The following is a 286,786-nucleotide window of genomic DNA, read 5'->3' as shown; positions in this document are numbered from 1 at the left end:
CTTAGTGAGGCCCTCCTCAACTTAGTGAGACCCTGTTTCAAAATAAAAAATTAAAAAATAGGACTGGGGTATAGTTCAGGGGTATAATGCCCTTGGGTTCAATCCTCAGTACTGAGGGAAAAAAACCTAGGATGAAAATCCATGGTTATGTTATAGCCATTAAGAAGAATGTGTGGGCGGGACCCAGGTAACTTTGCCTCAGTAAGTTCCTGGGGTTCCTTTCACCCAATTTCACAACCTAAGTACCTCTCCATATATTTAGAGTAAATTGGGATACCCTTGCATTTTGTCTCACTCTTTATTTGAACCACAGATTTTTTTAGTCCTTTTGGGTCAGAAAATTTGGAGAGTCTCACTAGGTTGCCTGGACTAAACTCAAACTACTGAGTTTGAGCATCCTCCTGCCTCAGCCTCCCGGATAGCTGGGACTACAGATGCATATAACCATGCCCAGCTAGAACCAGGAAATTTTTTTAAACTTCTGAAAGAGAAATAGATTATTGATGTTTATAATTCCTGCCACTCCCTATGCAGAGTGAATTCTGTGTAGGCCTGTTTCCTGCAGAACTGTTTTAAGGTTTTTTGAGAGGGTAAAGATGTAACCTGCTGTCACGGTATATAGTAATAGGGCTGCTGGCAGGGCTTCTCAGAGAAAAACAGTGACTATCAGACCAATAGAAGATTTTGCTGAAGAAAATGAGTCTTCGCTATTTCCTCCCCACCTTTCTTTATTGTATGTGTGTGGGGTGTTCTGGGGATTGAAACCTTTGAGCTACACCCCTATCCCTATTTTATTCTTTATTTTTAAACACAGTCTCACTGAGTTGCAGAGGGCCTCATTACATTGCTGAGGCTGGCCTTGAACTATCTTCTGGTATTTCTATCTTTTTAATAAACTTCTTTAAATCTTCAGCAAGAATCTGGGATATTGCATATCTATCCTTAGCTCAGGATAAGAAGCCATGGTTTTTGTGGGGTGTTTTTATGTTTTGGGGGAAACTGTGTCCAGGAGCCTAACAGGGATCCCCAGGGACAATTTCCAAAACCATAACATCTTCTCAAACCATAATATATATTACTATTCAATTTTTATTAAAATATCATATTGCATTTAAAGTCATAATGTACACCATCAGTTCTTACACATTCAACTGTCAAAGAAGCTTTGATTCTGAGGAAAGACCAAGGGTTTTGAGAACAGAACTAGAATATCCAAATCTGCTTCTTACCCGAGTAAGACACTGTCAATTTCCTGAAAACTCTGTTTCATCATCTTTTTTTTTTTTTTTTTTTTTTGGTGGTACTGAGGATGGAACCCAGGGGCATTCTACCTCCAAGATACACCCCCATCCCTATTTTTTATTCTTTATTTTGAAACAGGGTCACACTGAGTTGCAAAGGGCCTCACTAAGTAGCTGAGGCTGTCCTCAAACCGTGATCCTCCTGTATCCCAAATGCTGGGATTACAAGCGTGAGCCATCATGCTTGGCTAACTCATCTTCTTTATGAGGATTAAATTAGGATGTACACATATGGAATCTGACACTGGGAAGTGGTTAACACAGCGAACATCCAGCAAATGGATTTTTATTATGATTCCTGTTATTAGTGAAGAACTCAATAAATGGAGCTACTGTCGTGACTGCTCTAGGGCTAGTCAGCCCACCCTCAGCCAGACAGCACAGTTCAAAATCATCTAGGAAAATTAATAGAGCAGTGCCCTTTAACTTTCTGTTTATAAAAGGATAATATCAGCATAGAGACAGGAGCAGGTAGCTGAGTCACAACATCATTAGAGACAGCTTGCAGGGAAGATCGGCCTTTTCAAGTTTGAAAGGATGGCAACCCAGATCTACCCTTTGTCTCCGCCAATTAAGTAGAGTCCAATCATAAAAAAGAGCAAGAATTGAGAAGCACCTCATCCTAGGAAAGCCCAGCCTTTTATTACTCATACATGTGTGGAGACCTCATTTCCAGAGAATAAAAAGAGGTTTCACATCTCATTTTATAAAGCTAGCAATAACCTTGAGCCCAAAATCCAACAATGATATGTGAAATAAAAGCAGAGGCTAATGTAACTCATGAGGATGTACATAAAAATCCTAAACAAATTATTGAGATATAGATTACTCAGGACCAAATTGTATTTATTCCAGGAATTAAATGTTGGTTTAAATGTAGAAATGTCTCAATGTAATTCACATTAACAGATTAATAAAAGAGGGAATGCTATGATCAACTCATCAGATGCAATATTTGATGAAATTCAACATATATTCAAGATGAATACTCTCAACAAACTAGGAAGAGAATGGAACAATTTCACTCTGTTAATCTGTATCTATGACAAAGATAAACACCGTGGAAAAATGTTTTTAAAATTCTATTTTCTAGCCGGGCATGGTGGCACACGCTTGTAATCCCCACGCTTGGGAGGCTGAGACAGAAGGATCGTGCAGGTTCGAAGCCAGCCTCAGCTACTTAGTGAGGCTCTCAGCAACTTAGTGAGACCCTGTTTCCAAATAAAGTATAAAATAGATCTGGGAGTATAGTCTGGAGGTAGAAAGCCTCTGAGTTCCACCCCAGTGCCACAAAAAAAAATTCCATTTTTGATCAGGGTTCAAAGATGTCCACTATCACGAAATCTATTCAATATCATACTGGTTAGGTCTGTCCAATGTCATAAAACAAGAAAAGAAAATAAAAGGTATAACATTTAAAATGGCAGAAATAAAACTATTCTCATTCACAAATGATTTGTGTATGCTGAAAAGGATCCAGAGATAAAATTTGCAAATTAATAACCATATTTAGCAAGAGTTCTGGATAGAAATTAGGTCCATATATACCACCTCAAATATAATTTTTTTTGTGTGTGGTATTAGGGATGGAACCCAGGGACATTCTACCTCTGGGCTACACTCCATGCACTATTTTATTCTTTTATTTTGAAACAAGGTCACACTAAGTTGTGAAAAACCTTGCTAAGGTGTTGAGGCTGGCCACAAATGTGCAATCCTCTTGTCTCAGACTCCCAAGTATGGGCATTACAAGTGTGCACCAGCACACCGGACAGAAATATAAAATTTCAAACAAGATATGTATTTAAATAGCATCAACTAGCAAAGAATATGATAAACAAAAGACATGTAGGTCTTCTTTGGAGAAGAAACGGTAAAACTTTATTGGGGGTAATTCTGACAGTCAAGTTTCCAGTGTAAGAACAGCCTGTGTGGTTTCATCTTGTCTTCGTTTAAGCCTATGGTCCTTCTCCTGCAATACAAATGTAACCATTGAGATGTTACTTAACATAACTTTACTTATATGACATCAAAGGCAAACAAAGATCCAGGCGTAGTAATGCACACTTGTAATCCTAGTACTTGGGAAGCTGAGATAGGAGGATCTCAGGTTCGTAGCCAGCCTCAGCTACTTTGTGAGACCCTGCTTCAAAATAAAGAATAAAAAATAGGACTGGGGGTATAGTTCAGTGGTAGAATGTCCCTGGGTTCAATCCCTAGTACCCCCCCCAAAAAAAGCAAACAAAGGCTACCACAGTTTGTGGTTTTATAAAATGGACTAAAACAAGAACTCTAAGGGTTAATCCAGCGATTTATATACTGTTAGACCTCTGTACCTATTTTGAAGATGAACTTTCAGGAATGTTAAAAATATGCAATGATTTTCCTAAGAGTATATTTTAGCCATGTTGTACCACTCTCTCTAGTAGTACTAGAGAAAATGAGACTATTCAAGTTCAGAAAAGAATAAATACACTGAATCTCTTTAAAGGTAGTTTTAGCCAGGTGTGGTAGCACATGCTTGTAATTCCAGTACTTGAAAGGCTAAGACAGGAGGATCCAGGTTCGAAGCCAGCCTCTGCTACTTAGCAATGCCCTCCGCAACTTAGTGAGACCCTGTTTCAAACTAAAGAATTAAAAATAGGGCTGGGGGAGTAACTCAAAGGTAGAATGCCACGAGTTCAATCCCCAGTATTACAAATAAAATAAATATAATCAAATATAAAGGTAGTTTTAAACAGAAAGTAAAAGAGAATTTCCTTCTTCCTCCCTCCCATCCCCTCATTAAATTGTCTTGTTTGCTCCTCTATAGGATTTCCTTTTTCTTCTAGAGTTCCCCTATGATCCATTTCACCTTAGCTTTCACATATTAGAGAAAACATCTGACTTCTTATTTTTTGTGACTGAAAAATCTCGCTTAGCATAATGTCCTCCAGTTCCATCCATTTCCCTGTGCACCAATAAAAATTTTTTAAAAATAGACATTGTAAAAAAGTTGTATATGCTTTTAGTAAAGGAAAACAAAAAAACAGTAAAACCTAAGAGATGAAAGAAAATTATTTTCAAGTGTCACTTAAATGTTCTTGTTCAAAATGATATCCTGAATACAAGGCTATCTGAAATAGTATTGTCATACTTGGAACTGCCTAAGTGAAATAAACATTAAGTCCAGTGTTGTATTTCTTTTATCTTTATTGTGAAATGGTACAAAAATAATTTGGGGACTAAACACGTCTGCAGCTGTTTTAAGTAGTGCCATCACTTGGCCCCACTCTTACTATTACTTCTACTTTCAATTATGAACCCTGTTCTTTTTTTGGAGTGGGGGTACTGGGGATTGATCCCAAGAGCAGTCTACCTCCATGCTACATCCCCAGCCACACACACACACATACACACACATATATACATATAATTTTTTAATTGTTTATTTTTATTTTTTTTATTTTTTATTGGTGCACTGTATTCATACATCATAGTGGGAAACAAACTTTTGTAGACATACATGCACGCATCACCCAGTTAGCCCCTACCCGATCCCTACCCCATTCCCTCCCCATCCCTCCTTCCCATGCTTGGCTTAGTGGTTGACATCTAGTATTATAGCAATTTATCTAAAATTAAAAATGATAATCTCACATAACAGTTTCATTTGTCTGATACCAAGCTTTTGATGACTTAAAGATAACATTTCAATATTTCTTTTTGCTTTCTTTCTTACCAGAGAATATTTTTTTTCTATTTTTTAGGTGAAACTATCATATATTTATATATTTATTTTTCAAAAAAAATCTATCCTAATATGGAATATGGATTCTAGATACCCAAAACGATCTTGAAAAAGCACAAAGCTAGAAGATATATATTTTCTGATTTCAAACCATATAAAGTTACAATAATTGAATCAGTGTAGTACTGTTCTAAAGGCAGATATATAAACCATTGGAGTTAAATACAAGCCTAGAGCTAAATTCTTCCCTATATTATCAAGTTATTTTTGACAAGGTTTCCACGAACATTTGGTGGTGGAAATAATAATCTTTTAACTAAATATTGTTGAAAAATAATAATTACATGGAAAAGAATAAAATTGAACCCTTACCTAATCCCATATACAAGTATTAACTCAAAATAGATAAAAGACCTAAATATAAATCTTAAGACTATAAACTTTTAGAAGAAAATCTGGGTCATAAAACCTCACAACATTGAAATTGGCAGTGATTTCTTGGATATGATTTCAATGGCACAGGCAACAGAAGAGTATACAAACTCCCTAAAAAATAAAAAAAATTGTATATCCAAAGACAATGTAAACAGAGTTAAAAGTTACTAATAGAATGGGATAAAATATTTCCAAATGCTATATCTGAAGGTATATTAATATTCCAACTAGAAATCCTAAAAATTAACAACAATAAAGGCAAACAATACAATTTAGAGATAGGTAAAAGACTAACATAAATAATGAATCTCCACAGATAACCCATCTTAGTTGTCTGTTGGATGGAAACTCTTGTTTCTCTGGTTCTGGTGTGTGTTACCTATTTCTTCTATGTAGTTAATCTCTTTGAGTATTTTCTCTAGCGCTGGTTTTGAAGACATAAATTCCTTCAGTTTCTGTTTGACATGGAAGCTTCTTATTTCTCCATCTAATTTGATAGAAAGTTTTGCTGGATAGGAAATTTTTGGCTGGAAGTTGTTTTCTTTCAGAGTTTGGAATATGTTACTCCAAGCCCTTCTGGCTCTCATGACTTGGTTTGGGAAGTCTGGAGTGATTCTAATTGGTTTGCCTCTGAATGCCACTTGGCCCTTTGTTTTTGTTGCCTTTAAGATTCTCTGCTTGGCTTCCACATTGGTCATTCTGACAATTATGTGGCGTGGGGATCCTCTTCTCCGATCCTGTCTAAAGGGAGTTCTATAAGTTTCCTGGATCTGTGTATCAACCTCTTGCTCTATGTTTGGAAAATTTTCTGCTATTACTTCCTTGAAGAGATTGTTGATCCCTTTGGTTTCACTTTCTTTTCCCTCCTCTATTCCAATTATTCTTAGGTTAGCTCTCTTAAAATGGGCCCATATTTCTTCAATGTCAGATTCCTGCTCTTGGATATTTTTTTCTAGATTAGAAACTATGCGTTCATTTTTGGAATGTTCGTCTTCTAAGAGCGAGTTTCTGTTCTCCATGTGGTCTAATAGGTTGTTTGTGCTTTGAATTGAGGCCTTTACTTCATTAATTGCATCTTTTATCTCTTTTTGGCTCTCTCTGAGTTCTTTTCGAAGCACCTCTATTATTTCTACAGTTATTTTCCTGATTTGATCTTCTAGAAATCTCTGATTTTCTGTTTTATCGGGTTCTGATGTTGTGGGGTTGTGGGCATTTATTGCTCCAGTGTTATTCCTCTTTCCCATGATTTCGAAAGTTTGTGCCTTCTCTGGGTTCTTCCCTTGGTTCACTATGACTTCACTTAAGGTGCTCTGGATCTCGAGTCTGTAGTATCTCAGATCCCACTACTCCTTTACTGGGTTGTATCACAGAGTCTCCGACCCAGGGAGTCGATAGAGGCTGCTTTAAACTATGGGGGGGTGCCAGGTTGCACGTTCTCCTATGGTGTGATATCTCTGCCACCACCACTCCCCCACTGGGTCAAGTCCCAGGGAGTACAGTACTGGGATTTCTCCTCTGTGGCCCGCAATTTGACTCACTGTTTTTGAGTTCCCAGATGTAGCTGTACTGGACTTGGTGAATTCGTTGCTACTGCCGCCGGTGTCAATATGGTGCCGCTGCTACGCCCTCGGCCGTGAGGCTGGCTTATTTCTTCTTGGTTTTGAGTTCCACTCTGAGTGCCTGCAGCGTGTGCTGAGCTCAGCTACTGGGAGCTTTACATATTCCCTGCGCTGAAAAATCCCGCCTTGCTGTTCTGCAGCGGCTCACCTCGGCTTGCTGTGGCCGTCCGGCGAACTTGCCGCTGCCGCCGGCAGTATGGCGCTGCTGCCACGTTCTCGGGCGTGAGGCCGGTGTATCTCCTCTGTGGCTCTGAGCTCTGTTCTCAGTCCGCTTTCTCTCTGGAGCCTGGTGATTTTTTTGTTTCTCTGGTGATGGTGTTTTCTGGCTATGAAAGGCGCTGATTTTGTGGTAATGGAGATTGGTTGTTAGCGGGGTTCTTAAGCCCCGCTTTTCTCGGTTGCCATCTTCCCGGAAGTCTACATATAATTTTTAATTGGTGCATTGTAGTCATACATCTTAATGGGGTACAAGATGGTAGTAGAAGCATACATGCACACATTACTTACTTAGCCCTTACCCAATTCCTATCCCGTTCCCTCTCTCCTCCCTCCTTCTCATGTTTGGCTTACTGATTGACTTTAGTTTTTATTTATTTGAAACAGGGTCTAAGTTGCTGAGGGTTTCGATAAGTTGCTGAGGCTGTCCTCAAACCTGAGATCTTCCTGTCTCAGCCTCCCAAGTATGTATATGTACACATATACATACACAAACCTAGACCTTTTTATTTTTGTTTTGAAACAGGGTCACACTAAGTTTCTGAGGGTCTTGCTAAATTGCTGAGTATATGTATACAAACACACAAACACACGCACACAAATGCACAGACCTTTTTAATTTTTTGTGGGTCTAAGAATGGAACCCAGGGGCATTTGACCTCCAAGCTACACCCCTGCCCTATTTTTTATTCTTTATTTTGAAACAGGGTCTCACTAATTGCAGAGGGCCTCACTAAGTAGCTGAGGCTGTCCACGAGCCACGATCCTCTGGTCTCAGCCTCCCGAATGCTGGGATTACAAGCATGCGCCACTATGCCCAGCTTATTTTGTTTTGAAACAAGGTCTCACTAAGTTCCCAAGCATTTTGCTAAACTGCTGAGGCCGGCCTTAAGCACCAAACTGAGGCAAAAAGGCTTTAGAACAAGCTAGTGGGAAACAGGGAAGTAGCAAGCAAGCAAAAACTAATAATATTGCTTTCTAGAATAGAATTAGTAAAGGCAAAAGATGCCAGCAGTGTTGGGCTTGTTGTGACTCACTGGGGGAGGAGAAGCTGTTCCCCCACAAGTCAAAAGATAATTTCCTTCCAAGCTTGAGAAAAAACAAACTGACCAACTTATCTACAGTCTGAGAAGAAAGTGGGCTCCACAGAGCTGAACCAAACCTGACCATGAATTGGTCCTAGAATACTTCAGCTTGAGAGACTCAGTATTCCCCAAGCAAAAAGTACTTAAAGCTTGGAAATACCTACAGCTAGAAAAGACTGCTTGGACGTTTCCAGCCTATAGCAAAATAGGAATTCCTGCAGAGCTCTGTTTTTCAGAACTCTTTCTCTATTTGTTTTCTTGTTCCTTTTCTTTCCTTCTTTTTGCAACAAAACTAGCATCCAGTTAAAACTAACAGTCTAACTTTTGGAATAAGAACTGTGGCTGACTGGGGGAGGAGGATCTGGATCAGATCAAGGCCAGATGAAAGCAGAAACTCCCCTCATTTGTCCCAAGCACAGAAAGGAATAGAGGATCAAATGACAAATTCTACACACCTCCTCCAGTGCACTGTCAGGGACTCCCTGAAGTGAAAGGTGCAATTCAACCCAGATCCAACAACAGATGAAGCAGGAATATCCAGGAAGCTGGACAGCACTCCCAGATACAACAACAAATCCATATTGGGGGATGAAATCTGCTCCAAAAAAGACAACAATCCCTGCCCATCCACAGCACTAGCTGGAGGAGGCCAGGCAAGGAAGGGCTGAGAGCATACTGGATTGCCCAACGGAGATGTCTGCATCATTGAAGCTCCCACATGGTAGACAGTGCCTCAACATCTCTGGAAAGAATACTGAGCAGCCATACGATGAGAACTACATAAACTAACACTAATGAACTCCTAATGTTCCCCTGCAATTTGTGTTTTGTTAGAGTTCTATCAAATTCTATGTATTTCCTTAATTACTCAGATCCTTCCAACTCTTCTTCTTTTTTTTTTTTTTTTTTGGTGGTACTGGGGATTCCTGGAAGCCCTTCTACCTCCGAGCTACACTCCCAGACCTATTTTATATTTTATTTGGAAACAGGGTCTCTTAAGCCAGCGCGGCTGGCTTTGAAACTGCGCGATCCTCCTGTCTCCGCCTCCCAAGCGCGGGGATTACAAGTGTGCACCACCACACCCGGCTCCAACTCTTCTTTTTCATTCCTATCCAATTCTTACTTCCCCCATGTCTATAATACTCTCCATATTTGAACTTCTGCTTCCCTTCTCCCCTCCACTTTCATTTCTTTTTTCTATTTTCCTTACTTTTTATTCCACCTCCCAATTCAATTTACAATACATTCATTAATTTCTATTCAGCCTATTCTACATTATTCCCCACTCACATTTCTCCTTGAATAACAGAATGGTAGTAATTAGTAATTACTTTATAGTGTAAGTTGATATATGAATCAATCTTAAACTACCATTGTTACTGGCATGTACCATATCCTTTTAAAGAAGTACTGGGGTTGTCATTAACATCCTGATTATGCAGATCAGATCTGTTGTGGATCAGATCAAGGCCAGATGAAACGCCCCCAACCCAGGACTCGTTAAAAAAAAATAAAAACTTGCCAACTACTTGATCTATGACCCCCCACATAAAAGAGGAGATAATCTCACAATATGCACAAATCTAAGACTTCTTAAAATATAAAGAAACAGGATACCAAGACACCTTTAAAACTTATAGCCTCCCAATGACTGAATCTGCTGATATAGTGATGGAGGAAATTCCAAAAACAGTATTAAGAAAGATGATTATGGGCCGGGCATGATGACACACGCTTGTAATCCCCATGCTTGGGAGACAGAGACAGGAGGATCGCGCAGGTTCAAAGCCAGCCTCGAGATGGGTGTGGTGGCGCACGCTTGTAATCCCAGCATTCGGGAGGCTGAGACTGGAGGATCATGGTTCGCGGACAGCCTAAGCTACTTAGTGAGGCCCTCTGCAACTCAGTGAGATCCAGTTTCAAAATAAAGAATAAAAAATAGGGCAGGGGCTATGGCTCAGAGGTAGAATGCCCCTGGGTTCCATCCCCAGACCTACAAAAAACAGAAAAAAAAATAAGCCAACCGCACTGGCTTAAGATACCCTGTTTCCAAATAAAAAATATTTTAAAAAACAGGTCTGGGAGTATAGCCCGGAGGGAGACGGGTTCTATCCCCAGTACCACCAAAAAAAAAAAAAGATGATTATTAAAATGATCAAAGAACTAAAAGAAGATCTAAGGAATGAATTCAAAAATAACATAAAATGTGAAATAACATTTCAACAATGAGATTGAAACTCTGAAAAGGAAACAAACAGAAAGCCTTGGAATGAGAGGCACAAATAAATTTTAAGGACTTCCGGGAAGATGGCGACCGAGAAAAGCGGGGCTTAAGAGTCCCGCTAACAACCAATCTCCATTACCACAAAAAGAGCGCCTTTCATAGCCAGAAAACACCATCACCAGAAAAACAAAAAACCCACCAGGCTCCAGAGAGAAAGCGGACTGAGAACAGAGCTCAGGGCCACAGAGGAGACACACGAGCCCGAGGACGCGGCAGCAGCGCCATACTGCCGGCGGCAGCGGTGAACTCAACGGACGGCTACAGCAAGCCAGGTGAGCCGCTGCGGAACAGCCAGGCGGGATCTTTCGGCGCAGACAGCATTTAAAGCTCCCAGTGGCTGAGCTCAGCACACGCTGCAGGGATTCAGAGTGGAAATCAAAACCAGAGAAGAAAAAATACGCCAGCCTCATGGCCGAGGGCGTGGCAGAGGCGCCATATTGCCACCGGCAGCGGCAGCAGCAGTGAATTCACCGAGTCCAGTACAGCTACATCTGCGTACTCAAGAACAGTGAGTCAAACTGCGGGCCACAGAGGAGAAATCGCAGTATTGGGCCTCCTGGGACTTGACCCAGTGAGGGAGTGGTGGTGGCAGAGATATCACACCATAGGAGAACGTGCAACCTGGCACCCCCCATAGTTTAAAGCAGCCTCTAGCGACTCCCTGGGTCGGAGACTCTGTGATACAACCCAGTAAAGGAGTAGTGGGGTCTGAGATAATACAGACTCGAGATCCAGAGCACCTTAAGTGAAGCCATAGTGACCCAAGGGAAGAACCCAGAGAAGGCACAAACTTCCGAAATCATGGGAAAGAGGAATAACACTGGAGTAATGAATGTGCACAACCCCACAACATCAGAACCTGATAAAACAGAAAATCAGAGATTTCTAGAAGATCAAATCAGGAAAATAACTGTAGAAATAATAGAGGTGCTTCGAAAAGAACTCAGAGAGAGCCAAAAAGAGATAAAGGATGCAATTAATGAAGTAAAGGCCTCAATTCAAAGCACAAACAACCGATTAGACCACATGGAGAACAGAATCTCGCTCTTAGAAGATGAACAATCCAAAAATGAATGCATAGTTTCTAATCTAGAAAAAAATATCCAACAGCAGGAATCTGACATTGAAGAAATATGGGCCCATCTTAAGAGAGCTAACCTAAGAATAATTGGAATAGAGGAGGGAAAAGAAAGTGATACCAAAGGGATCAACAATCTCTTCAAGGAAGTAATAGCAGAAAATTTTCCAAATATAGAGCAAGAGGTTGATACACAGATCCAGGAAACTTATAGAACTCCCTTTAGACAGGATCGGAGAAGAGGATCCCCACGCCATATAATTGTCAAAATGACCAATGTGGAAGCCAAGCAGAGAATCTTAAAGGCAACAAAAACAAAGGGCCAAGTGACATTCAGAGGCAAACCAATTAGAATCACTCCAGACTTCCCAAACCAAGTCATGAGAGCCAGAAGGGCTTGGAGTAACATATTCCAAACTCTGAAAGAAAACAACTTCCAGCCAAAAATTTCCTATCCAGCAAAACTTTCTATCAAATTAGATGGAGAAATAAGAAGCTTCCATGACAAACAGAAACTGAAGGAATTTATGTCTTCAAAACCAGCGCTAGAGAAAATACTCAAAGAGATTAACTACAAAGAAGAAATAGGTAACACTCACCAGAACCAGAGAAACAAGAGTTTCCATCCAACAGACAACTAAGATTGGTTATCTGTGGAGATTCATTATTTATGTTAGTCTTTTACCTATCTCTAAGTTGTATTGTTTGCCTTTATTGTTGTTAATTTTTAGGATTTCTAGTTGGAATATTAATATACCTTCAGATATAGCATTTGGAAATATTTTATCCCATTCTATTAGTAACTGTTAACTCTGTTTACATTGTCTTTGGATATACAATATTTTCTTTTATTTTTTAGGGAGTTTGTATATTCTTCTGTTGCCTGTGCCATTGAAATCATAACCAAGAAATCACTGCCAATTTCAATGTTGTGAGGTTTTATGACCCAGATTTTCTCCTAAAAGTTTATAGTCTTAAGATTTATATTTAGGTCTTTTATCTATTTTGAGTTAATACTTGTATATGGGATTAGGTAAAGATCCAATTTTATTCTTTTCCATGTAATTATTATTTTTCAACAATATTTAGTTAAAAGATTATTATTTCCACCACCAAATGTTCGTGGAAACCTTGTCAAAAATAACTTGACAATATAGGGAAGAATTTAGCTCTAGACTTGTATTTATCTCCAATGGTCTATATATCTGCCTTTAGAACAGTACTACACTGTTTCAATTATTGTAGCTTTATATGGTTTGAAATCAGAAAATATATATCTGCTAGCTTTGTTCTTTTTCAAGATCGTTTTGGGTATCTAGAATTCATATTCCATATTAGGATAGATTTTTTTCTGAAAAATAAATATATAAATATATGATAGTTTCACCTAAAAAAACAGAAAAAAATATTCTCTGGTAAGAAAGAAAGCAAAAAGAAATATTGAAATGCTATCTTTAAATCATCAAACACTTGGTATCAGACAAATGAAACTGTTATGTGAGATTATCATTTTTAATTTTGGATAAATTGCTATAATACTAGATGTCAACCACTAAGCCAAGCATGGGAAGGAGGGATGGGGAGAGAATGGGGTGGGGATCGGGTGGGGGCTGACTGGGCGATGTGTGCATGTATGTCTACAAAAGTTTGTATCCCACTATGATGTATGAATACAGTGCACCAATAAAATAAAATTAAAAAAAAAATAAATAAAAAAATAAATTTTAAATTTTCAGCAGAAAGTAGCACCAACTAGATCACATGGAAAACAGTTCTAAGGCATCAAGACAGGATATATTAACTTGAAAGCTTAGTTAGAAATAAAGAAAAGACAATAAAGAAACCATGTGCCAGGAGTGGTGGTACATGCCATTAATCCCAGTACATGGGAGTCTAAGACAGGAGGATCAGAGGTTCATGGCCAGCCTCAGCAACTTAGCAAGGCCCTCAACAACTTAATGAGACCCTGCTTCAAAATTTAAAACATAAATAATATAGAGCTGGGAGTGTGGCTCAGAGGTAGAATGCCCCTGGGTTCAATCCCCAGTACCCCAGCCCCCCCCCACACACACACACAAAGAAACCATAAGCAGAACATTCAAGAAAGCTAGGGAAACATTAAGAGAACAAGCCTCAGAGTAACTGACATTGAGAAAAGTCTCAAGATACAAAGGGCATATCAGATATTTTTCCAAACCTGAGAAATGTGATAGACATCCATATTCAGGAGGCAGTCAGAGTTCCAAACAGAACCTCTCCACACTACCTTATAATCAAACTCCTAACATAAACTTCATGAATAGAATATTAAAAGCATCAAGAGAAAATGATCATACTGCACTCAGAGGAAATCAAGTAAGAATTACTCCCAATATTTCAACTCAAACTCTAAAAACCAGGAGAGCTTGCTATGATATAGAACAAGTCCTGAACAAATGTCAAACCAAGATTTCTATGTCCAGCAAAGCTGTCCTTCAAAGTTGAGAGAATAAAAAATAAAATAAAATAAAAATTTCCATGGTAAGTATAAAATCTAAGAATTCATGACAACAATGAAAAAACCAATTGCTGGGAATGGTGGTATATGCCTCCCAGTTCTTGGGAGGCTGAGATAGGATCACAGCAAGTAGTAAGATTCTCATGAACCTAACGAGATTCTGTTTCAAAAATAAAAATAGTAGGGCTGTGGGTGTACCTTGGATGTAGAATGCACCTGGGTTCAATCCCCAATACAACACACACACAAAAAGAAAACAAAAGAAATAAACAATTAGAATAAATTTTTAAAAATAAAGAAAGCAGCCAGACGTGGTCGTGCATGCTCATAATCCCAGCATTTGGGAAGCTGAGAACAGAGGATCACGGTTTGCAGACAGCCTCAGCTACTTAGTGAGGCCCTCCGCAACTTAGACCCTGTTTCAAAATAAAGAATAAAAAACAGGGCAGGGGGTGTACCTCGGAGGTCAAATGCCCCTGGGTTCCATTCCCAGACCGGAAACAAAAAAACAAAAAAACAAAGCTAGGTGTAGTGACACTTACCTATAATCCTAGCACTTAGGAGGCTGAGAAAAGAAGATCACAGGTTCAATGATAGCATGTGGTAACTTAGTTTCAAAATAAAAAAAAAAGTCTGGGGGTTTTTAACTCAGGACCACAAGAATAAATGAATGACTAAATAAATAAATTTCAGAGCCAAAGAAGAGACAGGTCCCATTAAAATAAGAAGTAAAGGAGAACTAAAACTAAATTGAACAGTAAATATAAATCAAGTGGCAGGAAATAACAAATACCTCTCTATAATAACACTTAATGTAAATGGTCTCAATTCCCCACTTAAAAGACATTGTCTGTCTGGCATGGTGGCGCACACTTGTAATCCCAGCATTTGGGAGACTGAGATAGGAGGATCGTGGTTTGCGAACAGCCTCAGCTACTTAGCAAGGCCCTGTGCAAGTCAGTGAGACCCTGTTTCAAAATAAAAATAAAAATAGGGCTGGGGAGCCAGGTGTGGTGGCACATGCTTGTAATCCCAGCATTTGGGAGGTGGAGACTGGAGGATCACGGTTCGCAGACAGTTTCAGCTACTTAGCAGAGCCCTTCGCAACTCAGTGAGACCCTGTTTCAAAAATAAAAAGACTAAAAAATAGGACTGGGTGTGTAGCTCGGAGGTAGACTGCCCCTGGGTTCCATCCCCAGTACCGCAAAAAAAAAAAAATATGACATTGTCTGGCAAAGTGAATTAAGAAACAAGATCCAACTATATGTTGTTTACAATACACTCAACTTATAAGCAAAGCCACCCACTGGCTAAAGGGAAAAGGACAGAAAAAGATATCCAATGGAAATGAATATCAAAAGCAAGCAGAGCTAGCTACTCTCATATCTGACAAATCAGAATTCAAGCCAAAACTTATCAGAAGAGACAAAGAGTGTCACTTCATACTAGTAAAGGGAAAAATCCAAAAAGAAGATACAATGAAGCTGGACACAATGGTGAAAACCTATAATTCTAGTACTTGGGAGGCTTGAGACAGGATTACAGATTCAAGGCCAGCCTCAGCAACCAAGCAAGGCCCTCCACAACTTAAGTGAGATTCTATTTCCAAATAAAATAAAATTTTAAAAGGCTTGGGTATAACTCATAAGTAGAATGCCACTGAGTTTAATCATCAGTACTACACAAAAAAGAAGATAAATGATAGTAAATATTTATGTCCCAAACATCGATGTACCTACTCACATAAAATGTGAAGGAGGTATATTTTTTCAAGAGTCTGACCAACAAAAGAAAGAAAGAAAGAGAGAAAGAGAGAGAGAGAGAGAGAGAGAGGAGAGAAAGGAGAAAAACAAATCTAGAAAGCCAAATATACAGATATATAAATTATTATATAATATACCCAGTATTTGTCTTTCATGTTTATTATAAATACTTTTATTTTGTATATTTTTTACAAGACTATGTAAGCTAGTGGATCCTCTTCAAATATTTTGTAAAAGAGAAATCTCTATCAGTTATATATTAGCTGGATTATTTTTCCTTTTCTTTTTTGATACTTTTATTGGTATAATATAATTATACATCATAGTGAAATTCAAAGTGATACAAATATGTTTCCCTCTGGATCCCACTCTACTGCCCCTTCATACAGCTAGTGATATTTGTAGTGATACCTTCATATATAAGCATAACATCTGAACTGCTTCCTTCACCAGTTCTCCTTTTCCCCCTCCTCATCTCCCTCCTTTAATTATACTGGTCTCTCTCATTTATCTGAAATACCCTTTTTCTGTACTAATGATAGGACCCAGGATCATTCTACTTCCTAGATACAATCCTAGCTATTTTTATATTTTTAATTTTGAAACAGGGTCTCACTAGGTTGCTGAGGGTCTTTGCTAAGTTGCTGAGGTTGGCCTCAAACCTGTGATCTTCCTGTCTCAGCCTCCCAAGTATTGGGATTACAGGCATGTGTCACCAGTCCCAGCAGTTGACATTCCTTTTGTTGACTTATTTTTTGTGTAGCTCACACATATAAGAGAACATATGACCACTGACTTTCTGAGACTGGCTGATCTCACTTAACATAATTTCTCTAGGTCTATCCATTCTCCTAATGATTTTTACATGTATTTTATTACGTATGTCTTTCCTTTTCCCTTAAGTTTATTTTGCTTTTTAAAAATTATTTTATATTAGATGCTGATGTAATTTATCATTTTTTCATTTTAATAACATGTTATTCAAGTTATATTTTTCCCCAAAGTACATTTTAGTTATGTTCATTAAATTCCTGGAATCAATCTGAAAACTTAATATAAATGTCAAATGGAAGCCGGGCGTGGTGGTGCATGCTTGTAATCCCAGCATTTGGGAGACTGAGACTAGAGGATCGTAGTTCAAGGACAGCCTCAGCTACTTAGTGAGGCCCTCTGCAACTTAGTGAGACCGTGTTTCAAAATAAAGAATAAAACATAGGGCAAGGGGTATAGCTTAGAGATCAAATGCCCCTGGGTTCCATCCCCAGACCCACAAAAAAAATATGTCAAATGGAATAGTTTAGCACTACAGGGGGAAAAAAAACATTTAGAAGACCAATGCAAGATACTTTTTCCTTTTTCATTAAATCTAGAAACTCTCATAATTCATGGTCAATAATATGGAAACACATATAAAACATTTAAGTTGATAGAAGTATTGTGTTATGATCACTGGATCTCAAATCCTATCAGTTGTTATCTCAAGGCAGAAATTTATAATAACATATATGAGTAGAGGTGATTCTATTAAATAGTGCCTCCAGTCTTACTGGAAATAGTATTCCAAGAAGACTGACAGTGGGGCAGAGAGGGTGCCAGCATAAGCATTTTACTCACATTCGCCTTGAATATCAACAACCTATAAGCACTCTTGCTACTGCAACAGCCCCAGGAAGTTAAGACTAGACTGTCTATTGCCATTTTATTCTTCTGTCATTTTAGCTAACATTGGGAGGAAGACTGTGGGAGGGAGTTGTGGGGATGGAATTCAGGGGCATTTAACTTCTGAGCTACACCCCCAACCTTATTTTTATTATTTTATTATTTTATTTATTTATTTATTTATTTATTTATTTGTTTGTTTATTTATTTATTGGTGGTACTGGGGTTCCTGGAAGCCCTTCTACCTCCTGGCTACACTCCCAGACCTATTTTTTATATTTTTTTATTTGGAAACAGGGTCTCTTAAGCCAGCGAGGCTGGCTCCAAACCAGCGCGATCCTCCTGTCTCCGCCTCCCAAGCGGGGATTACAAGCATGCGCCACCACACCCGGCTATTATTTTATTTTGAAACAGGTTTTCACTAAACTATGGAAGGCCTAAGTTATTGAGGCTGGCCTTGAATCTGCAAGCCTCCTGTCTCAGCCTGCCAAGTACTAGGATTATAGGCATGGGCCACCAAGCCTGGTTGTAGGGGGGTATTTAAAATGAAATTATTCACTGGGCATGGCGGCACATGCTTGTAAATCTCAGTACTCTTGTTATCTCAGCACTTGGGAGGCAGAGACAGGAGCATCACAAGTGCACAGCCAGCCTCAGCTACTTAGTGAGGCCCTCTGCAACTTAATGAGACTATGTTTCAAAATAAAAAATAGGGCTGGGGGTATATCTTTGAGGTAGAATGCCCCTTGGTTCAATCTCCAGTACTAACAAAAAATACATTAATTAAATTAAATAATTCTTTAAGAACTAAAGAATTCAGAATCTGATAGACTCTACCACCAAGCATTCAAGTTCCATACCAAATAAAAAAGCAGCGTTTGCTCATTTTCTTAGTAGCAATGAAATCTCAACTCAGAGACTATAATCTGACTCAAACCAGAGTCTAATTTATGATAAATAATGCAAAGCAGATGTTCTCTGTATCCTAAGTATTCTATCCAATAGAACCAGAGTATGGGAAAAAATCAGAATTGAAAATTATTTTAAAATATCTTACTTGAAGCCGGGCGTGGTGGTGCACACTTGTAATCCTCATGCCTAGGAGGCTGAGACAGGAAGCTCGTATAGGTTTGAAGCCTCAGCTACTGAGTGAGGCTCTAAGCAACTTAGTGAAACCCTGTTTCCAAATGAAATCTAAAATAGGTCTGGGAGTATAGCCCGGAGGTAGAAAGCCCCTGGGTTCCACCCCTAGTACCACCAAAAAAAATTGTGTCTGATTTGAACCATTTTTCTAAGAGTAAAGATGGATTTAAAATTTAAAGGATTCTCACAAATTACCAGAGATGGCATTAGAACATGCTTCAGTGCTTCAGCATATTTCATAGAAATATATTATGTATCTGATAAACCTCTAAAGTGTCTGATAATTATTAGCTACTTTATAATTCACTGTGACTTAGGCTCCATTTCCGCTGATAAGTCGGTCTGATACATTTCAAATAGTCTTTATAAGAGAATTCTGTTATTAAGTAGCAGTAACATTACCTCTATATTATTAAAAATATAATACTGTGGAAAACAGATGCCCTAAAATTTGCATGCTTCAAGGATAACCTACCTGCCTCTGGCCTTTTAGTATAATCTATAAAGGGTAGGCGTCTCCCCTTGACATCCGGGCCATCTCCTCTCTCACGCCCAGTCTTCGGACGATCCACTTCTGGATAATCATCCTCTAGTTCAGATTCTTAAAAATAAAATAAGAGTTATAACTAGTAATAAGGAAATGATCATATTCATGCTCTCTGTTAATAAAATAAAAGCCTTAGGATGATGTGATAATAGATGTGACACATAGAAAACCCAAAAGCATTTTATTCTGGGAAGTTGTTGCCAAAGAACAGGAAAGAAGGGTTTTCCCAATATAATTATCTTCCTTTCCCAATAATACCCTCAGACAACTTTCTCACCCACTTTGCACTTAATCTGTTATCGTATTTAGAATTGTTCTTATCACATTAATTCAGTGGTCTGAATCTCTAACTCAAGGCTGAAATCTTGTCTCTCATTAGTAGTCTTAGACCCCTGACACCTAGCACACTACATGACATGAATAGGCACCAAGAAACACTGAGAAAAAAATAGAGTCCTAGCCGGGCGTGGTGGTGCAAGCTTGTAATCCCCACGCTTGGGAGGCTGAGACAGGAGGATCGCATGGGTTCGAAGCCACCTCAGCTACTTAGTGAGGCTCTCAGCAACTTAGTGAGACCCTGTTTCTAAATAAAATAGAAAATAGGTCTGGGAATATAGCCCAGAGGTAGAAAGCCTCTGGGTTCCACCCCTAGTACCACACACACAAAAAAAGAGTCCTAATATATAGGAATAAATATATGAAGAAGTCCAAATTGACATACATTCTGCAAACCATTCTCGTTTTTCCTCTTCAAAAAATGTGCCATGAGTACAAAGAAAAATTAAGAACCATTCCAGATTAAAGGAAACTAAACAGACATTACAAATTAATACTATTTATATCCTACATGGACTATAAATTAGAACAAGAATCACTGTAGAATTGTTATTGAAGAAAATTATTTTTTATTTATTCTTAGGATAAATACATACTGAAGAACTTAGGGTAGAGAGTAATAATACCAAAACTTTATCTAAACAATTCAGTATTAATAACAATAAACACAGTATTGATACGTGTGTGGTTACGTGTGTGTGTGTGTGTGTGTGTGTGTGTGTGTATGTAGGTGAAGGGAAATAGAGGGAAGAAAATATGAAACCAATGTGGCAAAAAATTATTAAAAATAGCACCAGGCATGGTAGGTGCGTGTCTATAATCCCAGTGCTTGGGAGGCTGAGACAGGGAGATCACAGGTCTGAGACAAACCTCAGCAATGTAGCAAGGCCCTTAGCATGTTAGCAAGACCCTGTTTCAAAATAAAATAATTTTTTAAAAAGCAATAGGTAAAAATATATGAGTTAACTGTACTATTCTTTTAACATTTCTATAAATTTTATGGTTTTGAAAATACAAAGTAAAAATTGAAAAATATAATAACTACCCTGGACTTCGACAGTTTTTAAATTTTTTGATAAAAAATACGTAAGAGTGCCAGGCATGGTGGCGCACGCTTGTAATCCCCACACTTGGGAGGTGGAGACAGGAGGATCGCGCAGGTTCGAAGCCAGCCTTGCTGGCTTAAGAGACCCTGTTTCCAAATAAAAATATAAAAAATAGGTCTGGGAGGGTAGCCTGGAGAAGGGTTCCATCTCCAGTACCACCAAAAAAGAAAATACATAAGAGTTACTATCTTAAAGATTTTCAGTATACAGTTCAGTAAGAAGTTATTTTTATAACATTAGCATCAATTGGGAATGAATTCATATATGTTTACCTGTTTACTTTTATTTTAAGTGAAAATCTAAAGATATAAGACATGTATAATTCCCATTTTACCACCGTATATTAAGAGATGTGTATCAACTATATAAGAAATGTGAAGTCTACACAGTAGATAGAATTTCAAATAGAATTTAAATATTTTTTGAAGGATTGGCTGAATAGATTTGAGAATCCACAGAAAATCTTATAGTCATGACGTGTATCCCCTATTTGGGTAAATTTAACTTAATTTGCTAAAATAAAGATACATATAGGTCCAAAATTCCTAAATGTATTATCCTATAAATGAATTCCATGTAAAACAAAAATAACAGCAAAATTATTTGTGAAACAGAAAGTATACTGTATTACACAAAGGATAAAGAAGTGAATAGAAAGAAATTAATGGGTATAGTGGCCAATATTATCCTAAAAACTATAAATAAGTAGAATAATCTATGTCCTGAGTTATGTAAGGTATTTTTCCTTAAAATACTACATTTGTAACACATAAATTCTAAATTATGTTAATGTTAGAAAACAGAATTAATTTTTCTACCTTTCTAACCATCAAAATTTGACCATCTCTTAAAAGCCACTTATTTTTGGTACTGGGGATTGAACCTAGGACATTCTACCTCTGAGCTACACTCCCAGCTCTCTTTAATTATGTAACAGGGTCTTAATAAGTGTCTAGAGCTGTCCTTGAACCTGTGATCCTCCTGTTTTAGCCTTCCAGTACTATTAGTCATGTACCACCACACTCAGTTAAAGCCACTTTAACATCAGATACTTTACTAAACCAGATATCTGCATGCCTGATAATAATAATGCAGCTTTCTATGCTATCCAACTTTCATCAAACTTATTATTTTAAAAATATCAATCAAAAGAAAGTGGCCATCACTCATTGACTCATTTTGGGAGATGTTTCTCTGCTGAAGAAGGTCTATTCTTGGGCCAGTACTAAGATAACTCACAATACTGAGCTAACTCACAATACAGACATTTGAGTTTTGGGTTTTTGGGGTTGTTTTTTTTTTTTTTTTTTTTTTTTGCAGTACTGGGGATGGAACCCAGGGGCATTCTACCTCTGAGCTATACCTCCAGCCCTATTTTTTATTCCTTATTTTGAAACAGGGTCTCACTAAGTTACAAAGTGCCTCACTAAGGATCTGAGGCTGTCCGTGAACCAAGATCCTCCTGTCTCTGCCCCCCAAATGCTGGGATTACAAGCGTGCACCACCACGCTTGGCTTACATTAGAGTTTTAAGTATTTAAAGCAATACCAGTTGGGCATGTGGCACACACTTGTAATCTCAGTATTTGAAATACTGAGACAGGAGGATTGAAGGTTCAAAGACAGTCTCACAACACAGTGAGACACCCAGCAACCAAGACAGGCTCTGTTTCAAAACAAAAATTAATTTTATTTTGTAAATTTTTTATTGGTTGGCCAGATATGGTGGTGGAAACTTGTAATCCCAGCATTTGGGAGGCTGAGACAGGAAGATCGCAAAGGTTCGAAGCCAGCCTCAGCTACTGAGTGAGGCTCTCAGCAACTTAGTGAGACCCTGTTTCCAAATAAAATATAAAAATAGGTCTGGGAGTATAGCCTAGAGGTAGAAAAACCCCTGGGTTCCATCCCTAGTACTATAAATAAATAAATAAATAAATAATTAATTAATTAATTTTTATTGGTGCATTGTCGTCATACATCTTAATGGGCTACAAGATTATCAGAAATATTTAATCCAAGCATGGTGGTGCACACTTGTAATCCCAATACTTGGGAGGCTGAAACAGGAGGATAACAGGTTCATAGCCAGTCTCAGCTACGTAGTAAGGCCGTCCACAATTTAGTGAGTTCCTGTTTCAAAATAATTAAAAATAGGGCTGAGGGTGTGTCTTGGGAAGTAGAATGCCCCTGGGCTCAATATCCAGTACCATATACACATACAAAAAAAAAGCAAGACCATTCACTGTTTTTTTTTTATTTTGGAGACAGGGTTTCATTAAGTTGCCCAAGCTGGCTTCAAACTTTCAATCCTTCTACCTTAGCCTCCTAAGTAACTAGGATTACAGGAGTCTACCACCATACCTGCATCATTCACCTTTCTTTAAACAATATAGATAGTAAGAAGATACAAACTTTAGAATGAACTACACATTCTATATTTACCAATCAAATATTGTTTGATAAAATACAGTCCCTGGGCCTCAGTTCTATTTACTTATAAAGTGGAGAACTTTTATCATAGTGATGGATTTCCCAAAATTAAGTTGCCAATTATATCCGACTTACTGTTTCCAGCCAATCTGAAGCATTGTTTCCACGGTTTTCTATTTCTGGCTTGTCATAATGCATGAGGCACATATATACATACATGTGTACACATGCACAAACACACACACACATACACACACAAGCATTCTTCCACTTACCTTCACCTTCAACTGCAGGTATTCCTTCATCTTCTTCCTCATCAGGTATATCATCCTCGCTTGCAACTAGTGGCTCTTCTTGTTGTGTTCCATCACTGGGCTGCTGGGCCTGTGAGGTGTGTGTGTATGTACAAATGAAAATTTTAATCGTTAATATATGTCAAAAATTGCTGGGTGTGGTGGTGCACGCTTGTAATCCCTGCGCTTGGGAGGCGGAGACAGGAGGATCGCGCAGGTTCGAAGCCAGCTGTGCTGGCTTAAGAGACCCTGTTTTCAAATAAAAAGTATAACATAGGTCTGGGAGTGTATCCCAAAGGTAGAAGGGTTTCCAGGAACCCCAGTACCACCACCAAAATAAATAAATAAATATATATATATGTAAAAATATAAATATACAGGGCACATGTGTGTCTAATGATATTATACCATCAGTATTCTGTGTAATTATTTGTTTTTAAATTTTACTTTTTTGTGGTAGGTGCTGTACCATTTAGTTATACTCCCAGCCCTTTTTATCTTTTTGAGACAGGGTCTCACTAAATTTCTGATGCTGGCCTTGAACCTATGATCCTCCTGCCTTAGCCTCCCAAGTACTTGGATTATGGGCCTGAGCCATCATGCCTGTCTTCTATTTATTCTTTATTAAGTTACTCTCCCCACAGAAAGGTTAATCCAAAAGAGTTAACTACAAGGACTTTGTAAGATATTTTAATGTCGAGATGAAAGTGTGTAATCTGTTGTCAATAAACATGAGAAGAAAATCATAGGCAAAATTTAGAGATTATAAAACCATCAATCCAGGTAAAACCAGAACATATTTCTCCTGCATCAAAGTTTTATGCATAAGATTCCACTATCGTTTTCTTCTTTTTTTAGGGGAGAGCACGAACGCAGTCCCCCACTACCACAAATTATGCAGTCGAGTTTCCCACATTTGGGGAAATCAAAGGAGTCAGCACATACAGAGTGCAATGCATGAGCCTCGCCCTGGGAAAACCACCTTCATGATCATGGTGTCTCCCCTGCCAGGTAAGTATCCCACTATTGTTTTTTATCAAAATAAGAGAAATTTATTGTATGTATGCTAGTTCACAAATACAATCACACAAATAAATTTCTGCTAATAGAAAACATCACATATTAAAGTACTCACAGTCATAGGCTCAACAGGCTGAGGAGATTCTTGTTCGTCACTTCCTCCTTTAGAACTTGATTTTACTTCCTCACTCATATTTCACACTGAAAGCAGAATAATGTGATTTGGAAAACACACTTAAGAGGATATTTAGGCTGGGCGTGGTAGCGCACGCTTGTAATCCCAGCATTTGGGAGGCTGAGACCAGAGGATCTCAGTTCGTGGACAGCCTCAGCTACTTAGTGAGCCCTCTGCAACTCAGTGAGACCCTGTTTCAAAATAAAAAATAAAAAATAGGGCAAGGGATATAGCTTGGAGGTCAAATGCCTCTGGGTTCCATCCCCAAACCCATAAATAAATAAATAAATAAATAAATAAATAAATAAATACTAAAAATAGGACTGGAAGTGTAGCTCAGAGGTAGAATGCCCCTTGGTTCCATCCCCAGTATCACAAAAAAAGAGGTTAATTGTATTTAACCACTTCAGTAGCCAAACAGTAACATGTAAGTGTGATTTTTTTTCAGGTACTGGGTGATGGAACCCAGAGGCTTTTCTACCTCCAGGCTACACTCCCAGACCTATTTTATACTTTATTTAGAAACAGGGTGTCACTAAGTTGCTGAGAGCCTCACTCTGTAGCTGAGGCTGGCTTCAAACCTGTGTGATCCTCCTGGCTCAATCTCCCAAGCACTGGGATTACAAGTGTGCGCCACCACGCCCGGCGTTATTGTGATTTTTGATTCACTGTAATTTTACATGATAGTGAGATTTGTAGTGCCACATTTGTATATCCACATAGCATTATTTGGTCTATTTCCTTCCCTAAACCTCCCCTTACCCTTTCCTCTCCTCTCTCCCAATCCCCTTTTGCTACTCCACTGGTCACTCTCCTAATTTTCACAAGGTCCCTTTTCTTTTTTTCCCTCTACCTTCCACTAATAAGAGAAAACATGTGGTCCTTGATTTTCTGAGTCTGGCTTCGCTTAGCATGAAATTCTCCAGTTCCATTCATTTTCCTACAAATGGCAAAATTTGGTTCCTCTTTGTGGCCAAGTAAAACCGCATTGTCTTTATATACCCCATTTTCTTTATCCATTCATTTGTTGATGGATCTCTTGGTTGATTCTATAATTTGGCTATTATGAATTGTGCTGCTATAAAATGGATATTCACATATAACTATAGTATTTGTGTATGAGGGGGTATTGGGGATTAAACCCAGGGGCATTCTACCTCTGAACTGTACTCCCAGCTGTGTTTTTTTTTTTAATTTTGAAGCAGGGTCTCACTAAGTTGCAGAGAGTTTCAATAAGTTGCTGAGGCTAGCTGCGATCTGTGATCCTCCTGTCTCAGCCTCCCAAGTTCTGTGATTACAAATGTGTGCCACCATGTCCAGTTTAGTGTTCTGACTTCAATTCTTTTGGAAAGATAAAGGAGTGGTATATCAGCTGGGTGATATGGTGGTTCCATTCCTAGCCTTTTGAGGAACCTCCATACTGATATCCATAGGAGTTGTACTAATTTACAATACCAACAAATGAAGAAGCTTTCTTTTTCCCTACATCCTCACCATCACTCATTACGTGTATTCAATTTTTGCTCTCTAATGGGTACACCTAGTACATATGTTCAACCTCCCTTGCTCTCAGGGATAAAGATTATCTTTTGTATGTTTGTGGTAGTGGATATTGAACCCAGGGGCATTCTACCTCTGAGCTACACCCCCAGCCTTATTTTATTTTTATTTGGAAACAGGGTTTCACTAAGTTGCTGAGAGCCTAAGTTGCTGAGACTAGCTTGCCATCCTCCTGCCTCAGCCTCCCAAATACTGGGATTACAGGCATGTACCACCATGCCTGGCTTTGTATTCTTGATGATTACCATTCTAACTGGAGTGAAACAGAATCTCAGGGTAGTTTTTATTTGCATTTTCAATTACTAAGGATACCAGACATTATTCATATATTTCTAGTCTTCCTCAATATAATACTTAAAATTCAGAAAATAAAACCAAGGATTGCCGGGCGTGGTGGTGCACCCTTGTAATCTCCGCGCTTGGGAGGCAGAGACAGGAGGATCACGCAGGTTCGAAGCCAGCTGCGCGCCCTGGCTTAGGAGACCCTGTATCCAAATAAAAATGTAAAAAAAATAAAAGAAAACCAAGGATTAATAAACAGGATGGCATCAAATTAAAAATCTTCTTTAAAGCAAAGAAAAAAATCAAGTGTGGAAAGACTACACAATGGGAGAAAATCTTTAGCAGCTACTACTCTAACAAAGGACAAGTATCCAGAATATATAAAGAATTAAAAAAACAAATAACCCAATCAATAAGTGGGCAACTGAACTAAATAGACACTTCTCAAAAGAAAAAATGCAAATGGCCAATGTAAGCTGGGAGTCCTTGTGGGGACAGGGCATGATGGGCAGTAAGAAAAGGGTCTGATTACAGGGACACTATGACGTTGTGACTGAGTCCCTGAGGTCTGTTCCTGAGATCTGTAGAGTGCCTAGGGGGGGGTGCACCCCTCACTGTGTTTGGGAGCACCAATCCCTGTCAAACCGACATAGAGGCTCTTGAGAAGGCCTGAGGAAGGCTAGGCCTTCCAACAGAACTTTGTTTTAGGGGTAAATAGCTCAAGTTAGTGGGAGTGTGGCCAAAACCATAGGCACTTGCGTTCATTCTCATTTGCATTTATCCACACACACCTTTCTTTCTCTTTCTCTCTCTTTCCTCCCTCTCTCCTCTCTCCTCCTCCTCTCTCTCTCCTCCCTCTCCTCCCTCTCTTCTCTCTCCCCCCTCTCTCCTCTCTTCCCCTCCCCTCCCCTCCGCTTCTCTTCTCTCCTCTCCTTCTCTCTCCGTCCCTCCCTCCCTCTCCCCCCCACTGGGGATTGAACCCAGGGACACTGTACCTCCGAGATACACCCATAGCCCTATTTGTGTGTGTGTGTGTGTGTGTGTGTGTGAGAGAGAGAGAGAGAGAGAGAGAGAGAGAGAGAGAGAGAGAGAGAGAGAGAGAGACAGAGACAGAGACAGACACTGGGGACTGAAACAGGAGAAATCACAGGTGCTTGGCCAGCCTCAGGTATTTAGTGAGGCCCTCCGCAACTTTGAGAGACCCTGTTCTAAAGTAAAAGATTAAAAAATAGGGGTGGGGACATACCTTGGTGGTAGAGTGTCAAACAGAGTGAGGTGCACACCCCTACTGAGACACTCTACAAACCTCAGGAACAGACCTCAGGGACTCAGTCACAACGTCATAATGTCCCTGTAATCAGACCCTTTTCTTACTGACCACCATGCCCTGTCCCCACAAGGTCTCGGGAATCTGTCCTTTTCGGCTGTTTCTGGCACCTCCCAGACTCAGATACCCCTAATACTCGCCCATTCTCCACTTGATCCCCCTCTCCTTAGCCCACATTCTCGCCTTGCCCCGGCCTGGCCGCCATGATGCTCATGGCGGAGGCGTCACGGGTGAGGAAAAGGCCGGTAATCTCGAAGCCTTTTAACTTCCAGGCCCGGGACTGCCCTGGCTAGGCAGCGCCGGCCGCCCGGCCGGCCACCCAAACCACACGGGCTGCCCCTCACACTCTAAACTTGTGAGAGGGCAAATATGAGGACCTACCCGTTTATTCTCAGCAAGTGAAATGGAGTTAAGACCTCAGAAACGTACCACACTGGCCTAGCGAGCAGCCGTACTCCACGCTGTACGTCACACGAGGCACACGCTGGCCAATGGGAAGGTGCACAGTGGGCATGCGCACTTAGGCCTGTGCGTGCCCGGCGTTTTGCATGGGAAAGAGGAAAACAGAACTGTGGGGTGGGGACGATGAAAATGAGAACCCAAGGATTTGTACTTTCTGTGGTTCCATATGCCTCTTAAATTCCTCAAATAGTACCCGTACTCTATAACTTACTTCAAGTGGATCACATGTGAGGTATCTACCTGATCAGTTCTTTACAGATTCAGTGCCCAAGGATGGGTTTTATTTGTTTGGTATTGGGGATTGAACCCAGAGGTATTATACCCTCGAGCTTCATTCCCAGCTCTTTTTTTTGAAACAGCATCTTGCTAAATTGTAAATTGAGGCTGGCTTCAAACCTGTGATCCTCTTTTTTGCGGGTCTGGGGATGGAACCCAGGGGCATTTGACCTCCAAGCTACACCCCTGCCCTGTTCTTTATTCTTTATTTTGAAACAGGGTCTCACTAAGTTGCAGAGGGCCTCACTAAGTAGCTGAGGCTGTCCGCGAACCGCCTCCCGTCTCAGCCTAAAAAAAATGCTGGGATCAAAAGCGTGTAACACCCACCCAGCTACCTGTGATCTTCTTATCTCAACCTTCTAAGCAATTGGACTACAGGCGTGGACCATGGGTCCAGCTTGTCCAAGGTTATTAATAGGGACACATAGTTTTGGCCTACTACCTACCAAGAGTCCAGACTCAGAAGGAAAGTAGGTGTTCAGTATAAAGCATACTATTTGTAATTACAGTTTAAGCAAAGTAGGCCACCATTGGCAGTTAGGGATTGATAGGAACTTTCTTGAAATCCAGGCTCACAAACTCTAGGCCAAAGCCAACCTTATAAACAGACTAAGGATAACTGTCTTAGGTTTCCTGTGCTCTTTTCTGCACAGCAATAAACAACAGAGCTTTAAAATACATAAAAGCAGACAAAACTGAAAGTATAAATAACACAAATCTATAATTGTCATTGGAGACTTCACCACTCTAAGAAATATGTACAACTAGTGGGAGAAACATCGATAAGGAATAAGTACTGAACAATACCATCTTCTAACTGGGTTTATAGGTAGGGAACCCTCTAAAAACAAGAGCAGAATAAACATGATTTTCAATTGCATATGGATGTTTTATTAAGATAGGCTGTATTCTGCCAGGCATAGTTGCACAGGCCTGTAATTCCAGTACTTGAGGACCTTAACGAAGAATGGCAGGTTTGAGGCCAGCCTCAGCAACTTAGTAAGTTCAAAACAAAAAATAAAAGAGGGCCAGGGTATAGCTCAGAAGCAGAAGGCCCTTGAGTTCAATCCCCAGTACCACACACACAAACTAGGCCATATTCTGGGTCTTAAGACAAATCCTAACACATATAAAATAATTGAAATCATACAGGGAATGCTCTTTAACCACAATGGAAATAAACCAGAAATAAATAAAAGAAAGTTAACAGGAAAATCTCCAAGCAGTTGGAAGTTAAATAATACACTTCTAAGTAACACCTATGTCAAATAGTATCAGGAAAACTTAGAAAATATTTTCAATACTTGTGTGCAGTGGTCCACACCTGTATTTATAGCTACTCAGAAGGCTGGGACAGGAGGATTGCAAGTTCAAGGCCAGCCTTGGAAACCTAGCAAGACCATGTCTCAAAATAAATAAGGCTGGAGTGTGACTCTGTTAGAGAGTGCTTGACTAGCATGTACAAGGCCCTGGGTTCAATCCTAACCACAAAAAGAAAGCATTTTATTTTTTATTGTTTGTTCTTTTATTGGTGCATTATAGTCTCACATCACAATGTAAATCATGTTGACAATGACATATATGCACATGCTTTTGGTGCCACCACTCCCCATTTCCCTCCCTCCCAATATGGAGTACCCAGATTGACGTTGACATATATTCACTACTGGGTAGCTTTCCAACGGGGTTGAAACCAGAGAACTACAGTAATATATACATACCCATGTTCATAGCAGCACAATTTACAATAGCCAAACTATAGGACCAACCTAAGTATCCATCAACATATGAGTGGATTACAAAATTATGGGAAATACACACAATGGAATTCTACTCAGCAATGAAGAAAAATAAAATTTCATCATTTGCAAGAAAATGGAAGGACCTGAAGAACGTAATGTTAAGTGAGATTAGCCAATCGCAGAGAGTGAGAGATCATATGTTTTCTTTAATATGTGCAGGATAGGGAGTAATTGAGATACAAGAAAGTGTTTTAAATAGGATGAAAATACAATTTAGCAACATTTTTAGAGTGCAGTTAAATCAAGAAGGAAATTTATAGTATCAAATGCTTGCATTAGACAAGAATAAAGGTCCCAAACTGTAGCTCACTGCTAGAGTGCTTGCCTGGAAGAAGAAGAAGAAGGAGAAGGAGAAGGAGAAGGAGAAGGAGAAGGAGAAGGAGAAGGAGAAGAAGAAGAAGAAGAAGAAGAAGAAGAAGAAGAAGAAGAAGAAGAAGAAGAAGAAGAAGAAAGAGGAAGAGCATAAAACCAAACGAAGCAGAAAGAGGGAAGCAATAAAGATTGGAGCATAAACCAATGGGATTAAAAACAGAAAAAGAATTAAGGTGGGGACGGGGTTGCTCACTGGTACCGCATTTGTCTAGGATGCCTGAAACCCTGGGTTTGACTCAAATTCATACTGGGAAATCTTTCAAAATAAGAAGTTACATAGTGGGGCTGCATTTGAATAGCTCTGAGCAGGACCCAGCCTGGGAGCCAAGGGATACTACAGGCTGTTAGGCGCAGTTTTTCAGTGCCAGGGCTGGGCTAAAGTGCCATGGTACCATAACACACCAGTATTTAAGAGATTATGGCACGCTTGTAATTCCAGCATTTGAGAAGCTGAGACAGAAGGATCGCAGTTCTCAGACAGCCTCAGAGACTTAGTGAGGCTCTTTGCATCTCAGTGAGACCATAAAAAGTAGGGTTGGGGTGTCTCTCAGAGGTAGAATGCTCCTGTGTTCCATCCCCAGTACCGCAAGAAAAAAAAAAAACCACAATGTATAAAATGCCCATACTTGGAAGGTTGAGACAAGAGGATCATAGATTCAAAGACAGACTTGGCAATTTTTTTTTGTGGTACTGGAGTTCCTGGAAACCCTTCTACCTCTGGGATACACTCCCAGACCTATTTTTTATATTTTTATTTGGAAACAAGGTCTCTTAAGCCAGAGAGGCTGACTTTGAACCTGTGCGATCCTCCTGTCTCCTCCTCCCAAGCGCGGGGATTATAAGCTTGTGCCACCACGCCCAGCCCAGACTTGGCAATTTAATGAAGCTCTCAGCAACCCAGTGAAACCCTGTTTCCAAATAAGAAATAAAATTGGGCTGGGATTATATCTTGGAGATAGAATACCTCTGGCTTTAATCCCAAATACCAAAAAAAGCAGATTTTTTTTTTGCAATAACAAGGATCATTCCATTGATATTCCTAGAAAAGAATCTCTAATTTCACTAATAAGAACATGAAGGAGACTGAGAAATCTCCAAAACAGTTGGCTGTGGTGCATGCCCATAATCCCAGTAAATGGAAGGCTGAAGCAGAAGGATCACAAGTTTGAGCAACTTCTCAAGACTATGTGTGTGTGTGTGTGTGTGTGTGTGTGTGTGTGTGTGTGTGTGTGTTTTATTAAAAGTGCTGGAGGTGTAGCTTAGAGGTAGAATGCCCCTGGGTTTAATCCCTAATACATTTTTAATTGGCTGTTTACATAAACAGAACAGTGGACCAACCTGGGGGAAACTCAGATAAATTACATGAGATGGTCTATAGCAGAAAATAAATTTACCATCTCTTTCTAAATCTTTGTTACAGAAAATAGTCCCCTAGAAGTGAGAGCTGAACATGGAAAGTAAAGAAAACAAACTGACTTATGCAATCCTTCTTTTGAAAAATTGTCATGGTGATGGAACATATTTGGTGACATCTATGGACTCTGGTTTCTCACAGAAGAAAGCCCATCATCAAAATATAGTGTTTTATTTCCCTGAGATATCTCAGGACCATGAGACAAGGGCATAAACTTTGCTTAGGAGTAACTTGAGATTGAAAATCTCCTTAACTTTTTAGAGAAAGAGAAGTATAAATGAAGTTGTAGCTTGTTTGGTAATGTTAGAAGATATTTCGGTTTTCTGATTGTATTCCTGTTCTCACCAACAATTTACAGGAAAAACATCTCTTACTTAGATGCTATGTAGAAATGTTGCCTCGAGTGAATTCATTACTTAAGAGCAAATTGAAAGAATACGTAGTGGTTGGTTCATTACTTCTTGAAGCAGAAATCAAAGGTGGTAGCTGGTTGTGGTAGCACATGCCTGTAATCCCAGTAGTTGGAAGGATGAGACAGGATCACAGGTTCAAAGCCAGCCTCAGCAATTTAGCAAGGCCCTTGTAACTTAGTAAGAACCTGCACACTTGTAATCCCAGCACTTGGGAGGCTGAGACAGGAGGATCACAGGTTTGCAGCCAGCCTTAGCTACTTAGTGAGGCTCTCTGCAGCTTAGTGAAACCTTGTTTCAAAATAAAGAATTAAAAAATAGGGCTAGGGGTGTGTCTTGGAGGTAAAATACCCCTGGGTTCCACCTCCCGTACAAATAAATAAATAAATAAATAAATAAATAAATAAATAAGACTAAACCAGACGTGGTGGTGCATACTTGTAATCCCAGCATTTGGGAGGCTGAGACAGGAGAATTTGAGGACAGCCTCAGCTACTTAGTGAGGCCCTTTGCAACTCAGTGAGACCCTGTTTCCAAATAAAGAATAAAAATACGGCTGAGGGTGTAGCTTGGAGGTAGAATGCCCCTTGGGTTCCATCCCCAGTGCCGCAAAAATAAATAAATAAAATAAAGAATAAAAAATAAGGCTGGGGGGTAACTCAGAGGTAGAGTGCCCCTGATCCCATCCCCAGTAGTGCAAAATAATTATAGAAATATTCAGATTTTTTTTTTGTGGTACTGGGGATGGAACACAGGGGCCTTCTACCTCCAGGCTAACTCCCAGACCTATTTTATATTTTATATGGAAACAGGGTCTCTTAAGCCAGCTGAGGCTGGCTTCAAACCTGCGAGATCCTCCTTTCTTAGCCTCCCAAGCGTGGGGATTACAAGCGTGTGCCACCACGCCTGGCAAAATATTCAGATTTTAAAACAGTAATTCAAGCCAGGTATGGTGGCTAATGTCTGTAATCCTAATACTTGGGAGGCTAAGACCTGTTTCAAAAATAAAAATAAAATAGGGCTGGGAGTGTAGCTCAGAGGTAGAATGCCCCTGAGTTCAATCCCAGCACCACACACACAAAAAATTAACTAATTAAAATAAAGCAATAAATTCAGTAGATTATGGGAATAGGAAATTCATCCCAGCCAGGCGTGGTGGCACACTCCTGGAATCTCAGTACTTGGGAAGCTGAGACAGGACTGCAAGGTTGAAATCAGCCTCAGAAACTTAGTGAGAACCTGTTTAAAAATAAAAACTAAAAATTGGGATGGGGTATATAGCCTAGAGGCAAAAAAAAAAAAAAAACCTGAGTTCCACTCCCAGTACCACAAAAAAAAAGAAATAAAATAAAAAAGAAAATCCATCCTATTTTGGTTCCAAGGTATCGTGGTGATATTACTAAGAATATAGCTGCTTATTTACTACAGTTGTGTTGAGTAATTTTGTATAGTTTAAAATAATTTGGCTATTTAAAACAGAATATTTTTTCAGAAGGAAGTTATCTTCTGAGAACTGTGAACTATGGGAAAAATCAAAACCATTTTTCTCTTAAAAAGTCACATAATGCCAGGCGTGGTGGCACACACGCTAGCAATCCCAGGGCTTGGGAGGCTGAGACAGGAAGATCACACAGGTTCGAAGCCAGCCTCAACTACTTAGTGAGGCTCTCAGCAACTTAGTGAGACCCTATTTCCAAATAAAGTATAAAATAGGTCTGGGAATATAGTCCGGAGGTAGAAAGCCTCTGGGTTTCACCCTCAGTACCACACACAAAGGAAAATATAAAAGAAAAAGTTTAGTAAAGATATGGATAGAGCTGGATGTGGTAGCACACACTTGTAATCCTAGTACTTGGGAGGCTGAGATAAGAGGATCACAGGTTTTCGGCCAGCCTCAGCTACTTAGTGAGGCCCTATGCAACTTAGTTAGACCATGTTTCAAAATAAAGAAAAAATAGGGAGTCAGATGAGGCCCTATGCAACTTAGTTAGACCATGTTTCAAAATAAAGAAAAAATAGGGAGTCAGATGTGGTGGTACATGCTTGTAATCCCAGTACTTGGGAGACTGAGACAGGAGGATCACGCAGGTTTACAGCTAGCCTCAGCTTCTTAATGAGGCTCTCAGAAACAATGAGACAATGTTTCCAAATAAAATATAAAATAGGTCTGGGAGTACAGCCTGGAGTTGTAGAAAGCCTCTGGGTTCCACCCCCAGTACCACCAAAAAAAAAAAAGTCACATAATGAAGTCATTGATAACTCTTTAATAATCTACTTCACATTGAAGAGGAAAACTAACCAAAAGGAGCAGCTTTGATTTCAATGAGGTGAAGGTACAATCTGGAGCTTGTTCACCTTTGTTGCATTTGGATTTATATGATCATTTAGTAACACAATTGAAGAACAACTGAGTTAAAATGCCATTCTCCATGAGAATGTAATTTTACTATGTGAAAAACTAGATAGGGCATATTACTAGGAACACAAAAGCCAATCATCTTTCTTATTTTTTATTTTTTTATACTGAGTCCACAGACATTCTACCTCCAAGCTACACTCCTAACCCTTTTTACTTTTTCTTTCTTTATTATTTATTTATTTATTTATTTATTTATTTATTTATTTATTTGTGTGTGGTACTAGGGATGGAACCCAGAGGCATTTAGCTCTGAGCTACACCCCTCAGCCCTACTTTTTGTTTTGTTTTGTTTTGTTTTGTTTTTGGTGGTACTGGGGTTCCTGGAAGCCCTTCTTCCTCCGGGCTACACTCCCAGACCTATTTTATATTTTTGAAACAGGGTCTCTTACGCCAGCACGGCTGGCTTGGAACCTGCGCGATCCTACTGTCTCCGCCTCCCAAGCGCAGGGATTACAAGCGTGCGCCACCACGCCCGGCAAACAGCCCTACTTTTTATTCTTAATTTTGAAACAGGGTCTCACTGAGTTGCAGAGGGCCTCACTAAGTAGCTAAGGCTGGCCACAAACTGCGATCCTCCTGTCTCAGCCTCCCAAATGCTGGGATTTTAAGTGTGCACCACCACGCCCGGCTGATTAAATAAATTTTAAAAGATCCAAGTAAATATAGAGATATGCTATGCTTGTTAATGGTCAGACTCAATATAGTTAAGATGCCAATTATTCCCAAACTTATCTATACATTTAATGCAAGTCCAGGAATTTTTGGAGATACAACTTAATCTAAAATTTATGTGGAGCCAGGCGTGGCGGCGCACGGTTGTAATTCCCGCGCTAGTGCGGCTGAGACAGGAGGATCACACAGGTTCAAAGCCAGCCTCAGCTACTTAGTGAGGCTCTCAGCAACTTAGTGAGATCCTGTTTCTAAACGAAATATTAAAAAGGTCTGGAAGTATAGCCCGGAGGTAGAAAGCCTCTGGGTTCCACCCCTAGTACCACCAATAAATAAATAAATAAATAATAAAATATATGTGGAAAGACAAACTATAATAGCAACATTTTGAAAAGGATGAACAAAACTGAAGGACTAACACACATTTTAAGAATTACTCCAAGCCATGAGTCATGGCCCACAACTATAATCCCAGCTACTCCAGAGACTGAGGCAGGAGGACTGTAAATTCAAGATCAGACTCAGCAACATAGCAACATCAAGTCTCAAAATAAAATTTAAAAAGAGATAGGGGTGACAGGTATGGTGATGAAAGCTTGCAATTCCAGTACTTTGGAGGCTGATACAGGAGGATCACAGGCTCACGGCCAGTCTCAGCAACTTAGTGAGACCCTGTTTAAAAATTTAAAAATATTGCCGGGCGTGGTGGCGCACGCTTGTAATCCCCGCGCTTGGGAGGCAGAGACAGGAGGATCGCGCAGGTTCGAAGCCAGCCGCGTGCTCTGGCTTAGGAGACCCTGTTTCCAAATAAAAATATAAAAATAGGTCTGGGAGTGTAGCCCGGAGGTAGAAGGGCTTCCAGGAACCCCAGTACCACCAAAAAAAAGAAAAGAAAAATTTAAAAATATTAAAAATAGGGAAGGAGGTGTATCTCAGAGGTAGAATGCTCCTGAGTTCAATCCCCAATACCACGAAAAGAAAATAATAACTCTAAATCTAAATTGTGTCAATCAGATTTCCTTTCCTTATTTCCTGGGGGAAAAAATCTGATTGATTTTTTTTACCCAAGAAAATAAAATTAAAAATAGGAAATGTTTTTTGGGCTCATGGTTTCAGAGTTTTGGGTCCATAGTTGGCTGGCTCTGTTGCTTTGGGTTTGTGGCAAGGCATAATGGGATCCAGGTGTGGTGGTACACACCTATAATCTCACTACTTAGGAGGATAAGACAAGAGGATTGAAGGTTTAAGGACAGCCTCAGCAACTTAGTGAGACCCTGTTTTAAAATAAAAAATAAAGCCAGTAGTGGTGGCGCACGCTTGTAATTCCAGTGCTTGTCCAGAGGCTGAGACAGAGGGATAGCACGTTCGTGGCCAGCCTCAGCTATTTAGTGAGGCCCTCCTCAACTTAGTGCAATCCTGTTGCGAAATAAAGAATGAAAATTAGGGCTTGGAGTGTACCTCAGGGGTAGAATACCTCTGGGGTTCAATCACCAGTACTGCAATAGAAATAAAATAAAGTACAGTGAGGCTATACTTTGGAGGTAGAATGCCTCTGGGTTCAACCTCCATTTTCAAAACAAAATAAAATATCATGGTGGGGAGTACATGGCAGAGCAAAGTTGGTTGCCTCATGGAAACTAGGAACCAAAATGAGAGAGAGGAAGGTACTGGGGTCCCAAAATATCCTTCAAGGGCATGCACCCAGTGACCCAACTTCCTCCAAATAGTTCCATCTCCCCAAATTTCTACCACCTCCCAATAGCATCACCAGATGGGGACTAAACCTTTGACACATGAGCTTCAGGGAAATATTTAAGATTCAAAGCATAATATATAGTAATCAAGAAAGCGTGTTATTGGCAAATGGATCCACATACCTTTGTGAAAAATCAGTAGACAATAATGGCAATCATCAGGAATACAAACAAAGCCAGAAATAAAGGAGGCAAGAAAGAAGAATACAAACAATAATAAATGCTGGTGAGGATGTGGGGAAATAAACTTACACACTGTTGGTGTTGGTAGAACTGTAAATTAGTAAAAATCACTATGAAGATCAGTATGAGGGTTCCTCAAAAGGCTAGAAATGGAACCTCCATATGACCAAGCTATACCACTCCTGGTAGCTTTCCAAAGGAGTTGAAGAAAGAATATTATAGTAATACATTCATTTCCACATTTCCACATTTATAGCAGCACAATTCACAATAGCAAAACTATGGAACTAACCTAGCTGCCCATCAATAGATAATTAAAATACTATATATATATATATATATATATATATATGTATATATACACAATGGAATTTTATTCAGCCATTAAGAAAAACAAAAGTTCGTCATTTGTAGGAAAATGGATGGAACTATAAAACAGTATGTTAAGGGAGATCAATCAGCCAGTCTCAGAAAGTCAAGGGTGATAATATGTTGTCTCATATGTGGAAGCTAGAACAAAAATAGGAAGCAAAAGGGACTTCAGGTAAATGAGGAGAGAAAACAGTAAAATAGTGGAAAGGGTTTGGGGGAGGGAGATGGGGAAGAGGACAATGAAGATTGACGAAGGAAACACTTCAAATAAGGTTAAGTCCATAACACATGTGGTGAGGGTGAAAGAAGAAAGGAGTGGGCACACAGAAGGAAACACACCAAGTGATGTGTGCATACATGTTTGTATTACTTTGAATCTCACTATAATGTGTAATTACATTGCTCCAATAAAAGTATTTTGTTTGTTTTTTGTGGTACCGGGGGTGGAACCCAGGGGCTTTCTACCTCTGGGCTACACTCCCAGACCTATTTTATATTTTATTTGGAACAGGGTCTCACTACATTGCTGAGAGCCTCACTAAGTAGCTGAGGCTGGCTTCAAACCTGTGTGATCCTCCTTCTCAGACTCCCAAGAGCAGGGATTATAAGTGTGTGCCACCATGCCTGTCTCCAATAAAAGTATTTTTTAAAAATCAGTTGTCCATATTTGTGTGGGTAAGTCAATGGAGAAAGGAAAGTCTTTGCAACAAATAGTGCTGGAGCAGTTGAACAGATATCTAGAGTATTTCTGCAGGATAAATGAAAACTTATGTTCACACAAAAATGCATACACATATGTTTATGGCAGCTCTATTAATTGCCCCAAACTGGAAACAAACCAAATGTTCTTCACTGGGTAATCAGTAAATCAAGTGTGCTAGCGGCATGCAATGGAATAAAGAGAATAAACTATTCATACACTCAACAACTCGGATGAAATTCAGTGGAGCTATGCTAAGTGACAAAGCCAGTCTCAAAAGATAACGAGATGTATTATTCCATTTACATGACTCTTGAAAAGACAAAAGCATAATGATGAGGTATTAAAAAGATATGGGGAAACAAACTTATAATACAAGCTCTGAATGAGAAAAAGAAGATTAGAAAACATGAGGATCTCCTTTTATCCATGGAAATGGGCTCCTGGTAGGAGGAAGAAGTGGAAGAAAAACAGAAAGGTCATTTATAGAAGCTCCCAAACAGCATCCACTAAAACCTGGACCCTTCGTAAGGTAGAACAGCCCACCCTAGACTACCTTCAACTATACACATGCAGAGGGAGGATCCAAGCAGCATCCCAACGTGAGGCTTATTCTCTCAGATGCCTGTGACCCTACCAGTCTGCCCCTCCTCTGTCTTCTCTGAGGCCTTCTTGGACTTGGGGGTGAAAAGTTCCCTGCTGGCAATGTTGGGTATTGCTGTAATGTGAACTATCCATGTCTGAGCTGTGTCTGGGATACACCATGGGACTGCAGCTACCATGGGGCCACAGTATACAGTCAGGCTCCCCTGAATGAAAGGAAAAGTCACTTTGACTTATCAGAAAACTGAAGTAGGGACCTTGCCACACCCTGGATCAGAGACACCCAGAATTGGAAGTGTAAGATGTGGGTAGGTGATAGCTGGCTGAGGCTAAGGGCAGAGAGAGCAGAGGCCACCGTGAGACTCAGGTGCTGGGCCTAGTGACAAGGAGGAGGAGGGAAGAGGATGCTCAGGGCTGATGAGAATACAGAGGCCCCAGAGCCTCGGTGTGTTCATCTCCAAACTAGTGATAAAGGTAAAATTCACACTCCTGGTATGGTTGTGAAGAAAGCATGATTCCTGTAATATGGTCAGCCGGTGTGTGCTACAGAATCACTGTGGTACATGCTTACGAGAATCACATATTACAAGAATTGCTCTATGTCAATTGGCATGTTATGACATGTTGCTGGCCCCCAGGGGATGGGCACCCTGCTCAAATGGCTACTGTTCAAGCCGGGTGTGGTGGCGCACACCTGTAATCCCCGCGCCTGGGAGGCAGAGACAGGAGGATCGCGCAGGTTCAAAGCCAGCCGCGCGCGCTGGCTTAGGAGACCCTGTTTCCAAATAAAAATATATAAAATAGGTCTGGGAGTGTAGCCCGGAGGTAGAAGGGTTTCCCAGGAACCCCAGTACCACCAAAAAACAAAAATGGCCACTGCTGACTCTGCAGCTGGAGGGAAGGGGCACCGGCCAAGGACTGCGGGCGGCTGCTAAAGCTGGAAAGGCAAGGGGGCGAATTCTTCCCCTAGAGCCTCAGGAAGGAATGCAGCCTGCCCATCTGTGAGACTTCTGACCACCAGAACTGTAAGACACTAGATGTGTGTTGTTTCCAGACACTAAGTTTGCTGTGAATTTGTTACATTAGCAACAGCAAAACAGTTCTGGCAGGAACTTCCACGCATCCTCCCTCCCTCCTTCCTTCCCTCCTTTCCTCTCGCCATCTCTCCCCAGGACCTTTGTGGCCTACGAGATGCTGAGGAAGTGGCCCTGTCCTCTGATATAGAAGGTGCAGGTCCCCTGGGGAGAATGTGAAGGAACTGAAATATCCCCATGTCACATGATGTGCAAGTTACTCAGGTTCTCCCCATGCCTCCCTTGGCTCATCTGCCCTAAGGGTAGTAACTTTCTCTCTTCACAGGGTCCTGGATTGTGTGGCTCCAGCCCCGGCCTTGCCTGTCATGATCTAGTGTCACCCACTAGCTCAACTGAATGTGGGCACAGGTGAAGTTATGTTACCTATGTTTTCCCCAAAGCCCACAACGACCCTGCCTGGTAGGCATCAGCCTCCTTTTTTTGTTTTCTTTTTTTTTTTTTTTTTTTTTCGGTACTGGGGATGGAACCCAGGGGCATTCTACCTCTGAGCTACAACCCCAGCCCTATTTTTATTTTTTATTTTGAAACAGGGTCTCAGTGAGTTGCAAAGGGCCTCACTAAGTAGTAGCTGAGTCTGGCCGTGTGCCTCGATCCTCCTGTCTCAGCCTCCCAAATGCTGGGATTACAAGCGTGCTCCACTATGCCCGGCTCTTTCAGCCTCCCTTTTTGAAAAGAGAAACTGAGGCTTAGAGAGGACCAGTGGCTTGGAAAAATTTATACAACCAGGACTAGACGGTTCTAAGGTTTTAGTGTGTATGGTTGTGTGTGTGTGTGTGTGTGTGTGTGTGTGTGTGTGTGTGTGTTACTGGGGATAGAACCCATAGGAGTTCTACCACTGAGCGTTCAACACCAGCCCTTTTTTATTTTGAAACAGGGTCTAACTAAGTAGCTGAGGCTGGCTGTGAACCTGGGATCCTCCTGTCTCAGCCTCCCAAGTACTGGGATTACAGGAGTGTGCCACCATGCCCAGCTCTGAGGTTTAATGAAGCTCTCAAACCGATTTGTCCTGGATTATGAAGGGTATGATGAGGCCCAAGGAGATGGATCCCTCCATCTGAGGTCAAGCTGGGCATGTCCTGTCTGTACTCTGAAAGAGAGGTGTCCCCTCCCCATGGCAGCTGTCCAGAGACACAGGATAAACAATTCCCCCCACAGTGTGATGTCTACAAACGGGTCCAGGGAACCTCCAGGATAGAAGGCAGAACTCTGAGCTCAGGGAAGGTTGAAAGTACAGAGGCCACTTACACTTAGACCAGGAAACCAAGGTTGCTGGGAACCACTATGGAGTCCCAGACAGGTACCTGACTGCCACATCTCACTACACTTTCTGACTTCTTTTCTTTTCTGCCTGAGAGTGTATAAAGCATAAATATATGTTGCAATGGATATCAATAAATTGCACAGAAATAAATTACTCATGTATGAACCACCACCCCAGATTGAGCAATAGACCATTATGGACATCCCAGAAGTCCTGAGGGCTCCTTCCCAGCCACAACTCTCTCATTTCCAGAGGGAAAGTCTGTGGTGATTTTCTGAGCATTATCCCCTCACCTTTCTTTACAAATGGTATCTCTTAGGTGGTAATACAGTGGTTTTACCCGTTTGTGAACTTTGGATAAATGTGTCATACAGTGTGAATCATGAGGTGAGAGGGTACTAAGGACTGGACCTAGGGGCATTCTACCTCCAAGCTACACCCCCAGCCCTTTTTGTATTTTGGGTTGTTTTTCTTTTTGGTTTTGTTTTATGGTACTGGGGATTGAACCCAGGGGCATGAGCTACACCCCCAACCCTGTTCTTTATTCTTTATTTTGAATCAGGGTCTCACTAAGTTACAGAGGGCCTCATGAAGTAGCTGAGGCTGGCCATGAACCTGTGATCCTCCTGTCTCAGCCGCCCAAGTACTGAGGTTACAAGTGTGCACCACCACGCCTGGCTGTATTTTTCATTTTGAAACAGGATCTTGATAGGTTGCTGAGAGTCTCACAACATTGTTTAGGCTGTCTTGAATCTGAGTCCTCCTGTCTCAGCCTCCTACATACTGGGATTACAAGTATGCATTACCATACCTGGCCAGTATGAATATTTTGTTCGGCTCCTTTCACTCAACATCATGTCTATGCAATTCACCCAGATTCTCTCATGCAGTTGTAGACCTTCCTTTATTATTATACAATATTCTTTCTGTGAGTATTCCACAATTTATTGATATACTTATTGGCCGTCTAATTTTTCTCTTTCTTCATAATTTTTGTGTGGTACTGGGGATTGAACCCAGGGGCATTCTACCTCTTAGCTACACCCCGAGCCCTACTTTATTTTTATTTAGAAATGAGATCTTGCTAGGTTGATGAGATTCTATTTGATGAGACTGCTCTCGAATCTTCCATCCTCTTGTCACAGCCTCCCAAGAACTGGGATTACAGGAGTGTGTGACCACACCAAGCTCTTTCTAATTTTTAATACACTCTAGGTTTGAGCCTTTAATTAGATATCTATGCTTCCATTATCTTCTCCCAATAGGTTGCTTGTGTTTTCACTATTTATGGTGTCTTTGTGTGTCTTTGAGGAGCAGCACTGGAGATTAAACTCAAAGATGATCTAGCCCTGAGCTATACCCCAAACCATATTTTATATTATTATTTTATGAGACAGGGTCTTGCTAAGTTACCATGCACAGGCCTCAAACCTGTGCTCCTCCTGTCTCAGCCTCCCATATGGTATCTTTTGATCTCCAGACATCCTTAATTTTAATGCCATTGAATGCTTTATAATATGCATTTGTTATTGGTGCTCTTGTGTAGGTTTGTTTGTTTTTTGTTTGTTTGTTTTTTTGTTTGTTTGTGGGTCTGGGGATGGAACCAGAGGCATTTGACCTCCAAGCTACACCCCCTGCCCAATTTTTATTCTTTATTTTGAAACAGGGTCTCACTGAGTTGCGGAGGGCCTAAGTAGCTGAGGCTGTCCGTGAACTGAGATCCTCCTCTCAGCCTCCAAAATGCTGGGCTTACAAGCGTACGCCACCACGCCTGGCTTCTTGAGTAGTTTTGAAGAAAATCTTTTCTTCCATAAGTATACAAAGGTTTTCTGGGCTGAGGCATAAATCACAGGTAGAACTATGGTTCTGAAGCCAACAATGAAAAAAATATTCTGCCATGTCATATTTTTAAGGCTCTTGACTTGGCCTTTCATATTTAGGTTAGATCTTGAATTCACTAAGAATTATTTTTGTGTTGTAAGAGAGAGATCCAGTTTCACTTTTTTCCAAAATGCAAAATCCATTGTTCCATTTATTAAATCTGGCCATTCCCCCACTTGTCTGCAAATGTTCTAACACTGAACCACTCCCCCAGCTCAAGCAATAGATTTTTAAATATGAATTTTGTATACTAAAATCTATTCTCTCTCTCTCTCCCTCCCTCCCTCCTTCCCTCCCTCCCTCCATGTTGATCGTGTTGATACTGGGAACTGAACCCAGTATGATTCCACCTCTAAGTTACACCTACAGCCCTATATGATTATTTTTTATTTTTAAACAGAATCTCTCTAAGTGTTTACACACTGACCTCAATCCTGCAATCCTCCTGTCTGAACTTCCCAACTATTGAAATTACAGGTGGGCACCCCTGCGTCCAGCTATTCAGAAATATTGCTAAAGTCTTAAAATTTCTAATAATTTACCCACAGATTTTGGATTTTCTACATACACAATGATGTCACATACAAATAATGACAATTCTGTTCCTCATTTTCAATCTTTAAATATTTTCTTTCTTTCCCCTGACTTATTGTTTTGGCTAAGACTTCCAATATTTTGGTGAGTAGAAATGGCTCTACATACACATCTCACTTTTTTGGGGAGGTACTGGAGATGGAACTCAAGGGCATTCTATCTCTAAGCTACCTCCCTAGCCCTATTTTTTATTCTTTATTTTGAAACAGGATCTCACTGAGTTGCAAAGTGTCTTAAGTAGCTGAGGCTGTCATCGAATTCCAATCCTCCTGTCTCAGCCTCCCAAATGCTGAGATTACAAGCATGTGTCACCACGCCCAACTTCACATCTCACTTTTATGTATGCAACTCTTTGTAGGTACCCTTTATGCTAACAAAGTTCATTTGGTTGTTTTGCTAAGATTTTTTAAATCATGAATAGGGGTCAAATTTTATCTAATCCTCTCTCCCTACTTAATGAGATGATCAGTTTTCCTCCTTTAATCTGCTATCGAGGCCAACTATGTTAAAATCAAATATTAAAACGATCACATTTTTATAAATCCAACTTAGTCATAGTAACCTTTCTAAAATGTATTGTTCTTAGGCAGCTATCATTTCATTTAAAATGTTTATATTTATGTTCTTGAGATTGTTTTATTAATATCATTTTATAATTCATCAGGCTTTAATATCAGTGTTATATCCACCCCATAAAAATGAATTATGCATGCTCCTTTTTTTTTTTTTTTTTTTTTGCAGTACTGGGGATGGAACCCTGGGGCATTCTACCTCCGAGCTACACCTCCAGCCCCATTTTTTATTCTTTATTTTGAAACAGGGTCTCACTGAGTTGCAAAGGGCCTCCTCACTAAGTAGATGAGGCTGCCCTCAAACCGCAGTCCTCCTGTCTCAGCCTCTTTAATGCTGAGATTACAAGTGTGTGTCAACACACTCAGCTCTACTCCTTCTTTTTCTATACTCTGAAATTTCTTTTGTAAAATTGAAAATATTTGCTTCTTGGGTGTTTTGACAATTAAGTGTTCCAGCCCAGAGTTTCTTTATGGAAAACTTTTAACAGTTCTGTTTCTTTAATTTTTATAGAACTACTCAAGTTTTCTATTTTGTGTGTGTATATGTATGTATTACTGGGGATTGAACCTAGGGGAATTATACTTCTGAGTTGTACCCCAGATCTTTTTATTCCTTTGTTGTTTTTTTTTTGTTTTGTTTTGTTTTGTTTTTTTTGGTGGTACTGGGGATGGAACCCAGGGGCCTTCTACTTCCGGGCTACACTCCCAGACCTATTTTATATTTTATTTGGAAACAGGGTCTCTTAAGCCAGCTGAGGTTGGCTTTGAACCTGCGCAATCCTCCTGTCTCAGCCTCCAAAGCGCAGGGATTACAAGCGTGCGCCACCACGCCCGGCATTATTATTTTGAGAGAAGGTCTCACTAAATTGTTGAAACTGACCTCGAACATGTGATCCTTCTGTCTTAGCCTCCAAGAAAAGAGATTATAGGCATGTGGCACCACACCCGGTTTCCATTTCTTTTTTAGATGCTTTTGGCAAATTATGTCTCTAGTAATTTGTCTACTTTATATGCTTTCCAATCAAATTGGAGTAAAGCTACCTTTTTAGACAAATATCAAATGGCTTCATCAATGGAAAGACGAAACATGTCTACTGTTGATATTTGACAAAATCAGAATATCCTCCTTGAAAAACAGATGAGATGCAGGTGTACTGAGTTGTTCACTAACCATTTTCCACTTCTGGACTCCGAAGCACTATTTCTTATGGCTGGGCTGCCTCTCCTTCCCCTGTTACCTGCTGGATTCCTTCTCATTTTCAAGAATTGAGTGCAGGCACTAGGTCATCCAAGATTTCCAGGCTTCCTGAACTAATCTGAGCATTAGTTCTGGGCTCCAAACGCCCACTGGATCTATCACTGTCACTGCACTGAGATTCCTTCTCTGAATCTGTCACCACCACTGGAGTGTGTGCTCCTCCCTCTGTATCCACACAGCAGAGGTGGCCAATCAACACTTGTGGAGCTGAACTGAGCTCATAACCAGTTAAGCTCTCTAGACATGTTTCTGTGTATTTGCCCCTTGTGCATTTGTTTCTTTGTGTAGGTCAATCAATGGACATTTACTGAGCAGCTACCATGTGCCAGGTGCTGTGGTAGTTGGCGCTGTGGTAGGCTGCTCTAAAAGAGTAGTCAATAAGGACGAAGGAAAGCTAGGAGACTATGGTGTCCTGGAAACCGAGTGAATAATGAGCTACAAGATAGAGATGATCAATAGTGTCAAATGCTGGTAAGAGAACACATAAGATGAGGGTTGGGACTTAACTGTTGATGGACAGATGTGAACATGACCAGTGACTTCAGCATTTTGCTCAGGTGGTGAGGCAAAATAACTGATTGGGGCTATTTCAGTAAAGCATTGGAGCATTGGAGGAGTGGAGAGAAACTAAAGCAAACAGCTGTAAATTTTTCTTTTAAGAAGTTTTGCTGTACGGCAAATAAATATATGGCATTATATTTTGCTATGCCAAGAGTTTTTATTTGCATGCAATAAATATATCTATCCTTTCTTTCAAAGCTTCTTGGTTTCCTTTATGAGTAGAAATGCAATGTCTGTGGACAGCAACTCTGATACAAAATTTTCACAGTACATTAATTCCTTTATCCTCTCTGAGGCCTTCCCTATCTTCGGGTTTGAGGGGGTCTCCCTGCTGGCATCAAAGGCTGTTTGTTAACCTCAAAACCTTCTGGGGTCTGGGGAGAAGCTGATTCATAACCCATTTCCCCATATCCACAACTGACCACAGCCACCACTGTAGCCATGTGACTGACATCAAAACTTTATGTGGTCACCACTCTTCCTCCCTGGCTCCCACCACCACCCTTATATACACAGGCTGAATGTGAAAAGACTAAAGGACCACACATATGGGGACCATGACATGAGGAGACACAGGTCCTCAGGGACATACTGAAGTGGCAGCAGCAGGCATGGCCACGTTCACCTCCCCACTGTGGACCTCCAAAAAGTGACCACCCTGCTCACTAGGGCCCAAACAGGAGACCATTGCACAGCAAGACACATCATTTCTCATAGAGCTCTATTGTGGCATATAATAATAGGTACTCTATATAAATTAAATTAAAAATAAAGCTCCAGCAGGTTGCACAGGTTGGCTGTTAATAAATATATCTCTGGGTAAATTTGTGCCCCAAGACCAGCTCACGACCACTCTCCCTCATCCAGAGAATTATACAAAAATAAATACAGGCTCAGGGTGGGGAAGGGAGGGGGGAGGACATGCCTGGTTCCATTCTAAAAGTCCTTCTCACTCGTACCATCCACTGTCCCCTGTTCTTCTCCATGGATACCAACGCAGGGAGCTCCATGCTAACTGAACTAGACAGCTTGGGGACAGGAAGGCCTTTCTCCAGTCAAGCATTTTCAGAAGCAAAGGACCCAGGTCCCTTACTGCACAGGCTACATATCCCAGGGTCTCAACCCTCTGGGGAGGTGGAGGAAATGCCCGTCCCCAGACCCCAGAGAGGGGGAAACCTGATATAGCTGATCCCAAGAGCATCCCCTACGAGAACCAGGCCAGAGAGAGGCACAGCGCAAGCACCAGGAGGGACACACCACTGTTTAAAGCCACAGGGACAACCACCAGCCCAGCCAGGACTCCCAGAGTCTGGGTCAAGGGTCCCCGGAGCTGAGGAGGCAAGACACATACACATTCTGCTGGGGCTTCTAGGCTGGGAGACCTCTTTGGGGGCTCAAGGCTTGGGTCTGCACCCTCTTCATCCTGGGAGATCCCATGAGGCCTAGCCACGCTAGAATGACAGACTTCAGTCCCCACAGGACCAAGGAGGGTGGGGTTTTGCTCCTGCAGAAAGACAGGAGCAGCTGGTTCCTTGTCAGTCAAAGGAACCACGCTGCCTGCCCACTCAGTGGTAACTTCCATCTGGCCTTCTGCCCCAGCCTCCCCTGGGGACCTGGCCACTCCAGCTATGACCCTATTCACATGCAAAGAGTTGGTATCCTTGCCCATCCCTTTTTCTGGATCACCAGCAAATTGCCCGTCTGCACCCAGGACCATGGGGCCATCACATCCTGGGTTCTCTGCCCATGGGAGCCACACATCTCCCATAGTGGTTCCCATAGAGCAGGCCCCAGAGAGAATTTCCGGAGGTGATTCTTTGGGGCTATCTCCATCCGGGCTAGAGGGAGTGATGGAGAGCCCCTCTTCACCTTCGCCATCATCATCAGCATCCTCCGTGTCCTTGATGAGCTCGACACCACGCCCCAGGCGTGCATAGTGCAGCGTGATCTCCTCGGCCAGGGCACTGTTCAGGGCCCTCTCGGGGCCAGGCCACTTCAGGATCAGGTCGCGGTCCGTGAGGATGCCCAAGGTATGGCTGGGGGATGTTCCCCCATCTGTGGAGCCCTCTCCCCCACCCCCTGCCCCACCTGCAGCCACAGCAGCCCGCAGGCGGCTCAGGTGTGACAAGTAGAGCTGCTCCAACTCCTGGTCAATGGTGTCTTCGCCAAGCAGCTCCTCCAACCCGCTCAAGACCTCTAGGCCCCGGGTGGGCTCAACCATCGTAGCCCCAGCCATAGAGTCCTTCTGACCCCCTCCATTTTCACTCAATACTTCCCACGTGGCTTCCACCTGATGTTGACTGGGCTCCAGGAAGTGCCCGGTGGCCCCCTCACTTGCATCGGGCCCTGAGGCCTGGTCCCTGGGGGAGCCACCCAGGCCACAGAGAGGGGTTGAGGGGGGAATCCTGATGACTGGTGCCTGGGGGACCTCCATAAAAGCCACAGGTGGACTGCTTCTGCGGATGTCACTTTCTGCAGGGGACTTGCCGATCACTGTAACTTCAGAAACCTGGAGCCATGGAGTGGGGAGACAAAAGGAAGGGAATGAAGTAGAGTTGGGGATGGGACAAGCAGAGACCCTAAGAATGGGTGACAGCCCACATCCAGCTCCACAAGACTTTCCAGATGAAAATAACGTAAAAAACCCTCTTCAATTTTTTAAATTCCAAAGACTCTGTCATCCATATTAAAATAACAAAAATTAGATGGAATGAAAGAGGGCTTCCTAAAGGTAATGAAGCTGAGGAATTCAGCAGACATCAATATTTGGTGGCTTGTCAGTAAACACCACTTGTAGACAAGTGGGGTGGTGCATGCTTATAATCCCAGTTCTTGAGAAGCTGAGACAGAAGAACAGTGACTTTGTACAGCCTCAACTACTTAGTGACCCCCTGCAACTTAGTAATACCTTGTTTCAAAATAAAGAATAAAAAATAAGCCTGGGGTGTAACTTGGAGATAGAAAGCCCCTGGGTTCAATTCCCAGTACCACAAAAATAAATAAGTAAATACCAATTGGTTTGCTTTCAAAGCAGAGCCAGGATATCTATATTTTGAAACAGGCTCTCACTGAGTTGCAAAGGGCCTCACTAAGTAGCCGAGATTGTCTGTAAACTGAGATCCTCCTGTCTCAGCCTCCCAAATGCTGGGATCACAAGCGTGCGCCACCATGCCCAGCTCCCTTTTAACTTTTTAATATTTATTTTTGCTGGGTATGGTGGTGCACGCTTGTAATCCCAGTACTTGGGAGGTTGACAGGAGGATCACAAGTTTGCAGTCAGCCTCAGCTATTTAGTGAGGCCCACCACAGCTTAGTGAGACCTTGTTTCAAAATAAAAGAATAAAATAGGGCTGAGGGTGTAGCTCAGGGGTAAATGCCCCTGCATTCCATCCCCAGTGCCACAAAATTTCATTTATTTATGTACGTATTTGCTTATTGGTAGTGGGGCTTGAACCCCAGGGCATTTTAAGCTATATCTCCAGCCCTTTTTTATTTTTGAATCAGAGTCTCCCTAAATTGCTGAGGCTGGCCTTGAACTGGTGATCCTCCTGTGTCAGCCTCCCAAGTACTGGGATTGCAGGCATGTACCACTGTGCTTGGCTTTACTTTTTATTTTGATACAGCATCTTGCTAAATTTCCCAGGCTGGCTTCAAACTTGTGATCCTCCTGCCTACGTCTCCAAAGTAGCTGGTATTAAAGGCACACAACTCAGTGCCCAACTGATGTATAAGGGTTTTTTCCAAAATAATTCCACAGAAAATGGGAGAGAAAAGAGTGGGGGGGTATAGAAAAATTAGGATTGGACACATCTTGATATTTGTTGAAACTGGGGAATGGTGTATGTGAGGTCATTATACTAGCCTCATTACTTTTATATATATTTGAAATTTTTCTAGTAAAAGCTAAAACACACACACACACACACACACACACACACACACAGCTGTGGAATACGTCTTCCTCCTGTCACCACTGTCAGGAATCACTTAGACTACTGCAGTGCCCTCCTCCTCCCTGGAGCCCCTAATTCCATCCACCCTCCCCTAACATCCCTCTTCTGCTCATAACACTCCTTCCCCCAACACATAGTAAAATCCAAAGTCCTCAATGTGACCCACAAGGCCCTGCACAATCTAGTTCTACCTCTAAGCTACATCCCCAGGCTTATTTTCTTATTTTATTTTTGGTGGTGGTATCGGGGTTCCTGGAAACCCTTCTACTTCGGGCTACACTCCCAGAACTATTTTATACTTTTTTTAAATTTGGAAACAAGGTCTCTTAAGCCAGTGTGGCTGGCTTCGAACCTGCGCAATCCTCCTGTCTCCGCCTCCCAAGCGCGGGGATTACAAGCGTGTGCCACCATGCCCAGCTTATTTTTTATTTTGAAATAGGGTCTCACTAAGTTGCATAGGGCCTTGGTGTAAGTTTATGAGGCTGGCCTCAAACCTGCAATCCTCCTGTCTCAACCTCCCAAGTACTGAGATTACAGGTGTGAGCCACCATGCCTGGTTCCCATCCCTCTCTTGACCTCACCCCCACCACTCTGTCCCCCACTCATTCTGTTGCTGCCACACCAGCCTCCTCCTCCTCCTCACTGTTCTTCATGCACATTACTCAAGACACCCCCTCAGGAGCTTTGCACTTGCCTGGGAATTTCTTCCCCTAGTTATCCATGTAGCTCACTGCCTCACCTTCATATCTTTTCTCAAATCTCACTTATCACTAAGGCCTTCCCAGGTTACCCAATCTAAAGTTGCAAACATCCCCTTACCTACCTATCTATCTATCCTTATCTCCCTCCCATTTTTCCCTTAGTACTCATCTTCATCTAAAATACTATACATTTGAACTTATTTTATCTTATCATGTATCACCTCCCTAATATGTAAGCCCCATGCAGAGTGCCTTTTTGTTTTCTGTAGCACAGAGCAAGCACTCCCTAAATATTTCCTAAATTAACAACTGAAATTTCTGTAAGCCGAGGTGAATCACTGCATTCTCTCCCTCCTCCATCAGCTTCTTGGGTTTGCCACCTCTCTCCCTCTGGAAGTGGACCCAAGGCTAGTTGTCCCCAATTGGTCCAAATGTGATCCACCCAGGGGCTGCAAGGGCCTGCTTACCTGAAGTGTCATCTGAGGCCATGGACGGAGAGGGGTAGGAGCCACCAGGGGACCCAATGACTCCTGGACATCAGGATGCTCTGCCAAAGAGAAAAGAAGAGCAGTGTTAGGGCAAGATGGATATACAAGCAGGCCTGATTTTCTTAAGAAAATCTGCTAGTGCCATCAATTGGCAGTTTGACTCTGAAGCTTTTGATGGCAGTCTAAGGCAGAGAGGGTCTCTTCATTCTTATAGAAGAAGGAGGAAAAGAAATAAATTATTAAAAGGGTCTATAAGGCCTAGGGGTACAACTCAGTAGTAGAACACTCCATGTGCAAGGCCCTGGGTTCCATATCCAGCATCACAAACAAACAAAAAACCTGTGGTATAAAAAGAAACTAGGGCCGGGCATGGTGGCACATATTTGTATTCCCAGCACTTGGGAAGCTGAGACAGGAGGATCGCACAGGTTTGAAGCCAGCCTCAGCGACTTAGTGAGGCTCTCAGCAACTGAATGAGACCCTGTTTCCAAATAAAATAGAAAATAGGTCTGGGAGTATAGCCCGGAGATAGAAAAGCCCCTGGGTTCCACCCCCAGTACCACACACACACACACACACACAGAAACTAGAACTCTGAAGCCTTCCAGTAGCTTACCTATAGCAGGGGTAATATCATCCATGTTCTTCATCTTCAGCTCTTCCTCGTGAGGCCTGTGGGAGCAAAGGAGAGAGCACATGGACCTGATACCAAGAGGTCAGTTCTGCCATCTATGGGCATCTTCTGCATCTCTGAGGTGACCCATATTCACCTGACACCTGTTTTCTCTTCTGCTGCCTCTTTTTAAACCCTTGATCATAAAAGTCCTACACACTTTCAAAAATCCTACAAAATACAGGAAACCATAAAGATGCAGGAAACAAAACAATCACTCATTAGCCAGAAGCAACCCCTATTACCACTTTGGAAACCTTCATTCCAGACATTCTCCAAACCCTTTCAGATTCTGCAGACATACTTTCACAGCTGACTTTGTCCATTTAACTGTACAAAACATTATAGACTTTTACAAACACTAAAAATGTCTGCTTAATAATTACATCATATGGCTTGCCATAATTTATGTAGCCATTCCCTTCCTACTGAGCAGCTAGGTTGTTCCCTTTATTTTGCAGTCACTCATGAAACTTCAGCAAACAGCACTGTGGATAATTTTATCAACACATTTAGATCATTTCTTTCTTTCTGTGGAGTAAGCTAACTTCTCCAAGAAAGGGAAAGTGGAGAAGACAACAGAATACAAGACACAGCAGAGAAGGAAGGAAAGCAAAGAGAGAATGGGAAGGTAGTCCAAGAAGTACTGGGTCCTTTCACCAGCCCTCACCCATTCCCATTTCAGCCTGCCAGGCCATGTCACCTCACCCATGACATGAAAAACAGGGAAGCCAGGATGTGTACATTAAGCTCAGGGGGAAACAGGCATGGTGGCACAAACCTATGATCTCAGTCCTTTGGAGGTTGAGACAGGAGGATCACAGGTTCAAGGAGAGCCTGAGAAAGTGGTGAATCTCTCTCATCAACCTAAGAGCCTGTTTCAAAAAAATAAAGTAGCCTGGGAGTGTAGCTTAGAGGTAAAATGTCCCTGGGTCCAATCCCCAGTGAGACACATACACACATACACACATACCACACACCACACACACACACACACACACACACACACACACACGGATCAAGAGGAATGAGGATAGAAAGCTAGACCTCAGGGCCTGGCATACAGCATGATGTAAATCAAGGGGAGATACCTATCAGTCTTGTTGCTCCTTTACCAGCCAAGTACAATTCCTGGGCGGTATCAGCCCAGTGTAATTCAGCCAGATCTCACTCACCAAGGGTGGGCTCTTGTCATGGAGAAATCACTGTTCTTATTCTCACACAAGTATCAAATGTTTAGAGGTAAGGCAAATAAAGCATTGATTACATGTCCAGAGACCTGAGGGAAGCTGAAATAATTGCTCAGACTTTTCTTCCTAAGAGGCAATGGGGCGATGTTGACATTTCAGGAAATAGCTGAAACTCTGTGAAAATACCTAATCAGTTAGTTGCCTTCACAGAAGAATGTTACTAGCTGACCTGTACATAGTACTATGGCAGTAGGCACTTGGTCTACGTGCCTCACCGATATTCATTTAATCTTCACAGCACCCTATGAGAGAAGTATTTCTAAACTTTTAATGGATTATCTCATACTATTATCTCCATTTTACAGATGATGAAATGGAGGTTACGTAGATGGCTCCAGGCTACACAGGCAGGATGGAAACCCAGGCTTTCTGGGAACAAGCTAGCATGGCATAATGGCACATGCTTATAATCCCAGTACTTCAGAGGCTGAGGCAAGAGGATCACAAGTTCACAGACAGCCTCAGCTGCTTAGTGGCCCTCTGCAACTTAAGGAGACCATTTCAAAATAAAGAATAAGCCGAGCATGGTGGCACACGCTTGTAATCCCCGTGCTTGGGAGGCAGAGACAGGAGGATCGCGCAGGTTCAAAGCCAGATGCACGCTGGCTTAGGAGACCCTGTTTCCAAAATTTAAAAATGTAAAAATAGGTCTGGGGGTATAACCCAGAGGTAGAAGGGCTTCCAGGAACCCCAGTACCACCAAAAAAAGAAGAATAAAAAATTAGGCTGGGGGCAGTGCTCAGGGGTAAAATACCCCTCAGTTCAAACCCCAATACCACATACACAAAAAATAAAAAATAACCAAAAAGCTGCTGTTTCTTAGATGAGGGAGACTAGACTCTTACCCAACCCCCATTCCTAATCCTTTATAAAAGTGGAAAAGGGAAACATCAATAACAAACAGAATCCCTCCCTCCTTCATTAGACTTTTCCCCGGACCTCCCTTTTGCTCCCACATTAATTCCCAGTTTCCCAGTCTCCATGGGACATGTGGCTAGGAGACCACAAGAAACAATGTATATAAGAACATTTTTAGTACCCCTGAAAAATAAGTTTGAACTCTGTTTATGCATGTAGAGTCTGGAAGCCTTGGAAGGGACCATCTCTCTCTCTCTCTGTGGTCTATGGCTTACATATCCCACCAAAGAGGCATTTGGGGCTATGGAACCTCGGGTGGGTGATTCTGAGGGCCCAGCCATCAATTCTTCACACATCATGGATGAGAAAGGAGGATTCAGAGGAAACCAGTCCTGAAAAAGTCCCCTAAGTAGATCTAAAATCCAGGTCTTTGGACTTGTGGCTCAACATGATTTCTGCTGGGTTGCACTGAATTTGTAAAAACAAATCATCTTCTTGGGATCTTCTAAAGCAAGCCTCTTCAAGAATGCCCCTAAACAGACAGAAAGCCAGCCCTCCCTTTCAGGGAAAGGATTATGCAAGCTTCCCCTGCCATCTGGCCCAGTTCTGACATATGTGACAACTAGGCTTCTAAAAGTCACTACAAAGTCAAAAGTGTCAAGTGAAAAAGGGAGAACTCAGGAAACAACCAGCAGAAGATGGACTCCACACTTCAGTTGGAGGAAGGAGAGGGAGGGAAGAAAAACACAAAAGACCCTTTAGTCATCAGATCATCTCTTACACAGCCAAGAGCAAGAAGAGGGGGGCATCCAAACATCAAGACAAGCACTTGAACCCATCCCAAGATCTACAAAGTCAGCAGAAGCAAACAACCTGTTCTCTCAACCTCCTAAGTCAGAGAAATGAAAGCAGAAGGCACCAACATTTATCATTCACCTACTCCAACTTGGGCCCCTTTCATTATTATATAAAGTCATTTGAAAACCACATCTATCCTTCCGAATAGCACTCTTAGCTTAGCATGGTGGTGCACACCTGTAATCCCAGTACTTTAGAGACTGGAAGAGAGGACTAAAGGCTCAAAGCCAGCCTCAGCAACTTATCACGACTGTTTCAAATTTAAAAAAAAAATAGGGCTGGAGGTGTAGCTCAGTAATAGAACCACCAGGGGTTCAATCACCAGTAACACCCCCCCTCTCAGAAAAAACCCAGCATCCTTCCCCTTTTACAAATACAGAAAGGAAGGGTTAAGAGACTGTTTCTACACCCACTGATTATTCACCACACTGAAAGCATCCAAAGAGGACTCCACTTTGAAGTGTCTGAAAGTGTAGGCTTAAAATATAGATATATCCTCAAACTGTCTCTCACAGCAAAAATTTGGAGACATTTATGATTACAATCAAAATGACAACAGTAAAAGAAATAGCAGGCCACAGTGGCACATGCCTATAATCCCAGCTGTTCAGGAGGCTGAGGTAGGAGGATCACAAATTCTAGGCCAGCCTCAGCAAGTTGGTGAAACACTGAAAATAAAAAAGGGCTGGGGAAATGGCTCAGTGGTTAAGCACCCCTGGGTTCAATCCCCAGTACCAGAGAGAAAGGAAAGGGAGAGGGAGGGAGGATGAGGATGAGAATGAGGACAGTAAGAGAAATCACATCCATGTGTATACTGACTCACAGATCAATAACCAAGAAGAATGATTCTTAGAAATACAGGGAGGGAGATTAAGAACAAAACCATATCTACAGTGAGCCTAATTTTCAAGAAGAAAACCTGCTCTTTTGGCATCAGTCCCACAAATGCCACGTGGCATCCTCTCAAGGGCAGTGTAGAGGGCCAGGGCACACGTTGCTGGGGACATCTTGGGCATGCATCATAAGAGTGCTTGTGAGCACTAACAGAGCCCATGTCACCCAGAAAGGACCACCTCAGGACTATGCACCTGTCTTCTAGGTATGTAAACTCATCAGGAAACTCAATGGTCGCTGATCTCAGACAGCACCTGCGAAGACCAGGGGGTGAGATTTTGAAGAGGTGGCATTGGCTCCAGCTTAGGCCAGCCAAAAACAAAGATCGGAGTTGCCAAAAGCAAGCAAGCAAGGGCTAACAACCAAGACTCTCAGAGGAGTCATATCACTGCCACCACCGCTATGAGAACCCCCAGCATTCAGGTCTTCGAGGAAATTTGCCTGCCCAAAGTGGGTCAGGCACCGAAACCCACAGGGAAACTCAGCAGAGCCCAACTCCCATGGACATAACCTGCTGCCGCTGCTGCCGCCGCCGCCTCTCTGGAGAGGCAGCTGGCTTCAGAAAGCTGCCCTGCAATACTTGGAATCCCAGTTACACTGGGTTTTGAAAGTGGCTGTGAAAGCCACCAAGTTATGTGGGGCACTGCCCTACCTTCCCCAACAAGTGTGTCAGCCTCAGCTCTAAGACTTCCAGGCAGTCCGGCAGGGCAGAGGGAAGAAAACAGTTCAATGTGCCATGAGTTTTATTTGTTGCAGTGACAATTCCTTGGCCATGGGTCACAGTAAGAAAGCCATTTTATGCCATAACCTGGTATACCATATATGTGTTAAATACACCTATATACATACACAAAACTGAAAAACAGCTATTTGATTGAAAATACTTACCTCTACTGCATGTTGTAGTACACTTTGGTGTTGCCTAAGCCATTTTTTATAAGAACTCCGTAAACTTGAGTTCACATCTCAATAAATGGTCAGGACATGCAATTTTGAATAATCCCAGCACTACCACTATCTCCTACCAGCTGTGTTACCTGATGCAAGTTATTTAACCCCTCCTGTGCCTTGTTTTTCTCATTCATGAGGAGTTAATAGTAATACCTACCTCAGTGAGTTGTTGATTGGACTGAGGAAATATTTGAAAAGTGCCTATGAAATGCTTAACAGTAATTCCCTTCAAATTTCCACTAATGAAACTGAACAGCTAAGAAAAAAAGTCACCTGACTAGAGGTGCCCAACTGGTAAGACACATCACCTAGCCTGGTACTGAGGTTAAGAACTGGGGCAGTAGGGCAGAAGCATGCAGGTTGAGAGTCCAGCTCTGCCACTTTCCTAGTGTGTGACCTCAGGCCCCTGTCCTTAACCATTATTCCCTGCCAGTTTTCTGTGGAATAACAGGTGTCACTTCTCATTAAATCCTTTCTCCAGACAACCCGAATGACCCCTGACCCATCCTGTATCATCTCCAATTCTTCCCATTTCCCCTAAGGCTGCCAACTCGGATACCAAGTCAGTGCCCATCCATTTGGTTATAGGGACATCTAAAACCCACTGGTGCTTACTGTGCATCAGGCCCCGTGACAGACCCTGGAGAAACACTAGTGAGCAAGCCCAAATAGGAAGCCTGCAATTCAGTGTGGAAGACATTAAAGAAATACTCAAACTCATTCTTTCAACAAACATTTATTGAGCAACTGCTAAGTGCCAGGCATCGTGGCAGGCCTGCAAGAATACAGTGGTGACCAAAAGCAGACCATGTCCCTACCCCTCACGGAGCTTACAGTCTAGCAGGGCAGTCGTCCAGTAATCCTCTGATGAAGGTCTGACTACAAAGTGAGGTTAGCACCTTTTGAAAAGGGAATACCCTAGAGCAAGGGACCTTGGCCCAGACCACAGGGTTGGTAAGGGCTTAAGGATGCTTCAAAAAATAAGTGAGGGAGGGGCAGAGGAGTTATGAGGCTGCTTGGGAGTATTGGAGGGAGGTGATGAATGCAGACCTAAAGGAGGTGGATTTGAATAATCACTATGATTCAGTCAAGTCGAGACACCAAGTTGGATACAGGAGGCTGAACGAGCAGGGAGAAAGAGAAGGGCCAGAGGGTCCAGAGGAAAAGTAGCCGTGTGGTCTCAAGGCCAGTGAAAGAGTAGTCAGCCACTTCAAGAAAACCGCAAAACATCCCATGGAATGTGGCTGTTGCAGGGGGCTGACAAATACACAGGGGTGAGCAAGCAGAGGAGGCAAGTGAAAGCATTCTTCAGATAGAATCGGCAGTGAAGGGGGTGATCAGGTGTTGGCCAGGAGCTGCAGGCAGAGTTGGGATGAAAAGATAGAGATGCTGGCCTGGGGAGAGGTCAGAGAGACGACCAAGTGAGGAAGGTTGTAAAAAAAAAAAAAACAGGACAGAGATGGGGGCTGATCTCAGATTCTGTAGCAGGTGGAAGAGAATAAGACCCCAAAGCACAGGGAGGATAGGCTGAGGGTCAAGTGACCTTTCACTGCCTGTAACACATAGAAGGGGTATCAGTGTGCTGGCCTGGGGACTGTGGACTGTAGGGAGTTGCATTCTCCTGGTTTCTATTTTGCTTTTGGAAGCAGGAGATAAAGTCTGAAGGTGGAGAAGTCACATGAGAAAGGAGACAAGAGTGGATCAGAAAAAATACAGTAGGACTGCCAGGCAGGGTAGAAATGATCCTGACATTGTGGGAAGCTTCTGTATTGAGCAATGTGGCATTCTCTGACCAGGCTTGCCTGCTAGGCTGCTCAGTGCTCTAAAAAATCTAAGGGCTTGAGGATCTTGGGATAGATAGGCTTCACTGAGAAAGCCCTCTCAGAATTGAATGGTTCATAGCAGGACAGTGCAAAGGGTACAGGACAAACATTCCTGATGAAGAAAATATGAGCTGAAATCCTGCGGCAGAAAGGGGTGAGGCCTTTTGGGGAACAGAAAGACCACAGTAGGGACAAGAGATAGGGTTCAGCGGCAGAGCACTTGCCTGGCATAAAGCCCAGGGTTCAATCCCCAGTCACACACACACACACACACACACACACACACACACACACACACACACACTAACCAAAGCTGAGGAAAAGATCAGTACGAGGTAAGAAGTCTGAGGCCAAATTGGAGGGTGGGAGAGAAGGTACTGGAGGGCCATGGTCCAGCTCTGTTGGTCTTTATTTTTAAGAGGAACAGGACACTTTCTCTGGTTGTTAAGCAAAAGCAGATCAGGAGGGTTCCTCCCCGTACCAGTCCTGCAACACTGGACTCTGGGAACCTCAGTTTGCTCATCCAAGAAAGGGGAGTTAAAAACAGTCTAGCTTAGAGGGCACTACTGTCAGAAATAAATGCAACTTTGCACATAAATACTTAGCACAGTGCCAAGGAAAGAGCAGGGGCTCAATCAGATCAAGCCTTCTACACCTGCTCCTCTCACCTGGCTCCACCACAAGCCCTTGGATTTCTCAGGACCAGTCTGCATGTTTTTCCTTTCTTCAACCTAGCACTGTACCTATAACAACATAGTAGGCCCTCAATAAAAGCTAGTTGATGGATTATCTCTAAGCCTAAAGGGAATCCAAAGTATGGCCCCACACCCCAAGTAAAGCAGCCATTCAGGCTTCTGAACTATATCCCCATGGCCACCACCGACCTCCTGTGCCTCTCCCTGATGTGACTATGCCCTGTGTACAGTGCACCTTCTGCCAATATTTCCTGAAGCCCTCTATGTTGGGGCTCCCACAGGTAACAGATACCCCTGAGATCCTCCAGTATTTCCTCAGAGGGCTGGATCGCAGGGGATGGCTGTTCTTCAACAGCGCTCCAAGTCACCGGCAGCATACAGGTTTTAAAACAATAATAAGTTGAAATGTACTCGCCAAAAAAGCCACCGACCTACAAAGAAAACCTTATCGCTGATCTTGCAAAGAGCACCAGCCTCCCCTTTGCAAGAGCTGAGATCAAAAGATAAAAAAGCTATCAAAAAGCCATCTGCCCACTTTAAATAATATCACAAGTCATGTTTGGAACCACAGACCTGGGGCCAGCTACCAAAACAATTGTCTAAACGGGCTGCTTCAATTTCTCCTTAAAACCGCCCATGTATTTTAAAAGAAAAACACCCTTTCCACCCACCTTGCCCCAGCAAGGTTTTGATTTCTCTATTCTCTTCCTTTCACACTCTTGAAAATGACAAAACTCCGTTACCCAAACTGTCACATCTTACAGACAGGGCTCCCACGACAGCTGGCTGGAATGATGACTTGGGCAAAGTGATAGAAATTAAGATGGTTCTGGGGCACTGGAACTGCTGGATCTCTTGATCTGGGTGGTGGTTACATAAAGTGTATACATATGTACAAATCCACTGAGCTGTATACTTAAGATCAGTGCACTTTATGTAGGTATACCTCAATAAAACATAAAGAACACACAAAAGATACAAGGGAAGTATGACACTGAGAACACCAACAGTGAAATCCAGAATCTGTCCTGAACCCATCAAGCCTTCAAGAACATTGGTTAAAAATTTATATATATATATATATATATATATATATATATATATCCCTAGCATTTCTTCCCTGGTCCTGTCATCCACTAGCTGATAAACTGAACAAGCTGTTTCACCTCTCTGAGCTCCTTGTTCCCCTCCTTAAATGGGGATAACTACAATATCTGCACCACAAAGCATGCAGAGCTGGCCTCAAAGAGCAAATGGACCTGGCTCTCTGCAGAGATCAGGAAATGCTGGCCACTGTTCCCTTTTGCAGGTACCACCACACCTGTTAACTTGCCCACCTTTGCTGCATCCAACTCAACCACACAGCATGACTGTCATTTCCCTTTAGCAGATGAGTAAACTGAGGCAAGGACACACAGCTGATGGGCAGAGCCGAATTTAGGAGGGAAATTCAGAAAACTGTACCTAAATAATAATACTAGCTAACATCTCTATGGCACTACTTTGAACCAACATCAGTTCTGAAAGCTTTTACTCATATCCTGTGAAGCAGGTGCCACAATTACCTGTTTTTCGGATGAGAGTACAGTCACCTAAGGCACAGTTGTGGTGAATGAGCTGGCTAAGGTGACAAAGCCAGTAAGTGGCAAGGCTGGGATTTGATCCCAGGCATTCTGATGCCAGAATTCATTCAAGGCTATAAAGTCAGCCATGCCACTTACCTCCTTTACTCGAGCCACGGAGTTCACAGGTTGATAAGCAGGTGTTTGCCTGCCTGCTCACTTACTCAGACACATCTGTCCACCAGCCAAGAGCTAGCCATTTCTTGGTAATCTTTTTGAGCCATGGTCTCACTATTTTGCCCAGGCTGATCTCGAACTTGTAGGCTCAAGTGATCCTCCCACCTCAGCCTCCCAAGTCACTGAGATTATGAGCGTGCACAAGCATGCCAGATAAGAGCTTGACCTTTCTGAACCATTCACAGCCCAAGGCCTTACCAGGACCAGCAGATCCACAAACATCTTGCTGCAGCCAGCAGCTTCTAATCAAGCACACACAAGGTCCAAAAAAAGCATTTTCCCATCCCCACTTACAGTCCTCCCAAGAGCAGGGAAATGTATGCACTTCAGGAAGGATCTAAGGATGGCAGACTAGATTTAGATGACCACACAAAGAATCAGGCCTAGCAGCTGTCCTTCAAAACCTCATAGCATGAAAGAGGAAACCTAGGAAAAGCTTTGTCAGGGTCTCCCAGGGTATAACTGGCTTTCCCCAACCCTTGTATGGTTGTGGAAGGTGTGGCCAAAAACAAGAAACATGAGCTTCAAGTCAACTCTCCATCTGTTTCTGCCTCTGTCCAAACCACTGCTTCTCTGACAGGATGGCCTTGGCCTCAGCCCCTCAACTCTGCAGGATGCCTCATATTGTATTAGAACATAACAAACAATACAGAACATTCACAGGCTTCAAGGTCAGATATGGCTGTATCAAAACTCCAGGTGCCATCACTTCCTCAAACAGTTTCTCCACCTCTGGAACCCTGATTTCCTGCTTTCAGATGGAAAAAAAGATTCCCTACCCCCCCCATTTACAAGGCCCTTGGTCCATACCATTATGTTGCCACAGTTCTAGCCACTCTAGCACATTGTCCATCATTCACATCAAGCTCATTCAAGACTCAAGACTTTTGTACTTGCCATTCCCCTCCCCCCCATAATTCTTCCTGATTGCCTAGACTCACCTCAAAGGCTCTCCCTGAACACCATACCTAAAGCAGCTATCCCCTCCCAATATATATCCCTTTTATTCTCCTTTCCTCTCAGCAGCTAACTTTATCCCTATTTATCTTATCTGTTTGCTTGCTTGCTTTTCCAAACTGACTCCCACTGGAGCCTCATATGATCCTGAGAAAAGGGAAAATGTCTGTCTTGTTAAGGGTCTTACAGTGGAACTCAGTAAATGAATGAAACCCCCAGTAATTAAAAGTGACTAGCACATGTTTGGCCTTCACTACTCTTTGACTGACTGCACCCGCCTCCCTGTCCTGAAGAGCAGATGGGCTCCTGGGCCGGGATGCTTGCCCTCTATTCTACATACAGCCCTAAGTTGGCGGAGGTGGCGCTGGCAGACATTACCTGCGCCTCACCGGCTTCATGCAGCTCTTCAGCTGCCTGGCCTCAGCCTCCACGGGACCCTGGCACTCAGGCTGTGGCTCCAGCTGCTGCAGCTGCTGGAACAGCCCTTCGGCATCAGTGGGTGTGGGAGCGGGTGCGATCCGGAGCAGGACTGTGTAGTTGCGGCCGTGGTTGTTGGCCCAGAAAGTGCCCTCGGGGGTCTCATAGCGCACCACGAAGTCGAGGCGCGCCCCATCGCCAGCGCCCTCAGCAAAGGGCAGCTGGAAGGCAAAGCGGTCAGTGCGGCCGCCGTCGTCGGGCGAGGAAGCAGACACCTGGCCGGGGCCCAGGCCAAGCCCCAGATCCAGGATGGGATCTCCTGCTCCTGTTCCTCCCGATCCTGCCCCAGGCGGGCTGCGCGGGACGTAGCGCGCTGGGTGGTCGCAGAAGGAAGCCCAGCCGTCGTGTGAGGCCCGCACGTGCACCGCCTTCTCGAAGGAGCGGTTCAGCACGCGTACCAACCCGCGCAGCATCGGCGGGCGCCCCCCAGGCACCCACACCCCGGTACCCCCGGGAACCGCTCCGGGAGGTGGCAGCAGCGCCTCCAGCTCCACCATGACGCGCCCCAAGCGCTCCAGACGGCCCGGTGCAGGCGGCAGCGAAAATGTGGGCACCAGGTAAAACCCCCCGCCAGCAGGGACGGGGCACAGCGGCGAGGGCTCAGGAAAGGCCTCCTCTTCCTCCTCCCCTTCATCCCCATCCTCGCCATCGTCGTCCTCCTCAGCCCCGCCGCCGCCGCCGCCGCCGCCATCTTGCCCGGCCGCCGCCGCCGCCATCTTGCCCGCCCCGGGCCCGCCCCACGGCCGGTAGCGGCGCAGCTGCGCCAGCGGCAGCCCCAGGGCCTCGTCGGCAAACAGCACTCTCCGCGGAGCCACCGCCGCCTCGACCGAGGTGCGGGGCTCGCCCGCGGCCGGCGAAGGAGGCGCGGGATGCCGCAGCGGGGGCTCCACAGGGGCCGTGCGCGCCATATCGGCGGCCGCGGCGGCACCGACGGCACCGGCGGCGGGACCGGCGGGGGCAGGGCCTGAAGGGGCGTGCAGCCAATGAGAAGGCCAGCGAGGGGGGGTACGGCTCACGGGGGCCGTAGGCGGCGAAATGAAGACAGGTACAGCAGAGAGCCAATAGGAGGCTGCGCGTGAGTGACGTAGGTGGTGAATGGAGAGCAGGAGAAACACACGACCAATAGGGATGCTGGAGAGTGGGCGGTGTGGAAGGCGGGATGGTCGGAGAATCAATGGGGAGGCCAGAGCGGGGGTGGTGCGGGACCAGGAGTCAGAGAGCAGAATTAGGACAGCTGATAGGGGAGTCTGAATGGGAGCGATGTAGTGGACAGCGGGGAAAATGGAATGGCTAAAGTGGAATAGCTACAGGAGATGGAAGGGGGGTAAGAGGGAGCGAACCCAGAGGTCCGAAAAGTGGGAGATCCGCAGGTTGCGTAGGCGGTTGGACGTAAGCTAGAGACAGAGCACAGCCTATTGGGAGCCGCGCGCGGTTGACGTAGAGGGAAGATGACGATAATGGTAGCGCTGAGCCAATGGAGATTCTTGTGAGCTTGCACTACGGCTTCAAGGGGTGGAGCTCTGGCGGAACTAACCAATACAGAGGCCACAAAGGCGGGACTTTTAGGGCCGAACCAGTGGGGATGGAGTATGGAAGCAGGAGCGAGGAAGAGAGATGGCAGATAGCCAATGAGGAAGCCAAGGTAAAACTTCAGAGGCAGTGCTAGTGTGGGATTACCCAATGCTGAGGCTGTATAGTGTCTCCGGACGGAGGGAAGATTTGGAGGCAAGACGAGAGAGCAGAGTCGAAGGGGGCGTTGTAGGTGATATGAAGGAAGGAGTGACTAGCCAATAAGGAGTCTAGAGAGGATTGTACTAGGCAGAGACTGAGCCTGGGCTTTTGGGTGGTCGCACAGCAAAACCATAAAATGCAGGCAGCCAATAGGAAAACTATTCCTCTGAAGAATGGATTTGCCTTCTCCCTAATCGTCCAGGTACCCCCCCATTGCCAATCCCAGAAATGCCCAAAGTCCCTGAAGGCCTAGACTGTACCCCAAAATCTTTACTTTTTTGTGTGATATTGGGATTGGGACCCAGGGGCTCTCTACCACGGGGCTACACTATTTTATACTTTATTTGGAAACAAGGTCTCACTGAGTTGCTGAAAAACTCACTAAGTAGCTGAGGCTGGCTTTGAACCTGCGCGATCCTCCTGTCTCAGCCTCCCAAGTACTGGGATTACAAGCATGCACCGCCAACGCCCACCTTCCCAATGAGGCTTTAAAAAGCAGAAGTCACAGCCGGGCGTGGTGGCGCACGCTTGTAATCCCCGCGCTTGGGAGGCAGAGACAGGAGGATCGCGCTGGTTCGGAGCCAGCCTCGCTGGCTTAAGAGACCCTGTTTCCACGTAAAGTTAAAAAATAGGTCTGGGAGTGTAGCCCGTGGGAGTGTAGCCCGGAGGTAGAAGGGCTTCCAGGAACCCCAGTACCACCAAAAAAAAAAAAAAAAAAAAAGCAGAAGTCACTGTTGCTGATTGTCCCTTTTGTCCCATAATGTCTCTAATTGATTCTTAGAAGTCTCCAGGATTTGTCACCAATTTTCCAAGAAGGAAAATGGAAATTTTTTTTTTGGTGGTACTGGGGTTCCTGGAAGCCCTTCTACCTCCGGGCTACACTTCCAGACCTATTTTTACATTTTTATTTGGAAACAGGGTCTCCTAAGCCGGCGCGAACGGCTGGCTTCGAACCTGCGCGATCCTCCTGTCTCTGCCTCCCAAGCGCGGGGATTACAAGCGTGCGCCACCATGCCCGGCTGAAAATGGAAATTTTTGAAGGGTTAGCTTTTTCTAACTTCAGCTCAGCAAACATAGCTTGACCGCATGCCGCCAGAAGGTGATTGGGAACGTTTATAGACACAGGCGACATGTAACCACAAATCAAAGCCCTGTCCTTCTTGCCCAGTGCAATACTTTTCGCCCCACGGTGACCTCAGTACCCTTCTTTCTGTTTCCATCTTTACTCCTACTGTTCCCTTTCCTAAGAGTGCTATTCCTTCTGCTTCCTCCATCTAGTGAATTCTTTTCACTCTCCCTTTGAAGTCTCACCTCCTGTAGAAAATAAACAGCTTCCCATCAACTGAACATGACCATTCATAGATTCCTCCTCTTTCTTGGGAGAATTTACTGAGCACCTACCCTATGCCAGGTTCCCAGCATGCTGTTATGTAACCCTCACTGCATCTCTAGGAGGGAGGCAATTTCCTCTCCCCTCCACCACCAGCCTCTCCTCTTCATATCTAAGACCAGGATAAGATCATGAGTTGGGAAGGAATTTGTTCCCCTACAAGTTATGGAAAAATCATGAAATAGTAGGATCTTAAAATAGAACTTTGCCAGGCATGGTGGTGCACTCTTGTTATCACAGCATTTGCAAGGCTGAGACAGGAGGATTGAGGTTCAAGGACAGGCTCAGCTACTACTTAGCCCTTTGCAACTCAGTAAGACCCTGTTTCAAACTAAAGACTAAAAATAGGGCTGGGAATGTAGCTCAGAAGTAGAATATCCCTGGGTTCTATCCCCAGTACCACAAAAAAGAACTTCATTGGAGAGATGGGCTACTGGGGACTGAACCTAGGCATTCCGCCTCCAGGCTATATCCCCAACCTTTTTTTTTTTCTTGCACTGGGGATGGAACCCAGAGGACTTCTACCTCTGGGCTACACTTCCAGCCTTATTTTATTTTTTTTTAAATAGGGTCTCACTAGGTTGCTGAGAGTCTTGGTACATTGTTAAAGTTGGTCTTGAACCTGCAGACCTGTCTTAGCCTCCCAAGTACTGGGAATACAGGCATGTCCACCACATTGGGCTTTTTTTCTCTCACCTGAAAGTTCAAGCTGGTGAGCAGCCCAAGGACTTCATCCTACCCACCCACTTGGGGCACAGTCTGTGTCCTGATCAGCCCCCCCAGACTCTCATTCTTTAGCAAATCCTTTGAGTTCTCTGCTCAAAATATTTTTCAAGTTCACCCTCTCACTACTACCTCCACTAGCAGCACCATCTCCAGTCACCTGGACTACAACAGTAGCCCCCCCCCCTTGCTGGTCACTGGTCCTCCTACTTCCACCCTTCTACCCTGCACTCCATTCCAGACTTGGCAATCAGGGGAGATTCTGTTAAATCCTAGGACAGTTTAAGTCTCTCTTCTCACACCCTCCCACAGCTTCCTCCTCACTCAATGTAAAAGCCAAAGCCCTTATGATACCTACAAGATCCCGCATGGTCAAAGCCCACTAGTCCCCTCTTTGACCTCAACTTCTATCCCTCATCCTCACACCCAGTCCACTTTAAGCACACTAGCCTCCTCGTACATATCAGCTATACTCTCACCTCAGGGCCTTTGCACTTTAGAGTTCAGCAAATAACTACATGACTCCCTCCCTCACCTCCTTCAAATTTTCTCCCCCTGTTTAATCCTGCCATTCTTCCCCAACTCCCAACTCTGCTGATCCCCTTTCCCAGAATCCTTCTCTGCAAGAGGATATAGTCCAGTAGAGAGAGGAAGTAGTGACCTTTGTCCCTTGCTCCCCCCCCACCACCACCACAACCCTCATTCTGTAAAAATCCTAGCTTTCAGCAGCAGTAGCATCAGCCCACACACACTGCAGGCCCAACTCAAGTGGCCTCCTAGGACCCTTTGGGCCACCACCTTCACTCATCTTTTATTCCATCTCTCCAGCCAGTCTCTCCATAGAGTGTATAAGAGAGCACTGGTTGGGAGAAGGTACACAGAGGATGCAGCCCACACCTCAGACCCTCATAGAGAAAAACAGCTCCCTCTTCTAGGAGGAGACAGATGCCAGGACAGGGAATGGGGCCTCAGCTTCTAGAACTGGCCTGGTTTAAATTACACCAGAGACACAAAGATTGAGACCCAAGTCCATAGGGAATGGGGTCATTCACCTTAGGGACATCCCTACAGTGAGCTCCCCAAGGCTCCTTCTTGACAAGTGTGTTCTCACACCCTCCCTCTCTCCCTCCCACAGGCAACATCTGTTAAGCACCTGCTGTCCCACAGGGTTCTTGCAGACTTCCAGGCTGGGAGGACCTCATTCTACCTCGGCATCTCCCCTGGCCCCAGTACACACAGCAGTCATCTTTGGATTTTAGACATGTCCCACAGCCTCAGAAGCCCCAACCAGTGAAAGTTTTGTTTTGAACTAATGGTAGGGAGGGTTGGGTGTTTTTTTTTTTCTTTTCTGTTTGCTGGCTGATTTTTTAAGGTCTTTTTTTTCTTTTCTCTTCACAAAATCAGACCATCAGGCCCACTCTGGGCTTTTTTAGAAAGGCAAGTCAAGGAAAGATACTCTCCTTTTCTTGCAGGCTTAGAAGGGGAGGGGAGGAACAGGGGCAGAGGGGTAAAGGGGGTGGGTCTTTGCCTCTAGATTTATATCATGTGAATAAAAAGCTGTTTGTAATTTCTCTTCCCCAGGCCTAAAGGCAGTGTTGCAGAAAGGTTGAAGTGGACGTCAGATGACTAGAACCCTTGGACATGCAAGATGCTGGAGAACTGGGGACGGACCGGGAGTCTCAGCAATGTCAGGAGAAACCCTAAGGCTGCTCTCCCATGGTGACCAGTGGGTGGACAGAGGGTATGTACACAGAAGTGAGGAAATGCAGCTGCCAGAGCTTGGACAACCTTCAGACCTACAAGCCTCAAGACCCCGGACAAGTCTTCAAATGCCAGAACCTCTCTGTCATCGCCTCCTAGCATTCAAAACCTGAGACTATCATCATCAAGGAAACTGAGGGTTTCTATTTTTTTTTGCAGGGGAGGAAATACTAGGGATTGAACTCGGGGACATTCTACCTCTGAGCGATACCCCCATATCTACTTTATTTTTTTTAAACAGCCTCACTACGTTATTGAGAGACTCACTAAATTGCTGGTGCTAGTCTCAAACCTGTAATCCTCCTGTCTCAGCCTCCCAAGTACTGGGATGACAAGCATGTACCAAATATGCCCGGCTGAAACTGAGGGTTTCAAAGCCAAACATTAAGGAGAAGAGGACCCTCACTTGGCAGCTCTGTGATCTTGGGCAAGTTCCCGACCACTCCATGCCTCCATTTTACCCATCTGTATTACAGCGATACAGTCATGAAAAGATGGATCACAGAGGGCTCTGACGAGGATGGGACACAATGGTCTGTAAGAACAATGCAGTACTATGTCTGACACGTGGAAAAAGCCAGATAAATGTCAGCAACCAGGATGATGACAGATATTTGGAAATCTTAATCCTTGGCAATGGGGGCTTTGGAGGAGGGCCTTTTCTCATGCAGGCTGAGGACATCAGAATCATTAGCTATGTTGCTTCTGACAGGAGAGGGCTGGGGTCCCTAGGGGCCTCCAAGCTTCTTTGTGAGATCAGGTGCAGATGAAAGGGGGGAATGGGGAGGGGGCCTGCTTGGGACTTTTCCAGTAAGCGGACACTGGATCAGAAATCTTGAGCTCTAGGGTGTAATGAGGCGAGACTTTCCTCCCTACCCTTACTTGGTGCCACTCAGTGGATTCTGGGAGCCAGCAATTCTCAGACTCTTCAATTCTTTGAATTTTGGGGAGTAAAAGTGGATGTCCTTTTTTTTCCCTCCATGAAGTACCTTAGACACCCATCATCCTTGATGGGAAGGAGGGCTGCAGGGGTTTCAAGAGTTTTTCCTCTCTGGTCAGCATGAATAATGGTGACCATATCACTTTTACCAAAGAGGTTTGAAACTGAGGCATGGAGCTAGGTAAAGCCTCTGGAAACCCAGCGCTATTCTCCCTGGTGTTTCCTTGCCTCACACAGAGCTTCAGAATTCCATTTTTCTTTTCCTTTTTTTCTTTTTTTCTTTTTTATTTATTTTTTTAGAATTCCATTTTTCTTAACCCAGACACCCTCAAATATCCTCTTGCACACACGGTGCTGTCTGCCTGCCTCAGGATGCCTCTGTGATTTGAATTCTTTTCCTCTATTTTTTCTGACTGTACACACTTTTGTTTAAAAAACTGTGGTTTCTCATGAGCCCTGTTATCTCATTGATACCTCTCACCTCTGTGATGAGGGGAAGAAATCATATTTTCAGATGACTCGTAAAGGGCAAAGAAAAAACCCAAAATTTCAAAATTTCCGTTTAAGTCTCATAATCGAGAAGAAGCAAAGCGAGAGAGAGAGAGAGAGAGAGAGAGAGAGAGAGAGAGAGAGCGCACTATGAGAAACCCCCCCACCCCATGATTATCAGCATACACACTCATCGAAAAAAAATTTGGATTATTAGAAGAGAGAGGTCTGCGGCTTCTACGCCGTGGTTTTTCTTCTCGGTATAAAAGCAAAGTTGTTTTTGATATGTGACAGTTTCCCACAAGCCAGGCTGATCCTTCTCTGTCAGTCCACTTCACCAAGGACCAAGGTAAGTGTCCCTGCTCTCCTGCACCAGATGTGGGCACCGATGGAGGAGATGGAAGGGAGGTAGGCACTTGGGGGGTCAGGGGCGCTGCAGTACAGTGACATGCACCCAGCTACTGTGAGACTAGCCAGGTAAGGTCTTTTAAAAATAATAATAATAAGAGTCATACGTGAAGTACCTAATCGATGCTTGGGCAGGGACAAAGATAAATAAGTTGATCAATTGATACACAGATGGTTAGGAATTTTAAATATATCAACAGCCCATCTGTGGATTTCAGTGCTTTGAACATCTTGAAATGCCATTCAGGTGTAAATAGAAATTTTAAATGCATCTCTCTTCGTCTCTGCCCTCTCAATGCTTTCCGTCCCTTGCTGGCTCTCTGCCCATCCTGACTTGCCCTCTCTGTTTCTCTGACCCTCTCTTTCACTCAACATCTGTCTCCCATGAACTTAGGTTCTCTATCCCTCTGTCTTTCCTAGGCTCTGACCGCCACCACCCCTGTCTGTCGCCTCCATCTTGGCCACCGTACATCTATTGCTTTTCCTCCATCCCTTTCCCAACATGTCTCTAGCCCTCTTCCACCCAGAATCCAGCACAGAGATGTGTATACAGCTGGCAATTACTAATAACATTGCTGAGGACATTTACACTATATGTGAATGGTCATCAATTCTGTTTGCTCTGAGCAGCAGGTGGATTTCAAGCTGTTGGATTAGGCTAAGCAATTAACTGAACTTGTACTTGCATCCCATGAGAGAAGACCCACCTGGGGGCCACCCCACACCATTGTCAACTACAATTTAACTGTATGATGTCCTACCCCAGGATTGTATGCATATAAATATTCTGTGTCCAGGAAGAGAGCAGGCTGTTCAGGGCTGGAGTGAGTTCATCTTGCAAGCTTAGCACAGTAATTTGCTCCTGCTCTACTCAATTCGTAACATTTTTTGTGTGTGTGGTACTAGGGGTGAACCCAGAGGCTTTCTACCTCCGGGCTATACTCCCAGACCTATTTTATATTTTTTTATTTGGAAACAGGGTCTCACTACGTTGCTGCGAGCCTCACTAAGTAGCTGAGGCTGGCTTCGAACCTGTGCGATCCTCCCGTCTCAGTCTCCCAAGCACAGGGATTACAAGCATGCGTCACCACGCCCGGAAATTAGTAGCATTTTTGTAGCCCCCTAAAATTCTTTGAACACATGACCTTTCATGACTGTCCTCACATCAGCATGAATTATGGTACATTGACCCAGTACCAATTGTTGGATATTTGGGTAATTTCTAATTTTTCCCCATAAACATCCCTAACTGGTTCCTTGGATTCTTGATGATGGAGTTGCTGGGGAAAAGGGATATGCATTTACCAGGTGTGGTGGCTCACGCTTGTAATCCCAGCATTTGGGAGGCTGAGACAGGAGGATCATGGTTTGCAGACAGCCCCAGCTACTTAGTAAGGCTCTTTGCAACTCAATGAGACCCTGTTTCAAAATAAAGAATGAAAAATAGGAAGCCGGGTATGGTGGCACATGCTTGAAATCCCAGCATTTGGGAGGCTGAGACAGGAGGATCATGGTTTGAGCACAGTCCCAGCTACTTAGGTCCTCCTGCAACTTAGTGAGACCCTATTTCAAATAAAAGAAATAGGGCAGGGAGTGTAGCTCAGGTAAAATAACCCTGGGTTCCATCCCCATTACTGCAAAAAAAAAAAATGATGTGCAATTTTAAAGGTTTCTGATCCTCTCTGCAAATTCATATTTCCTCAACTTAAGTTAATCTTGGGTGGAAATTATCTTTTTTTAAGTTCTTTTCCAATGTAACAGGTAAGAAAAGACATTATGATATTATTGAACTTTGCATTCTTTTACTACTTTTACTGTTTATTGCCATTTGTGCTTCTGCGGGTGTTTTCTGGTCATGTCCCTGATCCTAATAGGGTGTTCATCTTTTTTCCTAATTGATTTGCCATAGCTTTTTATTTGGAAGGATATCAACTGTCTATCAGTTATACCATATATATAGCAAATATTTTCCCCAATTCATTTGCTTTTTCTATTTGTTTATGGTTTTTTGTGATGCCTATGATGTTTTTATACAGTCAAGTAGGTTAGTCTTGTGTGGTTTCTGTCTCTGGTTTTGTGCTTAGAAAGTTCTTTCCCACTTGAAAATGAGATTAATGCTCACCTTGTGTTGGCTTCTAGTCTCCTTTATGGCTTCATTTTTTCCATTTACTGTAGAGGTTAAGAGTGTGGGTACTGGAGCCAGACTGTCTGGAACAAACCCAGTATCATCCAATCCGCCAGTGCAATTTTTAGCCAGGCCCTTAACCTCTCCCTACCTCCATTTCTTTATATGTGCTGTGATTATTATAATAGTACCTACCTTATTCTTTGTGAGCATTAAATCTGTTAATCATGGTAAGTGGTTAGCACAGGGCCTGACACACACACAAAAAAACTTAAAATCCACATTAGATATTAAAATGTAGCACTGTAATGGCTCTGGAATTTATTCTATAGTATATTTAAATGGGGCAGAAAGGGCTTGGAAAAAATTAATTGGACATTCATTCAATCACTTTATTCCCTTAATCATCTCAGAAAATTCTTCTAGTGTATTCTCTATCATCCCTCATGTGGAAATACTGCATTCATCACAAACCCTGTTCCCTCTATGCACAGGTCTGTGTCTGAGCTTGCTACTCTGTTCTGTTCTTCAGTATCTGTCCTCACACCAGGGCCTTTGTTGTTTTGCTGTTTGCTGCTTCATGATACAATTGAATATTGAGCCACAGGTACCCCCAGCACGTTTCCCTTTCCTGTGCTCTGTTATTTCAGGTAGCATTAGTCCTCTAGCCAGAGGCCAGGAGCTTTTCTTGTTTGTGTTTATATCTCTCTGTGTCTCTTTGTTTTTATCTCTCACTTTTTGTCTCTGTTTTTCTGTGTCTGTCACTCTCTTTATGTCTCTCACTACCTCTCATTCTCATCTCTCACTCTCTATCTCTGTCGCACTGCACATCTTTCTCTTCATCTCTTTCCATATCTCTTCTCTGTGTTTCTGTTCTCCCATGTCTGTCAATTTGTTTCTCCACCTCTGTATATCTATCTGTCTCCCTATTTCTATCTCTCCTTGCCTCTATTTGCCCCCATCTCTCAGCCAGTCCCCTGGATAAAGAAGCAGTTGTCAACTCAAAACCCTGTAGACACCAAGTAACTCACACAGACACAATGGAAGGGTCTTGGCCTTCCTCTGGCCTCCTCAGTGTAGAAGAGTAAACTGAGGCCTAAGATGGGCAAGAGATGAAGTGACAGGGTTGAGATTCAAACTCAGATCTCAGGACTCTTCAGGGGGACTCTCACTCTGTTCCTCTCCCGATACTTTCCTCCTTCTGTACCTATGAGGGACATAAAGGGGGACCTGGTCTGCCATTATGCCTTCTCACAGGTCAGACCATAGATTTCCAAACTTAGTGGCTTACTACTCCCTTTTTCAGAAAAAAATTAACTCAGCACTTCTCTGGACACTTCCACTGCCCCTTGATTCTATTCAGTGTACCCCAGTTGCATACAAGGCTATTGTTGCTCCCAAGATCAGCCAGTGTTGCCCTGCAGGGTGGCATTGCACACTTTGGGGAATGTGTGGTTTGGATCTTCACTTGGACAGAATGATCAACTCTCATGACATGGGGCCCGGCTTTGTAAGAGCAGCTGGGATGAGCAAGGTCATGGGCCACATGAGTCAGGAGGCCCAGTTAGCCAGAAGTGAATAACAGTAAAGAGAGGTCAGTGAGTTAGCTGGTTTGGATGTCCCCTGAGCTGGCCCTGATCCCTAGACTCTTCAATGCTAAGACCCCTCCAGAAATCCTGGTGGTGGGGATCCTTTGTATGGCCCGGGCCAATGGTGGGTTAGTTTCTGCCATTTCCATCTCTGCCAGAGTGTTGTGAGTTTGGGAACATTGTTCCCAAACAGACAGGGAGACAGGCCATGTAAGTGTCCATTTACCAATTATTGACATTCTGCCTACATGTTTCATGTGCATTAACTTTGGAAAATGGCTGCTATTCCTGTCCCAATTCACAATTTGCATGAGCTGGAGGAGAGTTAAAGCCAGGTGGTGGCAGAGCCTGGCCCCGGATAGAGTGGGGTTCCGCTGACCTCTGATTCATGGAATTTGGGAGGGAGGATGTGGGGAGCTTGCTGCCATTCCAGGACTAGCAGATGGAGGCCCTGTGAAGTAGTTAGCTTCCTGTCCTTTGGGAAGTTCTACTTTGTTTGGACATCAAGGATGTTGGTCTATATATACTGAGAAGTTGGATGTGTAGACCCCATGGAGTATGTGGTTTTGAGATTCTGGGCTTCTTTTAATCTAAGAAATGATGTCCAACAATACTGAGATTCTGGTGACATACAGTTTGAAGACCCCAGGAGTCCTAATATCTGTAGGGACTTTCTGGCACTCTCCAAGTTTCCAACGTAGGACCTTTCTGTGGCCCAAGAAAGGCTAGGTCTACAGGCTTGTCATGGTAGCCAGATGGACGTCACCCACCACATCCGCCAACACCCACATCACCCCACCTGGGCCAAACCAGCTTCAGGATGGGCCAGCCAGTTCTCGGAACGAAACCCGTGGGGTGGGGTGTCTGCCTCCTTCTCTTCCTCCTTGGTACTGATGAAGCCCAGCGCATCCGGCCGCCATGACGTCAATGGCAGAAATATGTGGGGAAGTCAGGGGCTGTGACAACAGGGCCCAGATGCAGACCCCGATAGGAAAACATATTTGTGTCCCAGAAACATCCTCATGCAGCTTCTGAGAAACCCAGTCAAAAAGGGACGCCCAAACAGACAATGCAGGAAGCTGGCTGGCCAACCCGGCCCTCCAGATACCCCACTACCAGACAGACCATTGCTAGGTCCCCTTTCTGAAAATGTAGCTATGCTTCCCTGAGTCAAGCCCCTCTAAATGTGTTTGGGGAAGAGATTCCCTATAAGCACTGGCCAAGTATCCAGATAGCTACAGAAGGGACAACAGGTGCAGTGGTGAATACCTGTAATCCCAGTTTTTAGAAACTGAGACAGGAAGATTGTAGGTTCAAGGCAAGCCTCAGCAATTTAGTGACACCCTATTTCAAAATACAAAATAAAAATGGCTAGGGCAATCCAGGGGTGGTGGCACACGCTTGTAACCCCCATATCTGGGAGGCTGAGACAGGAGGATGAAAGGTTCAAAGCTAGCCTTGGCAACATAGCAAGGCTCTCAAAAACCTGGGGAGACCCTTTTTCCAAATAAAGAAATAAAAAAAAAACTGGGCTTGGGCATAGTTTGGAGGTAGAATGCCTCTAGGTTCAATCTCCAGTACCAAAAAAGGGGGGCTCAGTGGTAGAGCAGCTCTGGGTTCAAGCCCCAGTACTATAAAAAATGACAGCGGGCCAGCTACTTGGTCTAGGCCAGGGTTGTAGCAAACATTCACTCACAAAAATTAGTCTTCATTGGCTCATGCTCTGTAACTTCTGAAACTAAGTATCACAAACTGAGTGGCTTCAACAATAGAAATGTATTGTCTCACAGTTCTGGAAGCTGGAAGTCCAAGATGAAGGCATCAACAGGGTTAGTTCCTTCTGAGGGCTGTGAGGGAGAATCTGGTCCAGGCCTTTCTCATCTTTCCCAGTGGTTTGCTGGCAATCTTGACTGTTCTTTGGCCTGTAGAAGCTTCACCTCATTCCTGTCTTCATTCATTAATTCACTCATTCATTTACTCACCGCCCTATCTCTCCCACGGACTCCCAGGCTCTTGTTCTCAGCCTCCAGAGACCCTGACTTTGATTTTCACACTAATGTTCTCACCCCTGAGAGACTTGAGATTTAATACCTGGGTCCTTAGCCAGGCATGGTGGTCCACACCTGTAATCCCAGCACTTGGGAGGCTGAGACAGGAGAATCGCAGGTTCACGCCCAGCCTCAGCTACTTAGCGAGGCCCTCTGCAACTTAGTGAGACCCTGTTTCAGAATTAAAAAAAATAGGGCTGGAGGTATAGCTTGGAGGTAGAATGCCCCTGTGTTCCATCCCCAGTACCACAAAAAAAAGAAGAAGATCTCACACCCATCTTCCTTGGCACCACAGCTCTGACAATCCCTGTGAGTTAGCAGCAAAGAAAGGCAGGCACAACTGCCCCCCAAAATCCTGTACTCCCCTGAGCTGCTCTCCACACTTTCAGGCCCAACAGGGAGTCAAACATACACAAACATAGCTGGGGACTTATGAAGTGTGCACACAGGCATACATACTTCTTGGAGAAGGAAGTAGAGATCTCAAATCACTATGGGGCTATGGAACTCTGTACCCAGTGTCCCCTTCAGTAAAATGGAGGTTGGGCTATGCAGTCCCTTTTCTTTTTCTTTTCTTTCTTGTTTATTTATTTATGGTGTTGGGGATTAAACCTAGGGGCATTCTCTCTCTGAGCCACACCCCCAGCCCTATTTGTAGTTTTTATTTTGAAACAGGGTCTCCCTAAGTTTCAGAGGGCCTCACTAAGTTGCTACAGCTGGCTGCAAACCTGCACTCCTCCTGTCTCAGCTTCCCAAGTACTGGGATTACAGGCGTGCGCCACTACTCCCAGCTTAGGCAGTCCCTTTTAGCTCTAGCTCCCTCAAAGACTGGGATCATAGGATCCTGAGAAAGCAAGGCCATGCACTTTGGGGAGTGTAAGGTGCTGAGGCTCAGCAGAGGAGCCTGGAGCCATTTTGGAGGGCATTGGGAAGTTCTGGAACAGTAGAAGACAACGCATCGTGTGGTTCAGATGGAAAAGAGAAAGTATGGTCATTTCAAGCAGGATGAATAGCACAAGCCAACACTTGGAAGCAGACTCAGAGAGCAGGGGTTGGGGTCAGTGCTGATGAGGGCTGGGGTTGAGGAGTTTCCACAGGCCCAGGCTTAAGAAAACCTGTTCCACTGGGCATAGTGGCATACACCTGTAATCCCAGGTCTTGGGATACTGAGATAGGAAGATCATAGGTTTGAAGCGAGTGTAAGCAATTTAGGGAGACCCTGTCTCAAAAATAAAAAGAGGGAGCTGAAGATGTGGTTCAGTAGTAAAGTACTCCTGAGTTCAATCCCTAGTACCAGAAAAAAAGGGAAGCTTGTCCCTCCTTTCTTTGGCACCTGCCATGTGGGCTCCATGCGGGAGACCACAGAGATTATCAGACTCTGCCCTGGCTCTGAGCTCTACACTCCTGTATTCAGCTGTCCTCTTGGCATGTCCACCCACATGTCTAATGCTAGACTCTCTGCATACATTCCCACCTGATTATTAACCCCAACCCTGCGCCCACACCCCTCCCCAATCTCTGATAATGTCACATTGGTCCAGCTAGCTGTTTGAACTAAAACTCAGAAGTCACCTTGACCCTCTCTCTTTCACCCCCTACATCCAAGATGCCAGCAACTTATCCTAACTCCATTTTGGGGGGGGAGCAGGTCTGGGCATGGAACCCAGGAGCATTCGACCTCCAAGATATCGCCCCTGCCCTATTTTTTAATTTTTTATTTTGAGACAGGATCTCACTAAATAGCTGAGGTTGTCCACCAACTGCGATCCTTCTGTCTCAGCCTCTCAAATGCTGGGATTACAAGGGTCCGCCACCATGCCCAGCCTGACTCCACTTTCAAAATAGACTCCAATCCAGACACTTCTCACCAGCCCCCCACACCACCACCCTAGTCAGCGCCAGCACCATCACTTGCCTGGACTGTTATAGTGGCCTCTTCAATAGTTCTGCTGCTACCTCCCTCCAGCCTGTCCCCTCACGGCAGCCAGATTGATCTTTAGATCACTGGGGTAGCACAATGCCTGTCCCAAGCCAGCCCCAGCAGAATCAGCAAAGGCTTTGAGATCCATGTAGGATGCAGTGCGTATTGGAGGGTTGAAGCATGAAGACAGACCCCCAAGTAGTGGGGGAAAAGGCTGAGACCTGTTGTGGTTGAGGTCCCACAAACAAATTGCCCCAAGCCCCGGTGGAGGAAATCACAATAGGGCTGTGCTAGTGTGTTTGGGAGAGCAAGGTGCTGGACCTGTATGTGTAGGGTACGTGCAGGTGGATACATGTGCCTGTGTTCCTGATACCAATGTGCATTCACCAGCACATGCACAATTAGAGGTGGGGTGCTTCAGGACATGAGCTAGCCAATACCTGCTCTGGCCAGAGGGACTGTCCACGTGGTTCAGGTGGCTAAAACTAACACTGTCCCTAACACATGTGTGACTCCTTCCCTTTATGTACCTACAGCTTGCTCTTGGACAAGGACCCAATGCCCAACCCCAGGCCAGCTAAGCCCTCGGTCCCTTCCTTGGCCCTTGGCCCATCCCCAGGAGCCTCGCCCAACTGGAGGGCTGCACCCAAGACCTCGGACCTGCTGGGGTCCAGAGGCCCAGGGGGAGCCTTCCAAAGCCGGGACCTCCGAGGTGGGGCCCATATGTCCTCCTCCTCCAACCCCCTGCTACCATCACAGCTGCAGGTGAGCCCCAGAGTCAAAGATGGGACAGGGAGGGTGGGGTACCTGAGCCTACAGGTGTCGACCTTTACTGTAGCATGGGGCGGGTAGGGGGCCCAGCTGGTGCACAGGAAGTGGTTTCTGGGTCCCAGTCAAGTCTGTGACTTATGCAGATGTTACAGAGCCAAGAAAGTCCCCAGTTGCCAGGCCTTAGAGATTTGAGGCTTTCCCCAACCGCCCAATCCCTGTTTCAGGAAAGGAGGAGAACCCTAAATGGTCCCATGGACCCAGCCATGTGTCCTCACCCCTGTGTGACAAGAGTAGATGGCTGGAGCCTACAGAGGTGAGGTGACAGGGAGCTCTGCCACTTATTAGCTGTATAGTGTTGAGAAAGTCACTCAAGAGTGACTTTGTCATCTCCCTGAGCCTCTGTATCCTCAATAGTACCTACTATGTGGGGCTATGGTGAGAAGCTTATGAAATAGACATAGGCGAGTGAGGGCGAGGGTGGTATCTCACACACTTACCTTCTTCCTCCAGCTACCCACAGTGCCCCTCGTCATGGTGGCACCCCCTGGGGCACGCCTAGGTCCCTCACCCCACTTGCAGGCACTTCTCCAGGACAGGCCACACTTCATGCACCAGGTATGGAGCCTGAACAGATGGGAAGGAAAGAGAAGGGTGGGGGAGAACTTCAGGGATGGGCCCCCAAGCCAGGCTGAGCCGCTGCTGCATGTGCCCCCAGCTCTCCACAGTGGATGCCCACGCCCGGACCCCTGTGCTACAGGTGCGCCCACTGGACAGCCCAGCTGTGATCAGCCTCCCACCACCCACCGCTGCCACTGGGGTCTTCTCTCTCAAGGCCCGGCCCGGCCTGCCACCTGGTAACACCCCAGCCCATACCCTCACAGCTTCACAGAGTCCCCAGATCCTTGAACATGCGTAGTGTAGACTGTTCCAACTAAACGCCCTCCGGAGGTCTGAGGTCTCAGGTCTCAGAGTCATGGAAACTCCGACCTCCAAAAAAATGTCATGTTCAGAACCTTAATGATGTAGAATGTCAAAAGCACAGGACCGCAGATCTTTGTAGTTAGGTAAAAGGTCAGCATGTGGCAATGGCCGACTTTGAGCTGCTTTTTCAGCAGCCTCAGACTGTGAGAACAACACAGTCCCCTGGGAGTCAGGGTCATTGAGGCTCAGGAGGTGAGAGGCCATGTGTGCCTGGTCTACAGCCCCAGGGGGGCCCTGTTCCTACCTACAGGGATCAATGTGGCCAGCCTGGAGTGGGTGTCCAGGGAGCCAGCTCTGCTTTGCACTTTCCCAGGCCCTGGTGCACCCAGGAAGGACAGGTGAGTGGGCAGGGTGGGGAAGGGCCCTCTCACCCTGTCATCCCCTCTCCTAACACCCTCTGTCCCCTCAGCACCCTTTCAGCTACACCCCAGGGCTCCTACCCACTGCTGGCAAATGGTGTCTGCAAGTGGCCTGGATGCGAGAAGGTCTTCGAGGAGCCAGAGGACTTCCTCAAGTGAGTACCTGGGGCCCAACTCAGTCTAGGGGGTCCTGGTTTGTGGACATAGGTCTGGGGTATAGGTCTCAACTGAGACCTCCTCCCAATAGGAGCAAGATTTGTAAGTAAGCTGAGACTATGGGTCAAATCCCAGCTTCGTCCACTCACTGGATATGTGGTCTAAGAACAAGTTGCTTAGTTTCTCTGGGCCTCAATTTCCTCATAAGTATAATGGGGCATGATAATAAAAGTATATACTGAGCCAGGCATGGTGGTGCATGCCTATAATCCCAATACTTGGGAGGCTGAGTCAGGCATGTCACAGGTTCAAGAACAGTATCAACAGCATAGGGAGACTCTCAACAACCTAGGGAGACCCTATTTCCAAAACAAAAAAAAAAAAATAAATGTACGGGGAGGAGGAGGGAAGGCAGCAGAACCTAGACGAAAATGCTCTAAGACTTATGTGTATTCTATACCCCTATATGATTTATAGTTACAATGTACCAAATAAAGGTATAAAAATAAAACAGGAAATGCTAAAAAAAAAAAAAGAAAAGAAAAAAGAAGGCTGGGATATAGCTCAGAGGTAGAATGCCCCTAGGTTCAATACCCAGAATAAAAAAATAATAATAATAAAGGTATGTACTGATATTTACCTCCATTTTACAGACAAGGGAACTTAGACCAAAGAGGGTTAGTATCTTGATCAAGATGACCCAGTTACATGATGTGTGCATGTATGTCTATACAAGTTTTTTTTATCCCATTATGATGTATGAATACAATGCACCAATAAAAGATTTTAAAAAAAAGAAAGCAAAGCTCTGTTCCTCACATTACAGAAGCAAAGGAGGGAGGCTCTGCTCACACATCATGGAGTGTGGAAGCAAGAGGAAACCTACAAAAAAGGAGATTTTTAAGATACAAGCAAAATTTCTAAGGCCACACCCTAGGGACCCACCATCTCCATCCATAACCCACTGGCCTATATTACCACCCAGATAAATCCATTAAAAGTGAGTTCATTTACTGATGACATTATAACCCTATTATTTATTGCTATTAACCCTGAGCATTTCAGGGGATATTTTATATCTGGCCATAACACATTAATACCAGGAGAAAATAAATAAAAAACATAAAATAAGTACAATGGACCAATAAAAAATTTAAAAAATAAATAAAACAATTATTCCTTTTACTTAAAAAAATCACCCAGTTCCCACTTAATAAGGTAGAGCACACCTGTATCCCAATATATGGGAAGCTGAGACAGAAGGATCACATATTCAAGGACAGCATCAGCAAGTAGCAAGACTTTCAGCAACCTAGTGAGACCCTGTATCAAAACAAAAAAGGGGGTCTGGGGTATAGCTTGGAGGTACAATGTCCCTGGGTTCAATACCCAGTACTCCCTACAAAAAAAATCATCCAGTTTCAAGTTGGGTGTGGTGGTGCATACCTATTATTCCAGTACTTAGAAGCCCAAGGCAGGAGGATCACAGGTTCAAGGCCAGTGTGCAGTAATTTAGACCTTGTTTTAAAATAAAAAGGGCTGGAGATGTAGCCCAGAGGTAGAATGAATGCCCCTGGTTTCAATCCCCAGTACCACCACCCCCCAAATTAATCCAGTTCCTGAGTGGGAGCTGAGATTTGAACCCAGGCAGCTAGGCTCCAGAGTTAATACTCCCAACTACTTTGCCCTGCAACCTCTCATGCCCACATGCCACATGGTTGATCTCCAATGCCCCAGCTCCTATAGATGGCTATTGCCTCCCCTTAGCCCCACCTCATACACACCTTCTCTACTTCTTTGACCATGTCCAGCTATTAGCAACGAGACACGTCTTTCCCCTTCATGGCCAGGCATTTGTACAGGCTGTTCCCTCCACCTGGAATGCCACCCCTACTCTCACCTGCCTCGCCCACTATTTGTTCACCACCTCCATCATCACCTCCAAAACCCTGGCCAGGCTCTGGGGAGGAGCTCAAGCCTAGAACATAATGGATGCAGAAGGGCATGTGTTGGAGGAAAGACAGGTGTAGGGGAGAATGAGAGAAAGGAAGGGCACAGAGGCTCTAAGGAGAGACCTCCCACAGGGTCCAGACTATCCCCAACTGGAACGCTGAGCCAGGAGGCCAGGCCCACTGTGGTCACCTGCATGGAATCTTTCCCCTACCCAGGCACTGCCAGGCAGACCACCTCCTAGATGAGAAGGGCAGGGCGCAGTGTCTCCTCCAGAGAGAGGTGGTGCAGTCTCTGGAGCAGCAGGTAATGTCTATTGGGGGGTGAGAGGGATGGTGAGTGGACCTTATATCCATATGGTACCAGGACCCAGGCTCACCCAGGATGAGAGCTGTGTAAGGGAAAGAAGGGTATCGCAGAGAAAGGCCAGTCCAAGGCCTCACTTTTGTGCCCATCCCCACAGCTGGTGCTGGAGAAGGAGAAGCTGGGTGCTATGCAGGCCCACCTGGCCGGAAAAATGTCGCTGACCAAGGCTCCAGCTGTGGTGAGCCACCCCGGGCCTGTAGCTAGCAGATCTAGACTGCTAGGAGGGAGAGAGGGAGGGAGGAGGGAGGGAGGGGAGGGCATACTGTAGGGTACAGGGGACCTGTCCTCACACATAGGCTCTGAGGACTATAGGCCCCTAACCCCGCCTCCTTACATGCCACATCTGAGAATCTCTCCTTCCACTTCCAAACCTTCTGTCCCTACAATCTTGAAACATCATGATTCTGAATGTTCAAAGCAATAGTAGGAGCCAGGCACAGTGGCATGTGCCTGTAATCCCAGTGACTCAGGAGACTGAGGCAGGACTGCAAGTTCAAGGCCAGCCTGGGCAATGTGGTGAGACTCTGTCTTAAATTTTTAAAAATAAAAAATAAATAAAAGGGCTGGGGATGACCAGACATGAAGTCAAATGCCTGTAATCGCAGTACTTGAGAAGCTAAGACAGGAGGATTACAGATTCAAAGCCAGCCCCAGCAATTTAGCAAGGCCTTCAGCAATTTAGGGAGACACTGAAGATAAAAAATAAAATAGAGCTGGGGGTACAGCTCAAAGGTCGAATGCTCCTAGGATAAGTCCCCAGTACCACCACAACAACAAAAGCCTGGTGATGTAGCTCAGTGGTAGAGCACTTGTCTAGCATGCACAAGCACTTGGGTTCCATCTCCAGCAAAACACACACACACACACACACACACACACACACACACACACACACACAAATAGCAAAATACTTACCGAAGGCAGACAGTATACCCACCATCATACCAGCTACATAACTTTAGGGTCCAGTGCAATATGAAAATGTGGAGCTCCACATTAAAATTTCAGGATGGCAACCTCAGAGGATTAAGCAGTGCATGGTCCCATGTGAATGCACAGATCACATGCCCATGAGGCCAGCCCAGGTTGCCAGGCACTGCTTCTGGGCACTTTACTGATCTTCAATCAAGTATCAGGATGCCACAGTAAGGTAGTGACCACCACTGTCCCCTATTTATAAATTAGGACAGTTGAGACCAGGCAGGCTTAAATTACTCTCCAAAGTCACAGTTGGGTGCCAGAGAAACCTGATTCAGTGCCAGCTTGTGGACCCAGTATGTGTGGCTATGTACAGCACCCATGCCAGTACTCTAGAGAATGGCTTAAGTTTCATCGAATTCCCCATCAGACTGATAACAAGAGGGTGCCCTTAGACACTGATTTAACTAGGCATGGTGGCACACACCTATAATCTCACCTACTAAGGAGGTTGATGCAGGAGGACCTCTTGAGTCTGGGAGTTTGAGGCTAGCCTGAGCATCATAACAAAACCCTATCCCGTGCTTGTTGTTGTTGTTTTTGTTTGTTTGTTTGTTTGTTTGTTTTGCTTGTTGTTTTACAGTACTGGGGATTGATCCCAGGGGTATTCCACCAATGAACTATACCCAAGCCCCAGCCTTTTCACTTTACTGAGACAGGGTCTTGCTAAATTGCTCAGGCTGGCCTTGAAATATTGACTTGAACTATTTGTAGTCCCAAATAGCTGGGACTACAGGTATATACTATTGTGCTTGGCTGAGACCCTCACCTCTTAAAAATAAATAAAAACACTGATTTGAAAATAGGGTGGGAAGATTATGCCTCTGGGTCACCAGCCCCTCCTGCCTTTTCAGACATCATCTGACAAAGGATCCTGCTGTGCTGTAGCTGCTGGCACCCAGGGCAGTGTTGTCCCAGCCTGGTCTGGCCCCAGGGAAGCCTCTGACAGCCTGTTTGCTGTACGGAGGCACCTCTGGGGCAGCCATGGAAACAGCACATTCCCAGGTAAGAGTGGTCTGCCCCCTGCCTAGTAACCCCACACTACTAAATTTACCTGGTGTTGGGTTGGGGGGATGCAAAGGAAATCCATATAGCCCCCATCCCATTACCAATATCACCCAGCCTTCAAGGAATGCACCTGCTTGCAAAACACTTCCTTGGGATTTCCATACCCTGAAAACCTCCAGTTATGATTGCAAGTTAGGCATAGTGGTTCACGCTTGTAATCCCAGTACCTAAGAGGCTGAGACAGGAAAATTGTAGATTCAAGGCCAGCGGTCTGGGGCTGTGGGTTTAACAGAGTTCTGAGCCCTTGAGTGTGGTCTTAGATCTACCACTTAACCACTGATATGCCTTTAGGGTGCAAGTTATTTCACTTCTTTTCAATCTCGGGGAGAACCACTTTGGCAAGAGTGGTGCCAAGAGCAAGAGACAACTTTGGAGGGTCCTCAGCAAACACTACCTGTGTGTAAGCGCAGGAAACCCCACCCCATCCATGTTGATGGGGGGACTTCAGGCATGTGGACTCTCAGTGTAGAGGGCCGTAGGACAGGTAATGAGGTCGTGGATGTGGTCTAATCCATATCCACCTTCTACCAGAGTTTTTCCACAATATGGACTACTTCAAGTTCCACAACATGCGGCCTCCTTTCACCTATGCGACCCTCATCCGCTGGGTAAGCAGAACAGCTCAAGCCCAAGGAGGAGGAAGAGAGGGGGAAGGTCGCCTCCCAAATCCCCATCTTCCTCTGAGTACCCTCAAGGTGGGCTTCTGCATTAACAAAGCCCAGCCCTAAGGACCTCCAAGCCATGCCCCAAATGTGAGACCTCCTGCCAGCTTCACCCCAGTCCTGACCCCAAACCCAAACCACCAACCATACCAGTGTATGCCAAATTATGACCCTAAACCCACCTCTCTCCAAATGTGCACCCCATTTCTAACTCCACCCTTTACCACATGCATCTAACCCTGCCCCCATCCTTCACCCTGCCCTATCTCCCTCCCTTTCCTCCGGTCCTGACAATCCTACCCCCAGCCCAGAACATCCAGGGTATGCCACTACCCTTCTCAGGCCCAATCTTTGGGGAAAGCTCCCTTTACCCCACCTTCCCACCCCCCACCCTCAGGCTATCCTGGAGGCTCCCGAGAAGCAACGAACACTCAATGAAATCTATCACTGGTTCACACGCATGTTCGCCTTCTTCAGAAACCACCCTGCCACCTGGAAGGTGAGTGTTCCTGGAGGTGGTGTCCAGCAAGGGCCTCAAGTGCCACCGTAGCATAGGAACAGGCTGAGCTGGGGCTGGGCTGGGAGGCGTGTGTGGAAGGGACACAGGCCTGCGCTGGCAGAGGCTGCCAATTTCAGCCAATGCCTGCTGTCCCCACTCCCGGTCTGGCCGGTCCCCCTTCCTCAGAATGCCATCCGCCACAACTTGAGCCTGCACAAGTGTTTCGTCCGTGTGGAGAGCGAGAAGGGGGCTGTGTGGACTGTGGATGAGTTTGAGTTTCGGAAGAAAAGGAGCCAGCGGCCCAGCAGGTGCTACAACCCGACACCTGGCCCCTGACTTCGAAACCAAGGAAAAGAAGGACAGTCAGGGGCCAAAATGGGGGAGGGGGACCTGGACATGTCCAGAGACTAAGAAGTGATATGTCTACTCTCTGGCCTGCCAGGATTCCTGCTACCCACCTGGCTTTCTTTCTGGATCCTATCTTCTGCCCCAAGGTCCCAGCACAGCCCTCGCCCCATCCCCAAGCCCACCAAGATGGGCTCTCCCCAAAACAGGGCCCTCACAACCAGCCACACACACAACCTGCCTCAACCATCTTCACAGATGACCTCAGAGTGGGAAAAGTCACAGTCACAATCCTGTCCCTTGCACTTGACAAAAACCCTAAATCACTAAGAGCCTGCCTCAGTACAAACGCCCTCAGAGCTGCAGTTACATAAACAATCACACAGCCACAGGCCTCCACCTCACATACTCAAAAGCATAAGCCCACTGCCAACCCCAGGTACAGGGTCACACAGGTGTACCCAGACCCCTGCACAGCAGCAGTGCCCCCAACACAGGTGCTCATTTACAGGCACCACCCACTGGACTCACCTGCATATCTCACATGTACACACACATGGACACCCACAGCCTCTCCACCCCCATAGCTCTCAAGTCACTTACTGACTGGTTAAAATGGACCCCACCTCACCTGCCACTCGCTCTACACCCCTGGCCCTGAGCCCGATCCATGTCTCAGCCTAGTCTGCAGAAGAGCCCCTCGTTTATTTGGGATCCAATCCCCCAACCCCCAGCGCCCTCCCCAATAAACTGCAGCTGAACACCCACATGCTGGACGGTCACCCCGGGTTAGGGCTGGGGTCAAGTGGGCAGGCGTCTGGGTGTAAGGCTGTAGAAGGAGGAGGTGGATGGCAGATTCAGGGAACAGCTCGGGCAGGTGCTTGGCCACCACCTCCAGCACCCCAAGTCTCTGCCTGTGCGGCTAGGGAGATGTCCACAAATGGCTTCTCAGGCCTCCCGAACCCGGCCCAAGAGGCTGGCATTCTCCTGGCGAAGGGCTCGGTAGTCCTCGCAGATCTTCTCCAGGTTGCTCAGGGTCTTCTTGCCCATCTCTGTCTCAATCTAATGCAACATGAATGCACATTCCCTCAGTGTACAGGGCCATTTCCTTTCTGAGCTCCTGCCCACCACCCACTCCACTGGGGCCACCCTGGGCCCTCCCTCCCCCTGCAGCAGCCTCCTGCTCTCCCCCACTGCCAGGCCTCCTTGAGCCCATGCCTCTACCTTCGGCCTCAGGTGGAAACTGGGACTCAGAGTAGGCCACAGGTCTGTCCCCAGCACATGCACGAAGTGACGGGTCTGAGCCTAGCCACAGGTTATGTCTAGCCTCTCTCAGTATAAAGCAAGGAGCTGACCACTGTCCTGCTTTGGGTCTCTCCCACCCCATGCCTCACCTGTTCCTCAAGATCTCGAACCTCCCGCATGATAGTGCCTGTATCCTCAATGGTCTGGATGAGCTGGCTACAGTTCTGGGAATGGCAAGAGTGGAAGGCTTATACCCAAGCTGGCCCCTCCCCAGCCAGCCCCCCAGGCATGCTGCCCCCTCACCTCATGCAGGGCAGCCAGGTACTTGTAGGCCTTCCGAACTGCATCATCCTTCTTGGCATCCTGGAAAGGCAGAGGGGAACTTGAAGATATGTGGGTAGTCTCCCCTCCCCCAACACCTCCAAGCTACCACGGGGCCACCCTTTGCCACCACCCCCTACTTTTATCCGCCATGGGACAAAGCCAATCCCAAGCATCAGTGCGCCTACAGGGCTCACAGAGGACCCAGGCCATACAGGCCCATAAGATAGTCATGCAGCTGGCCAGCCACACCCCAACTCTCCCAGTGGACCCTGCCTGCCCCACACCTTAAACACGAGCTCATCAGTCACTGCAAATGTCCGGTCTAGCTTCCCGGAGAGGGAGTTAATTTCCTTCTGAAGCTCCTTCGTGTCAGACAAGATCTGGAAGACACCAGGGTGGCTGTGAGCCCACGTCTGGGGTTGGACCACTGAGGGTACTCACGTGCATGCACTCACACCCATCCAGGGCCTGTGTGTCACTGCATCAGGGGACACTAGTGTACACTGTTCTGTTTCAGGGAATGGCTGGACAGCTCTGCCCATTGAAGGGCTATGAGGTCCCCATGTGGCCACCCTGCTCCTGTCTGCCCGTATGACCTGCCAGCAGGGGCCAGCACACCTTAGTGATCTCTTCCTTCTGTTTCCGGATGTTGCCCACAATCTCCAGGATGCGCTGTGTGTAGGCCAGCCGGGACACATCTCTCGGCAGAGTCTCCAGCTCTGACACCTAGGCAGGGACACAACAGGTGTTCCCCCAGGACCTGCACCCCACCCGCCTTTGCCACCCAGGGTCCCCACACTGGCCTTACCAGCTGCTTATAGACCTCCTCCTTCCTTCGGGCCTCTTCCGCTGCTGCCCGAACACTCTGGTGCAGCTCCTGGATTTCTGCCAGCCTTCGGGAAGATTCCAGCTGCCGGGGAAAGGGGCCCCGGGCAGAAGACAGTGAGACGAGCTCAGGGACAGCTCCCTAAGGAGGCACCAGACCTGCCCCACCCACAGCACAACCCCACTACCTACCTCCCTGCAATCCTGGAGCTTTCGGAGGTGGCGGTACTCAGCAAGAAGTGGGACCCGGTGCTTTTCCCACTGACTCGCCAGGTGGATGACACGCTGGGCACTGCTCTCCACCACAAGCTGGGTGGGGGTATGACAACACATCACACAGGCTGGGCCCAACCAAGCTTGCCCCTCCTGGCCCAGTCTCAGCCTCAGCCTCAGCCCCAGCCTACCTGCAGCTTGGCGAGGTTGGCAATCCCATCCGGCAGTAGCTCCACCGCCCGGCTCTTCAGACGCAGGGCCTGCTCTCGCTCTGCCATGCTGAGCTCATTCTGCCAACACTCGGTCTCCACCTGGCACATGGTCAGCCATGCTCCCAGTCATACACTCCGGCTCACACAAGCCCAAGAAACCCTGGCCCTCTGGCTCCACGACAATGCCTGGGAGCCCTGAGGAGCCCCAATCCCCCGCCCGCCTAGACTCATCCCATCCTGTCGATGCCCACAGACCTTCAAGCTACCTATGAGGCTTGAATAATGCCTGCAGGTGCCTCTAACCCCTAGAGGTCACTATGCCTCCAAACCCATATCCCCCTTTCCCCTGCCAATTCTCCTGAACCCTCAAGAGCCCCAGAGATACCTGATGTCCCTCATGAACCCTTCTGATATCTGCAGCCCTCTAGAGGGCACCTCTCAGCCCCTTAAGACCCCACTTGTGTGTGTGTGTGTGTGTGTGTGTGTGTGTGTGTGTGTGTGTGTGTTACTAGGGATTGAACTCAGGGATATTTTACCTCTGAGCTACACCTCCAGCCCTATTTCATTTTTTATTTGGAAACAGGGTCTCACTAAGTCGTTGAGGCTAGCCTCAAACCTATGATCCTATCTTAGGCTCCCAAGTACTGGGATTACAGGCATGTGCCACCATGCCCAGCTTCAAGGCCTCCTTTCAGGCCTGACCCAGTCCTCACCTGCATAAGGCTAATTCCCAGCGTCTTCATATCAGTTTCCACCTCTTCGATGCTGCGGTTCACACCCTCCAGCTGCTCCCGAAGGGACTCTAGCTCCTGTTCCTGAGTTGCCCGTGTATCCTGGAAGAGATGGGCCAGTTGGTTGGAGATGTCAGGCCCAGGAGACAGACAGGGATCCAGGACATCCTCCCTCCCTGCACAATTCTGCTCACCTGTTCAGGTCGCTGGGAGGTGGCCGGCATGTCTGTCACTGGGGCTGCCAGGGCCTGAGGCTCCTGCTGGAGTGAGAAGGGCTTCCTGGCCATCAAGGAAAATCCTGCCCCTCATGGCCCAGCCTCAACCCCCAGAGCATCTCTCAATGCTGTACCCATCCCCACTCAACCTAAGATTAGTTGAGGGTAAAAGAACTACCTGTAACCTCCAACTAGAATGGGTGTTCCCAGAGGGAACTCCCTGACCCTGACAGAGCTGTCCCAAAGGTCCACGAGCAGGACAGGGAACCTCCAGCTGAGCATCTGAGGGGAGAGGAAAGTGCCTAGGGAACGGCAGGGCTTGAACCACCCTTACATGCTTCCCACCTATCTGCCCTTTCTCCACTGAAATCCCAAGAAGCTAGTGGAGCCCTCTGGGCACCCTCTGCCCAGTGGGAAGGAGGGTGGTGCTTACACACAAAGCAACCCTTGAGCTTAGCATACCCCACCGACCCCCATGTCCAATAAGGCCCACCCACCAGGTGGAAGGTGAACTTCTCTGAATGTGTGAAGCGGGAGCCTTTGGGGGTGTTGGTCCTGGCCCCAGCACCCCAGGCCTGCAGCAGCTCTCCCAGGTCTCGGGTTTGTGTGGGGGTGCCAATTGGGCCCCAGCTCTGGCGCAACTGCTCAGCCAGCTGCTTCTTCAACCGTTGTCGTGGAGCCCGGGGTTCCTCCTGGAAAGAGTGGGCAGGGGAACAAGAGGGTGTGGAGGCCTGCCGACCCCCAAGGTCCTCTGGGGGCCACCTGAAAAGCCCTCCAGCCTTTTCACCCAGCCAGACAGCTGCCCCACCAGCCTGGCAACTCCTGGAGGACAGGGAGACACCTCTTCCCAACAGCCACACTTCTTTCCACCTGCTTGCTCCCCACCCTAGAGAAAGATGTGGAAAAAGAGAAAGAAGAAAGCCTAGAGCTCCCAGTCAGACAGAGACCCAAAAAGGATGTGTGGCACAGAGCTAGGTGAAGAAGGGCCCGGATTCAGAGGAGAGAGAGGAAAAGGCAGGTGAGGGAGACATGAGAACAGAGACAGGTTTGAGTCAACTGGGGAAATGTGATTATGAAAAGTAGCCCCTGTACCTGGGGTGGCAGGCGGGACGCACGGCGTACCCAGTCCTCATCCCCTGGCCGATCCTGGCCCACGTGCTGGCAGAGCTGGATAGCATGGTGTTCGAGGAGCGAGGCCGCCCTCTCAGCAGGCTGGGGCACCTGTGCGGGGGCTGGTAACAGCAGAGGACTCGCCTGGAACTCCCGCAACTCTGGGGGCAAGAGCAGAGTCAGCCGGCCCTCTCACATGATGATACAGTCAGACTCACCCCTAGCCACTTCACCAACCCCCCACAGCCTCACCTCCTTTGGAATTCAACTCCGGCATGACCAGCCTGCTGGCACGGAGAGGCTGCTGGAGGGCAGAGCCCTGGTGGGAGAGCAGAGTGTCAGAGCTGGGAGGACTTGCAATGGGGATCACCGGCAAGGGGGGGGCAAGCAAGGCAAGGTGGGAATAAGCATAGATGGACAGGAGTCAGGGGTCCCACCTGGAGGTGCTGTAGCTTAGGAGTGCGAAGGAGAGGTGGGACCCAGGGCAGGGCCAGCTGCTCCCGGATTTGGCTCCCAATGGCCCGAAGGAGAATAGCTGAGTCACCTAAATGGGGATGAGGAGGGAGTGTTCATCAGGTAACAGTGTAGCAAATCCAAAAGTGCCTGCTCCGGGAAACCAGCCCTGGCTCCTGATCCCTCATCCACAGAGGCGGATCCATCCAGCTAGCATCTTCACAGCCATTCAACAAACACTGGACCAATTAGGTACCAATCACTATTTTGAACACTAAGACCACCTGAGGGAACAAATGATAAAAGTCCCATTCTCATGGAGCCAGCAAGTTAGCAGAGGAGTTCATGAACAGGATCTTAAGTAGGATCCAGAGCCAGGAGTGGTGGCACACACCTATAATCCCAGTCTTTGGGAGGCTGAAACAGGAAGATTGCAGATTCATAGCCAGTGTCAGCAACTTAGCAAGACCCTGTTTCCAAATTAAAAAAAAAAAAAATTAAAGGGCCAGATGTATAGCTTGGAAGTAGAACACAACTAGGTTCAATTCTCAGTACTAAGAAAAAAAAGTCAGATCTAGGCCTCAGTCAAGTGGCCAGCAGGAAAGAAAGAGAAAGACTGCCAAGAGGAGGCCAGAATGTTCCACAAGGAGTCAGAGGAAAGCCTCCACAAGGTGACAGCAGAACACAAACCTCAGAGGACTAAGGGAATGAACCATAAGAACCAAAGGAAAAATATGTAGGTTGCTATAGTTAGGAGTGGAGTTAGTGAAGTAAATGGCACAAAAGGAGAGTCAGGAAGGCCCCCAGCACCCACTCACCATTAGGATCAGCCCACCATGCCACCTGCTACAAGTCCATCCCTTCCAACCCAGATCCTCCTGCCTGGCTCTCCTGGAGACACACCCCACTCCTACCCGGCCACTTTTTGCCTTTCTGCTATGACTCTCAGTCCCTCCCATCCCAGAAGCCCACTCCACTCCCCCACCCCCACTTCCCCAACCCTGTACCTGCCGGCTGGTCTGCATCTTCAGCAGCATCGGTGGGCAGCCGCTCAGCCAAGAAGAGAAGCAGGTCCCTGAGGTCAGGCTCACTGGGGTAGAGGAAGTTCTGATAGCCAAGCTCCAAGGGGTAGCCCAGGTCCTGGGGGTTATCAGGCGTTAATCAAGTGGTATGCCTGGGGCCAAGGATGAAGATGTAGGCCCTATCAACCAGCCAGGCAGGACCTTCCTGTCCTGGGAACCCTGGGCCTATGCCACACCAGATCCCTTTTCTACCAGCCACTACCCTCCCAACCTCCTGCTGGATCCCAAACACCCCCAGAACCCCTAGGGCAGCTCCAGGGTGATTACAGTCAGCAATTCAAGCTCTAGCGTTGTCAACTGTGACTCCAAATTCACAGGCCATAAAAGAGAAAATGGAAGCCAGGCACGATGGCACATGCCTATAATCCCAGTACTTTGGAGGCTGAGGCCAGAGGATCACAGGCTGGAGGCCTGCTTCGGCAACTTAGTGAGGCCCACAGCAACGTACCAAGACCCTATTTCAAACTACAAAATAAAAAGGGTTGGGGTTAGCTTGGAGGTAGAGTGTTTCTGGGTTCAATGGCAGGATTGAAAAAGAGAGAAAGATGGAATTTCTGACTATATTATATAAAAGGAAGGTAAAAAAGAAAAATAAACTTAGCAAAGTCGAAAGAGTGAAAAGTTGGGGGGGAAAAGCCAGGTGTGGTGGCACACCCTTGTAATCTCAGCATTTGGGAGGCTGAGATAGGAAGATCACGGTTGGTGGACACCCTCAGCTACTTACTGAGGCCCTTTGCAACTCAGTGAGACCCCGTTTCAAAATAAAGAATAAAAAATAGGGCTGGGGGTGTAGCTTAGAGGTAGAATGTCCCTGGGTATATCCCCATTACACACAAAAAATTGGGAAAAAATATTTGGAGCAAGTAATGAATCTATATATTACATAAAGAATACCTAAAATTAATGGGCAAATCCAGGCATAGTGGTGCATGCCTTTAATCCTAGTACTTGGGAAGTTGAGACAGGAGGATCGCAAGTTTGAGGTCTTAGTAAGACTCTGTTTCAAAAAAAAATAGGGCTGGGGTGGGGGTTAGCTCAGAGAATGCCCTTGGGTTCAATCTCCAATACCACACACACACACACACACACACACACACACACACTAATGGTGGCATACACCTGTAATCCCAGCTACTGGAGGCTGAGGCAGGAGGATCACAAGTTCAAGGCCAGACTGGAAAATTAAGCAAGATCTTGTCTCAAGAAATGAGAGGGCTGGTGGTATAGCTCAACAGAAGAGTGCTTCCGAGCATGCTTGAGGCCCTGGGCTCAATCACCAATACTACAAAATAAAATTAACAGGGAGGGCTGGGGATGTGGCTCTGTGGTTGAGTGCTTGCCTAGCATGGGTAAGACCCTGGGTTCCATCCCCACCACTGCAAAAATTAATTAATTAATTAATTAAATAAATAAACAGGCAAAAAGATCAGCAATATAATATCAGAGAAAGGACTCCCAGGATTTCTAGATAGGACTAGGGAAAAGACCCAGAGAGAAAGAAAGCCTTCCTCTGCTAGCGGTGCTGTTGATCCGGAGTTACATGGACCTTGAAAGCCAACTTCCAGGATTCAAACCCAAGCTCTGCCACTTAACCAACTGTGTGATCTCAGGCCAATCACTTAAGCTCTCTGTGCTGCGCTTTTTCCATCTGAAAAAAGTGATACCAAACATGCCTAGAAGGTTGGTATCAGAATTAAATGTCATGGTTAAAAAAAAAAAGGTGGAAACCACTGACTTTTCAGTTACCTTTGCTTTGGCTATTTTTTTCTGACACCTGTTATCAAGGAGTTGTGACTGATATGGAAACATATTCCAGGAGTGGGGTGTGTGCAGTGACAGATGCCAAAATACGGAGGCAGCTGAGGGACAAAAAAACGGGTACCAGGAGCAGGGCTCAAGCAGAGGAAGACATGAGAACACCACTGTGTTCTTACAGAGGCCCTTTCTGGCCGGGTGTGGTGGCGCCTGCCTGTAATTCCAATACATGGAAAGCCAAGATAGGAGAATCACAAATTGGAGGCCAGTCGTGTAGCTTGGAGGTAGAATGCCCCTGGGTTCCATCCTGGGACCCAAACATTTTAAAAAGAGACCTTTTCTGCCTGCTGCTGGCAAACCAAGGCTACTGGAGCCACACAATCAAAAGTACCGCTTGGCCACTGAAAGGGCCAGATTCTTTGCTCTACACTAAGGACAGTGTAAGCCAAAGTAGATGAACACAGAAGCCTGTGGCAGGCAGCACTGGGAAGAGATAACTGAGAACTGAGGGGAGTCTAACTACCCACCCTGGCATTTCCCACTGTGTACTCTCCATGCCATAATTTTCCCCCTTAAGAGTCCCATCTCCCAGGATGCAGCCTCAGGCTGCCCACTTTGTGAGGCCACCAAGTGGCCCAGACAAATGAATCTGAGAAACCGTAACAGGTAGGTGAACCTGAGAATGAATGGATGGAGCCATTCAGAGCCAAGAGACAGAAACCATATAATCAAGTTCTCAACCAAACATCTCCGGGTCCGCTGTCCCCTGTGTCTAGAAGTTGTCATGGGAGTTATTCTACTGTCCCTCTGCCATCAGATACTTACCGTGTATGGTGGAATTGTTTATATTCACTGTGTAGCCACAGGTTGTTGAAATGCAAGCAGGCAAATCAGGCCCATCCATTAAGAGTAATGCCACTTACAAAAGCTTATATAGTAATTCAACTTTTACTTGACTTATTTATTATGGTACTGGGGATTGAACCCAGCAGCATTTTACCTCCAAGCTACATGGCCAAGGCCTTTTTAGTTTTTGTTTTGAAGCAGGTTTCACTAGGTATTTGAAAGCATCACTGCATTCTTGAGGCTATCTTCAAACCTGCGAATCTCCTGTCCCAGCCTCCCAAGTACTGGGATAACAAGCATGTGCTACCATGCCTGGCTTTTACTTTATTTATTTATAATGTATCTTTATTTATTTATTTATTGGCGCTGTGGATTGAGTTCAGAGCTTCATGTATGTAAAGCATGTGCTCTGCCAGGCATGGTGGCGCATGCTTGTAATCCCCGTGCTTGGGAGGTGGGGACAGGAGGATCTCACAGGTTCGAAGCCAGCCTCCCTGGCTTAAGGGACCCTGTTTCCAAATAAAAAGATATAAAAATAGGTCTGGGAGTATAGCCTGGAGGTTCCATCCCCAGTACCACCAACAAAAAAAAAAACTAAAACTAAAACTAAACAAAACAAACAAACAAAAAACATGTGCTGTAAAACTGAGTGACCTGCAGCCCTGTGACTTTTTTTTTCAGTATCAGGGATTGAACCCAGGGGTATTCTACCTCCAAGCTATATCCCAAGCCCTTTTTATGTTTTATTTTTGAAACAGGGTCTTGCTAGGCTGCTGAAAGTCTAAGTTCCTGGGGCTGTCCTCAAACATATGATTTTCCTGTGTCAGCCTTGCAAGTACTGAGATTACAGGCATGCACCACTATGCCCAGCCACTTAACTTATTTTTAATCCTCACAGAAACCTGTCATAGTAGATACAATTATTACACCCACTGATACATGAAAAAACTTAGGACCAAAGAGGTTGAGAGACTCAAAATCACGGAGCCGATGAAACACCAGAAATAGCTTGAGGATTGCAGGTTCGCAGCCTGCCTCAGGAACTTAGCAAGACCCTCGGCAACTCCGCAAGACCATGGGATGTAGCTCAGTGACACAGCACCTGCCTAGAATGCACAAAGCTCTGAGTTTGATCCCCAATACCACAAAACAAAAATTGAGGGCGTTCTTTTGCTGGGTGTAGTGGTGCACATTTGTAATCCTAGTACTTGGGAGGCTGAGACAAGAGGATCACAGGTTAAAGGACAGTCTCAGGAATTTAGAGAGGCCCTTCACGATTTAGTGAGATCCTGTTTCAAAATAAAACATAAAAGCCGGGCATGGTGGTGCATGCTTGTAATCTCAGCGTTTGGGAGGCTTGAGACAGGAGGATTGCACAGGTTAGAAGCCAGTCACAGTACTGAGGCTCTCAGCAACTTAGTGAGACACTGTTTCCAAATAAAGTATAAAATAGGTCTGAGAGTAAAACCAGGAGGTAGAAAAGCTCTTGGGTTCCACCCCCAGTACCACAAAAATAAATAAATAAATAAATAAATAAATAAATCATAAAATAGAGCTGGGGATGTAACTCAGAGAATGCTCCTGAATTCAATCCCCAGTACCACAAAAAATAAAGTAAAATATAAAAAAGAAGCCAGGTGTGGTGGCACATGCTTGTAATCCCAGTACTTGGGAGGCTGAGACAGGAGGATATCAGGTTCATGAACAATCTGAGCTATTTATTGAGGCCCTCTGAAAGTGAGACCCTCTTTCAAAAATAAAGAATAAAAAATAGGGATGGAGTGTAATACAGAGGTAGAGTGCCCCTGGGTTCCATCCCCAGTACCACAAAATAAAATAAAATTACAGTTAAAAGACCTGGGGTGTTGGGTGTGGTGGCCCACTCCTGTGATCCCGGTACTTGGGAGGTAAGAGACACGAGGATCTCAAGTTCGAGGCCAGCCTCAACCACTTAGCAAGACCCTCAGCAACACAGCCAGACCTTGTTTCAAAATAAGAAAATAACCTGTGTACATGTTTGTTTGTATGCATTCGAACCTCACTAAGATGCATAATTACAATGGACCAATAAGTATTTTTTGTGGTACTGGGGGTGGGACCCAGGGGCATTCTACCTCTGAGCTATGTCCCCAGACCTATTTTATTTTATTTGGAAACAGGGTCCCACTAAGTTACTGAGAGCCTTACTAAGTAGCTGAGGCTGGCTTCGAACCTGCGTGATCCTCCTGTCTCTGCCTCCCAAGTACTGGGATTACAAGAATGCAACACCACGGCCGGCTTAAAAAATATTTTAATTTCAAGCCGGGCGTGGTGGCACACGCTTGTAATCCCTGCGCTTGGGAGGCGGAGACAGGAGGATCGCGCAGGTTCGAAGCCAGCCGCGCGCTGGCTTAGGAGACCCTGTTTCAAAAATATAAAATAGATCTGGGAGCGTAGCCCAGAGGTAGAAGGGCTTCCAGGAACCCCAGTACCACCAAAAAAAAAAAAATTAATTTCTTTTTTGTGTGTGTGTGGTACTGGAGGTGGAACCCAGAGGCTTTCTACCTCCAGGCTATACTCCCAGACCTATTTTATATTTTATTTGGAAACAGGGTCTCACTAAGTTGCTGAGAGCCTCACTAAGTAGCTGAGGCTGGCTTCGAACCTGTGCGATCCTTCTGTCTCAGCCTCCCAAGCGTGGGGATTACAAGCGTGCGCCACCACACCCAGCTAAAATATTTTAAATTCTTAAAAATAAATTTAAAAATAAAATGAAAAGGGTGGTGTGTATAGCTCAGAGGTAGAATACTCCTGGGTTCAATCCCTAGTACCAAAAAAGAAATAGCTCAAAAATCTGAAATCTGGACACATTTCTGGGCTGGGGACGGGTGAGTGCTTCATTTAAAGGGCACTTTATGGCCTGGCATGGTGGCACACGCTTGTAATCCCCGCACTTGGGAGGCAGAGACAGGAGGATTGCGCAGGTTCGAAGCCAGTCTCGCTGGCTTAAGAGACCCTGTTTCCAAATGAAAATATTAAAAAATAGGTCTGGGAGTGTAGCCCAGAGGTAGACGGGTTTCCAGCAACCTCAGTACCACAAAAAATGCACTTTATTTAATCTATCAGAGTTATTTTTGGATTATAAGAGGCTGGATGCATCCAGTTGCCACAGGGGAATGTAACAGAGACACTGTTTTGGTTAATCAACAAATCTTCCTTTGGATAACCATCCCTCTTCAAATGCTGTGGGAGCATAAGGAAGAGCCAATCACCGTGTCCTATAGAACAACCACATGACCCAGGATTGGACCAATCAGAGCATAGAGTGATTAGGAGTGAATGTGTGATCCAAGTAGGACTTTTCCTGGAACTGGTAGATGGATGCTATGGAGAGAAAATATCTTCATGCTAAGTTGAAAATGTGGTAGCCCAGGTGTAAAATGGATCAACTCATTTAATCCTCATAACAACCTTACATTTATCATCTCCATTTCACAGATGAGAAAACGGAGGCCCAGAGGGGTTAGGGTCACACAGTTAATAAGTAGTGGAGCTAGGATCTGAACCCCTCATGCAGTTTGGCTGCACAGCCAGCAGCCTTAACCATTAATGAACGCTAAACCACAAAGACACCCACAAAGACACCCGGCAGAGTATAAATGCAAGTTTCACAGGAGATTCGTTACTTTGTAAAGGAGGAAGGAAGACATTGTATTTATTGGGAGGAGGCTACTCACCATGCAGGCCTGAGCCAGGCTCATGGCAAGGCGGAACCGGGCAGACATGGCCAGAGGCAGCAGGGGGCTGAGGCCAGAGCCCACAGCAGGGTCGATCACACGCAGGCAGCGGACCACAGCCTCCACGACCAGCTCAGTGGTGAAAGCTCGTAGGGTCTGCACATCTGGAGGGACTGCACTGAAGAAGAAAGGGGCAGGCTCTACTTGGGGGAGTAGTCAGGCGACAGGGATCAGACTAAGCCACACAGCCTTCTGAAAGCCCTAGAATAGGGTTGGGGGTGGGTAGGTTGCACAAGTTCAAACAGATCCCACCAGATTGTGACTGTGACTTCCACTTTGAAAACAAAGAACTAGGTAAATACTCAGGTCCTGAGAGCTTGGTGTAGGAGAATAGTGAATGACATCTCCAATTTCCTGTGTTTCAGAGTCTCGAATATCTGTGGTGGGAGAAGGTGAAAGGACCCCAGGTGGCATGGTCTCTGTATTTCTGGGTGCCCAGATATCACATTTTCTACATGTCAGAAACACCTAGATGCTGAGCTACTAGGGTTTTGAGACTATGTATTGCAAGGCTGGGGTTTTCAGGAATTTCAAATGTCAGAATTTGGAGTGTTAAGAACCCTAGGTATTAAGACCATCAAGTTTCAAACAATAGAAAAATTAGGCGCCCTAGATCCAATCCTGGGCTCTCAAGGCCCTCGATTGGAGGAGTTCTGGTTTGTTGAGGTGATAGTGCTGATGTCGCTGTATTTTAGGGTCGCAGGGTTTCAAAAGCCCCAAATGTTCAGGAAACTGAAGTTTGAAGGTTCTGACGTATGCAATCCCAGGTTACTAGGGTCCTGAGTCAATCAGGATCCTCAGATTTTTATTTCCCTAACTAATTATCAGGCCATACGTGTCTTAGAGTCTGCGGACATCAGAGTCTTGATGTCACGATCCAGAGATTTCAGGGTCCCAGGTCTTGATGTTCCAAGGTTGTAAGATCTCCGGGTGTCTGGGTTTACCAAAAGTCGGGGTTGAAAATTTGGGAGGACCCTGTTACCAGGGATTGTGTGCGTGAGGTCTAAGGGTCTTGGAAATTGGAGCCCTAAATATCTAGTTCCCAGGTTTTAAGGTTCCCGGGTAACCGGGGTCCTGGATTTTAGAGTCCCGGATGTGGGCATTTAGGGGCAGTGCGAGCTGTGTACTTACGTGCCAGCCTGGCGCAAGGAATGGATGAGGATGCGGTCGGCCTCCTCCATGGTGGAGACAAGTGGGAGTCGGAGTCAGGGTCCAGGACGAGATCCGAGGAAGTGGAGCGTAGCTCTTGGAACCCCGCTCTGAGCTCCTGGTGCTCAGAGCGTCACAGGCCGCGTGAGGACAATTGGGAAGTGTAGTTCCGTAAGCGAGCCGGTCACCAGCAGGATTCTTGGAGGCAGGGTGTGAATCCGTGCGCGCGCAGGCTTGAGCATGCAATGGCTGCTGGGAGCTGTAGTTCTTCCACTTGCAGCCGCAAGAGCTCTTCTAAGAGGAAGAGGAACTGGGCTGAGACCAGAAGGACGCAGCAGAGGAACTTAAGGCTGCACTCAGCCTAACGCATTGGCACACGCCTGTAATTCCAGTACTTTGAAGACTACTGAGATAGGAGGATAGCAGGCTGGAGGTCAGCCTCTGCAAATTAGCAAGACTTAGCATCTTAGTGAGACCTGTTTCAAATATAACAAAATAGAATGCTCCTGGTTTCATTCCCCAATACCAAAAAGGAAAAAGAAGGTTTGGGCTTTTTTTTTTTAAGTCCTTTGTACATTTATATACATTTCATAATCAGTTTGTCAAATTTCATGAAAAAGTATTTTGAGATACAGGTTGAAATTCTATTTAATATCCAAGACCTATTGGAAAGAATCTATTGCATTACAATACTGAATATTTTAATCTGTAAATGTTACATATTTCTCTATTTTTACGTCCTCCTTAATATTTGACATTTGAGCCTTCTTTTCACAGAGATATTGCACATACGTTAGGTTTTTCCTACGTACAAATGTCAGATACTGTTGGAAAATGATATCATTTTTAATTTTAGTTTCTGAACCCGGCATGATGGTGCATGCCTAAAATCCAGTACTTGGGAGACTGAAATAGGATGATCACAGGTTTCAGGACAGCCTCGCAACTTAGTGAGGATCTTCAGCTACTTAGCAAGACTGTTTCAAAAATAAATATATAAAAAGGCCTGAGGGTATAACTCAGAGGTAGAATGCCTCAGGATTCAATCCCTAGTACTAAATAAATAAACAATAATTTCTGACCATTTGGTGTGGGTACCTATTTGTTAAACATTTAAATCAGTGTCTTGTGTTGCCAGGCTCTGGCCCACAAATGTCCTGTTTGCACCCTTTTACCCTCCCAGGCAACACTGTTATCGCCCCGCCCTGTGACCTTAATCTCTCCAAAGCTGGGGGAGGAAAGGGGGGTGAGTGCAGATGGCGGCTCAAACTCCAGAGAAGGATGTCGGAATCCGAAGGCGGGAAAGGTGAGAGAATCCGTCCACCCCTGCAGACCCTTGGAGCAAGCCTGTGTTCTGCTCTGCCCTCTCCCTACTGACCCATGACTGCCCACCTGGACCCTAGCCTAGGAGAGCCTCCGGGGCCCAAAATCACATCTCCCTGTTCCCAGCCCAGCCAGCCTAAAACACAGACTTTTCAGCACCTGAGCCCAGACCCTCAGCCTGGTGCAGATGCTCTCCGCCATCTCTCTCAACCCCAGCCACAGCCTTAGTTCCCAAATGAAACCCGACCTGGATCCTGACCCTCACCCCTATCCTAGCACCCTTCCCAACTCTACCTCCAAAGCCGACCCCAAACTGAATCTTAACATAAACCCAACCAAAAAACGAGAAAGCAAATCCCATTAAGAGTCCAAAGCCCACCCTGGTTGCAGCGAGAACACTAAAGTCACCTAACCTCCACCTCCACCCTGGACGCCGGTATTGTTAGTGAGCGCTGTCTATGACTTTACTGAAAGAGCGCAGAACCCTTTAAAAAAACAAGACAAAAAAGACCAAGAAGACACAGCTGATGGTGGGTAGTAAGCTGTGAGGGGCTCTGGAGTCAGGCTGCCCGGGTTTGACTGTGGATTCAGCTATTTTGTTAAGTCACGTTTAACCTCTTGGCTTCAATTTCCTCATCTGCAAGATGGGAAGAATACTATGTGCCAGGCCTTCTGCTGAATGTTGAGTTCTTTTAATCCTCATATCCTTTATAGTACAGGTACCCTTCTTATCATTTCCATTATACAGATAAGGAAATTGAGGCTCAGAAGAATTACCTAAATTGCCTAAGGAGATACAGAGCTACCAAATGGAAGAGTTGGGATTTAAACTCAGCCATCTTATTTTCTCCAGAGCCGAGGATCTTATCCAAACCAACCTACTGCCCCTCAGATGCTGGAAGAAGGCCATGGTAACCGAAAATGGCCTTAGCTGAAAACCCCAAGGCAAATCTCAAATCCCACTCAAAACTCAGCCTCAACCCTCAACGCAATCCTAATCCTCATCCTAACTCATTCCAATATCCATTCCTAATCCAAAAATCTCAACCAAACTTTTCTCCCAACTGTATTTAAGTACAACCCCACTCTGACCCAGTATTCACCACTCCAACTTAATCTTATATTTGCCTTCAGCTACAAACTGAAGTCTACCACATGACAACTTCAACTCTATCCCCAGTCAAACCCTACTTTACTTGGAAACATACACTTGCCTTCATTCCCCTATAACTTGTCACTTCACCTCCAATCTTAATCCCAACACTAATTCTTACCCCCAGTCCTTAGCTCAGGTACCCCAAATTCGCTCCTTCCTTCAGAGGGATGTGATCAGTTAGGAAGCAGTTATTGATAGCCCCAATACTTGGTCCCTCCTGACTCTGTTTCTCCACACAGACACCACCCCAGAGCCCAGTCCAGCCAATGGGACAGGCCCAGGTCCCGAATGGGGGCTGTGCCCCGGACCTCCAGCCATGGGGGGTGATGTCAGCGGGACATCGAGCCTGGGGACCCCTAGGCGAAAAGCCCAGCACAACAAGCACAAGACAGTGGCAGCAGCCAGTGCCCAGAGATCACCGCGGGCACTCTTTTGCCTCACCCTGGCCAATCCCCTGCGGCGGTCCTGCATCAGCATCGTGGAGTGGAAGTATCCTAAAAGGGCAGGGGCAGGGGTGGGGGTCACCATGGTACCAAGAGTCAAGGAATGAGCCAGGCATGGTGGTGCACACTTATAATCCTAGTACTTGGAAAGGCTGAGACAGGATGGCAGATTCAAAGCCAGCCTGGGTAATTTAGCAAGGCCCTCAGCAACTTAGTGAGACTTTGTTTCCAAATAAAGAATAAAATAGGGCTGAAGGTATAGCTCAGAGGTAGAATGTCCCCGTTTTCAACCCCCAGTACCATTAAAAAAAAAAAAGGTAACCGGGTATGGTGGGGCACACTTGTAATCCTAGCATTTGGGAGGGTAAGACAGGAGGATAGCAGTTTGGGGACAGCTTCAGGTACTTAGTGAAGCCCTTTGCAACTCAGTGAGATCCTGTTTCAAAATAAAGAATTAAAAAATCGGGCTTGGGATGTAGCTTGGAGGTAGAGTGGCCCTGGATTCCATCCCCAGTACTGGGGGAAAAAAAGCCAGGAGTGGTGACACATGCTTGTGATCCCAGTACATGGGAGACTGAGACAGGAGGATTGCAGGTTCAAGGCCAGCCTCAGCTACTTAGTGAGGCCCTCTGTAACTTAGTGAGACCCAACACCCTGTTTCAAAATAAAGAATAAAAAAATAGGTCTTGGGGTGTAGCTTGGAGTTAGAATTCCACTGGATTCAATCCCTAGTACCACACACACAAGAATAAATAAATAAATAAATAAATAAATAAATAAATAAATAAATAAATAAATGGATCCAGGCTGGTGGCACATATGTGTCATCCCAGTATTTGGGAGGCTGAGACTAGAGGATTATAGGCTAGAGGCCAGTGTACAATAACTTTAGCAAGACCCTGTTTCAAAATAAAAAATAAGCCAAGTGTGGTGGTACATACCTGTAATGTCAGCACTTAGGAGGCTGAATCAGGAGGACTGCAGGTTGGAGGACAGCCTCAGCAACTTAGTGAGACCCTGTTTCAAAATAAAAATAAAATAAGCCGGGCATGGTGGCACACACTTGTAATCCTAGCATTTGGGAGGCTGAGACAGGAGGAACACGGGTTCATGGACAGCCTCAGCTACTTAGGGAGGCCCTCTGCAACTCAGTGAGACCCTGTTTCAAATTAGAGAATAAAAAATAGGACAGGGGGTGTAAGCTCAGAGGTTGAATGCCCCCTGGGTTCCATCCTCAGACCCGCAAATTTTTTTTAATTAAAAATAAAGATAAAAATAAAATAGGGCTTGGGGGTATATCTCAGAGGTAAAATATCCTGGGTTCAATTCCCAGTACCCACAAAACATACATACATAATACATACATACATAATACATACATACATACATACATACATAAAATAAAATAAAAAGGGCTGGGGGTGTAGCTCAGTGGTAGAGCACCCCTGGGTTCAATCCTCAGTACCACACATACACACACAAAGATGGAGTCTGGGCTGGAGGTCATGGGGGATCAAAGGTCAAGAACTGGATTAGAGGGGGAGTCCATGAAGGCAAAGGTCACCAGGGGGGCAAGAGTCAAGGAGTGAATCGAAGCCGGAGTTGGAGATGGTAAAGATTTCCAGGGTCTGGGGTCAAAGTTAAGGCTTTTGTCAGGGCAGAGCTTGAGAATGTCTGCAGTCACCTTGAAGTCAGAGGTTAGAATGGTTCCTGGAAAGGGCCCCAAAGGATTGTGAGGGTTCAAAGGCCACTTTGCCCTAGTCCTTAACTATGATCCACTCAAGACCCTTTGACATCCTCATCCTGCTGACCATCTTTGCCAACTGCGTGGCCCTGGGGGTCTACATCCCCTTCCCAGAGGATGACTCCAACACTGCCAATCACAATCTGGTGAGGACGACCCCTTCCTTCCCTCCCCTTCCTATCCCTTCTCCAGTCTGGTACTGCCCTAGTAGAACCACAACACCAGCCTTGCAGCCAGACCCCGCCCCTCTCTGTCAAACCCAGGCCCTCCTCCACCTCACCCCACCAAACTCCACCCCTGAATGACTTCCCATCCCGCCCCCTGCCCGCGACTCTGCCCCCAGGAGCAAGTGGAGTACGTATTCCTGGTGATTTTCACGGTGGAGACAGTGCTCAAGATTGTCGCCTACGGACTGGTGCTCCACCCCAGCGCCTACATCCGCAATGGCTGGAACCTACTGGACTTCATCATCGTCGTGGTCGGGTGCGCTTCTGCGAAAAAGGGGAGGGCACCCCACCTGGTAGGGCACCGGATCCTAGTTCACCCGCCTAACTACAGGGCAATGAATTCCAGGCTAAGAGAAGTCACTGCTTTGGGCGGCCCCTGTTCAGCAGCCACGCTCAGGAGTATTATATATAACATACTGAAATAATAAATAACATTTTGAAAATTCATTTGCAGCCAGGCATGGTGGCGCATGCCTGTAATCCTAGTACTTGGGAGGATCGCAGATTCGCGGCCAGCTTCAGCAATTTAACGATGCTGTGGGCAACTTAGTTTAAAAATCAAGTTAAAGCCGGGTGTGGTGGCGAAGGCCTGTAATCCCAGCATTCGGGAGGCGGAGACTGGAGTATGGCGGTTCTCGGACAGCCTCAGCTACTTAGTGAGGCCCTCTGCAACTTAGTGAGATCCTGTTTCAAAAATAAAAAAAAGATTTTTAAAAAGGGCTGGGGGTGTAGCTCGGAGGTAGAATGATCCTGGGTTCCATCCCAGGTACCTCAAAAATTAAAATAAAATAAAAATCAAGTTAAATAGGATTAGAGGTGTGCCCTAGATGTAGAATGGTGCTAGGTTCAACCCCAGTACCAAAATAATAATAGCAATAATACTAAGAAGAAGAATTTGCTTTTTCAATGACCAGGATTTGTGCTTGCTTTTCTGGGGAGAAAGGGAGGGAGGTGGATGGGGAATGGAGGCCTGACTGCCGCCTCCTGGTCGGTGCTCAACCATCAGGCTGTTCAGCGTGCTGCTGGAGCAGGGCCCTGGGAGGCCAGGTGACGCCCCCCACACTGGGGGAAAGCCAGGAGGCTTCGACGTGAAGGCGCTGCGGGCTTTTCGGGTGCTGAGGCCACTGAGGCTGGTGTCTGGGGTCCCGAGTGAGTGGTGTGCCCCTTGGGGTTGGAGGTGGGGGTTCGGATGGGGATGGGGCCGAGCTCACCCCGCCCCTCCCTCCCTGCAGGTCTGCACATAGTGCTTAATTCCATCATGAAGGCACTGGTGCCGCTGCTGCACATTGCGCTGCTCGTACTCTTCGTCATTATCATCTATGCCATCATCGGACTCGAGCTGTTCCTGGGACGCATGCACAAGACTTGCTACTTCCTGGGATCTGGTCAGCCAGCTCATTTCACCCCTGCCCCCAGCTCCTAGGCCTAGTCTGGTTCCCAAGGAAACTGACTCAAATTCTCAGGACTCCGCCCCCAGGCTCAGGCTCCGCCCCAGAATAGAACCAAGCTCCATATCTATATTCAAGACCCCGCCCCAAATAACATTGTCACCTCCCTCGATAATAGTGCACCCTTACCACAAGACTCCACCCACAAGGCCAATGCCCTTCCCCACATTTAAGACTATCCTTCATGATAGGCCTCTTTCCCTTAAGCCTGTCAACCAGACCCCAGAACCAGCCTTTCCTTTCCCCTCTTCATAAGACTCCCCCAAATTCACAAGTCTCTGCCCCCAGGTCTTATGCCTCACTGCAATTTAGAAGACCTTATTCAGGATTTATGTGTGTGTGGTACTGGGGAATAAACCCAGGGACATCCTACCTCTGAGCTACACTCTCAGCCCTATTGGTTAGTTTTATTTTTTATTTTTTAAATTTTTTTTCGGTACTGGGGCTGGAACACAGGGGCATTCTATCTCTGAGTGACACCCCCTATCCCTATTTTTTAGTCTTTTTGTGTGTGTGTGTGGTACTGGGGTTCCTGGAAGCCCTTCTAACTCTGGGCTACACTCCCAGACCTATTTTTATATGTTTTTTTATTTGGAAACAGGGTCTCTTAATCCAGTGAGGCTGGCTTCGAACCTGTGTGATCCTCCTGTCTCCGCCTCCCAAGCGCGGGGATTACAAGCATGGGCCACCACGCCCAGCCTAGTCTTTATTTTGAAACAGGGTCTCACTGAGTTCCAAGAGACCTCACTAAGTAGCTGAGGCTGTCCTTGAATCCTGATCCTCCTGTCTCAGCCTCCCAAATGCTGGGACTACAAGCCTGCTCCACCATGCCTACCTGTGAGTTTCTTTTTGTAATAGAGTTTCACTAAATTGCTGAGGCTGACTTTTAACCTGCATCCTCCTGTCTCAGCCTCCCAAGTACTAGGATTACAGGTGTGGGCAACCTCACGCAGCTCTAATCCAAGACTTCCAGATTCCCAGTGGTTCCAAATCTGTACCTCATAGGGTTTGGCCCTAGAGGAGTAACTAGGGGTTGTCCTTGCCTTAAAAATTTCTAGAACCAATGTATAAATACAATGCACCAATAAAAAATTTTTAAAAAGAAAAGAAAGAAGAAAGAAAATTCTAGAATCCTAAACCTGTGTAGTGGCACAAAGACAGGAGGATCACAGATTTATGGCCAACCTCAGCAACTTAGCAAGACCCTTGGTTTAGAGAAATCCTGATTCAAAACTAAAAAATAAAAAGGACTGGGAAGCGGGCCATGGTGACACATGCTTGTAATCCCAATACTTAGAAGGCTGAGTCGGGATTTCAGCTTCAAGGCCAGCCTCAGCTACTTAGTGAGGCCCTCCACAACTTAGTGAGACCCTGTTTCAAAGTAAAAACCAAAAATAGGGCTGGGGGTGTAGCTCAGAGGTAGAATGCCCCCAAGCTTAATCTCCAGTACCACAAAACAGGACTGGGGATAAAGTTCAGAGGTAGAACACCCATGCGTTCAATCCCCAGTACAGATATAAAAGGAGGAGGAGAAAAATCTAAGACCCCGAGAGGAACTCCTTGGGAAGATGGGGCTCTAGAACAACAGGAACAGCAGCTGGGTGTGTTTCCTGGATGTGCCTAGTAGCCCTCAACTCTTTTTCTTCCCCACAGACGTGGAAGCCGAGGAGGACCCATCGCCATGTGCATCTTCAGGCTCTGGGCGTGTGTGCACATTGAACCAAACAGAATGCCGTGGGCGCTGGCCAGGGCCTAATGGTGGCATCACCAACTTTGACAACTTCTTCTTCGCCATGCTGACAGTTTTCCAGTGCATCACCATGGAAGGCTGGACCGATGTCCTCTACTGGGTGAGGTGGACAGCAGGCACACAGCTCCAAGGCTGCACCTGCCCTTCTTCCCTGAGCTCGGGTGGGTGTGTCTGCATACACCGAGGAAAGTCTGGCCTCTCTCTCCCCAGATGCAGGATGCCATGGGATATGAGCTTCCCTGGGTGTACTTTGTCAGCCTCGTCATCTTTGGGTCCTTCTTTGTCCTCAACCTTGTGCTTGGTGTCCTGAGTGGGTAAGAGGCCTCGACATTCTCCCTTTCCACGCCCCTCACCACAACCCCTGTTTCCTTTATATGCTGGTAAAATCCTAGACATCCTTCAAAACCCATCTGAAATGGACCTTCATTTAATCTTAAACATCTACTATGTGGAGGCACCGTTTTAAAAATAGAACAAGATATGAAAACCTCTGCTTCCTGACCTGGATATTACATTCAGAATGGAGAGAGCCTCAATAACAATATTTAAGATGTATGACAACAATGCACCAATAAAAAATTTTAAATAACAATATACACAATAAATGTGTGTGCACTACAAATATGCAAACACACATATGGAATGTGTGCTGTGGAAAGAAAGGAAAGATAAAGATAGGAATGGGAGCCGGGCATAATCCCAGTACTTGGGAGGCTGAGACAGGAGGATCGCGCAGGTTCGAAGCCAGTCTCAGCTACTTAGTGAGACCCTGTTTCCAAATAAAATAGAAAATAGGTCTGGGAGTGTAGCCCAAAGGTAGAAAGCCCCTGGGTTCCATCCTCAGCACCGCCAAAAAAAAAAAATAGGAATGGGGAAGCTGGGCACTGTGGCCAATGACTGTAATTCCAGTACTTGTGAGCTGAGACAGGAGGATCACAGGTTCAAAGACAGTCTTAGAAACTTATCAAGACCTTCAGCAACTTATCCAGATCCTGTTTCCAAGTAACAAATAAGGCTGGGGATGTAGCTCAGTGGTAGAGTACTTGCCTAGCATGCAGAAGGCCCAGGGTTCAATCCTTGGCACTTTAACAATAAAAATTGAAGAAAAAACAGATGCAATTAAAAATAAAAAGCTGTGTAGCTCAGAGATAGAACACCCCTGGTTTAATCCCAAGTACCCCCCCCCAAAAAAAAACATAGGAATGTGGAGATTTTGGCATTAAAAACAGGGACAGGAGGACAGGCCTGGTTGGTATTACTTAAGTAAAACTGTGAAAGAGCTAAGGGAGCAGGACATGTGGCTATCTGAAGGAAGAGCTCCCAAGCAACAGGAATAGCCAATGCAAAGGCTCAGAGGCTACAGCATGCTTGAAATATTCAAAGAAGAGCTATGAGGGAAGCCTGGCTGGACTGGTGAGTGCAAGGGGGCTTGGGTGGCTCCCTCACCCATCCCTCTCCCCTCTCACTCAGGGAGTTTTCCAAGGAGAGAGAGAAAGCAAAAGCACGAGGCGACTTCCAGAAGCTTCGAGAGAAGCAGCAGATGGAGGAGGACCTGCGAGGCTACCTGGATTGGATCACGCAGGCTGAGGAGCTGGACCTTGAGGACCCTTCTGCAGATGGCAACTTTGCTTCTATGGCTGAAGAGGGCCGGGCTGGCCACCGTAGGCAACTCCAACCCCATTCCCTGCTCCATTTACGTCTCCTATGTGTTTTTCCCTCCTAAGGCCTGTCCCCAACCCACAGCAAGTCTAGGCCCAGCCCCCAATGTGGCGCGGGACTCAGAATTGAGACCTGGCCTCAGATAAAAGACTCCAGATGACCAGGCATGGTGGCTCATGCCTATAATCCTAGTACTTGGGAGGCTGAGATAGCAGGATCGCAGGTTTGAAGCCAGCCTTAGCAACTTAGTGAGCGTCTCAGCAACTTAGCAAGACCCTGCTTCTAAATAAAAAATAAAAAAAGGTCTGGGCATGTAACTCAAAGGTAGAATGTCCCCGGGATCAATCTCCAGTATAAAAAAAGGCTCCAAATAATGCCCCCTTCCCTGGACCTGGCCCTGAGTTGGCCCCTATGCTTTCCTCACCTACTGTTCTCTGTGTCCCCACAGGGCCACAGCTGGCCGAGCTGACCAACAGGCGGCGTGGACGTCTGCGCTGGTTCAGTCACTCCACTCGCTCCACACACTCCACAAGCAGCCATGGTGAGGTCCCAGCCAGACCACGGAGGGACAGGGCTGGGGACAGGGTGGACAGTCAGGGGAGAAAAAGCAAAGGGGGGACTTAGGGTCCTCGGGCCCTGACCTCTATCCTCACTTTGCTCACAGCCAGCCTCCCAGCCAGTGACACAGGCTCAATGACAGAGACCCCAGGCGATGAGGATGAGGAAGAGGGGGCTACAGCCAGCTGTACCCGCTGCCTGTGAGGACCGCCAGCCCTGGACCCCTGACCAGCCTGGACCCCAGAATAGACCCTAACCCCGGTCTTTCCTGTAGCCTCCAACCTTGACCTTGACCCCTGGCTTCTGCTGCCTCCCTCTCAGCCCCTAGAACATTCACCTCCCATCTCTCTCTTTTCCAGGAACAAGATCATGAAAACCAAGGTCTGGTGAGTTGGGGAAATTGTGTGATTTCTTGAGCGGCCCACCACCACCTCAAAGCCCTCATGAACTTGGGCTCCCCAGAACCCAGGCGCCCATGGATTAGGGAGGTGATCACAGTGGTGGCTTCTCCCCTGCACCAGCCGCCGCCTTCGCAGAGTCAACAGGGGCCTCCGGGCACGCTGCCGGCGAGCTGTGAAGTCCACTGCTTGCTACTGGGCTGTACTGCTGCTCGTCTTCCTCAACACGCTGACCATTGCCTCGGAGCACCACGGGCAGCCCATCTGGCTCACCCAGACCCAGGGTGCGTCCCCCATGCCCCAGATCTGCCCTGGCCTCCTGCTCCCTCCATCCCGGAAGTTCAAGTCCAGATAGATCCCAGATATATCTGTCTCTGTTTCCTCTCCCCTCTCCCCTCTCCCCTCTCCCCTCTCCCCTCTCCTCTCTCCGTGTCTCTCTCTTTCTCTCTCTCTCTCTCTCTCTCTCTCTCTCTCTCTCTCTCTCATACAGGGGTTGAACCCAGGGACATTCTCCCTCTGAACCACACCCCCAGCCCTTTTTATTTTTTGTTTTGAAACAGTGCCTTGATAAATTGCTGAGCTGGGCGTGGTGGCGCACGCTTGTAATCCCCGTGCTTGGGAGGCAGAGACAGGAGGATCACGCAGGTTCGAAGCCAGCCGGGCGTGCTGGCTTAGGAGACCCTGTTTCCAAATAAAAAAATGTAAAAATAGGTCTGGGAGTGTAGCCCAGAGGTAGAAGGGCTTCCAGGAACCCCAGTACCACCAAAAAAAAAATAGATAAATTGCTGAAACTAGCCTCAAACCTATGATCCTCCTGTCTCAGCCTCCCAAGTACTGGAATTATAGGCTTGTACCACCACACCTGGCTTGCTTCAAGTCCAGATCTTTAGGGATATTGACACTATCTTGCAGCTTAGATAAATGCACACATCTTATTTAACCTGTCCTGTTCCACCTTGTTTACATTTATGTGGCACTTGTGTGCATGGAGCTCTGTTCTCAGTACTTTGCATGCACCAGTTCAATCTCTCTTCACACTAAGGTGTTGAAGTTAAGCAACTAATCCCTAGACTCAAGTAGTGAGTGACAAAGCCAGGATTAGAACCCAGACAGTATGGTCTGGCACCAGGGCTCATGCCTGTAATCCTAGTGACTCAGGAGGCAGATGTGGCAGAAAAGCAGTCGAGGCCAGCCTGGTTAATTTAGGGAGACCCTGTCTCAAAATAAAAAATAAAGAAGGGCTAGAGAAGCTGGGCATGGTAGCACACACTTATAATCCTTGTACTTGGGAGGCTGAGACAGGAGGGTCACAGGTTCGAAGCCAGCCTCAGCAATTTAGTGAGACTCTCAGCAACCTAGTGAGACCCGGTTTCCAGATATAAAACTTGGTCTGGGGTGTAGTTTGGAAGTATAATGTTTCTGGGTTCAATTACCAGTACCACTACCAATAAAGGGGAAGGGGGTTAGGGATGTGTGTCAGTGGTAAGGCATCCTTGGGTTCAATACTCAGGACAGAAAGAAGAGAGAAAGAAGGAAAGGGAAAGGAAGGGAAAAGAAAAGATCAGTCAGCCTGGCTCCAGAATCCAGACTCATTGTGCATGTGTGTGTATGTATGCTATCGTGGATTGAACCTAGGAGTGGATTGAACCATTGAGTTACACCCCTCACCCTTTAATTTTTACTTGTTTATTTATTTTTATTTATTTATTTTTGTGTGTATGGTACTGGGGATTGAACCCAGGGGCATTCTATCTCCAAGCTTTACCTGTAGCCCTTTTTATTATTTTTATTTTGAGACGGGGTCTCACTAAATTGCCAAGGCTAGCCTCAAACCTGCAATCTTCCCGTCTTAGCCTCTCAAGTACTGAGATTACAGGTTTGCACCACCATACTAGACTCTTATTTATTTTTATTTTTTTACTTTTATTGGTACTACAAACTGAACCCACGGATGTTCTATCTCTGAGCTATACCCTAGCCCTGTTTTATTTTGAAACAGAGTCTCATTAAATTGTTGAGGCTGGCCTCAAATCTGAGATCTTTCTGTCTCAGCTTCCCAAATACTGGGATTACAAGCATTCACCACCACACCCAGCTTCAGAATCCAAACTCCTAACACCACACCATCTGGATAAGTAAACCATCTGTGTCTCAATTACCCCATCTACAAATGGAAATAATGATAACATCCACATCCTAGAATGATTGGGAGGATTAAATGACTCAAAGGGAAAATACTTAGAACATTGCATGGCCACATACTGTGAATGCTTTAAGTGTTCACTGTTGTCATTATTCATTAGAATCTCAAATTCAGCTGGGCGTGGTGGTGCACGCTTGTAATCCCCTGCGCTTGGGAGGCAGAGACAGGAGGATCGCGCAGGTTCAAAGCCAGCCACGCGCGCTGGCTTAGGAGACCCTGTTTCCAAATAAAAATAAAATAGGTCTGGGAGTATAGCCTGGAGATAGACAGGCTTCCAGGAACCCCAGTACCACCAAAAAAAAAAATCTCAAATTCAACCTAATGAGCCTGCTTCTAACCCCAACCCTCAAATACTTAGCATGCATTAAACCCTGGGGTCCATCCCCAGTAACAAAACAATAAAAACTCAACAAATAATCACCCCTAAATGCAAACCCTGTCCTTGAATTGGCATCTTCCTGGACTCACAAAGGCTAACTCTGGCCCCCACCCCCACTCTGCCTCTCATCCCAGCTCCAGATCCCTCAAAATCTTACCCCATCTGACATACAAACACATCCCAAACCCTAATTCCAACTTCACCCCACCCTGCACCTTGCCCGATAACCAGACGTGGTGGCACACACCTGTAATTCCAATACTTGGGAAGCAGCCAAGACAGGACAATTGCAAGTTTGAGGCCAGCCTCAGCAACTTAGTGAGATCCTGCTTCAAAATTAAATAATAAAATAAAGCTGGGTGTGGTGGTGCACACTTGTAATCCAAGCATTTGGGAGGCTGAGACAAGAGAATTATGGTTCAAGGACAGTCTCAGCTACTCAGTGAGGCCCTTTGCAAATTAGTGAGATCTTGTTTCAAAATAAAGAATAAAAAATAGGGCTGGGAGTGTCACTCGAAAGTAGAATACCCCTGGGTTCCATCCCTAGTACCGCAAAATATATATATAAAGAATAAAATAGGTCTGTGAGTCTAGCTCAGAGATAGAATGTCCTTGGGCTCATTCCTCACCACCACTACCAAAAGAAAAAAAATCACCATGGTCCCTACCGTGTGTCACCATGGAAACCAGCCAGCCAAATCTCCCTTGCCACTCTCCCTACAGAGTATGCCAACAAAGTGCTGCTCTGCCTGTTCACGGTGGAGATGCTTCTCAAGCTGTATGGTCTGGGCCCCTCTGTCTACGTCTCCTCGTTCTTCAACCGCTTTGACTGCTTCGTGGTCTGCGGGGGCATCCTGGAGACCACCTTGGTGGAGGTGGGCGTCATGCAGCCCCTTGGCATCTCAGTGCTCCGATGTGTGCGTCTCCTCAGGATTTTTAAGGTCACCAGGTGTGTATGAGAAGGGATATCAAATTCCATTAAAAAAAAAAACCCAGTGTATATGAGAAGGGATATCGAAGCCCATAAAAAAGCACCAACAACCCACACACCAGCTCCACTGCTAACTTCACCTGGACTGCCATATGTTTACTAAACATTCATTAAACACCTACTGTATACTGGGCATCCTTGCAGGCCCTAGAGAGATAGCCTTGATAGAGATTAGAGAGTCCATGGGATTGGAGGGGTTATCTACTCCATTTTCATCCCCATTCACGACCTCAACTCCTGTCCATCTCCAAAGTCAACTCCATACTGATCCCCAACCCAAATCCCACCCCACCCCTGCCATGATACCATCTCTAACTATAGCTCCCAACCCCACATCACCCACTGCCCATATATCACCCTAACATCCAAGCCTAGCCCCATCGCTCAGTTCATTTCTAACTCCCAGCCCCATCATCAGCCACGAACTGCATCCCCATTCTCAATCCTCAAACATAGCCCTGCCTCCCTCACCCCTAAGCATCACCCCTTTATCTAATTATTAGCCCTCCCTTCCCTAGAATCCCTCTCCTGCCCCAACCCTCAACTACAACCTTATCCCATCTCCACCTTTGATTTCTCATGTCCACAAACCCATCCCCCATCCTGGAGCCACTCTGAAACCTAACTCTAGTTTCACCCACTATCATGTATGCCTGAACTCTCAGGACACCCCAACCCAAATGCAGTTTTCCCGTGTGTGTGTGTGTGTGTGTGTGTGTGTGTGTGTGTGTGTGTGTGTGTTTGTGTGTGTGTGTAACTAAGGATGAACCCAGTGGTGCTCTACTACACAGCTACCTCCCCAATCCTTTTTCTTTTTCTTTTTTATTTTGAGACAGGATCTCAGTAAGTTGCTGAGACTGGCCTCAAACCTGCAATACTCCTCTCTCAGCCTCAGCATCTCAAGTCGCTGGGATTACAGGCATGTTCCACACCTGGCTCTCCTCACTTGCTCTTCCTCCTCCTCCTCCTCCTCCTCCTCCTCCTCCTCCTCTTCCTCTTCCTCCTCCTCCTTTTCATTCTTCTTCTCAGTACTGAGAGTTGAACCAAGTGGTGCTGTACCACCCAGCTAAGCCCCTGTCTCTTTTTCTATTTTATTTTATTCTATTTTATTTTGAGACAGAGTCTAACTTGCCCAGGCTGGCCTCACACTTGAGATCCTCCCGCCTCAGTCTCCTGAGTCTCTCAGATTACATGCATGGGCCATTCATCCGGTTCTCCTCATTTCTCACCACATTTCTTTTTTTTTTTTTTTTTTTTTTTTGGTGGTACTGGGGTTCCTGGAAGCCCTTCTACCTCCGGGCTACACTCCCAGACCTATTTTTAAATTTTTTAAATTTGGAAACAGGGTCTCCTAAGCCAGCGCACGCGGCTGGCTTCGAACCTGCGCGATCCTCCTGTCTCCGCCTCCCAAGCGCGGGGATTACAAGCGTGCGCCACCACGCCCGGCTTCTCACCACATTTCAACTCCAAAATCACTACCACCAGGCTATCCCAGTGCATCCCTAACTGGAACCAGCCCTGGCTCTGGACTCTCCCATGCATGTGACATCAACCCTGTCCCCTCTGTCTCTGCTGCAGGCACTGGGCATCTCTGAGCAATCTGGTGGCATCCCTGCTCAACTCCATGAAATCCATCGCATCCTTGCTGCTTCTCCTCTTCCTCTTCATCATCATCTTCTCCCTGCTTGGCATGCAGCTCTTTGGGGGCAAGTTCAACTTTGACCAGACCCACACCAAGCGCAGCACGTTCGACACCTTCCCCCAGGCACTTCTCACCGTCTTTCAGGTGCAGCCGGGAAAGCTTGAGATGGGTGGGCTTGGAGGAACCCTGGGGTTGGGGGGGGTCCCAAGAGCTTCACAGTGACCTTCTGCTCCCAGATCCTGACGGGCGAAGACTGGAACGTGGTCATGTATGATGGCATCATGGCCTACGGTGGACCCTTCTTCCCAGGGATGCTGGTGTGCGTCTATTTCATCATCCTCTTCATCTGTGGCAACTGTATCCTTGGAGCTTTGGGGGGCTAGATAGGGGTGGAGGACACAAGCCATCCCCAAGCAGGCTGTTTCTCCACCTTTGCATTCTGAGCTCACCCCAGATATCCTGTTGAATGTATTTCTTGCCATTGCTGTGGACAACCTGGCCAGTGGAGATGCAGGTGCTGCCAAGAACAAGGGCAGGTGAGGTCCGGCTCCACCCCCAAAACAGCCTCCACAAGCCGGACGTGGTGGTGCACGCTTGTAATCCCAGCATTCGGGAGGTTGAGACCGGAGGATCGCGGTTCACGGAAAGCCTCAGCTACTTAGTGAGGCTCTCTGCCACTTAGTGAGACCCTGTTTCAAATAAAGAATAAAAAATAGGGCTGGGGGTGTCGCTTGGAGGTCAAATGCCTCTGGGTTCCATCCCCAGACCCACAATAAAAAGACAGCCTCCACCCTGCAATCTTTAACTGGGACCCACACACACACATACACCACCACCACTACCACCAAAGACTGTAGTCTGTCGTCCCCAGTATTATAGACAGAGAGAGAGAGAGAGAGAGAGAGAGAGAGAGAGAGAGAGAGAGAGAGAGAGAGAGGCTATTATGCAGGTGTGATGGTGTCTAGTGATACTGTGTTTCAAAATAAAAAGGCTGAAGCCAGATGTGGTGGTCCACACTTGTAATTCCAGTACTTGAGAGGCTGAGACAAGAAGACTGCAGTTGGAGGGAAGCCTCAGCTTTAGTGAGGCCCTCTGCAACTTAGTGAGACCTTGTTTCAAAATAAAGAATAAAAAGTAGGGCTGAGGGTGTAGCTCAGAGGTAGAATACTCCTGGGTCCCATCCGCAGTACTACAAAAAAAATTAAGAAAATAAAAAGGTTGCAAGTATAGCTTGGAGGTAGAATGCCCTTGTGTTCAATCCCCAGTACAAATAATTAATAAGAGAGGCAGGTGTAACTTGGAGGTGGAGCAGCCTCAGATTCAATCCCCAGTACTGTTAAAAGACAACACCAGGACTGGGGGCCATTGTTCAGTAGCAAAACACTTGCCTAGCATGTGCAAGGCCCAGGGCTCCATCTCTGGAACTGCAAACAAAAGAAACAAACCACTGGAAAGGCAGGAATGGCATAAGCAGGGGGAAGAGTAGCAGGGGTGAGGCCAAATGGTGAGAGGAAAGAAGGTCTGTAGTGAGTCATTCTGGACCAATGTGGGACTCTGGTCCTTGCTCTTGGTAGGGACCCATGGGCAGTCTGTGAGCAGAGGAGGGGTGTGCCAAAGAGGACTTTGCAGGTCCCTCTGGCTGATGTGAGAATCCAGGACGGAAGTGGGGATGTTTTCAGGCCCCAGGAAAGGTCTGTTCTGGTTGCAATGACCCTCCCCCAGGCTTGCCCATCCACTGCCATCTGTGACAATCACCCCCTATTTCCTTGCACAGGGAAAAGACCAATGAAGGGACTGTCCCACAGGAGAATGGAACATTGGTGAGTTAGAAGCCTGGATGCTAATGCTGGCTGTGGTGGCGCGTGCCTGAAATCCCAACAATGAGGGAGGGAGAGGGGTTGAGACAGGAGAATGGCAGGTTCCAGGCCAGTATCAGCAACTTAGCAAGATTCTTTTTTAAAATGAAAAATAAAATAGGGCTGGGGTGTAGCTTGGAGGCAAAATGTCCCTGGATTCTATTCCTAGTACCACAAATAAAAAAGGACCCTGGGCTAAGTCTACACCCACCAGTACCACTCATACTTGTCAACATGCCTGCAACTTTCACCCCCATCCTCTGCCTATTCATTCCCCCTTCGTCTCACCCCTTCTATTCCTCTCCTGTGCCCACCTCCTGCTGTCCCTCTTCACCATCTTTGGCTCCCATCTCTCTGTCCTCAGGTGTCTGGTGGGGAGAATGAGGAAGAAGAGGGTGCAAAGAATGAAGGAGCAGGTAAGTAGGCTCAAGTGAAGGAGGTGTGTGGCCTGGGGACAGAGCCCAGGCAGAGAGCCCCAGACCCCTGACACCTTCCTGTGGAGAGAGCAGCCTTTTTCAATATCATCCCCAAAGAAAGAGTGTAGTGTGTGGCCAGCAACATTTGGGAACACTGAGATTAAAGAGGATAATCAGATGTTTTTTGTTTTACAGCAGAACTTTTCAGAGCCTTTGTTTTGAAATCGTGTGTGTATATAGAACATTCACTTCACAGGCATGCGCTGAGCTCCTGCTGTGCCCCAGGCGCTGTTCTAAGGGCTGGGCACCTGATGCCGAACAAAACAGACTAATCCCTTCCCTGAGGAGATGACGTACCCACAGGGAAAATGGACAGACTTTGCCCTGTGACAAGCGCCGGTCCAGAAGCTTTACATCAGTTTTCTCAATGAGTTTTCTCTTTCACTCTTTTTTCTCCCAATGCCAGGCATGGAGGAGGAGGAAGAGGAGGACGAGGACGAGGAGGAAGGGGGTGCAGGGCATGTGGAACTCCTGCAGGAAGTTGTGCCCAAGGAGAAGGTGGTCCCCATCCCCGAGGGCAGCGCCTTCTTCTGCCTCAGCCAGACCAACCCGTGAGCAGCCACAGTGATGGTGGGGCTGGGACAGGGCCCAGCTGCAGCCCTTGGTCTCTTCTGCTTATCTCTATGGTCCTAGGTTCTGATCACAGCCCTTTCCCCACCCCCCAGACTGAGGAAGGCCTGCCACACCCTCATCCACCATCATGTCTTCACCAATCTTATCCTGGTGTTCATCATCCTCAGCAGCGTGTCCCTGGCCGCCGAGGACCCCATCAGAGCCCACTCCTTCCGCAACCATGTGAGCCTATGGCTGCAGGCTGGTGGGACCCTCAAGGGGTGTCCTGATGGGCACAAGCCAGTGCTAGGGTAGAGATAAGTAGAAGGTCCTTAATTGGGCTGAAAAAGAGGATCGATGATGATGCCAGCAGTTAATGTGCGCATCACACACTTTGAGAAGCACTAGGCCGAGGATCAGTAGTTGACTGGGGTTAGGGGGCTGTGATCAGAGAGATTAAGCAAGCCAAGGGCACGAACATAAGCTGGGTCAAGGCAAAAAAGGTCAAATTTGAGTCCTAATCTCTCTGATGGACAAACTTTTTAGCTAGCCAGGCACAGTGGAACACACCTGTAAACCCACTACTTGGGAAGCTGAAATAGGAGGCTCAGCCCCGACAAATTAGAGAAACCATATTTTAAACAAACCAAAATGTACTGGGGATGAAGTTCAGTAGAAGAGTGCTTACCTAGCATTTGAGAGGCCTAGGTTCAATTTCCAGTACCACCAAAAGAAAATATAAGTAAACCAGGCATGGTGACTCACATCTGTACTCAGAAGGCTGAGATGGGAAGATTATAGAGTTGAGGCCAGACTCATCAACTTAGCAAGACCCTGTTTCAAAATAAAAAATTAAAAGGGTTAAAGGTGTATAGCTCAGAGGGAGACTGCCCCTGGATTTTTAGTACCAACAAAATTAAAAAGTAAACCTTTTGGCTTTTAGAAAGTCCTTCATGATGAAGAGAGGGAGGGAGGAAGGGAAGGCAAAATTTACATAGAGAACACACACACACACACACACACACACACACACACACACCTATGATCCCCTACAGTCATGTCTCATGGCCCCTCCTTTTTCCCGCCATCTCAGATTCTAGGGTACTTCGATTACGCCTTTACCTCCATTTTCACCGTGGAGATTCTACTAAAGGTGATTAATGTGTCCCAGCCTCACTGGTACCAACACCCACCCCACAAACCCTTCACAGTCTACCTCCATGGTTCCAGCCAGCATCTGGTCTTGCTTTCTACCCATCCTGACAGCCCACCCTTCTGGTCCCCATCTCCTCCTTCCCCCCACTATCCCCAGGTCAGGTCTAGCCCAATGTCCTTTGGTCCCCAGATGACAGTGTTTGGGGCCTTCCTGCACCGTGGCTCCTTCTGCCGTAGCTGGTTCAATCTGTTGGATCTACTGGTGGTCAGCGTGTCCCTCATCTCTTTTGGGATCCAGTAAGTGATGCCTCCCCCTGGCCACATATTCCTCCCAGAGCCAGAGGGCTTGAGGATTGCCTCCTCCCCAGCTCCAGCGCCATCTCTGTGGTGAAGATTCTGCGAGTCCTCCGAGTACTGCGGCCACTCCGAGCTATCAACAGGGCCAAGGGACTCAAGGTAGGAACATCCCACCCCATCCCTCAGGACCTAGGCCCTGCCTGTCCCCGGGGCCAGGACCAGTGACCAAACTGACCATTTGCACTGATGCACCACCACACACACATTCTTGGCCACTTGCCTTGTGGACTGAACCATTGTTTCAATCAGCATTATATCTTCCTTTGGCCATCATACTTTCTTTGGCAATCACATCTCTTTGGACCCTTTCTTGCCAAACTGCAAATCTCTAAAGTCTCTCTGCTTTTGCTTTCTTTTCCCAACTTTCATCTAAATGGCTAAGGGCCTCCATTAATAACCATGCCAAAGTCTGGATGTCTCACTGTCTTGGGCACTGCCAGATCAATCAGTCCATCATCTTTAAATCTGGCCTCAAGCCGGGCATGGTGGCGCACACTTATAATCCCAGCACTTGGGAGGCTGAGAAAAGCGGATCGCACAGGTTCGAAGCCAGCCTCAGCTACTTAGTGAGGCTCTCAGCTACTTAGTGAGACACTGTTTCCAAAACAAAATATAAAATAAGTCTGGGAATGTAGCCCAGAGGTAGAAGTCCCCTGGATTCCATCTCCAGTACCACCAAAAACCAAAACAAAACAGAACAAAATCTGGCCTCAAACCTAGCATGGTAGCACACGCTTGTAATCCCAGTACTTGGGAGGCTGAGACAGGAGGGTTACAGGTTTGCAGACAGCCTCAGCAACTTTGTGAGACCTTGTTTCAAAATAAAAGAATAAAATAGGACTGGCAGTGTAAATTGGAGATAGACTCTGCTCCTGGGTTCCACACACATAAAATGACAAGTTCTTTCTCACAATGTTTTACATATGGCCTCTATTCCATTTCCTTATGGAGCCCTCTTTACCCATTGAAATCCTGGGAGCACAGTCTCTACCAACCACCTTTCTAGCCACTTTCTGGCCCTTCCAACTTCCTCTCACAAGCCAATTTCAACAGTTTACAAAAAGCCACATACTCAGGCTTAGAAACAGCAATGAAACCAATTTCTGTTTAAGTCAGCATTCTCACTGCTGTGATCTAAATACAGGACACAGAAAACTTAGAGGAGAAAAGGTTTATTGGGGCTTATGGTTCAGAGACTTCAGGCCATGATCCAGCTCTAAGGAATAAACCACAGTGATGGTGGCAGCAGGATGGGTGGCAGAGAGACATGGTTCTCACATCATGGTAGCTGAAAGCAGAGAGAGAGAGAGAGAGAGAGAGAGAGAGAGAGAGAGAGAGAGAGAGCGAGCCAGGGGAGGGGACAAGGGACACATATAGTCCACAAGGTCACACACCCAGTGACTCCAGCCACACTCTACCTAAGCCACACCCAATAAATCCATTCAAATTATTAATCCATCAATGAATTTATCCATGGATGATATTAGAAGACTCATGATTCAATTCTTTTAGCTCTGAACATTTTTACATTGCTAATGCATGAGCTTTAATAGCAGACATTCTATTTCTTTTTTTTTTTGGGGGGGGGGGCGGGTCTGGGAATAAAACCCAGGGGCATTTGATCTCCGAGCTACACCCCCTGCCTTGTTTTTTATTCTTTATTTTGAAACAGGGTCTCACTAAGTTACGGAGTGCCTCACTGAATAGCTGAGGCTGTCCGCAAACCACAATCCTCCGGTCTCAGCCTCCCAAATGCTGGGATTACAAGCGTGCTCCACCACGCCCGGCCAGACATTCTATTTCTAATCCATAACACCCATGTTCCTTATAAGGGACCATACATTCCTTACCAGTGGCCACATTGCTGTAATTCAGGACTCTAACATGTGGCCACATACCCCTGCCTGGCAAACACTCTTGATTGATGACATGTCCCTAACCTCATTACTACCCTTTGTCCATGTGTTTCTGGCCATGTGTCCCCAGCCCAAGTCCCTGAGCTTCACGCATCACCAGAGTCCCTGGCCCTTGGCCACCGTGGCCTGCGGTGTCCATTAGCCATATACATGGGTACCCGCAGCACGTGGTACAGTGTGTGTTCGTGGCCATCCGGACCATCGGGAACATCATGATCGTCACCACACTCCTGCAGTTCATGTTCGCCTGCATCGGTGTGCAGCTCTTCAAGGTGGGGGAGACACTAGAGGGAGGTCCTGGGCAGGGGGCAGGGTGGGATGGTCAAGTATGAATCTGCTTAACAAATGTCCTCCCTCCCACCCTACAGGGAAAATTCTACAGTTGCACTGATGAGGCCAAACATACTCCCAAAGAATGCAAGTGAGTAATTGGGTGTGGTTAAGGGGCACACCTGTAACCCCAGTACTTGGGAGGCTTAAACAGGAGGATCTCAGGTTTGAGTACAACATCAGCAACTGAGCAAGACCTTATTTCAAATTTTAAAAAAAAGTTGAGCATGGTGGCACATGTCTGTAAACCCAGTACTTGGGAAACTTTTTTACTTTTATATTATTTATTTGCAGGTCTGGGGATGGAACCCAGAGGCATTCAACCTCCAAGCTACATCCCCTCCCCAATTTTCATCCTTTATTTTGAAACAGGGTCTTACTGAGTTGCAGAGGGCCTCACTAAGTACCCGAGGCTGTCCACAAACTACGATCCTCCAGTCTCAGCTTCCTAAATGCTGGGATTACAAGAGTGCACCACCACGCCCGGCAGGAAACTGTTTTTTTAAAAAAGGCTGGGGGTGTATCTTAGAGGTAGAACACCCCTGGGTTAAATTCCCAATATTACAAAATAAAGCCAGGCATGGTGGCTCACGCTTGTAATCCCAATATTTGGGAGGCTAAAACAGGAGGATCACGCAATTTCAAAGCCAACTTCAGATACTTAGGCTGTCAGTAACTTAATAAGACCTTGTTTCCAAATAAAATATTAAATAATTCTGGGAGTGTATCCTGGAGATAGATATCCACTGAGTTGCATCTCCAGTACCACAACAAAAATCACAAAATAAAAATACAATTAAAAAAAGGACGGGGATGTAGCTTGAAGCTATGCCCCTGGGTCCAATCCCCAGTACAAAACCCAGTTCAAAACCTCAGTACAAAAATAAATAAATAGATACATAGATAATTTTCTTAAAAGGGCTCGAGGTGTATCTCAGAGGTAAAATGACCCTGCATTCAATCTCCAGTACCTTAAAAAGTTGGCACCTGTTCCTGTTACTTTTCCCTGGCTAGGGATGGTGGTAATAGCATAGTGCCAACTATGTGCCAAACATTAGTCTCACTTATTGACTTACTGAATCATGTGTCAAGCCAGGAAATGGGTTCTGTTATTATCCTTACTTCAGAGATGGGGAAAACATCAGCACAAAGAGGTGTAAAGTCCACAGTCCCACAGCCAGGAATGGAGGATAGGTTTTGAACCCTGGCTGTCTACCTCCAGCACTGCTGCCTCAAGTCTAGAGACCCCAGGCCCTTTGTCATGGCTCCCCACCCCACCTTGCTCACCTAGCCTATCTGTAACATTCACAGGGGCTCCTTCTTGATCTACCCTGACGGAGACGTGTCACGGCCCCTGGTTCGGGAGCGGCTCTGGGTCAACAGCGATTTCAACTTTGACAACGTACTTTCAGCCATGATGGCTCTGTTCACTGTTTCCACCTTCGAAGGCTGGCCTGCGTGAGGGACAGGGCCCTGGGGATGGCAGAGGATCGGGCAGGGGTCTCTGGGGGATTGGCTGAGCATCTCCTGGGTTTGGGTGGGAGTGCGCCTTGGAGACTGGATGGGTTTTTTTCTGCTTGCAATCCGTATTAATGATACACTAAAAGCTGGGCATACCTATGATAGGACACACCTATAATTCTAGTACCTGGGAAGCTGAGACAGGAGGATTACAGTTTTACAGGGCAAGGAGTCAGTGCTTGGATCGGTGGGGTCTCCAGAAGTGGAAAGCTTAAAGCCGGGGGTGGTGGCGCATGCTTGTAATCCCCGTGCTTGGGGGGCTGAGACAGGAGGATCGCGTTGGTTCGAAGCCAGCCTCGCTGGCTTAAGAGACACTGTTTCCAAATGAAAATATAAAATAGGTCTGGGAGTGTAGCCCGGAGATAGAAGCGTTTCCAGAAATCCCAGCACCACAAAAAAAAAAAAAAAAAAAAGTGGAAAGCTTATGGTTGTAAGGGTGGTGCTCATGATGGTCTGGACTGGGCCAACAGCATTGTGAGTAGTACTTGTAGTGGTTTGATTGACATCCTGGCTTTGTGGGAGGGGCTTGGGGTGGTGTGATTGGGGCTTGTAGTAGTATGCTCAAAGTATACTTTAACCATTTCTGCCCTTACCTCTTTCCCTCCCCTCTCCCTGATCCTCTTACTCTTCTCTAATAGTGTCCTTGCTACTTTCATGTTGTGTCTTTTTTCTAGATCCGGACAGGGTTTCCTACAGGTGGGTGGGTGTATAAGAAGACTAGGTGGGGGGGTCTCAGAAGCTGGCTGGCAGTTCTTTGGAGACTTGGGTGAGGAGTCTCCAGGAATTCAGTAGAAGTCTCTGAGGAACTAAGTAGGTGTCTGGAAAGGGTTGGGTAGGTTTCTGGGGAACTAGGCAGAGGTCTGGGGACATTGGAAGGGAGGTCACTGAGGAGATGGAGCCGGGGATCCAGGGGTTTGTAGAGAGCTGCTCAAGGCTTTGGGGGTACTAGCAGGAGATTTCTAGGGGAAACAAAGCAATGAATTCAAGATGATGAGACAGGATATTTAGAGATCTTTAGGGGCTTGTCGGGAAGTTCTGAGCTGCTGCATGAGATCCCTAAGTGGCTGGATAAGGGCATTTGAAGGCCTTTTGGACCTTGGGATGCATGAGGTTCTTTGATTGCTTGGGTAGGCATTCTCTGGAGGGTTATGGGAGTCTCTAAGATTCCAGGGACAAGGGTTAATTAAGGACTTTTTAAGGTCCTGGTGGGAGTCTCTTGGAGGATGTAGAGATCCCTAGTGGTTTGGAATTTAGGGGTCTTTGCAGATCCAGACAGGAGATTCTGGGATGTCTGTGACAAGTAGCCTCGAAGCACTTTTGAGGAAGCTGGGATACCCACTCACCCACCCCCACTTCTATCGGCCACTGGCATCCACAGGCTGCTATATAAGGCCATCGATGCACACGCAGAAGACAAGGGCCCCATCTACAATTACCACGTGGAGATCTCTGTGTTCTTCATCGTGTACATCATCATCATTGCGTTCTTCATGATGAACATCTTTGTGGGTTTTGTCATCATCACCTTCCGTGCCCAGGGCGAGCAAGAGTACCAAAACTGTGAACTGGACAAAAACCAGGTGACCTCCAACCCCCAACCTTCCTGTAGCCACCAGCCCCTCTCCCCTCGTGTTGGGACTCCCCTCCCCCACACCAGACTCACTCCTGCTCTGCCCCGATTCACAGCGACAGTGTGTAGAATACGCCCTAAAGGCCCAGCCGCTCCGCAGATATATTCCCAAGAACCCGCATCAGTACCGTGTGTGGGCCACTGTGAACTCAGCCGCCTTCGAGTACCTCATGTTCCTGCTCATCCTGCTCAACACTGTGGCTCTAGCCATGCAGGTCTGTGTTCCCCATTCTCTTCCCTACCAGACATCTGCCCCTGTACTCACCAGACACCTGCACCTGTACTCACTACACAATCCCTTGGGAACTATCAGAAGTACTTTAGGATGCAAGTAACCAGATTCCCCAAAAATGACAGGGACTTAAGCTATCAAGACCCATCCTCAAATCAATGGCCAATACTTACTAACTACATTCTGGTTTCAGAGATGTAACAAAGTGAGAACAGGGCAAGGCTTAGTGGTGCATACTTGTAATCCCAGTATTTGGGAGGCTGAAACAGGAGAATTGCAGGTTTGGGGCCAGCCTCAGATACTTAGTGAGGCCCCCTGCAACTTAGTGACACCCTGTTTCAAAATAAAAATAAAATGGAGATGGGGGTGTAATTTAGAGGTAGAATGCCCCTGGGTTCAACCCCCAGTACCACAAAAAAGTTTTAAATAAATAAAATAGGGCTGGGGTATAACTCAGAGTTGCCCTTGAGTTCAATCCCTAGCACCACAAAAAAAGAAAAAGAAAAGGAGGGGGAGGAGGAGGAGGAGGAGAATGACATCAACGACAATGACAATGATGACAAAAGAAAAGAAAAGCTAAGGATCAGGAACTGGACTTTCCAGTATCCATGGGAAACAGACCACACAAGAGGCTTGGACAACCCATAATGCTACCATATCCCCAGACTCCCCTCAGCCCAGAACATGGCCTGTTTGGGGAAGGGGAGTCTATTCCTCAGGCTGACACTACCTGGTTATCTCCCCAGCACTATGAGCAAACTGCGCCCTTCAACTACGCCATGGATATCCTCAACATGGTTTTCACTGGCCTCTTTACTATTGAGATGGTGCTCAAAATCATCGCCTTCAAACCCAAGGTGCTTCCAGCCCTGGACCCAACCCCAGGGGGATGAATTCCTTGGGGAGGGAGTAGATTCCGGAGCTAGGAGGACAACAGTCTAGGAGTCATGAGACTAGAGTGATTCATGTGCAGACCCATCTTGTGGTCCAAGCCCAGCTCTGGATCCCCATTGTCCTCAACCCTGGCTCTCGAGCTCAAAGAACACAGTGTGCTGCTTTCCCCCTACCTACAGCATTACTTTGCCGATGCCTGGAACACGTTTGATGCTCTTATTGTGGTGGGCAGCGTAGTGGACATCGCGGTAACTGAAGTCAATGTGAGTACTGGCCTCTTCACTACCCTGCTCTCTCACAAAGCCTCCCCCCACCTCTACCCCAGGGCCCTACTTCACACAGCCAGGTGCCTCCATCTCACACCCTCCCTGCTCCTGAGACACTCCACGCTCCTCATTCTAGCTTTATCTGTTTTTTAAAAAACATATTTGATAGTTGGGCATGGTGATGAACACCTGTAATCCTGGTAGTTGGAAGGCTGAGATAGGATTGCAGGTTTAAGGCCATCGTCATCAACCTAGCAAGTTCCTCAGCAACTTAGTGAGACCCTATTTAAAAAAAAAAAGAGCTGGGGATATGCTGGGTGTAGTGACACATGCCTATAGTCTCAGTACTTGAGAGGCTGAGATAAGATCATGGGTTCAAAGCCAGCCTCAGCAACCTAATGAGACCCTGTTTCCAAATTAAAAAATACGGGGCTGAGGGTGTAGCTTGGAGGTGGTAGAATGCCTCTGGGTTCAATCCCTAGTTCCAAAAAGGGATGCTGGCGTGTAGCTTGAAGGTAGAATACCCCTGGGTTGAATCCCTAGTGCCACACACAAAAAAAATTCTGGAGATTTTTTATATTAATTTATTAGTTGTATCCAACATGTGTGTGTGCAGTGCTAGTAATGGAACCCAGGACCTTGCATATGCTAGGCAAGGGCTCTACCACTGAGCTACACCCCAGCCCCTGGCTCTATTTCTATGAGTCTCCATTGGGTTCCAAGTTCCCATCTACCTGCTTGCTTCTTCCACTTTGCAACCTATGCACTGGCTCCACCATCTCCTAAAATATCTCTCCTTTTCTTTTTGTTATCTCTTTCATTGCCTGCCTCTACCCCTCTGCTGGCTCCATCATCTCTTCTTATTACTCCACTGGCTTCATTTCCACCAACAAATCCATCATCTCCGACACGGGCCCTTCATCACCACCAACCACCCCATTGACTCCATGGTCTCCTCCATCGGCATTACATGGCTCTCTCACTTCTGATGATGACGGTGCTGCTGGTTCCATATCTCATCGCTGGCTTCCTCATTGGATCATGCATCGGTTCTCATCTCCATCATCTCCACGGCATCTGATCCCTTCATCTCCAACAATGTCTCTCCTCCATCATCTCCTTTACCCCCCTCCTTTCCACCGCCTATCACTGAGGTTTTTCACAACCATCTTGATGCTCTACCACATAACCTTCTCCATCATCCCTATATCTGTTCCATCATTTCTCCATTTGGCCATTTGGGCCTATGATCTCATCGTCTCTATTATCACATCTGTTTTGGTCATATCTCCCTCCAGAACGGCGGCCACCTTGGTGAGGTAGCAACCCCCATAAAAACAGGGACTCTCTCTTTTTCTACCCTCTCTCCCTCCCTTTCTCCCTCTCCTTTTCCCCAAGAGTGCTTAGAAATGCTCCTAAAGAGGAGCCAGACGTGGTGGCACATGCTTGTAATCCCAGCATTTGGGAGGCTGAGACAGGAAGATCATGGTTCACAGACAGCATCAGCTACTACATAGTGAGGCCCTCTGCAACTCAGTGAGACTCTGTTGCAAAAAAATAAAGAATATGAGATGGGAGAATTGCACAGGTTCAAAGCCAGCCTCAGCTACTTAGTGAGGCTCTCAGCAACTTAGTGAGACCCTGTCTCCAAATAAAATACAAAATAGGTCTGGAATTGTAGCCCCAAGGTAGAAGGCCCCTGGGTTCCACCCCCAGTACCACAAAAAAAAGAATAAAAAATAGGGCTGGGTGTGTATCTCGGCGGTAGAATACCCCTGGGGTCCATCCCCAGTACCATAAAAAAATTCCTAAAGTAGCCAGGCATGGTGGCATATGCCTGTAAATCCCAGTACTTGGGATGCTGAGACAGGAAAATATCTGATTCAAGGACAGCCTCAGCAACTTAGTGAGACATTGTTTTAAAGTGAAATATAAAAAAGAGTGGGGGTGTAGCTCAGAAGTGGAAGGCTCCTGGGTTCAATCTTCAGTACCAAAAAGAAAATGCTCTCTGAAGCCAACAACATTGGTGCGCGCCTATAATTTCAGCTACTTAGGAGTCTGAGACAGAAGGATCTCAGGTTCAAGGCCAGCCTTGGCAATTGAGTGAGGGCCTGTCTCAAAAAAGTAAATAAAAAGGGCTGGGAGTGTAGTTCAGTGGTAAAGCACTCATGGGCTCATTCCCCAGTATTGCATGGGGAAAAAAGAAATGCTTCCTGACCATTCTGAGGCCCAGTTCTGGATGCCTGAGGGCCAGGAGGGCCAAGATATGAGACAGGAAGGTGTCTGGGACAAATGCAAACGGAGCATCTATACTGTATCCCCAACCTCAGAGCTCCGAGGACAGCTCCCGCATCTCCATTACCTTCTTTCGCCTCTTCCGAGTCATGCGGCTGGTCAAGCTTCTCAGCAAGGGTGAAGGGATACGTACCTTGCTCTGGACATTCATCAAATCCTTCCAGGTAGTCCCCAGCCCAGCCCTTGACATGCTTCACCCCACTCCCACCCTCTTACCCTGTCCTTTTACTACCCTCACAAGTATAGTTCTGCTGGGCGAGATAGCACACACCTGAAATTCCAGTACTTGGGAAGCTGAGAAAAGAGGATCATAGGTTCAAGGATAGCCTCAGCAACTTAGCAAGACTCCGTTTCAAATAAAAAGGGCTGGGGTATAACTCAGAGGTAAAATAAGCCCCAGGTTCAATCCTTAGTGCAAAAAAAAAAAAAAAGTGTAGTTCCCAGTGTCTCACAAATACTGACATGGTATTAAACAGAGTTAGGGTAAGGTTAGCGAGGCCAGAGGGATGTTGGAAATTGAGAGTGCGACCGGAAAAAGCTATGAAGCTGGCCTTGCTAACCTTACCCTAACTCTGTTTAATACCATGTCAGTATTTGTGAGACACTGGTAGTCCTGGGTACTTTGAGGATAGACTACAACTTCTAGCAGGTGCGAGCCAGGGGAGCAATGCATTCTGGGGCTTAGAGTTATCTGCCTGCACCTGAGCATCCACTCACCCCATCCCCACAGGCCTTGCCCTATGTGGCTCTTCTCATAGCAATGATATTCTTCATCTATGCAGTGATTGGCATGCAGGTAAGTGGGGTCCCCAAGGAGCATCCTTCTGGTAGCCCTCTGCTGGAGAGTGGGTAACTGGGTAGAAATAGCTCCCTAGTGTGTATGTGGACAGAATAAGAGTGAAGGGATATACACATTAATCTGGACATTCATGAAATCCAGATGGTGGTGGATAGACAGACTAATTGGATGACCCTGGGTCAATCTACCCATCTCTGATATGGGATCAGCAGTGCCCATCTGTCTGGATTGTCAGGGCCCTGTAGGTCTCAGGAGGTGTGAAATGAGTGGGAACACGTGGGGGCATGGGTTCATCCCCTTGACAAAGTTCCCTGTGTACTTCTAGATGTTTGGCAAGGTGGCTCTTCAGGACGGCACACAGATCAACCGCAACAACAACTTTCAGACCTTTCCACAGGCTGTACTGCTTCTTTTCAGGTCATATCTTCCCACTTCCCTGCCACCTCAGTCCCTTGCATGCCCACAGGTGCCCACACATCGTCTGTGGCCCCCATACTTCCTGAGCTATGAAAACATCTGGGCAGCATGCGTTTCCAATGTAGCCTGAGACCATAAATATTTGCTGTGATCTGGGAAGTCCATTAGAATATTCTAGTATCATCTGGGGATGTAGCTCAGTGGTAGAGCACTTGCCTAGCATGTTCAAGGCCCTAGGTTCCATCCTTAACACTGTCAAAAAAAAAGTAAGAAGCCACAGGGCCAGAGTTCATGCATTTAAACACCAAATGTAGAGTTGGGAGTTGTGGCACACTCTTATAATCCCAGTACTTTGGGAGGCTGAGACAGGGGAATTGAAGGTTTGCAGCCAGCCTCAGCAATTTAATGAGGCTGCCTCTAATTTAGTGATATCCGGTTTCATTTATTTATTTTTGGTGGTACTGGGGGTGGAACCCAGAGGCTTTCTACCTCCGGGCTATACTCCCGGACCTTTTTTATATTTTATTTGGAAACAGGGTCTCACTAAGTTGCTGAGAGCCTCACTAAGGAGCTGAGGCTGGCTTCGAACCTGTGTGATCATCCTGTCTCAGCCTCCCAAGCGTGGGGATTACAAGCGTGCGCCACCACACCCAGCTAGTGAGACCCTGTTTCAAATAAAAAATAAAATGGGGCCAGGAATGGTGGCGCACTAGCATTTGAGAGGCTGGGACAGGAGGATTGTGGTTTGCGAACAGCCTCAGATACTTAGTGAGTCCTTTACAACTCATTGAGACCCTGTTTCAAAATAAAGAATAAAAAATAGGGCTTGGGATGTAGCTCAGTGGTACAATGCCCCTGGGTCCCATCCCCTGTACCAAAAAAAAAAAAATGAGGCTGGGGGTATAGCTCAGAGGTAGAATGCCTTGGGGTTCCATCCCCAGTAACACACACACACACACACACACACACACACACACACAAACACACACACACACTACATCCTTATCTGGGTGTGGTGGCACACACCTCTGATCTTAGTACTTGGGAGGCTTATAGGAGGGTTGCAGGTTGGATGCCAGCCTTGGCAACTTAGTGAGACCCTCAAAAACTCAGGGAGACCCTGTTTCAAAATAAAAAGGGCTAAGGGTGTAGCTCAGAGGTACAGCACCCATGGGTTCAATTCCCAGCACCAAAAAAAAAAAAAAAATTCTAGTCTCAGCCATAACTGTTCTGGCTGTAAGATACAACCCCTTCTTAGTCCACCGTGCCCTCCTCTGTAAACTACAAACATAATTGTCATCATCATGGTTGTGTTAACTGTTAAAATATCAGGATGCTTGCCAGGTGTGGTGGTGTAATCCCAGTATTTGGGAGGCTGAGACAGGAGGATCACAGGTTCAAGGACAGCCTCAGCAAGTAGTAAGGCTCTCATCAACCTGGCAAGACCCTATTTCAAAATAAAAATAAAAATAAAATAAGGATGGGGGTGTAGCTTAAAGGTGGAATGCCCCTGGGTTCAATCTCCAGAATCACACACACACACACACACACACACACACACACACACACTCAGGATGTTATCTGAGCCTGACATTGTGGCGCATGCCTGTGATACTAGTATCTGAGACAGGAGGATTGCAGGTTCAAGGACAGCAACTTAGCAAAACCCTGATTTAAAACAAAAATGGCTGGAGGTGTACCTTTATTGAGGTGCATATTCTAATTGGATCAGAATGCCCCTGAGTCCAATCCCCAGCTGCCAGGAGCACCCCTGGGATGAAGTATGTCGTCTCCTTACTCCCCATCTCCCTGCAATGCCACTTAAAACTACAACATAGCCTGTTCTCAGGATGTAACCTCTGTGTGACCCCTCAGGTGTGCCACCGGTGAGGCATGGCAGGAGATAATGCTTGCCAGCCTCCCTGGAAATCGGTGTGATCCAGAGTCTGACTTCGGCCCTGGTGAGGAGTTCACCTGCGGTAGCAATTTTGCCATCGCCTATTTTATCAGCTTCTTCATGCTCTGTGCCTTCCTGGTGAGGACCGTTCCCCACAACCACCACCACTGCCATGGGGCTGGCCATATGCTCCCAGGGATGCCCAATGAGGTGGGCAGCCCAGATCCAGAGACAGCTTCCCAGACCATAAGATGATCCACCCAGGAATTATGATCCAGTGATCTCATTAGATCACCCCAAGCTGGACACAGTGGTACATTCCTGTAATCCCAGTACTTGGGAGGCTGAGACAGGAAGATTGCCAGTTCAAAGCTAGTGTGCAGTAACTTAGTGAGAACCTGTTTCAAAATAAAAAGGTAAAGCTGGACATGGTGGCATGCACCTGTAATCCAGTAACTGGGAGACTGAGACAGGAGGATCGCAGGTTCAAGACCAGCCTCAGAAACTTAGCAAGACTCTCGGCAACTTAGACCCTGTTTCCATATAATAAATTAAGAAAAAGGTCTGGGGATGTAACTCAGAGGTATAACGCCCCTGGGCTCAATCCTCAGCACCACAAAAATAAATAAATAAAAATCAAGGGCTGGAGGTGTAGCTCAGGTAGAACATCCTGCGGTTCAATCAATCACTAGTACCACAAATAAATAAATTAGCTGGGCATGGTGGTGCCCATCTGTAACCTCAGTACTTGGGAGGCTAAGAAAGGAGGATCAGCAGGTTCCAGGCCAGCCTCAGAAACTTAAAAAGACCCTCAGCAACTTAGCAAGACCCTATTTCAAAATAAAATCTAAAAACGGTGGAGCATAGTGCTTGGAGGTAGAACACCCGTAGATTTGATACTCAGTACTAGAGGGGAAAAAAAAACCACTCACGCTTAGTCTCCCACCAATCTCCATGACCCTGCTCTGCCCTTCACCTAAACCACTTTGCTTCCCTGCCCACAGATCATCAATCTCTTTGTGGCTGTGATCATGGACAACTTTGATTATCTAACCAGAGATTGGTCTATCCTGGGCCCCCATCATCTTGATGAGTTCAAGAGGATCTGGTCTGAATATGACCCCGGAGCCAAGTATGTCTGCTAACCCCTTACTCAGAATCCCAGCGACAATGCACTACCCTCATGGTCCCTCAGCCCCACAACCTCTGACCTGTGCATCCTATCACCCAGGCTATAGATGCCCCAAAGTTTCTACTGCCCCTGTCCTTTTCCCTTCCAACTGTCTATCACTTCTTCCCCAGAAGTCCTAGGGGTGTTTGTGGGGGAGGTAGTGATAAACTAGTAGGCTTTGAGAAAAAGCTAGGAGTTTCGCAATCCAGTGGCACATTTCCAATTCTCCCAGGGGTCGCATCAAGCACCTGGACGTGGTCGCCCTGCTGAGGCGTATCCAGCCCCCGCTGGGCTTCGGGAAGCTGTGTCCACACCGAGTGGCTTGCAAGGTCTGTCCACCACATGGGGAGGCAGGGAGCTGCTTTGGGTGGAGACCCATGTTTGGTCACACACTTAGCAGTTTCTGCCCCAGACACTCGTGCTCCCATGCCTGGCATTTTCCTAAAACGAGTTTCATGTTTCTGGTATTTGCAGAGACTTGTGGCAATGAACGTGCCCCTCAACTCAGATGGGACGGTGACTTTCAACGCCACACTCTTTGCCTTGGTGCGGACATCCCTGAAGATCAAGACAGAAGGTGCTAGGGAGGGCAGTGGCCAGGGAGGAAGGGTCCCTGGGGAGGGTGCAGGGAGCAAACCCATCCAAGGACGGACCGCACTTCTAGCTCTGAACCTCACAATGGATGGGGTGGCTGACTTCTCTGGGCTTGTCCCCATCCTCCACCTGGGGGGGGGGGCATGTGCAATAGCAATAAGAGCTTCTCAGGAGACTGAGGCAGGAAAATCACAAGTTCAAGGCCCATCAGGGCTATTTTGGGAGATCCTGTATCAAAATAAAAATTTTGAGCTGGGAATGGTAGTGCATGCCTGTAATCTTCAGGAATCTGAGACCAGAGGGGTGTACGTTCGAGGCCAGCCTCAGCAACTTAGTGAGGACCTTAGCAACCTAGTGAGACCCTGTTTCAAAAACCAAATATTAAGCTGGGCATGGTGGCACATGCTTGTAATCCCAGCATTTGGGAGGCTGAGACAGGAGTATCGCGTAGGTTCAAAGCCAGCCTCAGCTACTTAGTGAGGCCTTTGCAACTCAGTGAGACCCTGTTTCAAAATAAAGAATAAAAAGTAGGGCTGGGGGTGTCTCTCGAAGGTAGAATGCCCCTGGGTTCCATCCCCAGTACCACAATAAATAAATAAATAAATAAATAAATAAATAAATAAATAAATAAATAAAAGGGCTGAGGATGTAACTCTATTGTGGGTTCTAGTGGACACTACTTGCTCCGTAATCCTGCCATGGAAGGTTATTGCTTCATGCAGCTCCCGAAAAATTATTCTGTGGTTTCTGCCACAGAAGGTTGCTGCTCAAGGCAGCTTCCTTCTTCTCACATGAAAATGACATGAAGCCTGATATAATAACTTTTTTTTTGCAGGTCTGGGGATAGAACCATTTGACCTCCAAGCTACACCCCCTGCCCAATTTTTTATTCTTTATTTTGAAACAGGGTCTCACTGAGTTGCGGAGGGCCTCACTAAGTAGCTGAGGCTGTCCACCAACCGCGATTCTCCAGTCTCAGCCTCCCGAATGCTGGGATTACACGCGTGCGACACCACGCCCGGCTCTGACAATAATTTTTTAAATATATATTTAATACTTGAGAGGCCCAGAGAATCGATGTCAATTCTCCTGGTTTCTTTCAGCCAGCATTACATTTTTATAGAAACTTTAAACAAGGCATGATAAAAGTTAATCAAACACAGAAGCCAGCAATTGTCATGCATTATGATAAGGAAAATCAGTAAGGCAGACATGTGGCAAGTTTAGATGAAGGAGGGATTAGACATTACTGGGTGGAGATGACATCGAAAATTGTGCCTTAACTGGGCGTGGTGGCGCGCGCTTGCAATCCCTGCGCTTGGGAGGCAGAGACAGGAGAATGGCACAGGTTCGAAGCCAGACGTGCTGGTTCAAGAGACCCTGTTTTCAAATAAAAATATAAAATAGGCCTGGGAGTGTAGCCCGGAGATAGAAGGGTTCCATCCCCAGTACCACCAAAAAAAAAAAAAATGCTTACACCAGGTCTCTTGGAATTTGTCCACTTGTGGACAAATCCCACCCAGCCAAATACCTTGTTTTCAAGTTGAGCTGGTCCAAGAGGATAATCTCAGTGTGCATTCTAAGGTGGCCCTTGACAGATCTCAGAGCTAGAGTGCTCTTGGGTCCAATCCCCAGTGTCATAAATAAATAATAAAATTTTGAAAAGGGACTAGGGCTGTAGCTCAGAGGCAGAGTACTCGTGGGTTTGCTCCCCAGTACCGCAAAAAGAAAGAAAGAAAGAAAGAAAGAAAGAAAGAAAGAAAGAAAGAAAGAAAGAAAGAAAGAGAAAGAAGAGCCGGGCGTGGTGGCGCACACTTGTAATCCCAGCATTCGGGAGGCTGAGACCTGGAGGATCGCGGTTCGCGGACAGCCTCAGCTACTTAGTGAGGCCCTCTGCAACTCAGTGAGACCCGGTTTCAAAATAAAGAATAAAAAAATAGGGCAGGGGGTGTAGCTCAGAGGTCAAATGCCCCTGGGTTCCATCCCCAGACCTGCAAAAAAAAAAAAAAAGAAAGAAAGAAAGAAAGAAAGAAAGAAAGAAAGAAAGAAAAAAGAAAAGAAAGAAAAGAAAAGAAAAGAAAAGAAAAGAAAAGAAAAGAAAAGAAGAGCTTCTGAAGCTCCCTAGCAAGAGTGATGGGCAGCTGGAACGATTCTTCCTCTTTCCTCTGCCCTGCACCCTGCTCCAATACAGGGAACCTGGAACAAGCCAACCAGGAGCTGCGGATGGTAATCAAGAAGATCTGGAAGCGGATAAAGCAGAAGCTACTGGATGAGGTCATCCCCCCTCCAGATGGTAAGCCCAAATGATTGTTGGAATGGCAGATGATTGCACTCTTCCATAAAACCAGCACCAGTCCCAGGCAAGGGAGAGTCCTTGCTGGTGGATAGAAATTGGGAGGCATGGTGGGGCAGAGAACCCCTGTGTAACTTTGCCCTCTCTCCCTTTTCCCCAGAGGAGGAGGTCACCGTGGGCAAATTCTATGCCACATTTCTCATCCAAGATTATTTCCGCAAATTCCGGAGGAGGAAAGAAAAGGGACTACTAGGAACCGAGGCTCCGCCAAGCACCTCTTCTGTCCTTCAGGTCTTCAGGGCAAGGCCTGGCATGGCTGAGGCCAACCTCCTCTTGATCTCATTAAATTTGTGCCACAGATGGGAAATCTAAAGCCCCAGAGAGGGGCAGGGGCAGCTAAAAGGCCCCCAAGGCTCCTGCAAGGGAAGCAGGCTCCTAGAGGGGAAGTCACACTCTGAGTGGACCACTTCCCTATTTTTCCACCCCCACAGGCAGGTCTGAGGAGCCTGCAGGACTTGGGTCCTGAGATCCGGCAGGCCCTCACATGTGACTCCGAGGAGGAAGAGGAAGAGGAGGAAGAAGGGCAGGAAGGAGAGGAGGAGGAGGAAGCTGAGAAGGATCCAGAAACACACAAAGTGAGGATACTCCCCCAGGAACCCTTGATCATTAAATACTCCCTCGGCTGGGCTTGGTGGTGCCAGCCTGTAACCCCAGTACTTAGAGGACTGAAACAAGCCGGGCGCGGTGGCGCACGCTTGTAATCCCCACGCTTGGGAGGCTGAGACAGGAGGATCGCACAGGTTTGAAGCCAGCCTCAGATACTTAGTGAGGCTCTCAGTAACTTAGTGAGACTCTCTTTCCAAATAAAGTATAAAATAGGTCTGGGAGTATAGCCTGGAGGTAGAAAGCCTCTGGGTTCCACCACAGTGCCACCAAAAAAAAAGAGGACTGAAACAAGAGAATCATAGGTGTGAGGCCAGTCTCCGCAATTTTTATTTTTGTGATACTGGGAATGGAACCCAGGGGCTTTCTATCTCCAGGCTACACTCCCAGAACTATTTTATATTGTATTTGGAAACAGGGTCTCATTAAGTTGCTGAGAGCCTCACTAAGTAGCTGAGGCTGGCTTCGAACCTGCACGATCCTCCTGTCTCCGCCTCCCAAATGCTAGGATTACAAGCGTGCGCCACCATACCCATCTCAGTCTCAGCAATTTAGTGAGAACCTGTTACAAAATAAAAATATTTAGCCGGGCATGGAGGCCCTCCTCAACTTAGTGAGACCCTGTTTAAAAATAAAGAATAAAAAATAGGGCAGGGGGTGTAGCTCAGAGGTCAAATGCCCCTGGGTTCCATCCCCATACCCGCAAAAAATAAAAATAAAAAATTTAAAAGGCTGGTGGTTTTGCTTAGAGTTAAAATGCCCCTGGATTCAATCCCCAATACAAAGCCAGGCATGGTGGTGCACGCTTGTAATCCCAGCATTCGGGAGGCTGAGACCGGAGGATCGCGGCTGGTGGACAGCCACAGCTACTTAGTGAGACCCACAGCTACTTAGTGAGGCCCTCCACAACTCAGTGAGACCCGGTTTCAGAATAAAGAAAAAAAATAGGGCAGGGGGTGTAGCTCAGAGGTCGAATACCCCTGGGTTCCATCCCCAGACCCGCAAAAAAAAAAAATTCCCAATACAGAAGGAATAGGAAAAGGAGAAGAAGGAAGGGGGGAGGAGGAGGAGGAGGAGGAGGAGGAGGAGGAGGAGGAGGAGGAGGAGGAGGAGGAGGAGGAGGAGGAGGAGGAATAAAATAAAATACTTTCTCAGCCAAGCTCAGTGGTGCACCTCCATAATTCCAGTACATGGATCTGGGTATGGTGGTTCATGCCTGTAATCACACTACTTGAGAGGCTGAGACAAGAAGATTACAGGTTCAAGGATGGCCTCCGCAATTTAGCAAAACCATCAGCAACTCTGTGAGACCCTATTTCTTTTTTTCTTTACTTTCCTTTTTTTTTTTTTTTTGCATTATTGGGGATTGAACCCAGGGTCATTCTCCCTCTGAGTTGCAACCCCAGTCCTATTTTTTATTCTTTTTTTGTGTGTGTATGGTACTAGGAGTGAAACCCAGAGGCTTTCTACCTCCAGTCTATCCTCCCAGACCTATTTTCTATTTTATTTGGAAACAGGGTCTCACTAAGTTGCGGAGAGCCTCACTAAGTACCTGAGGCTGGCTTCAAACCTGTGAGATCCTCCTGTCTCAGCCTTCCAAGCATGGTGATTACAAGCATGTGCCACCACGCCCGGCTTATTCTTTATTTTTTGAAACAGGGTCTTCCTAAGTTGCAGAGGGCCTCACTAAGTAGCTGAGGCTGGCCATGAACCTGCGATCCTCCTGTCTCAGCTTCCCAAGTACTGGGATTACAAGTGTGCACCACCACACCCAGCTAACTCTGTTTCAAAATTAAAAAAATAAATAAAATAGGGCTGGAGGTGTAGCTCAGAGGTAGAACAGCCCTGGGTTAAACTCCAGTACCAAAAAAAAAAGTCCCAGATAGGAGGATAGCAGGTTTGAGGCCAGCCTCAGCCTCAGCAACTTAGCTAGACCATTATAGAATAAAAAATAAAATAGGTCTGGGGGTATCAGTGATAGTGTGCCCCTGGATTCACTCTCCAGAACCACAGTAAAATAAAATAGGATAAAATACTCAATAAATCCCCTGAATGACTTTGATACTATCTCTGTGACCCCCTACACCCTGGAAAAATGTACATTCAGTACGTACCATCATCAGCTGTTGGAAGGCAGCAACCAGATTCAGCTCCTGGGGTACTCATACACCAGCGAAGGAGACACAATAAGGCCAAGGCCTTAGCTATAACATTGGTGCAACATTCTGTCTTGTGACTTTTTCAGCCCCCCCTAGCCTCCCAGCTCCCGTCTCGCCGAAGCTCCAGGATTTCTGTGTCTCTGCCTGTCGGGGAAAGACTCCCAGATTCACTCTCCCCAGGGCCCAGTGATGATGATGGAGGGGCCCCCAATGCCAGACAGCCCAGTGTGCCACAGGCTGGATCCCACAACCAAAGGTAGGGACAAGCACCTGGGGAAGGCTTTGAGGGAGGGGAGGGGAGAGGTTATACACTGTATCCCAGGCCATGGGAGTAGGACCTAGAAACTTTGAGTGAAAACTTGGGATAGAAGTATTTCAAGGGATCAGGAGGGAAAGGTGGATAACAAGAGAATATTAAGAAAAGTAATGCAAAGGCTTAATGCAAACTGCACTTGATATGAGTCTGCACCTATAGTCCAGGCACTTGCAAGGCTGAGACTAGAGGACCACAGGTTTGAAGCCAGCCTCAGAAACTTAGTGAGGCCCTCAGCAACTTAGTGAGACCCTGTTTTAAAATAAAAGGGGGGCTGGGGATGCAGCTTAGTGGTAGAGAGCCCCTGGGTTCAGTTCTCAATACCAAAACAAAAAAGTACATGATGTGGATCTAAATGGGAATGGGTTTAAGTTCAAATACTGGCTCTGCCACTAGCTTAGTGACCTTGGGTAGTTATTTCATTTCTATGACCCTGAACTATTTGCCTGTAAAGTGGGGGTGATAAAGGCACCTGCTACATGGGATTAACAGAAGGATGAAATGATATCATACATGTCAAGTGCCCAGATTCTACTCCCTCTAACACATTCCCTATTTCTCAAGTTCAAGCTGTCTCTTCAACGGGCCAACTTTGATTATTCTTTGAAACTGTGAATCCTTCTAATGAGATGAACATGCATTAAAAGTAAACCTATGTTCACTTTATAAGGAATAATATAGCCAGCCATGGTGGCACATGCCAGTCCTAGCTCCTTGGAAGACTAAAGCAGGAGGATCGTAAGTTCTAGGCCAGCCTGAACAACTTAGAGAAACACTGTCTCAAAATAAAATCTTTTTTTTATTATGGTACTGGGGGTGGAACCCAGGGGCTTTCTACCTCTGGGCTATCCTCCCAGACCTATTTTATATTTATTTGGAAACAGGGTCTCACTAAGTTGCTAAGAGCCTCACTAAATAGCTGAGGCTGGCTTCGAACCTGTGTGATCCTCCTGTCTCAGCCTCCCAAGCACAGAGATTACAAGCTACCACGCCTGGCTCAAATTAAAATATTTTAAAAATGGTTGGGATGCCACTAGTGGGCCCAGCTCCCCTCCGCCCTGTTCACTCCACAGACTTCCTCTCTGAGTGCTACCCCACAGGCCACCTCAACAAATATGGCTGTAAGACATCCTGGGTGTCCCACCTGGTGCCAGCGAGAACAAGTTGAAGAAGGGTTGAGCTGTGGGGTTTCAGTGGTTACAAAATCTATCCTGGACACAGGCAGTGCTATGCCAGGACCAACAGGAAGGTTTTCTAGTTTCTTTCTTTCTTTTCTTCTTCCTTTTTTTTTTTTTTCTTTTTGTGGTACTGGAGATGGAACCCTTCTACCTCTGGGCTACATTCCCGGACCTATTTTATTTTTGGAAACAGTCTTTTAAGCCAGCATGGCTGGCTTTGAACCTGCGCGATCCTCCTGTCTCTGCCCCCCAAGCACGGGAATTACAAGTGTGCGCCATCATGCCCAGCTTCTAGTTTCTTAATGCAAAATACAAGTTGGCTTTCCTTTCCAAGAGAAATCCTCAACAGATAAACTGAACTGTCCTCTATAGAAGGAAGGACAAAGAGAGAAGGTTGGAATAAATTCAAAAGAAAAGAACCCAATGTGTAGTTAAATTTTAGAGGGCCATCGACTGCTGCATCTCTTGCTGCTATAAGGGCCACGAGGAATAAAAACCCAGAAGTTAGGAAGGTCCAACAAGAACAGGCTATCAGGGCTGCCAAGAAAGCAAAAAAAAAAAAAAAAAAAAAAAAAAGGCTAAGCAAGCATCTAAAAAGACAGCAATGGCTGCTGCTAAGGCACCCACAAAGGCAGTGCCTAAGCAAAAGATTGTGAAACCTGCGAAGATTCCTGCTCCCTGGGGTTGGTGGAAAACGCTAAATCATCAGATCAGATTTATTTATTTTGTGGTACTGGGGATGGAACCCAGAGCCATTCTTCCTCCAAGCTACACCTCCAGCCTTATTTTTTATTCTTTATTTTGAAACAGGGTCTCACTAGATTGCGGAGGGCCTCACTAAGTAGCTGAGGCTGGCCGCAAACAACGATCCTCCTGTCTCGGCCTCCCTTTTTTTTTTTTTTTTTTTTTTGCGGTACCTGGTGATGGAACCCAGGGGCTTTCTACCTCCAAGCTATACCCCCAACCCTATTTTTTTATTCTTTATTTTGAAACAGGGTCTCACTGAGTTGCAAAGGGCCTCACTAAGTAGCTGACGCTGTGTGTGAACCTCAATCCCCCTGTCTCAGCCTCCCAAATACTGGGATTACAACCATGTGCCACCACGCCTGGGTAGCAGATCAGATTTTTAAACAAAGATCATCTATAATTCTAAAAAAAGGGGGGCTGCGGTGTAGGTAGAGCACTTGCCTAGTATGCACAGTGCCGTAAGTTCAATACCCAGTGAAGAAAAGAAGAGAAAGGAGGAGAACCAGCCAGGCACAGTGACGCATGCATGGGCCCTGAGTTCAACCACCAATACAGAAGGAGGAGGAGCTGGGCACAGTGACAGTGACACACACCTATGTTATTACTTGAGAGGCTGAGACAGGAGGATCACAGGTTCAAGGGCAGCCTCAGCAATTTAGTGAGACCCCATTTCAAAATTAAAACATATAAAGGATCCAAGCGTAGTGGCACATGACTGTAATTCCAGTATTTGATAGGCTGAGACAGGTTCGAGGGCAGCCTCAAAAACTTAGTGAGACCCTATTTCAAATTTTAAAACAATGAGCTGGGCGTAGTGGTGCACGCTTGTAATCCCAGTTTTCGGGAGGCTGAGACCTGGAGGATCACAGTTCGCGGACAGCCTTAGCTACTTAGTGAGGCCCTCTGCAACTCAGTGAGACTCGGTTTCAAAATAAAGAATAAAAAATAGGGCAGGGGGTGTAGCTCAGAGGTACAATGCCCCTGGGTTCCATCCCCAGACCCGCAAAAAAAAAAATTTTAAACAATGGCCGGGTGTGGTGGTGCAGCTTGTAATCCCCGCGCTTGGGAGGCGGAGACAGGAGGATCACAGTGGTTCAAAGCCAGCCCCGCTGGCTTAAGAGACCTTGTTTCCAAAAATAAAAAGTATAAAATAGGTCTGGGAGTGTAGCCCGGAGGTAGAAGGGCTTCCAGGAATCCCAGTACCACCAAAAAAAAAAAAATTTTTTTAAGCAAGCCGGGCATGGTGGCACACGCTTGTAATCCCAGCATGTGGGAGGCTGAGACTGGAGGATCATGGTTCACAGACAGCCTCAGCTACTTAGTGAGGACCTCTGCAACTTAGTGAGACCCTGTTTCAAAATAAAGAATAAAAAATAGGGCAAGGGGTGTAGCTTGTGGTTGAATGCCCCTGGGTTCCATGCCAAGACCTGCAAAAAAAAAATTAAAACAAAATAAAATTGGGCTGAGGGTATTGTTCAGAGACAGAATGCCCCTGGGTTCAATTCTCAGTACTATAAAAATAAATTAATAAGTAAGTAGGTAAAACAAAAAGGACTGGAGTGGGTGCAGCACAGTGGAGAATGCCACTTCATTCAACCCTCAGTACCAAAAATTAATGAAAAAGATTAAAGATTAAGAAGAATAATGGAGCCAGGCATAGGGATACACACCTGTAATCCCAGTACTTGGGAGGCTGAGACAAGAGGATGGAAGGTTCGAGGCCATCCTCAGCAACTTAGTGAGCCCCTCAGTAACTTAGTGAGCCCCAGTTTGAAAATAAATAAATACAAGATTAAAATAAAAATAAAATAGGGCTAGGGGTATAAATCAGAGGTAGAATGGCTCAGTCTCCAGAACCAAAAAATAAATAAAAGTAAAAATTTTAAAATAGGGCTGGGAAGCCAGGAATGGAACCACACATCTGTAATCTCAGTACTTGAGATGCTGAGACAGGAAGCTGAGACAGAAGGATTCATGGCCAGCCCCAGCAACTTAGCAAGGCCCTCTGCAACTTAGTGAGATCCTGTTTCAAAATTTAAAAACAAGCCAGGCATGGTGATGCACGTCACGTCTGGATTCCCAGTACTTGGGAGGCTGAGAAAGGAGGATCACAAATCCAAAGGCAGCCTCAACAACTTTGTAAGGCTCTCTGCAACTTAGCAAGACCCTGTTTCCAAAGAAAAATAGGGCTATGGTTGTATCTCGGAACTAGAAAGCCCTTGAGTTCAATCCCCAGTAATACACACACACACACACACACACACACACACACACACACACACACAGCTAGGACCGTAGGTCAGAGGTAAAACAGTAGTCCTGGGTTCAATATCCAGGACCAGACAAAAAAAATTAAGTCCAGTGTTTGTGTAAGGGATAGAGCATGGGATGATAGGGACCAGGAGTCCAGGGTCACATTTGGTGCAGGGAGATCTGGTGTGCCTAATGTACCTTGCTTTCCCCAGGAGAAGCTCTGGGGCTCTCATGTTCACCATCCCAGAAGAAGGAAGTTCTCAGCCCCAGGGAACTAAAGAGCAAGAGAAGCAGGACGAGGAAGAGGGAGTTCCCAACTGGTACACTGGCCATGCTTCGAAGGATGAACTCATGAGCTGTGGGCAGGGGGCACTGTTGGTACCCCAACTCAAGTCCCAGACCTGAGTTCACCCCCAGCTCTCCCTATTACACAGGCTGTCCTACCTGGATGAGCAGACAGAGCCTCTCCCGCGCCCTGCCCTTTTGCCACCTCATGGACCCCAGAGATATGTAAATGGGCACCATGCACCACGCCGACGTCTGCTGCCCCCCACACCTGCAGGTGGGAACAGGGGTGAGCCCTAGGTGCTCCCCAAGGGCCACGGAACAGAGAGTCAGGGAGACACTGCCATAACTCTTTGCCCCAGGTCGGAAGCCTTCCTTCACAATCCAGTGTCTGCAGCGCCAGGGAAGCTGTGAAGACTTACCCATCCCAGGCACCTACCATCGTGGGCGAAACTCAGGACCCAACAGGGCTCAGGTGAGGTGGGGGTGCTGGATCTGCAAGGGTGGGAACAGCCTGGGCCAAACTTATCAAACACTATAGGTCAGGTCCTTCTGAAGAACAGGACACAGTTGAAGGAATGTGTTTGTGAGGTGGGTATTACTACCCCCACTTTGTAGATGAGGAAACTGAGACCCAGAGTTTATTCACCCAAGATTCACATAGCTAGTAAGCAGCCGACCTGCCATTTAAACCCAGGCCTTCTGCTGGTGCACACCTGCAATCCCAGTACTTGGCAGGCTGAGACGGGGGGTGGGGGTGGGGGGTTGCAAATTCAAGGACAGGCTCGGCACCTTAGTAAGATCCTCAGCAACTTAGTGAGATGCTGTTTCAAAATAAAATTAAAAGCCGGGTGTGGTGGCGCACGCTTGTAATCCCAGCATTCAGGAGGCTGAGACCAGAGGATCGCAGTTCGCGGACAGCCTCAGCTACTTAGTGAGGCCCTCCGCAACTTAGTGAGACCTGTTTCAAAATAAAGAATAAAAAACAGGAAGGGGTAGCTCGCAGGTTGAATGCCCCTGGGTTCCATCCCCAGACCTGCCAAAAAATTAAATTAAATTAAATTAAAACAAAAAGGCTGAGGTTGTGGGTTGGATATTCAATGGCCCTGGGTTCATTTCCCAGTAACAAAAGAAAATAATAAATAATAAAAAGTAACCAGGTATGGTGATGCATGCCTATAATTCCAGTATTTGGGAGACTGAGGCAAGAGGATCACAGGTTTGAGGCCAGCCTCAGCAACTTAGTGAGACCCTGTTTCCAAATTAAAAAACAAAAGGGGCAGAAGGTGTAAGTCAGAGGTAGAATGTCCCTGGGTTCAATCCCCAGGAAATAATAATAATTATTATTATTATTTAATAATAATAATAATTTAATAATTATAATAATATAATTTAATAATTATAATAATTATTATTATTATTGCTACAAATAATAATCTGACACCAACTCAAGCCTGGTACTGGGGTGTAGCTCAGCAATAGCACACTTGCCTAACATGCTTCAGGCCCTGGGTTCTATCCCCAGCACCAAGAATAAAGAAGTGAATAAACTCAAGTCTGATTAACATCCATTCAGTCTGACTCCAGCTTTGCATTGGGGGAGAGGGACAGGACTCACAGGAATGTGTTCTTGACCCTCACACCCACCCATTTACCCCTGTCCTTATGTTGCTTATTCTGGCCCAGGGTTCCTGGGCCACCCCTCCTCAGAGAGGTCGCCTCCTATATGCCCCACTGCTGCTGGTGGAGGAGGGTGCGGCGGGAGAGGGATACCTGGGCAAGCCCGGAGGGCCTCTACGCACCTTCACGTGTCTACACGTGCCTGGAACACACTCGAACCCCAGCCATGGCAAGAGGGGCAGTGCGGACAGTTTGGTGGAGGCTGTAAGTCCACAGAGGGGGGTAGATAAGGGGGCTGGAGAAAGGGAGAAGGTGGGATCTAGGGGGAGGGGCAAGGGGTCCCTAGACTCTGTGTCATGCATGTACTTATCCCTCTGTTTGGCATAACGCACACACCACTGGCCCCCACTGGCTTCCCCATACACCCTCATGGGCACATCAGTTACCCACACTGACTGCTCTCTGCACGCTGTCACACTGATCCCATCTGTGTCCCCAGGTGCTCATCTCCGAGGGCCTGGGTCTCTTTGCCCGAGATCCACACTTTGTGGCCCTGGCCAAGAAGGAGATTGCAGATGCGTGTCGCCTGACACTGGATGAGATGGACAGTGCCGCTAGTGACCTGCTGGCTCAGGGGACCAGCTCGCTGTACAGTGATGAGGAGTCCATCCTCTCCCGCTTTGATGAGGAGGACCTGGGAGATGAGATGGCCTGTGTCCATGCCCTCTGAATTCCCACCCCTCCCCCACGGCTCAATAAACCTCCTGCTCTCCCCTCCCCATGGGGAGACAGGCACAGACTGCACACTGCTGGATTGTGGTGTCTGTGCTGGGGGTCTGGGGCTTCCCAGAGGTCCCCATCTATCCGTTTGTTCCTGGTTCCAGCCCTGAGCCACTGCCCACACACGGGTATTTCCAGAAACCAGGACAGCTAGGCCTGATTATTCAGCGTCAGAGAAGGAGGGAGGAGGAAGAAAAGAGACAGTAGCCAAAAAAAGCTGGAGACAGAGTGGAGGTGGCGGGGGAGGAGGAAGAGGGCACTAGGCAGACATGGAGAAAAGGGGAGAGAGAGGATGCGGGATGCTTGGGATCGGAGATTAGAGATTCCACAAGGGGTCAGTCAGGTCAGATGGAGGAAGGACGGACAGATGAGAAGGAAAGAGTAAGGAAATCCATAGGAGAGTCCTGCCAGTAAGAAGGCCTGGAGGTTGGAGTTGGCCTGTGTGATGCATCTCAGGCGGAGGGAGGCCAAATTGGGATCACACGCACCTCCCACCTTCTTCCCAAGAAAGACAAGCAAACCTAAACCCACAAGTAAAAGAATTAGGTAAGAAGCCAGACAGGGTGGTGCAGCCTGTACTTGGGGTTTTTTGTTTGTCTGTTTATTTTATTTTATTTGGTGGTGCTGGGTGTGGAACCCAGAGGCTTTTTACCCCTGGACTATACTCCCAGACCTATTTTATATTTTATTTGGAAGCAGGGTCTCACTAAGTTGCTGAGAGCCTCACTAAGTAGCTGAGGCTGGCTTTGAACCTGTGCGATCCTCCTGTCTCAGCCTCCCAAGTGCTGGGATTACAAGCGTGCGCCACCACGCCCGGCTTGCAGCCTGTACTTGTGAGGCTGAGACAGGAGGTCTGCAAGCAGTCTCAGCAATTTAGTGAGACCCTCAGCAACTTAGCAAGACCCTGTTTCAAAATGAAAATATAGTAGAATGCCCTCTGAGTTCCATTCTTAGTACAAAAAAAAAGGATGTAGGTGCCAGCAAAGGGTGGTACTTCCAGCCCCAGGAAACCCACTCAAGGCCCCCTACACTTCCTGAAACCGCCTAAGAGTTGCCCATTCTCTCCCCACACAGATTCCTGAGCTCCTCTTTCTGCTTCTTGCTCCATCTTTACTCATAGCTCCAGCATTGGGGTCTCATTCATCCTGGGAAGACTTAACAGGCACTTACTGGGTGTCAGGTGCCCAAAATGAGCGGGCAAAATGAGCCAGTGACAAGGCTTATCCAAAACAGAAGAAATATCCACCTCAAAGGCCCTGGCTGCGTCCTAGGGAATGATGCAGGGCAGGGCCCCCCTGAGGAGGCTCTCACTTAGGTCTCCCCACTCTCAGAGCGGGCCTTTCTTATTTGTATCCCTGTGTCGCTGATGCCAAGCCTGAAATTTGGAGGCATTCAAAATTGGAGTCTGTTACTCTAAACAGAAAATTACACTAGGCCTTGAAACAAACACCAGAGTGGGTGGGCTGGCGTGTGGTGGGCCAGCAAGCCATGGACAGGGCACAGGACCAAAGAGACAATGCTGAGGGGGCGAGGCCACCTGAGGCCAGATCATGCCAAGCCTTGAATACTGAGCCCCAGTTTGAGGGATTTTCTCTTCTAAGAGCCTGGGGAACCATGGGAGGGACTCGAGTAGGGTAGTGACATAGTTAACTTGGCATTTTAAATAGATGCTCTCATGGCTGTGCTGCAAACAGAAGGGTGGGGGAAGAGACTGGAGATTCTAAAATTGGCAGAAAGGATGGCCGCCTTACCAGGGGTGGTGACAGAGGACATGGTGAGAAGGGAGTGGATTCCAGAAAAGCGAAAGAGGTAAAACCGTTGCTTGGGCCCTGTGTTAAGTGCGCTACGGTGATTATCTTGTTTAATCGGTATAACAATCCTTTATGCACCATTTCAAACCTTTTTACACATCCAAAGGCAAAGCAGAATAATATCAGAGACAGGATTCCAATTCAAGCAGCTGAATGGCAAAATCCATGTTCTTAAACCATTCTGTATACTATTTCTCTCAATAAGGCAACACCTGGGAAATATCTATGACATATTGGTGTGATTTATGTGTTTTAAGAATAATTATGGCCGGGTGTGGTGGTGCACGCTTGTAATCCCAGTATTCAGGAGGCTGAAACCGGAGGATCGCAGTTCGTGGACAGCCTCAGCTACTCAGTGAGGCCCTCCGCAACTTAGTGAGACCCTGTTTCAAAATAAAGAATAAAAATAGATCAGGCGATGTGGCTCGGAGGTCAAATGCCCTTGGGTCCCATCCCCAGACCCAAAAAAAAAAAAAATAGGAAATGGGGTTGGGAAACCGGGTGAGGTGGCGGATGCTTGTAATCCCCGCGCTTGGGAGTCTGAGACAGGAGGATCGCACAGGTTCGAAGCCAGCCTCAGCTATATAGTGAGGCTCTCAACAACTTAGTGAGACCCTGTTTCCAAATAAAATATAAATATAGGTAAAGCCCCTGAGTTCCACTCCAGTACCACAAGAAGAAGGAGGAGGAGGGCGAGGACGAGGACGAGGACGAGGAGGACGAGGAAAGAGGATGAGGAGGAAAGAAAAATAAAATAGGCTGGGGATGTAGCTCAAAGGTAGAATGACCCTGGATTAATCATCAGTACTACACACAAAATAATTATACATATATATGTAATATATGTGCATATATATAATATATATAGTCTCTGATCTACTACAGGAGTATCATTTGGGTTCAATGAGATAAATCATATAAAATTCCTCAGTTACCAGATGTGGTCGCACAAACCCATGATCCCAGTACTTGGGAGGCTGAGACAGAAGGATTCCAGGTTCAAAGTCAGCCTCAGCAACTTCAGGAGATCAATCTCTGTTTCCAAAAAAAGAAAATGGGGCTGGAGATATAGCTCAGAGCTCAGAGGTACAATACCCCTGTGTTCATTCCCCAGTACCACACACATACAAAAAGGGCTAGGTGTAGCGCGGAAGTAGAATGCCCTTGTGTTTAATCCCCAGTACCACAAAAATAAATAAATATAAAGGGCTGGGGTGAAAAATCTAAGTATACAGTGAGATGTTTCAAAATCCAAAAGATACAAAGGAGCATAAATTGAAGTTTCCTTTTCCTCTGGAGGCAGTCACTGTTATTAAGTATCTTTTATAGATAGAGAAGATGGTGTACTGATGATGGGTTAGCACCTTGAATTTAGTAATTTGGGGGAGGACTATGAGGGATTTAACACAAGAGCTTTCAACTCCAAGCTACACCCCCAGCCCCTTTCATTTATTTATTTATTTAGTTAGTTAGTTAGTTAGTGGTACTGGGGGTGAAACTCAGGGGCTTTTCTAACCCTGGATTACACTCCCAGACCTATTTTATACTTTATTTGGAAACAGGGTCTCACTAAGTTGCTGAGAGCCTCACTAAGTAGCTGAGGCTGGCTTCGAACCTGCGCGATCCTCCTGTCTCAGCCTCCCAAGCGTGAGGATTACAAGCGTGCGCCACCACGCCCGGCTCTTTTTATTTTTTTTGAAGCAAGGTCTCATCAGTCTGCTGAGGCTGGTCTGGAACCTCCAATGTCTCAGACTCCCAAATACTAGGATTACAGGCCTGCCAAACCACACATGGCTCCTATTTTACTAATTTCTGTATGCATTTCTCTTAGTGTGAGCGATGTTGAACATATTAAGCCCTAACTAGTTCATCTATTGGATTTTGCAACATGGAAATCACGATTGACCTTGATAGGCCTCCTTTTAGTAAGAGAAGGCTGAGGCACAACTGTAATCCTGTACTTGGGAGGCTGACACAGGGGGAATCGCAGGTTCAAGACCAGTTTTAGCAATTTAGGGAATCTCTCAGCAACGTAGTATGATTGTTTCACAACAAAAAATAAAAAGAACCGGGGGTGTATCTCGAGGGTAGGATGCCTCTAGGTTCAATCCCTGCTCACTCGCGCACTCTCCCTCTCTCTTGCTCGCTCTCTCTCTCTCTCTCTCTCTCTCTCTCACACACACACACACACACACACACACACACACACACGAGGAATAACTTGATAAAGAGAACGGAAAATACAGAGTTGTAGTAAGCAAGAATTTGGCCAAGAGGAAGAGAAAAATAGGAGAGATGGTTGGAGGACGAGGTTTTTCGGTTGTACTTAAAAATGCAGACTTTGGAAAAGGAACCTTCAAGACCTTGAACCATGTCTAAACTGCAGAGACTACGAGCACTGCCAATTACTAGCTGGGTGACCTTGTGCAAGTCACTTAACCTCTCTGGGGACTCATTTTCCTCATGTGTAAAAACAGGGCTAATAGTCCCCACTACCCACTACGTAGGGATTAAAAGAGTGAACGCATTTAAGAAACACAGAAAAGCGCCCGGTAAAATGCCATACTGTAGGAACGCGCGCACCTCCTCTCCCTAGACCCCTAGCTGTGTCTTCAGACAAAATGATGCTCCGGTTATTCTCCCCCGGCTCCTGCCTTGGGGCCCGGAATGGCGGCGGCAAGAGGATGAAACGGGCCGCGGTGCGCAGGCTCGAGAGGCGCGCGAGGCGGGGGCGCGAGGGGCGGGGCTGCGTCCGCCTGGGCTGTTCCGACGATCGCGCGCCGCCCCCGCCGCGCCCCGCGCCCGCCCTTGCTAGCAGGCACCTCCCGCCCCCTGCATTGCTGATGCTGCTGCTGGCAGACATGGACGTGGTGAATCAGGTACGCGCTCCAGCACCGCGGACAGAGCCCACCGATCCCCTGGCCTCCGGGCCCGGATCGCTTTGGCTTCCTCACTCTGAATGGTGGTGGCTAGGGTCCTGACAACGACCCGGTCCCCGGGGTTGGGGCTGGGGATCTGTAGCAGGCAAGGGGAGGACGAGGGAACTGGAGAAAAGAGTGCGCTCTTTGCCGCAGGGAGGGCCGTCCTCACTGCCGCAGCGGGGGCCGCCACAAGCCCCGATCGTTACTGGCGACCTCGAGGGGTGCACGAGGGGTCTCGAGGCTGGGGGAGGGGGAGGGGAAGGAAGGGGAGAGTGGAAGGAAGACTGAAGGGGGGTTGCGGATGAGCTAGGAAATAGAGCGACAGAAGGTGTGGGGGTGGGGTGGGGGAGAGCTGGCACCCGCCCCTCCCAAACAGAGACTGCACCCCGGTAGATGACCACTCCTTCCCCCAGAGCAGACCTAGGGAGACGATCCGATTTTTGCCTCTCCAAACCCCCCAGCCTCCTCTCCCCTAACACTTATCCAGTCCCATGCCCCAGCTCTCCCCTACCTTAATCAGTCCAGACACCCTCCGCCATCTCTCTCTGCTTCACCACCTTGAAACCTCGCCCCCTCCTTCACCAGGATCGACCCTTCCCCATCCCCAAACCTCAAAACCCCCCTATCTGACTCACCTTTACTGCTGCAGACCCCTCCCCCACTGCAGCCTCCCGCCCGGTTATGACTCACCTTCGCCACTCAAGACCCCCTCCCCCACCCGAATGAACCCCGACTCCTTCCCCACTGTCTCCACCGACCTTCTTCCCTATTGGATTCGCCATTAAGGATTTCAGACCTTCCTTCCCGAGCTAGCCCAGACCCGACCCCATCTTCTCACCCCTGACCTCCTCTGCCACACGACTCGCCATCACCCCAGACCTCTTCAGTAAACCTGAACCCGGGGAGGATCTGAGACCCTGGTGCCCACACTCTCCCCAAGCTGTCATCTTCACTCCCTCTCCAAATGTCACCCCCTCCCGGAGGTCACATGCCCCATCCCCAGGGGTCATTGCCTGGCGCCTTGCCCCTCACCTCCCTCTCTACTCCCCCAAACCCCACCCCCTCCCCACTGTTTCTTTCCTCAGCTGGTGGCTGGGGGTCAGTTCCGGGTGGTCAAGGAGCCCCTTGGCTTTGTGAAGGTGCTGCAGTGGGTAAGTGTGGTCTGGATGGGGGGGCAGCGCAGAGAGAGAGGGAGGTAGTGGGGTCCAGAAGAGCAGGGGTGGAGGAGGGATGGGAGCAGGGGGCAGATGGCAGTGGAAGGGGACACGGGAATTGGGCTGCAGGGAGAGGTCCCCTGGGGTTTGAGGGAACCGATGGGCTGTGACGTCACATAGGGTTGAGGGTACCCCCGTTGTGAAGTGGCAGATTGTGACGTCCTACCTCTTCTCTTGAGGTGAGGGAGGGGCGAGAAGGTGGAGCCTGATTACTGGGGGAGAGATGCAAAGCCAGAGAAGCCCAGAGACTGTGGAGGAGACAGGAGATCAAGAGATGAGGACCGGTGGAGACAGAGATGCAAGTGCTGAGAAAAAAAGACACAGGAGAGAGAAAAGAGACAGGCAATGAAAAGGGAATCAAGGATGCACAGACAACAGAGAAGCAAAGGGAGATAGACACGGGGAAAGAGGAAGGAACATAGGGTGAAGGACAGAGACAGAGAGAAGCTCAGAGAAAGAGAAACCAACACTCAGAAAAGGAAAGAGGCCCAAGGGAGCCAGGAAGAGAACCATCGAGAGACCTCATGAGAGACAGTGCAGGGAGACAGACAAACCGACCAAGAAACAGAAAGACACCAACTCGGAGACTGAGAGAAAAAGAGAAACCTAGAGATGAATCAGAGACGCAGAGAGACAGCCACCTAGAGAAGCAGACAGAGATACCGAGGGGAACAGACACAGTGAGACAGAAAAACAGAGACAGAGAGAGGAGGAGGGAGGTGAGAGCAGAGGGGTAGAGATGAGAGAGGCACAGGGAGAGGGAGAGACTGACAGGAAGAGACAGCCACACCCCTGTAATCAGCTTGTACTTGGACCCATGAGCCCTGATTAGGGGTGGGGGTGGGCACTCTCCATCTGCTGCCGCCTGTGCTGGGCCCCCGATCTGTCCAGACGAGGGCCCCCCTCCCACATGCACGCGGGCTCACAGTGATCATGCCCATCCTGCTACCCAAGGTCTTTGCCATCTTCGCCTTCGCCACATGCGGCAGCTACAACGGGGAGCTCCGGCTGAGCGTGGACTGTGCCAACAAGACCCAGAGCGACCTCAGCATCGAGGTCGAATTTGAGTACCCTTTCAGGTGTGCCCCAGCCCCGGGATCCCAACAGACCTAGGGGAGACAGAAGTGGGGTGGGACTGACCAATACATCCCTCCCGGTGGCCCCCACACAGCCCCCACCTCAAGAGATCACAGCCATTGGGATCACTGCCCATGCCCTGAGCACCTGCCATGTATCTTGCTCCTAGAACCTTGTGGTGATAGGACAGATGCAGACTGTCGCCCTCTGGTTCTGTTATAGTAAAGGGAAGGAGTAGAGGAGAGGTAATAAAGATTCAAAACTGAGCCAGGCATGGTGGTTTACGCCTGTCATCCCAGTACGTGGGAGGCTAAGACAGAAGGATCGTAGGTTCATGGCCAGCCTCAGGAACTTATAACAGGCCCCTCCACACTTAGTGAGACCCTATTTGAAAAAAATAAAATAAAATAGGGCTGGGGATGTAGCTCAGAGGTAGAATGCCCCTGGATTCAGCTTGAAACAGCTGGACACGGCGGTGCAATGCCTATGATCCCAATATTTGGGAAGTTAAGACAGGAGAATCCCAGGTTTGATAACAACCTTCAGCAACTTAGCAAGACCCTGTTTCAAAATAAAAAATGAAGGCGGGGCATAGTGGCGCAAGTTTGTAATCCCAGCATTTGGGAGGCTGAGACCAGAGGATCATGGTTCAAAGACAGCCTCAAGTACTTAGTGAGGCCCTTTGCAAATCAGTGAGACCCAGTTTCAAAATAAAGAATAAAAAATAGGGCAGGGGGTGTAGCTTGGAGATCAAATGCCCCTGGGTCCCATCCCCAGACCCACAAAAAAATGAAAAGGACTGGGACTATATCTTGAAGATAGATAGAATGCCCCTGGGTTCAATTGCTGGACACATACACACACACACACACACACACACACACACACACACACACACACACACATTCAAAAGTAAGGTCAGCCTCAGCAACATAGGGAGAACCTGTTTCAAATCATCATCATCACCATCATCGTCATCATCATCTGGGCATGATGGTAAATGTTTGTAATCCCAGTACTTAGGAGTTGAGACAGGAGGATCACAGGTTTGCAGTCAGCCTCAGCTACTTAGTAAGGCCTTCCACAACTTAGTGAGATTCTGTTTCAAAATAAAGAATAAAAAATAGGACTGGAGGTATAGCTCAGAGGTAGAATGCCCCAGGCTTCAATCCCCAGTTCTGCAAAAATAAATAAATTAATTAATTAATAATTAATAAATAAATAAATGAATGAAAATAGGGCTGGAGGTGTAGTTCAGAGGTAAAATGCTCGTGGGTTCAATCCCCAGTATTACAAAATAAGCAATTAAAATAAAAAGGGCTCGGGCTATAGCTCAGAGATAGAATGCCCCTGGGTCCACTTGGCAGCAACACACACACAAGATTCAAAAGTAAGGGTCGAGCCAGGAATGCTATTGCATGCCTGCAATCCCAGTACTTGGGAGGCTGAGAGAGGAGGATCACAGGTTCAAAACCAGTCCCAGATACTTAGCAAGACACTCTGCAACATAGTGAGACCCTGTTTCAAAATAAAAATCAAAATAGAATAGGGCTGGGAGTGTGGCTCAGAAGTTGCATGCCCTGGGTTCAATCCCTATCACCACACACACACACACACACACACACACACACACACACACACACACGAGTGAGGTTCAAGGCCAGCCTCGACAACTTAGCAAGACCCTCCACAACTTAGTGAGACCCTGTTTCAGAATAAAAAAATTAAAAGGGCTGGGAGTGAGCCAGGCGTGGTGGCGCACACTTGTAATTCCAGTACTTGGAAGGTTGAGACAGGAAGATCATAGGTTTGCGGCCAGCCTCAACTACTTAATGGAGCCCTCTGCAATCTAGTGAGACACTGTTTCAAAATAAAGAATAAAAAATAGGGCTGGGGTGTAACTCGGAGGTAGAATGCCCCTGGGTTCCATTCCCACTACATATATATTTTAATTTAATCCCACACACATTTGTTACGATTTTGTCATTTGCCAGGTACCTACTGAAAGTGCTAGGGACATCACAGTGAGTGAAACAGACCAAGCTTCCTACTCAGGTGGAACCTATAGGATAACAAGTAAGCAAATTAATAAAGCAGATAATTGCAGCTACAGAGAAATTTAGGGGGGGATCCTCAAGTGGGTTTTCTGATAGAGAAGAGTGGAGGTGCTGTTTAGATATAAAGAATGATGAAAGGCAAATAAACAATGGTGACATTTTTAAGTCGACACTGTGCCAGGCCCATGCTAGTTGCTGGGTGCACAGGAGCGACCACAGCTGGTGTGATTGTGCCTCCTACAGGCCGCAATGCCCGTTGAGGTTCATCTCCTACTTACGCAAATTACATAACTGCTCTGAGCCTCAACTTCCTCATCAGGACACAGGGCAATAACAATGCCCACCACACAGGACTGTGCTGAGTCATTATGCTCAGTGCCTGACATGTGAGAAGGGCTCCATAAGAGCTGGTCACAGTGGTGTACACCTGTGTTCCTAGCTACTGGAGAGGCTGAAGCAGGAGAATGGCGAATTCGAAGCCAGCCTAGGCAGCTTAGTGAGACCCTCAGCAACTTAACAAGACCCTGCTTTAAAATTTAAAAGGGCTAGCGGGGCATGGTGGCGCACGCTTGTAATCCCCGCACTTAGCAGGCAGAGACAGGAGGATCGCGCTGGTTCGAAGCCAGCCTCGCTGGCTTAAGAGACCCTGTTTCCAAATAAAATATAAAATAGGTCTGGGAGTGTAATCCGGAGAGAGAAAGGTTTCCAGGAACCCCAGTACCACCAAAATAAAATAAAATAAATAAAAAAGGGCTAGGAGTATAGATCAGAGTAGAATGGCCCTGGGTTCAATTCCTAATACAAAAACAACCTAAAGAAATAAAAATAAAAAGGGCTGGGGCTGTCACTTAGTGGTAGAGTACCCCTGAGTTCAATCCTCACTACAACAATAATAAAAATATTAGAATAGATTGGGTTTTATCTCAGTGGTGTGGTGCTTACTTAGCATGGGCAAAGCCCTAGGGTCCAATCTCTATTACCACTACATAAATAAATAAATAAATAAATAAATAAATAAATGCACCTCAGAAGTGTTGGTTAAATAAGCAAAAGAGCTGGGTATTGTGGCACACACCTGTCATCCCAGTACTTAAGAGGTTGAGACAAGAGGATTGCAGGTTCAAGGCCAGCCTCAGCAATTTATGAGATGTTCAGAAACTCAATAAGACCCTGTTTCAAAATTAATAAAAAAGAGCCCCCCGGGCACACACCTATAGTCCCAGTACCTGGAGGCACAGACAGGAGGATCGCAGGTTTTTAGCCAACCTCAGCAACTTAATGAGGTCCTTCACAACTTAATGAGACCCTGTTTCCAGATAAATAAAATAGGGCTGGCGGTTTGCTCAGAGGTAGAATGCCCCTGGGTTCAATCCCCAGTTTCAAAATAAATAAAAGAAGTCTGTTTTAGGAACTCAGGAATGGCATGAGGCCTTGAGCTGGAAACTGGGGTTTTGGAGCACTAAAGGTAAATGTAGACCCCAGAGATCACTGGGTGGGAAGAAGAGAAAAGGGGAAATCCAGCATAGGCCCTAGCAGTGATGGAAAGAAGAGGAGGTTCTGGAAAGCACAGCCGGAGAAGCAGAGGGGCAACCAGGGACCTGCCCGTTCGCAGAAGCCAAGGAGAGGAGAGTTGGGAAGGAGAGAGTTGGCAACATGCGATGCTGCTTAGCGCAGGCCCTTTGGTACTCCATGAGATCACAAAAGCCCACTCTGGCCTCCCCATACCTTCCATGCCCAGATCCTTAGGTCCAGAGAATCTGTCCTTCATGCACAAATCTCCCAGAAAAAAATTCTTTGTCCTAAATCCTGCTAAACAACCCTTCTCCACTGCCCCAAAGCTTCCAAAGGACCCCCTCCTTTCTCCTTGGATATCACCCAACTCAGCCCACTAGAAACACAGAAACTCAAACCTAGATTCAATGCCTTATACAGCCTTGGGCAAGTGACTTGACCTTACCTCTTGGTTCATCTGTAAAATGGGTAGAAGAATGCCTGAAACTGGGGTGGGAGACATTAAGTGAGACAATTATGTAAAATGCTCAGGACTTTGGCTACATTTGCTCAGTCTCAGGATCTGCCCCCCCAATTTGAGGCCAGAACTCTGGGCCCCCATTCCAGTCCTCCCTACACACATTTTCTCCTAATACCCCCTCCTCCTTTAAGCCACAGGAAGGGCCTGAGTCTCCGGACACACTCCCAGACTGTCCCTCTCCCCTCGTATACATACATCCTGTTCTAAGATTTCTTCTATCCCTTATCTCTGTCTTTGCCTATTGTGTACCTGCTGGATTCTCCTCTGCTATACATTTTTCTCTCAGAGTCCTGAAGTGGGATGGGGGGAAAAGCCAACATGATGTAGAGGGGAAATAGGGCTTAGACTCCACTCTGCCATTCCCTTGCCAGCTGTGTGACTTTAGGCGAGTTAATACACTTCGCTGAGCCTCTTTCCACCCCTGCACATTTCCTTTAGTAAGTACCTACTGTGTACCAGCACGGTTTCAGGCCCTAGGGATACAGCAGTGAACAAAACAGGAGAAATTCCTGCCCTCTTGTAGTTACAGCAAAAATCAGATGAAAAAAGTAAAAAAAAAAAAAAAAAAAAAACCTTGGTATGTCAGATGGGGATCGAAGTTTCAGAGGAAAATGAAACAAGGAAGGGTTGAGGAATACTGGAAGGGAATGGTTTCGTTACTCTTTTTTTTTGTCATACTGGGGGTAGAACCCAGGGCCTTCTACCTCTGGGCTATACCCCCAGCCCCATTTTATTATGTTTTTTGGAAACAAGGTCTCACTGAGATTTTCACTAAGTTGCCAAGGCTGACCACGAACCTGCAATCCTCCTATCTCGGCCTCCCAAATACTGGGATTGTAGGTGTGTACCACCACTCCCGGCTTTCATTCACTTCTAGTGAGATCTTAGGCTGAGACAGGAGGATCACAGTGGGAAGGCCTCGCTGAGAAGGTAACAGCTGAGCAAAGTTTGAAGAAGATGGGGTGAGGAGTTAGACAGGAAGAGGCTGATGCAGGAGAATCACAAGTTTGAGGCCAGCCTCTGCAATTTAGCATGATCCAATCTCAAAATAAGAAAGGCTGAGGATAGAGCCCAGTGGTAGAATGCCCCTGGATTCAATCCCCAGTAAACACACACACACACACACACACACACACACCATGAAGCCAGGCATGGTGGTACATATTTGTAATCCCAACACTTGGAAGGCTGAGACAGGAGGATCTCAGGTTTGAGGCCAGCCTCAGCAAATTAATGGCTGTTTCAGATTTTTTTTTTAATTTAAGCTGGGCGTGGTGGCGCACGCTTGTAATCCCAGCATTCAGGAGTCTGAGACTGGAGGATCATGGTTCGCGGACAGCCTCAGCTACTTAGTGGGGCCCTCTGCAACTTAGTGAGACCCTGTTTCAAAATAAAAAATAAAAATAGGGCAGGGGGGTATAGCTTTGAGGTCAAATGCCCCTGGGTTCCATCCCCAGACCCACAAAAAAAATTTTTTAAAGGGCTAGGTGTGTGGCTAGGAGGTAGAATGCACCTGGGTTCATTCCCCAATACCAAAAATATAAAATAAAAGTAAAATAAAATTGTAAAAGACAGGAAGATATCTAAGGGAAGAGCATTCCTGGCAAAGAGAACTACCAATACAAAGATCCTGGACTAAGAGAATGCTCGGCAGGGTAGCTATCCCCAAGAGGCAAGAATGCCTGGACTGGAGTGGATAGAACACCTCTCTCACCAGGAAGCTTTGGGCCATCACTGAAATGGGACCAGGTACATCGCAGGTGCTTTGTGAATGCTTATTCCCCCTCCTGGGTCCTTGTCAGAATCTGGTGGATTTCCGTCTGAGTAGAAGGCTTTGGGGACCCTTAGGGGCCAGGTCCTACCTGCCCCCCTGTCCTTGCAGGCTGCACCAAGTGTACTTTGATGCACCAACCTGCCGAGGGGGCACCAGCAAGGTCTTCCTAGTGGGGGACTACTCCTCATCTGCTGAGTTCTTTGTCACCGTGGCTGTGTTTGCCTTCCTCTACTCCATGGGGGCTCTGGCCACCTACATCTTCCTGCAAAACAAGTACCGAGAGAACAACAAGGGGCCGATGATGGTGAGTCCTGTCGGCTGACCATATGCAGGTACTGGGGGACACAAGGCCAAGGGACACAGCTCATGTGGCTCCCAGGCCACATGAGACGAGTTCCCAGACAGAGAAATGGCCACGAGAATAGCTGCACGTGTTGCTGCTGTCACTATGAGTCCACACTGGGCATCAGGGACATGGAATCCTAGGGTCCCAGGGACATCTTCACAACCCACACAGAATCCCAGACAGGCCCACACCCATGAACCTGCCAACTCTCTCACAACCACGCAGTCTAGATCAAAGGAAAGAGCACGGCGAGGTTCACAGTGACAGTCACACGTCATCCTGCCACACACTGATTCCTACACAGCTCTACTCGCGACACCCTCATTGCAGACATAAGATGACACAAATTCCCACATGCAGATGAAAGTGGAAAGACACACCACTTCCCACAGATTCGGAAACATCCCACGGAGTTCCTCCCCAACTCCCGCACCCACGCATTGCACACTCCCACATCCTCCTTGACGCTTACACTCACATGAACTCACACTGGGAGGTGAAAATGTTGTGGGCTTCAGAGTTGAAAAGGCAGGCGGGAGACAGGCATCTTCTGGGGGACCCCCCCTCTTGACCTGGGCGGAGGATTACAGTCTGCTAACAGTGCCCTCTTCCTGCCCCCGCCCACCCTAGGACTTTCTGGCCACGGCAGTATTCGCCTTCATGTGGCTAGTTAGTTCATCTGCCTGGGCCAAGGGGCTGTCGGATGTGAAGATGGCCACGGACCCAGAGAACATCATCAAGGAGATGACCGTCTGCCGCCAGACAGGCAACACCTGCAAGGAGCTGAGGGACCCTGTGACCTCAGGGCTCAACACCTCGGTGGTAAGTCCTGGGAACCTGGCCAGGCGGCTACAGGAAGAAGGCTGGGATATTTTACAGTTCGGCACTGGGAGTGGTGGACTAAGAATGAGAAAAGAAATCAGGGGTGGTCTAAGGGGACTCCCTGGAGGAGGCATGGCCACAACCTGAAAGCACTCTGATACCCCATACTGTCCCCAAGGAGGAAACAGGAAGTCTTCAGTCCACATTAGGTCTGGAACACTGGGATACCAGACTCAATCTAGTCATGTAGAATCTCCCACAACTCAGAATCCTCTTAGGACCTCAGTTTTCTTATGTGCAAAAGAAAAAGAACCACTTGAAATGTTTCACTACTTGGACGCCCTCTACTGGCTGGAGTTACACTGTGTGAGCTCAAATCCTAGCTCTGCCACTTGTAAACTCCGTCACCTGAAGCTTTTTTTTTTTTCCCCAGTCCTGGAGATTGAACCCAGGGGCATTCTACCTCTGAGCTCCACAACTAGCCATATTTTTCATTCTTTATTTTGAAACTGGGTCTCACTAAGTTGCACAGGGCCTTACTAAGTAGCTGAGGCTGGCCATGAACCTGTGATCCCCTTGTTTTGGCCTCTCAAGTACTGGGATTACAGGCATGTGCCACTACGCCTGGCTACGCAACCTCTTCTTTAAGCATATACACTGAAGACTAATCTAAGTCTTGCTCCAAAGTTGAGTACTTAGTGAATTAATAGTATACAAAATGCTTAGAAAAAGGCCTGGCAAAAAAGCTAAGTCATAGCCGGGCGTGGTGGCCCACGCTTGTAATCCCAGCTTTCCAGAGGTGGAGACTGTAGTATCATGGTTCACCAACAGCCTCAGCTACTTAGTGAAGCCCTTTGCAACTCAGTGAGACCTTGTTTCAAAAAAATAGAAAAAGAATAAAAAATAGGACAAGGGGTAAAGGGGTATAGCTCAGAGGTAGAATGCCCCTATGTTCCATCCCCAGTATCACCAAAAAAAAAAAGTAAGTTATAAACGAGATACCACAATCCCAACTCTTCTTTCCAATCACTTGCTGGTTTTTAATACCGTAAGCAACATAACCTCTCTTGGCCTGTTTCCTCTGCTTTAAAAGGGAAATATCAAGCTGTGCATGGTGGCACTCGCCTGTAATCCCAGTAACTTGGGAGGCTGAGATAGGACGATCACAGGTTCGAAGCCAACCTTATCAACTTAGAAAGATCCCGTTTTAAAATAAAAAATAAATGCCGGTCATGGTGGTGCACACTTGTAACCGCAGTACTTGGGAGGCTGGGACAGGAGGATCGTGTAGGTTCAAAGCCAGCCTCAGCAGCTTAGTAAGACTCTCAGCAACTTAAAATAGGTCTGAGGGTGTAGCTTGGAGGTATAAGGCCCCTGGGTTCCATTCCCAGTTCCACAAAAAATAAAATAAAAATAAAGTAGGGCTAGGGGTATGCCCCTAGGTTCCATCCCCAGTACTACACACACACACACACACACCTGGAAATAGCAGCCAGGTGAAGTGGTAGGTACTAGTGATCCCAGCTCCTAAAGAGGCTGAGGCAGTAGGATAGCAGGTTTGGGGCCAGCCTGGGACTTAAAAGGTCAGGGTTCCAGAAATCAGCCTCTGATTCACTGACAACAAATTGAGATCATGTCTCAAAAAATAAATAAATAAATAAATAAATAAATAAATAAATAAAACTGGTTATGTAGCTCAGTGGTAGAGTGCCCCTGGGTTCAATCCCAAGTACTGCAGAGAAAAAGCATGCTTATAGTCAGACAGGGTGACACACACCTGAGGTAGGATGATACTAGTTCAAAGCCAACAAGGGCAACTAAGCAAGACCCTAATTAAGTTAAGGTCTCAAATTTAAAAAATTAGAATGCTGGGGGTATAGCTCATGGTAGATCACTCATCCCTGAGGCCCTAAGTTTAGTCCTCAGGTTTAATATATAAGGTGCTCATAATTTATTATAAATATATTACAAATTTAGGTTTGCTATATTTTATACATGTATAAGCATACATAATATGAACTTGTTCAAATGTATAAATACTTATATATGTAATATTGACACAGCTCAAATCCCCAAGGGATCTGAATTCTAAGCACGCGCTCCACTCCCAAAGTGATTTTTCTGCACACTGGCCTGGCATTCAGGTGCTGGGACTCAAAGCTTTGATTTCAGATATCACTACCCTCTGAGAGTCCTCCGACTCACCGCTTCCCCATGCCTCTGCACACGGCCTTGATGCCCCCCGGGGGGCGCCAAAGCATCGGGCAGAGGACCACATAAGGACCTTGTCTCCCTGCAGGTGTTCGGTTTCCTGAACCTGGTGCTCTGGGTTGGCAACCTGTGGTTCGTGTTCAAGGAGACAGGCTGGGCTGCCCCGTTCATGCGTGCACCTCCTGGTGCCCCCGAGAAGCAACCAGCACCCGGGGATGCCTATGGCGACGCTGGATACGGGCAGGGCCCTGGCGGGTATGGGCCCCAGGACTCCTACGGGCCCCAGGGCGGTTACCAGCCCGACTACGGGCAGCCAGCCGGCGGTGGTGGCTACGGGCCTCAGGGCGACTATGGTCAGCAAGGCTACGGCCCGCAGGGTGCGCCCACCTCCTTCTCCAATCAGATGTAATCTGGTGAGTGATGGGCGGGTGGTGTGGCCAAGGAGAGTACATGAAAGGAGATGAGCGGGTCAGTGAACCAATAAGGATCAGGAATGTACGAAAGTAGGGCATTTGCCGGGCATGTAATGGCTAAATTTTGAGAAAACCAATAGAGAGGCAGAGTTACCCGCTACGAGCGGAAAAGATAGCCAATGAATGAAGAGTAGGAGTGCGGTGCTTGAAGATAGGCAGAAAAATGAGCCAATGGGAGGGAGACAAAAGCGCAGCTCTGCGGAGGGGAGAGAGAAATGGGCAGAACAACCAATGGCAGGAGGGAATAATTCGGGGACTTGCGCAGTGGAGATTCAGCCTAGCGGACGAACCAGGGCAAGGAAGAGGAGGTGGGTCTTACAAGTGATTTATAAGCCAGTAAGTGATAAGGCCAATAGATGGTGCAAGGTAACCTTTGCTCTTGAAGGTCAGACGAGTTCACCAATGCGGGAGGAGGTGGTAGATCTGCCACTCCTCTCCCCACCCTCGAGGTGAAGGTGGTGGTGTGGGATTGCAAAAGCAGAAAGGGAGCGGGGCGTGGGCAAGGCTTACCAGCTTTCTTACTGGGCCTTAAGGGAGAAGTCAGAGCTCAGCCCAGGGGCTCAGTCCTGGAATTCTAGTAATTGGAAGGCTAAAACAGAAGGATTGCAAGTTCGAGGCCAGCCTCGGCAATTTATTTATTTATTTATTTATTTATTTATTTATTTTCGTGGTACTGGGGTGGGACCCAGAGGCTTTCTACCTCCAGGCTATACTCCCAGACCTATTTTTTATATTTTATTTGGAAACAGAGTCTCACTAAGTTGCCGAGAGCCTCACTAAGTAGCTGAGGCTGGCTTCGAATTTGTGTGATCCTCCTGTCTCAGCCTCCCAAGCGCTGGGATTACAAACGTGCACCACCACGCCCTGCAACCAGCCTCCGCAATTTAGAGAGACTACATTTCAGAATTACAAAAGGGCCCGGCCGAGCAGGGATGTGGAATTAGTGGTAGACCACCCCTGGGTTCAATCCAATCCCCAGTACCATAAGAAAAAAGAAGAGAAATAGAGAAAAAAAAGACAAAGGGAAAGGCAAGGACATAGCAACATGTGGGTGGACGTAGTTTCTGGCACTGGGTTAGCCAGGATGGAAAGAGCAGCAAGTTGTTGTTTTTTAAGCATCCCACATCTAATTCATCAAAATGTCCTGTTGGTGTTACCATCCAAATATATCCATGATCTTTGCACTTATGACTGTCATTCCCCCCCCCCACGCATTATCTACCTCCATTCCCATTCTGTTTTACAACATTGGAAAGGATTTCTGTTAAATCCTAAATTAGGCCAGGACACTCTTTTGCTGTGACCATCTTACTCAAATTCAATGAACAAGGCAAGCTGGGCATGGTGGCACACCCTTGTAATCCCAGTACTTAGGAGGCTGAGACAGGAAGATCACAGGTTTTCATCCAGCCTCCACTACTTAGTGAGACCCTCTGCAACTCAGCGGCACCCTTTTTCAAAATAAAGAAGAAAAAATAGCACTGGGAGTGGATGTAGCTCAGAGGCAGAATGCCCCTGGGTTCATTCCCCAGTACTGCAAAAAAAAAAATGCAGAAGGCAGGGCTGGGGTGTGGGTCTGTGGTAGAGCAGTTGCCAGACATGTGCATGTGTAAGGTCAATCATACTTACTACTGAGACCCTGTTTTAAAAAGGGTTAGGGCACATGCTTGTAATCCCAGAATTTGGGAGACTGAGACAGGATAATCATGGTTCATGGACAGCCTCAGCTACTTAGGCCCTTTGCAATTCAGTGAGACCCTGTTCAAAATAAAGAATAAAAAATAGGGCTAGGGGTGTAGCTCAGAGGTAGAATGCCCTTAGGTTAAATCCCCAGTAGCGCGCACGTGCATGCGTGCACGCGCACACACACACAGAAGAAGGCTTCACGGTGGTCACAAGAGTTTTACATATTTAGTACACACACACACACACACACACACACACACACACACACACACCTCACATCTTTCCATTCCCCTGCTCACTCCGATTCAGCCAAATTGGCCAAATGTGCCAAGTATAATCCGACCTGAGGGCCTTTAAGCTTACTTTCTCCCTGGAGAGTCATACCCACATATACTGATATCTAACTGGCTTTTTTTTTTTTTTTGCGGGTTTGGGAATGGAACCCAGGGTCATTTGACCACTGAGCTACAACCCCTGCCCCATTTTTTATTCTTTTATTTTGAAACAGGGTCTCACTGAGTTGCAGAGGGCCTCAGTAGCTGAGGCTGTCCGCGAACCGCGATCCTCTGGTCTCAGCCTCCCAAATGCTGGGATTACAAGCGTGCGCCACCACGCCCGGCTCCTAACTGGCCATTTTTCCTTTGGTCACTAGCCCAGTGAGGTCTTGCCTGACTACCCTGTCTGAAATAAATTCCCCTGGCTAGCTCTGTTCTAGAGCCTGTGCTTTTCCTTTACCTAATCTCTAATTATTAGTTTATATGTTTCTTCACTGTCTCTTCCACTAGGCTAGAGGATGTGACCATGACTTACCCATGCTGTGCATCCATCACTTAGAGCACTCTTTTTTTTCCTTTGATACTAGAGATGGGGTTGAATCCAGAAGCATTTTATCTCTGAGCAATACTCCCAGCCCCTTTTTATTTTTTATTTTGTCACTCCTTGTTCACGCCACATCCTTCATTCCATTTCATTTTTATCACCCTGCGTCATGTTCACTGGGGGAAGGCTGTCTCTCCTGCTGCAGTATAAATCCCACAAAATCAAGGATCTTTGTTTTACTCAATAGTTTCTCACCAATGGCTAGACCAGTGCCAGTTAATGGATCTTCATTGGTTGGGAGAGGGGGACCTTAAGCATTTTGATGCTTAACCCAGTGGGCACAAGATCAGGAACCCTGTAAGGGCATGGGAGGAAGCTGTCTCAGGGCTGTGAGTGAAGAAAGAAGAAAAAAGCCATGACAGACAAAAGGTAAAGCCAGGGTGAAGGCCTAGGGGCCTGATGCCCCCAGGGCAGCACCGGAGTCTGGACCCCTTCTCCTTTCTTGTGTTTTTTTTTTTCTGTCTCTACAGGTCAGTGCAGCCCGGGAGGACCCCATGGGTGGGCAAGAGCTCAGGAGAAGGCCTGCCCCCCTTCCTGCCCCTATACCCTAGGTCTCCACCCCTCAAGCCAGGAGACCCTAACTGTCGTTGCTGTTTATATATATATATATATATTATATAAATATCTATTTATCTGTCTGAGCCCTGCCCTCACCCACACCCCTCATGCACTAAGGGCCCCAGTCTTCAGTGGGTTCCTTCCCTACTCTGACCTCTTCCCCCTGCATACCTCAGCCCCTCTCTGTCCCCTGGCCCTGTCCTGTGAGGTTAGGGGGCTCTGGAAGGGGGACAGGGAGGAGATAGACTTAAGCTGTGTGGGGAAGGTGGGCGTAACTTCAGACCCTCTCTCCTCTCTCCCACTCCCCACCTAACTATGGGCTTAGTTCCTCTAGCGATGCCTGATCAGAGGCTGTGAAGGGAAGTTGAACCCCGAGGATGGGAGAAAGGCAGAGACTCAGGGAGCTTGGGTAGAGAGGGCAGCATTGGCCCCAGGGTGGTCTAGAAAGGGAGGAGTACCTAGAGCATTCTGGGGTGGGGCTTGGAAGGGGCTGAGGGCATGGCTCAGGAAGGAGCGGGGCTTTAAATGAGGCTACCAGAGCACTCTGCTCCGGAGAGGGCGAGTCTTGGGTTGGAACCCAAGTCTACAGCTATTACGCAGCTTGGGACATTCCGGAGTCTGAGCTAGATTCTAAAGGGAACACAGCTTGAGCCGGGCAAAAAGTGGGGGTCAGGAATGGGCCAAGCTTGGGGTAAGGTCCCAGTTCGAGTTCCAGATGGGGAGGGGTTTAGACAGGGGCAGCCCTTCCCACAATGGGGCAGCGAGGAAAATGTGTTTTAAAGTAAGCAGGTTTGGGCAGTGATGTGGCGACGGGGCTTGGTTCGGAGCTGCTCGTTTAGATTAAGAGTAGAGGGAAATGCCCCTTGCCAAAGCTGGGGACAGAAGGGGCTAGGGAAGAACCAAGAGATATGGCTTTGAGGGTGAGGGTGGGATCGAGAGAGAAACACCCCCATGCATCCCCTTGCCCAAGCCCTGGACAAAATAGCTAGGTAATCAGAGGACAGAGCCAAAGGGTATGTGGGGCTGGGCCACCCCCTTCCCTCCCCTCCCTCCACACCTCCACTCTCTGGTGGTGGTTGGAGGCCCGGTCTGGAGTCCCTATCCTGCACCCTTTGCTGTGTCTGTGATGTTGGTAGTGCCTGTGATCGTGTGTTGCCATTTTGTCTGGCTGTGGCCCCTCCCCCACCCCTCCAGACCCCCCCATCCGGCGCCCTTCGGTATTGTTTGATGATCCTCTTCCCCCAGAAAGAACAAATATGAGTAATTCTCCCCCAAATAAACTCCTCATCTACCTAGTCCACCCGGCTCCAGTTTCTCAGTGTGTCTTTTTTTTTGGGGGGGGCAGATGAGGGGAAAGATGGAAGAGAGGAGGCAAGCTGCAATCCAGACCTGCTGAATGCCACTCGGGTTTTGGTCAAGTCCTTGAAGTCTCCTCGCAGGCTGATCTTTCTAAGGAACGCTTTGAGTAGCACTGCTTGCCACCTGCCAAAGGTCTGAATATTCAGTCTCTAGGGTTTGATTTTCATTCTGGACCCATCCCAGACTATGGAACCTCCTCAAATCCTCAAGGGGACTGCTCAGTGATAAGAGTACTTGCTTAGCAAGTACTGTGAGGCCCTGGGGTTCATTGGTGGTACATTCTTGTAATACTAGTACTTAGGCTGAGACAATAAGATTGTAGGTTCAAGGACAGCCTCAGCAAGACCTTGTTTCATATAAAGTAGGGAACTAGGGGCATAGCTCACTGGTACAGCAACCCTGGTTCAATTCCCAATACTGCCAAAAAAGAGGCATTCTACCTCTGAGCTATACCCCCAGCCCTATTTTTATTCTTTATTTTGAAACAGGATCTCACTGAGTTGCAAAGGGCCTCACTAAGTAGTTGAGGCTGGCTGTGAACTGTGATCCTCCAGTCTCAGCCTCCCAAATACTGGGATTACAAGCTTGTGCCACCACTCCCAGCTACTAACAGATATTAATAAATAAATTAAAATCCCCAAAGTGTCTGACTTGGGAGACTCCACCTGAGAGACCTCACCCTACCCAGCCCAACCCCCTGTATTTTTTTTTAAGTACTGGGGCTTGGACTCAGGGACATTCAACCTCTGGGCTACACCCCGACCTTTTTATTTTAACAAGTTCTTACTAATTCATGAGGGTCTCCCTAAATTGCTGAGACACTGCAGAGGCTAGCCTTGAACCTTCGATCCTCCTGTCTCAGCCTCACAAATACTGGGATTACAGGCTTGTGCCTCCACAACCAGCACATCTGCCTTTTGATCCTGCGATCTCTCCTTTGCCTTACCTCTGCCCCAGCTGGAAAACCTAAAGGCTGTCTGGGCAGGAGGGCTGGGTGCCCGAGTAACTTCTTAATTAATTTATTCATCCTCTTTTCCCCTCCCGGGCTCCTCCCTGGGACTGGGATTGTGGGGGCGAGAAATGACAGAGATGTGTGTAATGGGATGGGGGAGGTCCCTGGCGCCCACAATGAAAGGCCAGGCAGGCCGCCGCCAGTTCAGTGCCTAATTAGAGGCCCGGGTCAGGCGCCTGAGTTCTGAGTGCGGGCACAGGACCCCCTCCTCCCTGCCCCGAGGCACAGCGAGGCCTGAGAGACCCAAGGAGACAGCTCTGGAGAGAAGATGTCTACCTGGAAACAGCAAAATGGAGTGGGATATTAAGGATCTACTACTCAGACCTAGGGGACACGGCCGCTGGACCTGTAAGGGTGGGGAGGAAGCCGGGAAGATAGCCTCGAACCTAGCCAGTTATTTTAGCTTCTTCTCTATAAATCTCCAATAATCCTGGCTCTAAGGAATGGGGAGGGTCTAGCTGTCTGAAGAGAGTCACCAAACACCAGCAGGGGCTGCAGAGGTGGTTGAGGACTATTTTTGCCAATATTCATCGTGGAAAAAAGAGACCTTGGGATCTTCGCAAGTGGGGAGGGACCGAGAGGTAGCTTTAACCCCTGTCCCAAATAAGCATCTAGGATATGAGGGCAATATAGCTGTGATGTCTGTCACCCCATTGATCGCCAAGCTTGATTCCGCTGATTTAGCGGGCAAGGCGGGTGTCCCCTTCTTCCCTCGCCGCTCCAAGTTTGTCTCTCCGGAAGCTGTGTACTCGATACAAGAAGACAACCTTCCCCTGATAGAGGGCTGTTCTCCGGTCAAGGGCACACGAGTAGCTGTGCTTCCCTGCTAGAACCTCCAAACAAACTCGGAAAAAGCGTCAGTACGTGCACCCTAGCGCGCCACTCTCTGCAGCCAGGTCGCCACTTCCATACCCACCCCCAGCTGCACAGCCTTCAAGCCTAGAGGCCACGTGGGGTTGTGGAGACTGGGGCTGGGGCGCGCCCAGCTCCTACCCAGGCCGCGGGTTGGGGGCTTTCACGCAGGATGCTCCTACGTTGTGGACAGCTCACCCTTAGACAGGGGGCGCCTCGGATTCCAGAGCCTACAGGCCCAGGGGCGGGCTCTCCTGGGCGCGCTCCTCCCACGTCGGTGTCAGGTTTACGGAACCGAGATCCCAGGCCGGACGCGCGGTGCCCTGGCAGCCGCAAGAATTCCAGTCGCCCTGCCCAGCCCGGCTTGACCCTGTCCGGACGCGCCATGTTCGCGCGTGGGTCCCGAAGGCGTCGTTCCGGTCGTTTGGTGAGCGAGACTCTGGGTGGCGGTGGGGGTCAAGGGAAAACTGAGGCCCAGGAGAGGGGGTAGGACGCAGGGATAGCGAGAAGCCCCTCAGAAGATCTGGGAATTCCCAGTTTTCCCTGACCTGGGCGCTGGGGCTGCTGGAGGTTTTTAAAGAAACGTATAGATCTGGTGGCCTGTGCTCCCTGGTCACCGCTCCACACACCTTCATCAGTACCGCGGGACCTAGTGCGCCTCGTTTCCTCTGAATTACGGGAGGGAGGTCCTCAGGGCCACATCGATTGGGTCTTGGATTGAACAGGGACCTCCTGAGCTTCCTAGAGAAGGGACTTACATACCTCGGGATAACATAGGCTAAGGGATGGGATCCTACACTCGTGGAGTACCTCAACACTTACGGTGGAGAGGTTGAGGTCTGGGGTCACAGGGCTTCCAGGCTTACATCTGATCCTGAGAGCTTTAACTTCCTAGATAGGTCTCCTTCATCCTTTGGAGGGTGTCTGACCAGGAAAGGTGGAGTCTGATTTTGATAGTCCAGAGGAGCGAATAGGCCGAGAATATGAGGGGTAAAAGCCCAGACATCTTGGGGTGGGGGATTCTGAATGGAGCAGGGGCCTCCTGAAATCCTAGGGGAGGGTCTTCAGATCCTTTAGATATAAGGGAATGAAACCAGGATTTGTAGGAATGGCTCCTGAGCTCCTAAAGGGAGGATCAATGTTCAGATAGGAACCCCAAGGTAGGATGGGGTCTCCGACTCCTACCCTGTGGAACTAGAGTGCTCCTGGCCCCCTGGGAGGAGAAGGGGCCAGGATGAGGCCTGGACGCGGATGCCTAGGTTAGGGGCTAGGGACTCTGCTCTGGTAAGGTGAGTACTCTGCTTCTGGGGGAGGCCTGGAGGGATCCAGGGCTGGTGGGAAGTGTCCGAAGCTGAGGAATAGGGAGAAGGCCAGCCCAGGGAGGCTGAAAAGAGGGCATATAGGGGGTGACTTCAGCTGCCCCGCCTCTGGCTTCGTTGGGTCTCCCTCCCCCCACGCTCTAGGAGCTGCCCCGGCCTGCCCAGCTCCGCCCTGGTGGGACAGGCCCCAGCGTGCGGTCGCAGGCCCAGGAGTGGAAGGGCAGGCGTTGACGTCTCCGTCTCTACCCCCGCACCTTGCCCGGCGCGGTGTCTATCCCCGCCCACTGCAGCCACCGGAGACTGAGGACCCAGACCGGGGCCAGCCCTGCAACTCCTGTCGGGAACAGTGCCCCGGCTTCCTGCTGCATGGCTGGAGGTAAGCGACCCTCCCCAGGGCCTGGCTCTGTTAGAGCTGCGCCCTCCAGGAAAAATGCACCGAGGCTCAGACCACGCCCCTCGGCTTGAGCTCCGCCCATAGAGATCATGAGGGAAAAGCGCTTTAGGCTCAGAATCAGATCCCGGCCCCTGATGTATTCCCAAGAGTCGGACTTCCACGAGAGCTCCACCTACTAAACAGCTCCGCCTCCAAGAGAGTCCTGGCCAAGCTTCAGAGTGCTGTCTCTAGGGAGATTCTCTGTCTTTGCCCTAAGCACCGCCCATGAATTCCCCAAGGCTCTTAGGCTCAGAACTCTTCTCCCGCACCTTGTGTCCTATCTTCCTACAGGAGCCCTGCACCCAAAGTCTCATAAAATACTTCCAAGAGAATGCTCAGCCCCATAGGTTCCAAAGCCCCCCCACACACACACCACATCACAGACTAGAGCCCCACCTTCAAGAACAGAGCCCTGAGCCTTTACCGAGTGGAAACTCCTAGATTTAGAACTACAGTCTCAGTCCCAGTGGCAAACACCTGTAATCCCAACACTTGGGAGCTGAGAGAGGAGGCTCTCAGGTTCGAGGCCAGCCTCAGCAATTTAGTGAGACCTTATTTCAAAATTAAAATAAGCCGGGCGTGGTGGCACATGCTTGTAATCCCCGCGCTTGGGAGGTGGAGACAGGAATATCGCGCAGGTTCGATGCCAGCCTCGCTGGCTTAAGAGACCCTGTTTCCAAATAAAAGTATAAAATAGGTCTGGGAGTGTAGCCCAGAGGTAGAAGGGTTTCCAGGAACCCCAGTACCACCAAAAATCAATCAATCAATCAATCAATCAATCAATCAAGCCGAGCATGGTGGCGCACGCTTGTAATCCCAGTACTTGGGAGTCTGAGACTGGAGGATCACAGGTTCGAAGCCAGCATTGGCACCTTAGTGAGGTGCTTAGCAACTTAGTAAGACCCTGTTTTTAAATAAAATATAAAATAGGTCTTAGGAGTGTAACTGGAGGTAGAATGCCCTTGGGTTCCATCTCCAGTACTGCAATAAAATAAAAAGCTGGGGGCAGGGCTCAAAGGTAAAATGGCCCTGGGTTCAATCCCTAGTACAAAAAAAATTCCAATCTCAAAGTACCACCCTTCTCAGATCAGCTACACCTGAGAGTCTTATCTAAGTCCCCAAATAGGAAGATTAGGGGTGTCCATGAGACCTCACACTCCCACCCCTTTACATCAGGCCTTCAGGCTCTCTTTAGTTCCCTCAGCCTCTGTGTTACTGCCCCCCACTCACACCTAGCACCTTACTCCCCACGAGCTGCCACAGGTTCACAGCCAGACACTGGTTTAGCCCTACTTCCTATGGGGCCCAAGCCCAGAGGCCTAGGGTTTGGTGGTAATCTGCATTTCCCATCCTTCAGGTAGATTTGTGCTGTCCAAGGATCCAGATGGGCAACTCAATGGGCAACTCCTTAGTGATTATCTTTCACTCAATCCCTCCAGAAAGATCTGCCAGCACTGCAAATGTCCTCGGGAGGAGCACGCAGTGCACGCGGTGCCAGTGGACCTGGAGCGCATCATGTGTCGACTAATCTCAGACTTCCAGCGCCACTCCATCTCCGACGACGACTCGGGCTGTGCATCCGAAGAATACGCCTGGGTGCCCCCTGGCCTTAAACCCGAGCAGGTGAGCAAAGGCAGACCAGCCACAGCCATCCACTCTCTCCAGTGGGAGTACACACACACACCACTCAGGTGAGAATCTAGGTCTGGCGCACTGCTAGAATAAGTGGGCAAGTATCTGGAGTCCTTCTGACTTTTTTTTTTTTTTTTTTTTTTTTTTTGCGGGTCTGGGGATGGAACCCAGGGGCATTCAACCTCTGAGCTACACTCCCTGCCTTATTTTTTATTCTTTATTTTGAAACAGGGTCTCGCTAAGTTGCAGAGGGCCTAAGTAGCTGAGGTTGTCCTTGAACCAAGATCCTCTGGTCTCAGCCTCCCAAATGCTGGGATTACAAGAGTGCACCAGCCCAACTCTTATTTTTTATTCTTTATTTTGAAACAGGGTCTCGCTAAGCTGCAGAGGGCCTAAGTAGCTGAGGCTGGCCACAAACCTATGATCCTCCTGTCTCCGTCCCCCCCAAAGTACTGGGATTACAAGCGTGCACACCACCACGCTCGCTCCTTCTGGCTCTTCTGTAACCTAGGAGTAGTGAGCCACCTCCCCACATCACAGCCAGTTCCTTACAGCCTGTTCCCTCCACTTCTACCCTTCACCCCAGGCTTTATTCCAGCATGTCATTCATCACGCCATCATTGACCGATTCATTCAATAGTTATCAACTATTTCCTGACTGTCAGACTTAGTTCTATGCACTGTGGACACAGCAGTGAAGACAACACAAACTAAGCCAGACATAGTGGTGTAGTCCTGTAACCCTAGTACGTTGGAGGCTGACACAAGAGAATGACAAGTTGCAAGCCAGCCTCTGCAATTTAGAAAGGGCTGGGGCTGGGGTATACCTCAGAGGTAGAATGTCCCTGGATTCAATCCCCAGTACCACAAAAAAAAAAAAAAAACCAGAGCCAGGTATGCTGGTGCCCGGCATTCGGGAGGCTGAGACAGGAGGATCGTGGTTCATGGCCAGCCTCAGCTACTACTCGGTGAGACCCTGTTTCAAATAAAAAAAATTTAAAAATAGGGCTGGGGGTGTAGCTCGGAGGCAGAATTCCCCCTGGGTTCCATCCCCAGTACCGCAAAAAAAAAAAAAAAAAAAAAAACAAGAAAATAGGGGGTGAAGGTATAGCTCAGTGGTAGAATACTTGCCTAGCATACACAAGGTCCTAGGTTCAATCCTCAGCACTGTGTAGGAAAAAAAAAAAGATACCTTCTCACATGGTGGTGAAATTCCCAAAAGGAGCAACAACCAATAAGCAAACCAGTAACTAGTCATTCTAGCCTAGTACAGTGGCACATACCTATAATCCCAGTACTTAGGAGGAAGATGCTGGAGGAGCACATGTTCAACGCCAGCCTAGGCAACATAACGAGACCACGTTTCAGATGCCTGTAGTCCCAGTACTTTGGAGGCTGAGAAAGGAGGATCGCAGCCAGGCATTGGTGGTGCACACTCGTAATCCCAGCATTTGGGGGGCTGATATAGGAAGATCATGATTCGAGGCCCGTCTCAGCTACTTAGTGAGGCGCTCTTCAATTTAGTAAGACCATGTTTCAAAATAAATAATAAAAATTAAGACTGGGAATGTAGCTCAGAGGTAGAATGCCCCTGGGTTCAATCTCCAGTACTCCAGAAAAAAATTAAAAAAAGGAGGATGGCAGATTACAGCCTCAGCAATTTAGTGAGACCTTTAGCAGATTGGTAAGAACCCATTTCAAATTTTTAAAAAGTCGGGCATTGTGGCACACGCTTATAATCCCAGCATTTGGGAGGCTGAGAAGCGAGGATCTCAGTTTGCAGACAGTTTCAGCTACTTAGTGAGGCCCTCTGCAACTCACTGAGACCCTGTTTCAAAATAAAAAATAGGGCTGAAGGTGTAGCTTGGAGGTAGAATGCCCCTGGGTTTCATCCCCAGTACCAAAAAAGTATATATTTTTTTAAAAACCAGGTATGGAGCCGGGCATAGTGGTGCACACTTGTAATCTCAGCATTTGGGAGGCTGAGACCGGAGGATCGTGGTTCGTGGACAGCCTCAGCTACTTAGTGAGGCCCTTCGCAACTCAGTGAGACCCTGTTTCAAAATAAAGAATAAAAAATTGGGCAGGGGTTGTAGCCCGGAGGTCAAACGCCTCTGGGTTCCATCCCAGACCTGCAAAAACAAAAACAAAAAAACAGGCATGGTAGTCCATGCTTGTAATCTCAATACTTGAGAGTCTGAGACAGGAGGATCACAGGTTCATGGTCAGCCTCAGCAACTTAGTGCGACCATATATCAAAATAAAATAGGGAGATCTGTGTGTGGAGGCTCACCCTTGTAATCCCAGAATTTGGGAGGCTGAGACAGGAGGATCCACGAGGCCCTTTGCAACTCAGTGACACCCTGTTTCAAAATAAAGAATAAAAATAGGGCTGAGGGTATAGTGCAGAGGTAGAATGCTCCTGGGTTCCATTCCCAGTACCACAAAAAATAAATAAATGAATAAATTAATATAAAAAAATAGGGATGGGGGTATAGCTTGGACATAGAGGGGGCTTGTGGGCTCATTCACACACACACAAAGGACTAGGGGTGTAACTCAGATAAAATTCCCCAGGATTAATCCCCTGGTACCAAAAACAAACAAATAAAAATTTAAAATATATAAAATAAAAAAGAGTCAGGCGTGGTGACGCATGCTTGTAATCCCAGTACTTGAGGGGCTGAGACAGGAGGATCGCAAGTTCAAGGACTGCATTAGCAAGTAGTGAGAATTTCATCAATCTAGTAAGACTCTGTTTCCAAATAAAAATAAAATAGGGCTGGGGTGTAACTCAGAGGTACAATGCCTCTGGGTTCAATCCCCAATGCCACAAAAAATAAAAATTTAAATTTAAAAAATAAAGTAAAAGACAGGCGTGGTGGCACACACTTGTAATCCCAGTACTTGGGAGGCTAAGACAGAATCGTGGTTCAAGGATAGCCTCAGCTACTTAGTGAGGCCCTTTGCATCTCAGTGAGACTGTTTCAAAATAAAGAATAAAAAATAAGGCTGGGGATGTAGCTCGGAAGTAGAATGCCCCTGGGTTCCATCCATAGTACTGCAAAAAAATTTTTTTAATTAAAAATAAAGTAAAAAGTGCTGAGGGTGTAGAATGCTCTTGAGTTCAATGCCAACTACCACATAAAATATGTGTGTGTCTGTGTGTGTACATAATCATCCTTTAATATCCTTGTAGGATTGGTTTCTAGGTCCCCCCACTTCCAGAAACCAAAATCCACAGATGTTCAAGTCCTATACATAATACAGTGCACTGTTTGCATGTAACCTATGCACATCTTCCTATGTACTTTCACTTTCTTTCTCTCTTTCTTTCTTTCTTTCTTTCTTTCTTCTTTTTGCAGTACTGGGGATGGAACCCAGGGGCATTCTACCTCCGAACTCTACCCCCAGCCCTGTTTTTATTCTTTATTTTTATTTATTTATTTATTTTGTGGGTCTGGGGATGGAACCCAGGGGCATTCTACCTCTGAGCTACACCCCCTGCCCTATTTTTTTTATTCTTTATTTTGAAACTGGGTCTTACTGAATTGCAGAGAGCCTAAGTAGCTGAGGCTGTCCATGAACCACAATCCTCCGGTCTCAGCCTCCCCGATTGCTGGGATTACAAGTGTGAGCCACCACACCCCGGCTTATTCTTTATTTTGAAACTGTCTCACTGAGTTGCAAAGGATCTCACTTAAGTAGCTGAGGCTGGCTGCAAACTGTGATCCTCCTGTCTCAGTCTCGAGAATGCTGGGATTACAAGCATGTGCCACCACACCCAGCCTTCCTATGTACTTTAAATCCTCTCTTATTTATTTATTTGTGTGGTACTAAGGATTGAACCCAGGGGCATTCTACCTCTGATCTACATCCCCAGCCCTATTTTTTATTCTTTTATTTTGAAACAGGGTCTCACTATGTTGATGACAGTCTCACTACTTGGCTGTCCTGGAACCTGTGATCCTCCGGTCTCAGCCTCCCAAGTACTGGAATTACAGGCATGCACCACCTTGCCCAGCTTAAATCCTCTCTAGATTACTTGTAATACCTGATATTATCTAATGTAAATGGTGTATAAATAGTTGCATTGTTTATGGCCTGAGGGTGTAGCTCAGTGGTAGAGTGCTTGCCTCACCTGCCCAATACCTGCTGTTCCATTCCCAGCACCACAAAAAGATATTTTTTGGAAACAATAAAATGTGTATGGCAAAAAAGTGTGTTTTCAGTGCAGGTACATCTTTTTTTTTTCTTCAAATATTCTTTGTGTGTATGTGATATTGGAGATTGAATCCAGGGGTAATCTATGTCTAGGATATACCCCCAGCCATATTTTATTTTTTATTTTGAATCATGATCTCATTAGGTTTCTGAGGTTGGCCTTGAACTTGTGATCTTCCAGTCTCAGCCTCCCAAGTACTGGGATTGCTAGTGTATACTACCAGGCCCTATTTTATTTTTTATTTTTTTATTTTTATCGGTACATTGTAGTCATACATCTTAATGGGATACAAGATGGTGGAGGCATACATGCACACACCACCCAATTAGCCCTTACCCAATTCCCACCCCATTCCTTCCGCCTCCCTCGTTCCCATGCTTGGCTTAGTGATTGACTTCGATATGTTTGTGTGTGTGTGTGTGTGTGTGTGTGTGTGTGGTACTGGGGGTGGAACCCAGGGGCTTTTCTACCTCTAGGCTACACCCCCAGATGTCTCTATTTTGTATTTTATTTAGAAACAGGGTCTCACTAAATTGCTGAAAGCCTCACTAAGTAGCTGAGTCTGGCTTCGAACCTGTGTGATCCTCCTGTCTCAGTCTCCCAAGCGCGGGGATTACAAGTGTGCGCCACCACACCCGGCTATTTTTTTAAATATTCTTAATCTGAACTGCAGCTTATTGAACCTGAGGATGCAGAACTTGTGGATATAGACAGTTAACTATGTCAGATGATAGACGGGCTATAAAATAAAATTCAGGGTGGCGACATGGCAAGAAGGGGGCTGGAATTGTAATAGAGTGCTTAGGTAAGCCTCTGTGGGATTGAATGTCAGAGTTGCCACAAAAGAGTTAAAGAAGTAAGCCTTGCATATATCTGCAAATAGAGCGATCCAAGCAAAGGGAATGGTGATAGGCCAAGAAAAAGGTGTTTGACAGACATATGTGAGCAAGAATGAGAAGACCCATGTAGCTGGGGAGGAGTTAGGGAACAGTGCTTGCAGGTGAACTGAGAGAGATGAAGGGGACGTTGACCATGACTCTTAATGAGGGGGAAGTCACACGACAGTTGGGAGCACAGGAGGGATGAGGTTTGTCTCATGAATTCTCAAGCTGTCTGTCTGCTGCTATCAGCCTGCAGGAGTGAAGGAGGAAGCAGGGAAGAGTGAGGAGGAGGCCACCAAACTAGTCCAGGTGACTAGCAACGATGCTGGAAGTGGCAATAGTGAATTAGAGTCTAGATTTTGTGTGTGCATGCATGTGTGCTACTGGGGATTGAACCTGGGGCACTCTACCACAGAGCTACATTCCAGATTTTTTTCTTTTTCTTTTGTTTATTGGTGCATTGTATTCATACATCATATTGGGGTAAAAAACTTGTGTGTACAGACATGTACACATCACTCATTTAGCCCCTACCCAATTCCCACCCCATTCCCTCCCCGTCCCTCCTTCCCTTGCTTGGCTTAGTGATTGACTTCGATATGTTTAAGTACATTTTGTGTTTTATTTTTTTATTTTTTTTTTTTAATTTTTTTTTTAATTTTATTTTATTGGTGCACTGTATTCATACATCATAGTGGGATACAAACTTTTGTAGACATACATGCACACATCGCCCAGTCAGCCCCCACCCGATCCCCACCCCATTCTCTCCCCATCCCTCCCTCCCATGCTTGGCTTAGTGGTTGACATCTAGTATTATAGCAATTTATCCAAAATTAAAAATGATAATCTCACATAACAGTTTCATTTGTCTGATGCCAAGCTTTTGATGACTTAAATATAACATTTCAATATTTCTTTTTGCTTTCTTTCTTACCAGAGAATATTTTTTTCTTTTTTTTAGGTGAAACTATCATATATTTATTTTTCAGAAAAAAATCTATCCTGATATGGAATATGGACTCTAGATACCCAAAACAATCTCGAAGCAAAAACAAAGCTAGAAGATGTATATTTTCTGATTTCAAACCATATAAAGCTACAATAATTGAAACAGTGTAGTACTGTTCTAAAGGCAGATATATAGACCATTGGAGTTAAATACAAGCCTAGAGCTAACTTCTTCCCTATATTGTCAAGTTATTTTTGACAAGGTTTCCACGAAGATTTGGTGGTGGAAATAATAATCTTTTAACTAAATATTGTTGAAAAATAATAATTACATGGAAAAGAATAAAATTGGACCCTTACCTAATCCCACATACAAGTATTAACTCAAACTAGATAAAAGACCTAAATATAAATCTTAAGACTATAAACTTTTAGGAGAAAATCTGGGTCATAAAACCTCACAACATTGAAATTGGCAGTGATTTCTTGGATATGATTTCAATGGCACAGGCAACAGAAGAATATACAAACTCCCTAAAAAATAAAAGAAAATATTGTATATCCAAAGACAATGTAAACAGAGTTAAAAGTTACTAATAGAATTGGATAAAATATTTCCAAATGCTATATCTGAAGGTATATTAATATTCCAACTAGAAATCCTAAAAATTAACAACAATAAAGGCAAACAATACAATTTAGAGATAGGTAAAAGACTAACATAAATAATGAATCTCCACAGATAACCAATCTTAGTTGTCTGTTGGATGGAAAACCTTGTTTCTCTGGTTCTGGTGAGTGTTACCTATTTCTTCTTTGTAGTTAATCTCTTTGAGTATTTTCTCTAGCGCTGGTTTTGAAGACATAAATTCCTTCAGTTTCTGTTTGTCATGGAAGCTTCTTATTTCTCCATCTAATTTGATAGAAAGTTTTGCTGGGTAGGAAATTTTTGGCTGGAAGTTGTTTTCTTTCAGAGTTTGGAATATGTTACTCCAAGCCCTTCTGGCTCTCATGACTTGGTTTGGGAAGTCTGGAGTGATTCTAATTGGTTTGCCTCTGACTGTCACTTGGCCCTTTGTTTTTGTTGCCTTTAAGATTCTCTGCTTGGCTTCCACATTGGTCATTTTGACAATTATATGGCGTGGGGATCCTCTTCTCCGATCCTGTCTAAAGGGAGTTCTATAAGTTTCCTGGATCTGTGTATCAACCTCTTGCTCTATATTTGGAAAATTTTCTGCTATTACTTCCTTGAAGAGATTGTTGATCCCTTTGGTATCACTTTCTTTTCCCTCCTCTATTCCAATTATTCTTAGGTTAGCTCTCTTAAGATGGGCCCATATTTCTTCAATGTCAGATTCCTGCTGTTGGATATCTTTTTCTAGATTAGAAACTATGCATTCATTTTTGGATTGCTCATCTTCTAAGAGCGAGATTCTGTTCTCCATGTGGTCTAATCGGTTGTTTGTGCTTTGAATTGAGGCCTTTACTTCATTAATTGCATCCTTTATCTCTTTTTGGCTCTCTCTGAGTTCTTTTCGAAGCACCTCTATTATTTCTACAGTTATTTTCCTGATTTGATCTTCTAGAAATCTCTGATTTTCTGTTTTATCAGGTTCTGATGTTGTGGGGTTGTGCACATTCATTACTTCAGTGTTATTCCTCTTTCCCATGATTTCGGAGGTTTGTGCCTTCTCTGGGTTCTTCCCTTGGGTCACTATGGCTTCACTTAAGGTGCTCTGGATCTCGAGTCTGTATTATCTCAGACCCTACTACTCCTTTACTGGGTTGTATCACAGAGTCTCCGACCCAGGGAGTCGATAGAGGCTGCTTTAAACTATGGGGGGTGCCAGGTTGCACGCTCTCCTATGGTGTGATATCTCTGCCACCACCACTCCCTCACTGGGTCAAGTCCCAGGAGGCACAATACTGGGATTTCTCCTCTGTGGCCCGCAATTTGACTCACTGTTCTTGAGTACGTAGATGTAGCTGTACTGGACTCGGTGAATTCACTGCTGCTGCCTCCGCCGGTGACAATATGGCGCCTCTGCCACGCCCTCGGCCATGAGGCTGGCGTATTTTTTCTTCTCTGGTTTTGATTTCCACTCTGAATCCCTGCAGCGTGTGCTGAGCTCAGCCACTGGGAGCTTTAAATGCTGTCTGCGCTGAAAGATCCCGCCTGGCTGTTCCGCATCGGCTCACCTCGGCTTGCTGTAGCCGTCCGCTGAGTTCGCCGCTGCCGCCGGCAGTATGGCGCTGCTGCCGCGTCCTCGGGCGCGTGTGTCTCCTCTGTGGCCCTGAGCTCTGTTCTCAGTCCGCTTTCTCTCTGGAGCCTGGTGGTTTTTTTGTTTTTCTGGTGATGGTGTTTTCTGGCTATGAAAGGCGCTCTTTTTGTGGTAATGGAGATTGGTTGTTAGCGGGACTCTTAAGCCCCGCTTTTCTCGGTCGCCATCTTCCCGGAAGTCCCCACATTTTGTGTTTTAGAGATTTTCCTCTTCCCCCCTCCTTTCTCCTCCTTTAGGTTGTCTTGTTTGCTCCTCTATAGGATTTCCTTTTTCATTTAGAGTTCCTCCTATGACCCATTTCTCCCTAACTCTCACATATTAGGGAAAGCATCTGCTTTCTTATTTTTTGTGACTGACTAATCTCACGTAGCATAATGTCTTCCAGTTCCATCCATTTCCCTGAAAATGATGTAATTGAGTATTTTTTGATGGCTGAGTAAAATTCCATTGTGTACATATCCCACAGTTTTGTAATCCATTCATCTGTTGATGGACATCTTGGCTGGTTCCATAGTTTGGCTGTGGTGAATTGTGCAGCTATGAACATAGATACACATGCATTAGTTTGATAGTTTGGTTTCCTATCTTTTGGGTAGATACCCAGAAGTGGTATTTCTGGATCAAATGGTAGATTTGTTCCCATTCTTCTGAGGATTCTCCATACTGTTTTCCAAAGTGGTTGCACTAATTTACAATCCCACCAACAATGAATGTATTAGAGTTCCCACTTCTCCACATCCTCGCCAGCATCTGTTGTTGTTTGTGTTTTGAATGATGGTTATTCTAGTTGGAGTTAGCCAGATTTTTTTTTCCTTTTTTCTTTTGAGACAGGATAACTTGCCCAGGCTAGCATTGAACCTGTGATCCTCTTGCCTTAGCCTTCTGAGTGACTGGGATTACAGACATGTGCTACCATTCTCAGCAGATTCTGGAGATTTTATTTATATGTATGTGTATGGGGGGGGGGTCCAGGCTTTAACTCTGAGGCATTCTATCTCTAAACTATACCCCCAGCCCTGTTCTTTTTTTTTTTTTGAAAAGGGTCTCATGCTGGGCATGGTGGTATATTCTTCTTCTAATCTCAGTACTTGGGAGGCTGAAACAAGAAGATTTAAAATTCAAAGTCAGCCTCTGCAACTTAATGAGACCCTGTTTCCAAATAAGAAATAAAATCAGGCACACTTGTAATCCAAGAATTTGGAAGGCTGAGACAGAAGGATTGCAGGTTCTGTACAGCCTCAACTATTTAGTGAGGGCCTCTGCAATTTAGTGACACCTTATTTCAAAATAAAAAATAAACCGAAGCCAGGCGTGGTGGCGCATGCTTGTAATCCCCGCACTTGGGAGGCTGAGACAGGAGGATCACACAGGTTCAAAGCCAGCCTCAGCTACTTAGTGAGGCTCTCAGCAACTTAGTGACACCCTGTTTCTAAAAATAGGTCTGGGAGCATAGCCCGGAGGTAGAAAGCCTCTGGGTTCCACCCTCAGTACCACAAAAACAAAACAAAAAACAAACAAAAATAAACCGAGCATGGTGGCAATAATCCCAGCATTTGGGAGGCTGAGACAGGAGGATCAAAATAAAGAATAAAAATAGGGGTGGAAGCCAGGCGTGGTGGCGCATGCTTGTAATCCCAGCATGTGGATAGGCTGAGACCAGAGGATCGCAGTTCGCAGACAGCCTCAGCTACTTAGTGATGCCCTCTGCAACTTAGTGATACCCAGTTTCAAAAAAAAAATAAAAAAATAGGGCACGGGGTATAGCTCAGAGGTAGAATGCCCCTGGGTTCCATCCCCAGAACCGCAAAAAAAAAAAAAAAAATAGGGGTGGGGTGTAGCTTGGAGATAGAATGTCCCTGGGTTTCATCCCCAGTACTGCAAAAAATAAAAAAAAGAAAGAAAGAAAGAATAAGCCGAGCATGGTGGAGCATGCTTGTAATCCTAGCATTTGGGAGGCTGTTTCAAAATAAAGAATAAAAAATAGGGCTAGGGCCGGGCGTGGTGGCACACACTTGTAATCCCTGCACTTGGGAGGCTGAGACAGGAGGATCGTGCAGGTTCAAAGCCAGCCTCAGCTACTTAGTGAGGCTCTCAGCAACTTAGTGAGACCCTGTTTCCAAATAAAATATAAAATAGGTCTGGGAGTATAGCCTGGAGGTAGAAAGCCCCTGTGTTCCACCCCCAGTACCACAAAATAAAAATAGGGCTAGGCATATAGCTCGGAGGTAGAATGCCCTGGGTTCCATCCCCAGTACCTCAAACAAACAAACAAAAAAGAATAAAAAATAGGGCTGGGGGTATAGCTTGGTGATAGGATTTCCCTCAATACCACAAATAAAAAAGAAGTAAAATCAGACTAGGGGTATAACTTGAAGGTAGAATGCCTCTGAGTTCAATCCCCAGTACCAAAAAAAGAAAGTCTCATACTTGATGCATACACCTGTAATCCAAGTGCTTGGGAGGCTAAGACAGGATGATGGCAAGCTCAAGGACAGCCTGGGCAACTTAATAAGAATCTAAAAATATAAAATAAAGTAGGGATGAGGTGTAGCTCAAAGGTAGAACACCCCTGAGTTCTATCCTCAGTACCACAAAAAATTTAGCCAGGCACACGGTGCTGCAAGCCTGTAATCCTAGTACTTGGGAGGCTGAGATAGGAGGATTGCAGGTTCAAAGATAATCTCAGGAATTTAGCAAGACTGTGTTTGAAGCCAGGTGCTGCGGTGGCACATTCTTGTAATCCCAGCATTTGGGAGGCTGAGAAAGGAGGATCGGGGTTTGCAGCCAGTCTCAGATACTTAGGCCCTCTGCAACTTAATGAGACCTTGTTTCAAAAGAAAGAATAAAATATAGGTTGGGGGGTTTATCTCTGAGGTAGCATGCTCTTAGGTTCCATCTTCAATACCACACACAAAAAAATTAGGGCTGAAGGGGGTAGCTCAGAGGTAGAATGCCCCTGAGTTCAATTCCAAATTCAGAAAGGAAAAATGAAGGGAGGGAGAAGTGGAGGGAGGAAGGAAGATAGGCAGGCAGGAAGAAGAGAAGAGAGGGAAAGAGAAAAGAAAAGTGACCCCAAGTATGAGTGGATGGATTTACCCATTTCTTTGCCTGAGAAAGACCTAGGCAAGAAGGAGGTGTAAGGGTAAGAGCTCAAGTTGTGTTCTGGTGATCTGGAGTTTAAGGTTCCTTTTAGACAACTAAATGGTCCCACAGCTGGGCATGCAAGGGAGAAGCCATAGGCCTGGGGCTATGCATTTGTGACACCTTAGCTGATATTTATAGCTGATATTTATAGCCATGGGCATGGATACAGTTCCCAGGAAGGTGAATGTAGACAGAGGCAAAAGACCAAGGACTGAGCCCTAGGACTCTCCCACATTCAGGAGTTGATTAACTGAGGTCAGAGAAGGAGCAGGCAATTATGCCGGCAGGAAGTCAGAACTTCCTGGAGGCCAAGGGAAGGAACCGTTTCCAGGAAGAGGGAGCAATAGTCTGGGGCCAGGGCTACCATGGTCAAATCCAATGAGCACTTGGACCTGGACAATGATTTTAACAATGTGGACATCCTTAATGACCTTAACGGCTTGGGGTTGGGGGTGGGGGCAGAAGCCTGCCTGCAGTGGTATCAGGAGAAAATAGGAGCAGAGAGAGGACGAATGAGTGCTCACAACCCCCCACCACTGGGATTGAACCCAGGGGCACTTTTCCACTGAGATTTTTTTTTTCGCAGTACTGGGGATGAAATCCAGGGGCATTCTACCTTCCAGCTACACCCTAAGCCCTATTTTTTTGTGTGTGGGTCTGGGGATGGAACCCAGGGACATTCGACCTCCAAGCTATACCCCCTGCCCTACTTTTTTACTTTTTCTTTTAAAACAGGGCCTCACTAAGTAGCTGAGGCCGTCCACAAACAAGCCATCCTCCGGCCTCAACCTCCCAAATGCTGGGATTCCAAGCATGCGCCACCATGCCTGGTTCTGAGCCCTATTTTATTTTATTTTATTTTATTTTATTGCAGTACTGGGGATGGAAAGCCAGGAGCAATCTACCTCCAAGATACACCCCCAGCCCAGCCCTATTTTTTAGCCATTTATTTATTTATTTAGTGGTACTAGGGGTGGAACCCAGGGGCTTTCTACCTCCAGGCTATACTCCCAGACCTATTTTATATTTTATTTGGAAACAGGGTCTCACTAAGTTGCTGAGAGCCTCACTAAGTAGCTGAGGCTGGCTTCAAACCTGTGCAATCCTCCTGCCTCAGCCTTCCAAGCACAAGGATTATAAGCATGCACAACCACGCCTGGCTCTGAGCCCTATTTTTAATTCTTTATTTTGAAACAGGGTCTCATTGAGTTGCAAAGGACCTCACTAAGTGGCTGAGGTTGTCCCAGAACCATGATCCTCCTGTATCAGCCTTCCAAATGCTGGGATTACAAGCATGCGCCACCACACTCAGGTGAGCAATTCTTTTTTTTTAATTTTTATTGGTGCACTGGATTCATACATCATAATGGTATAAAGAAAATACTTTTGTAGACATACATGCACACATCGCCCAGTTAGCCCCTACCCAATCCCCACCCCATTCCCTCCCCATCCCTCCTTCCCATGCTTGGCTTAGTGGTTGACATCTAGTATTTCAGGTGAGCAATTCTTGTTAAACACTTTATTTTTCATTTTGAAAAAAGGGTATCACTGTAGACAGGCATAGTGGCGCATGCTTGTAATCCCAGCATTGTGGAGTCTGAGACAAGAGGATCGCGATTCGAGGACAGCCTCAGCTACTTAGACCCTTTGCAACTCAGTGAGACCCTGTTTCAAAATAAAGAATAAAAAATAGGGCTGGGGGTGTAGCTTAGAGATAGAATGCCCCTGGGTTCCATCCCAAGTACCACAAAAAGAAAGGGTCTTACTGAGTTGAGTTGCTGATGGTCATGGCCAGTTGCCCAGGCTGGCCTCCAAACTGTGGTCCTCCTGCCTCAGCATCCTGAGTACCTGGGATTACATACATGCTTGCACCACAACACTTGGCTCACAACTCTGTTTTTTGGTGCCCAAGGGCATTCTACCTCTGCTCTACACCCCAGCCCTTTGTATTGTGTAGTTTGAAACAGACTCTCCATTAGGTGCTGAGGGTCTCGCTAAATCACCGAGGCTGGCCTTGAACCCATGATCTTCCTGTCTTAGCCTCTCAAGTACTGGGATTACAGTAAAAATTTTTCCCTTTTTTTTTTGGTACTGGGGGTTGAACCCAAAGCATCCTACCTCCAAGTTACACTCCCCACCCCGTTTTTTGTTGTTGTTGTTGTTGTTGTTGTTTTTTATTTGGTACTAGGAATTGAAACCAGGAACATTCTACCTCCGAACTATACCCCAGCCCTTTTTTTAAATTATTTTTTGTGGTACTGAGGATTGAACCCAGGGGCATTCTACCTCCGAACTATACCCCCAGCATTATTTTTTATTCTTTATTTTGAAACAGAGTCTCACTGAGTTGCAAAGAGCCTCACTAAATAGCTGAGGCTGTCTGCAAACTGCGATCCTCCTGTCTCAGCCTCCCAAATGCTGGGATTACAAGTGTGCACCACCATGCCAGGCTTACTTTTATTTTATTTTATTTTATTTTATTTTATTTTATTTTTTGGTATTGGAGATTGAACCACCCAGGGACACTCTACCTTCAAGCTATACCCCCAGTCCTGTATCTCATTCTTTATTTTTGGAACAGGGTCTCATTAAGTTGCCAAGGGCCTCACTAAATATTGAGGCTGGCCACGAACCTGCGATCCTCTTGTCTCAGTCTCCCAATTACTGGGATTACAAGCGTGCGCCACCACACCAGGTTTTACTTTTTTATTTTGAAGCAGGGTCTCACTATGTTTCTGAGGCTGTCCTTGAACCTAGAATCCTCCTGTCTCAGCCTCTCAAGTACTGAGACTACAAACATGCTCCAACATACCTGCTTTTTATTTCAAAACAGAGTCTCAGTCAGTGGCTAAGGTATCTCAGAAGTAGAATGACCCTGAGTTCTATCCCCAGTACCACACACAAAAATATAATAATTTAGCCAGGCATAGTGGTGCACCTGCACTCTTCCTGTCTCAGTCTCCCAAGTACTGGGATCCCAGGTGTGCACCACCATGCCCAGCAACTTTAATTTTCTCAGAGAAGTGAGGACCCACAGTCTCACTGCATCCCAGCTCACCTCTAATCCCAATTTTCCCGTCTATCCTCCCATGTTCTCACAGGTGTACCAGTTTTTCAGCTGCCTCCCAGAAGACAAGGTCCCCTATGTCAACAGTCCTGGGGAGAAATACAGGATCAAGCAGCTGCTGCACCAACTGCCCCCACACGACAGTGAGGTGAGAAAGAAGGGCATACCGGGGATCAAGCACCACCTGGGTGAATGTAGGGCAGCTGGAGAGAAATGGAGAGGGTCAGAGATGAGCCAAGGCGAGGTCTAGAGAGGCAAGCACCATCCAGGGACGTCCCTTAGAAAACCACAGCCAGGCCTTGGAAGAAGAGGTAAGGGGTCAGTATACCAGGCAGGAGGTACCATCTATACAAAGGCCCAGAAGGAAGCTGGGTGCAGTGGCACATGTCTGTAATCCCAGGACTTGGTAGGCTGAGGCAGAAGGATCATCATTTTGAGGCCAGCCTCTGCAATTTAGCAAGGCCTTATTTCATAATAAAAACAATAAAGAGGGCTAGGGATATCTCTTTGAGGTAGTATGCCCCCAGGATCAATCTCAAGTACAGAAAAAAAGGCCTAGAAGGAAACTTCATGAGTATGGGTGGATTCTGGGAGACCCCTTCTCCTCCAGGCACAGTATTGCACCGCACTGGAAGAGGAGGAGAAGAAAGAGCTGAGAGCCTTCAGCCAGCAACGGAAGCGGGAGAATCTGGGGCGGGGCACTGTGCGAATCTTCCCAGTGACCATCACTGGGGCCATCTGTGAGGAGGTGAGTCATGGGGGAGCCTCATATCAAAGGTCCTGGGGTAGGCCAAGCATGGTGGTGGTACATGCCTGTAATTCCCGTAGTTAGGAGGCTGAGACAGGAGGATCTCAGGTTTAAGGCCAGCCTCAGCAAATCAGTGAGGTTATGAATAACCTAGAAAGAACCCATTTCCAAATAAAAAATAAAATAGGAGCCAGGGCATGGTGGCACACACTTGTAATCCCAGTACTTGGGAGGCTGAGACAAGAGGATCGTGGGTTTGTGGCCAGCCTCAGCTATTTAGTGAGGCCTCCCCAACTTAGTGAGACCTTGTTTCAAAATAAAGAATAAAAAGTAAGGCTGGGGGTGTAGCTAGAGATAGAAAGCCTCTGGGTTTGGTCTCCAGTGCTGCAAAAATAAATAAATAAATAAATAAATAAATAGGGATAGGGCTGAAGCTTGGAGGTAGAATGCTTCTGACTTTAATCCCCAAGACCAAAAAAAAAAAAAGCAATCAAGGTCCTGGGGTGCAGTATCCACCTCCCAGGCCTTGGAAAGCTAAGCCCCGCCACTTAAGCCCCAGGGGGCTGTATCTATGGTCTCCTCTGGTAGACAAGGTGTGTATCTAGAGCCCTCTTGTAGATAGGACCTGTAGTCTCTCAGTTGGGTGCAAATTATCTCTGAAGAGCCAGGTATGGTGATACATGCCTGTGATCCCAATACTTATGAAGCTGAGACAGAAGACCACAGGTTTAATATCACCCCAAGCAATTTGGATCCTTAGCAACTTAGTGAGAGACTGTTTCTAAATTAATTAATTAATTAATGGGTTGTGGATCTAACTTAGTGGTAGAATGCTTGCCTGTCATGCGTAAAGCCCTGAGTTTAATTCCTTAGTACAAGCCAGGCGTGGTGGCGCACACTTGTAATCCCAGTTCTTGGGAAGCTGAGACAGGAGGATCACAGGTGCGTGGCCAGCCTCAGCTACTTAGTGAGGCCCTCTGCAACTTGGTGAGACTCTGTTTCAAAAGAAAGAATCAAAAATAGGGTTGGGGATGTAGCTCACAGGTAGAATGTCCCTGGGTTCAATCCCCAGTTCCTACAAACAAACAGCAATCTTCATTACTGCTAAATAAATAATAAATAAATGTAAAAAGGGCTGGGCAAGCCGGGCGTGGTGGTGCACGCTTGTAATCCCAGCATTCGGGAGGCTGAGACTGGAGGATCGCAGTTCACGAACAGCCTCAGCTACTTAGTGAGATCCTTTGCAACTTAGTGAGACCCTGTTTCAAACTAAAGAATAAATAGGGCAGCAGGTATAGCTCGGAGGTCAAATTCCCCTGGGTTCCATTCCCAGACCTGTAAAATAAATAAGTAAATAAATAAATAGGGCTAGGTGTATAGCTCAGAGGTAGAATGTCCCTGGGTTCAATTCTTAGTGCCCCCAAAATTATTACCTCTAAGGAGGCATTGGTGTATCTTCTTTATGGTTTCTTCCCCTGTTTGCAATGGACACAAGGCATGAGCTCCTTGGTTCTCTGTGGTCTGGACCTGTTTTTTGTTGTTGTTGTTGTTGTTTTTGGTGGTACTAGGGGTGGAACCCAGAGGCTTTCTACCTCCGGGCTATACTCCCATACCTATTTTTTATATTTTATTTGGAAACAGGGTCTCACTAAGTAGCCGAGGCTGGCTTCGAACCTGTGCAATCCTCCTGTCTCAGCCTCCCAAGCACAGGGATTACGAGCATGCGCCACCACGCCCAGCATTCTGGACCTGTTTTTAAGTATTGATCCATAGTACTTGAGAAGTTAAAACAAGAGGATCCCAGGTTTAAGGCCAGCATCAGCAATTTAGCAAAACCCTTAGTAACTTAGTGAGACTCTGTTTCAAAATAAAGAATAAAAAAAAAATAGGGTAGGGGGTGTAGCTCAGAGGTCGAATGCCCATGGGTTCCATCCCTAGACCTGCAAAAAAAATCTTTAAAGAACCCACTATTTTGTGAGGTCTGCAAGGCCCCAGCCCCCTATGAAGGAAGATGGGTAAGGCCTATCTCTATTGTTTCCCCATAAACAGGGTTATTAGCTAAGGCACCCTACAAGTAGGAACTGTCAGTTACCCTGTAGTTGGGGCCGGTCACAGAATTTCACCACGGGGAAGGCTCAAGTGCGACCTGCCCAGCTGACCAGATCCATCTGACCACCTTGGTGATGTTGCCACTGTCTGTCTGTCTGTCATTTGGCAGTGTGGGAAGCAGATTGGAGGTGGGGACATTGCGGTGTTTGCCAGCCGGGCAGGACTGGGTGCCTGCTGGCACCCACAGTGCTTTGTATGCACCACATGCCGGGAGCTGCTGGTGGATCTCATCTACTTCTATCACGCGGGCAAGGTCTACTGCGGGCGCCACCATGCAGAACGTCTGCGCCCACGCTGCCAAGCCTGTGATGAGGTTTGCCTCCCTGGCCGGGGGTGGCAATGGAGGAGAAGGGGAAAGGGCCGGGGGCCTGCCTTTCTGACAACCGCGGGGGGGGGGGGCTGCATCCTTCAGATCATCTTCTCGCCTGAGTGCACGGAGGCCGAGGGCCGGCACTGGCACATGGGTCACTTCTGCTGCTTCGAGTGTGAAGTTTCCCTGGGAGGACAGCGCTATGTCATGCGTCAGAGCCGCCCACACTGCTGTGCCTGCTACGAGGCCCGCCATGCTGAGTACTGTGACGGCTGCGGGGAGCACATCGGTGGGTGACCGTAATGGGACTGGATGGAGGGATGCATGGATAGCTGGACCACAGCCCCACCCATTAGGGGCCCCTTTGTCCTCCAGGCCCCATCCCCCTATGCCTAACCACAGTCCTCTAAGCCTAGCCTCCAGTGCCCCCGGCTATGTCCTATTCTTCAACTCTCCTCCATCAGCCTAGGTTAACTCCTAGTGATACCCTACACTCTCAGCCCTTTTCCCAATGCCCAGGCCCCTTATTGTGGCCCAGGCTACCACCCACCTTCCACCTGAAGCCACCATCCCTTAATGTCTAAACCTAGCTGGGCGTGGTGCTGCATGCCTGTAATCCCAAGACTTAGGAAGAGGAGATACTTGGGAGACAAGAGGATCATAAGTTTGAGGCCATCCTTAGCATCTTAGTGAGACCCTGTTTCAAAATTTAAAATCAGAGCCTGGGCATACTGGTACATGCCTATAATCCCAATACTTGGGGAGGCAAAGATAGGAGGACTGCAGGTTCAAAACCAACTTCAGAGCCAGGTGTGGTTGGCACATGCTTGTAATCCCAGTACTTGGGAGGCAAAGACAGGAGGATCTCAGGTTCACAGCCAGCCTCCGCAACTTAGACCATTTCAGAATAAAATAGGGCTGAGGGTGTAGCTCAGAGGTAGAATGTCCCTGGATTCCATCCCCAGTACTACAGAAAAAAGGACTAGCCTCAGCAATTTAGCAAGACTCTCAACAACTTATGGTGACCTTGTTTCAAAACAAAAACAAGTGGGAGTGTACCTTGGCAGTAGAATGCCCCTAGGTTTAATCTCCAGTACTATACACACAAAAATGTCTAAGCCTGGTCCACATTATAGAGTCCAATGTCAATCCCTATTCGCAGAGGGGGCACCCTGAGAAGAAAAGGGAAGGGGAATGAGACATTTACCAGCCAATCTCCAGGAGAGGAGGATGGGGAACAATGGGGTACAAACAAAACCCAGCTTCTTGCTCTCTCCAGAAAAGGGCTGGTCCCATTCCAGGAAGGAAGAGGCCAATCAGGGTACCCTGCCTCCAGATCCCCCAATTTTTGCCAAGATGACCCCATTCAGGAATGGTGGGAGCATGTCTGGGGGTCCTGCCTCAGTTTCCCCCTTTGCGTTGGTCCCTGCAGGCCTGGACCAGGGCCAGATGGCTTACGAGGGCCAGCACTGGCACGCTTCAGACCGCTGCTTCTGCTGCAGTCGCTGCGGTCGAGCCCTACTGGGCCGCCCCTTCCTGCCACGCCGGGGCCTAATCTTCTGCTCACGAGCCTGCAGCCTTGGGTCGGAGCCCACCGCTCAGGGGCCCGGGCGCCGTAGCTGGAGCGCGGGCACCGTCACCGCACCGCTGGCAACCTCCACAACCTCTTTCTCTGCTGCGGAGGGGACGTCTGAGACTGCCACCAAAGGCATTTGCACGGAGGCGGAGCCTGGTGAGAGCCCCGCCCCGTCTCACTCTGGCTCCTTCCTCCCCCTCCCCTTCGGACACGCCCAGACCCTTCACCTGCTGCAAACCTGGTTCCTCCTGCAGCTTGGCCCAGCTTCCTTATTCAAACTACACCCGCCACCTCGTGAAGCCCGGGTTCACACCACTCCTGCGTAGAAGCCGTCCCTTACCTCAATTTCTCCTTGCTAAAGCCCAAGTTCCCTTTCCTTTCCTCCAACCCTTCCCTGTCCACTAATACATCCGCCCTGCTATGTCCCCTTCTGAACCGCTTCCCCATTCCCTGGCCACGCCCCTTAGGTCAATCCTGCCCGGCTCCTTAAGCGTTCATCCTTCCCTCCACCCACTGCGTGTACCAGGTTTCAAACTTCCTGGGGTCCCATCTTCCTTCCCATCACTCTATCCCCACTTTCCCAGTCCCGGTGGGGGAAAGGTAACCTTTACACGTGCCTCCTCCAGGGGGAGGGGGGCAGATACAAGGAGTCGCCCCATATTTCCTTTCCCAGCTACAGACCCCGAGGAGCCCTCCCGTTTTCTGAGAGGAACCCCCCACCGCCACTCCATGCCCGAACTGGGGCTCCGAAGTGCTCCTGAGCCACCCCCGGAGTCCCCTGGGCAATCGGTCCCGCGCGCAGATGATAGCGCCTTCGGTCGCCAAAGCACACCCCGCGTCAGCTTCCGTGATCCTCTGGTATCTGAGGGAGGTCCTCGGCGGACCCTGAGTGCACCTCCCGCCCAGCGCCGCAGGCCACGAAGCCCCCCACCTAGGGCCCTTGGCCGTCGCCGCCACCGCAGCCACCACCATCACCACCGCCACCCTGGCAGACGTGGCCACCATCGATGTGACTTGGGATCAGGGTCGGACTCAGGATCTTGCTCCAGTTCGCCCTCCAGCCCCAGTTCTGAGTCCTCTGAGGAAGATGGCTTCTTCCTAGGAGAACGAATCCCGCTGCCACCGCACTTATGCAGACCCAGAACCGCCCAGGACCCTTCCACAGAGACCTTCAAATCTCCAGCCACACCACTCTCGGGGGATTCTCGCCCAGGGATGCCTCGCCAGACCCGAGACAAAAACTGTACCGTGGCTTGAAGGCAGGCAGCCCTGGAGGGGGCTCTATTCTTCTATCAGTATAGAATGAACCCCCCCCCAAAAAAAAAACACTAAGTCATAAATTCCTTTCCTCCTTCCCTTCCTCGTTTGTATTATTGAAGTATTTTAATATTTGTTGTAAAAATAGGCCTGGCTTCTTTGCATTCTTGGTCCAGCTTCCCCCCATTCCCCAATTTTCTTCTGATGGTTGAGATGTATCCATTATTTGATGGAAGGATTTATTTATTCATTATCATAGATTTTTTAACAATCTCTTTATTATTTACTTCTCCTTCCGCAGAACCACCCCCCACACCACGGATGTTATTTTGGAGTGGGCCATCAGGGGTGTGGAGCCTGTCCTCTGAAGTCAGAGGCACCCACCTCCCTCATTTTGTGGTTTAGGTGGGGATACGGTCAGGAAGAACTGGTAGTCTCCTTTAGGATACTACAAAAAGGAAGGGGACCTAGACACCCATAAAGGTGCTCATGCCCAGGAGGGTTAATTGGCAAGCCGGAAGACAAAATTCTCCTGGTAAAGGCACTTTACCTCCATAGGGGGCAGGGAATTGGTTGGCTGGGAGTGTTGTGGGGGCCAGGAGTTTTTTCATTAAAGGAGTTATTTCCAGGTTGTAGAGAGAAATGGGAGGAGTTCACCTACACCGGACCATCTGTGGGGTCTGCAAGAGAAAAAAGAAAGCATTGGCTGGATCCATACGCCCATTTTTTTGAGGGGAGGAGTACTAGGATGGAACCCAGGGGCATTCTACCTCCAAGCTATACCTCCAGCTCTATCTTTTTATGTATGTAGGTACAGGAAATTGAACCCAGGGGCATTCTACCTCTGAGCCACATTCCCAGCCATCTATTTATTTATTTATTTGTTCATTTATTTATTGTACTGGGGATGGAACCCAGGGGCATTCTACCTCTGAGTGACACCCCCAGCCCTAATTTTTATTCTTTATTTTTGAAACAGGGTCTCATTGAGTTGCAAAGGGCCTCGCTAAGTAGCTGAGGCTGTCCAAGAACCTTGATCCTCTGGTGTCCGCCTCCCAACTGCTGGGATTACAAGGGTGCACCACCATGCCTGGCGCCCCAGACCTTTTATTTTGAAACAGGGTCTCATTAAGTTGCTAAAGGCCTCACTAAATTGCTAAAGCTGGTCTCGAACCTTCAATCTTCCTGTCTCAGCCTCCCAAGTACTCGGATTATAGGTGTAGCCACTACACCAAGCTCTTATGCCCATTCTACAAACAGAAAAGCTGAAGCTCATGGTACTTTTGGGTTTTGTTTTTTTGTTTTTTGTTTTTTTGTTTTTGTTTTTGTTTTTTGCAATACCGGGGATGGAACCCAGGGGTATTCTACCTCCAAGCTACACTCCCAGCCCGATTTTGTACTCATTATTTTGAAATAGGGTCTCACTGAGTTGCAAAGGGCCTAAGTAGTATCTGAAGCTGTCCACGAACCGTGGTTCTTCTGTCTCAGCCTCCCAAATGCTGGGAGTACAAGTGTGAGGCATCACGCCCAGCTTCATGGTACTTATTGGTACAAGAGACATTAGTACCAATCATGGACAGAGTTGACGCTCAGACCCTTCCTTGGGAGAGCCCTTCTTTTCTCCTCTCCTTTCAGCAACCAATAGGCACTTATACATACTTACCAGTTGGGGCTGCCGTGTGTCTTTGTTGCCGAAGAGGGAAAGTGGTGTAGGCATCGTAACCAAAGAGGCACATGGCCATTAGGCTCAATACCTGGGGGTGGAGATGGGAGTGAAGGGGTATGGACTAGGTGGTCAGCTTACTCATCCTCTGACCCCCAGGGACTGTCTCATGCAGGATGGTGACTCCAGTCCCAGGTTGGGAAGACTAAGAGCCACGGGGAAAGGCCAGGAGGCTGGATTCTACCCCACCCTGCCCCCCAGTACCACCCAACACAGGGCAGCCACACCGTGGCCCCACACATAAGGGACACACTTCCTACTGCATTTGACATAAAGTTCAAACAGATGGTAGCAAGGCTTCCGTTTGTACTTCCCTCAAAGGTCCCTGTGTCTGACAAAGGACAGCTTTTACAACAAATGATCTCAGGAGATAAACCTTGGTTGGTGCCCAGCTTTCCTGCTGGCACTGAGAACAAGTGTGGACTGCTGCAGTTCTCGCACTTTCTACCAGAAGCAGAGGCAGAAATGGCCCCTGGACCCTCCAACCCTACTTCATGCAGCCCTTACCCCTGCAGCGATTTTGGCATCGTGTCCTCTCTCAACAAGGACAATAATGGAGGTGACCAGGTAGAGGATTGCTGCTATGAGGGATCGGAAGAAATCCTGCGAGAGGTAGAGAGAAGAGGAAAGTCAGCACCCAGAGTTCCCCAGACAATCCCAACTGCCCAGGCCTCTTGTCCAGCCCCTCCATGGTTGGCCCCCAGCTCACACTCCAGGGCCAGTTGATGAATGGCATCTTGGTGTGCAGTTCACACATGTAGAAGACATAGAAGACAGCAGCAAGGATCATCTCGATCACTGACAGAGAAGTATACCCTGACCTTGAGGCACTGAAGCAGATCAAAATCACTAGGCACAGTATCTGGAAAAGTGACACCAGAAAGGGGGCTTTGCTTAGCTCCCTGGGCGAAGGGGGTGGGTTTAAATTGGGAGACAGGGGTCTCAAACTCAAATGTATACCAGAAAAAATAAAATCTACTCCCCAGCGCTGGGTGGATGGCTCAACAGTAGAAAGCGTGCATGTGTGCAAGGCCCTGGGTTCCATCCCCAGCACCGCAAAAAACAAAAGTCCATTTCTCTCTTGTGTTTGGTACTGGGGATTGAAAGCAGGAGCATTCTGCCTCCAAGCTACACCCCCTCACCAACCCTTTAAAACTTTTTTTGTTTGTTTGGAAACAGGATATTGCTAGGTTGCTAAGAGTCTCACTAAATTGCAAAGGCTAATCTCAAACCTGCGATCCAACTGTCTCAGCCTCCCAAATACTAGGATTACAGGCGTGTGCTCCATTTCTGGAATGTCTACCAGGACCAGTAAAAATGACACATGGATCATTGCTAAATATTTTATGTGTGCTCACTGTGTCCCAAGCATTGTTCTAAGAACTTGAAAAGTACTGTCACTTAGTCATCGCAATAACCTCATGAGCTAGATACTATTACTGGTGTGTCCATTTCACAGATGAAAAAAGTGAGTCACATAGGGGTTAAGAGGCTTCCCTGGGGTCGCCCAGCAAGTAAGGAGCAGAGCCAGGTGCCTCAGTTCCTCCCTTCCCCTTCTAGGACGCAGGCAGCCCTAGGGGAGTGGCTTTGCCAGGTGTTTTGTGGGCACTGCTGGCGCCAGCTTTCAGAACTTGAGGAGGCGGGCCGTGCGGTTCCCCGGGCAACCCCTTTGGGAAGTGGAGAGAATGACACTGGAGGGGTAGGGCTCTGTTAAAGGCGCCGCACCCCTTTCACAAGTGATTCAAAGGCGGCGCCCACTTTGAGGGGGAGGCGGAAAACCAAAGTTCCTCAGACGCTCCAAGAGCTAAGGTCTCAAAAGGGCGAGGAAGAGCTGGCGGTGGGTGGGGCGCGCTACCCTGCAGGACTAGCGCACGGGGCCCCACCCCAACAGGCCCCACCTCTGGGCGCTCTGCCAGCCCGCCCGACAGTGCCCAGGCCGCGCCACGCCCTGCCACGGGAGGACCTCACTTCCCGGCCCCCCAGGACCCCTCTGTTGCACCCACTGATGAATTGTGGGGGGCTCCCTTCACCAAACCTCCTACAGGAGTTATAAGTTCCTCGCCTCACCCGTGCGTCACCAACTCTCGACCACCGCCCCCAAACCCCACCGACTCTACCTGCACCCCTAGTCTCCAGCCTCGGCCACGAACCCAGCCACTTGCGCCCCTCTGCGGTGCGCCCCCGACCACGTGCCTGCCTTACCCCAGACCTTCCAGCACCGCGTGGTCTGGCGGCCGCCCCAGCCCGCCTTTGCCCACCCGCCCGGCCCGGAACGCTCACAATCTCAGCGAGCAGGATAAGTCCCTTTCGGGTGCGCCAGTAGTTGGTGCAGGCGGCCCAGCAACCGGGGGCCGAGAGGCGCTCGGAGTCCGCCATGGCGTGGGCTGGAGTCCCTGAGGGCGCAGAGGATCTGCTCGCTGGCTCGCGGGCTCTAGGACGCTGCACACCCAGCCGTCTTGCCCGCCGTCTGGCCGGGAAGGGGGCCCCCAGGGCGAAGGAGGGAGTGAATCACCGAGCCGAGCCCAAGCGGGCGGGGCCACAGGGGGCAGGGCCAGGTGGCCACCGCCCCGGAAGCCCCTCGCTCCGCCTGCCCTGGGTTGTTCGGGTCCTGGGTTCAGCCCGCGGAGCCCCCCACCTTCGAGATGCTTGACAGCCCCCGGTACCAGGCGTGGGGATATTTCTAAACGCTCCGCCTGTATTTATTTGTATTTTTTTTTTTGCAGTCCTGGGGAGGGGACCCAGGATCTACACCCCTAGCCCTTCTTATTTTTTATTTGGATAGAGTCTCACTAATTTGCTGAGCCTCCAACTTATGGGCCTCCTGCTTCAGCCTCTGGCTTTGAAAGGGACCAACTCTGTTTTCTTAGAAGAAAAACTGCCTAGCCCATGGTTTAAACCTGACAGATTTGGAGAGGGTATGTTTCCAGAATTCAGAATATTTTGGATTTTAGACCGTTTTCCTAGTGCATGTATATATTACTTAACATGCTCAGCAGGGTGTAAGCTGTTCAAAGTTAATTATTCCTTCAAGGAAAGTGTGACTGTTCACCATAAGTGGGATAAATAAGGACTTAACATTGTTCTTCTTTAGGTTAAGTGTGGTACCCAAAGGTACCCAAATTGTGGCAGGTGGGATTGGGGGGCAGTGGGTTTCCAGAGCTTGTTGAACTTGCAAAGTGCAGATAAGGATAGTGAGGTGTGAAATAAACCTCTAGTAGTGATAAGAATGAGATTGTGCTGATGCAAACAAAGGCTGATGGAGAACAGGGCCTGGCCAGCATTTAGCGCCTCCGTGAATGGGGCTGGGCCTTGTTAACAGGGCCAGGCAGCCCAGGATCTGACGCTATGCACTACAAATTAAAAGAAGCCCTGGCCCTACATCTAGGCCTCAGTTTCCTCGTTCTGAGGAGAAAGATGACTAACCTAACCTACACAAGTAATGGGGAGGGTTCACAAGTTTATTATGGGGAGCGTGGAAAGATAAGGGAATGGCTTCTGAAATACAAGAGTGGATGACAACATTGTTGGCCTTCATAAAGTATATTCCCCTGAGCAAGTAAATTCTCCTGGCTCAGCTTCTGTGTCTGAATCTGAGGCATGCACTTGGTTGCCTGGACTCAAGATGCCCAAAGTGTTCTGATGAACATACCCTCCAGACTTGGCGTTGGTTTTATTCTCATCTCATTTGAGGTGAAGAATCAGAGTTGGACAGCCAGGAGGATCCAAACCCAGGGCTAGCTGCTCTTAAGAGGAGAATCTCTAAAACACAAAATGTACTTAAACATATCGAAGTCAACCACTAAGCCGAGCAAGGGAGGGAGGGAAGGGGAGGGAATGGGGTGGGAATTGGTTGGGGTTAAATCAGTGATGTGTGCATGTATGTACACACAAGTTTTTTACCCCAATATGATGTATGAATATAATGCACCAATAAAAAAATAAGAGGCTCCCCCCATTCAGCCCAGGTTGCTGAAGAAATGACTGAATAGTGGAAGGGACAGCAACATACTTTCCCACTGCTGAGTGTGTGCTTTCCAATACTATGAGAAATCTCTGAATTTCTGTAACAATACAAACTCAGCTGTCTAGGGCCTTTGCACTTGCAGCTCCTGCTGCTGTCAATGCCCTCCCCCTAGCTTTTCATCTGGCGTCCAATCTTTCGGGCTCCAACTCAAATGTCACATCTTCATAGAGGCCAGATCCCCACCACCACCATCTCCTCCAACAAAACCTCCTTTCGCTGCAGCCTCCTCTCCTCCTTCTCCCTGCTCTTCTTCCTCCTATTTTTCTTCTTCCTTTGATACTAGAGATTGAACTCTGGGGCATTCTACCTCCAGGCTACACCCCCAACCTTGGTATTTTTTTAATTTTGAAACAAGAGTCTCACTAAGTTGCTGAGGCTATCTTGAACCTCCGAATCTCCAGTCTCAGCCTCCTAAGTACTGGGATTACAAGCATGGGCCATCATGCCCTGCCCCCCTCCTCTTTTTTTATGAGAACTGGGGATTGAACCCTGGGGCATTAACTCTGTGTTACACCCCCAGTCTTATTTTTATTTATTTATTTATTTTTGTAGTTCTGGGGATGGAACCCGGGGGCATTCAACCTCCGAGCTACACCCCCCAGCCCTATTTTTACTCTTTATTTTGAAACAGGGTCTCACTAAGTTGCAGAGGGCCTCACTAAGTAACTGGCTGAGGCTGGCTACAAACCTTCAGTCCTCCTGTCTCAACCAGGAACCTATGATCCTCCTGTCTCAGCCTCCCAAGTACTGGAATTAAAAGCATGGGCCACCACGCCCGGCTCCGCCCTGCCCTTTTGCTATCTTCTTCTGTATTCATTTTTTTGTCTGACTCATCTACCCTCATTACATCCACTACACAAGGATAGAAATTTTTGTCTTGTTCCCCAAGCATCTCCATAGTACGTACTTCAGTGCAAAGTATACAGCTAAGGGTCTATTAATTTTTATCAAATACAGGTGAGAGTAAGAGGCTAGGCTCAAAAATCAGACTCTGGTTAACTTTGTTAGGTGCAGTAGCACATGCTTGTAATCCCAGTTCTTGGAAGGCTGAGATGGGAGGATCCCAGGTTCAAAGCCAGCCTCAGCAATTTAGCAAGACTCCAGTTTCCAAAAAGAAAATGAAATAGGGTTGGGGTTGTAGCTCAGAGATAGATTGTTCCTGGTTCAATCCTCAGCACCACAAAAGAAAGAAAGAAAAGAAAATCAGGCTTTGATTAACATTTTAGAGGAGATTGAACTCAGGGGCATTTTCCTACTGAACCACACCCCAGCCCATTTTTTCTTTTTTCTTTTTTCTTTTTCTTTCTTTTTTTTTTTTTTTTTTTTTGCTGGTCTGGGAATGGAACCCAGGGGCATTCTACCCCTGAGCTAAACCCCCTGACCTATTTTTTATTCTTTATTTTGAAACAGGGTCTCACTAAGTTGTGGAGGGCCTCACTAAAAAGCCAAGGCTGTCGGTGAACCACGATCCTCAGATCTCAGCCTCTGGAATGTTGGGGTTACAAGTGTGCGCCACCATGCCCAGCTTTTAGTTTTCTTTACATTTTGAGACAAGGTCTTACCAAGTTGCTAAAGCTGGCCTGGTACTTTCAATCCTCCTGCTTCAGCCTCCTGAGTAGCTGGGATTACAGGTACACAACACCACACTTGGCTAGGCTTTAATGAACTCTTTTTTGACAGCCCCCCACACACATACCTCAAGCTATTTGCACTCTTGGGCCTTACTTTCCTCCTCTGTGAAATGGACAGATGGGAGTTGTCAAGTAGACGTGCAATTTAATTTAATATTATGAAATTAAATATTGCACTAAAGCCACTAGCAGGGATAAAGCTAAGGAAATGGTGGCTAGGGTACTATTATTAGCCCCTGGGTGTGACTGTTTATAAGAATGGGACACTTGAGACTTTTCCTGACATCCGTAGCTCCTCACCTCCTCCAGGTCTGGGTCAAGGGTAGCTCCAAGCAGGACACACTCCCCCACAATGTCTGCAGCACCAACTATTCAAATGGTTCACTTTCTGTGTGTGAGGGCGGAGGAGGGGGGTTACTGGGGATTGAATCCAGGGGTGTTCTACCTCTGAGCTACATCCCCAGCACTGGCTTATTTTTTATTTTAAAATTGGGTCTTGCTAAGTTGCTGAGGCTGGCTTCAAATCTGCCATCCTTCCACCTCAGCCTTCCAAGTACTGGAGTTACAGGTATGCACCACCACACTCCATTCAAATGTTCAGTTCTTCATACCCCAGCTCCCAGCTCGGCTTTGCAGTCCGCCTCCACTCAAACAGCACCCCATATGCTCACACTCAGGCCCTCTAATTCCCCTCTCCCCTCCCCACCTCTTCCCCATAGGGCAAAAAGTTGCCTGTTCCTGTCTGACCACAGCTTCCCTCCTTGGGGGGATGGAGCTGAGCATTCAGGATGTGGTGACAGCAGAGGTGACAGGGCATTTCTGGACTCAAACAGCGTCTGCCTTGGGGCTACCCTGGTCTGAGCTCGCTCGCTGACGGGATAAGCCCCGGCTGTGGGACTGTGTTCCCAGGGTGGAGGAAACTTGGGTCTCTCCCGGGACCGGAACGCCCAGCACATGGCATGTGCGCACAAGCCCAGCTGCAGTTCGTCACCATCTATGGAAAAGGGGGGCACGGCCCAAAGGTTCTACAGCCTTTTTTAGCCTGGTCTGCCGGGGACACTGACTCACACCTTCCCGGCTCTGACCCAAAGGGGGGTCCAGGGCCCCAGCCTGTGCCCTGAGGGTGGCAGTGTATGCTCACAGAAGTTGGCCTTCTGGGCCGGAAGTGGGAGACCGCAAACTCCTAGCGAGAAGGGCCGTCCTGCTTATAGACTTGCTATCCAGACCTCGGCTGAGGGTCTGGAAGATTCCAAGCCGGGATAGTGAGGATACTGGTCTAACCCCACCTGCCTCTGCATCTCCCACACCGCCCGTGATAACTGTTTGCCAACCTTTCACGGCCCCAAAAAGAGTGAAATGAATGAATGGGGAGAAGAGGGGGCCGGCAAAGAGAAAAGCAGTTCTGGACAAGGCCACTGGAGTGAGGATACCCAGTAGTGAAGAAACATCTGGAGGCGTGAAAGAAACCGCAAGCAGCTTGTCACTGCTTACCAGGGGCCCTCCTCGAAACCGGATCGACTCTCCCCTTCCTTTCCAGGGTGAACTGGGAAGCCCCACCCCGCCTGCAAGCACCAGGCAAGTCAAGACTGGATCAACCATTTTTATTACCTTCCCCTCCCGGAAGGAGAAGCGCTGGTCTAAGGGGCCGTACCGCTGACGCTGAGAGGGGAATGTGGGGCAGTCGACTGTACAACGGGAGTAGGGACCAGGCCAAGTGGAGGCTAATGGGGCGATGCTAGTGCGTGGCTATCGGCACACCCGATCCAGGTTGGATGGTATCAAGAGAGCACACCGACCGTCTGCTGCGTGCTCAGTGTCGCCGCCTTCCGGCCGCCTTCTCCAGAGCCAGCTGCGCGGTCCCCGGGACCCCTAGGGCCCGCGAGAGCCGCTCCTCGCTAGGCACGAGCCAGGGTCCGGGAGAACCAGGGACACTGTCGTCCGGGTCCTCCACACGGCGATCAGGAGGCCGAACTGCGGGAAGGTCGGCCGCTGCCTCTGGTCTAGGCTCCGGGCTCTCCCGGGTCTTTGGCATCCTACCGGATCGAGGGTGGTTAACTGGGGAAACGCTGGCACTTGGAGACCTCCTCATCTCCTGACCCCCAGGGTCTGGGCTGCGATCTGGGGATGGCGGGACTGCGGGTTAGGCTGGGTAGTGGAGTGAGGAATTGAGAGGGGCCAGAAGAACCCAAGGACCTGGGAGAGACCACCCTTAGATCTCCCCCCTTTATGGCATTGGGGATTGAACCCAGGGGCCTTCTACCTTGGAGCCTAGCTCCTCTTCTCTCTTTCACCAAGCTGCGTGTGTGTGTGTGTGTGTGTGTGTGTGTGTCTGTGTGTGTGTGTGTGTGTGTGTGTGTGTGTGTGTGTTAGTTACTGGGGATTGAACCCAGGAACATTCTACCTCTGAGCTAAATCATCCTATATTTTTTTCTTTTCTTTTCTTTCTTTCTTTCCTTTTGTTGTGGTACTGGGGATTAAACCCAGGGGCATTCTACCTCTGAGCTATACCCCCAGGCCCATTTTATTTATGAAACAGGGTCTCACTGGGTTGATGAGTCTCACTACTTGCTGAAGCTGTCCTCGAACCTGCAATCCCTCCTGTCTCAGCCTCCCAAGTACTGGGATTACAAGTGTCTGCCAACCACAAACAGCTCTATTTAAAAAAAAAAAAAATCTTGCTGCCGGGCGTGGTGGCGCATGCTTGTAATCCCCGCGCTTGAGAGGCTGAGACAGGTGGATTGCACAGGTTCAAAGCCAGCCTCAGCTACTTAGTGAGGCTTTCAGCAACTTAGTGAGACCCTGTTTCCAAATAAAATATAAAAAAGGTCTGGGAGTATAGCCCGGAGAAAGCCTCTGGGTTCCACCTCCAGTACCACCAAAAAATAAAAAATTAAATTAAATTAAAATAAAAATAAAAAATAAAAAACAGTCTTGCTAAATTGCTGAGGCTGGCCAAGAACCTATCATCCTCCTGTCTCAATCTCCCAAATACTGGGATTACAAGCCTGCATTACCACGCCCAGCTACACCCACCTCTTTATATTTTATATTTTATTTGTTTCAAACAGGTTTTAAACTAAATTGCTCAGGCTGGCCTCGAACCTTCGACCCTCCTGTCTCAGCCTCTCAAGCCCGGGGATTACAAGCATGCGCCACCACGCCCGGCAGCAAGATTTTTTTTTTTTAAATAGAGCTGTTTGTGGTTGGCAGACACTTGTAATCCCAGTACTTGGGAGGCTGAGACAGGAGGGATTGCAGGTTCCAGGACAGCTTCAGCAAGTAGTACTTGCTGAAGTACTGAGATTACTTGCCAAATACTGAGATTACAGGCATGTGCCACAGTGCCCAATGAGAAACCTCCCTGTTTCCCCTCTTTGGAAGAGCCCTTCAGTGACTGGCAATACCTCTCACAAGCTCAACATCTCCATTCTTGAGATCCCTCCCCACCTTGATCCAGGACTTGCCCCTCACAAATCACTTTCTGCAATCCCTAAAGAAAATCAAAGCAAGACCATGGCTTTGGCCTATGACTGACCCTCCCCTACCTAGGACCTCTGAGTTTTCCCTCTTTTGTCCCACCTCTCTTGACTCGTAATCCTTTCCCTTATCAACCCTGTCTCTCAAGAACTACACCCCCTACCCACTAGATTCCCATCCCATCTCTTTCCTGCTGGGGCGCATTCTGCCTTCCTCTCCAAGGACTAAGATTTCCTTCTGAACACCTGCTTTGGTGTGTATGTGTGGTACTAAGGATTGAACCCAGAGGCATTCTACCTCTGAGCTCTAACCCCAGCCCTATCTTATCTTTATTTGAAACAGGACCTCATTGAGTTGTGGTCTTGCTAAGTTGCTGAGGCGGGCCTTGAATTTGTGACCCTTCTATCTCAGTCTCCCAAGCACTAAGAATATAGGCATGCACCACCACACCTGGCTGAAAACCCATTTTACCTACGATTCCTTTCTCGTCTCCTCTCCCTATATCTCAAAATTTCTCCTCTGAAATTCCTATCCTGGGATGGGGTCCCCTCCCTGCCCCCACTTTTGAGAACATCATAACCTCACCCAGACATCGAACTGGCCATCCCTACTGAGACTACCAAACCCTTTCCACCCAGAATCCTAGCATCTCCACTCTACTAAGCCTCTCCTACCTATCACAAATTCTGGGCCCCTCTCCCCTGAGAAATCTACCTTCTCTCTTCTGAGGGCTTCCCATCCCTTCAAGCTTGCCAGGATGGGTCTCTGGAGGCCTTTGGAGCACAAGACGGAGTCGGGGGCCTCCAGACCGGATCCTCTCCACAGCTTGGGCATAGGTGAGGCCCTGTGTTGACTCTCCATTGATGAGGAGCAGGAGGTCACCAGCCTGCAAACGCAAGGCAGGGGCAGTATAGGAAGGACAGATGCAGAGCACCAAAGCCTTCAATCCCACCCATCAATGGAGGCTGCTTAGTGCTGACCTGTAAACGGCCACAACGCTGTGCCGGCCCATCCTTCAGCAGCCCGCGCACAGCCAAAGGAGCATCTTCTGCTACATCTCGGCCCCCAGTTAAGGTAAGGCCAAAACCTGTGGGACCGCGGACCAGCTCCACGGAGAACCGTCCAGAGGCCTGGGGTGGCTTTGAAACACAGCTTGCTTTGCCCTGAGTCCCTCGAGGTGGCTTGGTGCACAAACCCAAAGTCTCTGACCTGCGATGCTGGAGGAAGGACAGGAGTATACATAGATTGCCAGGCCCAAGACAGGTGGCATGGAGTTGAAGGGTGAGGTTATACCTTTGGCTGATGTTCCATAACAGTGGCGTGAGGCAGGCGACTGTCTGTGACTTCTATGTCTGCAGAGTCCAGCTCGCTAATGGCTGGGGAGTGGGAAATTCCAGTGGAGAGCAATGGAGGGGCACAATAGAAACTATCCGGGACCAGCCCTCTGAGTTCTCATCATTTAACTCTGTGGGGACCACTCCTCCCACTACTACCTCACTAATTTTAAAGGCTTAGCGCACGAATAACTGCTGACCCAATCATCTTAACACATTGTATTGGGCCAGTTATTTAAATAATCCTTCCAACATCCCTATCTGATGCTAATACACGAACCTCACGTCTCAAATACAACCTCAAGGCCCACTCTGGCAGCTGCTTCTCCAGGATTTGGTCACTGAGCACCTCAGGCCCCACCCTTTTATTTGCCTCCAAACCTCATCTACAGCCTCACATCCCAGACCCCACCCACAATGCTCTCAGAGCCGCCACCTTTTGGCCTTCATGGCTCGCCCCTTAACTGAGTACTCGCCCACACTGCGCTCCAGGCTAAACTTCCTCAGAAATGAATTTCCAAGCTCTAACGGTTGGATTAACCATCCAGTCCAGCACTCGAATGAAGATAAGCCTCTGCTGCTCGCCTACCGCAATAACCCTAAAGGAATATGCTAAGCTGATCCCAAGGCCCCGCCCCCTAGAAGCTCCTCCCCCAAGCCCCGCCCTTCGAATCCCGCTGCTGGGCCGCTCCCGGGGATCCGCACCCAAACCCACCGGCCGCCCAAACCCGCCGCCCGCATCCCACCCGCCGCCCGGCCCCCTGGAGGCCCCGCCCCATCACGCACCCTCCTTGGTGCGCAGGCGCAATGTGGCGCCCGCCCTGCGTACCAGCGCCGACACGTCGGCAGCGGCCCGGGCCGCCAGGGGGCGCGCGTCCAGGCGCGCCAGGAACTGCCGGGCGCTGGGGCCCGCTGGCCCGGGAAGGCCACGGCCTGCGCGGAAGAGGGGACAGGTCAGCGCCGACCCTGTGCCTCGGCGAACACCCGCGATCCCCGACCTCCGAAGACCTAGAAATGCTCCCCGAGAAGCCCGCAGACGCCGGGCCACTCTTCCGTGGTTCGGGAGGTCGCCGACCGTTCCTCCCCTCTTCAGGGACCCCCGTCCTTCCCCGGGTACGCCAGTGGGGCCCCGCCTCGCCCCCACGATGTCCCCCGAGTTAGCCACTTCACTGCAATAGTCCTGGACGCCTCCGAGCACTCGATGAATATCTTCTGTGGAGTGCCCCGGCTGTCCCTTACTAACTCTGGATGCCACATCTCTCCCACCCACCCCGTCACCGGGGGTGATTGTGTGTGCGCGTGTGCGTGGGTGTGTGTGGGGCGGAGGACTGCTTTTCCCAGGCATCCCGAGAGAACACGGCCCACCCCCTGTAGCTCAGGAACTTCCCCCACCTCCCGGATGCCCCTCCAGATAGCCTAGGCCCCCTGCTGCTCCCAGAAGTCCCCTCAGGAGCCCCTACTTGCCCACATGGTCTGGACTGCCCCTCCACAGGTTCCCAGCACACCCTCACCTCCATTAACCATGGACCCTGCATGTCCAGGTGTCCCCAGACACCTCCGTGCACATCTCCCAGGAGACCCCTGAACCCCCCACCCCCGCGACTGGTGCGCCTCTACTCTGCTCGGGCGTGACTATGGGTGGGGTCCTGGAACGCAGCCCTGGCCTCCGGGCCCCTGCCCGCCGCCAGTGCCTCTTGGGCGTCAGAGCTGCTCTGTTTACCACCTGTAAGATGGAAATGGTGAGGAGCAAACAAGCGGGGTAAGGGGAGAATGGGACACTCTCCCTCCTTCCCTTTTCCACCCTGCTCCACCCCCTATACCTCCTCTGCTCCCCCTCGGGTCCGCGGCTTCCCGGGCCCTGGACTCCATGACCATTCGTCGGCCCCGTGAACTCTCGGGCGCCCCGCGACAAGTTTTGACCACAGGGGAGCTCTCCCCTGGTGGCCCGCCCACGGCCAGTCCCACGCCTGGCTCCCTGACCGGTGCTGTGACCTACCTGGCCGCAGGCAAGGAGGACGGGCTGTGGGTGCCAGTAGGAGCGCTGGCCCATGCTCTGCCTCCAGCCTGGCTGCTTCTATTGAGGACACTGATTAAAAGTCAGAAACTTGATCCACTTTGAGTAGACTTTTGTGCAGGATGAGAGAGATCTAACTTTAGTCTTTTTTTTATTTTGGTACTGGAGATTGAACCAGGGGCATTCTGCCTCCAAACTACATCTTCAGCCCTATTTTACTTATTTATTTTGTGTGGGGGCTATTGGAGATTGAACCCAGGGGCATTCTGCCTTCAAGCTACCCAGCCCTTATTTATTTTGAAACAGGGTCTCACTAGGTTGATGAGAGTTTTCCTACTTGCTGAGGCTGTCCTCGAACCTGTAATCCTCCTGTCTCAGCCTCCCAAGTACTGGGATTACAAGCGTCCAGTGCCTGGTTCAACTTTTTTTTTTTTTTAATTTTGAAACCAGATCTCACTAAATTGTGGAGGGTCTCACTGTGTTGCTGAGGCTGTGTTAAGGTTTAAATGGTGCTGATGGCTCTTTTTCTTATTCAACTAAAGTTTGTTTAAAGAAAAAATAAAACTAATAGACAGCTCGGTGCAGCTTTAAAAATCTTAGCCGGGCGTGGTGGCGCACGCTTGTAATCCCCGCGCTTGGGAGACAGAGACAGGAGGATCGCGCAGGTTCGAAGCCAGCCACGCGGGCTGGCTTAGGAGACCCTGTTTCCAAATAAAAATGTAAAGATGGGTCTGGGAGTGTAGCCCGGAGGTAGAAGGGCTTCCAGGAACCCCAGTACCACCAAAAAAAAATCTTTATTACAAAATCAGTAGGACAGAGAAGGAAAAAGCAGCATCTTGGCACCAGAGATAGCCATTTGCCTGCAATAGTCTTCCATATCTCCGAACACCCAATGAACTTCTGTGGAACTCCCTGACTGTCCCTTACTAATTCTGCATGCCAAATCTCTCCCACCCTGTCACCGGGGTGTGTGGAGGGGCTCCATGCTGGAGAGCCCGAAAATGGAACCCTTTACAGGACTCCAGCCTTTAAATAGGTTTTGTATTGGTATCGTCTTATCAGTGTTACCAAGGCAATGGGCTAGGAACTTATTCCTTAGGCAGGTGGTGTCTCTAAGTGCAGGGGTCAAGAATCTACCTGGCCTTTGCCTTTATTGGGCAGTATTGGTTGCTCATCAACTGAGGGTGCTTCAAAGCAGCATACAGAGTTTCTCAGGCCAGTTCACAGAGGAGAGGAGGTAAACAGAGGCATTGATTGCCTCTATATATTTTTAGGGCTAAAGGCTTCAATTGCCTCTAAAGCTTTTACTATAGGTTAATCATTAGAAAAAAGGGCAAAGAGAGAGAACTCTGCATTGTAACAGCAGCTGTCCCTTCCTGCTTGCACAACACCCAGGCTCTGACTAATTTTTACATTTTGGAAATTAATGCCAAAGCAATTTCCCAGTACTGGCACAGCTGTCAGCAAACCTGTGATCCTCCTGTCTCAGCCTCCTAGGGTACTAGGATTGCAAGTGTGCGCCACCACGGCTGGTTTAAGCTTCAGTCTTCTAAATATGGATAACCCTTTCCCACACCATTTGTTGAAAAGGCTGTCTTTCCTCCAAGGTAAGTTTTTGGCACCACTATCAGGGACCAGCTGGCTGTAACTGGATTTGTCTCTGTACCTTCTATTTCATTGGTATGTTAGTTTTTGTGCAAATATCATGCTGCTTTTATTAATATAGCTCTGTAGTATAATTTGAAATCAGATGTGTTGTCTCCAGCATCAGTCTTATTGCTCAGAATTTCTTTGGCTATTTGGGGTCTTTTGTTCTTCCATATGAATTTGAGGATTTTTTTCTAATTCTATGAAGAAGATCATTTGTATTTTGATAGGGATCGCACTTAATCTCTATATTGCTTTTGGTAATATGGTCATTTTTGTGGTGCTGGGGATTTAATCTAGAGATATTCTACCTCTGAGCTACACCCCCAGACCTATTTTATTTTTTATTTGTTAACAGGGTCACTCTCAATTACTGAGGGCCTCACTAACTTGCTGAGGCTAGCTTCAAATCTGTGATCTTCCTGTCTCAGCCTCCCAAGTACTGGCATTACAGGAGTGTGCCACCATATTTGGCTTAATATGGCCACTCTGACAATATTATTCTGCCTGACCAAGAACATAAAAGGTCTTTCTATCTTCTAAAGTCTTTTTTCAATTTTTTTTCTTCAGTTTACTATAATTTTCATTATAGTGGTCTCTTACCTCCTTGGTCAGATTTATTTCTAAGGCAGGTGTGTGTTTGGGGATTGAATCGAGGGGTACTTACCACTGACTTACACCCCAATCCTTTTTTAAAATTTATTTACATGTGTTGTGTGGGGGTACTGAGGATGGAACCCAGGGGCCTTCTACCTCTGGGCTATATTCCCAATCTTTTTTATATTTTATTTGGAAACAGAGTCTCACTAAATTGCTGAGAACCTCACTAAGTAGCTAAGGCTGGCTTTAAACCTCTGTGATCCTCCTGTCTCAGCCTCCCAAGTACTGGGATTACAAAGCATGTGTCACCATGCCCAGCTCCTTTTCATTTGTTTTATTTTGAGATAGAGCCTTGAGACATGTCCAAGCTGTCCTCAAACTTGCAATTCTCTCAGCCCCCCAGGTACTGGGATTACAGGTATATGCTACCATGACTGTCTATACTTTTAATTTTTGAGGCTATTATGAATGGAATTGTTTTCTTGATTCATATTTAGTGGATTCATTATTGGCATATAGAAAAGCTACTGATTTTTTGGGGGGTAGAACCCAGGGGCTTTTTCCTAACTCCGGGCTATACTCCTAGATCTATTTTTTATACTTTATTTGGAAACAGGGTCTCACTAAATTACTGAGAGCCTCACTATGTAGCCGAGGCTGGCTTTGAACCTGTGCGATCCTCCTGTCTCAGCTTCCCAAGCGCTGGAATTACAAGCATACATCACCATGTGTGGCTAAAAAGCTATTGATTTTTTGTATGCTGATTTTGTATACTGCTACTTGGCTGAAATTATTTATCAGCTCTAGAAGACTTCCGGTGAAGTATTTTTGGGTCTTCTAAGAATAGGGTCCTATCACACCAACTGTTGCAAGAGATACAGAGGAAATGGAACTGAAATATACTGCTTGTGTCTGTAATCCCAATATGTGGGAAGCCAAGGCAGGAGAAGTATAGATTTGAGGACAGCTTCAGCAATTTAGCAAGATCCTGTTAAAAATTATTTTTATTTATATTTTGTGGTACTGGGGATTGAACCCAAGGGCATTCTATCTCCGATCTACACCTCCATCCCTATTTTTATTTTTATTTTGAAACAGGGTGTCACTAGGTTAATGAGAGTTTCACTACTTGCTGAGGCTGTCCTCAAACTGGAAATCCTCCTGTCTCAGCCATCCAAGAACTGGAATTACAGGCATGTGTCACCATACCTGGCTTAAAATTTTAAAAATAAGCCAGGCATGGTGGTACACTCTTGTAATCCCAGTACTCCAGAAGATGAGACAGGAGGATTGCAGGTTGGAAGCTAACTTCAGCAACTTAGCGAGGATGTCAGCAACCTAGTAAGAACCTGTTTCCAAATAAGAAAAAAAGTCAGGCTGGGAGTAAACCGGCGCATACCGCCAGGCTGGTGGTAAGCCAGGCGTGGTGGCACATGCTTGTAATCCCTGTGTTTGGGAGGCTGAGACAGGAGGATCGCACATGTTCGAAGCCAGTCTCAGCTACTTAGTGAGGCTTTCAGCAACTTAGTGAGACCCTGTTTCCAAATAAAATATAAAATAGGTCTGGGAGTCTAAACCTGGAGGTAGAAAAGCCCCTGGCTGGGGGTATAACTTGAAAGTAAAAGGCCTCTGGGTTCAATCCCTAGTACCAAAAAAGTGTGTGTGTGTGTGTGTATTACTAGAGATTGAACCCAGGGATGTTCTACCTCCAAGCTACCCCAGCTGTATTATTATTTTTTTCATACTAGTGATTGAACCCAGGGGCATTATACAAGCTTGTGCCACTACACCTGGCTTAGTCTTTTTATTTTTTATTTTATTTATTTATTTATTTATTTATTTTTTTGCGGGTCTGGGGATGGAACCCAGGGGCATATGACCTCTGAGCTACACCCCCTGCCCTATTTTTTATTCTTTATTTTGAAACTGGGTATCACTGAGTTGCAGAGGGCCTCACTAAGTAGCTGTTTCCAAATAAGAAACAGCTACTATTTTTTTTTACAGTTATGAGGATGGAATCCAGGGGCATTCTATCTCCCAGCTACACACACAGTGATATTTTTTATTATTTATTTTTATTTATTTATTTTGTTTTTATTTTTTGGTGGTACTGAGGTTCCTGGAAGCCCGTCTACCTCCAGGCTACACTCCCAGACCTATTTTTATATTATATTTTTTTATTTGGAAACAGGGTCTCTTAAGCCAGCGAGGCTGGCTTTGAACCTGTGCGATCCTCCTGTCTCCACCTCCTAAGCGCGGGGATTAGAAGCGTGTGCCACCACGCCTGGCCTTATTCTTTATTTTTAAACAGTGTCTCAATGCATTGCAAAGGGCCTCATTAAGTAGCTGAGGCTGACCACAAACTGCTAGCCTCCTGTCTGATCCTCCTATCTCAGTCTCCCAAATGCTGGGATTACAAATTTACACCACCACAACCGGTTTCCCAGCCCTATTTTTTATTCTTTATTTTGAAATATGGTCTCACAGAGTTGCAGAGGGCCTCACTAAGTTGCTGAGTCTTTCTGCAAATCTGTGATCTTCCTGTCTCAGCCTCTCAAGTACTGGAATTACAGGGGTGTACCACCACACCTGGCTCACTTGTATAACCGAAGGATTGTGGTTTGCAGGTAACCTCAGCTACTTAGGGAGGCCTTGCGCAACTCAATGTGACCCTGTTTCAAAAAACAAAAAGAGCCAGGCATGGTGGCGCACACTTGTAATCCCAGCATTTGGGAGGCTGAGACCTGGAGGATCACGGTTCGCAGACAGCCTCAGCTACTTAGTGAGGCCCTCTGCAACTCAGTGATACCCAGTTTCAAAATAAAGAATAAAAAATAGGGCAGGGGGTGTAGCTCAGAGGTCATATGCCCCTGGGTTCCATCCCCAGACCCGCAAATAAATAAATAAATAAATAAATAAATAAAATAAAAAATAAAAAGACTAAGCCAGGTGTAGTGGCACAAGCTTGTAATCCCCGCACTTGGGAGCCAGAGACAGGAGGATCGCACAGATTCGAAGCCAGCCACGCGCACTGGCTTAGGAGACCCTGTTTCCAAATAAAAATGTAAAAATAGGTCTGGGAGTGTAGCCCGGAGGTAGAAGGGCTTCCAGGAACACCAGTACCACACACACACAAAAAGAGACCCTGTTTCCAAATAAAATTATAAAAAAATAGGTCTGGGAGCGTAGCCCGGAGGTAGAAGGCCTTCCAGGAACAACAGTATCACTAAATAAATAAATAAATAAGAAATAAAAAGACTAGCCATGCATGGTGGCGGAAGCTTGTAATCCCAGAATTTGGGAGGCTGAGACAGGAGGATCTCAGTTCAAGGACAGCCTCAGCTACTTAGTGAGGTTCTTTGCAACTCAGTGAGACCCTGTTTCAAAATAAAGAATTAAGCCAGGTGTGGTGGTGCACGCTGTAATCCTCGTGCTTGGGAGGTGGAGACAGGAGGATTGCGCTGGCTTAAGAGACCCTGTTTCCAAATAAAAAGTATAAAATAGGTCTGGGAGTGTAGCACGGAGGTAGAAGGGTTTCCAGGAACCCCAGTGCCACCAAGAAGAAAGAAAGAAAGAAAGAAAGAAAGAAAGAAAGAAAGAAAGAAAGAAAGAAAGAAAGAAAGAAAGAAAGAAGGAAAGAAAGAAAGAAAGAAAAAATAGGGCTGGGGGTTTAGCTCAGAGGTAGAACCCCCCTGGGTTCCATCCCCAGTTCCACAAGATAAATAAATAATTTGAAATTTTTTAAAAATAAAAAGAGTCGGGCATGGTGACGCACACTTGTAATCCTCGTGCTTGGGAGGCGGAGACAGGAGGATTGTGCAAGTTCGAAGCCAGCCGCGCTGGCGTAAGAGATCCTGTTTCAAAAATATAAAATAGGTCTGGGAGTGTAGCCCGGAGGTAGAAGGGCTTCCAGGAACCCCAATACCACCAAAAAATAAAAATAAATTAAAATAAATTAAAAGACTAAAAAATAGGGTTGGGGGTATAGCTCGGAGGTACAGTGCCCCTGGGTTCCATCCCCAGTACCTCAAAAAAAAAAAAAAGAAAAGAATGTATCAGTGTCTTAGATTAAACATACATAATGACCTAGCCATTCCACTTCTGAACACTTTCCTCAAAGAAAGCATATATCTATTCAAAGACATGTATACAGTCATCTATATTTTTGCCCATAACCAAATGCTATAGACTGTGTGTCTGAAGTAACAGCAATTTCTCACAGTTTGGGAGACTGGAAAGTCCAAGATCATAGTGCTGGCCAATTCGGCTCCTTGTGAAGGTTTTCTTCTTGGTATGCAGATGGCTGCCTTCTGGCTGTGTCTTCTCACTGAGTGGAGAGAGTGAAAGAGATGAAAGAGAGAGAGAGAAACAGAACCCCCTTTTCTCTGTCTCTTCTTATAAGGCCATAGTGCTATCCAATTAGAACCCCATCCTTATGACCTCATTTAATTTTACCTCCTTAAGACCCTGTCTCTACATATAGTAACATTGGAGTTTAGACCTTTAAAATATGAATTTACAAGCCGGGCGTGGTGGCGCACGCTTGTAATCCCTGCGCTTGTGAGGCGGAGACAGGAGGATCGCGCAGGTTCAAAGCCAGCCTGCTGGTTTAAGAGACCCTGTTTCCAAATAGAAAAATATAAAAAAAATAGGTCTGGGAGTGTAGCCCAGAGGTAGAAGGGCTTCCAGGAACCCCAGTACCACCAAAAAAATAAAATAAATAAAATAAAATATGAATTTACAGCCAGGCGTGGTGGCGCATGCTTGTAATCGCCGCACTTGGGAGGCTGAGACAGGAGGATCACACAGATTCTAAGCCAGCCTCAGCTACTTAGTGAGGCTCTCAGCAACTGAGACCCTGTTTCCAAATAAAGTACAAAATAGGTCTGGGAGTATAGCCCGGAGGTAGAAAGCCTCTGGGTTCCACCCCCAGTACCACCAAAATAAATAAATAAATAATTGTTACGGATTGGCGCTCTTAGAGGTAAAGTTAGAGCTTAGAGCAAAGCACTAGGCCACAGAGTGACATAGTGGGATGACCCAAAACAAAGTCAGCCCTGCGTAGGTGCCAAAAATGTTATGGTTTGGGAAACTGTGCCCAGGGATCTTTGTTAGACCCCTGGGAATAATTTCCCGAAAACTCCCCAAAGAAACAAAAACAAAAAAAAAAAAACAGAAAAACAGAAAAAGAGTAAAAGATAGAAATACAGAGGATAGAAATACAGCCGCATGCCAGAGTGGCATGGAGGGGTGACTCGAATGAATACACCAAAGGGATCACGTGGACTGGACCTTTTATACCCACGACCTCCATCTTGTTTGCGTAATTCTGACATAGTGGACGTCCCTGTAAGGTACCTCCCCCAGCAAGGTGTGGCGAGGTGTCTCCTTTCATGAAGGACGAAGGTCAAACCTTGTTCTACCCTCCCTAGATTATCATGTAGATCTGTCTTTAGATAGAGCAAGGCCTAGTTACCTGCTTTTAGGCAGAAACCAAGTCCTTGCACAGATTTGCCCCTCACCCAATTTTTGAAATAAATTAATAATCATAGCTTTCTCAAATCTTCCTAGGCCATTCCCAATACTGGTACAATAATAATAATTAAATTAAATTTACACCAGGCATGATGGTGGACACCTATATACCCAGTCCTTGGGAGGCTGAGACAGGAGGATTGTGGTTCACAGTCTCAACTACTTAATGAGTCCCTCCACAACTTAGTGAGGCCCTATTTCAAAATGAAAAATAAAATAGGGCTGAGGGTAGAACTCAGAAATAGAATGCCCCTGGATTCCATCCCTAGTAGCACAGACATGAAACAAAAGTGAATTGAGTTGGGCATGGTGGCACACGCTTGTAATTCCAGTACTTGGGAGGCTGAGACTGGAGGATAGTGGTTTGCAGAAAGCCTCAGCTACTTAGTGAGGCCTTCTGCAACTTACTGAGACACTGTTTCAAAATAAAGAATTAAAAATAGGCCTGGGAGTGTAGTTTGGAGGTATAATGAGCCCCTGGGCTCAATCCCCAGTATGGCAAAAAAAAAAAGTGAATTTAGCATACAATTCAGTCCATAATTTTTTTTGGTGTATAGTGCTGAGGACTGAACTCAGGAGCTTTCAACCTAGTAGCTACACCCAGCCCTATTTTTTATTCTTTTATTTTGAAACAGAGCCTCACTAGGTTGACAAGAGTATCACTACTGGCTGAGGCTGTCCTTGAACCTGTGAAACTCCAGTTTCATCCACCCAAGTACAGGGATTACTAGGGTGTGCCACCATGCCCAGCTCTATCTTATGTTTTATTTTGAAATGGGGTCTCATTAAGTTGCACAAGGTTGAGACTTTCCTTTCCTGTTGAGGCTTTCCTCAAATTTATGACCCTCCTGTCAAACCCTCCCAAATTCTGAGATTACAAGTGTGGGCAACCAAACACAGCCCATAATATTTGTTAATGGCCCCAAACTGGAAACAATCTTGAATGTCCATTAGTAGGCAAATAGATCAACAAACTGGTATACTTGTATAGTGGCATAGAACTCAGCAATAAAAAGGAATGAACAGCCAGGAGTGGTGGCACAAGCTTGTAATTCCAGCCTTTGGGAGGATGAGACAGGAGGATCATGGTTCAAGGACAGCCTCAGCTTCTTAATGAGGCTCTTTGTGACTCAATGAGACTGTTCCAAAATAAATAATAATAATAATAATAATTATTATTATTATTATTATTATTATTATTATATGATGATGGTGATGCTGGGCATAGTGGTGCATGCTTGTCATCCCAGCACTTGGGAGGCTGAAACAGGAGGATCACAGTTTGAGGAAAGCCTCAGCTACTACATAGTGAGGCCTTTTGCAAGCTAGTGAGACTCTGTTTCAAAATAAAGAATAGAAAATAGGGCTGGGAATAGAGCTCGGAGGTAGAATGCCCCTGGGTTCCATCCCCAGTACCACCAAAAAATAATAATAATAATAATAATTTTGCTAACCAGGTGTGGTGGCACACACCTGTAATCCCAGTACTTGAGAGGAAACAGGGGGATCACAGGTTCACAGCCAGCCTCTGCAATTTAGCAAGATCCTGGGTTTGTTTGTTTGTTTGTTTGTTTGTTTTTCAGTACTACGGGTGGAACCCAGGGGCATTCTACCTCTAAGCTACACCCCCACCCCTATATTTTATTCTTTATTTTGAAACAGGGTCTCATTAAATTGAAGAAGTCCTCACTAAGTAGCTGAGGCTGACCACAAACCTGCAATCCTTCTGTCTCAGCCTCCCAAGTACTGGGATTACAAACATGTACCACCACGCCTGGCTAAAAACCTGTTTCAAAATTAAAAATAAGCCCAACATGGTAGTACATGTTTGTAATCCTAATACTTGGGAGGCTGAAACAGGAGGATCACAGGTTCACCACCAGGCGTGGTGGCGCACGCTTGTAATCCCTGCACTTGGGAGGCGGAGACAGGAGGATCATTGAAGCCAGCCTTGCTGGCTTAAGAGACCCTGTTTCCAGGAGGATCGCACAGGTTCGAAGCCAGCCACGCTGGCTTAAGAGACCCTGTTTCCAAATAAAAGAAAATATAAAATAGGTCTGTGAGTGTAGCCCGGAGGTAGAAGGGCTTCCAGGAACCCCAGTACCACCAAAAATAAAAAATAAAAAAATAAAAATAAAATAAATAAAAATAAAAAAGAGACCCTGTTTCTAAATATAAAAAGTATAAAATAGGTCTGTGAGTGTAGCCCGAAGGTAGAAGGGCTTCCAGGAACTCCAGTACCACGAAAACAAACAAACAAACAAATAAGCCAGGCATGGTGGCGCACACTTGTAATCCCAGCATTCAGGAGGCTGAGACCAGCGGATCGCAGTTCGCAGACAGCCTCAGCTAATTAGTGAGGACCTCTGCAACTCAGTGAGACCCTGTTTCAAAATAAAAAGAATAATCCAGGCATGGTGGCACATGCTTATAATCCCAGCATTTGGGAGGCTGAAACCAGAGGAACGCGGTTTGTAGACAGCCTCAGCTACTTAGTGAGACCCTCTGCAACTCAGTGAGAACCAGTTTCAAAATAAAGAATAAAAAAAAAAAATAGGGCAGGGGCTGTGTAGTTCAGATGTTGAATGCCTCCGGGTTCCATCCCCAGGCCCACAAAAAAAAAAAAAAAAAAACCCACCAAAATAAAAATCATTAAAAAAATAGGGCAGGGGGTGGGGCTCGGAGGTCAATGTCCCTGGGTTGCATCCCCAGACCCGCAAAATAAATAAATAAATAAATAAATAAATAAATAAATAAATAGGGCTAGAGGTGTAGCTCAGAGGTAGAATGCCCCTGGGTTCCACCCCCAGCACCGCAAAAAAATAAATAAATAAAAATAGTTTAGGACTGAGGGTGTAGCTCAGAGGTAGAATCCCCCTCAGTTAAATCCCCAGTACCACACATACACACACACACACACACACACACACACACACATAAACACAAGGGGATAGGGGATAATGGTGCTCATGATAACCTGTAATCCCAGTGAATCCAAAGGATGAGGCAGGAGAATTGCAATTTTGAAGCCAGCCGGGGAACTTGGTAAGAACTTGTTTCAAAATAAGAAATATTTATTATATTTTTAAATTTTTTATCGGTGCACTGTATTCATACACCATAGTGGGATACAAAAACTTTTGTAGACATACATACACACATTGCCCAGTCAGCCCCCACCAGATCCCAACCCCATTCCCTCCCCATCCCTCCTTCCCATGCTTGGCTTTGTGGTTGACATCTAGTATTATAGCAATTTATCCAAAATTAAAAATGATAATCTCACATAACAGCTTCATTTGTCTGATAAAAAGCTTTTGATAACTTAAAGATAACACTTCAATATTTCTTTTTGCTTTCTTTTTTACCAGAGAATATTTTTTCTTTTTTTAGGTGAAACTTTCATATATTTATATATTTATTTTTCAGAAAAAATCTATCCTAATATGGAATATGGACTCTAGATACCCAAAACGATCTCGAAAAAGAACAAAGCTAGAAGATGTATATTTTCTGATTTCAAACCTTATAAAGCTACAATAATTGAAACAGTGTAGTACTGTTTTAAAGGCAGATATATAAACCATTTAAGTTAAATAAAAGCCTAGAGCTAAATTCTTCCATATATTGTCAAGTTATTTTTGACAAGGCTTCCACGAACATTTGGTGGAGGAAATAATAATCTTTTAACTAAATATTGTTGAAAAATTATAATTACATGAAAAAGAATAAAATTGGACCCTTACCTAATCCCATATACAAATATTAACTCAAAATAGATAAAAGACCTAAATATAAATCTGAAGACTATAAACTTTTAGAAGAAAATCTGGGTCATAAAACCTCACAACATTGAAATTGGCAGTGATTTCTTGGATATAATTTCAATGGCACAAGCAACAGAAGAGTATACAAACTCCCTAAAAATAAAAAATATTGTATATTCAATGACAATGTAAACAGAGTTAAAAGTTACTGATAGAATGGGATAAAATATTTTCAAATGCTATATCTGAAGGCATGTTAATAGTCCAACTAGAAATCCTAAAAATTAACAATAAAAGCAAACAATACAATTTAGAGATAGGTAAAAGACTAACATAAATAATGAATCTCCACAGATAACTAATCTTAGTTGTCTGTTGGATGGAAAATCTTTTTTCTCTGGTTCTGGTGTGTGTTACCTATTTCTTCTTTGTAGTTAATCTCTTTGAGTATTTTCTCTAGTGCTGGATTTAAAGACATAAATTCCTTCAGTTTCTGTTTGTCGTGAAAGCTTCTTAGTTCCCCATCTAATTTGATAGAAAGTTTTGCTGGGTAGAAAATTTTTGGCTGGAAGTTGTTTTCTTTCAGAGTTTGGAATATGTTACTCCAAGCCCTTCTGGCTCTCATGACTTGGTTTGGGAAGTCTGGAGTGATTCTAATTGGTTTGCCTCTGAATGTCACTTGGCCCTTTGTTTTTGTTGCCTTTAAGATTCTCTGCTTGGCTTCTACATTGGTCATTTTGACAATTATGTGGTGTGGGGATCCTCTTCTCCAATCCTGTCTAAAGGGAGTTCTATAAGTTTCCTGGACCTGTGTATCGACCTCTTGCTCTATGTTTGGAAAATTTTCTCCAATACTTCCTTGAAGAGATTGTTGATCCCTTTGGTTTCACCTTCTTTTCCCTCCTCTATTCCAATTATTCTTAGGTTAGCTCTCTTAAAATGGGCCCATATTTCTTCAATATCAGATTCCTGCTGTCAGATATTTTTTTCTAGATTAGAAACTATGCATTCATTTTTTGATTGATCATCTTCTAAGAGCGAGATTCTATTCTCCATGTGGTCTAATCAGTTGTTTGTGCTTTGAATTGAGGCCTTTACTTCATTAATTGCATCCTTTATCTATTTTTGGCTCTGAATTCTTTTTGAAACACCTCTATTATTTCTACAGTTATTTTCCTGATTTGATCTTCTAGAAATCTCTGATTTTCAGTTTTATCGGGTTCTGATGTTGTGGGGTTGTGGGCATTCATTGCTCCATTGTTATTCCTCTTTCCCATGATTTGGGAAGTTTGTGCCTTCTCTGGGTTCTTCCCTTGGGTCACTACGACTTCACTTAAGGTGCTCTGGATCTCGAGTCTGTGGTATCTCAGACCCCACTACTCCTTTACTGGGTTGTATCGCAGAGTCTCCGACCCAGGGAGTCAATAGAGGCTGCTTTAGACTATGGGGGGTGCGAGGTTGGGCGTTCTCCTATGGTGTGATATCTCTGCCAGTGCCACTCCCCCACTGGGTCAAGTCCCTGGGAGTCAGTACTGCAATTTCTCCTCTGGGGCCCGCAATTTGACTAACTGTTGTTGAGTACACAGATGGAGCTGTAGTGGACTCGGTGAATTCGCTGCTGCTGCCGCCGGTGGCAATATGGCGCCGCTGCCACACCCTCAGCCGTTATGCTGGCGTATTTCTTCTCTGGTTTTGAGCTCCACTCTGAGTCCCTGCAGCGTGTGCTGAGCCCAGCCACTAAGAGCTTTAGATGCTCCCTGCGCCGAAAAATCTGCCGAATCCCACCCGGCTGCGGCTCACCTTGGCTCACTGTCCGCCGCTCCTCTCTGGAGCCTGGTGGGCTGTTGAGTGCATTGGTCTGTGGCCGTAGCTGTCCGGTGAACTCGCCGCTGCCGCCGGCAGTAAGGCGCTGCTGCCTTGTCCTCGGGTGTGAGGCGGGCGTTTCTCCTCTGTGGCTCTGAGCTCCGTTCTGAGTCCCCCTCCTCTCTGGGGCTGGTGCTGCAAGGGAAGATGGCGCCCATCACTCCACGCCGCGGCTCCGGCCGCAGCACTGCAGTCTGGTTTCTTTCTGGTGTCCCGTTTTTTCCAGACCTCTTTTTTTCTGTCCCTTGTAGTTACATTTTTTTGTTTCTCTGGTGATGGTGTTTTCTGGCTATGAAAGGCACTGATTTTGTGGTTAGAGATTGGTTGTTAGCGGGGCTCTTAAGCCCCGCTTTTCTTGGTCGCCATCTTCCCGGAATTCCCAGAAATATTTATTATTTTGTGTGTGAGTGTGGGTCTAGGGATAGAACCCAGGGGCATTTGACCTCTGAGCTACACCCCCTGTCCTATTTTGTATTTTTTTTGTACTGGATATGGAACCCAGGGGCATTCTACCTCCAAGCTACACCCCCCTAGCCCTATTTTTATCTTTTATTTTGAAATAGGGTGTCAATAAGTTGCAGAAGGTCTTACTGAATACCTGAGGTTGTCCGTGAACCAACCACAATCCTCCAGTCTCAGCCTCCTGAATGCTGGGATTACAAGCCTGCATCACCATGCCCGACTTGTATTTTTATTTTGAAACAGGGTTTCACTAAGTTGCAGAGGGCCTTACTAGATAGCTGAGGCTGTCCAGGAATTGTGATCCTCTGGTCTCAGCCTCCCGAATGTGGGATTACAAGCGTGCACCAGTATGCCTGGTTTAAAAAAAAAATTTAGCCAGGCGTGGTGGTGCTTGCTTGTAATCCCAGCATTTAGGAGGCTGAGACCCGGAGGATCGCGGTTCGCGGACAGCCTCAGCAATTTAGCAAGGTCCTCCACAACTTAGTGAGACCCTGTTTCAAAATTAAAAAAAAAAAAAAAGCCGGGAGTGGTGGCACACGCTTGTAATCCCAGCATTTGGGAGGCTGAGACAGGAGGATCATGGTTTACAACCAGCCCCAGCTACTTAATAAGCCCCTTTGCAATTGAGTGAGACCCTGTTTCAATATAAAGAATAAAAAATAGGGCTGAGGGTGTAGCTCAGAGGTAGAATGCCCCTGGTTTCCATCCCCAGTACCACAAATAAATAAATAATAGGTGGGTGTGGTGGCATACACTTGTAATTCCAGTATTCAGGAGGCTGAGACAAGAGGATCATAGGTTCCCAGCCAGCCTTAGCTTCTTAGTGAGGCTCTCCACTACTTAGTGAGACCCTGTTTCTAAATAAACAATAAAAATTGATCTTGGGGTGTAGCTTGGAGGTAGAATCACCCTGGATTCAATCCTCAGTACCACACAAAAATTTAGAATAAAAATATAAAATAGGGCATGGAGACTGGCTCAAAGGTACAATGCCTGTGTTCAATCCCCAGTACCACAAAAATAATAATAATACAATTGGGCTGGGGGTGTATCTCAGAGGTAGAATACTCCTAGGTACAAGCCAGATGTGGTGGCCCATCCCTGTTATCCCAGTACTTGGAAAGCCAAGACAGGAGCCTCACAGGTTCGAGGACAGCCTCAGCAAGTTGTCAGATTCTCATCAACCTAGTGAAACCTTGTTTCAAAATAAAAATAAATAGGGTTGGAGTATAGCTTGGAGGCGTCCAGGACTATTGCAGTGAAATGTCTAACTCGGGGGACATCGTGGGGGCGAGGCGGGGCCCCACTGGCGTACCCGGGGAAGGTCGGGGGTCCCTGAAGAGGGGAGGAACAGTCGGCGACCTCCCGAACCACGGAAGAGTGGCCCGGGGTCTGCGGGCTTCTCGGGGAGCATTTCTAGGTCTTCGGAGGTCGGGGATCGCGGGTGTTCGCCGAGGCACAGGGTCGGCGCTGACCTGTCCCCTCTTCCGCGCAGGCCGTGGCCTTCCCGGGCCAGCGGGCCCCAGCTCCCGGCAGTTCCTGGCGCGCCTGGACGCGCGCCCCCTGGCGGCCCGAGCCGCTGCCGACGTGTCGGCGCTGGTACGCAGGGCGGGCGCCACATTGCGCCTGCGCACCAAGGAGGGTGCGTAATGGGGCGGGGCCTCCTGGGGGCGGGGCCTCCAGGGGGCGGGCGGGGCCGGGCGGCGGGTTTGGGCGGCGGGTTTGGGCGGCGGGTGGGATGCGGGCGGCGGGTTTGGGCGGCGGGTGGGTTTGGGTGCGGATCCCCGGGAGCGGCCCAGCGGCGGGATTCGAAGGGCGGGGCTTGGGGGAGGAGCTTCGAGGGGGCGGGGCCTTGGGATCAGCTTAGCATATTCCTTTAGGGTTATTGCGGTAGGCGAGTAGCAGAAAATTCATTCGAAATATGAGGCTGTAAGGTTATTAAGGACAGCATGGCTTGGAAGGCCAATTTCCCCTCTTTTTTCTTTTTTTTCTTTTTTTTCTTTTTTTTCTCTTTTTGCAGAGCTCGAGATTGAACCTAGGGCCATTCCTATGAGCTACACCCCATCCCTATTTTATTATTTGGAAATGCCTCACTAAATTACTAAGAGCCTCGATAAGTTCCTGAGGAAGCTTATTTTTGTGTATGTCTGTGGTACTGGGGATGGAACCCAGGAACATTCTATCTCCGATCTACACGCCCAGCCCTATTTTATTCTTTTTCTTTTGAAACAGAGTCTCACTAAGTTTCTAGGCCTGCCAGTGAACCACACGATCCTCCCATCTTAGCCTTCCAAGTACTAGGATGACAGGCCTGCACCACCATGCAACGGTCTCCCCACCCCCAGGGCCTTTCTACCTTCAGGCTATACCCCCAGCCCTATTTTTTATTCTTTTTTTTTTTTTTTTGGTGGTATTGGGGTTCCTGGAAGCCCTTCTACCTCCGGGCTACACTCCCAGACCTATTTTTACATTTTTTTAAAATTTGGAAACAGGGTCTCCTAAGCCAGTGCGCAGCTGGCTTTGAACCTGCGAGATCCTCCTGTCTCTGCCTCCCAAGCATGGGGATTAGAAGTGTGCGCCACCACACCTGGCTTTTTTATTCTTTATTTTAAACAGGGTCTCACTAAGTAGCAGAGGACCTCACAAGTTGCTGAACCTGAGATCCTCCTGTCTTAGCCTCCCAAGTATTGGCATTACAAGCGTGCACCACCATGCCAGGCTTGAAAGGTCATTTTTTGTGTGTGTTGTACTGAGGATGGAACCCAGGGGCATCTACCTATAAGGGAAACCCCCAGCCCTATTTTTTATTCTTTATTTCGAAACAGGGTCTCACTGAGTTGCAGAGGGCCTCACTAAGTAGCTGAGGCTGTCTGCGAACCACAATCTTCCTGTCTCAGCCTTATTTTATTTTATTGCGGGTCTGGGGATGGAACCCAGGAGTATTCAACCTCTGAGCGTCAACCCCACCCTATTTTAATTCTTATTTTGAAACAGGGTCTCACTAAGTTGCAGGGGGCCTCACTAAGTAGCTGAGGCTATACTCAAAACACAGTCCTCCTGTCTCAGCCTCTCAAATGCTGGGATTACAAGCATGTACCACCATGCTGGACATTATTCTTTATTTTGAAACAAGTTCTCACTAAGTTGCAAAGGGCCTCACTAAGTACCTGAGGCTGTTCGTGAACCTGTGACCATCCTGTCTCAGCCTCCCAAATGCTGGTATTACAAGCATGTGCCAACATGCCCGGCTTTTGAAAGGTCATTTTTGTTGAAGCAAAGTCCAAGAGTGCTAGGGGCAGGTACTCAGCAAAGAGGTGAGACCAGAATTCCAGTCAAGGCCTGAAGGCTCTGAACACATTTTTGGCAGGGTATGTCTGTTTCAAAATAAAAAAACATAAATGCTCGGCATGGTGATATACACTTGTATTCCCAGTATTTGGGAGGCAAAGTCAGGAGGATAGCAGTTTGAGGACAGCCTTAGCTACTTAGTGAGGCCCTTTGAAACTCAATGAGACCCGGTTTCAAAATAAAGAATAAAAAAAATTAGGCTTGGGTATAGCTCAGAGGTAGAATGCCCCTGGATTCCAACCCCAATACCACAAAAAAACAAAGTATGGGGACCAGGTTGAGGTTTGGAGGCTAATACTAGGGCCAAATCCTGAAGAAGCAGCCTTCAGGGTGGACTTAGGATCTGACTGTCATAAATTGCAGGTCCTGAGGTCTGGGGTATTATTCAAATAGCCGTCCTAAAGGCCAGGTGTGGTGGCCCATGCTTTATGATACAAGTACTTGGGAGACTGAGAGAGGAGGATTGAAAGTTTGAAGCTAGCCTCAGCTATTTAGTGAGGCTCTCAGCAATTTAGGAAGACTGTTTTCAAATAAAATCAGGCTGGGGGTGTAGCACAGAGGTAGAATAATTCTGGGTTCAATCTCCAGTAACACACACACACACACACACACACACACACACACACACACACACACAATAGCTGCCCTAGAATTATTCATAAGAAGACAAAGCCTTACTGGGCATGATGGCACACACCTGTAGTCTCAGTGCTTGAGAGACTGAGGCAGGAGGATCACAGCTTTGAGAATAGCCTCACAGCTTTGAGAATAGCCTCAGCAATGTAGCTCGATTCTCAGGAACCTCCCAAGACACTGTTTCAATACAAAAAATAAAAAGGAGCCAGGCGTGGCGGTGCACACCTGTAATCTTAGTAATTGGGAGGTAGAGACAGGAAGACTGCAGGTTGGCGACTGGCCTCAGCAACTTAGGCCCTCTGCAACCTAATAAGACCCTGTTTCAACATAAAAAATAAAATAGGAGCCAGGTGTGGTGGCGCACGCTTGTAATCCCCGCGCTTGGGAGGCGAAGACAGGAGGATCGCGCAGGTTCGAAGCCAACCACGCTGGCTTAAGAGACCCTGTTTCCAAATAAAAATATAAAAAAATAGGTCTGGGAGTGTAGCCCGGAGGTAGAAGGGTTTCCAGGAACCCTAGTACACCAAAAAACAAAAAAAACAAAATAGGAGCCAGGCATGGTGGCACATGTTTGCAATCCCAGAATTTGGGAGGCTGAGACAGGAGAATCGCAATTCGTGGACAGGCTCAGCTACTACTTAGTGAAGCCCTTTGCAACTCTGTGAGACTCTGTTTCAAAATAAAGACTAAAAAATAGGGCTGGGGGTATAGCTTGGAGGTAAAATAACCCTGGGTTCCATCCCCAGTACCGAAAAGAATAAAAAAATTTTTAGCTGGGCGTGGTGGTGCAGGCTTGTAATCCCCGCGCTTGGGAGGCTGAGACAGGAGGATCACACAGGTTCGAAGCCAGCCTCAGCTACTTAGTGAGGCTGTCAGCAACTTAGTGAGACCCTGTTTCCAAATAAAATATAAAAAAGGTCTGGGAGTATAGCCCGGAGGTAGAAAGTCTCTGCGTTCCAACCCCCATACCACCAAAAAAAAAAGAATAAAAAATTTTGAAAAATAAGGTTATGGGTGTAGCTCGGAAGTAAAATGTCTCTGGGTTTGATTCCCAGTACTATAAAACATAAAAAGGACTGAGGGAGCCGGTCATGATTGCACATGTTTGTAATCACAGTACTTGGGAGGCTGAGATAGAAGGATCACGGGTTCTCCTCCAGCCTCAACTTAGTGACATGCTGTTTCAAAAAAAAAAAATAGAAAGGGCTAAGAGTGTAGCTCAGAGGTAGAATACCCCTGGATTCAATCCCCAGTACCACAAAAAAGGGGACAAAAGGAAAAAAAAGGCAAAGCCTTGAGAATTACGTAAGGGACAGTGCTAAAATAGATAGCCAGGTGTGGTGGCGCACGCTTGTAATCCCAGCATTCGGAAAGATGGGACTGGAGGATCGCGGTTCACGGACAGCCTCAGCTACTTAGTGAGGCCTGTGCAACTCAGTGAGATTCTGTTTCAAAATAAAAACCATTAAAAAATAGGGCTGGGAGTGTAGGTCAGAGGTACAATGCCTCTGGGTTCCATCCCCAGTACTGCAAAAAAAAAAAAAAAAAGATTGTTGATGAGTCCAGGATGTGAGCTCCAAGAGAAGAGACTAGAAGGTTAAGATAAGGAATGTGGACTCCATAGTTTCTATGGAAAGTTCCAAACCACTTTCTCAGTCTTCCCTTTGCCAGCCATTATCATATAGGACTCCAGTAACAATAATGTCATGTACAGTGGCCTGCTCCAAGACCTGTTTACCTCCCCAGCAGAGGTCCCAGCCTGGTAAATATAATATTTGTAAAACAAAAAACCTTGGCTACTTTGGGGTAGCTGAGAACAGTCCATGGTGCTGATACCCGCCTTACAGAACCTTGAAGGAGGAAGAGAAGGGTGTTGGAGGAAGGCAGTGGACAGGGCAGGCTGGAATTCAGCACAAGGCCTGATTCAGTATCTAGAACCGAGGAAGCCTGCAAACTCTACAATCAGGAAACCTGGGTTCAAGTGTGACTATACTGCCCCTCTTTTTTATTTTTTTATTTTTTATTTTTTTGGTTCTTAGAATTTGGGGCTTGAGCCCAGGGACATTCTAATTCTAAGCTACACACCTAACCCTTTTTATTTTTACTTTATTTTATTTTATTGTGGTACTAGGGATGGAACCCAGGGGCATTCTACCTCTGAGTGATACCCCCAACCCTAATTTTTTTATTCTTTATTTTTGAAACATGGTCTCACCGAGTTGCAAGGTCTCACTTGAAACCGGGTCTCACACTAAGTAGCTGAGGCTGTCCGCAAAAAACAAACCGCAATCCTCTGGTCTCTGCCTCCTGAATGCTGGGATTAAAGAGCGTGCGCCACCATGCCCAGCCTTTAACTTTTTGATTCTTGTATAGTATTGTGGATTGAACTCGGGGGCATTCTAACCCTGAGCTACACTCCCAACCCTATTTTATTTTTATTTTGAAACAGTATGTAGATCAGTGGTACAATGAATTCCTAGTTTGCGCTGTGCCATGGGTGTGAACCGCAGCAATGCAAAATCAACATAACAAAAAATATAGCCAATATGTCAATTTTGTCTGGGAAATATTTCAGTAGTAGAACACTTGCAAGGCACACACATGGGCCTACACTGGATCCCCAGCACTGCAAAAGAAATAAAGAAGCCAGGCTTGGTGGCAAAAGAACACAAGTTAACCTGGCGTGGTGGCATATGCTTGTAATCCCAGCACTTGGGAGGCTGAAACAGGAGGATCACACAGATTTGGAACCAGCCTAAGCTACTTAGTGAGGCTCTCAGCAACTTAGTGAGACCCTGTTTCCACATAAAGTATAAAATAGATCTGGGAGTGTGGCTCAGAAGTACAAAGCCCGTGGGTTCCATCCCCAGTAACACACACACACACACACACACACACACACACACACACACACACACAACACAAGTAATTCCAGTACTTGGGAGGTTGAGACAGGAGGATCACAGATTCCAAGCCAGCCTCAGTAATGTAGCAAGACCCTATTTCAAAAAATAAAATAAAATATGACTGGAGGTAGAATGCCTCCGGGTTCAATCTCCAGTGCCCCCCAAATAAATAAATAAAATATAAAAAGGACTGAGGGTGAAGCTCAGAAGGACAATACCCCTAGGTTCAGTCCCCAGTACCACAAACATTAAAAAAAAGACAGAAAGCAGAGGTAGTTACAGGGAAATATAGGCTACAGAGCAATTATTATATTTTAAGGAAGGGCTCTGATTCTTAAAGCATGAATATATTACATATATTACTTCATATACAGGTAGCTAAACATTTCACAAAAAGAATAAATTATATACAAAAAGTTAGGAAGCAAGCCAGGAGTGGTGAAGCATGCTTGTAATCCCAGTACTTGGGAGGCTGAGACAGGGGGATCTGGGGCTCACTGAAGTTTGGGGGTTTTCTTATGTTTCTGTTTTGGTTTGCGGTGCTAGGGTCAGAAACCAGAGCCTTGAGAAGACTAGGCAAGTACACTACCATTGAATTATATTCCCAGCCCTGAGTTTTTTCTTAAAAAAATTTTTTTTGCAGTAATGGAGATGGAACCCAGGGACATTCTACCTCCGAGTGAAACCCCCAGCCTTATTTTTTATTCTTTATTTTGAAACAGGGTCTCACTGAGTTGCAAAGGGCCTCACTAAGTAGTTGAGGCTGGCCGAGAACCGCGATCCTCCGAGTGTCTCAGCCTCCCAAATGCTGGGATTACAAGTGTGCACCACCACTCCCGGCTCTTAATGATTGTTTTTATCTACATTCCTTATATAACAGAGCACAATAAAGCGCATACAATCGGTGCTCAATAAAAACTTGTCAGCCGGCCGGGCGTGGTGGCGCTCGCTTGTAATCCCCGCGCTTGGGAGGCAGAGACAGGAGGATCGCGCAGGTTCGAAGTCAGCCCCGCTGGCTTAAGAGACCCTGTTTCCAAATATAAAAAAGTATAAAATAGGTCTGGGAGTGTAGCCCGGAGGTAGAAGGGCTTCCAGGAACCCCAAGACCACAAAAAAAAAAAAAAAACTTGTCAGCCGGGCATGGTGGCACACGCCTGTAATCCTAGTATTTGGGAGCTGAAACAGGAGGATCACAGGTTAGAAGCCAGCCTCAGCAACTTACTGAGGCCCTTTTCAATTTAGCAAGACCTTGTTTCAAAATAAAAAATAAAATAGAATGGAGATGTAATCGAGATTGCCCCTAGGTTAAATCTCCAGTACCAAAACAAAAACAAACACATTTGTCTCTCACACACACACACACACACACACACACACACACACACACACACACACACACACACACACACACACACACACACACACACAATCACTGATACCTGGAAGAATGAATAGACCTTTCAACAGGACTTCCTTGTAGAACTACATTTCCCGGCATGCCAGGTAGAGCGAACTCCTACGAATTTTAAAAGAGCGACCTCTGATTCCCACGGTCCATTGTCGGCTTTCGCCGGAAATACCGCAGTGTTTTATGGGAAAGGTAGTTCTCCTTCTCTTCAGCGGGAACCTACCGAACTGAGCCCATACTAAATTTCCCAGCAAGCAGCGCAGGAGCCTGGGAACCGGAGCAAGATGGCGGACGCCGAAGACAGTGTTTTGGCGTCTGCTGCAAATTCAACTGCCCCGATTTCTTTCGGCTTCACTCGCACATCCAACAGGAGGCGGCTGGTGGGTCCGGGAGACGGTGCGAAGTCATCTGCAGAGGAGAAGGATTTCTTGAAGACCGTGGAAGGGAAGGAGTTGCAGAGGTGAAGCGCCGGGTCTTTCCCTCCGTGGAAACCCCTGCAGTGAGCCCAAGGGGAAGGGCGAGATCTGAGTTGTTTGTCCTGGTGACAGTGGCCTGGAAATCGTGAAATTCAATATGAGGGAATTTATGGAGGCTAGAAGGGGGAGTTTGTAGGAAAGGAGGAAATTGGGCCTGGTGGCCGTGGAAGTTAAAGAGATAATATATTATTTTTTTTGTTTTTTCAGTACTGGGGATGAAACCCAGGGGCATTCTACCTCCGAGCCACACCCCTAGTCCTAGTTTTATTCTTTATTTTGAAACAGCGTCCCATTGAGTTGCAAAGGGCCTCACTAAGTAGTAGCGGAGGTTGTCCGCAAACCACGATCCTCCTGTCCCAAAGGCTGAGATTACAAGCGTGCGCCACCCCCACCCCCCGCTGAGATGATACATTCTTGAAGGGGGAGGGTTTTTCGAACACTCTCCCCCTTGGAACAGTGAGGTATGTGCGTTCTGAGAAAGAAAAGGAGGAGAATGACTGGACCCCTAATATGTCCGCTGAACTGATGGGGCTTCCCGAGTGTGGAGAATGGTATGGAGAGGCAAATTTGGGTTGAGGGAGGTTGTCATCAGCTTAATTAGTAAGAGAAAATATGAAGGACCCGAAGGAAGGCCTTCTAGAAAGGCTCTTCTGGAGCCTGAAGTTGGAGACGAATGTAGGCTGACGCTGGTGATTTGTAGGTCATCGTGGTTGAGGGTCTAGGGATGATTCCTGGAAGACACGGAATTTAAAAGCTGGGGGAAGCCGGGAGTGGTGGTACATGCCTGTAATCTTAGTATTTTGGGAGGCTGAGAGAGGAGGTTCAAAAGTTTGAGGCCAGCTTCAGCAACTTAGTGAGGCCCTCAGCAACTTAACCAGACCCTGTTTCAAAACAAAAACGAAATGCGGCTGGGAGTTTAGCATGGAGGTAGAATGTCTCTGGGTTCAACCTCCAGTACAAAATAACGGTTGAGGAAACTATCTGGGCAGAGTGGCACATTCCTTAATCCCAGCAATTTAGGAGGCTGAGACAGGATTGAAGTTTGAGACCACAAAGTACCATGAATAAGTGGGGCCTTGTGGCCATGTCTGTAATCCCAGTACTTGGGAGACTGAGACAGGAAGATCACAGGTTTGAGATCAGCCTAGGCAATTTAGCAAGACTTCCAGAAACTTAAGGAAAGACTGTTTCAAAACAAATAATAAAAAGGGGTTGAGAGGGGTGGTGACATACACTTGTAATCCCAGTACTTGGGAGACTGAGACAGGAGGATCGCAGTTTATGGACAGCCTAAGCTACTTAGGCCTCTGCAACTTAGTGAGACCCTGTTTCAAAATAAGGAACAAAAAATAGAGCAAGGGGTGTCACTCAGAGGTGGAATGTCCCTGGGTTCCATCCTCAGTACTGGAAAGAAAAAGAAAAATAGTGTTGGAAGCCAGGCGTGGTGGCGCATACGTGTAATCCCCAGCATTTGGGAGGCTGAGACAGGAGGATCGTGGTTGAAGACAGCCTCAGCTGTCTTAGGCCCTTTGCAACTCAGTGAGACCCTGTTTCAAAATAAAGAGTAAAAAATAGGGCAGGGGATGCAGCTCAGAGGTCAAATGCCCCTGGGTTCCATCCACAGTATCACAAAAAAGGGGAAGGGTTGGTGATGTAGCTCAGAAATAGAATGCCTCTGGGTTCAATCTAGTACCACAAGAAAAAAAATGTGATGGGTATGTAGCTCAGTGATAGAGTGGAGTGCTTCTGGGTTCAATCCGCAGTACCAAGAAGAAATAAAAAACAGTTTGGGGAACTGCAGGAGAGAATCCAAAGAATTCACCATCAGAGAGAAAACAAGAGAGGCAGATAGCAGAATGGAGGGCCTAGTCCATGCACCTGGGGATGAATTTGGCTCTTGTTTTTCTCTGAATGAAGGAGGATGGTTCAGAACCCCCTAATCCTGCTACTCTCTCAACCTCACCCTTCTGTGTCCACATCAGTGTGAAGCCCGTAGAAGCCCCCAAGGAACTGGTCATCCCACTGATCCAGAATGGCTATCGCAGGCAGCAGCTGGCCCAAACCCCTGGGCCATGCGCAGATTCTGAGGCCTTGGTAGATGGGGTGCTATCTCAGGCTGTGAAGGAGCTTATTGAAGGTGAGTGACCCCCCCTTTGCCCTGCACCAGTGAAGGAAAGAGAAGAAGGTGGAAGGGTAGGGTGGGACCTCATTGCTCACTCCTATTCTTTCTTAGAATCCAAGAAGTCTCTGGAGGAGAGAGAGAATGCGGGTGTCGACCCCACGCTCGCTATCCCCATGATCCAGAAAGGAAGCACTCCCAACGGAGAAGGGGCAGACAGTGCACCCCGGGCTGAGACAGTGAGCTGTCCCCTTGACCCCCACCCGTCCCAGCCTCTGCCCAGTCTGCCAGACTTGCCTTCCTGCGCATTGCAGGAGCTCTCTATGTGTCCTAGAGGCCTGCCACCTATTCCTTCCTCCTTCCATCTTTTTGGAAGGTTTGGATTTGGGGATTGTGTGAATTAGATGGAGAGCAAAGACAATAGGAAATGCAAAGGCCATAAGGTACACGCTGCCCGGCATTGTTTTTGTTTGTTTGGTTTCCTTCCTTCCTTCCCTTTTTCTTTGTTGGGGTGGGTTGTTGAAATGCTTAAGGAACACCAAGGAGACCAATGTGGCTGGGGTGGAATGAGTGAGGGGGAGGTACAGTAGATGAAGGCAGAGGGGGCCAAACCAAGCAGGGCCTTGGCAGCCACAGTGAGAACATGGGCTCTTACTCTGAGTACGACGAGAACCATAAGCTGGTTCTGAGAGGGACCGTGACTTAGGATTTGGCAAGATCCTTCTGGCTGTTGTGAGCAGAACAGACTAGTAAGTGAAGGTGGAAATAAAGGGACCTGTAGTACATGCTAGAGATGACAAGGACTCAGATCAGAGTGGCTGGGGTGAGGCCTGGAAGAATAGGTAGTGTTAGCTGGGCGTGGTGGCGCACGTTTGCCATTCTAGTATTTGGGAGGCTGAGACAGGAGGATCACAGGTTTGAGGATAGCCTCAGCTAATAGTGAGACACTCATCAACCTAACAAGACCCTGTTTCAAAATAAAATTTTAAAAAGGGCTGGGGGTATAGCTGGGAGGTAGAATGTCCCTGGGTTGGATCCCTAGTGCCACACACACAAAAAGAATAGGTAGGGTTGGGTGAGACAAGAGCACAGCAAGCATGCCTAATGGCATCACCACACAAGCAGTGGCACAGTGGCAGAAAATCAATGCAAAGTGCGTCTATCAGGGAGGCAACTTGTATATCCTAAGAGATTGTAAAGGATTATAGGAGTGACAATGGGAGGTGAAACCAGAAGAAATAAGGGGTGTGTCCACAGAAATAATCGAAGTCAAGCCGGGCGTGGTAGTGGCGCACGCTTGTAATCCCAGCTTTCGGGAGGTTGAGACAGGATGATCGCGGTTTGCGGACAGCCTCAGCTACTTAGTGAGGCCCTCTGCAACTCAGTGAGACCCTGTTTCAAAATAAAGAATAAAAAATAGGGCAGGAGGTGTAGCTCGGAGGTCAAATGCCCCTGGGTTCCATCCCCAGTACTACCAAAAAAAAAAAAATCGCCGGGCGTGGTGGTGCATGTTTATTATTCCCAAGCTTGGGAGACAGAGACAGGAGGATCGCGCGGCTTTGAAGCCAGCCTTTCTGGCTTAAGAGACCCTGTTTCCAAATAAAATATAAAATAGGTCTCGGAGTGTAGCCTGGAGGTAGAAGGATTCCATCCCCAGTACCACCAAAAAAAGAAAAAAAAATCAAAGTCTCTTTTGTACCCATCGACTCAACTTTGCACCTCTTCATTCATAAACATTTGTCAATGATTCTTAGGAGCCTACTTCTTCTACAGCCTCGGATCATCCTTTCTTTCAACTGAGCTATTCTCATCAGACTTCAGATGTGTTCTAGATTTTTTTTAATCTTTAAGCAAAAAAGAACCTCACTCTTCTTTCATGTCGAGGCTGGGGCTAGAAGGCAGGGCCTTACACATGCTCGGCAAGTGCTCTTCCACTGAGCTCCACCCCCAGCCTCACTTCACTCTGTATCCTGTTCCAGCTTTGGCCTCATTTCTCGTATTTTCCCTCCTACAGACCTCCTGAAGCTTTCTGCATCTTCAGTGATCACAGTTCCATCCATCCTTCCTCCCACTCAGCTTAAAAACCTAGAAACCATCCTTGACTCCCCTCTATATGTCATACCCTATATCCAGTCTCTCAGCCCAACCCCATCATCTCCCTCTTCAAAGTACAGCCAGAGCCTGAGCTCTTCTCACAACCACCTCTACCAGCAGGCTGGACTGAGACCCCAGTACCTCTCATGGGGACTACCGCCATAACTTCTTCACCAGTCCCTCGTGTGGTTCCCACCCTGACTTAATGCCCTCAGGCTCCTGCTCAGATCTCAGTGATCTTTGCTGCTCCCTGCTCTACCTCCATATATCTGTTTCAGTCACATTGAGTTTCATGATACTCATCATCCCAGTCATGTCCTGCTTCAAGGCCTCTGTACTTACTGTTCTCTCTGCTTGGAACACTTCCTTCTCATTTCCTCCTAGCTCTCCTCTGTCATGTCTTGTTTCTGCTCTCATGTCACCTAAGGGGCACGCCCTTTCAATCTCTGTATCCCCTTAACTTGCTTTAAAAACTTGTATTGAGTCAGATGTGGTGGCACACACCTGTAATCCCAGTATTTGGAAGGCTGACACAGTAGGATTACAGGTTCACAGCCAGCCTTAGAAACTTATCGAAACCCTGTTTCAAAATAAAAAATAAACCCAGGCGTGGTGGCGCACGCTTGTAATCCCCGCGCTTGGGAGACGGAGACAGGAGGATCGCAGAGACCCTGTTTCCAAATAAAAAAGTATAAAATAGGTCTGGAAGTGTAGCCCAGAGGTAGAAAGGCTTCCAGGAACCCCAGTAGCACCAAAAAAACCCCTAAATAAATAAAAAAAATAATTAAAAAATTAAAAATAAAGCCAGGAGCCAGGCATGGTGGCGCACGCTTGTAATCCCAGCACTGGGGAGGCTGAGACAGGAGGATCCAGGTTCACGACCAGTCTCAGCTACTTAGTGAGGACCTCTGCAACTTAGACCGTGTTTCAAAATAATAAAAAACATATCGGGCTGGGGGTGTAGTTCGGAGGTAGAATGCCCCTGGGTTCCATCCCAAGTACTGCAAAATAAATAAATAAACAAACAAGGCCAGGAATGGTGGTGCATACCTATAATCCCAGTTCTCGGGATGCTGAGATAGGAAGGTCACATTTTCTAGGACAGCCTCAGCCAAGAGTAAAAACCTAGCAAGATCCTGTTTCAAAAAAAATAATAAAATAGGGCCAGGAAAGTAGTTCAAACGTAGAATGCTCCTGGGTTCAATCCCCAGTACTACACAAAAAATTAAAAACTAAAAAGGGTTGGGAGTGTAGCTCAGAGGTAGAATGCCCTTAGGATCAATCCTCGGTACCAAAAAGTTTTTTCTGAGACAGAGTCTCACTCTGTTGCTCATGCTGGCCTCCAACTCCGGGGCTCTAGAAATCCCCTCTATTGGGAGTGGTGGTACATGCCCGTAATTAATCCCAGTACCTGGGAGGATGAAACAGAAGGATTGTGGGTTTGAAGTCAGCCTCAACGATGTAATGAGGCTCTCTTTCCAAATATAAAATAAGTCTAGGCATGTAGCTCCGAAGTACAATGCCTCTGGATTCAATTCTTAGTACCAGAGAGAGAGAGAGATTCCCCAGCCTCAGCTTCCTGAGTAACTAAAAAGTACATAGTATACATACCACTGCACCATGCACTACTTTTTCTTCATATAACTTGTCACCTGATGTATCATGTTTTCTGAATCTGTTTTGTTGTGTGTCTTAACACCTAGAACATGAGCCTGCTGGGCGTGGTGGTACAACCTGTAATGTGGGAGGCTGACACAGGAGGATTGTAAGTTCGAGGACAGCCTCAGCCAAGTAGAAATCTCAGCAACATTGTGAGACCCTGTTTCAAAACAAAAAAATAGAGCCGGGCGTGGTGGCGCACGCTTGTAATCCCAGCATTTGGGAGGGTGAGACCGGAGGATCGCGGTTCGCGGACAGCCTCAGCTACTACTTAGTGAGGCCCTCTGCAACTCAGTGAGACCCGGTTTCAAAATAAAGAATAAAAAAATAGGACAAGGGGTGTAGCTCAGAGGTCAAATGCCCCTGGGTTCCACCTCCAGACCCGCAGAAAGAAAGAAAGAAAGAAAGAAAGAAAGAAAGAAAGGAAGGAAGGAAGGAAGGAAGGAAGGAAGGAAGGAAAATAAAAATAAAAAAGGCTAAGATTGTAGCTCAGAGATAGAACACCTGTGGGTTCAGTCCCTAGTGTAACACACACACACACACACCCCGTGAGCCCCACAAAGGCAGAAGGTTTTGTCTGTCTCATTCACTGCTTTATCCTCAGCACTTGCCAAATAGAATAGTACTTGGCCCAGAACAGGTGCTTTGTAACTGCTAGGACTGAATATGGAGGAGTAAAGTGAGGGATGGTGAGAGGAAATTCAAACTTCACTTCGAGGTGACTGATCAAGTGCCAGAAGCATAGAGGGTCAGCCAGCAGGTGACACAAGTGCATTTCCAAGAGAAGACACCATTGGCAAAGTCTGACCCTCCTTTCTCTGCCTGAACCCATAGATGCCAGAGGAGGCTGACTACGAGGCCGTGCCTGTGGAGGCCTATGGGCTGGCGATGCTGCGGGGCATGGGCTGGAAACCCGGCCAGGGCATCGGCCGCACCTTCAATCAGTGAGTTCTGGGCAGCGGAGGGGGGTAGACAGGTGGGCTATGAACAAGACCCCCATGATTCCACCAGCCCAGAGCCATCCAGGCAGGGAGCAAAGATGCATTCTTCACCCTAACCAGTAACCCCTTTCACTACTATCAATCTCTATATCCCTTTATTTTTTTGCTGGTACTGGGGGTGGAATCCAGGGGCTTTTCTACCTCTGAGCAATACTCCCAGACCTATTTTACACTTTATTTGGAAACAGGGTCTCACTAAGTTGCTGAGAACCTCACTTAGTAGCTGCGACTGGCTTTGAAACTGTGCGGTCCTCCTGTCTCAGCCTCCCAAGCGCGGGGATTACAAGCGTGCGCCACTACACCTGGCTCTGCATCCCTTTAAAACTCCACAAGACAGTCTTTTTATGTAAAGGTTGCCTCTCCAGGCATTGGTTTTCTCATTTGAAAGATGGGTAACAGTACTGGACTTCACAGGTCTCTTTTGAGACTTAAGTTATACCCATGAGCTGGAGAAGATGGCATAAACCTGTAATCCCAGTACTTGGGAGGCTGAGACAGGAGGACCATAGACTTAAGGACAGCCTCAGAAACTTAGACCCTGTTTCAAAATAAAAAGCTAGGAGCTGGGTGTGGTGGCACACGCTTGTAATCCCAGCATTCAGAAGGCTGAAACAGAAGGATCAAGGTTCACAGCCAGCCTCAGCTACTTAGTGAGGCCCTTTGTAACTCAATGAGACCCTGTTTCAAATTAAGAATAAAAAATAGAGCTGATAAAAAATAGGGCTGAGGGTGTAGATCGGAGGTAGAATGCCCCTGGGTTCCATTCCTAGTACAACAACAACAACAACAATAATAATAATAATAATAATAATAATAATAATAATAATAAGTTTTAAAAAATATTATTATTTTATTTGGAAACAGGGTCTCACTAAGTTGCTGAAAGCCTCACTAAGTAGCTGAGGCTGGCTTCGAACCCGTGCGATCCTCCTGTCTCAGCCTCCCAAGCGCGGGGATTACAAGCGTGCGCCACCACACCCAGCTTAAATTTTAAAAATTAAAAAAAATTAAAAGCTGGGTATGGTGGCGCAGTATTTGTAATCCCAGTATTTGGGAGGCGAAGACATGAGAATCACAGGTTCAAGGCCAGCATTCATAACATAGTGAGGCCCTCAGCAACTTAGTGAGACCTATTTTATTTTATTTATTTTTTGCGGGTCTGGGAATGGAACCCAGGGGCATTCGACCTCCGAGCTACACCCCCTGTCCTATTTTTTATTCTTTATTTTGAAACAGGGTCTCTCACTAAGTTGCAGAGGGCCTCACTAAGTAGTAGCTGAGGCTGTCCGCGAATCGCGATCCTCTGGTCTCAGCTTCCCGAAAGCTGGAATTACAAGCGTGCACCACCACACCCAGCTGAGACCCTATTTTAAAATAAAAAATAGCCAGGCGTGGTGGCGCACACGCTTGTAATCCCCGCGCTTGGGAGGCGGAGACAGGAGGATCACGCAGGTTCAAAGTCAGCCTTGCTTGCTTAAGAGACCTTGTTTCCACAGCTGGGCGTGGTGGCACATGCTTGTAATACCAGCATTCGGGAGGCTGAGACTGGAGGATCTCGGTTCACGGTCAGCCACAGCTACTTAGTGAGGCTCTCTGCAACTTAGTGAGACCCTGTTTCAAAATAAAAGAATAAAAAAATAGGGCAGGGGATGTAGCTCAGAGGTCAAATGCCTTTGGGTTCCATCCCCAGACCAACAAAAAAAGAAAAACAGAAGAGAGACCCTGTTTCCAAATAAAAATATAAAATAGGTCTGAAGTGTAGCCCAGAGGTAGAAGGGTTCCATCCCCAGTACCACCAAAATATTAATAATAATAATAATATAATAATAATAATAATAATAATAATAAATAATTAAAAAATAAAAATAAGGCTGGGGGTGTGACTCAGAGGTAAAACACCCCAGGGTTCAATGTTCAGTGAAAGAAAGAAATTTCATCAAGGCATTGTGGCACATTCCTCTAATCCCAGTAGGATGAGACAGGAAGATTACAGATTCAAGGCCAGCCTTAGCAAGACCCTTGGCAACTTACCTCTACCCTCAGACCAGAAGTAGAATGCCCTTGAGTTAAATCTCTACTACTAAAAAATGAAAAGAAAAAAGCCATGCGTGGTGGCGCACACTTTTAATCCTAGCATTCAGGAGGCTGAGACAGGAGGATTGCAGTTTGCGGACAACCTCAGCTACTTAGCGAGGCCCTTTACAACTCAGTGAGACCCTGTTTTGAAATAAAAAATAAAAAAATAGGGCAGGGGGTGTAGCTCGGTGGTAGAATGTCCCTGAGTTCCATCCCTATTACTATAAAACAAAGAAAAATTTCCATTTTTGTGGGCCAGAATTAATCCTAGAGCTGGGGGTGTGGCTCAATGGTGGACTGCTTTCCTAGCATGCACAAGGCCCTAGATTCCATCCCCAGCACTGCAAATAGAACAAAAAAAAAACCAGACAAATAGTCCTAATATGAGATGACAAAGGGCATTCTTTTTTTTTTCCTTTGAAACAGTGTCTCACTAAATTGCAGAAGGCCTCACTAGCTGAGGCAGTCAGCAAACCTGGATCCTCATGTCTCAGCCTCCCAAGCACTGAGATTACAAGTATGCGCCACCACACCCAGCTTGGGCATTCTTGAAAATACCATTGTGTTGGGTTTGGATGGTGAGAAGGGGAATGAGGCTCTGAAAACTGGCACATCTCCAACAAGTCTGTCTTCCTCTCTGCAGAGTAGTGAAACCCCGTGTCAACTCATTGAGGCCCAAGGGGTTAGGGCTGGGTGCCAACTTGACTGAGGCCCAGACATTGGTCTCCAGCAGCTCCTACCACCCACCGAAGCCAGGTGCGGAGCAAGAGAAGGATAAGGAAGACCAGCCTCAAGGGCTGGTGCCTGGAGGAGCTGTGGTGGTCCTTTCTGGCCCCCACCGAGGCCTCTACGGGAAGGTAAGGAACCAAGATATACTTGGAACCCAAGCCAGTACCAGGGAAGATTGATTTGAGGGGCCAGAGGGAGGAAGAATTGGGTTTGGGGTGGAAAGGCTAAGAGTCCTAGTTTTTCTAGGCTGTCTGGTCCACTTCCTAAGGGGGGGGGAAAAAAGGAGCAAGGAGCCAGGCAGGCGTGTTAACACGTTTGTAATCCCAGCATTTGGGAGGCTGAGACAGGAGGATCATGGTTTCACAGACAGCCTCAGCTACTTAGTGAGGCCCTTTGCAACTCAGACCCTGTATCCAAATAAAGAATAAAAAATAGGGCTGAAGGTATAGCTCGGAGGTAGAATGGCCCTGGGTTCCATCCCCAGTACCACAAATAATAATAATAATAATAATAATAATAATAATAATAATATTAATAATAATAATAGAAGAAGAAGAAAGAATATTTGGAGCCAAGTATGGTGGTGTACATCTGTAATCCAGGTACTTGTGAGGCCAAGACAGGAGGATCACAGTTTTGCAATCAGCCTCAGCAACCTACTCCCTCAGCAACTTAGCAAGACCCTGGATTTTTTGTTTGGTTGCTTTTTTTTGCAGTACTGGGGATTTTACCCAGGGGCATTCTACCTCTGAGGTACACCCCCTGCCCTATTTCTTTTTACTCTAAAACGGTCTCACTAGGTTGATGAGAGTCTCACTAGGTTGCTGAGACTGTCCTTGAACCTGTGATCCTATTGTCTTAGCCTTCCAAATACTGGGATTATAGTCTTGCACAACCACACAGCAAGACCTTGTAGTAAGATAAAACAAAATATAAGTCAGGCATGGTAGTACACGCTTGTAATCCCAGTATATGGGAGGCTGAGACAGGAGGATTGCAGGTTCACAGTCAGCCTCAGCATCTTAGTCTCTCTACAATTTAATGAGACTGTGTTTCAAAATAAAATAGAGCTGCGGGTGTAGCTCAGAGGTAGCATGCTCCTGGATTCAATCCCTAGTATCACACGCACAGAAAAATCGGGCTATGGGTATAGCTCAGAGGTAGAATGTTCACCCCTGAGTTCAATCCCCCATACCAGAAAAAATAAAAAAGAGTATTTGAGTAACACAGTCTGCTAAAGCAGACACAGGAACCAAGCCTGATCCCAGCTGTCAGGGGTCCAGCCTTTAGGAGGTAAGTGCTGGACAGTGTGGCCCTAAGGATGTGTGGTTTCTTCAACCCCTGACTCCCCCCACATTTTAGGTGGAAGGCCTTGACCCTGACAATGTGCGAGCCATGGTGCGTCTGGCGGTGGGCAGCCGCATAGTGACTGTTAGTGAGTACTGTCTCCGGCCTGTCTCCCAGCAGGAGTTTGATGCAAACTCTTTGCACTCTGGTGAGTGAGTCTCTTCTATAGCTGGGGGAGTTGGAGAAGCATTTGACAGGGGCACAATATATCTCATGAGGTAGGTTTTTCTGCAGAAGACATAGGTAGTGATGTGTCTGGCAGGTGTGACTTCCACCAATTAGAGGTCAGGAAATGAGAAGAGATATAGGAGGTGTTCCCTCCCTTCCTCCCTCCCTTCCTTCCTTCCTTCCTTGTTTTTGTTTTTTTGGTGGTACTGGCAATGGAATCCAGGGGCCTTCTATCTCCAGGTTATACCCTCAGCCCTATTTTATTTTTTATTTGAAAATAGGTTCTCCCTAAATTGCTGGGAACCTTACTAAGTTGCTGAGGCTGGCCATGAACCTGTGATCCTCTTGTCTCCACCTCCCAAGTACTGGGGTTATAAGCGTGTGCCACCATACCTGGCTTTTTCATTTTTCTTTGATGATGTTGGGATGGAACCCAAGGCCTCATACCTGCTGGCGATCTCTCACTGAGCTATACCCCCAGCCCAGTTTATTCAGTGTGATTGAATAAAGGGTGATCTACTGCCCTGGATCTTTAACCTCTCTCTCTTAAGGGGGATAAACAGGTATGGAAACCAGTTCCTGTCTTTTGGGGATGATGGCTCTCTTTTTCTAGGCTTTGAGACCCACTACAGTTAGGGTGTGACCAAGAAGGGGGCAAGGAATAGCCCAGGTGATGGAATGGCGGTAGGTAGGGTAGTTCAGAGATAGGTGCAGACAGCTCTCCTGGGCTCTGTAGTGTGCTCTAGGCAAGTGCCTCGGGTGAACACTTGGTGAGGGGTGTGTAGATGAGAGAAGCTTCCTGAAGGAGGCCAAAACAGTGGAGAAGAAAGAAAGAGGCATTCTCATGTCCCTGGCAAAGATGCAGTGAGAGCTGGGCATGGTGGCGCACACTTGTAATCTCAGCATTCTGGAGGCTGAGACCAGAGGATTACGGTTCACATACAGCCTCAGCTGCTTAGTGTGGCCCTCTGCAACTCAGTGAGACCCGGCTTCAAAATAAAGAATAAAAAAATAGGGCAGGGGGTGGAGCTTGGAGGTTGAATGCCCCTGGGTTCCATCCCAGACCCTTAAAAAAAAAAAAAAAAGATGCAGTGCGAGAGGTGTGCTTTGGCAGGAGGGAGGTGGCTCTAGGCTGAGACTCATCCTTGGAAGGAAAGAGCAATAAGACACTGAGGCTCCTTCCTGGCTCTCCCCCATATCCCCTCAAACAGTCCAGGTGAACAAAACTTCCTCGGGACAACAGAATGGAACCACATCATCACGGAAGGCCCTCCAGAATCAAGACCTCCATGTTCGGTGGGAAGACTCAGAGGGGAAGCGGAAACAGCCTTTGGACCGGTAGGACCCTGGGCATCTGGGATAGAGAAAAAAGGCTGGAGTGCAGGGAGGCTCGAGCAGATAGAAAGGCATGGAGGGCATATAGATGGAACCAGAAAGGGCAGTATGGATGGGTTTCACAACACAGGGAAAGGGGGGGGGGTGGGGATGTGTATGTGGTTAAGACCTAAACCTTGTGCTGGGCCCCTTTCTACAGGCAGGACGGGCCTGCAGCCAAGAGTAAGAAAACAGCCCCCAGAAGCCAGCACTGGTTGCACAGGGACCTGCGTGTGCGTTTTGTGGACAAGCTGCACAAGGGTGGCCAGTATTACAACACCAAGGTGCAAAACCCACAGCCTGATTACACTTCCTTACCCAAGGACCCTGCCCCCTCAACCCTAACCTCTCGCACCCCCCTCACCTTTCTCCCCAGATGACAATTGAAGATGTCCTGAGCCCAGATACCTGTGTATGTCGGACAGATGAAGGCCGAGTCCTGGAAGGTAAGTCTGAGCTGTAGCAATTGGGGCATTCCCCTCCTGGAGGCTACTGGAGAGGGTGTTCCAGGCCAAGAGCCTGGCCCAGGTACAGCTGGGGTGCTGGCAAAGGTCAGGCTCTCCAAAAGGTCCGCATCCTCTTATAGAACATGAGGCACTTCTTTGAGAGTTATCATCTAATACATGCTTTCTGTATCTGTCATGTAAGCATAGAGAGCACTAGTTCAGTGACTGACACCTTTACAGAGATGTATCAGGCTCCCAGTACATGGCAGGGCTGAAAGTGTGCCTACAATGAACAGTGTCTGTAGCTGGACATAGTAGGCCACACCTGTAATCCCAGTTACTTGGGAAGCTGAGGCAGCAGGTATTCAAGGCCAACCTGGACAACTGAACAAGACCCTGTCTCTTTGTACGGGTTTTTTGTTTGTTTTTGGTACTGGAAATTGAACCCAAAAGCATTTTACCTTTGAATTTGACCCCCAGCCCTGTTCATTTTCAAATTTGAAACAGGAGCCGGGCATGGTGGCTTATGTTCGTAATTCTAGTACTTGCAAGGCTGAGGCAGGAGGATCCCAGGTTCACGGCTAGTCTCAGCAATTTAGTGAGGTCTCCCACATTTCAGTGAGACCCTGTTTCAGAGTAAAAAATAAAATCTGGTCAGAGTCCTGTGGTGTAGCTCAGAGTAGAATGCCCCTGGGATCAAACCCCAGCACCAAAGAAAATAATAACAACAACAATAATAATAAGCCAGGCATGGTGGTGGACACTTGTAAACTCAGCATTTGGGAGGCTGAGACAGGAGGATCGTGTTTCGCGGACAGCCTCAGCTACTTAGTGAGGCCCTCTGCAAATTAATGAGATCTTGTTTCAAAATAAAGAATAAAAATAGAGCTGGGGAGCCAAGCGCATGCTTGTAATCCCAGCATTTGGGAGGCTGAGGCAAGAGGATCATGGTTCGAGGATAGCCTCAGATACATAGAGGCCCTATGCAACTCAGAGATGCCCTATTTTAAAATAAAGAATTAAAAAATAAGGCTGAGGGTGTAGCTCGGAGTTAGAATGCCCCTAGGTTCCATTCCCAATACTGAAAAAAATAGGGCTGGGGTTGTATCTCAGAAGTAGAAAGACCCTGAGAGTTCCATCCCTATCCCCAGTACTATCAAAGATAGAGTGAGAGGGAGAGGGAGAGGGAGAGGGAAAGACATAAAAGAAAAAGAGCTGGGGTGTAGCTCAGTGGTGGAGTGCTTCCTTAGCATGTGCAAGACCCTGAATTTAATCATTTAATCCCCAGTATTGGGGGAATAAAATGCCTGCTATTAACCCTATCCTGTTTTTCTTATTTTTTATAGTAATAAGGATGAAACCCAGGGGCATTCTACCTCCAAGCTACACTCCCAGCCCTATTTTTTTTCTTTATTTTGAAACAGGGTTTCACTGAGTTTTAAAGGATCTCACTAAGTAGCTGAGGCTGTCCTCAAACTGCAATCCTCCTGTCTCAGCCACCCGAAAGCTGGGATTACAAGCATGTGCCACCATGCCCAGCTTTAACTCCACCCACCCTTTATTGTTACAAATTGCTCCTCATTTTCCTTACCAGTGAAGTGAGTGTGAAGAGACTCAGTCGGTTAACAGATTGTGGGGTGGTTCTAGGGAATGTGGCAAAGGCCCTTCTGACAACACCTGGCTGGGCTGGCCCTTGCTGCAGGTCTCACTCCCCTCCCTCACCTGCAGGCCTCAGGGAAGATATGCTGGAGACGCTGGTTCCAAAGGTGGAGGGCAACCGCGTGATGGTGGTCCTGGGGCCACAGGCTGGAAGGGTAAGTCCCAGACCAAGAAATGGGCTTTGAGGGATGACCCAGGGTCTGGGCGGGCCTTTCTGACTCTACCCCACTCCCACTCCAGGTGGGCCATCTGCTGAGCCGGGACAGAGCACGCAGCCGGGCATTGGTGCAACTGCGGCGAGAAAATCAGTTGGTGGAGCTTCACTATGATGCCGTCTGCCAGTACATGGGTCCCAGTGACTCAGATGAAGACTGACAGAAGACCACGCCCATCACACAGGTCACTGCCAACTGTCTACAGTCTGAGAAAAGATGGGAAGACACTTGCCCTATCCTCTTCCCCTGCAGTCCTGTACTGCAGGGATAGGAGAATGGATGAATGGACCACAAAGGAGATTTAAACCCAGTATTTACCAAAATTGATTATATAAAAACCATTTTAAATATTCAGTAAATCAAAATAAATTGTGCGCAGAATGTGAGTTACAAAGCCAGGTGTGGTGGTGCATGCTTGTAATCCTGGTACTTGGGAGGCTGAGACAAGAGGATCATAGGTTTGTGGCCAGCCTCGTCTACTTAGTGAGGCCCTCTGCAACATAGACCCTGTTTTGAAATAAAGAATAGCCGGACATTGTGGCGCACACTTGTAATCCCCACACTTGGCTGAGACAGGAGGATCACACAGGTTCAAAGCCAGCCTCAGCTACTTAGTGAGGCTCTCAGCAACTTAGTGAGACCCTCTTTCCAAATAAAATATAAAAAATAGGTCTGGGAGTATAGCCTGGAGGTAGAAAGCCTCTGGGTTCCACCCCCAGTACCACCAAAAAAAATGGAAATAAAAAATAGGGCTGGGGTGTAGCTCCGAGGTAGAATGTCCCTGAGTACTGCAAAAAAAATAGGCCTGGGCACGTAGCTTGAAGGTAGACTGCCCCTGGGTTCCATTCCCAGTGCTGCAAAATAATAATAATAATAATAATAATAATAATAATAATAATAATAATAATAATATAGTAATAATAATAAATAGAGGCCAGCCAGGTGTGGTGGCGCACGCTTGTAATCCTAGCATTTGGGAGGCTGAGACAAGAGGATTGTGGTTTGCTGGCAGCCTCAGCTACTTAGTGAGGCCTTCCGCAATTTAGTGAGACCCTGTTTCAAAATAAAGAATAAAAAATTGGGCAGGGTATGTAGCTCAGAGGTCAAATGCCCCTGGGTTCCATCCCCAGACCCGCAAAAGAAAGAAAAATAGAATCTAGGTATGGTGGCACATGCTTATAATTTCAGCATTTGGAAGGCTGAGACAGGTGTATCGCTGGTTGGAGGACAGCCTCAGCTACTTAGGTCCTCTGCAGCTTAGTGAGACTGCCGGAGCCAACCGGCAAAAGTACGGGTTCTGGAGAGGGGTGAGGATGAAAGAATTCAATTCTAAGAATTTGATTCAAAGAATATTTAATTATATCATGGGAGGATTGCCAGTACACTCCCCGGTCAATATCTCTACTGACCGATCCCAGGTTTATCCCTCTCTTCCTATTTATACAGCTCCAGGTCAGTCAATCCCTCATGCCATCACCACCTGTGCGCATAATGGTCAGGTTAATCAATCCCACCTTGAACTTTTCATGACCCCAAACCTTATTGACTCTGGGCAAAGGACAGTCAGAAGTATTCTTTTAGGGGAAAACCTTAATGGCTCCCCAGATGAAACCCTGTTTCAAAATAAGAAAAACTAGGATTGAGGATGTAGCTCGGAGGTAGAATGTCCCTGGTTTCCATCCCCTATACCACAAAAAAAATAATAGTAGTAAAATAGGGCTAAAATAATAGTAGTAAAATAGGGCTAAGGGGGATAAGTAGCTCAGAGGAAGAATGCTCCTGAATTCAATCCCTGGTACCACAAAAAATGAAAACTATGAAGTATATCCCCTAACAGACAATGAGAATCTGGAATGCCACATCCATCCTGCACAACCCCCTGAGTGCTATAGTTTGGATAGTAAATATTCCCCAAAAAGCCATGTGTTAAATAAAGGCTTGGTCCTTGGGGTGGTGCTGTTGAGAGGTACTACAGACCTTTAGGAGGTGAGTCCTAGCAGGAGATCTTTAGATTGGGGGTTGCTCTTGAAGAAGAATGAGGGACCTGGTTCTTTCTGTTCGCTCTCAGCTCCCTGGCTTAGGAAGTGAGCACTTGTGCTCTGCCCTGCATCCCCACCATGGTGTCCTGCCTCACAACAGACCCAAAGCGGTGGAGCCAGTCATGGATTGGGGCCTCCAAAACTCTCCTGTTTTTTAGGCCTTTCAATTTTTTTTTGAGCCAGGCATGGTGGTGCACACCTGTAGTCTCAGTACTTGGGAGGCTGAGACAGGAGGTTCACAGGCTTAAGGACAGTTTTAGCAAGTAGTGATAATCTCATCAACCTAGCAAGACCCTGTTTCAAAATAAAAATAAGCCAGGCGTGATTGCACACACTTGTAATCCCAGTACTTGGGAGGCTAAAACAGGATCACAGGATTGCAGCCAGCCTTCGCTACTTAGTAAGGCTGTCTACAACTTAGTACTACTCAATTTCAAAATAAAGAATAAGCCAGGCGTGGTGGCGCATACTTGTAATCCCAACATTTGGGAGACCGAGACAGGAGGATCCAAGTTCGTGGACAGCCTCAGGTACTACTTAGTGAGGCCACTGAGTGAGACCCTGTTTCAAAATAAAGACTAAAAAATAGGGCTGGGGGTATAGCTTGGAGGTAGAATGCCCCTGAGTTTCATCCCCAGTACCACACACACAAAAAAAAGAATAAAAAATAGGGCAGGGTAGGTGTAGCTCAGAGGTTGAATGCTTCTGTGTTCGATCCCCAGACCCACAAAAAAAAAATCGGGCTGGGGGTGTAGCTCAGAGATAGACTACTTCTGGGTTCAATCCCCAGTACCATAAAAAAAGGACTGGGGGTATAGCCAGTAGAATGCCCATTTGTTCAATTGATATTATCACACACATACAAAAAGGCTTGAGAGTGTAGTTCAGTAGTACAGCACTTAGCTAGCATATTAGTGAGGCCCTGGATTTCCATCCCCAGCACCACAGAAAAAAAAGAAAGATCATTTTCAGAGGTCACTGAACCTTTTTCCTTTATAATGGTCTGAGATACGAAATAAGCAACAATAATCAAAGCTTTAGACACAATTCTTTTTTTTTTCAGTGCTGGGGATGGAACCCAGAGGTATTCTACCTCCGAGCTTCACCCCCAGCCCTACTTTTTAGTCTTTATTTTAAAACAAGGTCTCACCGAGTTGCAAAAGGCCTCCTGTCTCAGCCTCCCAAATGCTGGGATTACAAGCATGTGCCACCATGCCCACATAGACACAGTTATTTCTATCATCCTTGATCATGAACTCATGGATGTTAATAACTGGTATTTGATATAGAGATAGACCACCAATAAAACATTGACAGGCGGAATGTAACACAGACTAGAAAATTCAAAGTCTTATTTAGGAACAGGATAATAAAAGTAAATTTAGCCAGGCATGGTGTCACACACCTATAATCCCAGTATCTGTGAGGCTGAAACAGGAGGATTGCAGGTTTGAAGCAAGTCTCTGCAATTTAGCGAGAGTCTATCTTGAAATAAAAAACTTAAAAAGGCTGTGGGTGGGGTGTGGTGGTGCACATTTATAATCCCCACTCCTGGGAGGTGAGACAGGAGGATCCCGCAGGTTCGAAGCCAGCCTCACTGACTTAAGAGACCGACCCTGTTTCCAAATAAAAAATATAAAAAGAGGTCTGGGAGTGTAGCCTGGAGGTAGAAGGATTTCTAGAACCACAGTACCACCAAAAAAAAAAAAAAAAAAAAAAAAAAAAAAGGCTGTGGGTGTATTTCGGAGGTAGAACGTCCCTGGGTGTCATTCCCAGTACCACAAATTTAAATAAATACAGGTAGAACTGGGTGTGATCATGCACACTTGTAATCCCAGTACTTGGAAGGCTGAAACAGGAGGATCACAGGTTCAAAGCCAGCCTCAGCAATTTAGTGAGTCCCTGCTTCCAAATAAAGAATAAAAAACTAAACAGGGCATGGTGGCATATGGTTATAATCCCACCATTTGGGAGGCTGAGACGAAGATCGCAGTTCGTGGGCAGCCTCAGCTACTTAGTGAGGCCCTTTGCAACTCAGTGAGACCCTGTTTCAAAAATAAAGAATAAATAATAGGGCAGAGGGTGTAGCTCGGAGGCAAATGCCCCTGGGTTCCATCCCCAGACTTGCAAAAAATAAAAAAATGAAGAAAAATAAAGAATACAAAATAGGGCTAGAGGTGTAGCTCAGGGGTAGAATGACCCCTGGGTACCATCCCCAGTAGTAAAAAGAATAAGACAGGCATGGTGGCACTTTCCTATAATTCCAGTACTTGGGAGACTGAGACAGGAGGATCACAGGTTCAAGGACAGCCTTATCAAGTAGTGAAACTCAAAAATGTAGCAACCGTGGTTTCAAAATTAAAAATAAGCTGGGTGTGGTAGCACACCTCTTGTTATCCCTGTACTTGGGAAGCTTAGACAGGAGAATCACAGGTTTGAGGACAGCCTCAGCAAGTAGTGTGATTCAAATCAACCTAGTGAGAACCTGTTTCCAAATAAGAAAATCAGGATTAAAGCCAGGCATGGTGGCGCACGCTTGTAATCCCTGCGCTTGGGAGGCTGAGACAGGAGGATCCCACAGGTTCGAAGTCAGCCTCGGCTACTTAGTGAGGCTTTCAGCAACTTAGCGAGACCCTGTTACCAAATAAAACAATAATAATAATTTAAAAAGGTCTGGGAGTATAGCCCGGAGGTAGAAAGCCTCTGGGTTCCACACCTAGTACCACCAAAAAAAAAAAAAAAAAAAAAAGGAATAATTTAGCCGGGCGTGGTGGCGCACACTTGTAATCCTAGGATTCGGGAGGCTGAAACCTGGAGGATCACGGTTCGCGGACAGCCTCAGCTACTTAGTGAGGCCCTCTGCAACTCAGTGAGACCCGGTTTCAAGATAAAGAATAAAAAATAGGGTAGGGTCCGGGCCTCTGGTCCCGACCCTGGGCGGGTGGGCAGGCGCTGGCAGGGCAACCCTAGGCGACACCCTCTCTACCCGGAAGGACCCTGTGGTCTGGGCCTCTGGCCCCAACCCTGGGTGGGTGGGCAGGCGCTGGCGGGGAACTCCTAGGCGACCCCTTTTCCACTCGGAAATACCCTGTGGTCCGGGCCTCTGGCCCCTACCCTGGGCGGGTGGGCAGGCACTGGCGGGCACCCCTAGGCAACCCCCTTTCCACCCGGAAGGACCCTGTGGTCTGGGCCTCTGGCCCCGACCCTGGGCGGGTGGGCAGGCGCTGGCAGGGAACCCCTAGGTGACCTACTCCCCACCCGAAAGGACCCTGTGGTCCGGGCCTCTGGCCCAGACCCAGGGCGGGTGGGCAGGCTCTGGCGGGGCACCCTTCCGTGACCCCCTTCCATCCGGAAGGACCTGGGCCTCTTTCCCCGACCCTGGGCGGGTGGGCAGGCGCTGGTGGGGCACCCCAGGCGACCCCCTTTCCACCCGGAAGGACCCTGTAAAAAAAGAAAAGAAAAAGAAAATATCGGACAGGGGTCAAGGAGGCTGTGGCGGATGCCAGGATACTGGAGATGCAAACAAAACTTATACAAATGAACTGGAATTATTGGGGAAATTCCCCGCTAAAGAGGACTGCTTCTTCTCTACATTGTTAAGAATCTTGACATCACCTGTAAGGAGAGAGACTTTAGCAGAGACCAAGGAGACAGGCGGTGCTGAAAGTGGTGTCCGTGTTGGCGGTGAAGACTTGTATTCAGGAGAAGCAGAAATCAGACCCTACCAACCTTATTTTTTTATTTTGGAGAAATTACACCAAAGGTCAAATGCTACTGTCACACATGCTCAGGAACACTGGACAACATTCAGAGTGGAAAAAGAGCTTGGGAAAGATTTGAAATGGTGGAGGCAGTGGCAATGGCAGTGGCCAGTACTCAGGGGAGGCAGAGATCTGATGCATTACACCTGGAACCTTTGAAGTAATGACCCCAGAGGAAGAATGCTACCACCACACACCCTCGAGAACGTGGGACAAATGGTTGGGCGAAGAGGGTGCTCGGATTAGAGCCTGCCGAGGGGGGAGGCCGGCGACGGACACAGCAAAGCTGGGATTGGAGCCTGTCGTGAGGCAAGGCCAGTGCTGGAGCCTCCGAGGCCAGGATCAGAGCCTGCCAAGGGGTTAGGCTGGTGCTGGGGCCAGCGAGGCTGGGATCGGAGCCTGCCGTGAGGCAAGGCCGGTGCTGGGGCCTCCAAGGCCGGGATCGGAGCCTGCCAAGGGGTCAGGCCGGTGCCGGGGCCAGCAAGGCCGGGATCGGAGCCAGCCATGAGGCAAGGCTGGTGTGGGGCCTCCGAGGCCGGGATCAGAGCCTGCCGAGGGGTTAGGCCAGGGCCAGGGCCAGCGGCCGTCATTGAAGCCTTCCATGAGGCAAGGCTGCTATTGAGGCCTCTGAGGCTGGGATTGGAGCCTGCCGAGGGGTTAGGCCGGTGCTGGAGCTAGCGAGGCCGACATCAGAGCCTGCCGTGAGACAAGGCCTGTGCTGGGGCCTCCAAGGCTGGGATTGGAGCCAGCTGAGGGGTTAGGTCAGCGTCGGGGTCAGAGAGACCAGAATCGAGGCCTCCCATGAGGCAAGGCCTCTGCTTGAGCCAGCGAGGTCTGGATCAGTCCACCGGGTAGCCAGGACACAACTGGGGCCGTCAAGAATAGGATCGGTATTTGCAACGCGGCATGCACAGAGAAATATCGCAGAAAATTAAAACCAGATGCTTCCCCTAATCAGCAATAACTAGGAGGAAAGGTGCAACAGGAAGTGGTCGAGTTATAGAAAGGGCCCTTTAGTGAAGCAATTAAGGTGACCAATCAGAGGGTATGGAATAGGGGAGTATGGAGTCTCTTTAAAAAGCAGGAGGTACATAAACAAATGTATCAAAGTTAATCACCAAACAAGCATGGGATCAGGGAGGGGGAGGGAATGGGATGGGGACTGGATGAGGGCTAATTGGATGATGTGTGCTTATATATCTTCTCAAGTCTTGTATTCCAATGTGATGTATGATTACAATGCACCAATAAAAATAAATTTTAAAAAATAGGGTAGGGGGTATAGCTCGGAGGTCAAATGCCCCTGGGTTCCATCCCCAGACCTGCAAAAAAAAAAAGAAAAAATCAGGATTAGCCATGTGTGGTGGTGCATGCTTGTAAGCCCAGCATTTGGGAGGCTGAGATGGGAGGATCATGGTTTGAGGACAGCCTCAGCTACTATTTAGTGAGGCCCTTTGGAACTCAGTGAGACCCAGTTTCAAAATAAAGCCGGCGTGGTGGCGCACATTTACAATCCCTGTGCTTGGGAGGTGGAGAGAGGAGGATAGCACAAGTACACGCTGGCTTAAGAGACCCTGTTTCCAAATAAAATATAAAAAATAGGTCTGGGTGTGTAGCCCAGAGGTAGAAGGGTTCCATCCCCAGTACCACCAAAAAAATAAAAAAGAATTTAAAAAATTGGGCTAGGGGTGTAGCTCAGAGGTAGAATGCCCTTAGGTTCCATCCCCATTACCACAAAAAAGAAAGAAGAAAGAAAGAAAGAAAGAAAGAAAGAAAGAAAGAAAGAAAGAAAGAAAGAAAGAAAGAAAGAAAGAAAGAAAGAAAATCAGGAGCCTAACATGGTGGAGCACAGTTGTAATCCCAGCACTCAGGAGGCTGAGACAGGAGGATCACGGTTGGTGGACAGCCTCAGCTACTTAGTGAGGCCCTTTGCAACTCAGTGAGACCCGGTTTCAGAATAAAGAATAAAAAATAGGGCTGGGGGTATAACTCAGAAGTAGGGTGTACCTCAGAGGCAAATGCCCCTGGGTCCCACCCACAGTACTGCAAAAAAAAAAAAAGGAAGGAAGGAAGGAGGGAGGGGAAAGGGAAAGAAAGAGAGAGGAAGGAAGGAAGGAAGGAAGGAAGGAAGGAAGGAAGGAAGAAAGAAAAAAAAGAAAGAAAGAAAGAAAGAAAGAAAGAAAGAAAGAAAGAAAGAAAGAAAGGAAGAAAGAAAGAAAGAAAAAGAAAATCAGACTTGGGTGTAGCTCAAAGGTAAAATGCCTCTGGGTTCAATCCCCAGTACCACAAAAAAGTAAAAATAAAAATAAAATAGGGCTGGGGATATATTTCAGAGATAAAATGTCCCTGGGTTCAGGGACATAAACTTAAATAATACAGGTAAATTGAGGCTTGGATGTAGCTCAGTGGTACAGTTCTTGACTAGCAGCCATGGGGCCCTTCATTCTATTTCTATCAGCATAAAAATTAATAAGGTAAGTTGCTATCTCTGCTGAGCAAAGGCAAACTGCAGTTTATAGCCAAACTGAACAGGAGTAGAAAAAGCATGGAGTTGCCTAGATCAGGGGCCACATGCCTAGTAAGGAATGATTTAGAAAAACCTTCCAATATGATAACTATAACATGAAGTACAGTTGCCACAGAACAATTCAATTTGTCATCCTTGATCGATTCTAGAATTCTTCTCTTTTCATTATTGGCTAAACAGGGCTGATAAGTTAGACAGTCCTGTTCTACAGTCCTCCTTGGGATTGTACACACTGCTCCTGAAATTCCAAGCAGGCGTGTTTTTGGTTTGGTACTGGGGATGGAACCCAGGGGCATTCTATCTCCAACCTACAACCCCAGCCCTATTTTATCTTTTTATTTATTTATTTATTTATTTATTTATTTATTTATTTATTTATTATTTATTTTTGCAGTACTAGGGATGGAACCCAGAGATATTCTACCTTTGAACTACACCTCAAGCCTGATTTTTTAAATTCTTTATTTAGAAACAGGATCTCACTAAGTTGCAGAGGCCCTTGCTAAGTAGCTAAGGCTGGATGTGAACCTGTGAGCCTCATATCTCAGACTCCTAAGTACTGGTTTTATCATTTATTTAATTATTTTATTTTTATTTATTTTTGGTGGTACTGGGGTTCCTGGAAACCCTTCTACCTCCGGGCTACACTCCCAGACCTATTTATTTGGAAACAGGGTCTCTTAAGCCAGTGAGGCTGGCTTTGAACCTGAGTGATCCTCCTGTCTCTGCCTCCCAAGCACGGGGGTTACAAGAGTGCACCACCATGCCCAGCTGGTTTTATCTTTTATATTGAAAGAGAGTTTTGCTAAGTTGCTGAAGGTCTCCCTAAGTTGCTGAGGCTGAACTCAAACCTGAGATCCTCCTATCTCAGCCTCCCAAGTACTAGGATTACAGTCATACACCCCACAGCAAGCACTTGTATTTTTGTTTTTGTTTTTAGATGGATCTTGCTATCCAGGCATGGTGGCACAGGCATGCAATCCTAGTACTTGGGAGGCTGAGACAGGAGGATTCGCAGGTTCAAGGACAACCTCTACAAGTAATGACACTCTCAAACATAGTAAGACCCTGTTTCAAAATAAAAATAAAAAAAATAGGGCTGGCGGTATAGCTCAGGGTAGAATGCCTCTGGGTTCAATTCTCAGCACTAAAACAAATGGATCTTGCTATGTTGTCCAGGTTGGCCCTGAACTCCTAGGTACAAGCAATCCTCCTGACTCAGCCTCTTGAGTATCTGGGACTATATGTGTGTTTATTTTTCAACTTCTTGAGTGTCCCACCATGACATGTTGTGTAGTCAGTTTCCTATACTGTATATACTTTACCCAGGCAAGGACTATCTGTTTTTTTTTTTTTTTTTTTTTTGGTGGTACTGGGGTTCCTGGAAGCCCTTCTACCTCCGGGCTACACTCCCAGACCTATTTTTACATTTTTTTTATTTGGAAACAGGGTCTCCTAAGCCAGCGCACGGGGCTAGCTTCGAACCTGCGCGATCTTCCTGTCTCTGCCTCCCAAGCGCGGGGATTACAAGCGTGCGCCACCACGCCCGGCGGACTGTTTTTTGACATCATAATAAACAACTCATGATAACTGTCTCTCCACCAAGAAGGCTGAAAGCTCTCCAGAGAACGAAAGGCAAATGGCACGACCTGGCTATTTCAGACATCCCCTGCATCTCTTCCATGTGCCAGTGTACTCAAATAGATCTTTCAAAGCTGGGTGTGGTGGTGCACACCTGTAATCCCAGTACTTAGGAGGCTGAGATAGGAGGATCACAGGGTGGAGGATAGCCTCAGCAAGCAGTGAGACTCTCATCACCTAATGAGACCCTGTTTCTAACAAAAAATAAAAAATGGGCCTGGGGGTATGACTCAGAGGTAGACTGCCTCTGGGTTTAATCCCCAGTACCAAAATTAAATAATAAAATAGAAAGCTGGGCATGGTGGCACACACTTGTAATCCCTGCACTTGGGAGGCTGAGACAGGAGGATCGCACGGGTTCGAAGCCAGCCTCAGCTACTTAATGAAGCTCTCAGCAACTCAGTGAGACCCTGTTTCCAAATAAAATATAAAATAGGTCTGGGAGTGTAGCCCAGAGGTAGAAAGACCCTGGGTTCCATTCCCGGTTCCACAAAAAATTAATAAAATAAAATAGATATTTCATCAACTTCAGATTTCATGGAGTTAATGTTTCTGTCCAGCCTCCATTTGAAAATGGAACCAATAGCTGGGTGTGGTGGCACAGGCTTATAATCCCAGTACTTGGGAGGCTGAGACAGGAAGATCGCAGGCTGAGACAGGAAGAAGCCAGCTTCAGCAACTTAGTAAGACCCTCCACAACTTGGCAAGACCCTGTTTCCACGTTTTAAAAAGTATAACACCAGTTGGTCTGGTGTTATAGTTCGGAGACAGAATGTCCTGAGTTCAATCCTCATCACCACAAAAATAAAAAATAAATAGGGCTGGAAGGCCGGACATGTTAGCACACGTTTGTAGTTTTGAGGATAGGGCTTCAGAAGCAAACACACTGTAAGGAGCCCTGTCCAATCTGCCCTTTGTTCATTGTTCCCCCCAAAAGACTGATTGCTAATGACACTGATTCTGCGCTGTTTCCTCTGGGCATGGTGCCTGGCATCTGCCAGCAGCTACTGCCACGGAGGCCAATGCAGCAACAATGCCTGGCAGCGCAGGAATTCCCCAGAGGCCTCCCAAAAGCTGAGGACTGTGACTGGTACAGTCTGTCCAATTTGGCTTCTTTCACACCACAGGGACTGAAAGCCTATTTTCCCAAATCGGAAGTTTTTTTGTTTTTTTTTTTTTTTTTTTTGTGGCAGGTCTGGGGATGGAAACCAGGGTCATTCGACCTCTGAGCTACACCTCCTTCCATATTTTTTTTATTTTTCCGGGTCTGGGGATAGAACCCAGGGGCATTTGACCTCCGAGCTACACCCCCTGCCCAATTTTTTATTCTTTATTTTGAAACCGGGTCTCACTGAGTTGCGGAGGACCTTACTAAGTAGCTGAGACTGTCCGCAAACCGTGAGCTTCCGGTCTTAGCCTCCCGAATGCTGGGATTACAAGCGTGCGCCACCACGCCCGGCAGACATAATTTTTATTCTTTAATTTTTTTTGGTGGATCTGGGGTTCCTGGAAGCCCTTCTACCTCTGGGCTACACTCCCAGACCTATTTTATATTTTTATTTGGAAACAGGGTCTCTTAAAACAGCGAGGCTGGCTCTGAACCAGGGCGATCCTCCTGTCTCCGCCTCCCAAGCGCGGGGATTACAAGCCTGCGCCACCACACCCGGCTTATTCTTTAATTTGAAACAGGGTCTCAATAAGTGTGGAGGTCCTTACTAAGTAGTAGCTAAGGCTGTCTGCAAACCACAATCCTCCAGTCTCAGCCTTCCAGATACTGGGATTACAAGTGTGCGGCACCACACTCGGTGAAATCGGAAGAAATTGTGAAGTCAGGCATGCTGATGTAAACCGGTAATCCCAGTACTTGGGAGACTGAGACCAGGAGGGTTGCGAATTCAAGATCAGCCTCAGCAATTTAGCAAGATTCTCAGAAACCTAGCAAGACCCTGTTTCAAAAACGAAAGGTGGAGGAGGTGGGGCTGTTGCTAAGTGGTAGAATAACCCTGGATTTAATACCCAGTATCCCCACACACACACACAAAAAAAGTTTCCTTTAAACCAGGCATGGTAGCACATGCTTATAACCCCAGTATTTGGGAGGCTGAGGCAGCAGGTTCAAGGCCATCCTCAGCTACTTAGGGAGGCCTCCACATCATAATAAAGCCCTGTTTCAAAATAAAGAGCTGGGCGTGGTGGCGCACACTTGTAATCCCAGCACTTGGGAGGCTGAGACAGGAGGATCACAAGGCTTGAAGCCAGGCTCAGCTACTTAGTAAGGCTTCCAGCAATTTATTGAGACCGTTTCCAAATAAAATATAAAATAGGTCAGGGAGTATAGCTCAGAGGTAGATATTCCCTGGGTTCCACCCCCAGTACCACAAAAATAAATAAATAGAATAAGAAATAGGGCTGGGAAGCTGGGCGTGGTGGCACACACTTGTAATCCCAGCATTTGGGAGGCTGAGACAAGAAGATGAAGGTTCGTGGCCAGCCTCAGCTACATAGTGAGGCCCTTTGCAACTCAGTGAGACCCTGATTCAGAAAGAATAAAAAGTAGAGCTAGGGGTATAGCTCAGAGTTAGAAGGTCCCTGGGTTCCATCCCAAGTACCACACACACACACACACACACACACACACACACACACACACACACACAATAGGGCTGGAGGTGTAGCTCAGAGGTAGAATGACCCTGGGTTCCATCCCCAGACCTGCAAAAAAAAAGGTTCAGTAGCCAGGCATGGTGGCGCACATTTGTAATCCTAGCATTTGGGAGGCTGAGACAGGAGGTTCATGGTTCGCAGACAGTCTCAGCTACTTAGTGAGACCCACCACAACTTAGTGAGACCCAGTTTCAAAATAAGCAATAAAAAATAGGGCTGGGGTGTACCTCAGAAGTTGAATGCTCCTGTGTTCCATCCTCAGTATGGCAAAAAAAAAAAAAAAACAAATAGGGCTGGGGTATAGATCACCACTCTCTAGGTTGGTGTTGAACCAGGACTGATGAGACATACTAAAGTCTTGATGTATTAGCCAATTTTATTCTGGGACCTGCAAGGTTTTATACCCCAGCGGGACCCAGGAGGTTATTAGAGGTTATAGACTATGTGATAACACTATTCACATAGCACAATGGATTACATTCTCAGAAATAACCAAGTCAAGGTCTTCTGCAACAAAGTCTGCATGGTTACAAGAAATATATACATTTTTTCCTAGGGCTGATTGATTAAAACATTTGGCAGAAAGCACAAGAATACAGCCAAGGCCACATCTTAGTCCAAAGCACACTGCGTGAAAGATTTTGACCCTTCTTGGGGCTTTCTCACAAGACTCAATGTATTTATTCATTAGATGTTTCTATTAGCCCATGTCCTGACTCTGGGTGTGTAGCTTGGGAGGTAGAATGTCCCTGAGTTCAAGCCCCAATACCTCAAAGAATACAAAAGATAAAAGAAAACAACCTCCAGTAGGTAACAATTATAATAATATATCCAGTCTCCAACACAAAAAGCTAAAAACACCTTCTTAGATCATATCCCTATACTATAGATTACCCATGGTAAATATTCTAGCTAAGATGTGGCTCTTGTTTTTGTTTTGGCGGTACTGGGGATGGAACCCAGGGTCTTGCTATGATGCAGAGGAACTCAACAAGTAGGAGAGACTGTCTGCGAACTGGGATCCTCCTGTCTCAGCCTCCCGAATGCTGGGATTACAAGCCTGTGCCACCTCACCTGGCTGCTGTAGATCCTCTTTACAAAATTAAATAATTTGAAGAGGAGCATTACTAAATCATGCTCCACTTCAATGACTTCACTCTACCTTGACTGTCAGAATGTGTACTTCCTCCCTTATCCCAATAAAATCAATCTGTGCCTCACTATGACCTTCCTTTAAATTTCTTTCTAAAACAGGCAGACCTGTAATCCCAATACTTGGGAGCCTGAGACAGGAGGATCGTGGGTTCAAGTCTAGCCTGAGAACTTTGTGAGGCTCTCCACAACTTAGTGAGACCCTGTTTCCAAATTTAAAGAAAAACTTAGGGCTGGCTTGGGGTGTAGCTCGGAGGTAGAATGCCTCTGGGTTCAATCCCCAGTACCATACATACACACAAAATATTTTTCTGTAAGGACATCAAGGACCATCACGACCTGAACCCATTTACAGGACCTCCTTAGGAATCCTATCCTGGTCACAATCCTTCCCCCTTACTGTTCTTCCCTCCTGCCCCTCATAGCCTTCAGCACCTCTGATTCAAGGTGCCTCCTGGGGACAGGGCTAAACTAAGGAGTGTAATTTCCTGGGGACAGGGCTAAACTAAGGAGTGTAATTTCCAAACTCTCAGATCCAATGCTGTGTGTGTGTGTGTGTGTGTGTGTGTGTGTGTGTGTGTGAGAGAGAGAGAGAGAGAGAGAGAGACAGAGACAGAGACAGAGACAGACAGAGACACAGACAGACCGACAGATTGGGAACTGAACCGAGGCATTCTACCTCTGAGCTACATCTACATCCCCATCCCCAGTCCTTTTTTTTTTTTTTTTTTTTTTTTTTTTTGTGATACTGCGGATGGAACCCAGGGGCCTTCTACCTCCGGGCTACACTCCCAGACCTATTTTATATTTTATTTGGAAACAGGGTCTCTTACGCCAGCGCGGCTGGCTTCAAACCTGCGCGATCCTCCTGTCTCAGCCTCCCAAGCGGGGATTACAAGCGTGCGCCACCACGCCCGGCTTCCCAGTCCTCTAACAGCTTCTCTATAGGTTACTTAGGGTCTCACTAAATTGCCAAGACTGGCAGCGCGTGGCGCTCCTCGCCTGTATCACAGTAATTAGGAGGCCGAGACAGGGGGATAGCAGATTCAAGGACAGCCTCAATAATTTGCCAGACTCAGCAACCTAGAAAGACAATATCAAAATTAACAATAATAATAGTAATAATAATAATGGCTGGGTGGTGTAACTCAGAGACAATGCCCCTGGGTTCAATCCCTAGTACCAAAAAATAAAAAAGTGACTTGGGTAGATATTGACATGTTATGTTTATGCGTTATTGTATTTACAAAATAGCTGTGTAACATGGGTAAAGGAACTATCACTTCTTCAGCAGAGCATTCTCCCACATCCCCAAGTCCCTCCCCACCTTCTTCCATCTGACTTCCAAGACCCGCCAATAACTGCTTTAGCCAATTTCCACATCGCAGACTGGGTGCCCAAACGAGTATCCACACCCCAGTGAGAAGCTAACAGTGTTCAAAACCTTGAGTGTGCAGCCCCCGGTGTGGACACTTCCCAGTCTGCGGGACCTCCGGGGTGTACAATCCCCTTTGTGACCTCAGGCGTGATATTGCGACAGCGTGGGTGAACCACGATGTGCGGGGTGGGGAGAAACGCACAAATGGAACAGCACACTTAAGATCATGCCGTAGGGGAGGGGCGGCCACCTTGCAAGGTACCATTTTGTTTGTAGAGAGGACTGTAGAATATTTTGAAGGACAACTTCATCGACCATACACTTTCCTTCCTACTCTCAGCAACTTTGGGCGGATATCACTCACCCTGTCTCACCCTGGCCCTATTAACCTCCTTTACCCTCCCCGCTGTATTATTTAATTTTGAACCAGCTCTCAATTCACCGGAGTAGGCAATTGGCTAAGGGTCAGGACGATTGTGGGCGATGATTGGTTAATGCCAAAATTGACAGGCACAATAGCCCCACCTCTGATATTGTGCGCACCGGCTCCCCATTGGTCCGTACTTAGGACATGCGCAGTAGTGCCCGTTCAGCACCAGGATTTCGTGGATGTTGGGCTTTTGGTTTTTGTTTTTTATTTTCATGGTACTGGGAATTTAACCCAGGGCTTTATACATGCCAACCAAGCGCTCTACCACTGAGCTACACCCCAGTTTGTTGTTGTTGTTGTTGTTGTTGTTGTAACACTCGGGGCCTAGCTAAATTGCCTAGCTAAATTGATTCTTCTGCCTCAACCTATGGTCTGCGCCACCATGGCCTGGCTAAGATTATTTACCTTTTTTCAGTACTGGGGATTAAACCCAGAGGCTTTCTACCTTCGGGCTATACTCCCAGCCCTATTTTTTATTCTTATTTTGAAACAGGGTCTTACTAAGTTGCAGAGGGCCTCATTAAATAGCTGAGGCTGTCCAAGAACCTGTGATCCTCCTATCTCAGCCTCCCAAGTGCTGGAATTACAAGTGTGCTCCACCACACTCGGCTTTACTCATTTTCTTTATTCATTTATTCAGTACTGGGGATTGAATTCAGGACCTCACTCACATATGGTAGAAAAGCTCTTTAACACTGAGCAAAATCTCCAGTTCCAGGGTCATTAATTTAAATGTATGTTTACAAGCCAGGCGTGGTGGCGCACGCTTGTAATCCCCGTGCTTGGGAGGCAGAGACAGGAGGATCGCGCAGGTTCGAAGCCAGCCGCGCGCGCTGGTTTAGGAGACCCTGTTTCCAAATAAAAAATGTAAAAATAGGTCTGGGAGTGTAGCCCGGAGGTAGAAGGGCTTCCAGGAACCCCAGTACCACAAAGAAAGAAAGAAAGAAAGAAAGAAAGAAAGAAAGAAAGAAAGAAAGAAAGAAAGAAAGAAAGAAAGAAATGTATGTTTACATTAGATTGTCACACTGGGTTGAACAAATTTAGTTAAAATGTGGGCATTTGTCGCCGGTTGTGGTGGCGCACGGTTGTAATCTCCACGCTTGGGAGGCGGAGACAGGAGGATCGCGCAGGTTCGAAGCCAGCCTCTCTGGCTTAAGAGACCCTGTTTCCAAATTTAAAAAAATATAAAAAATAGGTGTCTGGAAGTGTAACCCGGAGGTAGAAGCGTTTCCAGGAATATCCGTACCACTAAAATGTGGACATTTCTGATGGTAATTGAGCCTGTACTGATTATTAAAATGAGTGTACTAATTGCTAATAAGTTTTCATGCTCAATCAAAACCAAATCAGCTGGACATGGTGGCACACACTTGTGATCCCAGCATTCAGGAGGCTGAGACAGAAGGATCACAGTTCGAGGATACCCTCAGCTACTAATGGAGGCCCTTTGCAACTCATTGAGGCCCTGTTTCAAAATAAAGAATAAAAAGCCAGGCGTGGTGGCACACGCTTGTAATCTCCATGCTTGGGAGGCTGAGACAGGAGGATCGCACAGGTTTGAAGCCAGCCTCAGCTACTTTGTGAGGCTCTCAGCAACTTAGTGAGACCCTGTTTCCAAATAAAGGTCTGGGAGTATAACCCGGAGGTAGAAAGCCCTTGGGTTCCACCCCCAGTACCTTAAAAATAAAATAAAATAAATAATAAAAAAGAGCCGGGTGTGGTGGCGCACGCTTGTAATCCCAGCACTTGGGAGGCTGAGACAGGAGGATCGCACAGGTTCGAAGCCAGCCTCAGCTACTTAGTGAGGCTCTCAGCAACTTAGTGAGACCCTGTTTCCAAATAAAGTATAAAAAAAATAGGTCTGGAAATATAGCCCGGAGGTAGAAAAAAGCCCCTGGATTCCACCCTCAGTACCACAAAAAATAATAATAATAAAAATAAAGAAAGAAAGAATAAAAAATAGGGCTGAAGGTGTAGTTTGGAGGTAGAATGCCCCTGAATTTCACTTCCCCCCATACTGAAAAAAATAATAATAATCCTTTTCTCTGTCTATAGGCTGTCAGCCAAAGGCTGTAACCAGATTTGACCTTGGTCAGCTAAAACTTGGCTTTTAGCCCAGCTGAACACTGAATGTTAATACAGACCCCTATACTTAGAAAAAAATATATAGAATCTTACAACAGTTTAGACTAAAGTTAAAGTGAAAAAACCAAGCTATAGTAACCCGATTATTAATTACTAGTTACACAAAATAATTATATCCCTAAGCCTCCATACTTTAAAAAACTATATTCCTGTGTTTTTTTTCATTTCTTTACTAGAAAAGAAGTTTTCAACATAATAAGTAACTTCTAGCAGAGATAGGGAAAGACTAAAAACTCACCAAGGACACAAGTGTATATTATATGCCTTAAACTTCAAAGCAGGCATGCACCATCTAGCCCCTGACTTTGCTAACCAAGTAACACATTTTGATCAATTATCTAAAAAAAGATCTGAAGATCATGGTTCACTGACAGCCTTAGCTACTGAATTAGGCACTCTGTAACTTAGTGAGACACTGTTTCAAAGTAAAGAATAAAAAATAGGACAGGGGGTATAGCTCAGAGGTTGAATGCCCCCTGGGTTCCATTCCCAGACCCCCCCAAAAAAAACCTAGGACTAGGGGTGTAGCTCGGAGGTAGTATACCCCTGGGTTCCATCCACAGTACCACAAAAAAAAAAAGAGCTGGGCGTGGTGGCACTCACTTGTAATCCCCGCTTGAGAGGCTGAGACAGGAGGATCCCACAGGTTCGAAGCCAGCCTCAGCTACTATTTTCTTTTTTGCGGTACTGGCAATGGAACCCAGGGTCATTCTATCTCCAAGCTACACCCCCAGCCCTATTTTTTAGTCCTTTTTATATTTCAAATAGGATCTCACTGAATTACGAAGCACCTCACCAAAAAGTAGCTGAGGTTGTCTGAGAACTGCGATCCTCCTATCTCTCCCTCCAGAATGCTGAGATTACAAGTGTGCTCCACTACAGCTGGCTCCAGCACTATTTTTTATTCTTTATTCTGAAACAGGGTCTCACTACAATACAGAGGGCAGCGCTAAGTGGCTGAGGCTAGCTGTGAACCACAATCCTCCTGTCTCAGCCTCCCAAATGCTGGGATTACAAGCGTGCAAAACCAAGCCCGGCTCCTTCCTTCCTTCCTTCCTTCCTTCCTTCCTTCCTTCCTTCCTTCCTTCCTTCCTTCCTTTCTTTCCTTTTCTTTTTTTGCAGTACTGGGGATGGAACCCATGGGCATTCTACCTCCGAGCTACACCCTCAGCCCAATTTTTTATTCTTTATTTTGAAACAGGGTCTCACTAAATTATGGAGGGCCTCACTAAATAGCTGAGGCTAGCTAAAAAAATGTGATCTTTCTGTCTCAGGCTCCCAAGTACTGGGATTACAAACCTGTGCCACCACGCCCAGCTTTCTGTTCCTTCTATCTTTGTTTTTAGCGGTACTGAGGATGGAACCCAGGGGCATTCTACCTCCGAGTTATACCCCTAAGCCTAGTTTTTATTCTTTCTCTCTCTCTCTCTCTCTCTCTTTCTTTCTTTCTTTTTTGGTGTTACTGGGGGTGGAACCCAGAAGCTTTCTACCTCCGGGCTATACTCCCAGACCTATTTTATATTTTATTTGGAAACAGGGTCTCACTAAGTTGCTGAGGGCCTCACTAAGTAGCTGAGGTTGGCTTCGAACCTGTGGGATCCTCCTGTCTCAGCCTCCCAAGTGAGGGGATTACAAGTCTGTGCCACCACGCACGGCTTATTCTTTATTTTGAAACAGGGTCTCTCTGAATTGCAAAAGACCTCACTAAATAGCTGAGGCTGGCCATGAACTGTGATCCTCCTGTCTTAGGACCCCAAATGCTGTCCATTCTTTATTTTGCGACATTGGGGATGGAATCCAGGAACATTTTTACCTCTGAGCTAAACTCCTAGCCCTATTTTTTTCAGTCCTTTTTGTTGTAACCTACCCACGCAAGAATAATTGTCCGGAGCCAGTTATGTCTGCAAAGCCACACTTTATTACAGGTACGAACCTGGACCCAAGCGCATGTGTCTTCACATAGGTAGCAAGGGCCCCGATCGTACTTCGGGGGGAACTTATATACTGTTTTACAACATTTTGCAAGTCATTTTATTACATCGCTGATGACGCTCTTACATTTTATAGCTTCTATATTTTAAAGCAACTTATACATATAATTTTTAAGATAACAGGGGCGTGGGCCAGAGAATCTCTTATCTGGGGTATGAAATCCAGACATGCGGTTGCTCTTAGCTATCTTGGTAATTTCCCTGTAAGCTATTTCCCGTCTTGTGCCTGAGTTTAAAGCTTTATAAGGAAATTGCCCTAAAAACTTAAATTTAAGACTAAAAATAAAACACTATTATAATACAATTTAAAAACACACTAAAATATCACACTAAATTATTAATTTTACTATTAATCATAACAAATTTATATTAATAAAACTTAAACCAAACTTTAAAAACTCTAACTTAGCCAGGTGTGGTGGTGCACGCTTGTAATCCCCATGCTTGGGAGGCTGAGACAGGAGGATCGTGCAGGTTTGAAGCCAGGCTCAGCTACTTAGTGAGGCTCTCAGCAACTTAGTGAGACCCTGTTTTCAAATAAAATATAGAATGGGTCTGGGAGTATAGCCCGGAAGTAGAAAGCCTCTGGGTTCCACCCCCAGTACCTCCTCACCACTACTGGCTTCTTATTTTCATTGCTGAAACAGGGTCTCACTGGGTTGATGAGAGTCTAATTATTGTCGAGGCTATCCTCAAACCTATGATCCTCCTGTCTCAGCCTCCCAAGCACTGGGATTACAGGTGTGCATCACCATACTCGGCTATTTGGTCTGCTTTATAATTTACAAAACAAAATTATTTGGCCTTTGATGACTTGTCATCTGCACTAACTAACCATTGGTTTGGTCAGCTGCCATCAATGTCTAAACCTTTGAGGCTTTCTCAGTCCACTCAACTTGCAGAGTCAAAGTAAATGGGAGCTGGGTATGGTGGCACATTCTTGTAATCCTAGTATTTGGGAGACTAAAACAAGAGGATCATAGGTTTAAGGCCAGCCTCAGCAATTGAGCAAGATCCTCTGCAGTTTAACGATCCTGTTTCAAAAAATTTTGGTATGTGTGGTACTGGGGATGCAACCCAGGGGCATTCCACCTCTGAGCTCGACCCCAGCCCTGTTTCTTCTTTTTTTTTGTGTGTGTGTGTGGTGGTGCTGGGGATGGTACCCAAGGTCATTGTACCTCTGAACTACACCCCCAGCCCTAGTTTTTATTCTTTATTTTGAAACAGGGTCTCACTGAATTCCAAAGGGCCTCACTAAGTAGCTGAGGCTGTTCTCGATTCGAGATCCTCCTGTCTCAGCCTCCCAAATGCTGGTATTTACAAGCATGCGCCACCACGCCCGGCTCTATTTTTTATTCCATTATTTTGAATCAGGGCCTCACTAAATTGCTGATGCTGGCCACGAACCGCAATCCTCCTGTCTCAGCCTCTGAAGTACTGGGATTATAAGCATGTGACACCATGCCAGGCTTCATGTAGCAAACCTCTTAATTTGAGGCCTCGGTGGCTCATGCCTGTAATCCCAGTATTTGGGAGGCTGAGTCAGGAAGTTTACAGGTTCCTGACCAGCCTCAGCAACTTATAGAGATCCTATTTGAAAAAATTAAATGAAACAAAATAAGACTCGGGATGCAGCTCAGAGATAGAATGCCTCTTTTCTCCCTCTACATACACACAAGAGAAAATATTTATGTATCTATTTATTGTTATAATACTGGTGATTGAACCCAGGGCTATTCTACTACTGAGCTACATCCCCAACCCTTATTATTTTTTTGTTTTGAGATATAGTTTCATTAATTTGCTCAATCTGGCCTCAAACTTGTGATTCTCCTGCCTCAGTTTCCAAAGTTGTTTGGGCCTCTGGATGGGGTCATAGGTGATAATGGCGAAGGGCAAGGCAGAAACATTTGCTTACCTCTTTACAGGAAGCAAAAGAGAAAGAAGAAAGGATAGTGGAGTGGGGAGTGACACTGATGTAAGAAAGGAAGAGGTTTTATGCTTCAGGGTGTGTGTGTGTGTGTGTGTGAGAGAGAGAGAGAGAGAGAGAGAGAGAGAGAGAGAGAGAGAGAGAGAGAGGGAGAGAGGGGAAGGGGGAAGGCTGGGAATTGAACCCAGGGAAACCTCTGAGCTACACCCCAGATATATATATATATATATATGGAACCCAGGGGCATTCTACCGCTGAGCTATACCCCCAACCCTATTTTTTTATTCTTCATTTTTTGAAACAGTCTCTAACTGAGTTGCAAAGGTCTCACTAATTAGCTGAGGCTGTCCAGGAACTGCAATCCTCCTGTCTGAGCCTCCCAAATGCTGGGATTACAAGAGTACATCAAGCCCCGGGCTCATACTTTTTATTCTTTATTTTGAAGTCTCACTAAGTTGTAGAGGGCCTCACTAAGTAGCTGAGGCTGCTGTGAACCTGTGGTCCTCTGGTCCCAGCCTCCCAAATACTGGGATTACAAGCATGGGCTACCAGGCCCTGCTCTATTTATTTGTTTATTTATGTATTTATTTTATGGTACTGGGGATTGAACCCAGGGGCACATTACTTCTGAGCTACAACCCAGCCTGATTTTTTATCTTTTTTTTTTAGGTCTAGGGATGGAAACCAGGAGCATTTGACATCTGAGCCACACCCCTCTGCCATATTTTTTTATTCTTTATTTTGAGACAGGGTCTCAATAAATTGCAAAGGGCCCAAGTAGCTAAGGCTGGCCAAGAACCCAGATCCTCCAGTCTCAGCCTCCCAAATGCTGGAATTATAAGCGTGTGCCACCACGCCCAGCTTATTCTTTATTTTGAGTTTATTTAGAGTTGTGGAGGACCTCATTAAACTGCTGAGGCAGGACAGGAACCTAGGATCCCCTGCCTCAGCCTCCCAAGTACTGGAATTACAAGTGTATAGCATCATCATGTCCAGCTTTGCTTCAGGTTTAATGGGAGCGGTTTTATTTTCAGAAAGTAAAGGGCTAGCTGGATGTGGTGAACCCCTGTAATCTCATTTCTTGGGAGGATTAGACAGGGTAATTGCAGGTTCATGGCCAACCTCAGCAATTTAGTGAAACACTTCTTCAAATTTTTTTAAATTTTTATTTAACTTTATTTTTCGAGCCAGGCATGGTGGTGCACGCTTGTAATCCCAGCATTTGGGAGGCTGAGACTGGAGGATTGTGGTTCGAGGACAGCCTCAGCTACTTAGTTTAGTGAGGTTCTTTGCAACTCAGTGAGACCTGTTTCAAAAATAAAGAATAAAGCCGGGCGTGGTGGCGCAGGCTTGTAATCCTCGCGCTTGGGAGGCGGAGACAGGAGGATTGCACAGGTTTGAAGACAGCGCTGGCTTTAAAAGACCCTGTTTCAAAAAAAAAGAAAAAAAAATATATATAGTGTGTGTGTGTGTGTGTGTGTGTGTGTGTGTGTGTGTGTATGTGTGTGTGTCTGGGAATGTAGCCCAGAGGTAGAAGGGTTTCCAGGAACCCCAGTACCACCAAAATTAATTAATTAATTAATTAAAAAAATAAAGAATAAAAAATAGTTTTCATTAGGTGACTCGGCTATGAATGCCGCGGAGCTTCTTTTCACCCTCTGGCTCCTGACTTACTGCTGTTCTCTCGCGCCAAGGAGCAAATCGGTCAGGAAGCTGCGCTGCAGCCATGGCTTTTAAAGATACTACTGGAAAGACACCTTTAGAACCAGAGGTGGCGATTCACCAAATGAGAATTACCCTCACCAGCCACGACGTGAAGTCGCTGGAAAAGGTATTTGTGTTGATTTTATTCGAGGTGCCAAGAAAAGTACCTCAAAGCGAAAGGCCCTGTTTGCATGCCTACCAAGATTTTGAGAATCACTACTAGGAAAACGCCTTGTGGTGAAGGCTCTAAGATGAGAATCCGCAAGCGACTAATTGACTCACACGGCCCTTCTGAGATTGTTAAATTACTTACCATCAGCATTGAGCCAGGAATGGAGGCTGAAGGTACCATTGCAGATGCCTAAGTCAGCAATTTTAATAAACTGGTTGCCACTTGTTTAAAAAAAAGAATAAAAAAATAGGGCTGGGAGTGTAGCTCGAGGGAGAATGCCCCTGGGTTCCAGCCTGAGTACCGCAAAGAAAAAATAATAAAATTTTTGTGTGTATAGTACTGGGGGTGGAACCCAGGGGCATTCTACCTCCAAGCTACACCCCCAGCCCTGTTTTTATCCTTTATTTTGAAACAGGGTCTCACTGAGTTGCAAACAGCCTAAGTAGCGGAGACTGACCATGAACTGCAATCTTCCTGTCCGAGTCTCCAAAATGCTGTGATTACAAGCGTGTGCCACCACACCCGGCTGCTTCAATTTTAAAAAATGGGCTGGGAGTATAGCTCAGAGGTAGAATGCCCCTGGGTTCGATACATACTACTACACACACACACACACACAAAAAAAAAATAAGATGCATATGTTGAAATGTATCCTTCACTGTGATATTTGAAGGTGAGGGTGTGTGTATGTGTATGCGCGTATGCCTGTGTCTGTTTGTACGTATGTATTGCTGAGGATTGAACCCAAGGCTTTACATGTGCTAAGCATGTGCTCTACTACTACACTATACACCCTACCCCAAAGGTTAGATTTTTTTTTTCAGTACTGGGGATGGAACCCAGGGGCATTCTACCTCCAAGATATACCCTCAGCCCTGTTTTTTTATTCTGTATTTTAAAACAGGGTCTCACTGAGTTGCAAAGGGCCTCACTAAGCAGTAGCTGAGGCTGGCCGTGAACCGCGATCCTCCTGTCTCAGTCTGCTGAATGCTGGGATTACAAGCGTGCGCCACCATGCCTGGATTAAGGTTAGGATTTTAAAAGGTGATTAATTATGATGGAGGCTTCATGAATAGGTTTATAGGTTAGTGCCTTTACAGAAAGAATCCAAGAGGGATGTCTCACACTCTTCTCGTCATGTAAAGATCAAAGAAGTAGTTTGCAACATACGAATTTTGTATGTATGTATGTATATTTGGTACTGGTGAATGAACCCAAAGGTATTCTATCTCTCATCTACACTCCAGGCCTTTTACTTACTTTACTTACTTACTCACTTACTTATTTATTACAGTACAGGGGATTGAACCCAGGAGCATTCTGCCTCTGAGCTACACCCCCAACCTGATTTTAGTTTTACTTTGAAACAGGATATGGCTAGGTGATGGGAGTCTCAATATTGCTGAGGCTATCCTCAAACCAGTGATCTTCCTGTCTCAGCCTCCCAAGTACTGGAAACCATGTACCAGCTTTTATTTATTTATTTATTTATTGGTGGTACTGGGGGTGGAACCCAGAGGCTTTCTACTTCTGGGCTATACTCCCAGACCTTTTTATATATATTTTATTTGGAAACAGGGTCTCACTAAGTTGCTGAAAGCCTCACTAAGTAGCTGAGGCTGGCTTCCAACCCGTGCGATCCTCCTGTCTCAGCCTCCCAAGCGTGGGGATTACAAGCGTGCGCCACCACGCCCGGCTTATTTATTTATTTATTTATTGAGGTACTGACATGGAACCCAGGGGCATTCTACCTCCGAGCTATACCCCCTGCCTTATTATTATTATTATTATTATTATTATTATTATTAATTATTATTATTTTTTTGTGGGTCTGGGAATGGAACCCAGGGGCATTCAACCTCCAAGCTACATCCCCAACCCTATTTTTTATTTTTTATTTTGAAACCAGGTCTCACTGAGTTGAAAAGGGCCTTACTAAATCGCTGAGGCTGGCTTCAAACCCGCATGATCCTCCTGTCTCAACCTCCCAAATGCTGGGATTACAAGCGGGTGCCAACACAACCAACTATATTTATTTGTTTGTTGGTTGGTTGGTTTGTTGGTTGGTGGTACTGGGGGTGGAACCCTGAGGCTTTCTACCTCCGGGCTATACTCCCAGACCTATTTATATTTTATTTGGAAACAGGGTCTCACTAAGTTGCAGAGCCTCACTAAGTAGCTGAGGCTGTCTGCGAACCATGATCATCCTGTCTTAGCCTCCTGAATGCTGGGATTACAAATGTGCGCCAGCCACCACGCCTGGCTTGAATTATTCTTTATTTTGAAATAGGGTCTCACCGAGTTGTAAAGGGCTCCAAGTGGCAGAGGCTGTCCACGAACCATGATCCTCCTGTCTCAGCCTCCCAAATGCTGGAATTACAAGCGTGCACCACCACACTGGGCTCATCATGTTTATTTTATTTTTAATTTTTATTTATTTATTTATTTTATTTTATTTCATTTTATTTTGCAGTACTGGGGATGGAACCCAAGGGCAATTTACCTCCGAGCTACACCCGAGCCCTATTTTTTATTCTTTATTTTGAAACAGGGTCTCACTGAGTTGCAAAGAGTCTCACTAAGTAGCTAAGGCTGGCCACGAACCTGGATCCTCCCGTCTCAGCCTTCCAAATGCTGGGATTATAAATGTGCATTACCACACCCGGCTCTGATATCCTGTTTCAAATTAAAAAATAAAAACTTGAGCTAGGGTTGCAATTCAGAGGTAGGATGTCTCTGGGTTCCATCTCTAGTACCAAAAACTAAATAAATTGATAAAAGTTAAGTACTGCTGGGTGCAGTGGTGCTCACATATAATCCCAGAAACTTGTGGGAGGTAGAGAAAGGATGATTAAAGGTTTAGGCTGGTCTGGGCAACTTAGAAAGACCCTGTCTAAAAGTAAGACAAGTAAAAAGGGCTGCAGTGGGCATATTAGTGCACACCTGTAATCCCAGTACTAGGGAGGCTGAAACAAAAGGATGGTAGGTTAGAGGACAGTCTCAGCAATTACTGAGATTTTCATCAACCTAGTGAGATCATGTTTTCTTTTTTTGTAGGTACTGGGAATCGAACCTAGAGGAATTCTGATGGAGGACATGGACAAAGCCTGAGGAACGAAAGGTTCCGAAAGAGTTAAAGGAGATTCTACGAAAGGTCGAATCCTCCTCCAGAACTCTGGGTGTGACTCCTGTCCTTTCCAGAATTTGCCCTCTAAGGCCCACCAGTGAGGGCAGGGGGCTGCTCTTAATCACAATACCTGTAATCATGGGGCTGATCTTAATTACAAGACCTGTGATGTCACAGGTCTTTTTGTCTTGCTTATGATTGTATCTTAGTGATTTAGATGTACTTCACTTAATACCCCACTATTATACTTTGGTGTTACTCTTTTCTACTGGGATCTGATGATCAACCTAACTGGAAAAGGGTATAAAAACCTAGTTTTATTTATTTATTTATTTATTTATTTATTTATTTATTTTGGTGGTATTGGGGTTCCTGGAAGGCCTTCTACCTCTGGGCTACACTCCCAGACCTATTTTATAATTTTTTATTTGGAAACAGGGTCTCTTAAGCCAGGGCGGCTGGCTTTGAACCTGCGAGATCCTCCTGTCTCTGCTTCCCAAGTGTGGGGATTACAAGCGTGCGCCACCACACCCAGCAAAAACCTAGTTTTAAAGAATAAATTTTGGCCGGGCTGTTTCCACACTAGGTTGATGAAAATCTCAGTAATTGCTGAGACTGTCCTCTAACCTACCATCCTTTTGTTTCAGCCTCCCTAGTACTGGGATTACAGGTGTGCACTGTTTCCACATAAAAATGTTAAAAAAAATAGGTCTGGGAGTGTAGCCCGTGGAGTGTATACCAGAGGTAGAAGGGCTTCCAGGAACCCCAGTACCACCAAAAAAAAAAAAAAAAAAAAAAAGAATAAATTTTGTAAGTTGCATGAGAAGAGGCAATTGTCCAGGTCTGTCATTTCAGGTTTCTCCCTCCCAAATTCCGGAGAGGAATCTCCACAGCATTCTACCTCCAAGTTATACCCCCAGCCCCATTTATTTCTTAGTTGGGAACAGGGCCTCACAATGTTGCTGAGAGCCTTGCTAATTTGCCAAGGCAGGCTTCATACCTGCGATCCTACTGTCTCAGCCTCTCAAGTACTGGGATTATAAGCATGCACCACCATGCCTGGCTGAGACCCTGTTTCAAAATACAAATAAAGCTGAGTGAGATGGTACATTGTAATCCCAGTACTTGGGAGGGTAAGACCAGGAGGATTACAGGTTCGAGGAAAGCCTAAGGTACTTAGTGAGGCCCTCTGCAACTTGGTGAGACCCTGTTTAAAAATAAAGAATAAAAAATAGGGCTGGAGCCAGTCATGATGGCACATGCTTGTAATCCCAATGCTTGCTTGAGAGGCTGAGACAGGAGGACCACGCAGGTTTGAAGCCAGCCTCAGCTATTTAGTGAGGCTCTCAGCAATTTAGTAAAATCCTATTTCCAAATAAAGTATAAAAAAGGTCTGGAGCCGGGCGTGGTGGCGCACGTTTGTAATCCCTGCGCTTGGGAGGCGGAGACAGGAGGATCGCGCAGGTTCGAAGCCAGCCGCGCTGGCGTTAAGAGACCCTGTTTCAAAAATATAAAATAGGTCTGGGAGCGTAGCCCGGAGGTAGAAGGGCTTCCAGGAACCCCAGTACCACCAAAAAAAAAAAAAAAGGTCTGGGAGTGTATCCCGGAGGTAGAAAAGCCCCTGGGTTCAACCCCCAGCTCCACAAAAAAAAATAGGGCTGGAGGTGTAGCTGAGAGGTTCAATCCTGGGTTCAATCCCTGATACCACAAAGAAGGAATAAAAAATAGGGCTGAGGTGTAGCTTGTAGGTAGAATGCCCCTGGGTTCAATCCCCAGTACCACACACAAAAGAAGTAACCAAAGGCCTGTGGCATACATAGCTCAGTGATAGAACACTTGGGGACCTGGGTTCCATCCCCAGCATCACAAATTACAGCAACAACAAAAAACACACTGTTGAATGACATAAGTGGGGCTGGAAATGCAGCTACATGGTAGAGTACTTGCCTATCACACACAAGGCCCTGGGTTCCACCCCAGCAATGTAAGAACAAAGCCACTCCCAAGACTAGGGTGTGAGGGCAAAGACCTCAGCATCTATCCAAAGAACCACTTCAAAATACCATGAATAAGTGGGGCATGGTGGCACATGCCTATAATCCCAATATTTGAGGGACTGAGATAGGAAGGTTAGAGGTTCAAGACCAGCCTCAGCAGCAAGTAGTGAGACTCTGCAGTCATGGGGATGCTTTCCCCCATACCCCCAGGCAACAGGGATTGAGCCCAGGGGCATTCTACCTCTGAGCTACACCCTCAGCCCTATTTTTAACTCTTTATTTTGAAACAGGGTCTCACTAGTTGCAGAGGATTTCATTAAGTAGCTGAGATGGCCTCAAACAGGCAATCCTCTGGTCTCAGCCTTCCAAGTACTGAGATTACAAGTGTGTGACACAACGTATGGGTATAGACCGTTTCAAGATAATAAAATATAACTGGGAGTTTAGCGGTTTAGCTCTGGGTAGAATGCCCAAGTTCAATCCCCAGTAACACACACACACACACACACACACACACACACGTGCACACACACGTGCACACATAAAATACCATGAACAGTAGGATGTGATGGCAACACCTATAATCTCAGTTGCTTGGGAGGCTGAGCTGGGAGATCTCATATTTGAGAGCAGCCTCGACAATTTAGCAAGAGCTTCAGCAACCTAGGAAGATGCTGTTTTTAAATGAAAAAAAAATTAGATCCAGACTTGTTGGTACACACTCATAATCCTAATTTGGGAGGCTCACAGGTTTGAGATCAGCCTCAGCAATTTTTTTTTTTTTTTTGGTGGTACTGGGGTTCCTGGAAACCCTTCTACCTCCGGGCTACACTCCCAGACCTATTTTATATTTTGATTTGGAAATAGAGTCTCTTAAACCAGCGTGGCTGGCTTCAAGCCTGCGCGATCCTCCTGTCTCCGCCTTCCAAGCTCTGGGATTACAAGCATGCGCCACCACGCCCAGCTCAGCCTCAGCAATTTTATGAGGCCCTGTTTCAATACAAAATATAAAGGGCTGGAGGTGTAGATCAGAGGTAGAATGTCCCATTGCTTCAATCCCCAGTACTCAAGAAAATAAATAAAACAAAATTAAAAATGTAAATGTGCTGAGGTAAGCTAGGACTGGTGGCACATGCTTGTAATCCCAGCATTTGGGAGGCTGAGACAGGAGGATCACGGTTCATGGACAGCCTCAGCTACTTAGTGAGGCCCTTTGCAACTCAGTGAGACTCTGTTTCAAAATAAAGAATAAAAAAATAGGGCTGGAAGTGTAGCTTAAAGGTAGAATGCCCCTGGGTTCCATCCCCAGTACCATAAAAAAAAATGTTGGGGTAAGCCAGGCATGGTGGTGCAAGCTTGTAATGCATTTGGGAGGCTGAGACAGGAGGATCGTGGTTTCCAGACAGCCTCAGCTACTTAGTGAGGCCCTTTGCAACTCAGGAGGCCTTGTTTCAAAATAAAGAATTGAAAAAATAGGACTGGGGGGTGTAGCTCAGAGGAAGAATGACTCTATGAGTTCCATCTCCAGTACCACTAAATAAATAAATAAATAAATAAATAAATAAATAAATAAATGCTGTGGTAATTGGGCTTGTAATACCAGTATTTGGGAGGCTGAGACCCTTGGTTTACCGACACTCTGGGCTACTTAGTGAGACCCTCTGCAACTCAGTGAGACCCTGGTTTTTTTTGTTGTTGTTGTTTTTTGTGGTACTGGGGGTGGAACCCAGAGGCTTTCTACCTCTGGGCTATGCCCCCAGACCTATTTTATATTTTATTTGAAAACAGGGTCTCACTAAGTTGCTTGAGAGCCTCACTCAGTAGCTGATGCTGGCTTCAAACCTGTGCGATCCTCCTTTCTCAGCCTCCCAAGCACGGGGATTACAAGCGTGTGCCACCATGCCTGGCAAGAGACCCTGTTTGTTTGTTTGTTTGTTTGTTTGTTTTTGTGTGTGTGTGTGGTACTGGGGGTAGGACCCAGGGGATTTTCTACCTCCGGGCTTTACTCCCAGACCTATTTTATACTTTATTTGGAAACAGGGTCTCACTAAGTTGCTGAGAGCCTCACTAAGTAGCTGAGGCTAGCTTCGAACCTGTGAGCAACTCCTTCCTTGGCTTCCCAAGTGCTGGCATTACAAGCACGCACAACCACGCCTGGCTGAGACCCTGTTTGTTTATTTATTTATTTATTTATTTATTTATTTATTGTGGGTCTGGGGATGGAACATGGAACCCAGGGGCATTTGACCTCCGAGCTACACCCCCTGCCCTATTTTTTATTCTTTATTTTGAAACCAGGTCTCGAGCCGGGAGTGGTGGCGCACGCTTGTAATCCCCACGCATGGGAGGCTGAGACAGGAGGATTGCACAGGTTCAAAGCCAGCCTCAACTACTTACTGAGGCTCTCAGCAACTTAGTGAGACCCTGTCTCCAAATAAAAATATAAAATAGGTCAGGGAGTATAGCCCAGAGGTAGAATGCCTCTGGGTTCCACCCCCAGTACCACCATAAAAAAAAAAAAGAAACCGGGTCTCACTGAGTTGCAGAGTGCCTCACTAAGTAGCTGAGGCTGTCCGCGAACCGTGATCCTCCAGGTCTCAGCCTCCCGAATGCTGGGATTACAAGCACGCGCCACCATGCCTGGCTGAGACCCTGTTTTAAAATAAACAATAAAAATTAGGGTATGAGATAGATTCCTAGAGGTAGAATGTCCCTGGAAGCTGGGCTTAGTGGCGCACACTTGTGATCCTACCATTTGGAAGGCTGAGACAGGAGGATCATGGTCGCGGACCGCCTTAGCTACTTAGGCCTTCCACAACTCGATGAGACCCTGTTTCAAAATAAAGAATAAAAAATTGGGCAGGGGGTGTAGCTCAGAGGTCAAATGCATCTGGGTTCCACCTCTAGACCCGCAAAAAAAAAAAAAAAAAAAAAAGAATGCCCCTGGGTTCCATCCTCAGTACTGAAAAAAAAAAGTGCTTGGGTGCTGGGTGTGGTGATGCAAGCTTGTAATTCTAGTACTTGGGAGGCTGAGACAGGAGAATCACAGAATCATGGTTTGCAGCTGGCTTCAGTGACTTGATGCCCTCTGCAACTTAGTGAGACCTAGTTTCAAAATAAAAAATAAAAAATCAGTCTTGGGGTATAGCTCAGATGTAGAATGCCCTGGGCTCAATCCCAACACCACACACACACACACCCCATAAACATAAGAATTAGGAAACTAAGTTTCCAATACATGAATACATGAATTTAGTAGATACATTGAAACCACAGTAGTACCCAAGGATATTACAATATTTGAACATTTGATACAATTGGAGGAGTAGCCAGAAATGAAGAAAGCCTAGAGAGTATGGAAAAGAAACTGGATTGGGCTTGAAGGTCACATAAGAAGGAAGAGATGTGAGTGCTGGAAGCTGGGCATGGAGGCACATACCTATAATTATAGTACTTGGGAGGCTGAGACAGTAGCATCACATGTTTAACAGCAACCTTGACAACTTCGTGAGACTGTCTGTAACCTAGTGAAACCCTGTTTAACAATAAAAAATAAAATAGGGTTGAGGGGCCAGGTGCGGTGGTGCATGCTTGTTAATTCCAACATTTGGGAGGTGGAGACGGAGGATGGGGGTTCACGGACAGCCTCAGCTACTGAGTAAGGCCCTTTGCAACTCAGTGAGAAGACCCTGTTTCTAAATAAAGAATAAAAATAGGGCTGGAAGTGCAGCTCAGAAGTACAATGCCCCTGGGCTCCATTCCCAGTACCGGGGGAAAAAAAAAAGCCTGGGGATGTAGTTCAGAGTTAGCCCCATGGGTTTAATTCCCAGTACACCACACACACACACATACACACACAGTGATTGCTGGTTTGGCAACATTCTTGCTCATAGAAAAATCTCCTTTACAGCAGTCTCAAAGATGTGGGAGTGACAGAAGCCAAACTAAATTAAGTATGGTCTAAGATAAGAGAAGTGTAGAAAGCCAGAAGATTGGCTTTGCTGAGCAGTCATATGGAGTCATGCCTAGGAGGGTATATGGGGTCAAAATTCACAAGTAGCCAGGTGTGGTGGTGCATGCTTGTAATCCCAGTACTTGATGGGCTTAGTCAGGAGGATCGTGGGTTCCTAGCTACTCTCAGCAATTTAGTGAGGCCCTCCTCAACTTAGTAAGACCCTGTTTCAAAATAAGAAGTAAACCAGGCACACACTTATAATCCCAATACTTGGGAGGCTGAGACAGGAGGATCGCAGGTTCGAAGCCAGCCTCAACAATTTTGGGAGGCCCTCTGTAACTTAGTGAGACTCTGTTTCCAAATCGGACTTGGGGTTTAGCTCTGAGGTAGAATGCCTCTGGATTCAATCCTTTGTGCTACACACCACAAAAAAATAATTAAATAAAATAGGGCTGGAGGTGTAGCTGGGAGGTAGAATGTCCCTGGGTTTAATCCTCAGTACCAGAAAAAAAATTCACAAGTAATCTGGGTGTGGTGATGCAGGCCTGTAATCCCAGTACTGAAACTCTCATTAACCTAGTGTGACCCTGTTTCAAAATAAAACTAAAATAGGCCTGGGGGTATGTAGCTTGGAGGTAGAATGCCCCTGGGTTCCATCCCCAGGACCTCAAGGGAAAAAAAAAAAAGTATAAAGGGCTAAAGGTGTAGCTCAGATGTAGCACGCCCTTGGTTTCAATCCAGGACCATCCCCCTCCAAGAAAAAACCTTCCTGTCTATTTGGAGACTGGTTTCCAGAGTAAGCTTGCCTAACTTCAAACAATTTCATTTTGTATACAAAACAAGGCTGTGGGTGGAGTGGGAAAAAGCAAAATCCCCATTCGGCTATCTGAGATAAAGGATCAACTTTCAAGGTCTCTAAATCCATTCCTGCTCAGAGGTTTCCAAGCCACCTCTCTAAACCTGGAAGGAGTCTGAGAGACAAACAGCTGGCGATTACTCTAGCCTTGTTAGCCTGAAAGTTTCTAGCCTCTAGCTCTCTGTGGGTTAACGAATTGAAAGCTCAGCCAGTTTCCGCTCAGCGAAGGGAAGGCCCGTCTCTCTCCACCCCTCCCCCGTGCCGTCAATCTTGTCCTGGGGGAGCCTCGGATCCCCAAGCCGGCCTTCCTCCGCTCCCCGAGTCCTCCTCCGAGGACCCTGCTATTACTCGAAATGCTTCAAAGACACCGCGAACTGGTCTAGAAGGGCTGCGGCGATGTTTTCGGTCCAGAATGAGTCACTTCCGTCCACAGGTTCCCTCCTCCGGAAGTGGAGCCTGATGTAAACACCGGAGCCGGGCACCAAGGCCCGGGAGGTCAGAAAGACGGGCCGCTGGCGGCACCAACTGTTGAGGCCGGGCCGGAGACAAGTGCAATTCAGGTCGGTGCGAGCGGCGGTGATATGGGGCACCGCCCGACATTGGCCGGGGTCTTGGAGGCGGTGTCTCCTGAGTAGGGGTTCTTGGCAGATGGGGTGTCATGGACTAGTGTCCTAAGTGAGTGCTGGCATTGGAAAGAATATGAGAACAATCGTGGGGGACAGCTGAGGCATCCCGGGTAGGGTTCGTAGGTAGTAAGAGGATTTGGAATGGAAATCTAGTAAAAGGGCGTTGGAAGGTGGAAATGTCCAAAATGTGGGTCTTGAGGGAGTGGGGCTGCCTGATGGAGGGTGTTGCAGAGAAGAAAGATAGGAGGTTTGAGCTTTGGAAGCTGGGCAGATGGTGTGTCTGAGCAGAAATCTTGAGGAGATTGGATCTGAAGTATGGGGACTATAGGGTAGGGATCTTGGGGGAGCAGGGGATTACAGACTTTTGGGGAAATCAAGATATTCCTAAACAGTGCTTTTGTCTGTTTTGCCCTGGGAAAAGGTCTTGAGGACAGGATAGAGGGTCTAGAGGATGAATCTTAACGGGGATGGGGTTCCTGAAGGTAGATCTAAGTCAACTCACATAGGAGTCAGACCCAGAGCAGGAGGAAGGGGATGTCCAGCAGTGGGGGAATGCTGAGGTAGGGTCTTCAGGGCATAAGGGCATCCAGAGGAATATCAAGTCTGGCCTTGGTAGGTAGAGTTAGCAAGGTGTGAGGAAGGGCTTGGGAAAGCCTTGGGGAAGTGTGAGAGAACTCTGAGGCAGATGAATGGGCTGGGGTAGTTAGATAAGAGGAAAACCAGGCCTGGTGAAACACACCTATAATCCCTAGTACTTGGGAGGCGAAAACTGGAGGCTCTCAGGTTTGAAGCCCAGCCTCAGCAACTTGGTGAGGCTCTGAGCAACTTAGTGACAGCCTGTTTCCAGATAAAAAATAAAATCAGTCTGGAGGTGTGCCTTGGAGATAGAATGCCTCTGGATTCAATCTCCAGCACCACAAAAAAGAGGGAGCTATGAGATGGGTGTGAGTGGTGGACCACATGTAGCAGTCTCAGGGAGATGCAAGAGGCAGTGGATGTACTAGCCCACCCCCTTTCCTCCTACTTACTAACAAGTATGAAGATGTGGGATAAGTGGGGAGTGGTTTGAGGCCATATCAGGCATTGGGTCTAAGCTTGGTTGTGGGTGGGGAGGCGTTTTCACTGGGGCACCCCATACCCCATTACTTCCTGATGAGTCAGTAAGGGCCAATGTCAAAGGAGGAGGTGGGGGGTATGATAGTATAGGCCTAAATATGGGATTGGCCATGGATGAAACTGACATGGGGTTCCTTGTTGTGTTTAGGGTTTGGGGAGCTTAGAGCAGAGACCCTGGATTCACCCTGCTTTTGTCTTCATTATAGTCTGGCAAAGAAGCAGAGTAGGGAAGAGGAAGACATGATTTGGGGACAGAAGTTCTAGGACACTTAGAGGGGAGACTCCAGGACTTTTCCCAACTCTATCCTGTTTGCATCCAGGGGAACAATCCTGAACCATGACTCAGCAGCCACTTCGAGGGGTAACCAGCCTACGTTTCAACCAAGACCAAAGTGAGAGAGGCTTGTCCCTGCAACCTTGTGGGAGAGGGAGAGAAGGGTCAGAGGTGGGCAGGGCTTCAGCTTTCCCCTGAGGCATTCTCGGAGGCACTTTGATTCCTTCTGTCCCCAGGCTGCTTCTGCTGTGCCATGGAGACAGGTGTGCGCATCTACAATGTGGAGCCACTGATGGAAAAGGGGCATCTGGGTGAGCTGCTTGGTGGGGGAGGGGCACTGGGCAGAAGGGCTGGGCTGGGCATTGACACCCACCTCCACTGACATCCTGGTCCCTGTCCAGACCACGAGCAGGTGGGCAGCATGGGCCTGGTAGAGATGCTGCACCGGTCCAATCTGCTGGCCTTGGTGGGCGGTGGTAGCAGCCCCAAGTTCTCAGAGATCTCAGGTAAGTGCCCTCATCCCGCCCTTGGCCCAGATTCCCTGGATTCCTGGCCTCTCACAGAAACCCCAAGTCACTGGCAGATGAAGATGTCAGAGCACCTCAGAGGCCCACAGCAAGGCCTACAGCTTAGAGCTCATGGATCTTGTAGCTTGAGAAACTTTGTTTTCATTTTAAAAAAAAACAGAACTTTGGAGCTGTGGTGTAACTCAGTGGTAGATTGCTTGCCTGACGTGTGCAAGGCCATGGGTTCCATCCCCAACACCACAAAAACAACAAAACAAAAGCACTTACCATGTGCTACCGTGTGATGTTTCCTTACCTATGGAGTGCTTACTGTGAGCCTGATACTGCTGTGAGCACTTTACATGTATTAACTCCTTTAATCCTCATAATAATTATGTGGTAGCAAGTATTATTATCTCTATCCCCCCTTTTTGCAGTGCTGAGGATACTACGTAGGGCCTCTCACATGCTAATATGCATGCCATCTACCATACCACTGAGCCACATCTCCAGACCTATTATTCCCATTTTTATTGCTGAGGAAACTGAGGCCCAGTGAGGTTAAGTGACTTATCCAAGATCACACAATCAATAGGTTTTCCAATCTTGGAGCCGTCTCTCCAACACCCCCTTGGCTTGAGCTTCAAGTGCCACCTTCTTTTAAGGGTTTTTCTTGTCGATCCCACCACAACATGGCAAGAGTTGTCCTAGGTGAGTCACAGAGCCCTAGGATTCCTCACAAAGATCTCCTGGGGTTAGGGACTGGGACTCTGGAGGCAGATGTAGTTACTGAGGGAAAGTTACAGGGCTGAATGGAAGTCTCTACCTAGTTGTTCATTGGCCAGATCCTTGGCCAGACACTCCACCCCTTGAGACCTTGGTTTTCTCATCTCCAAATGAGCACACAGTTCTAGAACCTCTTCTTTTAGGGATCATGTTCGCAAATGTTCATGCTGCCCGAGATTCACATTGGGTGTCTAGTGAAAGGCCAAGCAAGTGGGGTGAGGGCCTGTGAGGATAGGGGGTGGGTTCTGTGTCACCAGAGCTGTCCCTCACGCTAAGCCTTGGCCCCGCCAACCCACCCACCTGCCCAGCAGTGCTGATCTGGGACGATGCCCGGGAGGGCAAGGACTCCAAGGACAAGCTGGTGCTGGAGTTCACCTTCACCAAGCCAGTGCTGGCTGTGCGCATGCGCCATGACAAGTGAGCCTGAGGAGGACTGGGGTGGGGGGCAGGAGGTCCCCACAGCAAGTGAGAGGGTTTCATACTGCCTGGCAGTCTGTACCCCACCATGGCCATGCTGTGTTGTGTGGTGTCCACAGGATCGTGATCGTGCTAAGGAACCGCATCTACGTGTACTCCTTCCCTGACAATCCCCGAAAGCTGTTCGAGTTTGACACCCGTGACAACCCTAAGGGTGAGAGGACCCAGATATGTAGGTGTTAGAATGTGAGACCAGGGATTGGGGCAGAGGGTCAGAGGTGAGGAGAGAAAAGAAAGCATATACTGAGAAGCAGAGAGGCTTCTTAAACAGAGACACTCAAATCTGCTGAGAGACATAGTCTATCCATCTTTCTGTCCCTCAGTTTTTCTTACCATCCTAGTCCCTGTCTCACCTTAGGATAGAGCAGGAACACCTAGTGAGGGGGTGGGTGGGTGTGTCAGGGAGCCCTGGGCTTCCAGGGTTGTCAGAGCAGCTTATTAGAATCCATGCTAAAGCTGGGTGTGGTGGTACATGCTTGTAATCCTACCATTTGAGAGGCTGAGACAGGAGGATCACAGTTCACGGACAGCCTCAACTACTAAGCGAGGCCCTTCGCAACTGAGTGAGACTCTGTTTTGAAATTAGAAGAATAAGAAAAAATAGGACTGCGGGTGTCGCTCAGAATGTCGTAGAATGCCCCTGGGTTCCATCTCCAGTAAGGCAAAAAAAAAAACCATATATATATATATATATATATATATATATATATATATATATATATAATCTAGGTGTGGTGGTATACGCCTATAATCCGTGTTTGGGACATCGAGATAGGAGGATTACAAATTCAAGGCTAGCCTCAGCAATTTAGCCAGACCCTATTTCAAATATAGAAAGGGCTGGGGGTGTATAGCTTACAGGTAGGGCACCCCTGGGTTCAATCCCCAGTAACAAAAAAAAATCTATAGTTGCTTGGGAATGATAGGAACCTGCTCAGCTGGTGGGCGTGCAGCTCAAAAGCCCCCTCCAACCAAACCCCCTACATACACCCCAAGGCTTCTGAGTATCACCAAGTGTTTTAAGTCTAACCCTTACCCAGCTTTATCTATTTTGTCCATTCTGGGACTCTGCCTGGTCCCTGCCTCCCCTTCACCTGTCCATCCCCCTCCATCCTTATACCCTAGGGCTCTGTGACCTCTGTCCTAGCCTGGAGAAGCAGCTCCTTGTGTTCCCAGGACACAAGTGTGGGAGTCTGCAACTTGTGGTAAGCCACACAAATGGGCAACGGTGGTAGGTGGGTGCAGTGGTTCTCCCTGTGGACGCTTAGCCCCGTCCTAGCCCAAACTGCTCCCTCCTTCCCCAGGATCTGGCAAGCACAAAGCCTGGCACATCTTCAGCTCCATTCACCATCAATGCACATCAGAGTGATGTGGCCTGCATATCCCTGAACCAGCCAGGGACTGTAGTGGCCTCAGCCTCCCAGAAGGGCACTCTTATTCGCCTTTTTGACACCCAGTCCAAGGAGAAACTGGTGGAGCTGCGTCGAGGCACTGACCCCGCTACCCTATACTGGTGAGCACAGGACACGTGTGGTAGGCCTCAGTGGCACTCCATGGCACATACCATGTGGGCTTCACTACTAGTTCTGTTTTCCAGCATTAACTTCAGCCACGACTCTTCCTTCCTCTGCGCTTCCAGTGATAAGGGCACTGTCCATATCTTTGCTCTCAAGGATACCCGCCTCAACCGCCGCTCTGCGTGAGTATCCCCTCCTCCCCTGCAAGCATTCCCACTCCCACCCCCATGTTCTACACCTGGCCTTACCTACTGCTGCCTGCAGGCTGGCTCGTGTGGGCAAGGTGGGGCCTATGATTGGGCAGTACGTGGACTCTCAGTGGAGCCTAGCAAGCTTCACTGTGCCTGCTGAGTCGGCTTGCATCTGCGCCTTTGGTCGCAATACCTCCAAGAACGTCAACTCTGTAATTGGTGAGTAGGAAAAACTCGTTGATTGGGGTACTGCATGGGCACAGACCTGCAGGTTGGCCAGGCATGATGGCACCAACCTGTAATTCCAGTACTTAGGAGGCTGAGAAAGGAGGATTGCAGGTTTGAGTCCAGAATTGACTTAGCAAGACCCTCATCAACCTTAGCAAGACCCTGGTTCAAAATAAAAATGGCTGGGGATGTAGCTCAGAAGTAGAATGCCCCTAGGTAATAAATATATATATATATATTTATATTTATTTATATGTATAAGAGACCTTTGGTTGGACCTAAAAGAATTTGAAAATCAATCAGTAGCCTGAGCGAGCTGCAATATGTGGTTCAACTTCGTCATTAATGGGGGTGTGGCACTTGAGCAAAGGTCTTCGAGGTAAATCATAGGCAGTGGGACACCTGAGAGGACTGGAGTGTGTGGCTGCTACAGCCAATTTTTAACCACCCCTCCCCCTCCCCCAGCCATCTGCGTAGATGGGACCTTCCACAAATATGTCTTCACTCCTGATGGAAACTGCAACAGAGAGGCTTTCGACGTGTACCTTGACATCTGTGATGATGATGACTTTTAAGGACCCTAAGGGCTGTGCTAGGAACCTGGGGTAACAGGCTGCAGGGCTGAGCCTTGGGGGTGGGGAAGTACTAAGAAGGCCACGAGCCAGCAAGCACTAATGAGGCCTGTGCTCACTCTCCACTCAGCAGAGTTTTGTCCAAATAAAATAGCTCACTTTCCCCAAGCATGTGCCATGTGCCCAAAGGGCCGGGCCAGGCACCCAGGGCAGCAACAGATTCCCTGGGGCCCTAGCCTGGTGGATAAGTCACTGCTCCGGACTCAAAAGGAGTGTCCTAATCCAACCTAGGCATTTTTAAAAGCTTACCAGGAAGAGATCTCTGATGTGATGATTATGAATAAAAAGTCCCTTAATGGAATTTATGGCTTGACCTCGGGGCGGGGCATGAAGTTTCAAAGAGGTGTGACCCTCATGGATCCTGACAGGAAGTGGAATCCAGCTCGGATCTTTCTGAAAGTGCCGGTTGCCATATCTGCCTGTCTGGCTACTGTGTGCTTGAGCCGTCAGCACTACCTAATACAGTCTTCCACGGTTCCCAGGCCAGGGGTGGATAGAAGTTTGACGAGTTCGGAGTTTCTCGCCGCTCGGCAGCGACCTGATTTCCCAGCAGCCCTTGCTGCCTCGCTGTACGACGTGCTGCTTGCGTTTCCGGTCACGTGCGCGCCTGCGCAGTTCATTAAGTGGGTAGTTGTCCTGCTCAGACTCCATTTCCCGAGGTGCTCCGCGGTGCCGAGGGGTATAATGGGTGTTGTAGTCGGGCCGCCCTTAGGGCTGGTCCAGCAACTTGCAGCATGTCGGAGGTGCGGCTGCCACCGATTCGCGCCCTAGACGACTTTGTTCTGGGGTCAGCGCGTCTGGCTGCTCCGGATCCATGCGACCCGCAGCGATGGTGCCACCGCGTCATCAACAACCTCCTTTACTACCAAACCAACTACCTTCTCTGCTTCGTCTTCAGTCTCGCTCTGGCCGGGTGAGGGAGAAAGGGATGGGAGGTGGTGGTTGGCTGGGGACGCCAGCGGGGCACTAAGGGTGGACCCACGGGTCTGAGGACTGGGACAGAAAACCCGAGGAAAATGGTAGGTGAGAAAAGACGAATAAGACAGAACTGGGAGGCCTGAGGGGCAGGGAAGGGAGGTCTTGAATGAGGTGAATCCTGGTAACAAGAAAGGCCTGCGGGGGTTGGAAGGTCTGAAGGAAAGACTGAGGGAATATAAAGAAAGGTGTGGAACTGAGGAAAAGTGGGCTGGGAGGTGGACCTGAAGGTAAGGAGGGCCTGAAAGGGAACCTAAGAACAGAGGAGGTGCGGTGATGGGACTAGATTAAGGCATCCCTGGCAGATTTAGGACAGGTACCGGGACGTGGTAAAATGGAAGGGTCTGAAAGATGGACCTTTGGAAGATAAGGTCTTGCAGGGGAACCTGGCCAAGATATTGGAACGCACCAGAAGCAGCTCCCTGTTGCGGAACTGGGGCTCAGAGAGAGGACCCTGAGGGGCTCAGAGAGGACCTCAGGTTGAAAACCCTGAGACCAGCAAGAGAGGGAGAATCTGGAGGACAGGCTTGGGCAGGAACCGAAGG

At 46.8% G+C, this 286,786-nt stretch overlaps 12 protein-coding genes across 17 annotated transcripts in view; 8 read left to right on the top strand and 4 right to left on the bottom strand.

The window, feature by feature from the left end:
• Positions 1-47,746: 47,746 nt before the first annotated feature.
• On the bottom strand, positions 47,747-63,827 carry PPP1R3F (protein phosphatase 1 regulatory subunit 3F; the record flags this gene model as incomplete). Its single annotated transcript, XM_080719305.1, has 4 exons — positions 47,747-49,051; positions 51,664-51,743; positions 52,301-52,356; positions 62,821-63,827. The coding sequence occupies 4 exons, from the start codon at positions 63,825-63,827 to the stop codon at positions 47,747-47,749; spliced, it is 2,448 nt and encodes an 815-aa protein (XP_080575431.1).
• A 14,775-nt stretch (positions 63,828-78,602) lies between these two features.
• Positions 78,603-86,170, top strand: FOXP3 (forkhead box P3; the record flags this gene model as incomplete). 2 transcript variants are annotated; one of them, XM_080719111.1, is made up of 11 exons in its annotated part: positions 78,603-78,809; positions 79,326-79,430; positions 79,531-79,669; positions 80,047-80,134; positions 80,206-80,310; positions 82,480-82,567; positions 82,725-82,805; positions 84,460-84,610; positions 85,205-85,281; positions 85,733-85,834; positions 86,021-86,170. In XM_080719111.1, the coding sequence occupies 11 exons, from the start codon at positions 78,603-78,605 to the stop codon at positions 86,168-86,170; spliced, it is 1,293 nt and encodes a 430-aa protein (XP_080575237.1). The 2 variants fall into 2 exon arrangements, with proteins under 2 accessions (XP_080575237.1, XP_080575238.1); XM_080719112.1 differs by lacking the exon at positions 79,326-79,430.
• Positions 86,171-87,127: 957 nt separating this feature from the next.
• Positions 87,128-100,147, bottom strand: CCDC22 (CCC complex scaffolding subunit CCDC22; the record flags this gene model as incomplete). Its single annotated transcript, XM_080718378.1, has 17 exons — positions 87,128-87,241; positions 87,574-87,648; positions 87,728-87,787; positions 88,033-88,128; positions 88,367-88,474; positions 88,557-88,658; positions 88,766-88,882; positions 88,978-89,097; positions 89,712-89,831; positions 89,924-89,986; positions 90,442-90,636; positions 91,037-91,215; positions 91,307-91,373; positions 91,492-91,598; positions 92,515-92,647; positions 98,907-99,084; positions 100,098-100,147. 17 exons carry the CDS (start codon positions 100,145-100,147, stop codon positions 87,128-87,130), a joined length of 1,884 nt encoding a protein of 627 aa, XP_080574504.1.
• Positions 100,148-101,396: 1,249 nt separating this feature from the next.
• Positions 101,397-146,635, top strand: CACNA1F (calcium voltage-gated channel subunit alpha1 F; the record flags this gene model as incomplete). Of its 2 annotated transcripts, XM_080718654.1 has the most annotated exons (48): positions 101,397-101,421; positions 102,834-103,083; positions 104,822-104,927; positions 105,125-105,264; positions 106,015-106,157; positions 106,241-106,393; positions 108,110-108,306; positions 108,417-108,520; positions 109,677-109,867; positions 110,314-110,406; positions 110,530-110,623; positions 110,783-110,809; positions 110,945-111,105; positions 114,127-114,352; positions 115,973-116,180; positions 116,273-116,393; positions 116,491-116,572; positions 117,811-117,856; positions 118,257-118,308; positions 118,775-118,919; positions 119,034-119,163; positions 120,014-120,073; positions 120,266-120,372; positions 120,444-120,531; positions 122,513-122,620; positions 122,717-122,769; positions 123,990-124,136; positions 125,578-125,779; positions 125,886-126,044; positions 126,808-126,918; positions 127,135-127,218; positions 128,520-128,540; positions 129,552-129,680; positions 130,247-130,312; positions 130,641-130,732; positions 132,608-132,767; positions 133,634-133,761; positions 134,033-134,129; positions 134,275-134,377; positions 136,586-136,687; positions 136,848-136,978; positions 137,179-137,322; positions 139,596-139,765; positions 144,213-144,320; positions 144,435-144,562; positions 144,648-144,760; positions 145,972-146,169; positions 146,405-146,635. In XM_080718654.1, 48 exons carry the CDS (start codon positions 101,397-101,399, stop codon positions 146,633-146,635), a joined length of 5,934 nt encoding a protein of 1,977 aa, XP_080574780.1. The 2 variants fall into 2 exon arrangements, with proteins under 2 accessions (XP_080574780.1, XP_080574781.1); XM_080718655.1 differs by lacking the exon at positions 102,834-103,083 and having other exon boundaries at positions 101,397-101,464.
• A 4,704-nt stretch (positions 146,636-151,339) lies between these two features.
• SYP (synaptophysin) lies at positions 151,340-163,359 on the top strand (the record flags this gene model as incomplete). Its single annotated transcript, XM_080718522.1, has 6 exons — positions 151,340-151,375; positions 152,503-152,568; positions 153,586-153,710; positions 159,680-159,875; positions 160,548-160,739; positions 163,039-163,359. 6 exons carry the CDS (start codon positions 151,340-151,342, stop codon positions 163,357-163,359), a joined length of 936 nt encoding a protein of 311 aa, XP_080574648.1.
• A 6,795-nt stretch (positions 163,360-170,154) lies between these two features.
• Positions 170,155-193,706, top strand: PRICKLE3 (prickle planar cell polarity protein 3; the record flags this gene model as incomplete). The annotated part of the gene is made up of 9 exons (XM_080718294.1): positions 170,155-170,196; positions 171,379-171,464; positions 172,961-173,144; positions 187,741-187,854; positions 188,317-188,454; positions 190,673-190,876; positions 190,976-191,162; positions 192,306-192,605; positions 193,123-193,706. The coding sequence occupies 9 exons, from the start codon at positions 170,155-170,157 to the stop codon at positions 193,704-193,706; spliced, it is 1,839 nt and encodes a 612-aa protein (XP_080574420.1).
• Positions 193,707-194,363: 657 nt separating this feature from the next.
• PLP2 (proteolipid protein 2) lies at positions 194,364-197,805 on the bottom strand (the record flags this gene model as incomplete). Its single annotated transcript, XM_080719378.1, has 5 exons — positions 194,364-194,386; positions 195,370-195,460; positions 195,937-196,032; positions 196,139-196,291; positions 197,710-197,805. The coding sequence occupies 5 exons, from the start codon at positions 197,803-197,805 to the stop codon at positions 194,364-194,366; spliced, it is 459 nt and encodes a 152-aa protein (XP_080575504.1).
• A 5,089-nt stretch (positions 197,806-202,894) lies between these two features.
• MAGIX (MAGI family member, X-linked) lies at positions 202,895-207,764 on the bottom strand (the record flags this gene model as incomplete). Its single annotated transcript, XM_080719255.1, has 6 exons — positions 202,895-203,202; positions 205,276-205,447; positions 205,542-205,778; positions 205,855-205,937; positions 206,682-206,828; positions 207,716-207,764. 6 exons carry the CDS (start codon positions 207,762-207,764, stop codon positions 202,895-202,897), a joined length of 996 nt encoding a protein of 331 aa, XP_080575381.1.
• Positions 207,765-230,365: 22,601 nt separating this feature from the next.
• GPKOW (G-patch domain and KOW motifs) lies at positions 230,366-245,604 on the top strand (the record flags this gene model as incomplete). Its single annotated transcript, XM_080718521.1, has 11 exons — positions 230,366-230,541; positions 232,540-232,694; positions 232,791-232,915; positions 237,264-237,373; positions 240,150-240,363; positions 241,598-241,730; positions 242,962-243,088; positions 243,285-243,408; positions 243,501-243,570; positions 245,299-245,384; positions 245,470-245,604. The coding sequence occupies 11 exons, from the start codon at positions 230,366-230,368 to the stop codon at positions 245,602-245,604; spliced, it is 1,455 nt and encodes a 484-aa protein (XP_080574647.1).
• Positions 245,605-268,828: 23,224 nt separating this feature from the next.
• Positions 268,829-269,171, top strand: LOC308279495 (small ribosomal subunit protein uS10-like; the record flags this gene model as incomplete). Its single annotated transcript, XM_080719620.1, is given in 3 exon segments — positions 268,829-268,936; positions 268,939-268,960; positions 268,963-269,171. Coding segments are annotated over 3 exon segments (339 nt in total).
• An 11,821-nt stretch (positions 269,172-280,992) lies between these two features.
• WDR45 (WD repeat domain 45) lies at positions 280,993-285,209 on the top strand (the record flags this gene model as incomplete). Of its 4 annotated transcripts, none has more annotated exons than XM_080719568.1 (10): positions 280,993-281,047; positions 281,166-281,240; positions 281,331-281,435; positions 282,533-282,638; positions 282,758-282,852; positions 283,824-283,903; positions 284,003-284,211; positions 284,338-284,397; positions 284,480-284,625; positions 285,100-285,209. In XM_080719568.1, the coding sequence occupies 10 exons, from the start codon at positions 280,993-280,995 to the stop codon at positions 285,207-285,209; spliced, it is 1,041 nt and encodes a 346-aa protein (XP_080575694.1). The 4 variants fall into 4 exon arrangements, with proteins under 4 accessions (XP_080575694.1, XP_080575693.1, XP_080575691.1 ...); XM_080719567.1 differs by having other exon boundaries at positions 284,296-284,397; XM_080719565.1 differs by having other exon boundaries at positions 282,758-282,876; positions 284,296-284,397.
• Positions 285,210-286,000: 791 nt separating this feature from the next.
• Positions 286,001-286,786, top strand: part of PRAF2 (PRA1 domain family member 2) — a gene marked incomplete at both ends in the record, with an annotated part of 1,989 nt that continues 1,203 nt past the window's right edge. The window contains one exon of the mRNA XM_080719464.1: positions 286,001-286,179. Coding sequence (XP_080575590.1) covers positions 286,001-286,179 — 179 coding nt within the window. The remainder of the gene's footprint in view (positions 286,180-286,786) is intronic.

This window comes from Muscardinus avellanarius (genome assembly GCF_963383645.1).
Source record: "Muscardinus avellanarius genome assembly, chromosome: X".
Classification (NCBI taxonomy): domain Eukaryota; kingdom Metazoa; phylum Chordata; class Mammalia; order Rodentia; family Gliridae; genus Muscardinus; species Muscardinus avellanarius.
Note: the sequence above shows the minus strand (reverse complement) of the source record. Positions and strands in the feature narration are given on the sequence as shown.